This window comes from Mytilus edulis, chromosome 3 (assembly GCF_963676685.1).
Source record: "Mytilus edulis chromosome 3, xbMytEdul2.2, whole genome shotgun sequence".
Classification (NCBI taxonomy): Eukaryota; Metazoa; Mollusca; class Bivalvia; order Mytilida; family Mytilidae; genus Mytilus; species Mytilus edulis.
This window is the reverse complement of record NC_092346.1, coordinates 2879060-3167417: the sequence shown is the minus strand read 5'-3', so window position 1 is coordinate 3167417 and position 288358 is coordinate 2879060. Positions and strand designations below refer to the sequence as shown.

The 288358-nt window shown below is 32.3% G+C and overlaps 6 protein-coding genes across 6 annotated transcripts; 4 read left to right on the top strand and 2 right to left on the bottom strand.

Moving 5' to 3' along the window:
• The first annotated feature begins 72861 nt into the window (after nucleotides 1–72861).
• Nucleotides 72862–102328, top strand: LOC139514173 (adhesion G protein-coupled receptor L2-like). The gene is made up of 20 exons (XM_071302961.1): nucleotides 72862–72940; nucleotides 76032–76231; nucleotides 77198–77386; nucleotides 77617–77688; nucleotides 78508–78616; nucleotides 79360–79479; nucleotides 80299–80371; nucleotides 81051–81165; nucleotides 81794–81840; nucleotides 83294–83417; nucleotides 85949–86016; nucleotides 86445–86547; nucleotides 87843–87990; nucleotides 88367–88436; nucleotides 89494–89560; nucleotides 92338–92423; nucleotides 95164–95290; nucleotides 96123–96164; nucleotides 97375–97455; nucleotides 98572–102328. The coding sequence occupies exons 2-20, from the start codon at nucleotides 76109–76111 to the stop codon at nucleotides 98635–98637; spliced, it is 1830 nt and encodes a 609-aa protein (XP_071159062.1). The 5' UTR covers nucleotides 72862–72940; nucleotides 76032–76108; the 3' UTR covers nucleotides 98638–102328.
• Nucleotides 102329–109404: 7076 nt separating this feature from the next.
• Nucleotides 109405–113269, top strand: LOC139515628 (uncharacterized). Its single transcript, XM_071305254.1, has 4 exons — nucleotides 109405–109952; nucleotides 110279–110352; nucleotides 111102–111223; nucleotides 111761–113269. The coding sequence occupies exons 1-4, from the start codon at nucleotides 109591–109593 to the stop codon at nucleotides 112859–112861; spliced, it is 1659 nt and encodes a 552-aa protein (XP_071161355.1). The 5' UTR covers nucleotides 109405–109590; the 3' UTR covers nucleotides 112862–113269.
• Nucleotides 113270–113404: 135 nt separating this feature from the next.
• On the bottom strand, nucleotides 113405–115790 carry LOC139515629 (uncharacterized). The gene is made up of 2 exons (XM_071305256.1): nucleotides 115167–115790; nucleotides 113405–114550 (listed from the first exon to the last, which is right to left on the bottom strand). The coding sequence occupies exons 1-2, from the start codon at nucleotides 115685–115687 to the stop codon at nucleotides 113419–113421; spliced, it is 1653 nt and encodes a 550-aa protein (XP_071161357.1). The 5' UTR covers nucleotides 115688–115790; the 3' UTR covers nucleotides 113405–113418.
• Nucleotides 115791–122295: 6505 nt separating this feature from the next.
• LOC139514172 (leucine-rich repeat-containing protein 15-like) lies at nucleotides 122296–189495 on the top strand. The gene is made up of 16 exons (XM_071302960.1): nucleotides 122296–122330; nucleotides 123106–123288; nucleotides 124876–124947; nucleotides 125837–125908; nucleotides 145869–145940; nucleotides 147345–147416; nucleotides 151964–152035; nucleotides 152732–152803; nucleotides 153904–153975; nucleotides 156949–157020; nucleotides 165988–166059; nucleotides 169821–169895; nucleotides 171327–171398; nucleotides 177930–178001; nucleotides 180228–180299; nucleotides 189390–189495. Exons 1-16 carry the CDS (start codon nucleotides 122296–122298, stop codon nucleotides 189493–189495), a joined length of 1263 nt encoding a protein of 420 aa, XP_071159061.1.
• Nucleotides 189496–194037: 4542 nt separating this feature from the next.
• LOC139515639 (adhesion G protein-coupled receptor B3-like) lies at nucleotides 194038–229431 on the top strand. Its single transcript, XM_071305265.1, has 22 exons — nucleotides 194038–194103; nucleotides 194709–194851; nucleotides 197859–197972; nucleotides 200263–200462; nucleotides 200876–201064; nucleotides 201888–201959; nucleotides 203704–203812; nucleotides 204448–204567; nucleotides 205683–205755; nucleotides 206413–206527; nucleotides 207427–207473; nucleotides 207940–208063; nucleotides 209322–209425; nucleotides 210627–210729; nucleotides 211727–211877; nucleotides 212889–212958; nucleotides 213746–213812; nucleotides 214256–214341; nucleotides 215716–215842; nucleotides 216499–216540; nucleotides 219808–219891; nucleotides 227984–229431. The coding sequence occupies exons 4-22, from the start codon at nucleotides 200289–200291 to the stop codon at nucleotides 228035–228037; spliced, it is 1911 nt and encodes a 636-aa protein (XP_071161366.1). The 5' UTR covers nucleotides 194038–194103; nucleotides 194709–194851; nucleotides 197859–197972; nucleotides 200263–200288; the 3' UTR covers nucleotides 228038–229431.
• A 6867-nt stretch (nucleotides 229432–236298) lies between these two features.
• LOC139515627 (adhesion G protein-coupled receptor L4-like) lies at nucleotides 236299–257837 on the bottom strand. Its single transcript, XM_071305253.1, has 17 exons — nucleotides 257765–257837; nucleotides 256884–256992; nucleotides 255499–255624; nucleotides 253897–253969; nucleotides 253496–253610; nucleotides 252888–252934; nucleotides 250425–250548; nucleotides 248601–248710; nucleotides 247852–247954; nucleotides 246976–247126; nucleotides 246409–246478; nucleotides 244723–244789; nucleotides 242488–242573; nucleotides 240861–240987; nucleotides 239309–239350; nucleotides 238130–238210; nucleotides 236299–236771 (listed from the first exon to the last, which is right to left on the bottom strand). The coding sequence occupies exons 3-17, from the start codon at nucleotides 255620–255622 to the stop codon at nucleotides 236706–236708; spliced, it is 1386 nt and encodes a 461-aa protein (XP_071161354.1). The 5' UTR covers nucleotides 255623–255624; nucleotides 256884–256992; nucleotides 257765–257837; the 3' UTR covers nucleotides 236299–236705.
• Nucleotides 257838–288358: the final 30521 nt, after the last annotated feature.

Genomic DNA, 288358 nt, shown 5'->3' with positions numbered 1-288358 from the left:
TCATGATGTTATTGGCATGAAAATCCCTAGTTAACCAGTCTGAGAGCATACATATCATTACTTTTCAGATATTTTCGTCATCAAGGATTAACTACAATACACACAGGGGCATTCAAAGACCTACCAGCACTCATTCATATGTATGTATACAATTTTCCCCAAAATATATACAGTAGTAGAATACTTATAATAGTACCAAACATCTAAATAATGTGTAGGGGCCTTTTATATCTTGCAGTTCGGTGTTGTACAAGGCTTCGTGTTGAAGATTATACTTTGAATTACAATGTTATTTTTTCAAATTGTGCCCGAGAGCTGTCTCATTTGCACTTATACCACATCTTATTTTATTATACCTCAGTTATCATTTCCTATATAAAAAAGTACTCAATATTTTCATTATTTTTCAAATTGCAAACGTTGAGACCGGTCTATAGTTTAAAACTTTTGGACATTGGTGAACATTTTTTCTTCACGCACCACATTTTGCGTGTTTCAAATGCAGATAGGGGGATTGAATATTGTTTAAAATAGCACGGGAGTTACGACGCTGCATTTTGTTTTGTATCTAGGGTTGATTTTAGTGCGGGGCGTAGCCTCAGCATTCAGAGTATATATGAAGTAAACGTGAAACAGTATGTGTTATTTATATTACAATAGTTCATTTAGTTCCGGTATGCATTGTCTGTCGTCTCTTTCAGTATAATAAAACACTTACTGACTGGAAATTGTGGAAAAGTACTTTTATTGTTGCACCTTGAGACAATAAATTTACTATTTCACTCACGCCCAGTAATAAACATACAATATCTATCAATCATGGTCAGGTAAGTTAACACCAAGCACATCGGTAGACATCTTCACATCGCTGATTGAGCATTAAAACACACATTTCAGAATATAATGTTAAGTAGGACAATATTGTGTGGAAAATATTGGGACAAAAATGTGTAGATAAAACAACTGCAAAATAATAACAACTAATGCATATAGGAATACTAGAACATTTAAAAATCCTTGACGAAAGTTGAAATACAATGTTGTAGTATGAGAAATATAGTGTAGTTCATGTACAAGTAAAACAAAATTGTCTTGCGTCATAGATTCGATGTGCTGACGTTGGGAATCATTGTAATTACTGTACGGTTCTCGCTGTGCACAATCTTGTCAAATTTTGTCGTTTTACTCTTGCCGGTATTGTATCTATCAAACTGAATATGTGTCCAAAGGTAATATACGCACAACTGAGGGGTAATATTGCTATTGTCTTGCTATATGACACTTACTTACTTACTTAATTCTCTTCGTGCGCATTTGCACATGAGGCCACCACCAAAGCCCTCCACTGTTGCCTGTCTTGTGCCTTTCTTTTTGCTTCTCTCCATGTCATTTCTATGATTCTCAGTTCACTCTGTATTGTGCATCGCCATGTCTCTTTATGTCTCCCTCTCTTTCTTTTCCCCTCTGCTGGTGTCCAACGAATTTATAGCAATAAGAGAACATATCATGAAGAACTTTTCTATGCTATAACGACATTTGACTATATGCAGTCTATGGAAGAAGCGTATCGATAAAAAACTTTTCTTATATCAATGAGCGATATTGTCTAATATCAATTGTAAATATGCAGACATTCCATGCGGAAAATGTTGTTTTCGGCAACGAAAAATTAAGAAAATACTAGCTTTAAAACTTATTGTTCAAATATTAACAACAATTGAGTCTAAATATACATTCAGAAGTTAGTTAGAAGCTTAAGTTTATGTCCGTGTAAAATTTGAAGTGCTGTGTTTTTCTTATATACATAAATTAACAATGCGATACTTTTAAAATATCAATGCGATACTTTTAGAATATCAATGCGATACTTTTAAAATATCATAGCGGTGTTTTTGTAATATCGATATTAGTAATTATTAGTATTAATATTTGACTGCTTTATCCATATATTGACAATTTTACCAATTATGTCTGTTTTGTTCATGCATCGTTGCAATATGAAAGAATTTGATGATACTTTCATACACGTGACAGGTTTTGGGCATTATAACCAGGTTCAATCCACCATTTTCAAAATTTGAAAATGTCAGTACCGATGGGGTTTAATAAACAATGTCGTAATCAAATAGCTAGGTATCAAAATCATTGCTCAAATATATATAACATTTAGCAAAGGAGTAGGTCCGGTAAGGGCCGATTTTGGCCTCAAATTTCAGTTTCATCTGACGAAAGATTTTGACCACTTTTTAAACACGTAAGTGTCTATTTTATATGTTTCGATTAATTTATGTAAATTTTTTAAAATTATTTCGTCATTAAAAACGATCTGATTCAAGCACAAATATGAAAAATCTACAAAATATGCGAAAAAATGTCACTTTTCTGATGGTTTTTGTCAAAAACGAAAGTGGCCGCCGTGTTCATTCCCAACCTTTATATATGTTATGTATTATCATCAAATACAACTTCCATTTCAATATTTTGGATGAACACGAATGCGGCCACTTCCGTTTTACACGGAAACCGTCTAAAATTTTAGTAAAATGCTGGAATTGTTAAGATTTCAGTAATTTAGCATGACTTTATGGTGCTAGTACCCAATATATGTGCATTGTATTGTCAAAAACAGCCCATATTTATGTAGCAGAACCATTTTACTATCCAATAAATAACTAAAAGTTTACATTTTAACAATTTTGTAAAACTGCCATATTTTGGGGCCAAAAAAAGGGTCTTACCGGACCTACTCTGAACGCACCGAAATAATATACTATAGATATGCCCACAACGCATGTATGGAAGACTTTCTTTATTGAAAACAATGAAACTAACTGTTCACAAAGATGAATCATACTGTCCTCGTTCAGATTGATTCGCCAACATTTGGCCTGTGCATTTTTGAATCTCCTTTTTTTATACAAATAAGACTGTTGGTTTTCCTGTTTGAGTGGTTTAAAACTAGTATTTTTTTGGTTCCTATATAGCGTGGTGTTCGCTGAGAGTCAAGGCTCCGTGTTTAAGGCCCTACACTAAAAAAAAATACCTAGTCAGAATAACTAGTCTGTCTAGTAATCTCTAGTAGATAAAATCGCTACTGTTTAACCTAGTACCTTTACTCAGCATGCATAGTGAAATTTGATGATGCCCGCTATGACGTCTTATCTTATACATCTGGATAGCCGACGCACATCTTCTCGCGCCTTTACACGTGCTTTCATAACAAAGAAAAGGGACAAGAAGTTCACATCATTTCCTTAGAAAAAAGGTAAATATTTCTTATGTTTCTGAAAAGTTTGTCATTTTTTTATGTTATAATTAGCACCTTTTATTTTTAAGAAATCGTAAACAGGTAAACATGATAAATATAACTATAAAGTCAACAATGCTGGCAAACGGTTACAATGAGGATACACTGAAATAAACATGGCTGCGCCCGTTCAATCCCTTTTTTTTTCTTCATGAAAATGACACACAGCTATATCATTCGTTATTTGTTTCTTGTCTAAATTAAATCGGTATGAATCTAAATTAAATATCTGTATTCTTCATTTCAACAACATGTCGATATAAAATGTGTACATGATTGCGTACTATTGGAGGTATTAATTAACAAAGGCGGATCCAGAGGGGGGAAAGGGGGGGGGGGGGGGCTTTGTGGGAAATTGAATAAATTATATTGGTTGCTAATATAGGGAATCACTGAACAAAACTGTGGCGTTCCCCTTTAGGTCAGTCAGTGAGCCTCCTTACATAAAGTTCCTGAACTGCCACTGAATTTAAATGATTTGTTTTTGGGGGAGGTACCCCGGCCTGAATTCCCCTTTACCCTATGGCTATATTGATTCTACCAGCTACACCTATTTGTTCTTTTCTTTAAAGTCGCTTGGTTTGGTGTAAAAGCTTTGTTTAAGATTGACAGGACTTGAGTGTAATTTTTCTGTGTTGCAAATATTTTAAGCTGCATATATATATATATAGATATACGTCTGAGTCAGTGACAACCCTACAACAGATGTATCCATCGGATCGCCATCAATGATGGTGATACATGGCTGTGTACATAATGTATATACAACTTGTCTAAACATCAACTCAACAATGTTAGATCTGTAAATTTGCTCTCGCAAATTTTTGGTTCTTCCCTCGCCGGGATTCGAACCCATGCTACTGTGATATCGTGACACCGAATCGCCTGCACTGCAGCCGTCCCGCTAGACCACACAACCACCTGGGCTCTCAAAAAAAGAGCTTTCGGTGGCCATATGTTACCTTTCCACGTCAGTTTTAATCTAGCGGCATACTACAGTACATGATATATAAGGCATGAAGATGTTATTGTTACAGATCAGCTAAATTATCTATAGTAAAGGATCCTACAAATTAATGTAAGATACAGTCACAGAAAATAATGTAACTATAACATCTTGATGCCTTATATATCATGTACTGTAGTACGCCGCTAGATTAAAACTGACGTGGAAAGGTAACATATGGCCACCGAAAGCTCTTGTTTGAGAGCCCAGGTGGTCGTGTGGTCTAGCGGGACGGCTGCAGTGCAGGCGATTCGGTGTCACGATATCACAGTAGCATGGGTTCGAATCCCGGCGAGGGAAGAACCAAAAATTTGCGAGAGCAAATTTACAGATCTAACATTGTTGGGTTGATGTTTAGACGAGTTGTATATATATATATATATACACCGAATGTTTGTGGCACAACATCCTGTCCACAAGTTAACATTTTTTTTCTGTGACGTATTAAATTTATATTAGGATCCATTTTGTAACATCTTGTGATCAATTTTATTTGGCAATCGCCAATGGCATTCAGCAGGGATAAAGAACATCGGTTGTTCGACCTGTTAGTCAAATGCGTTTTGTTTAAATATACTTTTTCACACTTTTGGTCTTTTGGAAAATGTTGTTTGTGCTGTTTTTAGACGCTTCTACAACAAAATTTGTTTGACATGCACACGTATAAAAATTTCTTTTTTTATCCAACGCAGTCATAGGTTTGAACGTAGTTTTCAATTTAGACTCGTTTATATATATATATATATATATATATATCTTTTCTTTTCTCATTCTTACAGTTGCTATATAAACTATAATAAAGTTTCCAGGTGTTGGGTACATTAAGAAAATTTAAAGGAGTTTCAATGTAAGGGTTATGTATGCTTAATCAATTATATTATTTTATTTACAGCAATTATATGGGTAGACATTCTTTAAATTCAAAGCTAAAATACAAAAGAAAGAAGAGAGAACAAAATCGACAAAAGAAAAATGAATCTGTGAATATTTCAGGCTATTGTTCATACGCAAGGTAATCCTGCTGATTTGCCCTAAGTGCAGACAATCATGACAATTAGCAACCCACCTCAGAAAAGTGTTAATTCTCACGATTCTGAAAAACCCTCTGCTAACCAAGTTATTTTGTCAGTAAACAAAAAAATTGAAAAACCTGACCTGGAGACAAAGTTGACCTATATCAATTGTACATAAAATTTCAAGAATATCAGTTACTTAAAAATAGAAAGAAATAGACTGAGATGGCAACATTTTGGTAAGTGTATTACTATAAGTATGAAAAAGAAGATGTGGTATGATTGCCAATGAGACAACACTCCACAAGAGGCCAAATGACACAGAAATTAACAAATATAGGTCACCATACAGCCTTCAACAATAAGCAAAGCCCATACCGCATAGTCTGCTGTAAAGGGCCCCGAAATGACAAATGTAAAACAATTCAAACAAGAAAACTTACGGCCTTATTTATATACAAAAAATGAATGAAAAAAGTGTATGGTCAAAGAACAGAAAATATTGAAAACAAAACTGAAGTAAATTAAACGGACATTTGTACATTTAAAAATAAAGAACCGAAAAATGATTTCAGTTAACCTCTACTCTTTTAAATGCAAAATTCAAACTGAAACAACTCATATTTTTACGACACAAGGAATCTTCGTTCCTTTAGGATTGGAAAGATGCATTTGCAGTCTTGAGCCAGTTCTTCTGCTGAGAAGTGAACTTGTGGTGTATATTTAAAAAAAAATCCATAATAATTATTTGTTGCCTGTAATTCATTGCTGCTCATGTACATGTATATTTGTACATGAACTTTAAAAGAAACAACCAACAAGTTGAATATTTCAGAACATGTGAACATGGGACATGTATAACAAACAAGTGCGTTTGGTTCAAGGTCAGAGTATATGGGCAAAATTTTCCAAACGAGTCTGTGAAACTAAAGTTTCATTACACACTTCACTATCGGTTATTCTATTCTATTCACATCTTACGTTCTATCTCTGTATTTTGCAGATCTGGGAAGAAGAACAAGGGAACAGGGATGCATTCCGAACAGTCCAAGAAGTATTGGTGGGACCAAAAACAATTGATGACCAAGTTTGGACCAGAATTATCAAAATAAATCATATTAAATGTTTATCGTATTTTTAATTACTATTCTAAATGTTAGTGTTCTAAAATAACACAAAAAAAACACAAAAAAATACTCAAATGTTAACAGGTTTATAAAACCAACAAGAAGTACATAATTGAGAAATGTGGTATAATATATATGAGACAATTATCCACCAAAAGACATTTTTTCTTTAATGGGGTTTACTGTCAGTCGTTTCATGAAGTTTGTTTCAGATTGATTTCGTTAGGCCTATGTTTAGATTTTGCAGTCATTTTTTTTCTCTTCACTGGACGCTCTTGAGAATTAGGAAATGCATGTGGAACATGCATAATCTTAGGGACTGGCTAGTCAGTCTGCGGCGCAGCAAGAGATAACTTGAACAGAATGATAAGTAGACTTGACTATTGGTCTAGTACAAATACTATTTTAACAAAGTCAGGGTGACTAACAAAGCTAGTTAATTTACAAAAATAATAAGTCAATTGACTTTTGACATAGTCATCTTGTGGACAGTCAGTTTGACTAGGTAAGCTAGTCAGTTTGACTAGTGTATTTTGTTAGTGTACTTTGATCTATAATGGTTTACTTAAAATAAACTATTACTTTGATGGAAAGTTCTCTCATTCGAACTCATGCACCATCTTTTATATATATCTATAAATCTTATATCAGATAAACCCTTTATAAATAACTGCTTTCCTGTCCTTCAAAATGTCATTTGGGTGCTGAATCTTTTATTAAGTGCAATATGAACAAAAACTTCTAAAGCTTTAAAGGTAACGACAGTTATGATGGTACAAGAACGATTTCGTCAACAAAAAAAAAACAAATAAACAGCACTGAACGATCGAAATGTATAAATATAGAAAAAATATCTACACATTTCTAAAGTCAACAACCATTTACATCTTTTCTTTTGATTTCTAAACATTTTTTTTTTTTGGTATTCATTGAAGAAATGCATTTAAAACAAGCGATACGGATTGTTATTTATACGATCGATTACTAGTCAAAAACGAATGTCAAATCTCTGTGGTAACAAAGCAACGAAATGCCCTCACGGTCATCGCGATGTAAAAGAGCCTCCAGGCGGCGAGCTGATTATGTTCATAGTGATATCGATTTACCAACGGGGAAAGTTTTTAATGTAAAAAAAGAATTGTTTTCTTTCTCAATATTCTTTCTATGTTAATAATAAATACATTTTCTGTTTGACAAGATTTTTAATTTTCGTTGTATCTGAAGTTGTTCAATTTATAGTCTGAGGCTACTCAGTTGGTATCTTCAACGTTCGGGACATCAGCATTTGTACATTTTAATTTGTTTGGAATATTTATTTTACCATTTGAATATTTATTGTTATTTGGAGCTGTTATGGATTGGACTGTTCGAAAGAATATTTCCTTTTTTTTAAGTAATGATATGTATGGTCCGCAACGAAGTTGTCGGTGCCATAAAGCTTTACCCTTGTTCGGAATTCCGTAATTCCGAAAATCCAAAATTCCGTAATTTCGAAATCCCGTCATTCCGTAACAAACCATTGTACGGAGTTTTGTTTTTAACGCCTTCATATATTGGGCTGATTTTTGTTATGTGAGTTAACAATGATGAGTTACAGATCAAGTTTCAATGTTGTTCTGCTTGGATATTTTTTGACGAAATTACGGGCTATGGACTTTTTTGGACTAAATTGTTGAAAATCTCAGTTATACAGACTTTTTTTCAAAATGCTCTCAGATATTGGACTGATTTTTTGTTTGCATGTGAGCTAACTATGATGATTTTTAGATGAAATTTAAAAATGTTTTTTCTATAGGCCTCTTGATTTTGAGCTGATTTTTGACATGTGAGACTGCCATAATGTTTGTGTCCACAATTGTTATTGAAATTGCAGATTTTTCAACATTTTAAGATGGGACAATTCGTGTTGCTTTGACATATCTAGTTTTTGTCTGTTTTGATATTACCCATGTGGATAGACTATAGCAATGTGACCTCAAGGACATATCCAGCCTTTTTCAAAAGGGGGTTCCTAACCTAGGATAAGGGGGTGGGCTCCAACCATATGTCCCAATTCAAATGCATTGATCGGCCACTGGACCTATATTAGAATCTAATAGGTTGGAAGTCTATTTACAACCGCATTTGAATTCCACCATTGCATCATCACTTCAAACAGAATAAGTCGGTTAAACCATGTGATTGAAAACTATAGACTGAACAGGTTGTTAACACTTTCAAATGTCAATAGGGTCAAGCAAAATTTTTAAAATGATAAGATCGTGTAAGCGTTAATTTTGTTACAGATACGAAATTTTAGTGATATTGATCCTCAAACATTAAGCCGGTCATGAACTTAGTTTGTGAATTATGTTTGCGGTTCTTTTGACATGCATTGTGACGTGTCATCGTATTAATTTTATATTAGAAAACTATAGCAGTTATATTAGAAAAGTATCGCATTCATAAATTTTTGATATTAAAAAAATATCGCTATGATATAAGACAAATATCGCATTGATATTTTAAAATATAGCAGTATCTTTGACTTATAGTCGATTTTGACTTATCCAACAACTGAATTCATCTCAATTGCATTCCACCTAATTTGCTACATGACATTTATTGAATTTGTTCATCTAAAAATAATAAATCGTGCATTTATGTCTCATTTTTTCAACAATTAAAATTTCTCGTTTTAATACACATTGCTTGGTATAACTAAGAATAATTCATGGAAAGTATACAACAGACGTATGCCTTGTTAAAGGTCAGCCTGTTTTTAGAAAAGGAACATTTCTTTATACCGAGAAATTTTCGTTTCTTCATAAAAATATTAACATTCGTCTGAGATTTCCCACAATGCAACTCGTTGATATAAGACAATATCGCTCATTGATATACGAAAAGTTTTTATCGTATCGCACCTTCCATAGACTGATATGTATACTCTGTTAATTTGCTATATCCTGATATCATTAAGATAAATTTATATACTATAAAGACCCTTTAATACAACATGGAGATACCTTTTCATACTATTCTGTCATTTCATTATGAAGATAATAGTTCATGATATGAAGACCTCTTGACATAACACGGAGCTGCATTTTCATACTGATATGTCATTTTACTATACTATACTGAGCAAAAAAAAAATATCAACAAAAAAGTGAATTTTTATTTTATTACAAAATCATAGCAGCATGTCATTTTGATAAAAACAAATAGAATTATGAAATTTCAGAAACAACATGAAAGTTAATCACTCATATTCATGATGATTTTCTTTGTATGGAGCGCAGGAGGGTCAAAATGTGGAAAAAATATAGTGTTATTCAAAATCAATTTCTCAGCCATGCCTCAAGTGTACCAATGAAGGATTGACAGGCATACCTGCGGCTGCCCTTTGTTAGGGCACTACTTTTGTTGCCGGAAAAAATTGTCACTTGTTGACGAAGAGCGAAGGTAGCGCTCCTCCCTTGACAATAGTTTTGTTGGTCTACGAAACAATTGCAATTTGACGATATCTGTTCGTTAGTCTCTAAGATGTTGCCTTATGCACATTAAATCGAGCCACGATGTCAGCAACATTCATTCCAGCATCAACCATTCCAAGAGTTCTCTTACGTTAATTTTCGGGGAGGCCTGGTTGATGCCCCATGCAATTTTTTCAAAGATGTATCTGTTTTTCTTACAAATGGTGTTTTTCTGAACGTTAGTAAAAAGAATATTTTAATATCGTTATAAAAGTATAGATGCAGAAGGTAAAACATCAATTACACGTGCAAAGCTGAAATGGCGCGAAATTAATCACCAGCACTTTTTTAAGTTACAGGTAAAAATAAGGATTATATCAATGATGTTTATACATTTTTTTCAAGTAAGAACATACAAGAAAAGTGTAACTAAACTTTTTTGTTTCAGTATATTATGTGATATTTCTATCTCAAAAAGATACATTTTATGCTATAAAGACATCTTAATCATGTTAATATAACATTAAACAATTTGTTTATACTATTTTGTCATCTCTGTACATGTTGTATATTATTACAATAAATTCGTATACTATTCCATCATCTCGATATAACATGGAACAGTTTTATCATACTATTATGTCATGTAACTATATATAAAACACATTTCAATATTAAGCTAACAATTCTTATATCAGGTGTCATCTATATACCAGTAGACTATTTGATTACACCAAAAGACCATTTCATCATACCATCAGACAATTTCATCATACCATTAGACCATTTCATCATACCATACGACCATTTCATCATATCATACGACCATTTCATCATATCATAAGACCATTTCATCATATCATAAGACCATTTCATCATATCATAAGACCATTTCATCATATCATAAGACCATTTCATCATATCATAAGACCATTTCATCATATCATACGACCATTTCATTATATCAAGAAATCATTTCATCATATCATACGACCATTTCATTATATCAAGAAACCATTTCATCATATCATAAGACCATTTCATCATATCATAAGACCATTTCATCATATCATAAGACCATTTCATCATATCATAAGACCATTTTATCATATCATAAGACCATTTCATCATACCATACGACCATTTCATTATATCAAGAAATCATTTCATCATATCATAACACCATTTCATTATATCATAACACCATTTCATTATATCAAGAAACCATTTCATCATATCATAAGACCATTTCATCATATCATAAGACCATATCATCATACCATAAGACAATTTCACCATACCATAAGACAATTTCATCATATCTTAAGACCATTTCATCATATCAAAAGACCATTTCATCATATCATGAGACCATTTCATCCTATCATAAGACCATTTCATCATATCATAAGACCATTTCATCATATCATCAGACCATTTCATCATACCATACGACCATTTCATTATATCAAGAAATCATTTCATCATATCATAACAACATTTCATTATATCAAGAAACCATTTCATCATATAATAAGACCATTTGATCACACCATACGACCATTTCATCATATCATAAGACCATTTCATCATACCATAAGACAATTTCACCATACCATAAGACAATTTCATCATATCTTAAGACCATTTCATCATATCATAAGACCATTTCATCATATCATCAGACCATTTCATCATATCATAAGACCATTTCATCATATCATCAGACCATTTCATCATATAATAAGACCATTTCATCCTATCATAAGACCATTTCATCATATCATAAGACCATTTCATCATATCTTAAGACCATTTCATCATATCATAAGACCATTTCATCATATCATCAGACCATTTCATCATACCATACGACCATTTCATCATATCAAAAGACCATTTGATCACACCATACGACCATTTCATCATATCATAAGACCATTTCATCATACCATAAGACAATTTCACCATACCATAAGACAATTTCATCATATCTTAAGACCATTTCATCATATCATAAGACCATTTCATCCTATCATAAGACCATTTCATCATATCATAAGACCATTTCATCATATCATCAGGCCATTTCATCATATAATAAGACCATTTCATCATATCATAAGACCATTTCATCCTATCATAAGACAATTTCATCATATCATAAGACCATTTCATCATATCTTAAGACCATTTCATCATATCATAAGACCATTTCATATTATCATAAGACCATTTCATCATATCATCAGACCATTTCATCATACCATACGACCATTTCATCATATCATACGACCATTTCATCATATCATAAGACCATTTCATCATACCATCAGACCATTTCACCATATCATAAGACCATTTCATCATATCATCAGACCATTTCATCATATAATAAGACCATTTCATCATATCATAAAGCCATTTCATCCTATCATAAGACAATTTCATCATATCATAAGACCATTTCATCATATCATAAGACCATTGTATCATACCATCAGACCATTTCATCATATCATAAGACAATTTCATCATATCATAAGACCATTTCATCATATAATAAGACCATTTCATCATATCATAAGACCATTTCATCCTATCATAAGACAATTTCATCATATCATAAGACCATTTCATCCTATAATAAGACCATTTCATCATATCATAAGACCATTTCATCCTATCATAAGACAATTTCATCACATCATAAGACCATTTCATCCTATCTTAAGACCATTTCATCATATCATAAGACCATTTAATCATACCATAAGAAAATTTCATCATATCATAAGACCATTTCATCATATCTTTAGACCATTTCATCATATCATAAGACCATTTAATCATACCATAAGAAAATTTCATCATATCATAAGACCGTTTCATCATATCATACGACCATTTCATCATATCATAAGACCATTTCATTATATCAAGAAACCATTTCATCATACCATACGACCATTTCATTATAGCATACGACCATTTCATCATATCATACGACCATTTCATCATATCATAAGACCATTTCATCATACCATCAGACCATTTCATCATATCATAAGACCATTTTATCATATCATAAGAACATTTCATCATATCATAAGACCATTTCATTATATCAAGAAACCATTTCATCATACCATACGACCATTTCATTATAGCATACGACCATTTCATCATATCATAAGACCATTTCATAATATCATAAACCATTTCATTATATCAAGAAACCATTTCATCATATCATAAGACCATTTCATTATATCAAGAAACCATTTCATCATATCATACGACCATTTCATCATAGCATACGACCATTTCATCATATCATAAGATCATTTCATAATATCATAAACCATTTCATTTTATCAAGAAACCATTTCATCATATCATAAGACCATTTCATTATATCAAGAAATCATTTCATCATATCATAAGACCATTTCATCATATCATAAGACCATTTCATCATATCATCAGACCATTTCATCATATAATAAGACCATTTCATCATATCATCAGACCATTTCATCCTATCATAAGACAATTTCATCATATCATAAGACCATTTCATCATATCTTAAGACCATTTCATCATATCATAAGACCATTTCATCATATCATAAGACCATTTCATCATATCATCAGACCATTTCATCATACCATACGACCATTTCATCATATCATACGACCATTTCATCATATCATAAGACCATTTCATCATACCATCAGACCATTTCATCATATCATAAGACCATTTCATCATATAATAAGACCATTTCATCATATCATAAGACCATTTCATCCTATCATAAGACCATTTCATCATATTATAAGACCATTTAATCATACCATAAGAAAATTTCATCATATCATAAGACCATTTCATCATATAATAAGACCATTTCATCATATCATAAGACCATTTCATCATATCTTAAGACCATTTCATCATATCATAAGACCATTTAATCATACCATAAGAAAATTTCATCATATCATAAGACCATTTCATCATACCATACGACCATTACATCATATCATACGACCATTTCATCATATCATAATACCATTTCATTATATCAAGAAACCATTTCATCATACCATACGACCATTTCATTATAGCATACGACCATTTCATCATATCATACGACCATTTCATCATATCATAAGACCATTTCATCATACCATCAGACCATTTCATCATATCATAAGACCATTTTATCATATCATAAGACCATTTCATTATATCAAGAAACCATTTCATCATACCATACGACCATTTAATTATAGCATACGACCATTTCATCATATCATAAGACCATTTCATAATATCATAAACCATTTCATTATATCAAGAAACCATTTCATCATATCATAAGACCATTTCATTATATCAAGAAACCATTTCATCATATCATACGACCATTTCATCATAGCATACGACCATTTCATCATATCATAAGACCATTTCATAATATCATAAACCATTTCATTTTATCAAGAAACCATTTCATCATATCATAAGACCATTTCATTATATCAAGAAATCATTTCATCATATCATAAGACCATTTCATCATATCATAAGACCATTTCATCATACCATAAGACAATTTCATCATACCATTAGACCATTTCATCATACCATGCGACCATTTCATTATATCATAAGACCATTTCATCACATTATAAGACCATTGCATCATACCATAAGACCATTTCATCATATCAAAAGACCATTTCATCATACCATAAGACCATTTCATCACATCATAAGACCATTTCATCATATCATAAGACCATTTCATCATATCATAAGACCATTTCATCATATAATAAGACCATTTCATCCTATCATAAGACCATTTCATCATATCATAAGACCATTTCATCATATCTTAAGACCATTTCATCATGTCATAAGAACATTTCATCATACCATAAGAAAATTTCATCATATCATAAGACCATTTGATCACACCATACGACCATTTCATCATATCATAAGACCATTTTATCATACCATTAGACCATTTCATCATACCATACGACCATTTCATCATTACATAAGACCATTTCATCATATCATAAGACCATTTCATCATATCATAAGACCATTTCATCATATCATAAGACCATTTCATCATATCAAAAGACCATTTCATTATATCAAGAAACCATTTCATCATATCATAAGACCATTTTATTACACCATACGACCATTTCATCATACCATAAGACCATTTCATCATATCATAAGACCATTTCGTCATATCATAAGACCATTTTTTAATACCATACGACCTACTTCATCAGATCAGAAGACAAATCTATATATAGTGCCGAAAATTCCCCCGCGATATTCATCAGCACCATAGATTGTAATTATAAAAAAATACCGTGAAGGAAATTGTTTTGCGGACCTTAGGGAATCGCTTTCAAGATGAATACATTTATCGACTGTAATCTTGAACCCTCAGCGATTAGGAGTTTAAAAGACTTGGTGTCGACACGATAGGCGATATATACAATGAACTACAGATTGGTACCCATAAAATAAACACTTAACAACATCCAAGCTTTCAACAAAAAGATAGCCTGTATTCTTTTCGCCAAATTTTAGTTATCATGAAAGCAACCTTTTTTTTTTATACATAATATACTTGAAGCATGTGTTTGCAAATCATGTTAACATGAAGGGTAAAAGATTTGTAACCCGTATCCCGTACCGAGTTTCCCCATACCTATTACAATTTATCTGTATAACCGTTTAACTTAAATCTATAAGCAAGATCGGAAGATGTTTGCAATGACATTATTGTTTAAATCCTAATGACCTGTAAAATGAAGTTTACAAATCAATGTAGAAGTTTGATAAATCTGTATTTTTCTATCTACATTTACGAATTCATTTAGCGTTTTAAATAGACATCTTCGGGTCAAGGGGAAAAGGGGAAGCGCACTTAAATACTCAAATGACATGGGTGTCGATAGAGTTCTGGTATCTTACTTTTCGTGTGATTAAAAATGTATAACAATCCAAAATTTGCGTATGTGAACGTGTTTTTCCATTTTGGTTTGATTTCAACGCGTATAACATCAGCATGGATGACTTGTATAAGAAAATATGTCATACTCTAACCACAATAACTTACTGTATATGAACGTAATATTTGTTACTGAACGTATACCAGTATCATCCATGTTTTCCAATTATCTAAGTAAGTGACTTACCGTTTTACAATCAATTAATCTTATAAAGCACGACATATTATCGCCACAAAGTTTGTATAATACTGGCAGATATAGATCTTGGTTATCAATTGTAAACATCTTTGATAATCAACTTTTTAAACATCATGCACCCTTATTTAAGATTGATAATGTCCTCTTCATCTGTCGACATTGTCTTTTATAAATACTTTAAACCTGATAGCCGCTGCGTATGTTTTAACGCCCGGACCAGTTCATCTTTTATCAGTTAAGTAGTTACCTCACGTGTTATTGTGACGTTGTGATAGATTCATTTTGATCATCAGGGTCTGTTGTTTAACTTGTGATTAAACTTATCATATGATTAATTAAAATTCAACCCATGCAATCAAAGTTTTCAAACAATACACTTAATATAAACTCATTTCTGACATGGAAGAAAATAATTGAGATGGTTCAGATGTACAGGAGGACCGTTATAGTTAAAAATTAATCAATTGTATCGATCCTTTACAGTTGTTTTTTTTATAGTCCATCTAATTGTGATTTAGGATACAAATAAAATCTTCATGTTTGTTTATCATATAACATAAAAGTTGCTTTTATATCTATACGTTATCTTTTAGTAAGTGTTTAGCGTCATGTGCTCATAGTCAAAGAAGGTTTCTGCACAGAAGATTAAATTTCGTTTCGTTTCACTAAGGAATTTGTTATTGCATTCGCCGATTTTAAATTTAGAACGGAATGGTGATGAATGTTTACATTTTCATTGGATTTACACCAATATTAGATGATATTTCACTTCTAACTATGCTTGGACACACTTAAAACCAAGTACATAGGTTAATATGCTCGGGTTGCACATTGATAGTAAAAACAGATATTATGACAGGACATAGAAATGGAAAATAATATCATATTTTATAGGACTATGTTTAGTCGTTAAAATCAACATTGTCACTGAGCTGTCAAATACAAACGAAAAACTTTTCGAAATGTGCAGTTTCTTTCGGTTATCAAATAACCATTGTATGAGTGCGTCCAATCTTTCGCCCTATCTTGTCAAATCTCTTTCCAAACTCAACTTCCAGCAAATACATTATATCTCTCCAAACACAATACAGCTCTTTCATGGCTAAAATCCCTTTCCATGAGCTGAATATCTGTTAAACGTCTCATAATTCGAGGATAAACTCATTTTTCCATTGCTACAGAAGCCATATTGAATGCTTTAATCATATGATTAAAATTTAGTTTAATACTTTTAACGACAGTTTGAGCCTTTTTAATGCTGCATCAAAATTTACGACAAGTTAAACCAGGCACAAATCATATGATTAATTTTAATCGAATGATTACGAAACGACAAGTTGAACAACAGACTCATGATTACAACATGTAATTGTACAATTCAAATTTTTGATCCGTTTGATATTTAAACATCTAAATATCTTTAAAAATATATTTCAAATTGATCATTAAAGACAAAAACAAAGAAATTTGAAAGTCTTTGATTTATTTATTACCTTAGTTCAATTCTGAAGTCAGGAGGTATATTTTAACTACATTAAATTGAGAGAAAAAAAACACTGGGGTTATATCATGCAGAGATGAGAACAAACTACAATAACATTATATAATATCGATGGCGTTAACAAGAAAGACATTGTACGATCAAAACAATAACCAATTAGAACAAAATACAAAAAGACATTATTTTATGAAATCGAAAACGAAAAAGACGAAAATTGAGAACACTTTTGATTTTGATTTTAGATTTTAAGAAATAAAAAAAAACGAAAATTGAAAACACTTTTCATAATTGAACACGAAAAACGGAGGAATACACATATATATGGACCTCCGTATGTATTACGTTTTAATACAAAATAATTGAAAGAGAGGTTATTTCTCAAATATAGATTAAGGTTATGAAAGTTATACACAAGAGTGATGTAGATAGTGATAACCGCCCTAAATGTTCCTTTACGAAAATACAATGCAAGCCACATACAGAAACTTGAACATGCAGTTAAAGCAACAAAATTCAAGTTTGCTTTAAATTTTGCATGTAGGAAAAGAACGATTGACACAAAATAGATAAGCAGCTGCATAAAATTAAAATTTCTTCACAAAGACAAACGGAACGTCAATGCATTGATGAACTTTAATACCGAATACTGTCAATCAGCTCTATAAGGACAAGAACACTACGATAAATGTTTTGAAATATAAAAAAGAATATGTCTTCCTTTTCAGAGACCTCTTCAACAATTATATAAGGACAATACAAAAAGGCACGTTTAAAGACTTACCAGCACTCATATATGTGTATGTATCAAGTTAACCTTTATTTCAATTAAAAGCATAATAAAAAACTATTGCATCAACACAGACAGCATGCGTTTAATTCAAAATGTCCGGCGCGGGTTGCGTCTTCATTAGATTTGACAGGGTCTCTACCAACAGTTGACAGTCGCATTACTTTATCTGTTCTAAAGCTATAAGTAATTATCTAACTAAAAATCATTCAACAGATGAATGTTTTCATTTTAGTCAGTAAACTTTTTTTTATTAAAAAAAAGCATTAACTACATATGTAAAATTGAGAATAGAAATTTACTATACATTATTGTACTAAGTACTAAGGAATTCAATGCAAAATAATAATTTCAAAGAATTGCCGACTTTCATTCAATATGTATTTTGTGATTCAATGCTAGACGATAAATCTTTATAGAACGATAGAGATATCCGCCAGGTTTTCAATAACATTACTGTACGGACTAAACTGTCCGCAGTCGATTTCGATCAGAACAGAGTCTGAACATTAGTAAACAATGCTTAACGTTCTTGATTAGTCCATTTCAACGACAAATGTCAGACCAGTTGATTCTGGAAAAAGATACAACAAAAGCAGGTGTTGTGTACAAAATTGTTTCCAATTAAAACACAATGCGTTATCTTTTTACAAAAGCTTTATTTGCTGGCAGTTTTGAAAATAAAACATACATACTATCTTATTCAATAAAGCTAAATGTTACTTTAAATCACCGTTGTAATAGCAAGAGAAAATAACAAAATAATAAAAAAGTCCTTATTGCCTTCTTTAATATAAGCATAATCACCGTTACTATGTCTGTTTAATTTGCTATAAGTTTAAAACAAAATGAAGCTTACTTCCTTCAAGCAAATTTTAAAATAAAATTGTTTTATCTGGTTATTCATTAACCTGTATTGGCACGTTTTCATAAAGTTTTTTTTATGTATATTGCTACTTATACATCCTCAGAGTACTGAATATTGCTTCGGTTTGGTATTATAATAAAAACCATTCCAAATGATAGAATCCAGATTGCAATATAAAAACTTACATTGAATTACAATGGCTATATTTTCAAAATATGTGTAAATGGCAAGTGTATTCAATAATGATGTTGTCTCTTTAAAAAAAACATTGCCTGAGGCAAACTATCAGTATTGTTTCAAAACAATCGTTTATCTGACGTGGGAATAATGAATAAAACGGGAACGCGCCGATGTGTTGCTTGACAACTTATCCTAGGCACACGATGATTTTGCCTTCATAGGGATTTGCAAATACTAGTACACAGTTTTAAAGATATGTTGTAAAACGGATAAAATCATAATATATCTATAACACAAAAAAGAGAAATTGAATATTTGTCCTTTTTTGTTATTTCTTTATCATGCTAAGGAGGTGTTGTCAATAATCCTTAAAGTATCCTGGTATTTATACATACTGAGATTATTTTTTTTATATGAGATTTTATAATGAATACAATACGGAAATATTGGAATAAAATGAATATATATTTTCTACATTTGAAAATGCCGGTATCAAGGTAGGAATATGACAATTGTTTCCCATTCGATTTTGCCATTCTATTAGGGACTTTCCATTGTAAATTTTTCATTGGAGGTCAGTATTTTTATGATTTTACCTTGTTTTTCTAAATATGTGTAAAAGGAAAGTGTCTTTAATTATCAGTTTTATTCCACGCGACTTTCAACATGATATAGAGATGTAACACTACAATAAATCTTATCATACTGTAGAATTACTTGTCTTCTTTTCCAGAGAGTTTCTGGGAAATGACATATCTACAATACAAACTGGAGCATTTGAAAACCTTACAGTGTATAATAATGTGTATGTATAATGTTTAAGAAGTATTACATCAGCAGCAAAATGAATAAAACGCATTTAGAGTCATTCGATAATAGAGTGTGTTAACAAATTGCGTACATTTGGCTTTGAAGTATGAACACATACGCGTGATGAAAGACTAAATATATTTTGTAGATTTTTTTCGTTGACTCCAAAAAAGAAAAAATATAAATTGATATTCCATAGAGAGGTAGACTTTCGAGAAAAAGGATAACAATTAACTTGACAAATTAGTACATATTATGTATTATTGTATCTATTAAGGGACTAGCAGAAGTACTGTATAGTATAGAAAATTAAGAATGGAAATAGGGAATGTCGACAACACCCCGACCATAGAGCAAACAACAGCCGACGGCCACCAATGGGTCGTCAGTGTAGCGAGAAACTCCCGCACCCTGATGCGTCCTTCAGCGGGCCCCTAAACAAATATGTATACTAGTTCAGTTATGATGGACGTGATACTTAACTCCGAATAATACACATGATACTATTAAAAAGCATAAAAGACTAACGACGTCCATAGGATCCTGACTTTGGAAAGACGGTTGGTTAGACATGTTTTGAAATATCAACCCTCCCCTATACCTCTAGCCAATATAGCAAAAACAAACACACAACAATGCGCACAGTAAGACTTAGTTTAAGAGAAGTCAGAGTCCGATTTCAGAATATGAAACAAAAGAAAATAAAAAAATGACAATAAACATAAATAAGAACAGACTACTAGCAGTTACTGACATGTAAGCTCCAGACATGTTTTGATCACAGGTAATTTTTGACACTTTTACAATGATTTCATATGTGTGTGTATTAAAATATGTCAAACTAAATTGTTTTGATATGTTGATCAATATAGATTAGTCAAGTTTTCCTTTGACCCTATGTTTTCAATTTTTTCTGCTCCGTAATCTTTCCCGAGTGATTCATCCTCTCTAAAACACACAGTGGGATGGTGATAGTCAGTCGATTAATATCAGACGCAGTATGGTGAGAAGATCTGAAATATCTACTAACAGGAAGGTTATGTCTGCATTTATAGTCACTATGATGGTTGATTTACTGATGTTGTTAAAATGAGAGAAACCTTTACCAATGTTTTTTTTTCTTTCTAGTCTGTAACCGCTGTCAGTAGCTATCTTTAATGTATCCGTAAAGTTCCCGACGACTACTTTTTGCAGTATTGCTGGTTGATCAAAACAATTTTATTCAGATGGTCTGGCTCTGGCTGTAAAGAATTAGTATTTCATTGTAACGTTTATGATGACAACTCAAGAAAAGAAATATATCGATATGTTAATGTACTCTTGCAATACTGATCGGCATATATGATTAAATCATCCTCTGGCGTAGAAGTGTCAGGAAATGTAATCTGATACGCAGAAAATTGATAAGTGAATAATATCTACGGTCATGCATCTATCGTTGATATGTTAAATGAATTCTTTGAGGTTTTTTAAATACCATTCCACTTCAGGTCAAGGTGGACGATGAATCTCAACCAAGAGAGAGAGGTTGATAAAGAGTATAATTGAAAATTTCTTATACTTATCTGCACCCAAACATATTGACATAAGACAAGGTCATCGTTATATTTATGGCTGTTCCAATAAACCTTAGAAAGTATTTACCATTGAATGTGAAATTTCTATACCGAAGTTTAATGTTGGACTAAACATTTATAACAGTCATTTCACAAACACAAAATGAACGGCCTATGAATGCAAGCCAGACCATTTTTTATTTATGTCCGAGCAGTCTTTGTTGTAACAACCTTTCTTTCGTCACTTTTGAAATTTTGGAAAAGTACCAGTTTATATCGCACGGTCCAATCTTTATTAGTTCATATCTATACAGTCTCTGCTGTAAATACCTTACTTACGTCATTTAAAAAAAAAAATTTAATTGTATAAATTCAAGATTATTTTAAATTAATCAAAAAGGTTGATATGATTTATTTTACGTCATAATCATACTGATTAAGAATATTTGTTATCCACAATATTTATAGATAAATATATTTAGTGTTTTCTGTTTTTATTATTAGTGCATTTTTCAGGCGTAATGTCAAATAATAGCAAACGCCAAAAAGGGCGATGGATTATATAATTATGATACAAAATATAAAATATAACCAGTCCAAAATGGTACAACAGCCCTAATAAATAACAATAAAATTAACAAATGTTAGCATATATCAATTTTCATAACACGTCTAAAATAAAATTAGTAATTCAATGAGTCTTATGTAGACGAAACACGCGTCTGGCGTACTAAATTATAAATCTGGTACCTTTGATAACTGTTAACACCACTGGGTCGATGACACTGCTGGTGGACGTTTCGTCCCCGAGGGTATTACCAGACCAGTAGTCAACACTACGGTGTTGACATGAACATCATTAATGTGGTTATGTTTTATAAATTTCCTGTTTACAAAACTTTTAATTCACCGAAAAACTAAGAATTGTCTTATCCCAGGCAATTATTACCTTAGCCGTATTTGGCACAACTTTTTACTTGTTTGGCTTTATAGATATTTCAATATAAGCGTCACTGATGCGTCTTATGTAGACGAAACGCGTCTGGCGTACTAAATTATAATCCTTTGATAACTATTTACACCACTGAGTTGATATCAATGCCACTACTGGTGGAAGTTTCGTCCCCGAGGGTATTACCAGCCCAGTAGTCAACACATCGGTGTTGACATGAATATCAATAATGTGGTCATTTTTGTAAATTTCCTGTTAACAAAACATTGAATTTACCGAAAAACTAAGGATTTTTTATCCTAGCCATTGATTACCTTATCCGTATTTGGCTCAACTTTTAAAACTTTTGGATCCTTTATGCTCTTCAACCTATATTTTGATATGAGCGTCTCTGATGAGTCTTATGCAGACGAAACGCACGTCTAGCGTACTAAATTATAATCCTTGTACCTTTGATAACTATTTACACCACTAGGCCAATGCCACTGCTAAGGGACGTATTACCAGACCAGTAGTCAACACTTCGGTGTTGACATGAATATCAATAATGTGGTCATTTTTATCAATTCCTGTTTACAAAACTTTTTATTTATCGAAAATCTTCTTTTCCCAAGCATTGACTATCTTGTTCGTATTTACACCACTGGGTCGATGCCACCACTAGTGGACGTTTCGTCCCCGAGGGTATCACCAGCCCAGTTCATGTTCTGAAGACTTCGGTGTTGACATGCATATCATTAATGCGGTCATTTTTTATAAATGTCCTGTCTGCAAAGTTTTGAATTTACCGAAAAACTAAGGATTTTCTTATCCAAGGCATTGATAACCTTAGCCGTATTTGGCAGCACTTTTTGGAATTTTAAATCCTCAATGCTCTTCATGTTTTAATTGTTTCGCTTTATAAATGTTTTTGATAGGAGCGCCACTAATGAGTCTTATGTTGACGAAACGTGCGTCTGGCGTACTTAATTATAATCCTCGTACTTTTAATAACTATTTACACCACTGGTTCGATTCCATTGCTGGTGGACGTTTCGTCCCCGAGAGTGTCACCAGCCAAGTAGTCAATACTTTTGTGTTCACATAAATCTTAATAATATGGTCATTTTTATAAATGTCCTGTCTGCAAAACTTTGAATTTACCGCAAAACTAAGGATTTTCGTATCACAGGCATTGATAACCTTAGCCGTATTTGGCACAACTTTTTGGACTTTTGGATCCTCAATGCTCATCAACTTTTAACTTTTTTGGCTTTATAAATATTTTGATATGAGCGTTACTGATGAGTCTTGTGTAGACGAAACAAGCGTCTGGCGTACTACATTATAAACCTAGTACCTTTGATAACTAGTTACACCACTGGGTCGATGCCACTGCTGGTGGATGTTTCGTCCACAAGGGTATCACCAGACCAGTAGTCAACACTTCGGTGTTGACATGAACATCATTAATGTGGTCATTTTTATAAATTTCCTGTTTACAAAACTTTTAATTCACCGAAAAACTATAGATTTTCTTATCCCAGGCAATGATTACCTTTGCCGTATTTGGCACAACTTTTTGGACTTTTAGATCCTCAACGCTCTTCACTTTTTTACTTGTTTGGCTTTATAAATATTTTGATATGAGCATAACTGATGAGTCTTATGTAGACGAAACGCGCGTCTGGCGTTCTAAATTATAATCCTGGTACCTTTGATAACTTTTAACACCACTGGGTCGATGACGCTGCTGGTGGACGTTGTATTCCCGAGGGCATCACCAGCCCATTAGTCAACCATTCGGTGCTGACAAATAATCAATAATGATGTCATTTTTCGTTAAAATTTCCTATTTACAAAATTTAGAATTTACCGAAAAACTAAAGATTTTCTTATCCAAGGCATTGATTACCTTAACAGTATTTGGATCAACTTTTGGACTTTTGGATCCTCAATGCTCCTCAATTTTTTACTTGTTTGGCTTTATAAATATTTTGGTATGAGCTTTAATGATGAGTCTTATGTAGCCGAAACGCGCATCTGGCGTACTAAATAATAATTCTGGTACTTCTGATAACTATTTACACCATTGGTTCGATGCCACTTCTCGTTGATGTTTCGTCTCCGAGGGAATCACCCGCCTAGTAGTAAACACATCGGTGTTGACATGAATATTATTAATATGGTCATTTTTATAAATTTCCTGTTACCTATTGCGATAAGGACTGGCACAACTCAAAATTTCAAAAATGACGACAGTTACAATGTTACAACAACTGCGTGGAAATTAATTCAAAATAAAAAGCACTGAATAATCTAAGCATTTATAGTATGTCAAATTTTACAACGGTAGGTGTGATAAACAAAGGCTGCGTATTAAAACATCCCAAATAAATAGCAGTTTGATAATGATTATAAAAATAATAATAAATGTTGACTAATGTTTAATAATTGAACTTGACTGAGGGATGTACAAGTACATTGCTGAACATCTTGATGATGCAAATAACTTTTTTGCGAGTTTATTGTTTTCAGTTTTGTATTGAGTCCATTTTACATCTCATGATCAATGTATTTGGTAATCGTCAATGGCAGTCTTGTTGTATTTAGACCCTTTGTTTTACATGCACACGTATACAAATTGCGGTTTTTATCCAATTTAGATGTGTATTATGTATTTATATATATATATATCTATCCTTAATTAAGGTCATTTGTATGGGCTTCCAAATACCTTTTCGATCTCTAACATCATTGAAGAGACATTTATAGTCAAAATTCAGATCCGATGTACAAAATTAATTGACACCTCATGTTTGTGGTATAACATCTTTGCCACAAGTTTATTGTTTTCTGTTTAGTATTTTAAATAATATTAAGATCCATCTTGTTACATCTTGTGATAAATATATTTGGCAATCGCCAATGGCGGTCAACAAGGTTTAATAAAATAAGCTGTTCGACCTGTTAGTTAAATGCTTTTGTTTACATATACTTTTTCCTTTTCTTGGTATTTTTGAAAATGGTGTTGGTGCTGTATTTAGACTCCTTTACATCACAATTTGTTTTACATGCGCACGAATAAAAGTTGCGGTTTTAATCCAACGCAATCATAGGTTTGAACGTAGTTTTTAATTTATACTTGTTTGTATATATACAAATATTGCGAAAGCAAATTTACAGATCTAAAATTGTTGGGTTGATGTTTAGACGAGTTGTATATACATAATGTACACAGCCATGTATCACCATCATTGATGGCGATCCGATGGATACATCTTTTGTAGAATTGTCACTGACTCAGACGGAAAATATGATACCATCCCAAACAAAAAACTAAAAACGAGTCTAAATTGAAAACTACATTAAAACCTATGATTGCGTTGGATAAAAACCGCAATTTTTATACTTGTGCATGTAAAACAAATTTCGTTGTAGAAGGGTCTAAAAACAGCACAAACATCATTTTCCAAAAGACCGAAAAGGTGAAAAGATATATTAAAAAAAAACCGCATTTGACTAACAAGTCGAACAACTGATGTTCTTTAAACCTGCTGATTGCCATAGGTGATTGCCAAATACAATTGATCACAAGATGTAACAAAATGGATCTTAATATAATTTTTTTACTAAACAAATAAAAAGAAATTGTGGCCACGATGTTATGCCTTACACATACGGTGTCAATTTTTTTTTCAGTACACCAGATCCGGATTTCGACAATAAATTTCTCTTCAGTGATGTTAGGGATCGAAACGGTATTTGGAAGGCCATATAAAAAGTACCCTCATTTTTAGAAAAGGTACCCTCATTTTTAGAAAAAGTACCCTCATTTTTTTATAAACTCTTAAAGAAATTTTAAAATTTTAAGAGTCAATATAGGATGAACGGATCATATAAACTGTGTTCTTCAGGTTTTGATTTTGCCGTTTGATCTTGAAATCTAAAGCGTTACTGTTTGGCGTTAACTTGACTGATCGATGACCTATCGGTGACTGACGTTTGACTGGTCGATGAATGATCGTAGATCGATGACCCATATAATCTGTCAGATACGTCAAATAAGCTATGTGAGAGTTATTGTGACAGCGATCGATCAGTAAACTAATCATATGCAACAATAGGACGGATATGTATATAATTAAAAACTTAATGTATAACGAAATACCAATAACACATAAAACAAATATATAGATTACTGTTTATGCATTATATGTATTACTTCATATGTTCTCATTTGTCTGCCAAATACATTACACTAGAACACATCCGTGATATCGTGGGTCCGTGACTGAATTAAAGTATATAACTATGCGCAAGCCTTATTTTAGTATTTAGTATTGTCATCTGATAAAGTCATGCCGATTACAAGATACACAGTTTTCTCTGCTTTCAAATTTTTCTGTTTGAACCCGTCGAAATGGAACTTATCAATTATTGGTAATATTAATAATTTGGAAAACAAAAAGTCCTGGTAAGGAGTTTTTTTTTAATCAACAGCATTGTCCTATATTAGTTATAAATACAGTTGAATTATTTGATTCGCTGTTTTACGTCATGCCCGCTAACAAATTGAAAACTGTACCTATACGCCTTATTTTAAGTCCAGATTTACAATAGGTAACAATTTGACAATTTAGTAGTGTCAACCCTGTGATTATGACCCGTGTATATAGCATATTTATCCTGAATACACCGTTTGTTGGTGCGCCTGTCAGATGCAGAACGTACAGATAAGGTAATAGGTAACAGGTGAATATACTATTGGTATCGGTATCGGACTCGATCCGGAACTTCTTAATTATTGGCAATATTAATTACGTGGAAAACAAAAGGGCCTGGAGTGGTTTAAATTTTAATCTACACCTTTGTAATATATTAGTTATATATAAAGTTGAATTCTTTGATTCGTATTGTTATCTTAGAAAGTCTTACTGATTGAAATACTACAAAATGTAACAATTTGACAATTTATTAGTGTCAACCCTGTGAGTATGACCTATATAGCATATTAATCCTGAATACACCGTTTGGTGGTGCGCCTGTCAGATGCGGAACGTACAGATAAGGTAATATGTTAGAGGTGATTATACTATTGGTATCGGTATCGGACTCGACCCGGAACTTCTTAATTATTGGCAATATCAATTACGTGGAAAAAAAAGAACCTGGAGTGGTGTAATTTTTAATCTACACCTTTGTACTATATAAGTTGTATATAAAGTTGAATTCTTTGATTCGTCGTTTTTACGTGATGACGGCTGACAAATTGGACCTCGTAATTTTAGTATTATAGATAAGTGTGAAATTATGTCATGCTCTAGCTGAATGTTTCTTTACCACTAAAAAATGATAACTAGTTATAATTTAAATTAGTACTATATCTAATGTTACCGGATGATAAAAATAAAAAATAGTTTATTTCAAATCGGTTAAGAATAAGCTTCTTGTATTGGATAAAAAGGGACCACATGACATTCATTTTTTTTTCAGTAATAAATTCAATCGGTCATTAACAGAACAAGACTAACCAGAAAACCGGTCGTTAACAAATTTTTACATGATAATGACCTGTTTGGCGTTATTTTCGTCTGATAATGACCGCTGGGACGTTATTTCCGTCTGATAATGACCGTTGGGGCGTGTTTTTTTTCTTCTGTTAATGACCGGTGGAGCGTGGTTTCTATTTTTTAGAGAGATGTCCCTTTAATAAAACATTTTCCTGTCTTCAGTATTATATTTAAGTTGTTGAATTGTTTATTATATATTTTCGTTAATTATAAAATTTAGAAAACTTGATTAAGTATTTATAAACTGACAATTGCACTAAAATGAATGGCAGTTTTGCTACGAATGGTCTTCTCTCTTTGCCATAACAATAATACAAATAAGCGAGTTTGCTTTAGGCATTTTAAAATCATGCGAATTTTTCAAAAACATGGTTTCTCAATGGAATAAACATACTAGTATTTGAAAACTTGTCATTATCGTGATACGTGGACTGCCCGTAGGAAACTGGTATCGACTGCGACAGCAATAATGACCCCGCCTTCGGCTCAGTCATAATCACTATCTTAGTTAATACCACTGTCCTGTGGGCAGTCCATATATCACGATAATGGCCAGTTTTTAAAGAACTATTATATAAATAAAAGTAAAGATACTTAAATCTAAACTTCCTTTTTATTGATTAGGAGTGTTGTTTAAACTATTGTTTCAAATGACCAATATTTATTTTTCTTTTTCATTTAAATAACACAATGTCTATTGTAAAATGTTGTTTTTTTTGTACATTAGGATTGGTTGATTTTCATTAAATATGTTGAAAATTCCTTAATCTTAATGAACAGTATTAACCGGATTTGTACTTTGTACAGTTTTGAATTGGTTGTTGTTCAAAAAAGTAAAAGAATATCAGAGAAAATCAACAGAAGTTTTAAATTAATGTTTTTTGCTTCTTTAGTTAAAAACAAAATGCCACAATAGGACGAATCGGAGCATCTGATGAGTCTTATGTAGACAAAAAGCGCGTAATAAGTTATAATCCTAGTACATTTGATTACTATTGTATAAATAACTATGTGTATAATTGAAGGATATTTAATCCTAAACTTTTGTTTATGTTTAATAAGAATGCAATCATTTCTTTATCTTAATGGAAATTATTGACTGCCATTGCTTTTTCGTACTTTTTTATAGTTCAGGAATGGTTGTTTTGTAACGTGTTTGGCTTATGAACTATATGTTCGTTTCTGTTTTTACTAGTGTTGTCAAATCGTACACTTTTGCCTAACCGGTTACTCGGATAATCGTTTGACCGATTAACCGGTTAACCGGTAGTTTGAGTTGGTGCTGGAAAGCCTTATCAATAGTACTCTACACATGTGGTATGAGTGTCAATTTGACAACCTTTCATCCAAGTCATAAATTTACGCTTTTATAATTGAAGTTTGTCCTCTTTGTTATAAGGCTTGTGTGTGAGGATTCCTGTCGAAGTTTGACTTTTAATAATCAACTACACCGTATCAACTATAGCGTTTGTACCAACTTCAGATTGAAAATAGAAAAACCTTCTTGATCTCGTAGAATTGAATATGTCTGAAACTGATTATTCTTTTCTTTTCACCTGTTCACTCCAAAAATAATTTGAAGTGTACCAATTAAAATGATTAATTATAAAAAAGAAGATGATTGCCAAGGAGACAATTCTACACAAAGAGATTGAAATGACACAGAAATTAACAACTATAGGTCACCGTTTCTTTACTTTGTTCGCATGTTACTCGTACTATCACGTATACATTGAGTACATTCACATTGGTTTGCATTATACAATTTTTTAGTTAGCATTTCGTTTAAAGTAAGACTAAGCCTTGCAAGACGGATGTTGTACATTCAGGTGTAGGTTTCACAAATGATATCGGATATGTTCCTTACGTCGTAACTACAATCCCCTTCCCTTTCATGAATTTGACCTACCGAATTAGACTATTTACCGGATTTGTAATCACATAAGCAACACGACGGGTGCCGCATGTGGAGCAGGATCTGCTTACCCTTCCAGCGCACCTGAGATCACCCCTAGTTTTTGGTGGGGTTCATGTTGTTTATTCTTTAGTTTTCTATGTTGTGTCATGTGTACTATTGTTTTTCTGTTTGTCTTTTTCATTTTTAGCCATGGCGTTGTCAGTTTGTTTTAGATTTACGAGTTTGACTGTCCCTTTGGTGTCTTTCGTCCCTCTTTTACACACTATAAGATCAGTAGCGAAGTAATGAAGTAAATCGTAAAACTTAATCGCATTACTGATTTAGAGTTACTTTTAAAAAAACAAATATACTAATTATGTTTCTTTAAGATTCTGCCCCGAGCTGAGAGACAAGTTCTAATTAATTAATTAATTTTATTTTTATGTGTATAGGATTAACAGTAGCAATCAATTTACTGGACAATTGATCTGTCAAATTAATTACCAAGACGATAATTATTAAATAAAACCTAACTATTTAATGATTTCAATACAATTTTATATAAAATCTGTCAAAATTAAAAAAAGTCCGGTTAACCGGTTAACGATTTTGATATTCGGTATTCGGTCGTTCGATCGATTCACCGGTGAACCGGTTAACCGTTGACAACACTAGTTTTTACAGAATCTGAGATACTTCAATATCAATCCTTTGATAAACTCAAAACCTATAACTATACAACTTCGATACTTTACTTATAAAACCACGAAACCAACCTTTAAACTTTGACACTTAATAAAGGAACAACGATATTTACACATTTAAAACGATAACCTCAATTTATCCGTAATCCTTTTGCTGACTCAGAGCTCCCAACTGATTTGACAAACAACTTTATTATAACCATTCAACCACTATTAAATAAGAACAAACTTTGAAAATATTAGGGTCCGGAAACACCTAGTTTTGAGACACCCAGTCTCTAAAACACCTAGTCCTGAAACGACTAGTCTCTGAAGCACCTAGTTCCTGAGACAACGAGTTTTGAAGCAAATTATTACAAGCTATCTTTTCGAGGGACTGCGACAATTCCCGAGAGAAATTACAGTTTCGGAACAACGCGATAGCTTGCAATAATTTAATACATAGTCTCCGAAGCACAAAAGTCACCAGACTTTTACAAATCACCTGTTCGAGGGACTGCGACCAATTCCTAGGGAAATTAAAGTATTGGTACAACCCGGTAGCTTGCAACAATCGTAAAGACTTTAAAAACCACTTTCTTCAAAACCACAGGCTTTCAACTCTAACCTGGTTTACAATTTTCTCAATTCTTACTTCTTTATTTGCTGGTAATTTCTTCCTGATGTTAAACCATCAACGGCCAAATAACAATTGAGCGAATTTGCCCTATAATCAGTGTCGTTATATACCAAGAGCGCGGACCTCGAAGAGAGCACCCGAGCAACAATTAACGCATCTCGTAACAACCAAGGATAAAAGGATGATTTTATATGTAGTTTTCGTTAACGCATTGTTCAAACGGGTAATTTATTATAGATTAAAATTAAACGATACATTACAAATACTGTCTGATGCCCTAAACTGCATTTTTGTCACAGTTTTCCATATAAATAAAAGACTATCAGAGAAAATATAGTAAAACTTTGTTACCATGGTTTAAAATTAACAATTTCTCTTCTTTTGATAAAACAAAATAGAATGTTAATTGTGACTAGTAATTTCCAAGGCCTCAAGAAAAGAAATATTATTAGAAGTTATACATAGTAAGTAGAAAAATGCTTAAACTTTTGTTTGTGTTGGATATATATGGAGGCGCAGCAAAATACTTCATTTGTTTTAACATACAATCCCGCCTCTACTAACCTTTCACGTTTGATCTGTGCCAATTGGCAAAGTATTGCCAATCACCCAAAATTTTACAAAATCTTTCCCGATCCTCCTGTCTTAGCTTTTCGGAGACCAGCATGTCTAAAAGACTTATTTGTGAAAACTGCCGTCTCCTCTAATAAAAGCTGTTCAACTACAGGATCGTGCAAGTCGTGTGGCAACAAATGATGTCTGACTTGCAAACAAATACTGAATAATCAAATATTTACTCGCCACTCCACTGGGTCTGTTTACACAATAATCTGTAATGTAACTTGTAAAACCCAGAATGTTGTACACATTCTTCAGTGTCGATGAGGCCTGCAGTATGCTGGCGAGACAAAACAGCCTTTCAACAAACGGAGGAATGGTCATCATAGTGACTACACCTGCAAGCCCGACCTCCCCGTAAGTCGTCATCTAAGATCACATGGGCACGCCCCAGCTGATCTTAAAAAAAACTTACAATCACTATCATAGATCACAATGAGGATTGGTCAAAGGCTGACAGACTTGCTCCAGAAATTTTTAGGATAAGAAAGCTCAGGACAGTTTCCTTGGATGGCATTAATGAAAAAAACATAGAAGAGTCACTCATTTTCCCTACCATCACTGATTTCCTGCCATCACTTGTGTCCAGTAACTCCGGCTTCTAAAATGGACTCTTACACTTTTCAGGAAATTTTGATTTATACTAGCTTTTATTACAGTTGACAGGGATGTGTAAATACGCAGCCACGTTCTATTACTTAACCTTAGTAAACATTTATTACTCATTTTTCTTATTATCAAATTACTATATTTTTGGAATGTTTAAATATGCAGTCTCTGTTGCAACTGCTCTACAGTTGTCATAGAGCAGTTGACATATTTCGAATATTATACCAGGTTATATCGGTTCGGACTGTTTTTTGGGACTGTATTTCCACGCAGATATTGAACGTCTGAACTGTCACCACATTTGGGAATTTAGAGTTGTGCCAGTTCATATCATAAATAAAAAACATTTCTTGGCATATCTTTGTAGTCTTGACGCCGTGTTTGGAAATTTCCAAAGTGTTCAAGCGTTCACTTAAATTGTATAAATTCAAGATTTTGAAAGAGTCTTAATTTGAATTCACATGATTCATTTGTCATCGTGCAATTACCGAGGAAGGATATCTGTTATCCAAAATATCTAACATATTGTTAGTTTTATTGTGTTTGTGTTGAGGTTGTACCCTTTTTGTGCCTAACAACGTAATTTTAACACACTATTTAGTATATAAATATAAGAAAGTTTCAATTTTTTAAAAAGATGATGAAAATAAACGCAATATTTCGCTAAACCAACTAGCTTTATCAAGCGTGCATCTATCCAAGTGAAATCGGATGTAGATGATAAGAAACTTTTGCAGCTCAATGTATATGTTGCACTTAGCTGCCTTGAAAATAAGAAAATGTTGCAGCTCCATGTATATGTTGGTCTTTGAATTGACTGCCTTGAAAATACATAATTTGTGGTTGAAGTTAGCAACGTCCATTGGCCAATATTACGGGATAAAAAGGACGATGCTTAGTTTTAAAAAATTCTTTATCCTTCCTGTATCTGTTCTCGTCTTTTTCGTTAAGACCATCAGGTTCTAAAGTGTTGAGTTGGCGAATCAAAAAGTTTTCTGTTCTCCTTCTCGCCGTGGTATCCTACTCAGTGTTGACTTCTATAAGTTGGAATATTACATTTTTAAAATGATGTTTCGTTGGATGAAGATGTCTTGTGAGAGGTGTCTTTTTGTTGGTTTTGTACGATGAACGATGGTTATTGAGCCGAATATTAAATTTGTCCATTGTTTCTCCCCATGGAAATATGTAACACATGCAAATATATTGTTTATAAAAATGAGATTGAAGCACTGTTTTTTATAAGAGGGGCGAACTATACCAGAGGAGCGGGCAAACTCATCAATCGAAAATAAACTGACAAAGCCATGGCTTAAAATGAATAAAACTAACAGACAAATAATAGTTCACACGAAACAACATAGAAAACTTGAGACTGAGCAACATGAACCCCACCAAAAACTGGGAAAAATGGGGGGGGGGGGGGGGGTCATAGGTGGTCCGGAAGGGTAAATAGATCCTTTTGTAAAATGACACATTCTTTGAACATTTGGGATTTGATATTTCTGAAATTGTCAGAAAAATTTCCTTCAAACAAATCTCTCATATCAAAATTGAATATTATCAAAAGAGTAATAGAAAAAAAGAATGAACATCTATGATACGTGTATACAAGTGACCGTATGGCAAAGACACTAAGTCTTAAAATCTAGATAATCACCAGATAGAATACACATATTGCTATCGTTTTCAATAACACATAGTTAAAGGCAAACGTACGCAGATATCACTTGATAATAACGAAAATTCCGGTTTATAGTATCATAATACAATGTAATAAAATAAAAAGTTGACATTTAAAGTAAAAGTAAAAATAAAGTACGAAGTGATTTCATTGACGTATGTACATATATAATGTTTTAATAAAACATGTCTAGTGAATCAAAGCAGTATGTACTTTTTCAGGCAATTGAATAATCAAAATATTAATACAATAGACAAAGGGGCATTCAAAGACCTACCAGCACTCGCTATCATGTATGTATACAATTTAATAAAACATATTTTACTCAGAAATAGAATAAACCGAATCTAGAGTCAATCATGAATAGATTATGTTAACAAGTACATATCTTAAGGAACATCGACAAACTTGGGATCGACACTGCAGATTCCAATATATAAAACACAGGTATAGAATGAGTGTATAGAAGAAAAATATATTTTAGGAAAATATTACGAGAAATAAAATAGTTATTGATATAGTCCGTCTTAGAAAAATGTATGCACAAAGTTATACATTGAATGAAAGTTATCATTTTTAAAGTATTATAAATACTCTGTGTTTCCTTCAAAAGTACAACAGATTGTCTAAATGTAAAGTAAAATTACAAAAATACCGAACTCCAATGAAAATTCCATTATATTGGCACATTATTTAATTGCATTCGTGTTTTCATCATTTGGAAAGCGTAATAAAAGTTTGTTTTTCGTGTCTTGTTCTTATATCCAACATTATAGGAGGATTTTTAGTACTAACTATTTTGAAATATAGAAACAGAACTAACTTTAACATGTTTTAATATTAGTTGTATTGTTTTGGCATGGTATTATAACGAAAGCTTACAGAAAATAACGTTAGAAACCTTTTGTTGTATTAACGCAATTCCAGATATATCGATTCACATTAGCATTGAAAAAAAAAATTATGTTGATAGCGTTCATAGGAAAAGTTATTCATACAGATGAAAAAAAAACGTTGGTACAACACAATCGACAGCTGATATTTGTTAGCGCTAGTTTTAAACTTGAAGCAAGGTTTAGAACCAGCTAGAGTCTTACTTTCATCTAACGAAATTAAAACTGTGCTCAATCTAAATTTCCTATGCACTTAGCATGCGCTGTACATCTTTAAACATATTGAATAGGGTTAAAGTACATGACAAAAACATGCGTATATAAAACATTAATATAACAATGTGACAACATAGATAAAGCTAAGCATCTATTTTTCCGTAAAACAGCATTTTGTACGTTTTTGTTTGAATATTTGAATATTCAAACAGTGACTGTCTCTGTCCTTATAATTATCTTATATGCTAAGGAGTAGAGAAAATGATTTTAAATTTAAAAAGATGAAGAATAAAAACTAAAGGCTCTAAAGAGTCTGTGTCGTTCACCTTGGTATATGTGAATATTCAACAAAGGACACAGATGGATTCATGACAAAATTGTGTTTTGGTGATGGTGATGTGTTTGAAGATCTTACTTTACTGAACATTCTTGCTGCGTACAAATATCCCCATCTATAATGATTGACCTAGTAGTTTCAGTGCAAAATGTTGGTAAAAATTTACAAATTTTATAAAAATTGATAAAAATTGACTATAAGTTGGGCAATAACTCATTAGGGGGTCAATTAAACATTTTGGTCATTTTGACTTATTTTTAGGTCTTACTTTGCTGTAAATTATTGCTGTTTACAGTTTATCTCTATCTTTAAATATATTCAAGATAATAACAAAAAACGGAAATTTCTTTAAAATTACCAATTCAGGGGCAGCACTCTAACAACCAGTTGTCCAATTTATCTGAAAATTTAAGAGCAGATAGATCTTATCCTGATGAACAATATCAACCCCCAATCAGATTTGCTCTACATGCTTTGAGTGATAAGCCAAAAACTGCATTTTATCCTTTAAATCTATGCTTAGCCATGACGACCATCTTGGTTCGATGGGCGGGTCACAGGACACAATTTTAAAACTGGATACCCCAATGATGATTGTGTCCAAGTTTGATTTAATTTGGCCCAGTTGTTTCAGAGGAGAAGATTTTTGTAAAAGATAACTAAGATCTACGAAAAATGGTTAAAAATAGACTATAAAGGTCAATAACTCCTAAAGGGGTCAACTGACCATTTTGGTCCTGTTGACTTATTTGTATTTCTTACTTTGCTGAACATTTTTGCGGTGTACAGTTTATCTCTTTCTATAATAATATACAAGATAGTAACCAAAATCAGCAAAATTTCCTGAAAATAACCAATTCAGGGGCAGCAACCCAACAACCAGTTGTCCGATTCATCTGAAAATTTCAGGCCAGATACTGATTAACAAATTTACCCCTGTCAGATTGCTCTAAATGCTTAGGTTTTTGGGTTATTAGCCAAAAACTGCATTTTACCCCTATGTTCTATTTTTAGCCATGGCGGTCACCTTGGTTGGTTGGCCGGGTAACCTGACACAATTTTTAAACTAGATACCCTAATGATGATTGTGGCCAAGTTTTATTTTATTTGGCCGAGTAGTTTCAGAGAAGATTTTTGTAAAAGTTAACGACGACAGACGACGGACGACGAACGCCAAGTGATGAGAAAAGCTCACTTGGCCGTTCGGGCCAGGTGAGCTAAAAAGGGCAATTAAAATAAAGAAAAGAGAATACAGATGTTTAGGTATACAAAATAGTGAATGCTTTTATTAAATATACAAATACAGAAAATGATTAAGCAGGCAACCAAACTGATAATAAGACTCTTTTCCTTTGCCACTAACTGAAAAGACCTTCATTTAGAAATCCAGAATAAGTTTTATGAAATTAAAAATAATACAATTCTTCCTTTTCAGAATTTTGGACAACAACAAAATAGTCATAATTCAACCAGGGACGTTTAAACACCTTCCAGCTCTCAAAACAATGTATGTATACAGTAAAACTATATTTCAGTCAAAAGTATATCCACAAACTGCTGCAGTTTTAAATTAATCATAGACACAAATGTACGAATCTTATAATTCAGCATTTGAGAAGCGCGTTTCGTTTAAATCAGATTCACCAGTCTCGATAGCATCAAAACAGTTGGCTGGTTAAACTAAATATGGAGTAGAAGATGATTTTTATCGATCATTCTATAAAATTGTGCATAAAGCGACGACAAAGGCAATGTATTTGTATATCATCCTTGATAGTTTGTCTACCGAACCAGTGTGTGTATTTTGTTTAATTGCATTGTACATTTGTGTAATATTTACGTGTTGGAAAGAGTACAAATTGAATTGATAGACCATCTATCTACGTATCATTTAACTAATACCTTCATAAAACAAATAACAGTAAAGTTTTGTTAAGAAACATTTTATTAAGATCCATTTGAACCATACTTTACGAAAATAACTATTAATTCATTCCTATTAAAACATCAAATATAGTGCCATTACTCGACAGAATCAATTCAACCTGTGTAACAAATATCTCGAACAACTGCACTGAAGCATGACAATGAGCATCGTATATATAATGATTTGTTTGTAAGTTGATGACGACATATTTTCTGGAATATATTAACTTTAAAACTAACTTTATATTTTATTCTAAATCTTCGGTTGCTTTCTTTTGAACTCTTAAGTGATTTTAAAACAAACACTTTCCAACTGAATATATATATTTCTCAAAGGTACCAGGATTTTAATTTAGTACGCCAAAATGAATATATCATTCATTGACGTGTCATTGAATGCACCCACATATCAGTTTCTTTTTCAAATTGTGAATGCTCAAAACTCTGTAACAGAAAAAAATGAAAATATCATAGTAGTAATATCTGAAGCAAGATGAAGTTTTCTTATCATTATCTAGTCGGTTTTACAGATATTTCAAAACATACCCGATGGTTAACAATTGTAAACAATATTGTGTTTGAAGTAACACTTGTGATCTATTTAAGAGTTAATGTGTTTGTGCTTAATGCAATTAAGGTGTCAGACCACTAATTCAATATATCTATTCCATCTACCATTTAAAAAATAATAAAACTGTTAGGTAATTTTAATTTTGATTCAACTTAAAAAAAAAAAAAAAAAACGTGAATTGTACAACTTTCACTGTATGCCAATTTTCAACTAATGTTTAATGTGTTGCATGTAAATTCCCCCGTTTTGATGTCATGTTTACTTAAATAGTGTTTGTTTTTTTCTATAAAGCAGTATACTATAGAGAGCATTAAACCTCATTGTGAAATGCACAATCATGGACAAGAAAATGTTGACTCAAAATGGTCTATAGTTGTTTGCTTTTTTTTTTTTTTTACATCAAACAGTTTTTATTTCTGCAATTTGGTTTGCTAGGTTGGAAAACATTAACATTAGAATAATATCTTTATGTGATGGAAGGGCTATTTAACATATGTTCTTAGTTGAAGTTGGTGAGTTATTACTCTGACATCTTTGATGTAGTATACATGCCATCAACTTTATATTTCTAAAGAGTAAAGCATTTGTATTAAAAAAAAACACATAATCAGTATTTACAACACTTGTTCTATCGAAAACCAGAATATAACACTATGTCACTGCAATAAATGGTGAGGTTTTGAATTGAATAGCAGATTTGTTGAAATACATCGAAAACATTTTACATGATTAAATATTGATTTGTAATTTATTCAAAGGTGACTTCAATAATATGAAATCACTCAACGTATCATGCTAAAATACAATTTATTATTTTGTTGAATAGAGTTTTCTCTGTATTATGTTTTTAACATATTTCTACCTTTCGGATTTCTAATAACGAACGTGGCGGGGTATGTTCGATTCTTATTTATATTATGTATATTAGGATAGATTGCAAGTATATACTGTATTTCTTTCGCAGTATTTTTGTTAATACTAGTGGTCGTGACTGACTTACGAACTTTAAAACTGGTGCTTCGATGTTTTGTTCTCGATGCCACTTTCTTCATGTTTTGTTTTTACGATACTTAACCGATGCAAATTTGCCTTTCCGTAAAATAATACTTCGCACCAAGTAATTTAGAAATTGCAGAACACATAAAATTGGAGGCACAAAAGCAAACATTTGGTTTTTTTTAAATTGAACTATTTATATACTGATGACTGTCAACCAGCTTTAAAATGAAAAGTAGTATGTACTGTACATTAAATCCTATCGAATAGAAATAATACCTTATTTACAGAATTTTGAGCAACAATCAAATCACTACAATACAACCGGGGACGTTTGAAGATCTTCCAGCGCTCAGTAACATGTATGTATAAAGTTGAACTAGTTTGATTCGAAAGTGTATGTACAAACTGCAAAGGTTATTTAGGAACACATAATGTTATAACTATGAATGAACAAAAGTCGTATTGCACCAAAATTCATTATAGATGCTAGGCCTTTAATTTAGAGTTCTAGACACGAGCTTCGTTTTCATCAGAACTGTCGGAAGGCTAAACCAAATATAGAGCAGAAGAGCCTTTTTAACGAACATTCTATAAATAGAAATTCTACAAGTTTTTAGAGTGTAATACGAATATCTCCACTCATCAAGTTATATTTTCAAATTTGAAAACGCAAGGCACAAAATGGATATAACTATTGTTTTGCACAACATTTTGTAGTGGAATCTGTTTCTCTGATATTATTTGAATGATATGCAGATAAATTCGATTCTTGAACCCGATTGTATCTGCAAAAATGTACGTCATTTCTATTTGACGTCGTCAAGTGCTGTCGCCTAGTAGGTGTACTATCGCCAAATCGTGGTACGTCACATACAGTTGTTTAATAGGTCGAAAACCAATATTCCCTTGAAGTTGATAGTTGTAGGTATTTCATCCTTCATTTTGTTGCAGTAAAACATTTCTGTTTCATAAACAGTTGTCTTGGTTATATCAAAGCACCCTTATTTTCTTATATGGGGTTTCAATGGATTTTTTTGTAAACATGAGGTTACATGGTTATTAAAGCATGTACACATGATTAATAAGGGGAGAACTTGATTGGTTAAATTCCAGTGATGGTTATTTTCATACATGCAATGACATGTTATATGATTTTTTGCTGTAGTACTTGATCGGATAAAGCTTTACTCATGCCAAGTATTTATTTATTTGAAAAAAAGATAAATGCTTCACAATCTTTTGAAAAGTGTAAATTTAACAAAGACTTATGGTATATATAGGAATTTTCAGGGAAAATGAAGTCTTAATCGAATGTTAACCAATCAATTACAGAGATCGCCCGTTGAAATAATATACTAGGTCAGGAAAAGAATTAAACGTCTAAGAATTCGAGATAGGTTTACAAAATAAATTGGGAAGATCTATTCCGTGATAGCTGGGGTGGTTGAGGTCATATCTTGGGTTAGTGTATCTACCAAAAACACTGCATTAATTATTATCTCTTTGGAAATTGTGTATTATAGATATTTAAAAAGTGTGTTGAAATTGTATTGGTTTGCCATCTGTATACATGAGATGTAATCAGAAATACTTATCAAGTGTTTACAAGTGACATTTTATTAATTTAACCAAGATAGATGAAAATAAAATAGAACTTATTACTAAAAAAATTAAAGTGACATTACTTGAAGTAATCAAACTGTGTAAAAATATTTAGACCAATTGTACTGAGGCATTACAAGAAACCGAGACATCATGACGTGTTTGCTAGTTGAATACACATAATTTCCTAGCATATATTTGATTTAAAAATCAACCTAAATTTAAATTCTTACTTAATCGTTAAAAATTTTTTTTCTTTATTTTAATATTCTGTGATTTTATGACAATCACTTTTCGAAGGATTACATCATTCGGTAATATTTCATAAAAAGCACCTACACATCAGTTTTTTAACAGTTGTGTTTTTAATAACACTTATGTTAAAAAATATCAAAATAGTATAATGAAATGTTCTTTCTTTTGAATTATTAACCATTACTTTTCAGATGTATTTTAAAACATATCCAATTGTACAAGAGTACACACGCTGAAATCTTTTGCCTTCTTTAATAATCATTGATATTATATTGCTAGTCCTAAATATATAGTTTCATTACAATGATTACCATTTAACATTAACCGAGAAAACTAAACATTGGGTAAAGACTCATATGAAAACGAGGTCAAGGTAATTATAAGATGAATGATGCCAGACAGACATGCACAGCTAATAATTCTTACATACAACAAATATAGTTGACCTAATGCTTGTATTTAAAAAAAATACAACTATAGCACAAAAAGTTTACACTTAGCAATGAACTATGAAAAGGCAGTCAAGGTCAAATAAAACCAGCGGGGCTGACATATAGATCATAAAATATTTATGTACATCAAATATAGTTGACCTATTGCATATAGTATTAGAAAAATAAACTAAAACTCAGAAACTTAACTTTGACCACTGAACATAAAAATGAGGTCAAGTTCAGATTACACCTGTCAGCTAGACATGTACACCTTACAATTATTTCATACTTCAAATATAGTAGATCTATTGCATATAGTATGAGGAAAAAAATCTCAAAAACTTAACTATAAACATTGAACCATGAAAATGAGTTCAAGGTCAGATGACACGTGTCAGTTGGACTGTACCCCTTATAGTCCTTCCATACACCGAATATACAAGACCTATTGCTTCTAGTATCTGAATATGGACTAGACCACCAAAACTTAACCTTGTTCTCTGATCCATGAAATGAGGTTAAGGTCAAGTGAAAACTGTCTGACGGGCATGAAGACCTTGCAAGGTACGCACATACCAAATAAAGTTATCCTATTACTTATAATTAGAGGGAATAGAACATTACACAAAATCTTAACGTTTTTTTTGTTCAAGTAGTCACTGAACCATGAAAATGAGGTTAACGACATCGGACATGTGACTGACAGAAACTTCGTAACATGAGACATACCTCAACCACATAACGCCACCGCCACCGCCGCAGCCGCAGCCGGATCACTACCTCTATGTCGAGCTTTCTGCAACTAAAGTTGCAGGCTCGACAAAAAATGAAAACGAACATGTATTTCAAATAAAAAAAAATGTGTTTGATATAATGGTTTCATAATGCGTTATACTATTTAAAATTTGGACTAAATAAAAAAAAACCAGGAATATTCTAAATTGTACATATATTACTTTTCTATATGCCAATGTTCAACCAACGTCTAAAGTCTGGCATTTAAATTCCACCGTTTTGAAGTCAAGTTTTACCTTAATAATCTCTGGAATTTTGAACATTCCAAATAAGTATACTATGAAGCGCATTAGTCCTCAATGTGTAATGCAAAGTTTGGAAAAAAGTATGTTGACTCAAAATGGTATAAATATATCTATTTCATTTATGTTAATTTGTTTGATAGTTTAATCAAACGTTCAATTTTTTTGTAAAGGAAGGGCTACTTTCACATATGTTTATAGTTGAAATAAATAAATTGGTTGTTAACACCTTCAATTACCCTCTTGTTTGGACTCTCAATATGTTTATTTTGACATAGCAGTTGTAATGTCTTTTTTGACATTCCATGGTTTTAAAACACTCATAAACGTCAAAAATCAAATGTTCTTGTTGATCTTGTATGAAAGAGCCATGTCGTAAATTTAAACCACACATAGGAACGTAGGCATGAATCATATATAAACAACGCCATTTGCCTTTCTGCAAAAGAGTAATTCTCAAGAAATTGCAGGACATATACATAAATGGAGGCACAAAAGCAAACACAAACATTTAAATTGAACATTGTATATACCGATTGATTATCAACCAGCTATGAAATGAAAAATTTGTAGTATCTACATTAAATCCTGTATAATAGAAATAACATCATTCTTCCTTTACAGAGATTTGGCAAACAATCAAATAACTACAATACAACCAGGGACGTTTGAAGACCTTCCAGCGCTCAGTAGCATGTATGTATAAAGTTAAACTATTTTAATTTAAAAGAGAATGTTCAAACTGCAAAAGTTATTTAGGAAAACATTATGTTATTACTATGAATTAGCAAAAGTCGTATTGCACCAAAATTCATCATAGATGCTAGGCCTCTAATTTAGAGTTCTAGACACGAGTTACGTTTTCATCAGAGCCATTGAAAGGCTAAAATAAATATGGAGTAAAAAAGCCTTTTTATCGAACATTCTAAAAATAGAAATTCTACCAGTTTGTATTGTGTAATACAAATATATCCACTCGAGACAGTATCATTTTCAAATTTGAAAATAGTATAATGAAATTTTCTTTCTTTTGGATAACTAACCATTACTTTTCAAATGTATTTTAAAACATACCGGATTGTAAAAAGTGAAAACGAATATGTATTTCAGATAACATTTTTTGAATTTGATATAATGGTTCCATAACGCGTTTTAGGTTTAAGACCTCCAATGCAAAACACCTATTTTCTCGGCATTTTAAATATTTTAATTTAAGTCTAATTTAAAATGTTTAGTCTTTGAAGCATGTTTTTTTTTTATTATTTGTTGAAGACCTTCCAGCGCTCAGTCGCATGTATGTATAAAGTTATTTTAATTCAAAAGAGTAATACTATGTACAATTTGCCAAAGTTTTTTAGGAAAAACATTATGTTATATCTGAATGAGCAAAAGTTGTATTGCACCAAAATTCATCATAGATGCTAGGCCTCTAATTTAGACGCTTGGTTTTCATCAGAGTCGTTGGAAAGCTAAACTAAATATAGAGTAGAAGAATCTGTATATCGAACGTTTTATGCATAGAAATTCTACCAGTTTGTAGAGTGTAATACGAATATCTCCACTCGAGACAGTTACATTTTTAAAATTGGAAAACGCAAGTTACAAATTGGAAAACTATTGTTTTTTTTACGCAAGATATAGAATAGTGATTCTCACCACCATGAAGTTTAGAAATGTCAGGACATATAAATAAATGGAGGCACAAAAGCAAACAAAAAACATTAAAATTGAACATTTTATATATCGATGACTGTCAACCAGCTTTGTAATGAAAAGATCTGTAGTATGTATTGAACATTAAATCATATATAATAGAAATAATACCATTCTTCCTTTACAGAGTATTAGACAACAATCAAATAACTACAATACAACCAGGGACGTTTGAAGACCTTCCAGCGCTCAGTAGCATGTATGTATAAAGTTATTTTAATTCAAAAGAGTATGTACAAACTGCAAAAACTATTTAGGAAAACATTATGTTATAACTATGAAAGAACAAAAGTCGTATTGCACAAAAATTCATCATAGAAGCTAGGCTTCTAATTTAGAGTTCTAGACACGAAGTACGTTTTCATCAGAACCATTGAAAGGCTAAAATAAATATGGAGTAAAAAAGCCTTTTTATCGAACATTCTAAAAATAGAATTTCTACCAGTTTGTATAGTGTAATACAAATATATCTACTCGAGACAGTATCATTTTCAAATTTGAAAATAGTATAATGATATTTTCTTTCTTTTGGATAACTAACCATTACTTTTCAAATGTATTTTAAAACATACCGGATTGTAAAAAGTGAAAACGAATATTTATTTCAGATAACATTTTTTGAATTTGATATAATGGTTCCATTACGCGTTTTAGGTTTAAGACCTCCAATGCAAAACACCTATTTTCTCGGCTTTTTAAATATTTTAATTTTAGTCTAATTTGAAATGTTTAGTCTTTGAAGCATGTTTTTTTTTATTATTTGTTGTTTTTTTTTTTTTTTTTTTTTTTTTTTTTTGCTTGCAGTTACTACGAGTACTCTTAATTCGTACTTTCGTGTTGTTTTGACCTGTTGACACAATTTGTCATGCATTTTTGTTATTCAATATTTATTTATTTTTTGTTAAATATCGTCTCTAGTATTTAGTCACACGATAGATTTTCACTTCTGTACTCGTACTGTAAAAACAATTTATCTTTTTTGTAAAATATTAAAAAAATAATATCCGTCTTCCTAACAACAAATTTGCCTGGTACCTAAATTTACGCCATTTTTTTCCAAGGTAAGAGTTGTCTTTTTAACATTGTTTTTAATCTTTTTTTATATTAATATTGAAATTGTATTGTGTCATAGATCAAATCAGTTCGTTCAATGTTGTTCACTTGTTTTTGTCTTTATGTCTTTTTTGTTCGAGGTAAGCTATTTTAATTTATATTTCACAGTGTGTCTTTTCATGTTTTAATGTAACACTACTGTTTTAGGTTGGATGACGTTTGTCACTAGTTAACATTTAAACTTGCTGCATTTGTATGCACCTCTCCTAAGTCAAATGTCTGAATGATAAAGGTTATAAGTGTTTCTCGTTTCTCGTTTTTTTTTATTCTAATTTGATCATTGGCTTTCCTGATATAATTGTGTTACACTTCACCTCAAACGAGCTTATACTTGAAACTCACGTAAAATCGTTTTTTTTTGTGAGTTTCATGTGAATCTCAGGTAAAACTCCTGTGAATTTCACATGTAAATCACGTAATTTTTGTAAAGTATTTTTGAATAAATAGAGTAATTAAATTAACATCAACATTTTAAAATTATATTAAAATCATGAAAAACATATTTTTTGTTTGTTTTAAATTTCACGTGAAATTCATGTGAAAAATTTCAGATCTGATTCAGGTCAATCTCAATTCACATGTAAATTTACACGTGAGCTTCACGTTTACATGTAAGCTCGTTTGAGGTGAATCTCGCGTGAATTTTTTCATGTGAGATTCATGAGAAATTCATGTTAGCAAATTTTTTATAGTGTTTTGCGAGCTGTCGCTTATATATTTGCGTTATATCATATGTAATAGTTATTGCGCTTTTGAAACGAACCCTGTTTAACAGAACATTTTTTAATGTAAGAGTTATCTCCCTAAGCTCTGTTTCTCTTGTTTACAATCGTATAATATTATGATTTATTTTTAAATAAATGAAATGTTATTAATTGTAACTTGTAAACCATAAGTGATAGAGACTAAGGGTCTTTTCAATGGACAAGCACATTGAAGATGGGGTCAAATGAAAAGTTCGAAGTCAGATTCTCAATTTTTATTTTGGCTTAATATTGCTTATTTTAGATATTGACAACATAGTATCATCAATCTGATATTTTCGAAATGTAGCAAAAAATGAGAATGAAAATGGAGAATGTGTCAAATAGACAACAACCCGACCCCGACCAAACAGCAGAAAACAGCCGCGGTCACTAATTTCTTTTAACATAGCGAGATAATCCCGCACCTGGATGCGGGAGCCAGCTGACTTCTAAACAAAATGTGTACTAGTTCAAAACATATAAGTGACCTAAAGTTAAAAAACAAAACAGACAAACAAAGTCCAAAGGTTCCTGACATGAGACAGGCGCATAAATGCGGCGGAGTTAAACATGTTTTGTGAGGTCTCAACCCACCCCTATTAGATACTGTATTAAATACCTTAACTGTAAAAAAAATGTCCATACAAACCACTGTATATTTTTTGTTTTTGACTGTTTAACGAAACTACTTCTAAATTATTTATATCAAGGCAGATTTCAAAGTTATTGTGAAACTGCATATTCTAGAGGTGGTGGGAAATATATTTATTTTACTTTAAACTGTTTCCCCCATTCCACCCTAAAAGACAAATTAAAAGATCTGGCCCTACTAATTACATAAAAATGAATAGCCAATGTAGATTCAAGTATCTTGTGTTTTTGGAGGGATACATTCTGCTGTTCAAAATTTCATTCTGATTTAATAAAAAAACCTATAGATGGTAATTTTGTTTAATTTGGTATCTTGTGGAGAGTTGTCACATTGGCAATCATACCATATCTTCTTATTTATATTTACGGAATACGCGTCCCGTTGTCCTCTTAAAATGACATACGGAATAAATGTATATTGTTTAGTTCTACAAACAAGACTACCATGCACAACCAAGATTTGCAAATGCAAAAAAAAGCTATGATACGGTGTTGAAGTAAATCTCACCCAAGCCTACATGCAAAAATGTAATTAGCGATGAAAACTGAACTATTTATTTTTACATAGTATTTGAATTATAGAATAATACATTGGCATGGAACCCCCTTACCGAAAAATAAGCCCTGCGGCAAACATTTGCCGCAAGCTTGCAGCAAACGTTTGCTGCAAACTTGCCGCAACCATTTTACCATGCAAATGATGTTTGCGGCAAGCTTGCGGCAAACATAATTATGCAAATTAGATTTGCCGCAAGCTTGCGGCAGTTGTTTGGTGCAAGCTTGCGGCAATTGTTTGTTGCAAACTTGCGGCAAACTAGCAGGAACTACACATATAACAATGTCATTTGTGAAGACACATTCAATTCATCTCTTTCAAATTACACAGCAACATTTTTAAAAAGTCAATTCCTGTCTTTATAAAAACAGTTATTAAAAGAATTCTTGCAAACTCGTGTGAGATGTGAGGAAATACATACATGCATTTGATTTTGAAAAAGTGGCAGGAGTAATTCTCAAATGACATAATTATATATAATATACCTGTATTAAAAACTGAAAAAGGTAAAATTTCAAGATGTATTGAGAATAAAGCTAGATATAATTGCATTACATGGTGCAGTACATCAGTAACAAATTCAAACTTATAATAGCTTAAGTTTTTCAATCACACATACATGTATATATAGTTGCTTACTTAATTATGTATGATGATAACATTAATTATTTTATTAAAACATGCAGTTCTATAAATCATTTGTACTTACACAATTACATGATCTTACATACTGATTATCCCATATTATTGAACCAAAATGCCTCCTTGATCTTTTATATGTGAAATGCATTTTAAACACAGACAACATGACCTAGCCACACTTTCAAATTTTTAGCATCCAGGAAGTGCCAACTAGGCATGCCCAGTCAATATTGTGTAATTCCTGCAATGATCTGGCAAACATATAGAATGGTCAAAGTTTTCTGCAATCTTGCGGCAAACATATTGAATGGTCAAAGTTTTCTGCAATCTTGCGGCAAACATTCTTTATTATTTTAAACTTTCTGGCAATCTTTCGGCAAACATTGATGTTTCTGCAAACTTGCCGCAAGCTTGCAGCAATGTTTGCCGGAAGTTCTGCAACATCTGCAAACACTATTTTCTGTGTTCCTGCAAACTTTTTGTTTGCCGCCAGCTTGCAGCAAGTCTGCTGCAAGTTTGCGGCAAACAATTCAGTTTCATAAGGGCCATCATTTTTTTTTAGATAAAGTGTTTGTATTATTGAAACTTTTATAATGTAATTTGAATGAGTATACGCATATGGTCATGACCATACGCGTATGATCCAAGTACTCATATGGTCCGGAACATATACATATCAATTAAATATCGGTTAGTATAATGTTCACTGGTGAATTTGATAAAATGCCATCATTCAACATCCAAATTGCTACACAAATATGTTGGTGTTTGTTTTATAGAGTTTTTGATATACAAGATATATCTTGTTTTTGAATGTTTGCCACACATTTGAAATCTTCTTGCTTTATCTATCTTGTGCCATTTAAAAGGTTTCATCACTAACTCATACATTTCTTTTCATAATTTTATAACATATAGTTTTAAAAGCCATATTTATAAAATCTTGTCATATTATTTTTAATGTGTTAAGGAAAAACGGTGCCAATGTTAAATCAACGATTTGTTAAGAAAACTTTGAATTCGAGGATTTTTTTTTAAATTTCGGACTTTTGTTAAATAATATTTCCGTTTTCCTAGCAACAACATTAAGATATTATAACTTTCCTGTCTACGTTATCGCATTTAACCTTTGATAACTATTTGCACCAATGGGTCAATGCCACTGCTGGTGGACATTTCGTCCCCGATGGTATCACCAGACCAGTAGTCAGCACTTCGGTGTTGACATGAATATCAATTATATGGTCATTTTTAGATATTGTCTGTTTATAAAAATCTGAATTTTTGGAAAAACTAAGGGTGTTCTTATCCAAGGAGTAGATAACCTAAGCCGTATTTGTATAGAACGCCACAGATGTCTTATATGGAACTCTGGTATTACGTTATTTCGTCTTACTATAACTTCTTGATATTTTGTTTTTACTTAATATGATTTTGACATTACGTAATAATGTTTTTATGTAACTCAATATGGAATAGTCATTACTTAATGATATTTCGATATTACACGATATGGTTTCGTACTGACTTGATATAGTTTTGTCATTACTCAATATGATTTTTTCTTTATTAATATTGATTTTATCTTGTGTCATAGATCAATTTATTCGTTCAATGTTTGTTTACTTGTTTTTGTAGAAATGTCTTTTTGAATGAGGTTAGCTATTTGAATTGATTGATATTTCATAGGAAGTGTTTTCGTGTTTGAATGTTACACAACTGTCCTAGAAGAGGGACGAAAGATACGAGAGGGACAGTCAAATTCATAGATCGAAAATAAACTGACAACGTCATGGCTAAAAATGAAAAAGACCAACAAACAAATTAACACATTCCCGATTTCCTTTCTCAATTGTATTTAAACAACTGACACAACATGGAAAACTAAAGATTCCTAGTTTATGATGACGTTTTGAACCTGTTGACACGTTTGATCCTGCTGCATTCGTATGCATCGTTCAAAGTCAGGAGCCTAGTATTCAGTAGTTGTCGTTTGTTGATTTGGTTTATAATAGTTACCAAAGGTAACCGGCTTACAATTTAACACGACAAATGCACGTTTCGTCTACCTAAAACACATCCATGAAGGTTATGTGTTTCTCGTTTTTCTTTTTTTTTAATCTGATTAGTTCATTAACCTTCCTGTTAGACTTGTTTAACACTACTGATTTGTGTGTCCTTTGTAACTTGCTGTTCGGAATGACTCAATGCTTTATGTTAAAGGCCGTATCAATATTCATAATATTCAAAAAGGTTGAAATACTTATATTCATAATTTCAACTTACCAGAAGATTCAATCCAAAATATATGAAAACATCAATCTTCACAAATCCAATAGTTATGTCATCAGAAGAATACATCTGCACTTTTTAATGTTAATAGAATACTTTAGCTCTTTTTAGTCCACAACTCTACATCCATTGTAAAATTCATATTTTGGTCAAGATAAATAAGACATCTTTTCTTGTAATGTCTGCAAGATCAAAATTTTGAATCTGACCAGTGTTGGGGTTATTTTGGGAGTAATGTTTGATTCTTTGAAATGTTTCCCTAATCATACTATTAATTACCTAAATCTTAAATATTTGATGAATATAATAATAAATAATATTCACCAATTTTTATCTATTATTTTTATATTTTGGACTGTAGAAATTTAAGAGAAATGTACAAAGCAATGTGGTCTCCTTCATTAGGCCCCAACTCTTGAGTGTGTACATATCATTTCCTGTCCATTTCACAGAGGCAAATGGTAAACAGATGGGGAACCTACATAACATTTCTATCACTAACTGATAAGAAAGAGACTGCATGGAAATACTATTTGTGTATTATCATGATTATTACTTAATTAAATAGAGATACACTTAATAATTAATTGTACTTGAAAATAAATTAATTTTAACCTGCAATTCCTATGTTGGAAAATTCAACAATAAATTATTGTCTTAAATACTGTTAGTGAAATAAGTATTTATATTCTAGTCACTTTTTATATGTTTAAATGTATATATATATAGCAACACATAACATAAAGTTATAAATTACCTAACAATCTATCACAATTTAAATTTAAATGAATTTAATAAAGACTCTTTAAATATATGTTGGATTTTAGGGGGTACAAATACTGGCTTTATGGCCCAAATAATCACCATGCACTCTCTCATTAGTAATGATACATTTTCATTTGAAAAAAAAATTAAAAGAACAATTCTGCCTTAAAAGTTAGAAAAAATTTCTAAGTACAATTCCCGCCTGATAAATTTGAACAAAATCTTTTAAGTCCAATTTCCTCATAAGAAACTTGAACAGATATACTAAGTCCAGCATTCCGTCTATGATATTTCTTTTACTACAGAAATATTGTTAACTCTACAGGAAAATAGTAAATATTTCGGCTAAGGTCTTTGATACTTCAGGCGGATTTTTTTCAATATTCCAAGTCCGCCTTAATTCCGTCTATAAGTCTTAATTTTTAGGTGGATTCCGCCTGGGTTCCTTTTATTTTTAAGCGGAATCCTCCTAATATTATCATACGGGTATATACCCGCATAGTAAATCAGCCATATTTTTTATGTCAGGATTCAATGTATAGTACAATGCACAGCATTATTGCAATACAATAACAAACAATTTTTGTTCGCAGAATTTTAGGGTGCCAGCATGTCCTCCTTTTTTTCAAAATATTGATATGTAACAAAATTTCATTGTTTTAATACCTCATGCTGACTTGTACAAGAAAATTATTTGACCGTATCGAACAAAACTGACCATATGTGCACTTTAATTTTTAAATATATATACTGTACCCGCATAGTATATCCGCCATATGTTTTATGTCAGGATTCAATGTATAATACAATGGACAGCAATATTGCAATACACTAACAACAAATTTTTGTTCGCATACATTTAGGATGCCAGCATGTCCTCCTTTTATTCAAAATATTAATACGTAACAAAATTTGAGTAGTTTTGATTCCTCATGCTGACTTGTACAACAAAATTATTTGACCTCAACAACCAAAACTGACCATACATGTATGTGCACTTTAATTTGTAAATCTATATACCCGCATAGTAAATCAGCCATATTGTTTTGCCAGGATTCAATGTATAATACAATGGACAGCAATATTGCGATACAATAACAAACAATTTTTGTTTGCATAAATTTAGGGTTCCAGCATGTCCTCCTTTTATTTAAAATATTGATACGTAGTTTTGATACCTCATGCTGACTTGTATCACAAAATTATTTGACCGCGTTGACCAAAACTGACCATATGTGCACTGTAATTTGTAAATCTATATACCCGCATAGATAATCAGCCAATTTTTTTATGTCAGGATTCAATGTATAATACAATGGACAGAAATATTGCAATACAATAAAACGAAATTATTGTTCGAATAAATTTAGGGCGCCATCACGACCTCTTTTTATTCAAAATATTGGTACGTGACAAAATGTGAGTAGTTTTCATACCTCATGCTGACTTGTACAACACAATTATTTGACCAAAACTGACCATATGTGCACTTTAATTTGTAAATCTATATACCCGCATAGTATTGTACAAAGCGCCTTAATATTTTCTCCTGGCGCTCCTGTGCACATTTTAGTAGGACCGTAAATGTACATGTAATCAATAATATTGGAAAACAATTAATGTAAAAATGTTACTGCATAAATTGTGAGAGTCAGCATTTCATCTCTATATTCATAATATTGAACAGTCACTAGATATAGTAGTTCATGGTGGTGTGTAAAACAAAACTATTAGGCCGCATCATCAAAGTACCAACACTGACATGTCTGGATTCATTTGTACTATTTAATAAAAAAAAAAGGTATATGAGGTTCTCTTCTGGGAATAGTATACTGTTATCTATTTTGTCGGTTGATTGATTTTGTTTGTAGTTAAACGTCAAGTGGCAACTATTTCATTCAAGTGCTTATTGAGTTTAATTTTGGGACGTCCCATATATCAAAAAATTAACAAAGACAAATCTTTCGACAAATCTGACGAATTTGACAAAATTGTTGATAGTTTTACCACACCGTATGCTTACGGACACTGTACAATTTCTGTAAGAATATTCTGCGGAAAATAGAATAGTTAATCCAATGCAAACAAGTTGAATAACAATGAAATATCCATGCATGTATAAATTTATGCAAAATTGAGGAAGGGACAGGTAAAAAACGGGAAACGAAGCAACGTCGACAATGTTTTTGATATCCCGTGATATTAGAATATTGTTCCGATGCATTTGATAACCTTTCTATCCGCCTTCTAATTAAAAAAACACTCTCATTTCCTTTATGAGTAGCTCTATGTGATTGAATAGCCATTGTTTTATGTATATAAGAATACATGCATATCAAATGAAAAAAAGATAAATTTGACATCTTTGGAAAAACAATGCGAATGTTGTTTACATATTTTAATTAAAGCTCAAGTCTGATATGAAAACTCTTATAACGATAATCTGTCATAAGCATACTTGTCCTCTGGTCTGTTCAAAAGCAGACTTGTCCACAGGTCTGATCAGAAGCAGACCTGTCCACAGGTCTGGTCTGAGGCAGACCTGTCCTCAGGTCTGGTCAAAAGCAGACATGTGCACAGGTCTGGTCTGGGGTATACCTGTCCTTAGGACTAGTTAAAAGCAGACTTTTCTACAGGTCTGATCTGGAGCAGACCTGTCTATAGGTATGCAGCAGTCCTAAAAAAGCAGACCGTAGGTCTGGTCCATCAACGACGAATTTAACTTGATTGACTGCTTAAAAATTCTCAAGTTAACTAAGAAAGCAGTCAACAAGTCTGCTTTAAGTTAATTTTTGTCAAGGTTAGGACCGCACCCATCTGTACTCACTGCAGTCAAAGAAGGACTTTAGCAATATTCCGAAACGGCATATTCAAGAAGTGGTGTTAATCAGATGTGGATACTGAATACAGTTGGGTGCAGACCAAGCATTACATAAAGTAAACGCAAGTTAACGCCGCGTGCACATATTTCGTTAGTTAACTTCAAATCTCCCGTTTACTAGTAAACGCACGTTTACTATAATTACGTTAACGTGGTCGAAATGGAAATTTCTAATGTCTACCCTAGTAAACGGGCGTTTACTATGTGTCCGTTTAGTCAGTAGTAAACGGCCGTTTACTTCAGAATTCTTCAAATTTATTTTTACGTGCACTTAAAAGTAAACGGGCGTTTAGTACAGATTTTACAAGTGTATTTTTAAGTTCGCGTTAACTGATTGGATAAATTTAGAAATAAACTTCAAGTTCATTTGCACATTTATTTTATAAAAGCGACCTTTAGTCTTTATATATTTCACGTATATGTGTTTCAAACCAGAACAATTCAAAAACTCTTTTAATTCGAAATATTAAATTACACAAAATCACTTTCATAAAGTCCATTAACTTTACTGATTGGCAGATTTTCTATATTTTCCTTTCAAAAGTTACATGTGCAAATATCGATACGGAAAGAAAGGTTATCCGAGACATCTGGAGAATATTTTTATATGATGGGATATAAACATCGTGGTTTACGTTGTTTCGTTCCCCGTTTATAATTATCTCTTCGAATTCCTAACTATAACTCGGTGTATTTAATACATTAATTTTTAATCGAAATTCACCTTGTTTGCCTTGGATTAACATGATAAGATTCTGTTTTGACAAATGATAAAAAAACGTAAATTGAACAGTATATTGAAAGGGATATCAATAAAGTGTAATATAAGTATGTTCATTTGTACCATCTCGTCAATTAAAATGTTCAAATATTGCTATCTTTACATGGATATATAACTCATTTACTATGCGGCTATATAAATTTACATAATAGAATGCTTATATGGTCAGTTTTGGTTGTTGTGGACAAATAATTTTATTATATGAGTCAGTCTGAGGTATGAAAACTACTGAATTTTGTTTACGATTCAATATTTTGAATAAAAAAAGGACATGCTGGCACTCTAAATTGATGCGAACAAAATTTTTTAGTCATAATATTCAAAAATTGCTACCTATTTTCTTATACAATCAATCCTTACATGAAAATATAACTCATTTACTATGCGGCTATATAGATTTACATAATAAAATGCTTATATGGTCAGTTTTGGTTGTTGCGGACAAATAATTTTATTATATGAGTCAGTCTGAGGTATGAAAACTACTGAATTTTGTTTACGATTCAATATTTTAAATAAAAAAAGCACATGCTGGCACTCTAAATTGATAGGAACAAAATTTTTTTAATCATAATATTCAAATATTACTTCCTTTTTTATTATACAATCAATCCTTACTTAAAAATATAACTCATTTACTATGCAGCTATATAGATTTACATACTAGAATGCTTATATGGTCAGTTTTGGTTGTTGCGGACAAATATTTTTATTATATGAGTCAGTCTGAGGTATGAAAACTACTGAATTTTGTTTACGATTCAATATTTTGAATAAAAAAGGACATGCTGGCACTCTAAATTGATGCGAATAAAATTTTGTAATCATAATGTTCAAATATTGCTACCTATTTTTTTATACAATCAATCCTTACATGAAAATATAGCTCATTTTCTCTGTGGCTATATAGATTTACATAAGCAAATGCTTATATGGTCAGTTTTGGTTGTTGCGGACAAAGAATTTTATTATATGAGTCAGTCTGAGGTATGAAAACTACTGAATTTTGTTTATGATTCAATATTTTGAATAAAAAAAGTACATGCTGGCACTCTAAATTGATGCGAACAAAATTTTTTAGTCATAATATTCAAATATTGCTACCTATTTTCTTATACAATCAATCCTTACATGAAAATATAACTCATTTACTATGCGGCTTTATAGATTTACATAATAAATGCTTATATGGTCAGTTTTGGTTGTTGCGGACAAATAATTTTATTATATGAGTCAGTCTGAGGTATGAAAACTACTGAATTTTGTTTACGATTCAATATTTTAAATAAAAAAAGGACATACTGGCACTCTAAATTGATGCGAACAAATTTTTTTTAATCATAATATTCAAATATTACTACCTTTTTTATTATACAATCAATCCTTACTTGAAAATATAACTCATTTACTATGCAGCTATATAGATTTACATACTAGAATGCTTATATGGTCAGTTTTGGTTGTTGCGGACAAATATTTTTATTATATGAGTCAGTCTGAGGTATGAAAACTACTGAATTTTGTTTACGCTTCAATATTTTGAATAAAAAAGGACATGCTGGCACTCTAAATTGATGCGAACATAATTTTGTAATCATAATATTCAAATATTGCTACCTATTTTCTTATACAATCAATCCTTACATGAAAATATAGCTCATTTACTATGCGGCTATATAGATTTACATAAGCAAATGCTTATATGGTCAGTTTTAGTTGTTGCGGACAAATAATTTTATTATATGAGTCAGTCTGAGGTATGAAAACTACTGAATTTTGTTTACGATTCAATATTTTGAATAAAGAAGGACATGCTGGCACTCTAAATTGATGCGAACAAAATTTTTTAGTCATAATATTCAAATATTGCTACCTATTTTCTTATACAATAAATCCTTACATGAAAATATAACACATTTACTATGCGGCTATATAGATTTACATAATTAAATGCTTATATGGTCAGTTTTGGTTGTTGCGGACAAATAATTTGATTATATGAGTCAGTCTGAGGTATGAAAACTACTGAATTTTGTTTCAATTCAATATTTTAAATAAAAAAAGGACATGCTGGCACTCTAAATTGATGCGAACAAAATTTTTAAGTCATAATATTCAAATATTGCTACCTATTTTCTTATACAATCAATCCTTACATGAAAATATAACTCATTTACTATGTGGCTATATAGATTTACATAATACAATGCTTATATGGTCAGTTTTGGTTGTTGCGGACAAATAATTTTATTATATGAGTCAGTCTGAGGTATGAAAACTACTGAATTTTGTTTCAATTCAATATTTTAAATAAAAAAAGTACATGCTGGCACTCTAAATTAATGCTAACAAAATTTTTTAGTCATAATTTTCAAATATTGCTACCTATTTTATTATACAATCAATCCTTACATGAAAATATAACTCATTTACTATGCGGCTATATAGATTTACATACTAGAATGCTTATATGGTCAGTTTTGGATGTTGCAGACAAACAATTTTATTATATGAGTCAGTCTGAGGTATGAAAACTACTGAATTTGGTTTACGATTCAATATTTTGAATAAAAAAGGACATGCTGGCACTCTAAATTGATGCGAACAAACTTTTTTAGTCATAATATTCAAATATTGCTACCTATTTTCTTATTCAATCAATCCTTACATGAAAATATAACTAATTTACTATGCAGCTATATAGATTTACATATTAAAATGCTTATATGGTCAGTTTTTGTTGTTGCGGACAAATTATTTTATTACATGAGTAAGTCTGAGGTATGGAAACTACTGATTTTTTTTACGATTCAATATATTGAATAAAAAAGTACATGCTGGCAATCTAAATTGATGTGAACAAAATGTTTTAGTCATAATATTCAAATATTGCTACCTAATAATAATTATATATTACGAGTTAGTCTGATGGATGAAAACTACTGAATTTTGTTTACTATTCAATATTTTAAATAAAAAGAGGTCATCGCCGTCAGGCTGGTACAAAAATTGCTGTCAATTGTTTTATATGGTCAATTATGGCATAAAAATATAACTGAATTACTTCTATATAGAATAAGATAACTTGTTAAGAGGTAAATTTAGTCAGTTGTGGTGAATGATATCAAAAAGTTTTGTTTTACGAGTCAGTCTGTCTAAGATGAGAAAACTGTTTGATTTTGGTGAGGATTAAATTACATGTATTTGAATAAACATACTTAAACTATTATTTGCGAAGAACAAGAAATTTACTATAATTATTGTTCAATTAAATACAAATGTGTGACATTTTTAAATAACTGTAATCGTCAATATGTCAAGCAGAAATGACCAGTTGGTCAATTAATTTTGATGTTCCTTATCATTTCATATTTAAGGTCAGTGTATCCAAGTTACGATGACAATCTGCGTTAACGGGCGTTTACTACAAACAATAAACGCGCGTTTACTTATTACAAAAATAGAAGACGCGCCTTTTTCCACGTTAACGCGGAGGTAAACGGAAAAGTAAACGCCCGTTTACTCTTTACAAAATTAGAAGACTCGCCGTTTTTGCGTTAACGCGGAGGTAAACGCGAAAGTAAACGCCCGTTTACTTTTAATGTCTACTGCAATTTCGGAGTTAACGCACAGTTAACGCGGCGTTTACATGAAGTGCACGCGAGTAAACGCCGCGTTAACTTTTTCGGCCCGTCTACATGTAATGCTTGGTCTGCACCCAACTGTAATTCAAAAGAGTTTTTGGTGAATTTACAATCTCAATCATTTAAACAGTGTACCTACATTAAAACCTTTGATTTTTCAACTCTTCATACCACTATTCTACATACTAAACTTAAAGCTCGACTGCAAGAACTCGTCAGCTTATGTTTCTTTCACAAAAAGGCACTAGACGTTTCAAATATCTAGTTTTGGGCTGAAATTCAGCTTACTTTGTGTAAAATCATACAGAGCCAAGGAAAAAATATACCAGATATCACTGCCATGCTGGACTTTTTAATTGACAACATATTTGTTGAATTTGGAGGTTTGGTCTTCCAACAGACTATGTGTACCAATTGCACTCCTCTACTTGCAGATTTGTTTTTATATTCCTATGTAGCAGAATTTATTCAAGGGCTTGTACAAAAAGGAGAAAAGAAATTAGCCCAGTCTTTTAATTTCACCTTTCGGTATATTGATGATGTACTGTCTCTTAATAATTATAGATTCAGTGTTCACTTTAATTTAATATATCCAAGTGAACTTGAAATAAAAGATACTATCGACACAGATAAATCTGCTTCATATTTTGATCTTTTTCTCGAAATGAATACAGATGGTAGGTTGAATACCAAAATTTATGACAAACGCGATTTTAATTTTCCTATAGTCAACTTTCCATTTCTGTGTAGCAACATCCCAGTGGTACCAGCATATGGAGTATTTGTGTCTCAATTGAAACTTTACTCTAGAGCCAGCTTAAAGTACGTTGATTTTGTTAAACGAGGAATACTGCTTTCTCAAAAGTTGCTTAGACAGGGCTATGAATGAATCAAATTAAGGTCATCACTCAAGAAATTTTACGGTCGCCATCATGAGCTGATTGGCCATTATGACAAAAGTGTGTCAGAAATCAAATCTGATATTCTTCCTTAGTCATAATAACCTTCCATCATTTCCGAACTGAACACATAAATTACACTATGGGTACCGTATACGGTGCAGGAAATGCTTACCCTTCCGGAACACCTGATTTCACTCCCGGTTGTTAGTGGAGTTCGTGTTATTTCTTAATTATTATTTATAACTGTTGATGTAAATGTCCTTTGGTTTTGTGAGTCTTTGTTTACTCCTTGGGTTTGATTGTTGTTGTCTTAAAGACTCAAAATAAAAGTTTATGGCAGATACATACATTTCCATTATCACGGGTAGTAAGGTCGTCATATCGAGAAGCGTTTAGTACAGTGTTTTTGTCATAGTTTGGAAAAGTTTGACATGACGGTGTTAAGTGTTTTTGATGACAATCAATGCAAAAATGTAAACATTCGGATAATTTGTAAAAGGAACTTCTGATCAATAATTCAACCTGGTAAGTACCTTTGTATAAAGTAAATATGTTGGTACATCACAAGTTGTATCATATAGTTAATGATTAAACACTAAACAAAGCTTGCGTATGTCAAAATTTAAAAGTTGCTAATTCGTGAAACGTGCATAAAACAAGTTATTATCTTTCTCTCTGTTACATCGTGATATAATACTGCCGTCAATTATTCTGACAAAAAACCCCTACTTTTGCACTCAATAAAAAATTTCTGAAATATGTGTTTCATGATTTGGTTCATTCGTGTCATGGTTTAGATCATGTTGGACATTTATCTAAATTTATTAATTAATTCTTGTCGTATATAATGAAGAGTTTCTATCAAAATTAACAACAATTGTTTCATTTGAAACACAAAAGGGCATAAGAACGTACATACAAAGTAGTAATATGTTATATAAGTAGATGCAATATGATTGCCATTAAGACAACTATCCACCTAAGATCAAATGACGTAGATGGTAGCAACTTTATGTCATCAAGCGACCTTCAACATTCAACAATGAGCAAAACCATACTTCTTAGCAAAATGGGTTTTGTTTATTGTTGAAGGCCGTACGGTGACCTATAGTTGTTAATGTTTGTGTCATTTTGGTCTTTTGTGGATAGTTGTCTCATTGGCAATCATACCACATCTTCTTTTTATATATTCTTAGCAAGATATAAAAGGCTGAAACAAAATTCAATGTATAGGAATTCCAATAAGAAAACCACCAGCCTAATTTCTGTTCAAAATAAATAGCAAAATAGGATTTACAGTTACAAACGATATTCACGGCATTACAGAAACTTAACTTGAGACAGTATATACAAAATATTTCGGAGTTAAACATGATTGCGGGCTCCCAAACATCTTCTTCGCCTTAACCATGGCAGACATGTAAGATTTGACAGATAAGTTTTAAACAATAAAATCAAGCTGATTTAGTGGGACCTGGATTCAAACCAATAACAAATTATAAAAAAAATCATGATTCCAAGATAGCTTCCTTTTAAATTTCAGGATGGAATTCTGCTGCCAATATTGTGAGCTAGGACACACCATACTAAATCATTTACATAAAAAGTAAAACATTTGAATTTGAAAGAATTAAGTGATACTATACGTGATGCATTTTATATACAATATTACTGCCATAAAGTGCGAATGCAGTTTGTTCATTTTCACTGTTATATATGCGGGTATGTCTTTTGTAGAATAAAGGATGATGGGAAAAACTGCGTTTGTTTACTTTTTGAAAGTACGAAATAATTGATCTAAATGTATGTTTTAACACAACTAAATAAGAATACTAGTATAACTTTCTAATGTATAATCACAAGTTTAAAGTCCAAAGCCGTTAAATAAAAGCAGCTGAATCCATAATATCGTTGACTGGATGCTATTCATTTTAACTATAGTTGCGATGAATTATCACTTAAAGTGCAATCATTTCTGATGTAGAATTTTTGCAGGTGCGATGAATTCTAATCATTATTTTATATGATAATTCGACATGCACCAACTGAAAATAGTCTTGATAAATGACTTTAATACTGATGATATTTAAAAAGCAAGCTAGTCGGAGATAATCACTTGAATATACACGGCCAGTATAAATAAAGGCAACAGTAGTATACCGCTGTTCAAAACTCATAAATCCATGGACAAAAAATAAAATCGAGGTAGCAAACTAAAACCCAGGGAAACGCATTAAATATAAGAGGAGAACAACGACACAACACTAAAATGTAACACACACAGAAACGGACCAAGCATCAGACAAAATCCCACGAGAATAACAATTTAACACCAATTTATGGATGATTTCGGACATTGTGTACTATCCATCGATATTTTTTCTGTACTTATTTTAATGGTTTTTTTCGTCACAGTTCGGAAGTAAAATGTTATGAGAAATTCAAACATATACCAAGGTGACTCGATTGTTGCTCAAACTTTCTTTACTGTATAAGATGCATATAAAATGTCATTACAAAAAAATAATTATGCAGCCATCCAGACGTCAAATGTAAATCAATTGTTTGTGCGAGACGAAAACGTTACCAATCATCAATCGTGAAATGAAGATATTTATGTGACTTCTCTTTGATTTTCATAGATGCATCCATTAGAGCTATTTTCACAATGCTTGTAGTTAAACGGTTTGGATGGCTTGTTTGCTATTTTAGTATAAATGTGTGCTCTATCTCAATTACAATGCCTAGGCAAACAATAATACAAACCAAGCAAGTAAGTCTTAAGTATGTGTTGTATATTTAGACCGAAGTCGTAAACGGCTTTTCCGGTAGCAATCATTTGATTTTCGGGGGGAGAGTGCGGGATTGAGTTACTTGAAATGGCACATAAAATTATATAACAATAGATTTCTTTTTGGAAAAAAAAGAAAATGAGTTTTGTCTAATTTTCAAAATTTTTCTAGGGGCGGGGGAGGTCCCATACCCTCCGAGCACGTTCGGATCACTAAGTCAAATAAAAATTAATTGTTTTTGGCCCTGGTAAAAATTACAAGTTACTTTGTCAGGTTAAATTGTGATATCATTATTCAACAGTAATCATGAATCGAATCACAATTAACAAAAGTGGAATTTGATTCAATATCAACAAGCTGAACAACAAACCCTGTTTTAAGTTATACTACATTATTAATCATGTTAAAAGGTACATTTTTCTACAAATGAAACTTGATTGCTACTTTTAAAACTCTTGTGCGCTCTGTTCGTTAACCTTTCTTAATATTTACCATTATTTACAAAAAAATGTATCTATCTGTGAATCAATGTTACACCTGGATGGCTGTAGGGTCCGCATCAAATACATTTATCATGAATTTATAGTACATATTGTTTATTATCACGGATACAATGAAAATGGCATTTCAGGATTCGCAAAATATATACACTGATTATAAAGATTTTCATTGATTCGTAATAGTAATTGATAAACTTGAACGTTATGTCGGCTTAAATCCAAATCGAAATTGTGATCTTTCATATTTTAAATTCGAACTTTGAGAGTGTTTTTATTGTAATTTCACATATAGTTTTAAAACTAATAAGTTTTAAAACTGTTGTCTATGTCACGCGTAACAATTCAGTTTCATAAATGGTTGAAGAGTTATGATGTCCTCTTAGTATCTGTTAGTTTTGTAGCTGGGTTACTGTATCATGGACCTATAACCCCACATCTCCTTTTATTCATCATAAACTGGTTCAAAATTTAAAAAAAAGAAAAACAAACAAATGTCTAGGAAAAATGTAAAAACAAGAATTACTTTTTGAATAGATGCCACATTATTGCAACTTTTAAGTAGAAGTCTTTAGCAATTTTTAACATGATTAATATGCCGCTCACGATATCCGTGACAGAGTCAAGTATGGACATACGGAGAAAAGATTCTATGTGAAACAGAAGCAACGCTTTTAATTGATTTGTATAATCAATTCAACAGCTAGTTTAAAAGAGCAGTTACTTTTAAAATTATATTGTAGTAAACTTACGATAAGTAACATGAAATGTATAATTTACGCTTTGACAATTACACCCACTAAGTTTGGTTAAACAGGCTTTTTTTTCTTTTTAGGCAGTTAATATATAGTGTAACTTCGTTCAATAACAGGCACTTTCAAGCAAATTTTCAGTATTAAAGTGAAACACATCTATATTTATTTCGATCTTAAACATGACAAACTTGACCAAAACCATGACGAATTTCTAGACTCTTAACCGAACCATGTCAATCGTTTAACTGATCCATAGGAATTCCGATATCTTGCTTATTCTGCATTCATTTCCTGAAAGAACAATTCCGAGGTAGATCGATTGACCTCCAATACAGATTCAAACATCTTATTTGCTTTTCATCTGAAATAGAACTGAGGCAATAGTTTAGGAAAGTAACATAAATTAATCATGTCAAACTTATCCAAACTATGACAAAATCACTGTACTAAACGCTCTTCGATATGACGACCTTACTACCCGTGATTATATTGCATAAAATTTGTTAAATACTATAAGTGAAAATTCAATATAAGGGGTATAGCAGGCAACATTGTAATGCCTGTATCAAGTCAGGCGTATTTCATTTGTTTTCCATTCCTGTTGGTGTTTTTGCATTTAGATTTAACAATTTTGGTTAAATTTGTTATTTTTAGGTCTTTACAGACCTATTGTTTTTGTTCTGATTGTTACTATTATTTTTTTATGGTTTCGCCACATATTTTTCTTACGGTGTATAGTGTTTACGCACGATTTTGCATATGATATTGAACAGTTATTGCTCTTTTGAAACTGACCCGGTTTTTACCGAACATGTTAAGTTGTAAGGTTATAACCACAAAGACTGTTTTCTTGAATGTGCATCACTTTTGCAACCGTTAAAGATTACGACAATATAAGTTAATAAATTAGCTCGTTATATCATAATGATCTGAAAAAGAATTTTGATCAAAGCGGTCTACAGAACTCTATGAGAGTTAAACCCTTTCTGAATTGAGGAGACAAACATTTCTAGAATTCAGCTATTTTTCTCAACGAGATTTCTGGGTTTATATAGATACAGAAAGATGTGGTATAAGTGTCAATGAAACAACTCTGAAGAAACAATTATAAAAGTAAACCATTATAGGTCATGGTACAGCTTTCAACACGGAGCTTTGGCTCACACCGAATAGCAATTTATAAAGGACCTTAAACATTACAAGTGCAAAACCATTCAAACGGGAAAAACCAACGGCATAGTCTATATGAAACACGAATAACTGTAAAAGAGTAATTGATGAAAATAAAATCACTTTTTGTTACGACCATTTTAATTATCGCATTTTAATGATTAACTAATTTGATATCAATTTTGATACATTTTTGGACTATTTTTATACAAAAAAAATACAGTTTCACAAGTAATCATTTTCATACTAAGTCTTTCATTTACGACGAAGTGGACCAATCTGAATATTTTTTTTTAATGCAAAATTAGGTAGATGTAAATTTAAGAATTTTGTTGCGTATTCGAGTCAAATTGACGATGTTGTAAATTTTGTAAATTTGGTATTTGTTCTCTTTATCATTATCTCTAACTTTATTGTTATTTAAGAATTGAATGCTTCTTTTTGTAAATTTATTGGGGTGTAAAAGCGTTGACCGAAGTACATTTTGTATGAAGCGCAGAAGCGTTTCATTCTAAAAATGTGCGCACGGTCAACGCTTTTACAACCCTATAAAGTTACAAAAAGAAGCATTCAATACTTATAATTACATTTTTTAGCTATGATAATGAAAACACGAATTTTATATATTTTTTTTATTTAATTCACCTGTGCACTTTATTGTTGGACCACGTGTTATCATGAATGAAAAGTTGTATTGAGCAATGCAACTGCTTACGGAATAACATGTGATGTGCAGTTAGCCAATCAGAATAAAGTATTATAATGAAACATACATCTAATGTAATTATGATTGATTGAAAAAAAAATCTAAGAATTGTAAAACACACATTATAATTGTTATTGAATGTTCATGTTTTTGGTAAAAGTATTTCTTTGTTCACTTCACCCATATTTTGCAACATTTTGGCTTACGACCGGAAAATGACATTACTTCAAAACTTCTTATTGTAATTACACGTGTTTTTGCACAAATTCGTTAGAATATTATATTTGTTTAACTCATTGATATTTTCAACTTGTATCACATGTTTTTGAAATCCTATCCAAACGAGATTTCAACTGAAGCATCAGAAGAATACACCCTTTAATTGATAGAGATATTATTGTAACTGGTAAATATAAGTTATAGAAACTTGATGGAAAGGGTGTCTCAAACATTGTATTTTCAATTCAATGTGTGATAATCTATTATTTGAGCCCGTACATCGTTTTATCAAACTTTTCTTATCTAAAATAAAATTTAGTGAAAAGACGTTCAAAGAATTGTTCTGAAGAATTGGTTTTTAATTTTTCATATCTTACTTTTTGCCAGAAAAGTGATTCGGACGCATCATTATGCGTTCTTTTCATAAGATCATATACAGTCAAAAATATGCCATGTATATTTGTTTTACAGAGATTTGAAAGGAAACACATTGAGATTTGTCAGGATTGACACTTTTGTACATATCATCAAACTTGATTATCTGTGAGTACAAAGTTTGCATTGAAAGATTCTATATTTTTTATTGTAGTATCGTAATATATTTGTTGTCGACCTTTATAATGATAATATAATAAAGTATAAATTTATAATAAAACTACAACCCCATTTCAAATTAAAAAAAAACATCTTCATTTTAACTTTAACAGCAAGCATAGGTCATACCAATGTTATAAATTCACAAAGCCATTTATATTTTATCACAGATATAGTGATTCATCATACCTCAGTATGTTTTTTGTCTATATAAACATGATAAAAAATGAAATATGTTTGGTATTTCTTTCCATAGACTATTTGCCAGTCAAAGGTGTCAAAGACTATTACCCTAGTCAATAGTTTTATTGTCATATTTCCCGTATAATTTTTCATATTTATTTTTATATTGACGCCAAAGACCTTAAAATTAAAATAAAAATCTAAAACTGAAACGCTACTTTTGAGGTCTTTGAGTGTTGAATATAAAGTAAAGGTTTGCTCATTGCTGAAGGCCGTATGTTGACCTATAGTTTTAAATGTCTTAGTCATTTAGTCTCTTGTTGAAAGTTGCTTTATTGGCAATCATGCAATACTTGCTTATTGTTATATTGTGTACAAAAAAAGTTTATTCAAGATATTTTCTTGTTGCAATTCATACATTTTCTTTTCGGTTCGATCAATTTAAAGATATAGGAAGATTTGTTATGAGTGCCAATCAGACAACTCTCCGTCCAAATAACAATTTATTAAAGTATACCATTATAAGTCAAGGTACGGCCTTCATCACGGAGCCATGGCTCACACCGAACAGCAAGCTATAAAAGGTCCCAAAAATTAGTAATGTAAAACCATTCAAACGAGAAAACCAACGGTCTAATCTAAAAACGAGAAACGAGAAACACGTATGAACTACACCAAAAAACGACAACTCCAGTGTACTGTACATCAGATTCCTACATTTTCGAACAATCCAGTATGCTGGTTTGCCTTCCATAAGATTAATAGTAGCTACTGATAAAGTGAACGTAGACTGTACATATATTGATTTATTACAAACAAATTGTCTAAACAGGTCTGAATTTACAAATTGTCTAAACAGGTCTGAATTTACTTTATTGGATCGATGTAATGACGACAATTATTGAAATGTTGCCTGAGGTCTAAAACATATTGAAAGAAAGACAAGTCATCGGAAAATCTGCAGAGCAATCGATTGTGATTTGCAGATTGTGATCACAATATGGAATTGGTTTACGCAACATATTCACTTAGGCCATGCTAATTTGATTTCTATTTCTTCGGATTGTTTGTGCTAAAAAAAACTGGGGCGAGTGAACGATTTGAAAATTTTGATAAAGAAATATTCAATTTGCAAATTTTTTAGGCAAAGCTTGAAAAGTAAGAGCGAGCGATTATAAGTTTTTTTGTAAACATAAAATAATAGGTTTTGACAAGCAAGATGGTATAAAACTTGATTTACCCCTTGCAACCAGATTTAATCCACCATTTTCTACATTTGAAAATGCCTGTACCAAGTCAGGAATATGACAGTTCTTGTCCATTCGTTTTTGAAACGTTTTGTTATCTGATTTTGCCATGTGATTATGGACTTTCCGAATCTATTTTCCTCTTAGTTCAGTAATTTTTGTAATTTTACTTTTTGCAATTTGACATATTTTTAATTTATGAAGTGTTCACTAAGAAATAACTGAATATTTATTCCAACTGCTTTAAATAATCTATATTTAAATGTCATAGAAGTATTTCCTCCTTCACTAGACATGACTTAGAACTGGCAGGAACTGCACACAGTCATATTTTCAAAACACCTGTGTTCACGTCCAGTTTTTGGAGTTTGATCTGTTGGTTGATGTGTGTACATTTTGATTGGTTGTGTTATATGTTGGCTGTCTGTGTCATTTTTGTGATCTCGTTTTAGTTTTATGTCTTTTTGGCACATTGTATGTAAATAAGATGTGTTATGAGTGTCAAAGAGACAATTCTTCATCAAAGTCAAAATCAGATTGGGAACACTTAACCCCTCAATGCTATAAATATCCCTCTTACATGTTTTATTAGGGATATATATAGTACTTCTTTTGTACAAAAGGGCTCATATCTATATTATATAAATAACTGTTTCTCTGTACCAAGTCAGAAATATGACAGTTCTTGTCCATTCGTTTTTGATGCGTTATGTTATTTGATTTTGCCATGTGATTATGCTTTCCGAATTGATTTTCCTCTAAGTTCAATATTTTTTTGATTTTACTTTTGTCCCCCCAAGAACTGTATATCTATCCTATGACTACTATATCACATGTGTCAATGTGTTCTCCAATTTATTTATATTGTAGTCCTGTGTTGTCATTGATGTTATATTTCACATGGCCATAAAAGTGCGAGGTTTGGCATGCAACACAAAACCAGGTTCAACCCACCATTTTTTCCTTTAAAAATGCCCTGTACCAAGTCAGGAATATGGTCATTGTTATATTATAGTTCGTTTCTGTGTGTATTACATTATAACGTTGTGTCGTTTGTTTTCTCTTATTTTTGAGTGTAAATTCACATTGCGATAAGACGTGTCACGGTACTTGTCTATCCCAAATTCATGTATTTGGTTTTGATGTTATATATATATGTTATATTTGTTATTCTCGTGGGATTTTGTCTATATGTGTTACATTTTAGTGTTATGTCGTTGTTCTCCTCTTATATTTAATGCGTTTCCCTCGGTTTTAGTTTGTTATCCCGATTTTGTTTTTTTGTCCATGGATTTATGAGTTTTGAACAGCGGTATACTACTGTTGCCTTTATTTATAGTAGTCTCAGATCTATCTGGTGTTACATGGTCAAAACATGTTCAAGAATTTTGTAATATTCCTAGACTCTAATATATATTATCTGCTTGCTTCTATATAAATCAATATTAGTTTGCCCCTCTTCTAGAAAGTTTCAATATTATGAATCCACCCTTTTAGGTTAAATTTTAAAATTTTTCCTATTAAAATGACCCCTTCCATGAGAGAAAGTCACTTAATTACAAAGGGATGTGCATAGGGGGGATGAACCTGATAACAAATACAGGTCAAAGACATGGCTATTGACACAGGGCTTTGAACCAGACAAACAGCAAGCCATACAGGGTCCTAAAATTACTTGTGTAAACAATTCAAACAGGAAAACCAACGATATCATCTATATATACAAACAGGAAAGGCGCATACACATGTAGCGGGTATGGTTATTTTTGGTCCGACGGCATGCAATATAATTGGTTTTCCTATGTGTGATTGTTTCCTAACTTATTTGTGGTCGATTTGTTCAAATGACTGTAACCTAACTAGAATGCCAGAATAAAAAAAAATCAAAATATAAGCATAATTTAATTATTTTACTTCTTATCATCCATTTAATTAACAGGCATCTTGATTTATACTGTGATTGCAACGTTCCCTTTCGGTCCTGGCTGAAATCGAAATCGTTTACAAGTGAAGATGTAGCCTGTTTGGATCGGAACAATGTACAACTGTCAAGTCTAAATGCCAGTGATTTTGATAATTGTACCTGTAAGTATATATTGTTTTTTCTCTTGAAAACCATGATAATAACATGTTTGGAATTGGTATCAATTCCTGAAGAATAAGACTTGCACGGTACTTGTCTATCTCAAATTCATGTATTTGGTTTTGATGTTTTATTTGTTATTCTCGTGGGATTTTGTCTGATGCTTGGTCCGTATCTGTGTGTGTTACATTTAAGTGTTGTGTCGTTGTTCTCCTCTTATATTTAATGCGTTTCCCTTAGTTTTAGTTTGTTACCCCGATTTTGTTTATTATCCATGGATTTATGAGTTTTGAACAGCGGTATTCTACTATTGCCCTTGTTATTCAAAGAGACAACAACCCGACCATAGAAACACAACAGCAGAAGGTCACCATCAGATCTTCAATGTAGCGAAAAATTCCCACACCCGGAGGCGTCCTTCAGCTGGCCCTAAACATATATTCTAATGATAATGAACGCCATACTAATTTCTAAATTGTACACAAGAAACTAAAATTAAAATAATACAAGACTAACAAAGGCCAGATGCTCCTGACTTGGGACAGGCGCAAAAATGCGGCGGGGTTAAACATGTTTGTGAGTTCTCAACCCTCATCCTATACCTCTAGCCAATGTAGAAAAGTAAACGCATAACAATATGCACATTAAAATTCAGTTCAAGAGAAGTCCGAGTCTGATGTCAGAAGATGTAACCAAAGAAAATAAACAAAACCACAATAATACACATATAACAACAGACTACTAGCAGTTAACTGACATGCCAGCTCCAGACTTCAATTTAACTGACTGAAAGATTATGATTTCATCATATGAACATCAGGCACAACCCTTCCCGATAGGGGTTTAGTATCATACCATTATAACATATATGAGAAGAACATAACCCTTGTCATGATAACAACTGGTTTTTGAATAAATATGTTTAGTTCCGATGCAAAGACCCTATAAGTGAATCAATATTAACGCCAAAATATGCAATCTTTAATGACCTGACAACAGTATCGTAACTATATCCCTTCTTAATAAGTCTATTCAAAGGTTTTGTTAGTTTTTGAGTTAGATACTGACACCTTTGTGCTTTATAAAGCATATTTATATAAAAAATTGAATGTGAAATACCTGAACGTCTGTTATTTGATAACATATATATATTCGTGTAAACAAATTTGTCAATTATCAATGTAATACGACCAATGTTTTAGATGTTTTGAAGTACACAACATTTTAATTGTCGATTTTAAGTTAGGTTAAACAAAAACCAGAGATAGAGCCACAAAACACTATAATAGTATAACTATCCCTGGCTAAGTAAATATTTGGAGCATACGACTATACCCACTGAAGGTCTGAACATACGCATAAGGTTCAGATCAATGCTACAGTTGTATGGTTGAAATTTTGCTTATATATTTAGTTGCATAAGGTATGAACGATGTTTGAAGCAGTCTCCAATTAAGAGTTTATAATTGACATAATTAAATATGATTATGGGAGTAGTAATTTTTCATGCCACGGTCATAATCACCTTTTGTAGCCAACAAAAGACACATATCAATTAAAAAGTCAATTGTTCATGAACAATTGAAAAGTCTTTCCTTTTTTTTTTATTAATTGCCTTGAATTTCTTAGTTGAAAAATATATGGTTTCTAAGGATTTTTATGTTCATAACAAGTGGTTGCTAAGGACAAAAATCATTCCTAAGGATAAAATTAGTACTATCAGTATCAAAATGTCACATGTACTATTCATAGTATTTAAGGTTAAAAAAAAGTGATTGCTAAGGACTTATATGTCGTTGCTAGGAACAAAAATGTCAGTTCCAGTATTTAAAATTTCATATATATATATATTATTCTTAGCCTTCTAAGTTCAAAAATATATGGTTGCTAAGGTGTTTTATATCGTTGCTAGGAACTTGACCTCTGACCTTGACCTAACTTGTAGATCTTATGATGCTGAACATTTTTGCAATTCAAAGTTTCTTTCTATCTGTAACCACTTTTGAGTTATAAGCAGACAATCATCATTTCGGACCCCAAAAACAGTTTTGGTTCCATAACAATTGGTCCAATAATTTTGAACTCCTCAACATAACAAATGTAGATCTTGACAAGGCACACATTTTCTCCGTTACATTTTATCAGCCATCTTTTACGGTTATTGAGTACATTTGATCACAAGCTAAGGTCAAAATCTAGGTCATGACTTTGACCTTTGACCTTAGGTCAATTTTCATTGTCACGTGAATTGATGACCATTGGTGATAATCATAGGTGGCTACAACTTACGGTTTTTGAGTTTTAGTGGCCAACCGACATTGGTTAATTTTCAAAGTTAACATAAAGCATCTTTTATTGGGATCATCCTGGAATCGTTATGTAAGTCAAATTGAAAGTTCTAATCATACCACCAGTATGTATAATTGTTCCAGTGATTTCTAAACTGCAAGTTATAAGATTATTTTGGTAAAAAAAATCAGGCCACACAAAACAAACTGGGCCAACATAAAGAAATATAATAATTACAATATCATAACAACATGATGAAAAATCTACTTCCCTAAGTCTTATGTTTTTTTTTTGTCCGGAGAACGAGGCCTTGTGTTCCTGGGAAGGAAGATAAACTGCAAGTTATAAGATTATTTTGGTAACAAAATTCAGGCCACACAAAACAAACTAGGCCAACATAAAGAAATATAATAATTACAATATCATAACAACATGATGAAAAATCTACTTCCCTTATGTGTTTTTTTGTCCGGAGAACGAGGCCTTGTGTTCCTGGGAAGGCAGATAGAACTTTTCGAAAAATATCTATTTATTCTTAATACTCATATGATCTGCCCCGTTTATTGTCAGTTCAGTATATCTTCATAAAGTCTGCCCATACACGAATGATCAAACCATAAATATATGAGTACACACATAAAAGTGAGGCGAAAGATAAGGTTTTGACCATATGCGTATTGTCAGAATACTCATATGGTCTGAATCAAGACCATAGTGACCACCAGATAATAGCTACTTTACTTTTTCAATGTATCCCCTATTTATAGAGATAAATCCAAAACTGTCAAACTGCATGTTAACTGTTTTCATAAATATTTTATCGTTTTCAAAGACAATGCATGTGAGTATACTGATTACTGTTCAAATGGAGGCGCTTGTAGCCAGAACAGTTCTGGTGATCTATCGTGATCATGTGTTGGTGACTGGACCGGTGCTTCATGTACAGGTAAGAGATAAAAAAAAACGTTTATGTTCCTATGACATGATAAATAAATCGATTGTAAATTTCTACAATGCCAAAGACTGAAACCGCGCATATGTGTGTTAATTAAGAAATAACGAAAACAGCACGTTATAAGGAACGCTTACTTTTTTAATCACATAAACAAACAATACAATGCTGTACAAGAGGGCATATTTGAATAAATAGTAGGATCAACAAAAGATTTAGATTATGATCACTCAGTCATTCGTAAGGGGCGACTTTTTGCTGTTTTTTTTTATAATTATAAGCAGACATACCGCATTTTATTTTTTTGCGCACAATGGTGGATTGAAAGATCGAAATATCCCTGCAACAAGCTCTGGGGAATTAAAGCCTTTGTTTAGAATTTACATTAGTTGTGTCTTTTCATTGACATTGTTTAGACTCATTTCTTGTTTATATAGCATTTTAAACTTCGTTACAAAAATAAGACGAGTTCAGTACTCGCCTTATCAAAAAAATTAAAAACAAATGTCAAAATCTGGTAGGTTGACTCAAGTCATATCAATTACAATGACCTGTTATTAGTTATATCTTTTGATCAATATGTAGTAAGGTGAATATTATTTCTTTTTAACGTAACACATGTGCATTCAATTTATGGGTGTTCTATGTCAGGAACCTGTACTGTAAATGATCAGCTGGTGATTGATTAAAAAATATCATGTATTTCTTGTCAGGCTCTTTTAACGCCTTATATGTGGTATACGTTTATCTATTAGTTGAAGCAATGCGCTTTTCTACAATTGTTAACATCCAATTGATGAAGTGGTGAAAAGTTGTCTCACTAGCAATCATAGTACCTTCTCATTTTTTAATGGAATATTAAGCTTGGTTTTAATTAAATATTGAATAAATAAAAATAATTCATTTGAATATTCAAATTTTGTGTGTTTGAAACATACTTATTGTGAATAATTATCAGAGGTACCAGGATTATAATTTAATACAACAGACGCGCGTTTTATCTTCATAAGACTCATCAGTGACACTTAAAGTTGTGTAACAGGAAATTTATAACAGTATTAAACATTTGACTTTTCTACTCTTTACACAAGTATTCCACATTCCAAACTAAAAGACAAATTGAAAGAGTTGGTATTTCTTTGCTTCATAAAAAAGAATGGCCAACGTAGATACAAGTATCTTGTCTTAGGAAGGAATAAATCCTACTTTGTAAAGGATCACTCTGATTCAAACAAAAAAATCTCTGAAACTGATATTATCAAGATGCTTGATTTTTTGATTGACAAAATATTTGTTACGTTCGGAGGACGTGTTTTTCAACAGACTATCGGCATTCCAATGGTGACAAACTGTGCCCCTCTACTTGCCGACTTATTTCTTTATGAGGCTGACTTCATGCAGGAACTTCTTAGGAAGAAAGATAAGAAGTAAGCAATATCCTTTAACTCTACTTTCCGCTACATAGATGATGTTCTTTCACTAAATAATTCAAAATTTGGTGACTATGTGGAACGTATCTATCCCATTGAACTAGAGATAACGGATACTACAGATACAGTTAAGTCGGCTTCATATCTTGACTTACATCTAGAAATTGACAATGAGGGTCGGTTGAAAACAAAACTTTACGACAAAAGAGATGATTTCAGCTTTCCAATTGTGAACTTTCCATTTCTAAGTCGCAACTTTCCAGCAGCACCTGTATACGGGGTATATGTCTCCCAATTGATACGATATTCCCGTGCTTGCATTTCCTATCATGATTTTCTTGATAGAGGGTTGCTGCTCACAAGGAAGCTATTAAATCAAGAGTTTCAAATGGTGAAGTTGAAATCATCCCTTCGTAAATTTTACGGACGCCATCACGAGTTGGTTGACCGTTATGGAATAACCGTTTCACAAATGATATCGGATATGTTCCTAACGTCGTAACTACAATCCCCTTCCCTTTCATGAATGTGACCTACCAAATAAGACTATTTACCGGATTTGATTTCACATAAGCAACACGACGGGTGCCACATGTGGAGCAGGATCTGCTTACCCTTCCGGAGCACCTGAGATCACCCCTAGTTTTTAGTGGGGTTCGTGTTGTTTATTCTTTGGTTTTCTATGTTGTGTCATGTGTACTATTGTTTGTCTGTTTGTCTTTTTCATTTTTTAGCCATGGCGTTTTCAGTTTGTTTTAGATTTATGAGTTTGACTGTCCCTTTAGTATCTTTCGTCCCTCTTTTATAAAAATGACCATATAATTGATACCCATGTCAACACATGCTGACTACTGGACTGGTAATACCCTCAGGTACGAAACGTTCACCAGCAGTGGCATCAACACAGTGATGTTAATAGTTATCAAAGGTACCAGGACTATAATTTAATACGACTGACGCGCGTTTCGTCTTTATATGACTCATCAGTGACGGTCAGATCAAAACAGTTATAAAAAACCAAATAAGTACAAAGTTGAAGAGCATTGAGGAATGTGTGTGGTGTTTTGTATGATTATATACCGAAGGTTTAACTTTGTTTTATTTCTAAATCGTATTGTTTTGCTTAACATTGTACATTTTGGGTAAAAAAAAATGTGATTTTACTTTTTACAGGTTTAATAACCATGCAGATATCGCATAAATTGTTTCTTACTCCTTTATAATTAAAAACAAGCCCGATTAATTTATTTTTACTATTAACACTACAAATGTATAAACAAACGAAAGATCTTATCCAGCCATTTCTGAAATGTTCATCGTCACAGCATTAGAATGTCATCAATGAAATAACTATTATTTATCTCTTGTAAACTGCTGTTCAGTAGACTTAACTCGATCAAACGAAAAAAAGACTTTCGAAAATAAATTCGGGTTATGAACACTCTTTCGAAAACGACTCCGTTATTATTTACTATCTTATATTTCCACACTGCTTTCCCAAAATGTTTATGACTGTTGCTGGTCTTTAAAGAAGATCATACACCTGTAAGATCATATCCTTTTAATGCTGCACTGTTCTTATCAAAATCAATATGTATATGCTGTAGTTTAAGGCATATTTAATTTTTGAATACACTTTAACACATCTATTGTAGAATCAATAATTTATTGCGTAGAAAATGTGGACAACTTTCATACTAATTGGAGTAAAACAGTAGAAGGCACTCTTGTAATGGTAGCATGCACAGGTGAATACACGGGTAATGCTTCACGATACTGCAGAAGCGATGGTAAATGGGAGGTACCGAACTACAGCAAATGTATAAGTAACTCAATAGAACAAATAAAAGAACAGGTAAATCATGTATATATTATGTGTCGCGTGTATCAATCATTACACTGTCTTAGACTGTTATCATACTGATACACATACAAACTGTCACTTTAAACAAGGACTTTCCGTCTTAAATTTTCTTTGGAATTTGGAATTTTTTTTTAAAACTTTTTTAGACACTTTGTATAATTGAAGGCATACTGTTCCTCCTTAGATGCTTTTTGTGATTGTGCTTGGTTTCTTTATAATTGAAGTATAACGTTTTGCCGTTTAATAATTCTGATTCAAATTTAGTCTATGTGTACAAAATTTAGTTTGATGTCGGGCATAGCATGATGACTAAATTGCCAGGAGGAATATAGAAAAGTTTACCATAATAACAAATTAGGAATTGACATACCTTGTATTCTAAGAAACTATTTTATTGTTTTTTTCAATAGCTAAAACTGCGATGCATATAAAGTAAATATTGCAATTCTAAAATACATTGTGGGCCGAATTTTCTAGCTGTGTTTGGGATATGTTGGTGGCCTTGTGCTGTTTTCTGCACTTTACATCACCTAATACCTGATTAACATATAATATTAAATGTATTGGTGTCGCTTTGATAGCACACTTGTATCTTACTGATCAATACCCCATGCCTCGTTAACTATTTGTTTTTATCCATTTGCAATTCTGCATTCGAAGTATATAGTGTTTACAATGATTACACGTCAACAGATGTGTGCCTATATAGATTCCGTTGATATTTGGTTAAATAATATATAATTTTAAGTTACACTTCGAGTCCATGTTCTGATAATACGATTAACTTTTAAAGGAATGGTTGGATTGAACGTGCACACTTACAATAATAGATACAAACTTTTGCTATCCAATCTACTTTCATATTTGTGTGTAATTTTGTTTTTAAAAAATTCTAATGTTGAAGCATTGCTATGCAAACGTAGTCACCTTATTTAATGTGAAAATAAATGATTTTAGACAGCTAAATTTTTGTCTGGAGCCAGTGACTATGATAATGTGACGATTATCCTGAACAACCTAGAAAACATAACGAGAGATAATAACAAATTACGGTCTGGTGATCTGAATGCGTCATCTGATATACTGAATGAAATTGCAAAGTATATAACAAACCATACAGAAGAACTTTCCGTTGATCAGCTAGAGGTTAGTTTCTACAATTATACATCAAGAATACAATATTTTCACATGGATCAGTAAAGATACAAGAAGCAAAATAAATGTTCATTTATACATACCAGAATATTATCAATGTAAATCCTTGTAAAGAGTTGAAATATGGAGACACTATGTTTATCAAATTATCAGATCTAATAGTATATTGTTTAATAACGCAAACAACTATCTGTTAAATCAAAATCATTTGTTTTTTTCAGATCTTTGGATCTCTATGCGACAATTTACTTCACGAAAGAAACCATCAGTCATGGGGAGAACTTAACAACGAGGTTTATATTTTGCAAAATAATATATATTTAGATAAGGAAAGCATTACGACAGTATTCATTATGTTTAACTTGTTTATAAATACTTTTATGCAACCGTCTACGTGTCATAATTGTGTAAGTAGTAAATGGTTATGTTGTAAGTTACTGTTCTCAGCTAACACGATTGGGTTTGTTAAATGTCTTTTGCTAGTCACAAATATATTTTTTTATAGGTTTAATTTTACTTAAAACTTCATAAACTTTCTGCGTAAGATCTGTTCTTTGGACGTGACTTAATTGTGAAGGCTAAGAGCTGAAATCTTGAACCAAAATATGTACAAACAATCAAATTTAACTAACGAAGCTATAGGCATGCTAAAAAGACATTCATCTGAGGTAAACTTGCTTTAATAGATTAAAAGGTATTTGCTGAATTGCTATCTTAAATTTCATTATGTCAGTGTATACTATTCATACATCCGAATTGTTAAGTATTTGTCCCGTTTAGTCATTTCAAATGATTGAATAATTTACAAAGTAGGATGGAAGAAAATAATCATTGTACACTAAATCTCATAGCCAAAACATTTTGCAAATTAGACCTCTAAAGAGGCTTTGGCTAATGTGTTGTAAAAGCATTATAAATCATTTACAGTTGTTGTTTTCTATTCGTTTTGTCATTTGATTTTGCCATTTGATTAGGGACTTGCCGTTTTAAATTTTCCTCGGCGTTAAGTATTTTTGTGATTTTACTTTTTTCATTTGAAACAATAAGTAGACATAATTATATTGAGACAACTATTTGATATTTTCAATCTAATAATGTGTTTGTTTTACCAGGGTTCAGCTGGTGTTACCTCATTGGTTAGCGCAGTTACTGAGTATAATGATGCATTTGATGAAGTAATTGACGGTGAATTTTCATTTGTCGTCGCAAAGGAAAACGTTGGTACGTTTTTAATCTTTGACGTGTGCTGTTGTTTACTATTTATAGTTGTTAAGTGCTTAAGTTATTGAGCGTATAAATGCCTCGTGTAGAAACTTGACTTGTTAAATTTAAAATGAGGAAACTGGGTTGGAAAATTTACAATAACTTAAAATAGAAAATTTTGACAGGAGTTTCCATTGTAACTGTGGTTTTATATTTCTCTTACTTATCATCTTTATGTTATCCGTGCAGTCTTATCAACCCCATCTCTCATGAAAAAAGCATACAAACTTGAAATAAACAGGTAACATTGTTTCTCTGTGCACTCTGATATATATAAATATACATATCTGTCTCTAATTCTTACACGATTAATCCTTTTCCTGACCTGTTATTTATTTTCATTTAATCAACGTGTGGTTCGTTTGATCTGTGTTCTTCATAAATGTAAATTCGATTATGACGTCAAATGTTCTTGCTTTCTTTTAAATTCCACTTGTGTCGTCCTAAAAAAGCGACTATACCTGATGACCTCACAAGAAATAACACATCTTTAATTCAACATCAAATCTTGTTCAATTCGATATCTATTAATTCTCGACAGTTACATTGCAACTATTACAAGCACTCGGCGAGCCTCGAGTTTTAGATTTGAAAAATTAACTGTCTCGAGTGGACAAGTATGATATGACACTCGATACAGTAGAATTTATATATGCATCTTGTGTTATTATTTATTATAAAAGTAAAATAATTTATTTCAGTAATGGAAGTAGGAAAGACTAGTTCGGATGAGATAACTGTACCTAATCGATTGACACCATCCGACTCATGGATATCAGATTCAGCGACTGAAATTAAACTAAAAAAGAATATCTGTAGCGGTAAATAACAATATTTAAAAAAAAAGCAAGATACATGTATTGTCCATTCCTTACACTCAGTCTATGGCAAACATATAAAAGGATTTATCTTTATAAACAATAGACGTCAATTGAAAGTTTAAAGATACAAATGCTCTTGTCAAATGGCATTATGATGAACATTGTGCATTATCATTAGTTCAGCAAGTATTTTTGCTTTTGAATACACGGTATTATTATAATAACATTTATCAGATTCTCGTGAAAAGTAATTAATAGATGAAATTATTCTTTAATCAAATACTTGTAACTTCATATTGTCGCTTTCGAATATACAACTAAAGTATGCTTCTATTTATGGAATAACAACATGAGGATATACAATTTATAACAGGATTACAATATAGAATAATTTTAAATGAAATACGGTTTGATACGATATTCACCGGTGTACAATCGTGTTTAAACATTTTGAATATATGATACGGCCGCGGGTAGTTATGCTTAAATTGAACGACCGTTATTGTTTAAGGTTGATAAACAACATTAATCGTAACCCAATATCATAACCTATCTTATCAAAAGTGGACTTACAGTATTCTTAAAGCAAAAACAGAAATACAAAAACGTCAAAATAAAAACAAAGAAAAAAGAAAGACACTGTGCTTGTCATTTGCTTTCAGTATCGCGGTACGTGTCGTGTGATCATGTTGCTAGTTTAGGAAATGTTTTGTTCGTCAGCATCAAAACATTCTGTTAATAGGTAATTAATTGGTAAAATCATAGTACATACCATGTTTAAACGATAAACACAATACACATATAGTATGTCTCTTTCAGGTTTGACTGGATATAGTAGCACATTCTATAGAAATATTTCACATTTATTTCCAGAGTATTTATTACAAAATGGGTAAGTTTAAAAATGTTTTATTACAAAGGAAACATAAACTCTCTTCCCTCTTGGATGAAATAATGACCAATATATGCATTGTCACATATTCATGAAATCTGTTTGGACAACTCCCACATTTATCGATTCAAACAACTTGAAAACTAACAGATGAATTATAGACTCATAATACGTTTATTTTATTTTCTGTATATTCTATATTTGCTTGATACGACAGTTGTTTTCGCTTTGTTCTATAAAAAGTAAAATCACATTAATACTGAACTCCGGGGGAAATTCAAAATGGAAAGTCCATAACCAAATGGCAAAATCAAAAGCTCAAACACATCAAACGAATCTATAATAACTGTCATAAGTACAGGCATTTTCTTCTGTAGAAAAAGTGGATTAAACCTGGTTTTGTAGCTAGCTAAACCTCAGTGATACAGTCGTGTTGATTTTGTAAGGTTAAGTGGAATGTGTTCCTTTTAACTATATTGTCTCAGCACACTTTTTTAAAACAGGTATATTCACTCCGACTGTGCCTTCCTATGTCTAGTGGTTCCCGCTTGCATTCCGACTTCCTAATTAAACACTGTCCGCTTTAATATAGAAAGGCGTACTGATAATTGCATTTAACATTTAATTAATAAGAACATTTTAATTTGCTTCGTTATAACTTAATTTAATGTACTTGCAGGGACATAAGACCATTTAATGGAAGTTATGGTGTTAATTCTATTATAGCTGAGTTTACGGTTCATGGAACAACTTGTTCAGATTATACCTTAATTATAAAGTTCGATCATCTTTTGGTAAGTGAATATTTCCAAACCATCTCTTTGTAATGTTCTGCCACTGTTCAGTTTTGCTAAAATTACTGGTTTGTGACATTTTGTGGACTCCTTACATGTTTGGCTACGGGCATCGGTGAAGTGACATTACTTGTTGAAGTGCATTTAAATTGATATCGTTCATATTAATATTACCACTGAAAGAAAACCTTGGAAGTGTTAGTTTATTATCACCTTTAATGTTAAGGTATTCGTATTAACAAGTGTAATTGTATGCGTTACATCTATATATATTTCAATATATTATAACCTTTTTTTAACACACAAAACTCTCTTCTCCTTCCTTATTCGTTTTGCTTTGTCATATAAAATATCATTTGTTGGAATATTACCACATTTTTGTATTTATAATTCAAAGTCTATTTTCGCAAGGTAACACTTACACATTTGCAGGCACTGCATTTTAAAAAAAGAAATGAATATGGTTATGAAACACGTTTAAGCCATTTGTTCTCAACATGATGACTTCGTTATATGAACTATTTAATCAATCTATACACATTACAAATGTGCGGAAATATGGCACTACTGTATTTTAATAAAGTATCAATCTATCTAATTATATTGATTTGTATGTTCTTTTAAAAAGGAAAATTATTCCAAACCGTTGTGTGGACATTGGGATTTCAGTGCTCCGTAAGTATGATTATAGATTTTATTTTATTTAAAGTGCAACCTGATACAATATACATGAAATTAGAATTACATTTCAATACATTAGCAATAGTATACCATATCAGCCAGCCTTTAGAGGCTTATGAAGCATGAAGTATGAACAGTCTTTTGAAAAGTAAAAACATGCGTTATGATTGACAATGAGACTACTACTACTATATACAGGAAATAATAAACGTAAGCACATATCAATGACGAGCAAAGCCTATGGTGGTGTAGAAAGGTTTGAAACCACTCAGTGATATATAAAAATACGAATATAACACAAGGACATGCATGTTGTTCAAATTATTAACTTAAATACAGTAATCAGCATAAAGATGACTTGTTGAGACTATGCATGGTCATCTTGGTTGCTTACAATTGTTTGTTAAGGATGTTCACCTCTAAAGAGCCAAACTTTTCTAAAATTAAACTTTTTTCTTAACCTAATTTTTTGGTTTGATATGACTCCAAAACAAATTCATCAATGTTTACCCGATTTAGGGCTATCATAGTGAAAAAATCACAGTTGCACAATTAAACCTTTGTTTATACTTTAAATAAAGATGAAGTGGAACAATCTGAATAAGTTAAACTTAACAAAAACTATAGATAGGTGTTAATATAAGAAAGTTTTACCATATTTTGATGCTTTTTCATGTCAAATTTACCATGTTGTGAATTTTGTAAATCTGTAAGTTTTCTCTGTTTTAAGATCAAAATGCATTTCAACGTCTATGTTATAAATGATTGAAAAAATAAATATCTAAATAAACTCATCATATAGATACTAGGACTAAATTTAGTATATACGCGAGACGCGCGTTTCGTCTACAAAAGACTCATCAATGACGCACGAATCCAAAAAAGTTAAAAAGGCCAAATAATTATAAAGTACGAAGTTGAAGAGCATTTAGGACCAAAATTCCTAAATGTTTTGCCAAATACAGCTTAGGTAATCTATGCCTGAGGTAGACTAAGAAATTAGAATAGAGAAAAATATAATATAGGATATACGTGTTTCTAGTAAAATTATTTGTTGTACGCTTCATTCATTTTCCCCAAATTTTGGCTAAAAAGACTGACTTGATTGGTAAAAAAAATTAAAAATTTATTACTCAAAAACTACTTTTTGTGTCTACACAATTTTTTCACAGAGTTAAGTTTGATTGTTATTTCTTAAATTCAGGCTATTTTCAACTTATCACATATTTCGAAAATAATTTCAGAACGAGAAATCAACGAGACTGAAACGTCAAAAGAATATACATCCTTAAGTCTGCATCCATCAGTTTTGTTTATTAAACATCACCTTTCTTTTTAAATACAAGATACGCAGTTGTGTATCGTTACGAGTCATCCTTTGAAGATTGTTCGCAATGTAATATCAACAGAAATACTGCAAATGTGATATGTATATTTTATTTTATAGACATACTGTTAATGGAGCTTGGTCGACTTTTGGTTCACGAGTGGTAGACGCTGCTGACTCTATTACGAAATGCGAATATAATCACACAACTAACTTTGCCATTTTGATGAGTCCAGGGAGGACAGTAGGTTTATTCTTTTAAACAATATATCAAAGTTTGATAATACAATATCACATCTATATTTGTAGCTCTTTGTACATTTAAACTCCTAAATCGAAAATAAACTGACAACGTCATGGGTAAAAAAGATAAAAACAAACAGACTAACAAAAGTAAATAAAACATAACATAGAATATGTAAAAAATAAATAATTAGCAACACGAACCCAACCAAAAACAGGTGGTGATCTCAGATGCTCCGGAAGTGCAAGCAGATCTTGCTTCATATGGCATCGTGCGGCAGTATACTGCTCAACCGGTATAACTGTATGAAAATGATGAAATATGGTCTGATTGTAATTCATTGATTAGTTATTCAAAATTGTATTGAAATGTCATTTTATCTGTCTAAATAATGATTTTACATTTTTAAAAGCCATCGTCTCACCTATTTCCACTCAGTCTTATATCCGTAATCGGATGTGGAGTGTCAATCTTGTTTCTGGTCATAACAATTATCATTCATGTTGTATTTTGGAGGTAAGTGATCAATATTTAAATTTTGCATTATTGTTAATACGTTCCTGTATGAAGTCAGCCGTATAGTATCAAAGGACCGAGTCGACAAGAAGAGGGGCACAATTGGTTTCCATTAGAAGGTCGACAGTCGGTTGAAAAACACGTCCTCCAAACGTAATAAATGTTTTTTCAATCAAGAAATCAATCATCTTGATAATGTCAGTTTCAGAGATTTTTTTGTTTGAATCAGAGTGACTAATTACAAAGTAGGAGTTATCCCTCCCTAAGACAAAATACTTGTATCTACGCTTGTCATAATCTTTGGCCCAGAAGCGTCGATATGAACGATGAGTGCGTCAGAAAGGCAATAAGTGTTTCAGAAGGAATATATATTATACTTCATGGGGGAAAAAACCAGCTGACTGTAAAACAAGTAAAATCTGTATAATATGACACCTATAAAAATGATATTTAGAAAATTTACTTATAAATACTTGTCTGACTGTTCATGAGGTTAAAAAACTAAATCTCCCTGGGATGTGTTTTAGTTGATTTTAGTCTCTGATGCATGATTGTGTTTTATTATTTATTGTTTTTGGCTTTTAACTAGCTGTCAGCAACTGTGAGTACTCTCAAATCGTACTTTCTTGTCGATTTGACCTGTTGATACTATTTGTAATGCTTTTATTTTAATTTTATATTAATATGAATCTTGTCTATATAACAGCCTTATTATTTGGAATATATACTTATTTTCCCTTCTTTGTACTACATTTGTATGAACATCAAGATTATTGTCCTTAAACATGTACAGGGAAATTTTATTTAGCTCTATTTACATAGTTTTATTGTTGATATTCACCCATATTTATCTAGTTTTATTGTTGATATTCACCCATATCTGGTATTAAATTAGGTATTTATATGACAGAACATTCTTGGTATTCCTAATAATTGCAAAATCTTATATACACAGAAGTAGTATACCTAAAACGATGTTATTTTTCATTTACTTGTATACATTAACGGTTTTCTTCAAAAGTGATTATTTACTAAGGGTTTATAAATATTTCGCGATGCTGTCTTTCCTTGGCTTTGTTTGGACTTGTTTGTTGCTTTTTGGCCTTAAATGTGTATCCCTTATATTGTATTAACTATGTATTTGCATTCAGGTATCGCAGATCAAATGTATTCGTTCATAGTGTGTTAATTTACGTTTTTTTATTGAGTTAAGCCTTCCAATTGATATTTGACGTGTGTTTTTCAATGTTGTGGTGTTATACTATTGTTTCAGAAAAAGGGATAAGGTGTGATACCATTAAAACGTTTAATCCCACTGCAAATGTTTGCATCTGTCCTAAGTCAAGAATCTGATGTACAGAAGTTGTCGTTTGTTTATGCAATTTATACTTGTTTCTCGTTTCTCGATTTTTATATATATTAGACCGTTTGTTTTCACGTTTGAATGGTTTTACACTAGTAACTTTGAGGCCCTTTGTAGCTTTTTGTTCGGAGTCAGGCAAGGCTCCGTGTTGAACGTCGTACATTGACCTATAATGGTTTACTTTTATAAAGTGTTTTTTGGATGCTGGTTAGTTGATTCTAACGTTTGATTGCGTAAGTTGTTTTAAAAAGACTTTCCCTTCTTTAAAGGTATCTTGTATGTATTTATGTGAATTTTGTTTTACTCTAATAGGTTTTTGGTTTGATTCGTGTAGCTTAGTCTTTAGTTTTCTATGTTGTGTATTCTATTCTATTATTTGTCTAATTTTGTTTTCATTTTTAGCCATGGCGTTGTCAGTTTATTTTCTATCTATGAGTTTGACTCTCCCTCTTATATCTTTCGTCCCTCTTTTACATATGTTAATAATCTCCCACTGATTGCGTTGAATGCATTTATTTTTTTGTTTTATTAAGAAACAATCACATTAAACGTCTACTTTTATTATCTCACATAACGCCATTTATATAAAAGAAGAAAATGTCGATTCATTGGATACATGTAAATCAAGAATTGATCATGATTTCTTTGACAGAGGATTGCTACTCACAAGGAAGCTATTAAACAAAGAGTTTCAAATGGCGAAGTTGAAATCATCCTTTCGTTAATTTTACGGACGCCATCACGAGTTGTTTGACCGGCCGTAATGGAAGAACCGTTTCGCAGATGATATCGGATATGTTCATTATGTCGTAACTACAATACAATTCCCTACGCACGAGTGTGACCTACCGATCTTGACTATTTACCGAATTTGTAATGACATAAGCAACATATGGAGTAGGATTTGCTTACCCTTCCGGAGCACCTTATGGGGTTCTTGAGGCTTAGTCTTTAGTTTTCTATGTTGTGTCTCCTGTACTATTATTTGTCTGTTTGTCTCTTTTATCTTAAGCCATGGCACTGTCGGTTTATTTTCGATCAATACGTTTGACTGTACCTCTGGTATCTTTTGTCCCTCTTTTCTAAAATTGCATTCTATTAAAGGTTGAATAAAGTTTCTCAGATCATTTTTTCTATTATTTTTGCAGAGATATAAAGAATGCTCAAACCAAAGCAATGATGAACTTATGTGTGGCATTAATTCTGTCGTATATCATATTCTTAGCTGCTATAACTCAAACAGAGAATAAAGTAAGAAAAACTGGAAAAAGTCATTTCGTATATAATTGGTCATCCATTTGTTACAAAATTGAACATAATATGGAGAAAAAAAACAAGTAAATACGCAAACATTATAAGATAAAAGAGCCTCATACAAAGAAAACAATCGTCTAAACAAACATAATACTTAATTGATATATGATATAAAAAGTTGGTGCTCACTACATGTATCATCATTTAGATGTCGTTCCTATTCAGAAGATTTAAAAACAAATTTTCCAACCATGATGTCCATATATTACTCAAAAACGCCTATTTTGATTTCAGCACACATAAATATGTTTCAAGTGATTGCTTATATTCAAATGTATACTATATAGTTATCAAAGGTACCAGGGTTATAATTTAGTACGCCAGACGCGCGTTTCGTCTACATAAGACTCATCAGTGACGCTCAAATCAAAAATATTTATAAACCCAAACAAGTACAAAGTTGAAGAGCATTGAGGATCCAAAATTCCAAAAAGTTGGGCCAAATACGGCTAAGGTAATCTATGCCTGGGATAGGAAAATCCTTAGTTTTTCAAAAAGTTCAAAGTTTTGTATACAGGAAATTTATAAAAATGACCACATTATTGATATTCATGTCAGCACCGAAGTGTTGACTACTGGGCTGGTGATACTGTCGGGGACGAAACTTCCACCAGCAGTGGCATCAACCCAGTGGTGTAAATAGTTATCAAAGGTAGCAGGGTTATAATTTAGTACGCCAGACGCGCGTTTCGTCTACATAAGACTCATCAGTGACGCTCAAATCAAAAATATTTATAAACCCAAACAAGTACAAAGTTGAAGAGCATTGAAGATATAATTTGGGATCAGTTCCCTCAAGAACTCTCCAAGCTTTAAAACAAAATGTTAAATTACTACTTATTTCGGTCCAACTTATCCTCGTAAAAGATTTAAAGCAAATATATTAAACTTAATGCACTAAAAAAATAGTAAACAAACAAAAATAACATTAAGATAAAAGGTGGAAAATCCGGTAATTATTCACAATGCACATTGCATGAGGTACAACGTTGGTTTAAACTCTTACGATTAAAAACCCATCTGAAATACTTGTATGATACCGGATGCAACGCTCAGACACATGATTCTCTGATAACTTTCATGAGGTGCAGAACAAGTCACACAATTGTTACGCGGAAGATATGATTAGTAAGATGCATGTTATATAGCTAATGCTAATAAATTGTTTTGCTTTCATATATTTGCCCCATTATTGGATATTTAGTAATGTATTTAGTTATATCTTATTTAAGGTTGTCTGTTCAGCGGTTGCAGTTGCTTTGCATTATATGTTCCTGACAGACTTTGCTCTGATGCTGGCTGAGGGCATTCTTTTTGTGGAAAAATTAGTGTTTCTCTTCAGTAGATCTATAGTTAATAAGCTGATACCTGCGTGCTGGAGTAAGTATTAAACAACATTTACAACATATTTTAAAATGGACGACGGCAACTTTACAAAAAGATATAGTTTTCTCTTATCAGGCGAAACACATTGTTAAAAGAGGACTGTTTTGTTAATAAAGAATAATTACAAAAAATAAGACGGACTCATTTGCTATTCTTTCCTCGATATATGGCAAATGCATATATGTGTCTACCAATGGCTACAATATAATTAAAAAGATATTTGTGTACGATGATTACACTATAGTGAAGAACAGACTTACCTACCAAGCAATTTAACAAACAAACAAAATTGTGCTAATTGCATAAATTAATGGGTCATTATATTAAGAATGCCAGATGGGCTCGACTGATACAAAGATATTTTTTTCAGTTGTTCCTGCTGGTATTGTTGGGATTTCTGCTGGTGTGACTAAGCTTAAAGGATATGGGAATGATCAGTTGTGCGTATTTATTCCTAGTCATAAAATACCTTCTTCATAGAAAAAAATGCTAAGCAGTTTAAAAGCTAAGCAGTTTAAAACATATGTTGATTAAAAACATTATAACCATAAAAGGCAATGCAAGAATTCAACAATGATACAAATGATGATGATTAATGAATGCTTTAGTCCAGTGGTTAATTTCACGCTGTTTGTGATTTTTCAATTGATTAATATGAAAAAGAATATGAACCAGCATTTAACATCTTATTGTTTCACATAAAATCCGGTTCATATCCTACCCGAACCCAATATCCTTACATTCAGCTTTTGATCTTCTCCGAAATTCTGAGAGCATATCTGAATAACCCCTCTGAGGAACCGGTAGTTCTGCAGAGAGCATTAACACTCCTATATTTGAAATGTTGACATGGATTCGAAACTCTAGTTTTACAGGCTTTCGAGCAATGTCAAATTCAGAGTATGTTGTTTGAGTTAAACACCAAACCAGTTATAGGTTCAGTTAATTTCTGGAAGTGCATTAATCAAATGGTAAAATCTTATCTGATTAAAAATAAATTGATGATTTGGTAATTTGAACAAACATTTTATGTCAGATCTACCATCAAAGATCAGACACATTATTTTCAGTAATGGCATTTTTAACATTATTGACAACGTTATTATTTACACACGAACATTAAGTGCGTCTTTTGTCGATCTGTTCTTAGTCACCATTCAGTATATGCTTTAGATTAAGACAGAGTAGTATTTGCTAGATAATAAAAACAATGGAACATACTTTAGTATTTTGATTGAGGTTTTACTTAAAGACGAACTTTTGTAATTAACCAATGAATTGGTATGGGATAATAAAACAAAATGATGATTATGATCTTATGAAATAAAATTCAATAAAAACTAATCATGAATGTCTATTTTATATTATAAAGTGCATGTGTATGTTTTGTTTTAATTTATCGTATTCAGTGTGCATTCTATTTACCTTTACAAATAAGTATAGTAATTAGACAAGAATGCATATATGATCGTTAGAAGTTTGCTTTAATAATTTCAGCTGTTGGTTATCCCTTGAAACAAACCTCATCTGGGCGTTCATTGGACCAGCATTACTTGTTATTATGGTATGTATGTAAGGACGATAACATTAGAGATTCAGGAATTTTATGATAAGATATTAACTGTGTAATTACTAGTTTTTCTATCTGTCTTTCTTACCGTTACAGATCATTGAAATTGACTAAATTATAAATGTAACTAAAGCTAGGTTCACACTGCCGATCAGATAAACTCGATCAAGCCCAATCAAGACGGAAAAAAAAACGATCGGGATACTGGTTTGACTCAATTGACTAATTATCGGGGTGGTCTACTTTGGTCGTCATCGATCTCACTTTCTACTCGACAGTTTTTGACATGTCAAAACCATTCGAGTAAGGATCGAGAGGCCATTCACTCGAGAAGAGATCGAGAATTCGTCGTGTAGCGGTCGAATTGATCGGGAAAGGATCTTGTAGAGATCGAATTTGGTCTGAATACAAATAGTTTACCGATCAGTACCCGATCATTCCGATCATTTCCCGACCAACGCCAACCTGTACGATATGTGGTCCAGATTAACCCGGCCAATGCCCGATCGCTTCATGATCATAGCGACTTATTTAATGTTTCATCCCAGACCAACTCGACCAATACCCAACTTCTACGCGACCACATGCGACCACTCTTCGATCTCTACTCAGGCATAAACGAGTATCCATGACTGCTATACAATTCTCTAAAAATGTGTGCAGCTCTGATTAACTCTCATGACTTTGCTTCGGCAAAAATTTATATTGTCACTATTTATTTTTAACTGAACACAAATCCCTACATGTACAGTACGTGTATGTACGTTTGCAAGGGGGTATGGAATTTTTAAAGAGAAACTAAAGATACCAAGGAAACAATCAAACTCAAAGATCGAAAACAAACCAATACAGCCATAGTGAAAAATTAAAGCAGACGAGAGGACAAACAACAGTCTACATAACACAACATAGACAACTAAGCAACACAAAACCTAATAAAACCAGCTGATGACTAATTTAGCCTTCACAGTTAGTTTTTATCAACATCAATATTATATTTAACTTGTTTAATGGGCTATATTTTTGTTTGACTGTCTGTATTTTCTGTATGTTCAGACATTTTTGTAGTATGAAAACAAGAAGATGTGGTATAAATGCCAATGAGACAACTCTAAACGTGACACCAAATGACACAGAAATTAAAACAACTATATGTCAATGTACGGTCGGATGTTTACAAACGCTTTTTCATACGCTTTTTGACACAATTTAATAAAAAGAAATGAATTTTTATTTAAAATCGGGATAGATATGTGCATTAAAACAGTTTCAGAAAAGGCATCCTCTAGGGGATTGAAATTCTATTCTTGTGATTACAATTTATATTGCCAACACAGTGGTCGCCATGTCAGCCACTGTATTACCTAGATTTCTCGACACCCTTTGCTGTCTATCCCTTTTTGTTTGCCTTCTGCACTCTCTTCAAGCTCCGTCACAGCTATTGACCTGTCTTTCTGAGCTCTTATCACCTTGCCAAACAATCCAACTGCTTTATTTACATGAAATTATTTTAAATGTATATTTTTTCTAAGACCATCTGTGAACTACTGAATCTAACCAAATAAACGGGGAATATTTCAAAGTGACACAGATAATGCCCCAGCTTGCATATACCGATATAAAGATTCGTTGCCCAAGAACGGTAAAAGTGACGCCACAAAATTCGCACTTGATTTGTGTTTTATGGTATTGCGTTTCATACAACTTGGTTGAGGCAAAATAAAATTACAGAACGGAAACTAATTGTTGGGACGTACGTATACGTACTTACAGACGGACAAGGGTACATTTAATGCTTTCGCCGATGCAGCCGGTGATATAAAAAAGAATCAGACGTTTTATACTGAAATTGTCCATACCCAAGCAATACCTGACTATCCCTACAATCCCTATACGTTCAAGTCGATCTTGTCTGGCCGATATCAGGCGGAGATCGAGTATAGTTGATTAAGTCTAGCTAGTCGAGTAAAGATCGTGTAGAGATCGTGAATTGGTCAGAATTATCGAATGTGATATTCAATAAGTGGTCGAGTTGGAGTAGTGATGGAGTCATCAAGTAGTTGTGAATGGTCGAGTTAAGATCGTGTACAGTCTGATAGCTGTCGGGAAGATGTCGTTAACAGGCCCGATCAAGAATTTGGTCACGCTTGGTCGTAGAAATTTGAACAATCGGGATCATCTGATCGGCAATGTGAACCTAGCTTAATTAACATGTATATGGAGCGTTTACGGATGTTTTACACACGTCCAGTGCATGGTGTGATGTAGTAAGAAAACATTAATTAGAAGCAATTTCTGTTTCTTAACTCATAGATAAAATGTACACTTTGTATTTGTGGTACCAAGAAATGCCATTCCGATGCACATTTTATGCTTTACTCTATCTATAACTGTCGACAAAAATTGTTACAATAAAAATGAGAATGGAAATGGGGAATTTGTCAAAGAAACAACAACCTGAGATTTAATATTTTGTTGGTAAATCGCGAATAAAAGACACCGCGAAAATTTCAAGGTTTACAGTACGATTGCTTTAATAAGTTAAGTAAGGGTTGTACATTAACGGTTCACATTCTTTGCATGTTATTATAATACTAATGATGTGAATACACTGAATAAACATATGCAACATGTGCAGAGTTTCTATCAGTTGCTGAACTATCCTCGATTTTTGTTTGATTTATTCCTCTGAACGTTTGATTCTTTGACATTCAGACTGTGTCCATGTGGAAAAGAAGTAGAATGAGAAATACTATCTATCGTTATTTCAGATTAATGTTGTTGTCATCATCATTGCGGTAGATAAATTGATGACGATTAAATTACATGATGAGAAAACGCCTCAGGAAAAATCAAAGTAAGTTTATTATGTATGATCAATTTGTTTTGATTTACTATCGGTATCCTTAACAATCTTATTTTCCTATTATGAAATCCGTTTCCATTTCGTTATTCAATTTAGAATAAGATGAAATCTCATAAGGATTTCAGGACAGATGCTTAATTTATTGTTTCAGGTAAGGATGAAAGTTGATACCTACTAAAACGTTCAAACCTGCTCCATTTATTTTCACCTGTCAGAAACATGATATTCAGTAGTTGTCGTTTGTTGATTTGGTTCATACGTGTTTCTGGTTTCTTGTTTCTTATATAGATTAGACCGTTGGTTTTCCCGTTTGAATGATGTTACACCAGTAATTTGTGGTGCCCTTTTCTGTTCGGTTTGAGCATAGGCTTCGAATTGAAACTGTACTCTTACCTATAATGGTTTACTTTTACTAATTGTGCCTTGGATGGAGAGTTGTCTCTTTGGCACTCATAGCACATCTTCTTATATCTTATTAGTATTAACCGTTGATGATTGCATTGCTGAACATTATAATATGACGTCCTTTCAACGTCTGAATTTGAATTTATTAATATAACATGAGCTCTTCGACCAAATGGGTTGTTTGGGCTGAACAATTCTTACTCCTTCGTAGTTGGCTTTTTATGAATTTATTATTCTAGGTCAGACGTCATTTAATGACGGCGTTATAATAAAAAAAATAAGCATCCTACTGGAGAATGCACGAATTTTAAACTGATAGTCGTCGAAATGTGAAAATATAAACAAACTAAGATAAAAATGCCAATTTTAACGTTATGTTTCTTTTGTGTCGTGTGTTTCCTCTTACATTTGAGCGTGAATTCACATTATTATGAGACGTGTCAAGGTATTTTTCGATCCCAAATTCATGTATTTAGTTTTGATGTTATATTTGTTATTCTAATCGAATTTTGTCTAATGCTTAACTCGTTTCTGTGTCTGTTACATTTTAATGTTGTGTTGTCATTATCTTGTATTTAATGCATTTCCCTCGGTTTTGGTTTGTGACCCGGATATTTTTTTTCTATCGATTTATGAGTTTTGAACATCGGTATACTACTGTTGTCTTTACTTACTAAACACGTGTGTTGAAACATGGGAACAGCAATTATTTCCTTTCGCCTAAATCGCTCCGAAATATGGGCAACAGTAGTATACTGGTTCGGAATTCATATATCGATTGAGAATAGGAAAACTACGACACAACAGAAACACAAAAAGAAAATGTATCACATACATAAACGAACTACATGTATAATATAGCAATGGCAATTTGCCTGACTTGGTACAGGACATTTTAAGAAAAAAATGGGGGAGGGGGGGGGGGGGGGGGGGGGGTTGAACCTGACTATCTAAACCTCCCACTAGTATGGCATTGTTAACTGTAACATTAACATGGCAACATTACATGACAGGACTACAATACAAATAAATTGGAGAACATATAGGTCAGAGAAACACACAAATAAAAGCTATCAAAAGATACCATGTTTATAATTTTATACGCCAGACGCGAGTTTTGTCTACATAAGACCAGCCATTGGCGCAACCAGTGATGCAGCGAAACAAAGGAATCGCTGTCTTCGTCTTCAATTTTACATGTTGTCCCTTTATGTTGATGTTTTACCCCTCGGTATCGCTAAATATGTAAATTATGTAAATTAGCTGATTCGTGCATTTTTAATTAGAAAGTCAAATATATATGTTATAGTATCTTATATAATTAGTAAGTAATGATATGAATAAAACAAAAATGATTCTGTAATAACAGTCGTATTAAGAAGATATATCGTACAATTCATGCATATATTTGATTCAAAGAATTACATATGCCTATAAGTCCATTGTGCGTGTGCATAATATCACTTTAGAGCTATAGAGTACTCTTGACAAAAGAACTGATAACTGATAAAAAATTAGCAAAGATAAATATACTGCATTTCTTTGAACTTAATAGATTATATATATTGAACTTTAAATACATGAAAGGTGACATTAAAGATATAATTTGAGTGTTCACCCTCCAGCAACATGTTACACGGTATTACATCTTTGGATACTAGATGCGTGATGACATTTATCGATGGTATCATTCCCGGTTTACACATCTACATGAATGTGGATTCACATTATAGGAGATGCTTACCCTCTCGATGCATTCAAAACTTGTCTGGAGTTCAATATGTTTTATCACGTTTTGATTTAAAAGGAGACGGAAAATATTAAAAGACTCGTTATAAATCTAATAGCGTCATTATAAAACTAGAAAATAAGAGAACAAGGCGGATTCTTAAAAAAACTATAAACTAAGGTAATTTAAGGCTGAGCAACACAAACACAAATAAAGAAAAACCGAGATGAATTCGTGTGCTCTGATAGCGAAACGAGTTTTCCTTGTTGCACAAATTCGGTTTTTCGCAACGCCACAAAAAGGAGAAGGGTGAACTGCAAAGGTCAACCACATTATACGATTTGTTAACTAAATCAAATAAATGAAATTTTGTACCTTGATTGGTTCGTTGTACAGTTTAAAATGTCCTGTATGTGTCCGGTCACAAATCCGTCATGATTTATCGAGAATCGCAGACACATATATACATTATATCATCTTCACTCGATAGAAGAAGTATAGCACACTACGTACGGGGCAACCATTATTTAAAGTCAAAACAAGAAAAGTACCGATTTTTGTTATGTTTTAAAAATGATGTATGTTGTCCTTCCATAGGATTGGTTTAAAAGGAATCCGTGTCATGTTACCATTGTTTGGAGTAACGTGGATAGTAGGAACATTTTCGTTGAATGATGATCTGGTCATCTTCCAATACCTTTTTGCTATTTTCAACTCTCTCCAGGTAATATATTCCGGTACATGTTGAAATGTATTCTACAGATAATTTGAAAATGATAAACAGGTGCTATAATTAAACAGTTACAGTTAAGAAATAGGTCCACGGCAGCTTATTTTTCTTTTGATATATAAAGTACTCTAAATGAAAGGCAAACTGACAACGTCAAAGCAATAAACGAAAAAAAAAAACCCGACTAGAAGTCCTCAAAACACCTCATAGAAAACAAAGACTGGGTAACAGGAAATGATCCAACTCCGTCGACTATCATATGCACCCAGAAAGAGTTAGCCGATCAAGCAACAGTTATGTCACCTGTCTCATTAATCATGTAGGTAAATTCGAGCAAAAGAGAAAAAAGAGAACGAGATTATGGTGAGAATAATGGGAACACATTTATTGTGATCTATAAAACAGATATTCAATAACGGGCCAACAAATTGTGATTGACCTTAGTTTGATAGCTACAGGGAAATGGGAAGTTAAAACAGATATTCAATAACGGGCCAACAAATTGTGATTGACCTTAGTTTGATAGCTACAGGGAAATGGGAAGTTCACAATTTGCAAACTCCATGGACATTTATTTATTACCAATGATTGTTAAATTAAAACCGTTTTTTTTTTATTAAATTCATCTAACTGGACATAATTATGACAACATGATGATGTGTTATTAAAAGAATGCGATTCTAATTTTATAGATATTCGTATTCGATAACGCTTCAAACACATTTGATTGCTCCGAAACTAATGTTTATTAAATTTGATGAACAAAATAATGTATATAGAGAAAGGAGAACTTGTCAATGTCTGATAAACATTTTCTTTTAAATAGGGACTCTTTATATTTGTCTTCAACTGCTGCTTGACTAACAAGGTATGTATGTTAACAATAGAAAAAAGCAACAAAACAAAAAAGCAAGCAACTGTCATTATTATATTGTTGGACTTGAGCGACTGAAACGTTACATTTCAATAATACAATACTTTTAGATGTTAAAAAAAAATAAGATTGAATTTAAATATACACATACCATCGTTGAATTGTGAACACTTTCACCTTCAACCAGACAATCTAAAAATTTCATATGATTGTAAATAAAACAAACATTGAACAGAGTCCAAATGAAGTGAATTTACACTGAATCCGTAGGATGTTTGATGTGAACTGATTGATAATAGTCCTTCGGTCATGATTTGTTTTTGATAGTTGTAAGTGACTTTAAACTAGCGATCAGTAACTGCGGGTACTCATAAACATATATGAACATAAGTTAAGACTTTCTGCTGTTTTTGTAGTCTAAACGTATTTTGTCAGATACTTGATAGCGTTTGACGTCTAAGCCGAACAGTTTAAACTGTGTTACTTTATTTATTCCTTGTATGCAAATTCGTATTTTGAACGTCAGTCTTTGTTCCTTTTAAATAAAATTAGGATGACAAAAAAAAAAATCCGTATGTTTGTGTCTGTCCAAAGTCTGGTAACTCTGACATCCATAGTCACGTTTGTTTAGGTTTCAAAACCATGTTCAACCCACCATTTTTTCCTTTAAAATTGTTCTGTACCAAGTTCTGAATATGGCCATTGTTATATTATTGTTCGTTTCGGTGTGTGTTACATTTTAACGTTGCGTCGTTTATTTTCTCTTATTTTTGAGTGTAATTTCACATTGCGATAAGACGTGGCACGGTACTTGTCTATCCCAAATTGATTTATTTTGTTTTCATGTTATGTTTGTTATTCTCGTGGGATTTTGTTTGATGCTTGGTCCGTTTCTGTTTGTGTTACATTTTAGTGTTGTGTCGTTGTTCTCCTCTTATATTTAATGCGTTTCCCTCGGTCTTAGTTTGTTACCCCGATTTTGTTTTTGTCCATGGATTTATGAGTTTTGAACAGCGGTATACTACTGTTGCCTTTATTTTAGGGGACAGCTGAAGCACGCCTGAGAGTGCAGGATTTTCTAGTGTATTGAAGACCCATTGGTGGTCTTCAATGGTTTATTGCTCTTTAGTTGGATTGTTGTCTCTTTGACACATTCCTAATTTCCTTTCTCAATTTTATATAGGTTTTTTTATTTTGAGCATAGGTTAGGACAGGTTACCGGAAGTACAAAAGACGAAATGCCAATCCCATGAATTTAAAACTATCTACTGTATGTACTAATAATGTGAGTATATAGATATAACAATTGACAAAATTAATAAGAAACTGGGAAATACCAAAAATTCGCACTAAGTTTACCTTTTTGAACTTGAAATATCTGATACCGCATATACCGTAACATATTCTACATAAATGTGTATAATGGAAAATGTAAAATAACACAAATACTGAAATCCAAGTTAAATTCAAAACAGAAAGTCGTTCATTAGCATTCACGTGTTACATGAATATGCAGTGAAATCGCCTGATTCACGTAGCATTCGAGTGTTTAAATATCATGGATTCATGTGAACTGTTTTGTCGATTCCGTCAATAGTTTTGAATGTATTTTCTTGCATTCCCTTTTATATCTTAACTTATATAAAGAATCACCGATCAACAATATAGATAAGAAGACATGATACGAGTGCAAGTGAGACAACTCTACATCCAAGTCAAAACGTCACACCTCAGCACATTAGGAAATTATTATTTCTAAAACTTTATGATGACAATCCTATGAATTAATGATGATAATAATTATTTTGTAATTATTATTACCTAAATTCAGTCATCTGTACATTATAAAGATTAATGTTTTCTTTTGTTTTAAGGTGTATTTAGTCGTTAAAATTATATTCTGTGTGTTATACTCCACAATTAATGGAGGAATATACAAGAAACTGAACTAATAAAAAGAAAAAAATTGTTGTTCAAATTGCGGTCTTCAAAACGGAGCTTTGGCTCATTCTGCATAACATGTTACATTTCTGATTGTAGTATGGTCATGTTCTACCTCCTATTTAGATTGTTTAAGAAGTAATTGAGAGATATTGTCAACAGAAAAGATCATTTTTTATTCATTGTTTACCTAAAAATACATCAAACATAAAAGTTATTGGAAAGAAAGTTTATTTTTTTTCACAATGTTGCTTGTCGATTGTGTCGTTACAAAATAATTGTAAAAACAATACTTTTTTGTTGTCTTACAAATATTGTTACAACGACGTTTTTATTAGCAACATATTAAAACATTTTCATCAGTATCATGGTTTACACTCCATCTCTATGATCTATGCATATTTCGTTCTATAAACGAAAATTAATGATTTATAATTCATAATCGTTACTTTTCTTACAGGACAATCTTAAAACAGTGGATGAAAAACAACATCAATGCCCAGAAGAAATGAACGAGACAGTATAATTAATGATATATGTCAATCCAAGTGTGTGTGTTTTTATCATACGTTTCCCAATTCAGATTACTTGCAAGATTATGATTAAATTAGATCACCTTATTTCGAATTGGACTTGGAAATGATATGTGTTAGAATCTGTAGTTAAATTAGCGTGTAACTATATGTTTTACTAATCCTATACAAAATTAACTAATACTAATACTTTATTTTTTTCCTAATTATAGAGCTTATTACAAGCATTTTAATTAGATAACAGATTTTCATATTGCACATAACTGTTTTTGTAAGTAGCATATATTTGTAGTCTCTGATGTACATACATTTCATATTTTCTCTTTTTTTATATGTGGTGGTGATTTGTACTCTTTTAAGGAGTTATATATAATAACATGTTGTTGTAACTAATTATCTCTTTAACCTTTTTTATATTAGTTTCCCATTAATATTGTTTTGAATGAAATGTAAATTTGTATATATGTCCGTGTTAATTGATATCAATCGGATCGTAACGACAGCACGTACCAGTATCAGTGGTATCATGCTACAAAAAAGTAAAATCACAAAAATACTGAACTTAGAGGAACATCAATTCGGAAAGTCCTTAATCACATGACAAAATCAAATAAAAAAACGTATCAAAAACAAATGGACAAGAACTGTCATATTCCTGACTTGGTACAGGCATTTTCAAATGTAGAAAATGGTGGATTAAACCTGGTTCTATAGCGCTAACCCTCTCACGTTAATGACAGTCTCATCAAATTCCGTTATATTTACATTGATGCGTTAAATAAACAGACACAATAAATAAAATAGTCAAAATATGGGTACATCAGTCATCATCGTATAACAATTTAACTGAACACAAAAAACATCTACTATCTACGAACACATTCATTGATTTGAATGTCTGACGTCACATACATTTGTCGTTCAAGGTGCATACAATCAATTTTAAAATTTACATAGGAAATGTTAGCATACAGGGTTAACAAATCATAAGTATGTAAGAATGAATTTCAAAAATAGACCGAGATTTTAACTAGTCAAAAAGTTATATATAGAATTTATAAGAATCCACAAATAATTAATTTCACTACGTGATTGAATGATTTTGACGTTTGTGGTTCAACGTATATTGTAAATCATAATAGAAATATATCATAATGACATATAATAGAACAATATCATACTGACGGGATCTTTTAAAGTAGAGTCACGTTATAAGAACAAAAGAAATACAAAAAGTCGCAGATTCAAAACTAGCCAATTCTACTTTATGGTTTACAAATTGAAAATTGATAGATCTGACCAGAACACGAAAAAAGAAAAGTACTTTACTTAATGAATATGTTTTGGTGTAAAAACTATAGCATAAATAGTGGTGTTAACTTTTGATTTTAAAAATTCCCCCTATATTGCTATTGTTTCCCACATGTGTATGTATTGGAACCTCCTTGTAAATTCACCAACATTTCATATCAAACAGTTCATTTGATAACAGCCAACGCCTTGTATAATATTGTTAAATTATCAAGTTCTGTATATAATAAATGTCTTCGGCAAGTGTAGCTGGTTACGATCACAGAGGTCCAAACCTGAACAATTGGGGAAAAAATCGACAAAATTTTTGCCGCTTGAACATGTCTGAATATGACACAGAATAACTGTAGTCACAGAACTTGGATTAGTTACATGTATATGAATAGAATTTTTATACATTTTTTTTGGCTTTTGTGCAATACACTATGCTGTTGCGTATTGATCCCCTTCCCCTCCCTCTCCCACCACCACCAACAAAAATTTAGAAAAATTATCCCCCATTTTCAAAAAGAATATTATATTTGAAAAAAAAATCTTTTTAATATCTGAAATCTTAAATAAGAAAAAAAATTGCCCTCCCCCCATTTATTTGTACCCCTCTCCCCTCCTTTTCCAAAAAAAAATGTTTCCCTTAAGATATGCTCATATACTTAATTAAATTTTCCAACCATAATTACCCTTTTATATACATCATACAAGTTTCAAAAGAGAAAATGACATACACAATCATGATTAAAATTATTATTCCTTAATCACCATTTTTAAAAATAGTAACTTCTAAAAATTAATAGTCAGCAAATTACCTCAAGACAATACAACATTTCTTTATACATAATTTAAAAGCAGTGTAAGGGAAGTAATCCCAACATATTATTTGTATTTTTTAATTTTCAAGTAAACAAGAAACCTTGTTTCCCGCATTTTAACCCCTAGCTCCTCAACAGTTTGAACCTTAACCCCCAAAGCCAGTCCTAATCATCCCTGTGAGACATAGAAAAGTGTTATAATTTCAGAGAGATCCATTCACAGTTCCACAAGATCTTGTCTGGAAACTAGAAACATACTTATTTTGGGTCCCTTGTTGGCCCCTGATCCCTTAACTGTTGGGACTATTATTCCCAAAATCAAACTCAGCTTTCCATTGTGGTTATAAATCTTGTGGTCAATTTTCATAGATTTCTATTTAGATTTATCATAGTTATTGTCCGCAAACAAAATGTCTACGGACGACGACGACAATGACGACATGATACCAATTTGTGATCGTATCCAAATAGAGAAAAACAAATTTTGGAGGTTAATAAATTAAGAACTCACCAAACTTGATTTAATTATGCAATGCGAAAGAGTTGGCATGTTTCATGCTGGCACACCAAATGAAAAACATATCTTAAGGTAGATGGGGTGTCAAAATTATGATCCATTGAATTTTAAATAATTTGTCAAACGTAGTTTATATCATGCTTTTGAAAAAAAAATATTATTAAAAGGATGGGTCATGGAACATATTTTGTATAAATTATACATCAAAAACCCACTTTTCTGTAATAAATTGAAAACTACATCATAAAACTTTGAGATAAAATATGAGAACAAAGCTCTAAAAGTGTGCTTTCAGACATGTTCAGATAAGAAAAAAGAAAAGAAATGGGGTCACAGGACCCATTTTATGTAAAATACAACCATGAATATGTGAAAACCTGTCATGTCTTTATTCAAATGAAAATTCGTGCACATGAATTACCTACTACTCCCAAAATTTGCACATTTTATTTTATATCATGATAATTTCAGGTATTTCAAAATCCAAAATGAAGGAAACCACCCTATCTAAGTTTACCGACCGCGCAAGGGTATATAGCCGGTCAAAAACTCTAAAACTTCAATTTGTATCTTCCTTAATTTTGAATCTATCTTTAACTTTGAATGTTAAGCGAATTTAAATAAAAAACATGCGAAACAAGACTGAGTCATCATATTCTTCAGATCGAATGAGATCGTAATAAAACAGTTATTGATAGTTAACTATATTGTTTGTATTACTTGGTCAAGATTAGAGATGAAATTCATATTTTGCGTGCCTTCTATATGGCAATTCAGTGAATCATATCTTATTGACAAGTCTCATAACTTGAACAAATAACACAAATATGATCTGGACAATGTCTATGATGAATGCAATGTGTATTTAGATAACATGACTATCTGAATTCCTTAATAAAAATAAAAATGTGCAAAACATCTCTAAACAGATATCATATTTTGACCAAAAAATATGCATTTAATTGTACTATGTGAATACAATGTATTGGATGTGGAACTGTAGTTAGGCATCTTTGTATACATTATAGTGTGACTCTACATATCATTAAACAATTATTTCTATTATATATATATATATGTATAAATTTTATTTAACCAAATAGATTCTTAATATAACTGGGATTTTGTTTTACTGTGTTTCCTGTAAAATGTAATGGATTATACACACATGTTGTCCAATATATAAACTAAAGAACTTTATATATAATTAGTAATAAAAGACAATAACATAAAAAATATACCATGTTTGTTATAAGTTATACATTGCCCAGAGAAAAGAATGTACAATAACTCCGACTTATTAATTTCAATGAGGCTTAAAAGAGGGACAAAAGATACCAAAGGGACAGTCAAACCCATAAATCGAAAACAAACTGACAACGCCATGGCTAAAAATGAAAAAGACAAACAGACAAACAATAGTACACATGACAAAACATAGAAAACTAAAGAATAAACAACACGAACCCGACCAAAAACTGGGGGTGATTTCAGGTGCTCCGGAAGGGTAAGCAGAACCTTCATTTCTTATTATATTCATTTGGTAAGGATCACACTTCGTGTTATAAAAAACTATAGTGCATCTCATTGTTCGTACACTAAATGAAAATGACATTAATGCATTGATAATAAACCCCTAACGGGAAGGATTGTGCCTGATATTCATATGATGAAATCATAATCTTTCAATCAGTTTAATTGAAGTCTGGAGCTGGCATGTCAGTTAACTGCTAGTAGTCTGTTGTTATTTATGTATAATTGTCATTTTGTTTATATCTTTGGATACATCTTCTGACATCAAACTCGGACTTCTCTTGAATTGAATTATAAATTTACGTATTGTTATGCTTTTACTTTTCTACATTGGCTAGAGGTATAGGGGGAGGGTTGAGATCTCATCAACATGTTTAGCCCCGCAGCAGTTTTGCGCCTGTCCCAAGTCAGGAGCCTCTGGTCTTTGTTAGTCTTGTATTTTTTAATTTTAGTTTCTTGTGTACAATTTGGAGTTTAGTAAGGCGTACATTATCACTGAACAAGTATATATTTGTGTAGGAGCCAACTGTAGAACGCCTCCGGGTGCGGGAATTCCTCGTTACATTGAAGACCTGTTGGTGACCTTCTGTTGTTATTTTTTTTTATGGTCGGGCTGTTGTCTCTTTGATACATTCCCCATTTCCATTCTCAATTTTATTGCCATTGTTTAGAACGATTTGACCCATTCACAAGTTTTGGTGTACACTATGAACATTTTCCCATAATACATTAGATTCTGAAACCGGTGAATTCGTTGACCTGAATTAAAGACCTGATAGTTTCCTGTTGTTCCTATCATGATCCTTTTTTTCTCTCGAATTTGACATCACCGATAGTGATCTTTTGGAATTTTGGGTCCACAATGCTCCTCAACTTTATACTTGTTTGGCTTTCTAACTATTTTTAGCTAAGCGCCAATGATAAGTCTTATGTAGACGAAACGGGCATATGGCGTATCAAATCATACGGTTGGTACCTTTAATCACTTTAACCATTTACATCACTGGGTCGATGTCACTGCTGGTGGACGTTTTGTCCCCGAGGATATTACCAGCCCAGTAGTTATCACTTGGGTGTTGACATGAATGCCTATTATATGGTCGTTTTTATAAATAATCTGTTGCAAAAAGAATGAATTATTCGAAATACTTAGCATTTTCTTATCTCCGGCATTGATAACCATACCCGTATTCTATAATCCCATCTATTAGAAAATTGTTTCCCGAAGATAACTTGATAGTTCCTTGACTGCATGCCGAGATGTTTATGAGCTGTTTATGAAATTCTTTGCTATGGAATTAACTGTCAAACAATATGTGTTAAGCCAAAAACACTTTTTTTACACTAAGTATCAAGTAATACTTGTAACAGTCCTGAGATGTCTCTACAATAAAGTTGAGAATGGAAATGGGGAATGTATCAATGGGACAATAAACCGACCAAAGAGCGGAAAACAACCGAAAGTCACCCACTGGTTCTTCAATACAGTGAAAAATATCCCGTCCCGGGGGCGTTCTTCGGCTGGTCCCTTAACACAAACGTGTATTAGTTCAGTGATAACGGACGTCATATTTAACTCCAAAACCTATATAAAAAATAGCTCGAATACAAAACATAAAATGATATGACATATTTACTACGTCCCGTAATATAATAAGACAGTATCAGTATGGTGAAATAGATACATGTTGTTATAGTTAAAATTGACGCGATCATGTTATATTCTGCAACACTTGATGGATATTGTTTATTTGCGATATCATTGTCAATTAATCAATAAACTGAATTGCGTCAAAAATATTAAGGAAAAAAGGATTACCAATACGAAAGGACAGCATTTACAAAGTCTGAAATCTTGATGCAAAATATTAACTGTTCCGTGCAGCACAGAAGGTTTCACATCAATAATTCGTTTACTCAAATTACTCACGAGGACATGAGAGAAAAAATGAATATTGCTTGATCTTGCTTTACTCACACTTGCATCAGCATTAACATTAAACAAAGAAATAGTGAGTGTATTAATTTCCAAACGTATACTTCAACTCTAATGTCAAATGGAAACAAAGTGATAGTAGAAAGACTTGGCATACCATTCCTTGGAATACAATCTAGTGCAATAATGGAAAGCAAAGACATAGTTTCAGTTTGAAAATATATTTTGTACACAAAGAACGTTAATTATTTTGCCAAGCTAATTTGATCGTCTTTCTGTCTAATATAACTGAATTGTGGCACACAGTTTTAAGACATTATAACTAATGTATGAGAAGGATGATTAGATACATAGTTATTTAAATTATTGACAGTGATCTCGTGAAAATTTACAACAGGCAGATGTTAACGAGAGAAATGTATGTATTACTGAAAAACTATTACACCAGGGTTTGCGATATCACAAACTAGTCAAAACATTAACTAAATATTATCAACGGTATCAGGACATCATTCGTAAATATAGCTCAACATGCAGACTTCTAATACGTTCAGGTATTTCACATCCAATCTTTTATAGAAATATTCTTTATAAAGCACAAAAATTTCAGTATTCACTTCAGAAGCTAACAAAACCTTTAAATATGCCAGGGCATCATTAAAAATTGCAGATTTTGGCGTTAATATTGATTCACTTATAGGGTCTTTGCATCGGAACTAAACACATTTATTTAAAAACAGTTGTTGGCATGGCACGAGTTATGTTCTTTTCATATATGTTATGATGTTATGATACTAAACCCTTTACGGGAAGGATTGTGCCGGATATTCATATCATGAAGACATAATCTTTCAATCAGTTTAATTAAAGTCTGAAACTGGCATGTCAGTTAACTGCTAGTTGTCTGTTGTTATTTGTGCATTATTGTCAGTTTGTTGGTTACATTTTCTGACCTCAGACTCGGACTTCTCTTGAACTGAATTTAAATGTGCATATTGTTAGGCGTTTACTTTCTACATTGGCTAGAGGTATAGGGGGAGGGTTGAGATCTCATAAACATGTTAAACCCCGCCGCATTTTTGCGCCTGTTCTAAGCCAGGAGCCTCTGACCTTTGTTAGTCTTGTATTATTTTCAATTTTAGTCCCTTGTGTACAATTTGGAGTTAAGTAAGGCGTTAATTATCACTGAACTAGTATATATATTTGTTTAAGGGCCATCTGAAGGACGTTTCCGGGTACGGGAATTTCCCGCTGCATTGAAGACAGGTTGGTGACCTTCTGCTGTTGTCTGTTCTACGGTTGAGTTGTTGGCTCTTTGACACATTCCCCATTTCCATTCTTAATTTTACATAAAGCGAAGATGCATAACTAAGGAAAAAACTAATAATTGATACCATGATAACATTTTATATTTGCGCCAGACGCGCATTTCGTCCGCAATTGACTCATCAGTGACTCTCATATCAAAACATATTAAAAAGGCCAAAAAAAAATCGAAATTGAAGAGCATTGTATTTGCCAAATACGATAAATGTAATCTATTTCGGAGGTAGAAAAACCGTAGTATCTAAAAATAATCAGAATTTTATAAACAGTTTTTGTCATTATTATGACCATATCAATGATATTTGATGTCAACACAGAATATGCCATAATGTAAATATAAAGAAAGAATGTGCTTTTGTCATGTCTCAATTGTACAGATAGATTTGCGTTGGTCTCGCTGACCGCATTTCAGAACAATGAAAACTGTTGATCGGTTAATATGCAGTCAGTCAATTAATAACAAATATTTAAATATCCGTCAGTTTCTTTTATCATTGATGTAATAAACATTCAGATTTCGATCTGTTGGCTTTTATTTGCATAAATTTCAAATACAGTTTAAATAATTTCTTTATATATCGTACTCTTTCATACATGTGATTTAGATTTATATTTAATATTAACAATTATTTTAAGTAGTTTAAAATTCATGAGAAAAAGTATTACAGTTATGAAGGTGTCCCTCTTGTATTGTAACTTCAAAAGCCCTCATACTTTGTTGTTTTCTATCAAAACCTTTTTTTTTTCATTAAACAACACAAACATGAAAATATAACTACTTACTATGGACACATTGAGAAAGTGAATAATACATTTAGCAAAATTCCAATTCAACATTAAACTGAATCCAATTTAGATGAATACTGTATCTTGAGTAATGCTCAGGGCAAAATATTGTTATTAAAAAAAGGAATAGCTTGTAGCTATACAACCTGGAATTGTTCGAAACACTTATGATTTTTAGAGTTCGCAAAGTTTTTTTACTTTGTACTTTATACGATCTTTTTAACTGTTTTTATTCAAGCGTCTATAATAATAATCTTTTCAGGCAGTTTTGATTTTAACGCCATCAATGAGGTGATGTATACTAAACAAGCAAATAAAATAATGAGATTTTAATAAGCATTGAACATTGGTTTGGAATGTTTTAACCAGTGCTGGCCGACCTATCTTTCCGCTAATAACATCAGATCAGTAACAAACACTCCATACTGAAATGAAATATCATTGAAGTTCAATTCTTTTGTAATCGATTTGGTCGTCTTCAAAATAAAGGAAAAAGTAGTATACCGCTGTTCGAAATTCATAAATCGATTGAGAAAAAAACAAATTCGGGTAACAAACTAAAACTGAGGGAAACATATCAAAAATAAGAGCAGAACTACGACACAAGAGAAACACAACACTTAAGTGTAACACACAGAGAAACGAACTATAATATATAAGTGGCCATTTTCCTGATTTGGTACAGGACATTTTAAAAAAACAAATGGTGGATTGAACCTGATTTTGTGGCTAGCCAAACCTCCCGCTTTTATGGCAATGTTAAATATAACATTAAAATTACAACACTACATTGCAGGACTACAGTACAAATAAATGGGCGAACATATAGGACAGCTGTTTTGTTTCAAATTTATCATAACTTACAACGTCATTAACAGCTATAATTCCTCAGTCAACTTTTGATACACTTTGTGATCATCTTGCTTTAATCTATTCTAATTTTGGATACGTTTTTGAACTTTTATTACTTTGACCTCGAGCATCAATGAAGATATATTCCATGTTGCAATGCACATCTAGTACAGAAAAAAAATGATAACGTTAATGTAATTGTAAGTATGATGTGAGCGTATGGGCATATCGCGTTCTAATTATACAAGCCTGGTGTCCCTATATATCACGAACATAGGAAGCTATCTGTTATAAAATTGAATATAATCTGGCAATTTTCTATAAATGAAAGCTTATACAATGTTAAAATCATTCTGGTATATTTTATTCGTCAAGGGTACAAATAAATCCATGAAAATATACAAACTTTCTGATTTTCAAATATCTATAACTTTGAGGAGCACATACTTGAACAGATAAAGGAAGATGTGATATGAGTGCCAATGAGACAACTCTCCATCCAAGTAACAATTTATAAAAGTATAGGTCAAGGTACGGCCTTCAACACGGAGCTTTGGCTCACACCGAATAGCAACCACTGAACAGCAGATTCCGGACTTAGAACAGGTGCAAACAATTGCAGCGGGTTTAAACGGTTTTATGGTACCGAACCTTCTCCCTTTTCTGAAACAATAGTATAACATCACAGCATAGAGATACACACTATAAAATATCAATTGGAATGACTTAACTCAATCAAAAAAATTAGTAACACAATTTCTGGAGGTCGTTTTGTTCACGAGAATGTCACCTATCAAGTATAGGTCAGTATGATACAGAGGAGATAATCTAGACAAACTAAACATCACAACTTCACTCCGGGCTTTTGTTTATCTTTAGGTGTATATCCGAAAACCCTGCAGATTATAACAGTGTATCAACAGCTTTACTAGGTTAACTGTTTGGTTGACGTTCTAAATACCCAAGTATAATTATATTGTACTTCCGGTCGGGATACTTTATTTTGTCCCGAACCCGGTTGGGGTCTTGTTGGGAGTACACTCACAGCTGCGCGTAATCCCGGGATAGCCCGGATTTAATACGTCATATTGGCGGCTGCTTCAACTTGGGAAACAATAATACTTATGGCAGGAACATATTCCACTTAATACAAAACAAGCACATTTTTTTTTTGTTAGTCCTGACTTGCAGTGTTTGTAATGTCCATTGTTCAATAATTTTTATCAACGCACTATTATAGTATAACTCCATGTTTCGTTACATCAACTGCATTTCTAACTCAGCAATGCACATATAAAGAACAACATTAGGTCTGCTAAAATCTATGGATAACATTCTTAATTACAAACAGATTGGCGGTATAAGACGGAGAGTCGCTAGTGACTTAACGACTCAGTTTTATTGTATCATCTTGGAGGTGAACACTAGAGTAAAGATGTTGCCTGAATATTCTATTTAATCTTAGCTCCTATCGTTTCTAGAAATATGTTAGGTTATAATCAACCACCTGAAAACCGTACATATTTCATATGGGGTAAGCAGGTTGGGTTTATTTCAATGCACATTTACTAGTAGTTTTACGTCCCTTTTTATAATGTTTTAAACAACGTTGTTGAGGAAAAACCTTAAAGTTTTCAACAGTGAAGATGTTGATAATGAACGATAGAAATAAATGCAAAAAAATCATTTAAAGCTAATACGTAAGATTCAGATTATCCGTTCCGTATTTGAGGTTACCGTTAGTCTCGCCCTAGTGATAACGTTTACTGCGAGATTTTGCGTTATTATGGGCATGTTTTGTGTCAAAACACATGTATAAAATGTACGTCATGTAAAATTATTATGATAGTTTTTGAGCGGTAAAGCTTCGAAAAGAAGCATGGTGAATTTTCACTGCATAGCGGAGGGTTGCTCCAACGATTCACGAAAGAAACATAATGCTGTAAAGTATCCTGATATGATTTTAAATGGATGTATCGTCGACTTTCATGTACTTCCTTCAGTCATAAAGAATCCTAAACTAAGGAAGCTCTGGTTGTCTCAGATAAGAAGGGAAGGGTTTAATCCCGACCCAAATTGTCACTGGCATGCACTTTGCTCCCGTCATTTTATTGAAGGAAGACCTACGAAGGAAAATGCAGTCCCAACCCTATTTGCCTACAACAACTACAAAACTGGAACACCAAGAGACACCAAGAACAGTACCTTACGTCCCATTGAACAATTGATATTGACAACACAGTAAGTAACAAATAGTTGAAATTAGTGTCCTCTTCCTCTTTCATTCTTCAATATATTTTTGTCTTGTTTGCCTATTATGATGAAACAGTAAAAGAAAATTGTGTGTGTGTGTTGGGGGGGGGGGGGGGGTAGAAAACAGATGTTTGTCCCTTTTATCTGTTTATAAGAGGCGGAAATTACCCCTCTTATGTCTACGAGGTACGAGGCTCCAAGATAATAAGCTTTGACAACTTAAAAAAAGTGTTCATGTTCACGAACAGTGTTTTTTAAATATTGGACTGTATGCACATGAAGATATATATTTATTTTTTTAATATATTTTACAGACCAGCAAACATTGTTACAGTTTCACAACTGCCAAAAGTACCAAGACAAAAGAAATACATACCAGATATTCCAGGTAATTTTAAGTAAAACTAATAAAAAATGATGTCATGACTGAATAGTCAGTGTGCCACCATGGTACTGTTAAATCAGAGGGAGCTACATGTACATGTAACTGAACCAAGGAAGTGAAGGAACATAGGGGTCAGTCTATTGTATGACTGCATGTTCTGATAGGCATATATATATATATATTTATAGTTAAAATGCATGGATGGTTTTCATAATTTAATTTAACAATAACAATTGTGATTAATCAGTCAATGACCACATAAAATCAATTAGTAAACAATGCTTAATAACAATTATAATATAATTCTAATTAAAATACAAATATAAAAGTCATATATTAAATTTTAAACAATTTATCTTCACAATTTCAAGATAAAATAATTGCCAATATTATTTTATCACAAAATAAACTAAACTTCAAAAACAAAATTTAAAAAGTATTTTGCAAAGATAAATATGAGTCTCAGATTAATTTTGTCTGCACACTACATGTACACCATCAACTGGTATACTGGTGGACAGTCTTAAAGGTCCAGTAGAAAAGATATGTGTTCTGAGAGTTATGGCTCTTAAACATATGGTTCTAGTTCCCATTTATAAAATGATTACCTACATTTTTGTACTTCAACTTTCTAAATTACATGCACATTTCGTACGTTTAATTCTTTGAAATCAAACAGTCTATGATCCTGACTGATGTACATTGTAGTCAAATAATTCTAATTTAAATGGTACATATTTACTTACTTTCAGTAATTTCCTACATTGAAAAGCCAAGTTTGGACCACACTTATTGCACTAGCACTGAAGTTAGTGAAGATGTCTCCATTGAGGAAAAATGTGTAATGTTAATTGAAAATAGCAACACCTTAGAGGTACGAAATTAATTGGGATTTTATTTGATATTGAAAATTCCTCCATTGGATATAAGAGTCAAAAGCCATGTAAAAGATATTTTTTAATCTTATGAACTATAGAAATAATATGTATTTCAATCAAAAATTGATTCGTTTTAATTTATTAGATGGCAGTTCATACATCAAAAATTATATAATGTAAGAAGCAAGGTGCTTTTATATTCAAATTAATACATCAATATTAAATATGATCTATTCAAACATTTTACTAAATATATATTTACTTTTAAAATTTGTAATCCAACTTGAACATGTTGAAATATAGTATTACATGTAAATGGGTTTTTTTTAGTCATTATACCATATAACTGTATTTCATTCTGAACATGCATGAAATATTTGCCACTGAATGTTAAGCAACCAAAAATCAATCAATCATACAACTGTATTGTTTTATTGTTACCAACTTGACTTAAGTAAACAAAAAATACAAAAACAATTTCATAAATTGTTTGCATTGATTTATGTATTTATAATTATTACTTTTTTTCACAGCAAAAATGTCAAAGATATGAGACAGATAATAACCAGCTACGGAAGCAAGTTAAATTGCTACAAGTTGAACTACATGCTACCAAAGAGGAAAATAAAGTTTTAAATGAGAAGTTTAATAATACAGATGAACTGCTAAAGGACAAACTCGTTGAAAAGTTGACTAAATCAAATAGTAATGTTAAATGTTTTCTTGGACTGCCAAGTATTTCAATGCTTTTTGGAATTTTTAAATTATTAGAAGGACATGCTTCAAAAATGAAATACTGGATGGGTCCCGACTCAAGTGACGGTAAAAGATGGCAAGTAAATAATAAGAAAAAACCTGGTGCTTCAAGGAAGTTGACTTTTTTTGAAGAATTTGTTATAACTCTTTTGAGGTTGAGGCTAGGACTAAACACATATGTGTTGTCTCTTTTGTTTGGTGTTTCACAGTCAACAATTAGCAGGGTTTTCACGACTTGGATATCTTTAATGGCACAATGTTTAGGACCACTTATTAAATGGCCATCTAAGGAAAAGATTAAAAAACATATGCCTCTATCATTTCGTAGAAAATATCCTAACACTCGTGTAATCATCGATGCTACTGAATTTTATGTGCAGAGACCAAGAAACCCAACAGCACAGTCAAAAACGTGGTCAAATTACAAGTCAAAGAACACTTTTAAAACGCTTGTAGGTATAACACCAAATGGAGCTTTTTCGTTTATATCTGACTTATGGACTGGTAACATTTCTGATAGGAGCATTACTGAAAGAAGTGGATTCATTGATCTGATTGAAAAGGGGGATCATGTAATGGCTGACAGAGGTTTTTTAATTAAAGACTTATTATTATCAAAAGGTTCCACCTTAAATATGCCACCATTTACCAGACCATGTAAACATGGAAAAGGACGATGTCTTACGGCAAAGGAGATTAAGGAATCAAAATCCATAGCCTCTTTGAGAATACATGTAGAAAGATCAATCCAGAGACTGAAATCTTATAAATTCTTAAGTGGTGTTATGCCAATAAATTCACTTTCTGTTGCTAATCAGGCTCTTAAGGTTGCAGGATTTTTTTGTAACCTGATGAAACCATTAGTTCAAAAGTTATAAAACTTGTTTTGTTTAATAAATCATTTGAAATTTATTTGACATATATATTAATTAAAGGAGCAATGATTGGCAATTTTTTATCCAATGTTTCTTTTTTTCTTTTATGATTCATGTTAATACTAAAAATTATATTCCTTGATTAAAAAAAATCAACAGCTTAATAAGAGAATTATTCTGTTCTAAAATTTTCTTTCAAAAACCGATAAGTAGTGGAAATATGGCTTTATCATGTATTCAAAATTACAAAACTAACAGATGTACACGACTATGCACAATAGTAGGTTATCTCCCATTTGAAAGAGTTGTCTTTTCTAAATTTAGAAGAATAGAGACTATTTACATTATCAGCTGATAATGTTTTAAATAATGAAAGCGACATATATCATAAGTTGTCTTAACATAAAAGATGATACTTATTATGTTTAATATTGTTTATTTTAGTTATGTTTAATCAAATTAAATTATATAACCAAACTTTATCACTGTTTTATATTGTGAATTGTAATGAACTTCAAACAAAGTATTCAACTGGTACATGTACATGTGTAATTCTGACTCTATACTAGCAGAATTTTTGGTAGAACATATGAACTGTAGAATGATGCAAGTTTTGGAAAAACATTAGACCAAAATTGTTCATCAAATGGTATTCTCTCATGATGTACACCTTTAAAAGTAAATAATACAAAATCACACCATTTTCGTTTAGTAACTGCAAGCTGACATTGAATTTGACAGTAATACGGAGATGTGTCATTTCTCTTCATAAGTGGAGTATCATTTTCTATGTGAAAGTTTGTTTTGTCTAAACAAGCAGCATTGATTGGTGTTTCTTCTGAAAATTTATATGGACATTTTATTTCCAAACAACCTTGTCCACAGCATTTACACTCTAGTAAACCATCAGGAGAGCAACCTAAGTAAGGACTGTTGTTGTCAATTACAAACCCAGATAATTTACATTCTAAATTATCATGCAAATTTTTTTTGTCATGAAGATAAGACTCTCTAGCAACATGTTCAAATTTTTTTCCATGTCTTAAAGCAGGCAAGTCTGAATTAACACTGTTTGTAAGACCTAAAATGAGTTTGACTAGATGGCCATCAGGGTTTCTTCCTGTAAAATGAAGACAACTATATAAAATGGAAGCTGTTATTCTGCCATGTCTCTGATAAAACCACAAATCACTATCACTCTGACTGACAGTCTTTTCGAATATATCAGTGAAATAATTATCAGGGATATTTCTATGTATGTGCTCAATAAAAGATTCAAGTGAATCATCTGGCGAATCATCATTATTAAATTGTGTTGCTAGATCTAGTATGTTGACAGGCAAACACTCAAAATCATACTCCGAACCAGAGCTATCTGACAGAACATATGCTGCGCATGCTGGTAAGTTTTCTGATTTTATTAACCGAAGCATTTCTTTTTCTACAGCATGTGGTGTCATGTAATGACAAGAAGGCCTATAATGGTCACTTGTTGGTTTGATTGGTGGTTGTCCTGTAGGCTCACTCCTCAGGTCTAAAGAGGTTATTTTTACTGGAGCTGATGTTCTGACTGGGTTAACCCATTTAGCAGCCTTGTCAGTAACAGAAATAACCGATCTATCGGACAAATCCTGACAAAATCTTTGCATCCCGAACAGGAGTGCTGCCACGTGCTTACATGTTCCATCACCACTGTCAAATAATTATATACACTGAAGTATTCATTTTTCAGAAGTGCTCGAGGGATTAAACATTTTCAAAAAACAATGTTTCCCTATATTTAAAAAATAAAAACAAAAAGTTGCTTGAAAAAAAAATCTTTTGTCTCTGAAAAATCAACATTGACTATCACCGCTTGTTTGCATCTCTTTTTTGAAGGTGATAATTCTGAGAGAAAAAAAATGGAAATTAATTGTAGGTGTCCTTTACAGTAATTTGGAGTGAACTGATAATATGGTATTCCATGTAGGTTAAAAATCAAAAACAGATGACATAATAAAAATACACATTTTTTTGGCAATTCTTGATGGGATTATTCATCTTTTTTAATCTTTATTTTATTTTTCTCGCTCATTACTTTCATTTTTATTTTAAACAGATATGGCTAATCAGAATTCAACAATTACATGTACTTGATAACTGTATTCTTGATATTATTATTCTTTTCTATTTTCAACATACTTTTTAACCAATCTATTCATTATTTTCTTGCGTTATTCTTTATATTTTAACACCCCATTATTCTCTATTCTGTAAACCCCATCGGCACCCACACCCTCGGACTCGGATTATTCATGTAAGAACTTACGCCACACATGTACATTCTGCTGAATGTATTGACCCATCAAATAGGACCACTATCCAAACTTCGTACGGGTCAGCAGACTGTCTCTCTTCTGGTACACATGCTGCTTTTACATAGTGTATATCGCTGTGAAATTTTGACTGCCTAACATCACGGATATGTCCATTAGAATGAAGACGGTAACTGTTGTCATTTTTATAGCATTTCAAACGTTCATTTGTCCAGTTACAAGTGTTTTTTAAATAATGATTAACATCAAACGCTTCAATTATTGGAATTGTATTTAAATCATCAGACCAATCAATAACAGTCTTGGGATGCGGCAACTCAACACCATCTACAGTTCGCCGTATTTTATTTGCGAATATGTAATTATCGGGTTCAAAGGCGGGAATCTTTTGTAATTCCGCTTCTTCAGCTAGTTCAACTAATTTACTCTTTTTATAACCCGTTGTTTTAACACCTCTGTTTTTCAAGAACTGTTTGATTTCCGGGACGTTTTTATTCTTAAAATCAGAGTCCATTGTCGTCAATGTAAACAAATAGTTGCCCCGACGTCACACGACTTACGTACCTTCATGTACAAAAGAGTTCTTGACGTTCGGTAATCTGAATCTTACGTATTGGTTCATTACATTAAAGACGTGATCACTATGATTGCCGAAATGCCACAGTCATTAAGATAAGATCGTTACACAGTGTGCTGGTGACCTGTTACGATATGCATGGGATCATTACACCAGATATTGGTTGAGAGCATCGAATCTCGAACTCAATATGAAATAAACCGACTCCGTTTACTAACCGTGTAAGGTCACTAGCATAATGTGTCCTGTACCAAGTCATACTAGTGGCATATCAAAGTGATCAAGTACTGTGGATTCATTTTTTTTTCGTGGGTATCAATTTTCGTGGATTAAGGAAAACTTACATGTTCGTGAATATTTAATTTCGTGGTTATGACAAAGTTTGCATACAATACTATGGAAAATTCTTAGTCGTTGAACCTTTTATTTCGTGGTTCACCTGTACCCACGAAATGCACGAAAATTGGTATCCAACGAATAATAATGAATCCACAGTATATAAAAAGAGCCCCTTCTATAAATGGTCTATACAAAAACAAATGCCAACAATAACAACTTGCAAGCTTTTACTGTAAACTGAATTTGTAATTTGTTAAAATAAAAAAAAAAAAACATAAACATATGTTAAAAGGATATCGAATACAAATAAATATATTGAGAATATAATATAGTGTGTCTCATCATGTAAAACATTTAATCGATTATATAATTTCAGACGTACAGTATTAAAGAATCAACGACAAATATAACTCTCCAATGATTAAACTGAATAGAATGAAAGAGTGTTATTTTGCATTAATCAGATTTTGTTATTGATTACTAATTGCATTTGAAATGTAATATCGCACACGCAGTACAATATTGTTCATGGATAGAGGTACCAAAAGGTACGTTTATTTGCTACTATTCTTTTTTAAATCAAAATATGTATGCAGAATATATTTTTGGTTTTACCATTTTGTAAAGTTAAATACGTACATTATTAACAAAACCAATGTTTTATACAAAACTGTGTTTCTTTATACATGTTATAATGTATTCAATGCAATTACGTGTTTCTTATTTAAATGATTGTTAAAAAAAATCAAAATAAGTAATACAAGATGTAAGTGAAGAACAAACGAAACATTATTTTTAAGCAATTAATGATGTGAAATTTTGATAATCAAGAAATTTAAATTAATACTATTAAGTCGAAAGAGAACCAGTCATAAACAAACTCAACTCAAATTATTGATAGGTTATGGAGCTATTTTTCGAGATATTTAAGTTTGAAAAAATGGTGGGAAAAGGCTGATTCGGACTTTTACTATATAGTTGCATTGGTATTAATTGGGTCTCAAAATGAAAGAAACAATCAAGAATCTGCCTAAATTTTTGTAAATGACATTATATGAGCTAGTGAAGTCATTTATGTTCGGACATTGGGTGTTATGGTTCAAAATATGCTATCTTGTATATAAGTGACGTAGGGGGAAAAGGAGTCCGAACATTTGACACAAATTCCAAAACCTCTCAAGTATATTCTTAAGGTAAACAAATAAAAGATTAATGGAAATCTAAATGTAGGAGTAACATGCACATGATGCATCTACATCGGCGTAATGTAACAAATGACCATCACATCGGGGCATTTTAAAGCTGATTATGCGGTATGGGCTTTGCTCATTGTTGAAGGCCGTACGCTGACCTATAGTTGTTACTGTCTGTGTCAGTTTGATCTCTTGTGGACAGTTGTCTCATTGGCAATCATACCACATCTTCTTTTTTATATTTGCAGAAATTTTGTCCGTAGTCGATCGTCCGACTACGGAAACATCATAAATTGCACTTCCGGACACATGAAATGTGTAAAGTGTCATTGTTATTGTTTAAAGCTCTGGGCCGATATAGATACACAAAGACAACATTAGTATACCAGTATTCAATAGCCATAAATCGTAAATCGATTATGAGAAAACAAATCCGGGTCAAAGACATGTAACACATAAACTAATAGAGGAAAACTTGGGAAAAACAGGCAACTGAAGTGTAACAAAAACCATCATACATAGACACGAACCATATTCCTGACTTTGTACAGGATATTTTAAGAAAAAAATGGTGGATTTAATTGGTTTTGGGGCTATCCAAACCTTCCGCTTATATGACAATTTGAAAAACATTATGTTACAGAGTACTGAAAAAAAAATCACACAAGAACACTCATTCATCACAGAAAAACCCACAAATAAATAATGTACTAGTCGACACAACAATGTTTTCACAAAACCAATCGAAAAAATTCTCAAGCCAATGATGGTATTAAAATGCAATTTTTTTTTTACCACAAAAGATAAGACATAGTACAAAGGTTGCTGGTTCGATCCCCGTTTTGGGGAGTAAATTTTAGGTACTGAATTGTCGACTCTACCTCGATACCATTTGCGAGTATGGTCTGAGAAACGATAATGGTCCGTCGGAAGGGGACGATAAATGGCTGACCCGTAATAAGAGAAAGCCATATATCTTACACTTAAAAGACATCCTTGTAGATTTCGAAAAAGAGTAGGCTAATACGGCTACAAGGCAGCACTCGCACCTGCATATGGAAAGGGATAAATATAAGTTGCAATAACTTGTTTCCCATTCAACTATACACAAATATGTTAAAACTTAGACATTACACATTATCCAAATGAAGATCTAACAGAAACATCAATATTAAATAGGAATAGCTAACCTTAGTCGTAATTTGCACAACTTTTGGGAATTTTTGGTCCTCAATGCTCTTCAACTTTGTACTTGTTGGCTTTTTAGCTATTTGACCTCAGCGTCAATGCTGAGTCTTAGGTAGACGAAACGCGCGTCTGGCGTTTTAAATTATAACTCTGGTACCTTTGACAACGGTTAAATACATATGTATGGAATGCCACAGCTGCCTTATGATAAAAATAACCATATCATTAAGGGTAGATATATACCATTGAGCAAATGTCCTATACTATAACGACATTTGACTATAATACTCTGTAAATTTGCTATATCACTAAGATACATTTATAAACTATAAAGACACTTTCAAATTGATACAACAGGAAGATACCTTTGCATACTATTCTGTCATTTCAATTTGTGATGAGGATAATATGTCATACTATGAAGACATCTTGATATAACATGAAGCTTCATTTTCATATTGCTTTGTCATTTAACTTAACTATTATGTGATATTGCTATGTCATAAAAATACATTTAATACTATAAAGACATCTTATAATAACATTGAACAGCTTTTTCATACTATTTTGTCATCTCAGAATATTATAACGATAAATATGTATACTATACAATCATCTCGCATATATGTTGGATGTACAAAAACCATGCCGGAATAATGTAGCAATGCAAATTCACACTCGACATTACAGTCATATTCGGTAATAAGACAATGGTGGTATTGAAAGGGTATATATCACGTTAAATACTCAGTAGACTGACGACATATATTTGTAATTAGATAGTTTAAATGAGTTTGGACACATCGTAAAGAAAAACCATTTGATGCTGGTGACCATTTTTTTAATCTTTCCTCGTTACAGCAGTTTCATCAAAAGGAGCACACCCCTGTATATGGATTCAGTATAGTGTTATTATGCATGAGCATAACTTATCATTTGAGATATGTGAAAACCATACGACGAAGCAGGTTATAGGCTACTGTTGATAGATGTGAAATTGATAATTGGGAAGTAAAAAGCATCTCGTTTGTCATAGATTGTAATGTGAAGTATGTGTCAATATTGAAGAAAAGATCGAGACGATAAGCAGTCTTTCAAGTATCAGTAGTTACCTTAATTTCAAGTTTACTGGGATATAAGAGATACGATTACTGACTTAAATATGGGTTATTCAGTGATTGGATTTCATCATTATATCTGAAAGTAAAATAAAAGCATTTTGCATTTTTTTTTCTTGTCATTAAGAAGGTTCGGAATGAGTTCGGATTCAACAACAAGTCAGGGGTGAACAATTACTGCCCATTGGAGAACCGTCAGTCAATTGAAATATCGATCCTCAACACAACATAAACGTCCAGTATTTTGATATTATGAATGTCACTGTATTTTCTGATAGAATCGGTGTGGTTCTGAAAAAAATAAGAATTGTTATAACCCAAAACAAGAAATGTGTATCTACGAACCCAATTGTTATAGAAAAAGCTCTGTTTAATGAGATGGTGAAGTAGTGTAAATATTTAAAACCTAGCATACTGTAAGACTCGAAAAAATTTCAAGTTAAAATTTGATGTATTCTTTTCACGTGAAATTTACACGATTATTTGGTAAATGAAATTGATATTGATTTTTCCACATGAAATTCAAAACAGTTTTTGAAATAAAGTATTTCAAATATAATCTACACTTTCACATATTTTCATCAAAATAATGAGAATGTTTCATGTCCATGTCACGTGAGTTTCATATATAAGCTCCTTTGAGGTGAATCTCATGTGAAATTTTTCACGTGAATTTCATATAAGTTAGATGTAAAATTCATGAATGCAAATCTTGCCTTTATAATATGGAGAAATGTTATGATAGTGTTTATAGTTTAACAGTTACCCATTACGCATTTTGTCATTTTTATACATTCATTAAATAAATTAATAATTTGCCAAATTGTACAGATTTAAAAAAAAAATAAGTCAATCTTTCGATATTAGAGGCGACAAAGAGAGAAAACTCACAACAAAATACTAATTAATACACTTTTTATCATGTCAGTTAACCAACAAGTTGAAAGTTAAATCACAAAAATACTGAGTCTAAATTACAATTTAAAGTATATTAAAAGCTTGAAATTTGTTTTGGTGAAAAAAACATTACAGAAAAAAACAAAACAAAAGAAGACGGGTTTAAAGACATTTCTGACATGAACAATTTATCAAAGTATGGTAAGTTGGAAGACTCTAATACATATAGCAACACAGTTATGAAACCTGACAAAATCAAATTCTTGACCATTAGTATATAAATAAACGCAACAGTCATATTCTTGAGCCGACCGTGCAAGACCGTTAGACAGTCAAGGCCGTAAAACACTTCTATCATCATATTCCTGACTAGGTATAATGATTTATAAAAATGTAAAACAAAATCCAATAAATTTAAAGTTATTCAAGGGCTTTATGAGGAAACACATTTATCAATTCGACAAACGAAATTGATTAACAAAGCGATCCTTTATTATTAATAGCCCAGTGCATTCTTGTATATGCCTGTTATTCACTGATATTTGAGATTATAGTATAATCATATACCGTCATAGGTAAAACCGATAAGGCAGTTTTAGTTTGGAATCCGGCCAAGTTTTTATTTGTAAAACTTATCAAATCTTATATTCCTTTGGATATGAATTAAAATAGATGTCCTGTATTCATTCTTTTTTTCTTAATAAGTAACATGATATGTTTTGCCTTCATTTCAATGATTGATTTCATGTTATATCATTTTTTTCTATTGAAAATACATTCCGCGTTAAATAAACAAATTAAAGTGACAACTACAAATGTATATATAACAAGTTTTTTAAATATTTTTAAATGATCTGCAAAATGATATTATTATCTCGCAATTTCAACAAATACATGTCTATTTACTGTACCTAAGAGGGGATGAATTTGGCTTTGATATATTGTAATAAAAGTGTTTATGCTTGTCTTTCGTTTTTGTTAATATGCTTTTTCCATATGGCTTTTTGTGTTTCTGTATTACATATGACGTAGCTCTGTACTTATACATTCTGTCAGAGTGTTACTATTCTATGAATATTTTTTATTCTTGTCTTTCATTTTTTCTTATATGCTTTGTATATATGCCTTTTGTGTGACTTTGTTACATTTGACGTGACTCTGTACTTATACTTCCAAATTGTTTGAAGAATTTAGAATCAAGGCTATAATAATTGCAAGCTTAGCCTATGTGCATGTTTTCTGACATGTAATGTCTAGAACCTGTTTCCAACTATTCTCATAACAAATTGAAAGCATTTCTGAATACTATAAAACAAAAATGTAATACTAAAGTTTAGCGGTTAATCAACCCAACATTCAAGATTATATGAAGTATCCAATTATGTCTCTGTCTCAAGTCCACATCTTATTGTATGCCTTTTTTCAATAAAATTTCACAATTTCTGCCTCAAATGGTCACTTTAGAAATGTTGTCACAATAGTATCATCTCAAACCATATATCTAACATGATTTAGGTATTATATGAACTTGAAATGTTTACATAAAGCCATATTTGCAGAACTTGTTTGTATGAAGATACCAGTCTGATATATGAATTAACTAAATGTTTTATAGAAATGTCTGGTTATATTTGATTTTTGCATGAAGACAGTTATTGCTTTCTATACAAAAGACCTTTAAATAATAAAATCATAGCATTTACAAGTTAAATTATTTGTTTCATGACCAAGAGGTGGGTATTTTTCTCTGCATTGTTGCCCTTGGCCTCAAGTTTCAAAAATCATTCTGATATTTATAACCATATGGATTATGTGGTACATGTTGAGAATAGAAGCTGAATTGAGGTATTATGATTGTTTGCTTGTAATGTTTATGCCGCGGTCACAAAAAAGCACACTTAGGTGTCACGGCTTTTGGGGTATCCATTGGATAAAAACATCCCACCAATAATATTAAGGAAGGATCAATAACTGCGAAGAGTATAAATAAGCATTTCTTAACAATCTAAAATTACAAATATGCATATCATATGAATTAATTTAGCATTCAGGCCTTTAGTTAAACTATGCATTCTGTAAACTAGGAATATATGATGAATCATCCTAGTTAAGGCCTAGGATTTTCTCAATCTTCATATTTCATATTTGAGTTAATTTTATCTAAATCTCTGCGATAAACCAGATTTGGTGAAATTCTGTATGTTCTCTTTTTTTTCAATCAATACAGGATGCATTTTTGTGAATATCGACAATGCAAAATTCCCATCGAAACTCCGTTTACGGCTAAAGATGTACAACTTGTACTATGAAGTTTTGAAAATATATATATATATATATATATATATATTGGAATGGAAAGTTCAAATGCACTTCTTTTTTTTCAAAGGTCTACATATAGGGTTGTGCGACATATTTTCAACATGAATATGCCCTGGCTTCTTATAGTTTAAGCCTACACTTAAAATATGAACTACCCCTTCTTTGAGGAGGGTCGAAATATACCAAAATGACAGTCAAACGCATAGATCCAACATAACTTCATTTTTCAATTTTTGTAAATAGAATTGTAATAGTATAATAACACATTTGATAAGACGTGGATTTCTGTTTTATATTTCAGAATGATGTCGATGTACTTTAATAAGACAATTGTTCTTCTTATGATTGTGGTGTTAACTAACAGAATATTATCTTGTCCATCTAACTGTTCCTGTACAAAACCGTACACAACACTTGATGTAAAGTGTTTATGGGGAGGATTCACTTTTATTCCAACAGACTTCCCGAATGACTCATACAGCATGTAAACTGTCTTATTTTATTTAGTCTTTTATCAGTATTTATTATTTCAAATATTTTACACTAAGCAAATGGGATGAGCCCATACATTTACTTTTGAAATGAGTGAGAACGTAAAAAAGATATATCGAAACAATTGAGTATAGACACATACACATCAACGTGACTTAAAAAAAGAACCAACAACACTACATATACTCCTACATAGGGATATGCCAAGACAAACATTCTCACGACCTGGCTTAGAACAATCAAGCTAAATCGTTTGCTTCAAATGCAGATCACAATGTGGTACATTATATTCATTATCCGCATATGACAAGCAAAACATTATATACATAATGCATTTCTCTCACTAATTTCAATTTTGGTAGGGTTAAAATATTGTGGAATTTGCCATTTCAACTAAAAAGTCGGTTTGCCGTATCTGGCACAACATTTTGGAATGTTGGGTACTCATTGCTCTTTAACATTGTACTTGTAAGGTTGATATGGTTATCTAAGCGTCACTGATTAGTCTTATTTAGACGGAACACGCGTCAGACATATTAAATGATAAGCCTTGTATCTTTGATAACTAATTATATGAAGGCCATTTTACAAAATTTTCATAGTCCAAATGGTTTATTTTCAAACAAATCTTTTCATGTTTAGCTATCAGAAGTGACAAAACAACTGGTCCGGCGTATCGATAAACCTGAATTTTGGTCTGCTATGGTTAATTTTATATACACGTCATCTGCCTTTTCAGGGAATCAGACAATTTTTTAATTAGTTAAGCATCGGATTCAACGTCAATTTTCCGACCAGATGATTGCGTTCATCCCGCAAAACCAAACAAACGTACATGTAAGAAAGATTTAAGAATTATCATATTGTATATACCCGAATAAAAATTCAGGGTCCAAAAATATTAAAAAAGAGGGGCAAAAGATTTCAGAGTGACAGTCAAACTCATAGATCGAAAATAAACTGACTATGCCATGGCTAAACATTAAAAAAGACAAACATAAAACTAATATTACACATGATACAACATAGAAAACCAAAGACTAAGCAACACGAGCCTCACCAACACTTGGTGCTGATCTCAAGTGCCCCGGAAGGGTAAGCAGATCCTGCTCCACATGGTTGAAGATATCTTATCATTAAACGGGCGTCCACTTAAAAATTTGAATATCAAAGCAGCAAAAGATAAACTTAGGTGACTTCACATAAACATTCATTTAAAAGAAACGATTACAAGTACAATGTAAATAATTCAGAATCATACGTAAAACATAATGGCGAATAAACTGTCCACATTAAATGTTCAAATAGAAAATTACTTTTTCTGCTATCAAAATCTAAATCTGTTGATTATTCACCTAATTCGATTAAATGGTGCATCAGCGTAAGTGCGGTTGACATGTTTCGTAAGTTGCCGTTTACTGACAACTTATAATCAAGCCAAACGATATAAAGTGAAACATGCAAATCATATTGATCGCAGCAATATTACTCATTGCAAAAATAGATTTAGACATGCAATTTCGTCGCCTTTTTTACCAATATAAATACCTTAATTTAAAAGTAATTATCTCTATTTCAGAACAATGAGGGGCCATAATATCCCAACTATCGAAAATGGAGCATTTCGAAGCATGACATTATTAAATACCATGTTAGTATCAGTTGGTTATGTTATATAGACATTTATATATAATATTTGACTATTTGAAATCACTGATGCATGTTTTAAAAATATTCACAAACTATCAAAGGCAGAACCAACAATTCTCAGTCGAATGAAGACACCACTGCGTAAAAACATCTTAAAGAGCCAACTAAATCGTGCCGGAGGCAGTTTAAACTAATTATCTAAAACAGTACCGGTACTGATACAAGAACCAAAGAAACATTACCAAAATGTGTTATACAAGCATGCCGCCAAAGCCTAGTAAAAATTTGTTGATGCTGCAGTTGATGATTTTGAAAACAAGAACAATCAGTTGGTAAATGATAAATATAATGTATTCATAGGCAACTATGACATTTAAATTCAATCAACGAAAACCGCATTATGATAGCGTCTGTAATGTATTAAAAATGTATTCTTTTAAAATGGAAAGTATGTCAAATGTAATTAAACACCTCTAGTCAAATTGACCATGTATTATATCATAAATTCAACACTGGTATCTTAGCTTTTTTTTTTCTTTTACGTTTATCTTTGCACGTGAAAAATGTAACTCACGTGAACTTTGTGTTAACGTCAAGTTCAATACGTGTTAACTTTAAAGTTTAAGTAGACAAACAAAGTAAACATTTGCATCTGCGTTAACGTTAGCATGTTCCATTTTGTTAGAAATTGACCCATGTTAAAGTTATTTGTCATTGTATCTTGGATTTAATCGAAATTGAATTATTTAATCAATAAATATCACTAACATTAAAACACAAAAGAATAATTAAAATGGACAGTTTAAGACCCTGAAATTTTCAACACATATTAGAAAAGTAACAATATCATGTATAATAGTAAACCTAAGCATTATCATCCTTCTATTCAGAATTTTGACCAGCAATCAAATATCTACAATACAAAAAGGAGCCTTTGAAAACCTGCCAGCGCTCTGGATTTTGTATGTATAACGTTTCTATATCTTATCCGGAAGTCCAATGAATAAAGCATCTACAATCATTCATCTGAAAAGTGAACAAAATAAATAAAATGATTTTGTATGATTGTCAATGAGACAATTTCCCACAAATCAAACGTTATTGTAAGCTTTACAGGTCACAACAAAATACATGTAAAACAATTCAAACAGGGAAATTAGCTACTTGGGACAGGGTCATACGGAAGTTGACGTGGTTAAGCATGTTGCTGGACGCCCAAATCCAATCCTAACCTGGGACAATGTTGTAACGTCACGTCATAGTAAAAAGTATATAAATCAGTTGAGAAGGAGTTTAAATTTTCGTGTACGTGTAGCACGAATGAACTTCACCCCAAAAGTGTAACATCAGTGTAAAGGATAGGAACACACATGTGACGATAAAACAATTACCTTAACATTTGTAGAAAGAATGTCAGAAGGAGTAACAGTTTTTGTTCTATCTATGCCATGACAGTCAGTAGGTTTTTCAGAACATCATATGTTCGAACTGCTAGTGAAATGCGTTTTGTTAAAATATTTCTTTTTCACTTTTTATGTCTTTTTAATAATGTTGTTTGTGCTTTATTTAAACTCATCTACCAATACATTTGTTTTGCATGCTCACGTATACATTTGCGGTTTTCTGTTCATTATGTACCATCTGGTGATCCGTTTTTTTGGTTATCGCCACTTGCATTCAGTAGTGTTTTAAACATTCGTTGTTGGACCTTCTACTAGAATGGTTTTTTTAATATATGTCATTTTATTCTGGTATCACTTAATTCGAACAAAGGTATACATAAACACATATTAATTTTACATTTCATTACGTTGTGAAGCGTTAAAATATACTTTTTCACTTTTTTATTTTTTGGATCTCTCAACCAAGAATTTGTCTGCATGCACACTTATTATTTTTTTTATCCTACATAATCATAAGTTTGAACGATGTTTTAAATTTAGACTTGTTAACATATTTTTCTCGAATTTTTACTCGATTTATCCTTTATCTGACCTGTTGATTATCTTTATTTAATCAACGTGTAGGTCGTTTGATCTCAATTTTATTGATCAAAATTCGATTATGACGTCAAAATGTCTTGCTTTCCTCTGAAATTCCTAATGCGATGTCTAAAAATAGGCGACAATATCTGATGACATTATGTACAAAGAACACATCGTTTTGCAGGTCGTTAAAAAGAATGATTTTAAGATTGTCTTTATATCGTTTAAAATCAATAGAGAAACAGATTCCACCACCAAATCTCGTGCAATACGATATTTATCCACTCTAGACAGTTAAATTAGCCTCGCGTTTTAAATTTGAAAAAAATACCGGTCTCGAGTGAATAAATATCGTATCACACTCGATTCAGTGGTAGAATCTACATAGATAGATAGATAGATAGATAGATAGATAGATAGATAGATAGATAGATAGATAGATTAGATAGATTAGATAGATTACACAGACAGACAGACAGACAGACAGACAGACAGATAGACAGATAGATAGATAGATAGATAGATAGATAGATAGATAGATAGATAGATAGATAGATAGATTAGATAGATTAGACAGACAGACAGACAGACAGACAGACAGACAGACAGACAGACAGACAGATGACAGACAGACAGACAGACAGACAGACAGACAGACAGACAGACAGACAGACAGACAGACAGACAGACAGACAGACAGACAGACAGATAGACAAACAGATAGATTGATAGATTGATAGATTGATAGACAGATAGATAGATAGATAGATAGATAGATAGATAGATAGATAGATAGATAGATAAATAGATATATTAGATAGATTAGATAGATTACACAGACAGACAGACAGACAGACAGACAGACAGACAGATAGACAGATAGATAGATAGATAGATAGATAGATAGATAGATAGATAGATAGATAGATAGATAGATAGATAGATAGATAGATAGATAGATAGATTAGATAGATTAGATAGATTAGACAGACAGACAGACAGACAGACAGACAGACAGACAGACAGACAGACAGATAGATAGACAGACAGATGATAGACAGACAGACAGACAGACAGACAGATAGATAGACAGACAGACAGACAGACAGACAGACAGACAGATAGACAGATAGATAGATAGATAGATAGATAGATAGATAGATAGATAGATAGATAGATAGATAGATAGATAGATAGATAGATAGATAGATAGATAGATAGATAGATAGATAGATAGATAGATAGATAGATAAATAGATATATTAGATAGATTAGATAGATTACACAGACAGACAGACAGACAGACAGACAGACAGACAGACAGATAGACAGATAGATAGATAGATAGATAGATAGATAGATAGATAGATAGATAGATAGATAGATAGATTAGATAGATTAGATAGATTAGACAGACAGACAGACAGACAGACAGACAGACAGACAGACAGACAGACAGATAGATAGACAGACAGATGATAGACAGACAGACAGACAGACAGACAGATAGATAGACAGACAGACAGACAGACAGACAGACAGACAGACAGATAGACAGATAGATAGATAGATAGATAGATAGATAGATAGATAGATAGATAGATAGATAGATAGATAGATGGATGGATGGATGGATGGATGGATGGATGGATGGATGGATGGATGGATGGATGGATGGATGGATGGATGGATGGATGGATGGATGGATGGATGGATGGATGGATGGATGGATGGATGGATGGATGGATGGATGGATGGATGGATGGATGGATGGATGGATGGATGGATGGATGGATGGATGGATGGATGGATGGATGGATGGATGGATGGATGGATGGATGGATGGATGGATGGATGGATGGATGGATGGATGGATGGATGGATGGATGGATGGATGGATGGATGGATGGATGGATGGATGGATGGATGGATGGATGGATGGATGGATGGATGGATGGATGGATGGATGGATGGATGGATGGATGGATGGATGGATGGATGGATGGATGGATGGATGGATGGATGGATGGATGGATGGATGGATGGATGGATGGATGGATGGATGGATGGATGGATGGATGGATGGATGGATGGATGGATGGATGGATGGATGGATGGATGGATGGATGGATGGATGGATGGATGGATGGATGGATGGATGGATGGATGGATGGATGGATGGATGGATGGATGGATGGATGGATGGATGGATGGATGGATGGATGGATGGATGGATGGATGGATGGATGGATGGATGGATGGATGGATGGATGGATGGATGGATGGATGGATGGATGGATGGATGGATGGATGGATGGATGGATGGATGGATGGATGGATGGATGGATGGATGGATGGATGGATGGATGGATAGATAGATAGATAGATAGATAGATAGATAGATAGATAGATAGATAGATAGATAGATAGATAGATAGATAGATAGATAGATAGATAGATAGATAGATAGATAGATAGATAGATAGATAGATAGATAGATAGATAGATAGATAGATAGATAGATAGATAGATAGATAGATAGATAGATAGATAGATAGATAGATAGATAGATAGATAGATAGATAGATAGATAGATAGATAGATAGATAGATAGATAGATAGATAGATAGATAGATAGATAGATAGATAGATAGATAGATAGATAGATAGACAGACAGACAGACAGACAGATAGATAGATAGATGGATAGAACAAACAATGTAATTTAACCCACTATTTGATATATTAATATGAAATCTGTACATAGTATTTACAATACAATTTCAAAATTAACCAAATATGTAAAGTACGCCAAACGAACGACCTTAATCGAACTTGCATTATAAAGGTAAGGGCGTTTGAATATAAGAAACTGATCAACTTGTTTAGCCTTTTTTCGAGCGTCGTACTATAGTACATGATATATAAGGCATTATATATCATGTACTGTAGTACGACGCTAAATAAAAACTGACGTAAAAAGGTAACTGCCGACTACCGAAAGCTTTTTTCATGAAGCCCAGGTGGTCGTGTGGTTTAGCGGGTCGGCTATAGTGCAGGCGATTTGGTGTCACGATATCTCAGTAGCATGGGTTCGAATCCCGTCGAGGGAACAACAAAAATATACGAAAGCAAATTTACAGACCAACATTATTTGGTTGATGTTTAGACGAGTTGTATATATATACACCGACTTGAAGAACAATTTCTGTCAATAGACGCAACAGTATAAGCCGAGATATCCGAAAAATGTAAAGGCAATATTGAAGCAAAACTTTACGAGATATGGACACAGGACACAAATGTGAAGAAGAGAAATCCAAAGCTGTGTGACAGAAACATCAAGAACGTTTCGATAATAACGAAAAGAATTATGGCGTTGAGTCCATAATGAAACTAAAACCACAACGACCAGCTAGAACAAAGGGAAACAACGATATACACATGGATAATATTTACGTTGAAACATTCCGTCCCGCCAATTTGAAATTAAGACCAATTATAGCCGGATCGGAATCAATAACTCAAAGACTAAGTCATTTTATCGACCTTGTTATCAAACATCTATGTCCGTCAATTCCAAGTTATTTCAAAGATGATATGGAATTTTTAAATCACATTCCTGCCATAGTTTCGGAAGAAACACTATTAACAAGCTTTGACGTTACAAGTCTATAGCCAAAGATTCCCCATGATTTAGGTCTTACAGCCGTAAAATACTGGATCGAAGAAAAACGGGATGAAATTGACAGTAGATTTGAAACAAACTTCATACTAGAGGCTACCAAAATAGTTCTGGAAGAAAATACATTTTATTTCGACGGAAACAAATACAGACAAATTAAAGGTACTGCCATGAGAACTAAAGTTGCCATCACATACCCAAATTTAGTGATGGGATACTTAGAGCAACAGATGTATCGACAAATATCTGTCCAATTCGATCAAAATTCCTGTGATTATGTCATTCAATTTTGGAAAAGATATTTAGATGACTGCATAATATTTTGGAGCAGATCAGAAAAAGATTTATATAAAATTAAAGATCTAATCAACTCCTTACATCCGTCGATTAAATTCACCATGGAAACCAGTGACACACAACTACCATTTTTGGATATCCTCATCTTAAAATCAGGCAGACATATAACAACGGATATTTATTATAAATCCACAGACACCCATCAATACTTAAATTTTCATTCGTGTCATCCGTCCCATACAAAACGAAATATACCTTACTGTATAGCCAGGCGGATTTGTGCTATAGTATCTGACCATTACATTCGAGAAGTACGTTTGAAGGAATGAAAAGGCTATTTGACACAACAGTTATACCCAGAGGGTCTAATTGAAAGTGGAATTCGAAAATCTAAACGATTGACACTTCAAGAATTACGAACCCCGAAAGTGAAAGACAAGGATGAAAACTTAAAGAAAATACCGTTTGTTAGTACACATGACCCGTATTTATCAAACGTTTTTAATACAATTAAATCAAACCTTCTGATTCTACACGAAAGTGAAACTATGAAAAAATTGATACCGGAACGAAACTTAATCTACAGCCGATGACAACCTAAAAACTTAAAGAAACACTTAACCAGAGCTCGGTTCGAACCGAAGGTTAGTTACTTTGAAATAAAGTCTTGCGGATATTCAAGATGCGGTGTTTGCGGTCAAGATACAAAATATTTAGAAACGGGTAAAATGAAATCATTTAAAGATGGCAAAAAAAATCATGTGAACGCCAATATAACTTGTAAGACAATGAATCTTATTTACTGCGTCACATGTCCTGGTTGTCACGAAAATTACATTGGACAGACCGGGAATAGCCTCTGTGAACGGTTGCGAGTTCACAAAGAATATACAAAACACCCACAATACAGAAATTCGCCAATTAGTGCCAATCTTGACATTTGTGGTAAAAAGGCATTTTCAAATAATGCCTATTTTTAAATGTAGACGGGATGAAGCATATAGAAAAGAGATGGAACGTTATTTCATAACAACGTTCCGATCGAAATTAAATCCAGAGAACTTTTAATAACGAACAATGGCGGAATGTCATAAACCTCCTTAACGACGTCGTCTATAGCGACACTACATCAGTTATCCTGAAGAATTCCAATGGAAGGATGAAATCGATAGAATGAAACTGTTAACTTTTTACTTATTTTATTATCTTATTTAATGAATATATATCTATATATATAGAAGTCTATCAAAAGGACCAACCAGCAAATTTACTAAGTACCGGATCGTCTAGAATAGACGATACTATGCAGATAAGGAAAACATTATATCAGTCTAAAGATTTGAACAACGGTACTGATTTAATTATTAAATATTTCTGTTTTATCAAATAGCCTTCTTCATTTGACACCTAAAGAAGGCTATTTGTTAAGCCGAAATAATTGTCAACACGATTTAATAACAATATCTTCGTATTATAACATCTTATATCAGTAACGTTGTGCAAATTTTAAGACTGATATATATGTATATATATATATTTCCCTCCGGTTTATATGATCCGTTCATCCTATATTGACTCTTAAAATTCAAGAGTTTATCTAAAAATGAGGGTACTTTTTTTAAAATGAGGGTACGTTTTATATGGCCTTCCAAATACCGTTTCGATCCCTAACATCACTGAAGAGACATTTATTGTCGAAATCCGAATCTGGTGTACTAAAAAAATATTGACACCGTATGTTTGTGGCATAACATCGTGGCCACAAGTTAAAAAAACATTTCTGTTTAGTGTTAAATTTATATTAAGATCCATTTTGTTACATCTTGTGATCAATTTTATTTGGCAATCGCCAATGGCAGTCGACAGGGTTAAAGAACATCAGTTGTTCGACCTGTTAGTCAGTTGAGTTTTGTTTAAATATACCTTTTCACTCTTTTGGTCTTTTGGAAAATGTTGTTTGTGCTGTTTTTAGACCCTTCTACAACAAAATTTGTTTTACATGCACACGTATAAAAATTGCGGTTTTTATCCAACGCAATAATAGGTTTGAACGTAGTTTTCAATTTAGACTCGTATGTATATATATATATAATTGGTGTCACGATATCACAATAGCATAGGTTCGAATCCCGGCGAGGGAAGAACCAAAAATTTGCGAAAGCAAATTTACAGATCTAACATTGTTGGGTTGATGTTTAGACGAGTTGTATATACATCATGTACGCAGCCATGTATCACCATCATTGATGGCGATCCGATGGATACATCTGTTGTAGGGTTGTCACTGACTCGGACGTACTTATATAAAAACGCCTAAAAAGTGTACATAACAACACCAGTAACAAAAAGGAACTATAAATGTAATTATTTATAAATATTTCGGATAACAGATATCCTTCGTCAGTCAGATTCTGATGTTAAATGAATCATCTTTTAGTCTTTTAGAAATTTATACAATAAAAAAGGCAAACCGAACATCAGTTAAGACGCTTGCACCATTCTAAAAATTTGTTGAACAAGACATAGGTTATATGACTAATTACATCAGAGAGTTCAAATATATGCTTTAAATAAAAGTAATAATGTGCGATATGAACTAGCACAATTCTAAAGCTTTAACGGTGTCGATAATTATGATGTTACAATAAGAATTCCAAATAAACAGCACTGAACGGTCTAAATTTCTAAATATTTCAGATTTGACAACGGTAGTGTAGTTACATTAGAGTCTGCGATGTTTAAAACAAACTGCCGTTAACATATAATAATAAATTTTGACTAAAGTAAACTAGTTGAACGTGGCTTGGTACTTATACATCCCTCAAAAAATTAAGCAATTTAAATTGTTATATTCAACAGATTTATTTTAGATATGAGTAAGGTATAACGATGCCCATCCCTCAATTGACACTACAACGCAAGTGAGGGATGGAAACATATTTACAGATCTGTATTGTAAGCCCACAGACAAACATCAATATCTATCTCCTTCAAGTTGTCACCCTAAACATTGCACCAAGAGCATTCCCTACAGCCAGGCCATACGAGTAAAAAGGATTTGCTCCACCAACGATGTTGCCAAAAAACGAATACAAGAACTTCGCGGTCACCTAAGACATCGGGGCTACAAAAGGAAGACATTGATAAAGGTTTTCTCGTGCTAGCAACATCAGCCGAGATGAACTTTTACAATATAAAGTCAAAAAGGTCAACAGGAGGGTGCCTTTTGTGTTGACTTACCATCCAAAATTTGACAACTTATCTCACTTTATCCGAGAAAGTTGGAAAGATATCGAAAAACATCCTAAACTATCCAAGATCTTTCACGAGCCACCTGTACTGGCTTTCCGTAGGCCCAAAAGCCTTAAGGACTTGCTGGTGAGAGCTGAGTTATCCTCTCAAGCAGGCTCTTCGTCAGTTGGCTCTTGTAAGGGTTGTGGGAACAAACGATGTCTGACTTGCAAACAAATACTGGATACCCAGACTTTTAACAGTCACTCCACTGGTACAGAATACACCATATTTTGCAATGTTAATTGCAAGACTACAAATGTTGTGTATCTCCTACAGTGTAAATGTGGTAAACAGTATGTTGGCGAGTCAGAACAGCCGTGTCACAAACGAATGAACGGTCATCGTAGCGACTACCAATACAAGCCAGACATCCCTCTTAGTCGACATTTGAGATCCCCTGGCCACACTAAGGCAGATCTCAATCGACTGACCATTACTATCATTGACCACAACTCTGCTTGGTCTAGGGAGGATAGACTTACTCGGGAATGATTTTGGATAAGAAAATTAACAACTTTGGCACCAAATGGGATAAATGAAAAGATGTAGTTCGACACCATGCAGTGCTTCACATCTGGGTTATATTACTTATTATTACAGTCTCCGTTTCTATTTCTATACCTTACTCATATCTAAAATAAATCTGTTGAATATAACAATTTAAATTGCTTATTTTTTTTGAGGGATGTATAAGTACCAAGCCACGTTCAACTAGTTTACTTTAGTCAAAATTTATTATTATATGAGCCGCGTCGGATAGAAATCGACCTTATGCCAAAAACATCTCAATTTGAGTTTTGTTCATATTAATTTTGCTGATAGTCAAACAATTTGAATACAAAAAACCGTTTTACTCTAACTTCCTTTTTTAAAAAGTTTCGCCATTTCAAAGTTTTCGGATACATATATTTAACATCAGATCTCACGACAACGTCGTGAAATTAACGTTATCGTGCATTAATTTTATTCTGTATCGGTCCTTTTCTCGTAATAAAGAGAGACATGAAAACATACATTTGTATACAATATTTGATTTAATTTATAAGATTGTTACAATGAAGCAATACATGATTCTCAAGTTTTCAATCCAACTTTAACCAGTATATGTAAAATGTTACTCCTCTGAAGCACGAGAACAAAATTCGTCACGGAAATTAAACTTAACAAAAGGACGGACTTCATTGTACAGATAACGCCTTCTCTCCTCTGTCAGGCCTGAACTTCCGGTAGGTTTGCGCTTTCCTTTAGGAGGACCAGTCTTTTCTCCGGTTGATCAAGAGTTTCTCTCGCAAATACGACCCCTACTTCGTCACTGGTAAATCTGAAGTGATGGAATTTTCCTATACCTCTGAGTGGTTTACAATATTTAGTGAAGAAATTATCCCATCTGTACCACTTTAAGACGTTACGCGCGATGTTCGTACCTCATTGGCATTTCGGTGTAGTTGGCAAGATGCAAGTCCAAAATATATAATTTTGTGATATCATATCCATTGCTATTGTACGTATTTTAAAAAATAAAGAATTTTAAAATAAAAACGAAAAAAATAATCGCTGAAACTATGTTTTTTGCTGCATGCGACAAGCTTCACTTTTAAAAAACGGCGATTTTAAGGTTGTCCCGCGTAATATAATTCATTTATTGTAACCACTAAACTATAATTTTCGTCAAAACTATTCAATATTTTGAAAAACGGTTTTTTCCATTATTAAACAGAATGGTTCCTTCAGTCTTTTATGCACTTTTTATGACGTTATGATGACGTCATAGAAAAAAAACGCGTTCCATACTACAATGGCAAATCTGTCCCACGGGTGAAAAAATTGGGATTCCAGATTTGAGAATCCAAAAACATTTATCTAAAATGAAAAAAAATTAGTATTTGCATTTACTACATCAATGTTAATTTGCCTAATTTTATGAATTTAAAGACAAATATCCTGAAAAATGATAGATGGTAATTAATGAGCGATTTTTCAAAGGCTTACAAGGTTGTGGCACCGCCATTTTTTGACGTAAAAACGAACTCGATTCAAATGTACGTCAATTGTTTGCTTATCAGTGCTCTTATAATGGTAGACTTTTATGATGTTTTAAAATGTTATTTTTCTTAATTTAAAAAAAAAAACTAAAATACATCAATTTTCGATAAGTAGTTAAAAAGCACCGTCGATTTTGCGGAGTCTTACAAGAATGTCACACTTGCTTAAAAACAACGTTTCAGTCGAATTTTTGGTTTGAACGTTACGAAATATTCTCGACGTTGTGTTACGCTTGTACATGTACGAACATCGCGCATAACGTCATAGCTGTTTTCGTCATCGTCATTTTCATTGTAAACTTCTGACCTGTTGCATTTGGCAGAATTGTCAACAATTTTAACCAGTTGCGATACAGTGTTTACGTCCGACTTTCTAAATTTGTTTTTCAACATGCCAAAACATGCGTCACATAAACATTTTGTGTGCCCAGCAATCATAAAATGCAAATTAATAGTTTTGTGTAAACCCTTTGCGCACCTCCACAACAGATAATGTAAAGTAGTTTTATTTTTGTTTTGTTCCACGGAATTATCAGCATGAAAATGACACGCATTTTCACCGTAAGTATTACCATGCAGATAATGGTGGAGCATACTTAAAACAGCATTGGGTCCATGTGTCCGACTTCCATTTTCTCCGATTGTTTGTTGCTCATCAATCAAATAATTAGTTTGCATTGGAAAGTTTTATGCGCAAACTCCAAATATTTGAACCTTTCGAGGTGTTAAAAAGTAAAGAGCTCCAACTTGTTGAGAGGAATGGGGTTAGTTTACATATTGTGAAAAGTCAAAAGTGTAATGAACATTTTCAAATTTTTTTTAACATGGAGTGTTATACTTTCCTATTGGAGACTCAGCTAACTTTAATTCATCACGTGATCTTTGTGTACATAATTTATAATACTCACGCTCCCTCCGCGCAGACTGTATATGGTCAATTAATTTTTGAGTTGTCACTAATTTCGCGTCTTCTGAAATAGATCCGGAAATATCCTCCCTCAACTGAAAGCACGTTTTACACAGATCCGTCTTTGGTTTCATAAATTGAATATGAGGGACACATGCATTCCAAACTTCTTTAAATACGGTTAGTTGAACATATTGTTGTTCTGAGTTAACGCATGTACTAACATATTTGGAGTGTACATATTTCTTGCTCTCGCTACAAGGTAGAAGAATAGGAGGGGTATTGTCTGTTGCCCGAGGCGCAGCCGGGAGAGGGAGACAAAATTCATCAGCATACCGCTTGATAAATTTTATCGTATTTTTAATCACTTCAAATGAATGTCCGTGATTCGATTTTCTTCCACTAAGACCATGTGATCGAGGGGTAACGCCATTTGCATTTAAGTGCTGTTTTAAAGTTTTAAATTCGCTCCTCCCAATGTTATAAATATTTCTCCATGTGAACTCGCATATCTCAACTCCTTGAAAAGAATATCGGTATCGTTTTCGTTCTCTCTTTCCTCCTCTGAAAACCGAGCCTGTTATTTCTAAGTTTTCTAATTTTGAAAGCAAGTATATGTCACGCTCTGCTTTTGTAATTTCACAAACAGATAACGATACATTATAGGCCTTATCTCTGAATGTGGAAAGCTTTGTAAAACATTTTTTTGTACAATTACAGTCGTTAGCAAATAGAGCATTTATTCGAAGTCGGGAAGGATCCTCTAGTTCATCATTTTGATTAAGAGAACATGTATTTTCCGATTGATCTTGAATGATGGAAGTGAAATAAAATTCCCGGGCCCTAGCTTGAATAGTGTCACATGTATTTTCAATATTAGATTCGTCATTTTCAATATCGGAATCGCTGTTATCAGACACATTCAATTCATTATTGCTTGATGCCAAAACCTCCGGTATTGACTCTATGTATTGTTCAAAATAGGCAACTGCTTCATTTTCTAGTTCTTCGCATCCTATGTTATTGAACCAGTCCATTTCAGAAATTTACTACAACATTAAAAAGGAATGAAATTAAAGACAAATTGAACCAGGAGAATTTTTCTATACGACTGGTTGTCTCGCTTTGCGCTATTAGAGTTCACCAGTGATTTGTGACAGGTAGATCAAAATCTCAAATACTATCTATTTAAATTATACATGTTATAGTAGTTCAAATTTCAAAATAAACGTTTTTTTTAGATGAAATTTTGGTTTCTTATTTATCGATCCGATATCACAGTTTACATCTTTCAAAATTGTTACCTTAATCACGCAGACGGACGGACGGACGCAAAATTGTAAGACCCACGGATGCATAGATCGGGAATTTTATTGCCCGAATACTAATTTAAAAGTTGTCGGGATATGCAAAAGGAGGTTTAAAAGGTTTTATTTTGAAAGTTATTAGTTTTCGAAATACATGTACACATGTATTATGCAAATGTTTCCCTCTTTCTTTCAATTTCTAAATAGAAATGTCATTGAACATAAATTACACGCAAAACATTTCTAAATTTCTGAATAGATAAGAACAGATAAATTGCACGCAAATAGTACAAAAAATCCACCTAGAGCACGTCTTGGTCTTTGTTTAATATTGTATATTTGTGTTGTTGTTTCTTTTTAGATTTTCCAAAATGCAACGGTACAATGATATGAATAACATTTGACTTAATTTTTTTTTTGCGTGTGTCACTGCACGTGTAGCAAAGTTTTGCAATACAGCACAAATTTCGTTTTAAACTACCAGAAATAGTTTTTCAGAATATTACTTTTAAATTAGTAGTTTAATACCTTAGTTAAGCTTAAGAATTTTATACAGTTATTTTTTAAGACAGGTGTTATGCCACTGAACGAAATCAAAATAAATTTTACTAAAATAGATAGTACTTTCACTTTCTAACATAATATGTAAAAATAGATCGTGAACGTAAAAATAGTTCAATATATAGAACGTATTAGGAAATACATACCTTAGCAAAACAATGTATTCCTGTTAGCCAAAACTGATACTAAGGTTGAGAAATATGTTATTGAGAAAAGGAGAGGATTCAGGAACATTTTTTTTCTTATTAAAGCAGACGACACGAGACACGCAGGTGACGGTTCCCAGATAATTTGGAAATGTTTATGTCGGACCGGATAAAGCGGTTTCCGTTGAAGATTATCGGCATTTTTTACTAAACTTATCAGAAATAATATACTAGTTTTGCCCTATATGTATGGAATACGTTAGCTAAAGGCCCGATTTAATCAGATTAACATTGTATGGTTTCCCCGTATATTTCTTTTTACAAATTTCATATAAAACCGCACTAAAAAAAAATTGCGACGGCATATTATGTTGGATTTTCTCAAATTCGGAGTTAAAAGACGCAGAATCGTCTAAAGTATACTAGTTTAATTTGTCATAGTTTTGTCGTCCATTACTTTTCAAGGCCGTAGCGCATGTTTATTTAAAGTGAGGCAAATCGCCGAGGGGAGCGAGGCGAAAATTTTTTGAGCCTTTTTTTACGGGGGTTCGAGTGTCTGAAACAGGAGAAGATAGCTTATTTCAGCATTTCTATTTATAATAAAAAAAAAAAATTTTTTTTTTTTACAGAAATGCGTGATTTTTATTAGCTAGCCTATAAGTAAATATTAAAATTAATCTCTGTTTGTCAACCAAAACTTTCCGATTCTCATGTGACCTGTACTATCGAAAAGCTTCAACACACGTTCTTATGTATATATATTTATGTCCAGTAGCAAGTTATAAACATCTAGAAGACGAGAACATGTTATAAGCATTCTAATGCCACAAGTGATCACAAGTTATCTGTAAACATTTCGCTGAAAGACATGTCAACCTACCTGGGTTGAGTTCAATATCGTAGCAGCTTCGTGGCGGTTACGTAGCTGCTATCAATATCTATGTAACAACTAGTCTATAGCTACACGTTCAATAGTCGAAATCTATGTAGCACTACGAAGCCGCTACGATATTGAACGCAACCGAGGACACATTATTCTACCAGTTTTTAAGTCATTGGTTTGACCTACCGGGGTTAGAACCCACGACCTACCGCACTAGAATCAACGGAACACGCTAGCATACAACCAGACAATGCTCAGAAAAAACCATGAAAACAATATTTTCAAACAATACCAAAAATATATTTCATACTTTTGTTAAAGATAAATAAAAATCATGAAATGCCTTATACATCAAAGACTTCCATAGAAAAGGCGCTTCATGATTTTGTTTAAATTAATTGTGTATAATTATTTTTGGTCAATTATTTTATCGATTAGCATTTGTTGTTCAGTGAGTTGATAGACGTGTAAACATTGGTAGCTATAGCGTTATCGATTCAAAAATGAACCAAGGAAAGTAATAAGCCAGCATACTTATAGGGAGTGTTTATACTCATGAGTTATCTTTTTCAACCGTCTTCAACCAGTTTTGTAACGACTTTACGATATGTTTCAATTTTTAATTTTGATTTGTATTCGGAACACTTATTTTTTTTTACCGTCACCGCTATGGTAAAAGCTGCAATCGCTGCTGCAGATTGGACACACTGTATGTAGTGTGCCGGTAGAAAATTTGAAACTCGAAACTCGCATATTGATAATGTAAAATACATAAGTAAATAAAATGATAATTTGAAAGTTTGGTCGTCGTTTCAAAAGTGAGGCATTTGCCTCATTTGCCTCCATTACGCTACGGCCCTGCTTTTGTTTCTCATGATATGAACATGTATAACAGTTTTTCGTTGAAATACATAAGAAATTTCTGAACAAAAACAATACTGGTTATATTACCAAAAATTGAAAACGTTTTACAACAAAAATCTATCCAAATAAACAAATATAACTGTGACAATTCTGCTTCTATTGGTACCTAGCAGGGTTTCCGCTGGCGGTCGCCATTTTCGCAATTTGCGAAAAAATAATAATTGTGGCGATAAAAATTTGTCATTTGCGAAAGAATTTGGCGAAAGAAATATATAAACCGATTTATTTTCCTCCATCTTGTTTATTTACTTTTTTTTCGAGTTTCTCGGACTTTACCCGATCAGACAATACTCGGAATTCACCTTGACCTCATTAAGATTTAGACAGTAAATCAATAATCAGCTGATTGCATTTTATAGCTATCAACAACAAAGGACTAATTAATAAAGGTGTTGATTGAATTGTTTCACAAAACTGATATGGTCAAATGGCTTCCGCTATAAATGTCACATACATAATTTATTTACATCTTTGCGACGCACGTGTTTGAAGCAAACTTTTGACATCCCTCCCTTTAAAGATAGTTTTGAAAAGAAAGCTGTTGTGACGAAAATTGTTCAAAAGCAAGAAAAATCTCCGATTTAAAACTTTAATTCTTTTATCCTTTGACTTTAATAAAGTCGTTTGAGTGACACATGCACGTGTTTCAAGCATAGTTGTACGTCTCAACTTTTTCATTTACGATGGTCAAGAAAAGAAAACTGTCGTTATGAAAACATCTATCCAAAAGGCTGGGAACAACCCCTAGAATGAGATTACCCTTCAATGTAATGACTACACATGAAATGAGGGATCAATTTCATGTGATAAAAGCTTTTGTTTTGTTGTAAAAATTACTTCTTAGTACAAAAGGGCACAACAGGAAAAATATATTTATGTTACTTGGCGAAAAAAATAATAAAGTGGCGAAAAATATATTGTTTTGGCGAAAGAGGTGGCGAAAAAAATAATTGACCCAGGGGAAACCCTGGTACCTAGTACATTAAAATCTGACCAGAAATGTCCCCACAATAATTTTTTGAAAAAACGTAGTTTTGTAAGATAGCGACATGTTATCTTTTTTTATAACGTCAGAAACTACCTGTATGAAAACTTGTAAAACTTTATCGTAACGTTACTCGGTTTGACGTCGAGTTGCATAAGGTCGATTTCTATCCGACGCGGCTCATATGTTAACGGCAGTTTGTTTTAAACATCGCAGACTCTAATGTAACTACACTACCGTTGTCAAATCTGAAATATTTAGAAATTTAGACCGTTCAGTGCCGTTTATTTGGAATTCTTATTGTAACATCATAATTATCGACACCGTTAAAGCTTTAGAATTGTGCTAGTTCATATCGCACATTATTACTTTTATTTAAAGCATATATTTGAACTCTCTGATGTAATTAGTCATATAACCTATGTCATGTTCAACAAATTTTTAGAATGGTGCGAGCGTCTTAACTGATGTTCGGTTTGCCTTTTTTATTGTATAAATTTCAAGATTTAGTAAAAGTTTAAGAAGACTTAAAGATGATTCATTTAACATCAGAATCTGACTGACGAAGGATATCTGTTATCCGAAATATTTATAAATAATTACCATTATAGTTCCGTTTTGTTATTGGTGTTGTTATGTACACTTTTTAGGCGTTTATATTATTTATTTTATTGTGTACATGTATCGTTACTTGTAACGATCCAGCGCCCTCGTGGGAAAAATCGTTGACTATTATTCAGACGTTTTATATATATATATATATAACAAGTCAAAAAGGGTACAACATCACCATTAAATAACTATAAAATGAACATATATTAGATATTTCGGATAATAGATATCCTTCTTCAATAAAAGCACGATGTCAAATGAATCATGTCAATATATTCAAACTGAGATACTATCTAAATCTTGAAATTTATACAATTTAATCGAGCACCACAGACGCTGGTACAATTTTTAAATTTCCAAACACGGCGCAATGATTACAAAGATATGCCAAATAAAAATAGTTATTTGCGATGTGAAATGGCACAACTCTAAATTTGTCAAAGGTTGTGACAGTTTAGATGTTATAACTGCTTGGAGGGCAGTCCTCAAACAAAAAAATCAAAAATGCCCTAACCGATCCAAGTTGGTATAATATTTCAAATTATCATGGTCATCAAAGTGACTACACTTGCAAGCCCGACCTACCCGTAAGTCGTCATTTGAGATCACCTTGGAACGCACAAGCTGATCTCAAAATATTTACCATCACAATCATAGACCACAACGAGGGTTGGTCGAAGGTCGACAGAGTCGCTCGGGAAAGATTTTGGATAAGAAAGTTAAGGACAGTTTCCCCAGAGGGCATAAACGAAAAAACATAGAATGAGTCACTCATTTTCCTGTCATCACTTGTTTCCAGTAACTCCGGCTTCCGTAATGGCTTTACAGTTCGAAGATTTTTTTAAAATAACAGTTTGAATTACAGGGCTCCATTCATTTGGGATGGATGGATAAGTACTAGCCACGTTCAATTATTTTACCTTATTAGATAAAACTTATTTTTCTTATCAATATTAAACTGCTATTCGTTTGGGAAGCTTAAATATGTAGTTTCTGTTGCAATTTCCCTACCTTTGTCAAATTTGAAATGTTATACCAACTTGGATCGGTTAGGGCATTTTTGATTTTTTGTTTCAGGACTGCCCTCCATGCAGTTATAACATCTGTCACAACCTTTGGAAATTTAGAGTTGTGCCATTACACATCGCAAATAACTATTTTTATTTGGCATATCTTTGTAATCTTTGCGCCGTGTTTGGAAATTTTAAAATTGTACCAGCGTCTGTGGTGCTCGTTTAAATTGTATAAATTTCAAGATTTAGATAGTATTTCATGAATATATTGACATGATTCATTTGACATCGTGCTATTATTGAAGAAGGACATCTGTTATCCGAAATATCTAATATTTGTTCATTTTATAGTTATTTAATGGTGATGTTGTACCCTTTTTGACATGTTATATATAATATTTTGTAGTGTACAGAATCATATTACATGATCCATCGACCTGTAAGATTAATCGTTGACTATTTCTTCAGTCATTTTATATATATATGGAACTGTTAACTTTTTACTTATTTTATTATTTTATTTAATGAATATATATATCTGCACATGTGAAACTTTTTTTTACGCCTATATATATATATATATATATTTATATATATATAAGTGTCTAAGAATGTAACTTTAACACACTAATGAGCGTTATAAAATTAGTTGTTATATTTTATATTTTATTCACGCAATATTTCGCTAAACAAATTAGCTTCATCAGGCGTGTGCATCTATCTATGTGAAATCGGATGCATTACAAAAAATATCTTTGTAGCTTTAGCTACACAAAATTCGTGTAAAAGTTTAATATATTGATTGATGGTCTATAAAACTATATTTTTGCCGTTTATTGTACATAACAATTTTTAAATCTAAACAAATAGTTGTTTTAGTTAAATAGAATGAAATTCATGATTTATTCCTTTTGTTTTGGGTAGAACTGTTTTTCATCCCTCTCATTAAGTCCATCAGATTCAAGAGTACGTAGCTGATGCATCCAGAACCTTTCTCTCTGTTTTCTTCTTTCGGAGTCCCAATTTTGGTTTACCTCATTTATTTGAAAGGTATATATATATATATAAACAAGTCTAAATTGAAAATACGTTCTAACCTATGATTGCGTTGAAAACCTCAATTTTCATATGTGTGCATGAAACACAAATTTCGTTGTAGAAGGGTCTTAATACAGCACAAACAACATTTTCGACAAGACCAAAAAAGTGAAAAAGTATAATTAAATAAAACGCATTTGACTAACAGTTCGAACAACTGATGTTCCGTAACCCTGCTGACGGCCATTGGCGATTGCCAAATAAAATTGATCGCAAGATGTAACAAAATGGATCTTAATATAAATTCAATACTGAACAGAAAACAATAAAATTGTGGCCAAGATGTTTTGCCACAAACATGAGGTGTCAATATTTTAGTTTGTACACCAGATTCGGATTTCGACAATTTTAAAATGTCTTTTCAGTGATGTTAGGAATCGAAACGGTATTTGGAAGGCCATATAATTTACTCTCAATTTAAGATAGACTATTGAGTTTAAGAGTCAATATAGGATTAACAGATCATATAACCCGGAGGGAAAATATGATACAAGCCCAAACGAAAAAATATAAACAAGTCTAAATTGAAAACAACGTGCAAACCTTCAATTTTTATACGTGTGCAAGTAAAACAAATTTCTTTGTAAAAGGGTCTAAATACAGCACAAACAACATGTTCGACAAAACCAAAAAAGTGAAAAAGTATATTTAAACAAAACGCATTTGACTAACAGTTCGAACAACTGGTGTTCTTTAACCCTGCTGACTGAAATACGCGTTTTTCAAATACAATTGATCACATGATGTCAAACAATGGATCTTAATATGAATTTAATAATAAACAGAAAACAAAAAAGTTGTGCCCAAGATCTTTTGCCACAAACATGAGGTGTCAATGTTTTTTTTTTTTTTTTTTTTTTGTACACCAGATCCGGATATTTATACCGAATCAAGTATATAGATATTTATACCGACTTAAATATGGCGTAAGTATTTTTCAACGTTACCTTTCTAGTGGCGTAGTAGGATATAACGTGATAGTACCACTAGCAATGTTTATTTTGAAAGACTGGTTATATGTGTACCATGAATATCTTCCTTGAGACTTTAAACCTGTAGGAAAATGTAAGCAATGCAGACTATGTGATCGATGTTTAATACAATGATCGGTTAAATACACACAATGATAGAAAAATAGCATTAACATGACTTTATATGAAACACTGCTATTTAATCGTTTTAGATTTTTGGACCACAATAAATTAACTATAATACAAACAGGAGCGTTTGCAGACCTACCAAGGCTCCAAAAACTGTATGTATAATAAATGTTACAAAGCTTTTATATTTTATTCCATAGCAAATACAAAAATACCCAGGAGAATTTGACACAATATTTTGGAATTTTGGGTCCTCAATGCTCTTCAACCGTTTACTTGTTTTGCTTTCTAACTATTTTGAACTGAACGTTACTAATGAGTCGTATGTAGACGAACGCGATTGATAGCATGTAAATTTTATTTTGTTAAGTCGATAGTTTAATATGATATATTTTCTAGAAATATTTGATGAATGTTAAGATACACTTTCATCGATGGATTTTTTTTTTTCTGATAGCAGTTCTAAAAAAAGAATGTACACTAATTTTTATAAAACACTTGAATTTGGAAAACAATTCATAACAATTCATAACGTTCTTTTTTGCGGGACATTCGGTCAATGAGAATTTTCCCATAAAATGACAATACGCGACAAAGCCAACCTATCTTGTCGAATCTTGGCCCATTGCATTGAAGGCTGACGGAGAAAGGCAAACACTGAACGACATGTTGGTTCGTTGAATGCAATACTTTGTTGGAATAAATGCTATTATGAATTTAGCTAAGCTACTATTTAAATTATTTGAATAGTTTGTATAGAATTTGGGATAATTTCATGGACAACAATGGTCCGTTAATCCGTCCATTCTTCGATTCTGTTCAAACTATAAAACGTTTAAAATTATATACCAAATGAGAGTTTGACTCGGATTAAGTGGTGTTCTGAAATTCACAAAATGATCATAAGCAGTGTGTATTCAGGCCACACATTCTTGATGAAAATATTTGAATTATTACAAGAACATGTCTATGTACATTCCATCTTCATAACAGGTCCAGCGCTCGCCCCGATATTAACCCCTCATATAGTTTTTGTTCTAATCGGCAGTTTATCCATTTCCTCCATTAAGATACAGTTTGGTTTGAAGGGGTGTACAAGTACGCATTCTGGTTTTATCTTGTAGAGAGAGATAACACGCTCTTTACACATTTATTATTTAGTTATTCATGGATTATTTACTACCAGACGTTAATCAACCAACTGTAATTCAATCGAAAATAGCTTAATTTGACTGTGATTTATGTCGAGGAAAATTATTTAAATCTTCTCAGTCAAAACCTTACTTTGGTTTAAAGACGCCAGCAGCAATAAATATTGCTCATATCGTACGTATGCTAGATACAGAATACGTGTTTTTATACTTGATCTTACGTGAGTGAAGATGGAGGCGGTAATCTCGAAAACCACGTGATAAATAAAAATGCAAGAGTTCTATACGTATTCGTTATGATAAAATATTTTATTTGGACGATATTTCAGTGTTTGAAAAAGCTTTAGATTGAAAATAACAATACCATCTATTCTATAAGATAGAAACAGAACTATTCGTTTATTTTAGAAATTTTGAAAGGACTCAAATAACTACTTTACAGCCAGGGACATTTAAGGGCCTTCCAGCACTCGATACTATGTATGTATACAATTATTCTGCAAATGGTTTCCAAAAGGTGTAAATGGGGAGGAGGGAAGTAAGCATATGTGCTTTTAATATTGAAACATTGTATAAATAGTAATTTTACGGAGCAGACACATCAATTATTTATCATGTCAAAACAACAATGCTGACTGTTAGACAAATGATATTATCGTAGATGAAATAGGTCAGTTATATGTGCCTTTGGCATTTTAACCATAGATGAAGACATGTATCTTTCTTCACTGTATTGCATATCTAAATTAGATAAATGTCCAATCAGACCCGTTATGTTTCTTGGTCTTCCGCAAAGCCATTTTTTAATTACTAAGATGGATTATATCAGCAAGACTTTCCTTAAAGTGATTATGAAACAACCTATTGTAGATTCATCGTCTTTGTGTATGTTTGTTTTGTTCACGCATCTGTGTCAATATAATGGAATGTGATGCGACTGCCATACAAGTGAGAGGTTGAGCTAGCCAAAACACCAGGTTCTACATATGAAAATGCCTGTACCAAGTCATGAATATGACATTTGTTTTCCATTCATTTGCGGTGCTTCAGCTTTTAATTTTTGCATTTGATTAGGGTCTGTCCTTTCGGAATTTTCCTCGGAGTTTAGTATTTTTTTTTATTTTACTTCTTTTTCCTCGTGGACATATGAAAATGCAAAAGATGTGTTAGAATACATTCAATAAAAGGGTATTTTATGAGACCATAGTATAAACATGTATGACCTTTCGACTTTTAACACATCATTCCCCATTTTTCTTATGGAAAACGAAGCTGGCATCTATATCCTTTAACTTCGCTTTCAGCTATTTAGATAATGTTCTATCACCAAATAATTCAAAGTTTGCAATCATAATTTCCTTGCTGACCGCAAGAACTAAACCAAGATTTGAAAGTTGTGACTATGACGAAGTCACACCTTCGGCAATTCAAGTGATGCCATCTCGAGTTCGTTGACTGTTGTGTAGTATGTATTTCAAATATGGCGACTGATAGGTTCCTATCGTCTTTACAATAATATCGTCCCCTTCCTCCTCAAATGTGATCTACTGAACTAGACTAACAACTTTTTGTGTACTATCAAAAGATAACGATGGGTGCTACATGAGGATAAGAATTTACTGAACCTTCAAGAGCGCACTTAAACTCATCAGTCGAAAAAAATCTGCCAACGTCATAGCAAAAAAAATAGAGCACAAAAAAATTAACAACACAGAAACTAAAGACTAAGTGCCAGCAGAAAAAAAACCTAGGGGTTATCGCAAGTGTTTTAATATGATAAGCAGATCAGTCTCCATATGTTGCACCCTTCGTGTTGCTCATGAAAGTACAAATGCAATGATAATTCTAATGCAACAACGTTTGTAACGTTCATTTTGATTGGATAACGTCACTTATTTACATGGCATCAATTGACAATTGATGCTATGGGACGTATGCGCCATCGCAGACGGCATATGACATATTTTAAATACCTGTTTTAACGTTGTTTTCAATGAGTTTCATTAGAATGAAGATACAAATATTGTATTTTAAGCTCCGATGGCATCAATTGGGGATTGATGTCATCGGAGTTTAAAATACAATACAGTTATCTCCTAAGTCTTTTTGGTATGTCACATTCGAGGAAAAGGAGGGCGGACTAATAGTGAGGACGATATGACATTTCTGTCGTAAACTGTGAAACAGATACTCTGTAATTGTAATAAAAAGCTTGATGGCGTACACAGTATTTTTGAAGGGATGATTGTTTTTTTTTAGGTTACTCTATATGAAAAGACTGTGATGCGTGTTTAAGTTTTTTTTTCAATATGAATCGTTTCTTGTATTTGAAGTGATCATTAAATATATATTTAATCCAAATTAATTGCTTCTTACACACTCAGCAACGTTGTGTTGTGCCATGTTACTTTCAACTGAAAACGATGCAACATATTTAACCCTGCCACATTCTAGATCTGTATGTATGTTTTTCGTTCATTTTTATTTCCTAAATTAGGCCTATTGTTTTCTCATTTGGTATGATTTACATTTGTTATATCGAGACCATTTATAGCTGACTATGCGGTATGGACGTTGCTCATTGTTAACAGCCGTACGATGACATATAGTTGTTAATGTCTGTGTCATTTGGTCTATTGTGGAGAGTTGTCTCATTGGCAGTCATACCACATCTTCTTTTTGAAATGAATTTTTCACAAGACTTTTGCAATAAATACTATTTAAAAAAAACGCATCATGTTATACAATAAAGCTGCATTTAACTTTACATTGTGTTAGTGTGTTTGTTAATTGATTTTAATATTGTCTTTGCATTTTTCCTTATTAACTGTGCCGATACATGTATGCTGTTTTTTCAATGAATCTCTATTTTATAACTTTTTTTATTTGTTACAGTGACTAAGATTATAACACAATGTTGACTGCTATACCCCAATATTTGACCTTTTTACCTGTATCTTTGTTTTGTTTACACATTGTTGTCAATATAATGAAACTGTCATAGAAGTGAGAGGTTTAGTCTGCTTTAGTTATACCTTTTGTTGTATGTGCCTTTCAAACTAGCACTGTGAATATAAACCACGTTTGATGGCCTGTATACCATGGTCTAAAGGTTATTGAGTACTAACATGATTTTAAATCAAATATTGAAAAATTTAAAATCAACAATAAGTAGTCGAAGTCGCAGTCGTATTTTCTTAAAGGATATATTGTGAATGTGGAAAACAAATGTATAACACTGGTCGTACATTAAAAAAAATCTATAAAAAAAAAATCCCAAAAACTGACATTATCAAATGCTTGATTTTTTTATTGACAATATATTTTTTCAAAGTTCGCGTTTTTAAACAAACTGTCGGCATTCCAATAGGAACCAATTGTGCCCCTCTTCTTGCCGACTTGTTTCTGTATTATTATGAGGCTGACTTCATACAGGAACTTCTTAGGAAGAAAGGTAAGAAGTTAGCAATGTCTTTTAACTTTACTGTCCGCTATATAGATGATGTTCTCTCACTAAATAATTCAAAATTTGCTGACTATGTTGAACGCATCTATTCCATCGAATTAGAGATAAAGGATACAACAGATACAGTTAAATCAGCCTCATATCTTGACTTACATCTAGAAATTGACAATGAGGGTCGGTTGAAAACAAATCTTTACGATGATTTCAGCTTTCCAATTGTGAACTTTCCATTTCTAAGGAGCAACATTCAAGCAGCACCTGCATACGTGGTATATGTCTCCCAACTGATACGATATTCCCGTGCTTGTATTTCCTAGCATGATTTTCTTGATAGAGGATTGCTGCTCACAAGGAAGCTATTAAATCAAGAGTTAAAAATTGTGAAGTTAAAATCATCCCTTCGTAAATGTTATGGACGCCATCACGAGTTGGTGGACCGTTATCATGGTTAAGGAATAACCGTTTCACAAATGATATCGGATATGTTCCCTACGTCGTAACTACAATCCCCTTCCCTTTTATGAAGGTGACCTACCGAATTAGACTTTTTACCGGATGTGTTATAACATGAGCAACTCGACGGGTGCCACCCCTAGTTTTTGGTGGGTTCGTGTTGCTTATTCTTTAGTTTTCTATGTTGTTTCATGTGTACTATTGTTTTTCTGTTTGTCTTTTTCATTTTTAGCCATGGCGTTGTCAGTTTATTTCGATTTATGAGTTTGACTGTCCATCTGGTATCTTTCGGCCCTCTTTTAAAATCATGGTAAATATAACCGCAATGCCTCTTAAAACCATAGCTTTGGTCATTTGCTACGAGTAAAGATAAACGTCTTCTTCAGGAAACGTTTTGTTCTTGGCTTTTCTTTAAATCTTTTAGTGCACATTGGTATAACACTCTTACGTATCTTGTTGTATATACAACCGGAGATCTTAAGGTTTATATGCAACAGGTCTTAATGAATGTTAATCCTAGTGAAGAGCTTCGGGTTGCTTTTATACAGAAAAAAGGCCTATCCCAAAACATGAAATGCTAATTTCAACATAAAAATACTCAAGGAAAGACAAGATTTTATATCTAAGAATATATAAATGAAAAGTGTCGAACATGAACAGTTTGAATGCTCGCGACTTTTCAAACGCTTCAAGGGTGATTCATGATATATGCTGTATTCTACAATTCCATAGTAAAACACAAATGTGTATTTGTTCCACATTAGATAGAGGTATGCATGGTATAGGGAACGTTTTAGATCCCACAAAACATGTTTAACCCCGTCGCATTTTCGCACCTGTTCAATTTAAGGAGCTCGAGCCTCTAGCCTTTGTTAGTTTTTTTAAATTTTAGTTCATTTATATGTTTTGGAATTTAGTGTGACGTCCATTCTCAATTAACTAGTTCACAATTGTGTTCAGGGGCAAGCTGAGCACAACTTCGGATGCGGGATTTTATAGCTGCGTTAGAGACCCATTGGTGTCCTTCGGCTGTTGTCGGATCTTTGGTCGAGTTGTCGTCTTTTTGACATATTGCCCATTTCAATTCTCAAATTTTGATTGTTTACAGGTTTTGGGATCACAGTCAAATTACTACTATACAAACTGGAGCGTTTGAAAACCTTATAGAACTCACTTCTCTGTATGTATACAAATTAACAATAATTTATACAGAAAGAAGAATAGAACACACATAATCATTCGATGACAATAATTAATGAATGAGCATCGACCGATCTGTAGTCTCTGAAGTTTGCAATAACGAAACACATGAATAGATATAAAGATGTGTTGAACGTATTTCAAGAAACATGACAGTTTTGTTCAAACGTCGATGAGCCCGAACTTTTATATTAAAAAAATCAAGAAAATATAAATTTCCATTGCATTATATTGACACACATTCGGAGAAGAAACCAACTTTAACATGTTTAAATGCAGATAGTGCTTTAATTTTCGTCATTTAAAGAATAGCTGAAACACAAGATTACATTTCTTAAATGTTGCTCAAAATTCCTTAGCATCCTAATTAACAGTGCACTAACAGATCTAGTCGACCAAAATGTACATTGACCTGGAAACGTTTCATTAAAATCCGATGTCCCCTTGGTATTTAAAAGTGTAAAATCATGGCTAGGAGTTGTCAAGCAAAACATTGAGTTTATTTTTCATTTTATAATTTGTCGTTAATTTTATAACTATAACATTATGGTCGTGTATTACAACTTATTAATATTAAGCAATCCCATTACCATAGTACATTAAGCTATTATGTACGTTGGTCACTTTTTTTAGAAATTCTGTGGTAGACCAATACATTACAATTATTTCTTTTCAGATCTTTATGGAAGAGACAAATAACTACAATACAAACAGGAGCATTCAAAGACCTTCCAGCACTAACCTTCATGTATGCATAATTTGTTTTACGTTTTATTCAATGGTCAAAACACTTGAGTGAAGTTTTTGATTTTTTGAATAATTATTTCCTTGGTCTAGGTAATTCTTTTAAAAAAATGTTACTTTTCGACGTAACTGGAAAAACCCAAAGCCTTAAATATTTTGTAACATGAACAAAACCGAAAAGTAGTATTCAATATGTATGACGAACTGGACTTCAACTTTTGAAACGAACACATGCACATTTATACCACTTCTGAAAACCTAACAAATGCATAAGTTTAATTTAGTAACATTTAGAAAAGCAAAAATGTTTAAAAATGTTAACACAACGTTTCATAATGTCGTTTATGAAGTGTTGTTATCAGGAACGCACAAAGCCAATCATTTGAAAGCCGTGGATGTATAAGAACAGAAACAGTTGAAAAACTTGATAACAAAATATATGAAAAAGTTAAAACTTTTGCATTTCTTTGGTTTGCAGAAGTGGTATGATGTTTATGTGTTCGTTTCGAAAATTGAAGTCCAGTTCGTCACATATTGAAAACTTCTTTTCGGTTTTGTTCATGTTACAAAATATATAAGGCTTTGGGTTTTTCATGTAATTGCATGTGAAAACGTGAGAGAGAAGGTTCTTTTATTCATTTAAACTGTAATTCATCCTACATTTCATTGCATGAAAGGGTAAATACTATCCTAAGAATAGTTTTACAAATTGAGGTTGCATGGTGAATAATATCGTACTCAGGTAGAAATAAAAGGTAAACAAGGTTAAATTCCAGTGATAGTTATTCCCTTATATAGAATGAAATGTTATGTGAAATTTTTTTATATTACTGGACAGTATAAAACTTTACTAATAGTGAATAGTCAATGGTGGTATTTCACCTTAAGTGTAAAACTTAAAACGGTGATGGTGAGCAAGGTTTATACATGTACTTGTTTAGCTTTATAACTGTTTTGATCTGAGCGTCACTGATGAGTCTTATGTAGACGAAACGCGCGTCTGGCGTATTAAATTATAATCCTGGTACCTTTGATAACTATTAAAAATGAAATTAACACAAATATTTATCCTAAAAATAGAAATTATAACATTTTTCTTTTTAGAAATTTGGAGTATAATGAAATAACGACAATACAGCAAGGAACGTTTGATGACCTACCAGCGCTCAATTTAATGTATGTATCAAGTTAAACTATATTTTAATCAGAATCATAATCATGTTTATAATGTGGATTCCGTTTGCGCGTTGCGTCTACATTCACCAGTGCCTCTAGAAACAAAACATTTGAAAGTACTTACCAACAACTGTGTTGACCATCATTTAGATTCAACATAATATGGTATGTTTATTACGACTTAAACAATCTATCCTTTGATGCCTTGTGTGAAGTAGGCGGTAGGCTTTATATATTTATATACACATTACAAGCTTGTCAACCGACATACATCAACTGTTTAAACGCCGAAAAGTATATCACAGTTATTGTAAGACTTCTGCAACCAGTTGAAAGTTGAAAACAGTTGATTTTACAACTATCCCAACGCGAAAAAAATTTGAAACTGTCATAAATGAACTGTGTAAACGTCAAACAGTTGTAACAGTTAAAATAAGTTTGCTAAAACCATTATATATGCATATATAATTCAAAAGTTTGTTTATTAAACAATTTCTACGTGTGTAATATGAGAAGGTTGTTACAAACACACAACTGTCACACTTATTAAATTAACTGATTTAAATAGAAACTGCTTGTGGAAAAAGTGAACTATTTGCCACTAACCATTTTGATGTTCGCCGATAATTTGGTTGATGAGTTATATTTATTTACTTATGTATTACTAACAAAATTGAACCAGCACTAGATACCTGCATTTAATACAGGTGTTTGAAACAAATTTAAAACATTTGTAATACTACATCTCACCTATCAGATAAATCGAAAAAGGTTTTCAAACATGATATATTTTTAACTGTCACAGTTATCAGAATGGCAACTTTATGACAAATTAAAAGATGAGAAATCATTCATGTTTGCAAGGTGATCTCCTATACCCGTATTTTTACGAATCACATTACTAAGTCAATATACCATGATATAATGTAACCCATTTTGATATATATCAAATGAGTTTTCAAATTCAAACCTTTGATGAACATTAAACACATGCTTTTCAGCTATGGAAAAAAATTATTCTAAAATCTATTTTTAGTTCAATTCATTATATTCTACCGTATCTTATTTCTAATTTCAATAGTTTGGTAAAATTCAATATTGACTCCAATTTTGTTATTTTTACTGTACTGACTGGTCTTTTTGATGTTTAATTGACTCAATATATACCACTTCACATTGCAGTATGGGGCAAATATTTCATAACTCAATTAAACTAACAACTTATAGGTGAGCTTTTTTTTTAATTGTCATTGACAAAACTTTTGTAACCGTAGACTGATTGAGCGGTTCATTTGTGTATAACTTGTCATCCGGGACAAAAACTAGAGCATTTTAATGCCGTTGTATAATATTCAAACAAAATGGAAAATATTGGCAATTTGTTTTGATAAGAGAACAAGTTTTTAACTTAAATGTTTTTACATTTATGACTTGCAAATCCATTATCAGGCATTCAAGGTATTCAATTATCAGGTCAGGTCAAGAACATTTATAAAAAAAAGTATTGTTATCGACATATATAATAGTCACTGTAGACTTAAATAGTTCTCACTTTGTGCAATATTATTCCTTCTTTGGGACAAAGAGAACACAATTTTAATGTCATTGTACAATACTTTAACACCCCGGAAAATATCTAGACTTTTACATTATGCAAAATCAAACTGCATTTTTAATCTTAAATGTCTTCACCTTGATGTTTAACAATCTGTTTTGAGGTTATACTATTACTTAATTATCAGGTCATTTCAAGATTTATGATAAAAAAGGAAATATTATTCCTTCTTTGGGACAAAGAGAACACAATTTTAATGTCATTGTACAATACTTTAACACCCCGGAAAATATCTAGATTTTTACATTATGCAAAATCAAACTGAATTTTTAATCTTAAATGTCTTCACCTTGATGTTTAACAATCTGTTTTGAGGTTATACTATTACTTAATTATCAGGTCATTTCAAGATTTATGATAAAAAAGGAAATATTATCACTTTTTATTGTTATCGAAATAAATATAAGTAACCGTAAAACGTATTGAGCTCTTCATGCTTTGGGACACAATGGAAAGAATTATAATGCCATTGCATTATATCATAATAAACTAGAAAACATCGGCCCATTTCTTGAAATGCGAAAACTGGTTTTGTAATTTTGAAAAATATTGGGACTTTTAATTGAGGCAAAATCACACTGCATTTTTAAACTTAAACTTCGTCACTTTTATGTCTCAAAATTCCTTCTGAGGTATAGATAGTACTCAATTGTCAGGTCAGTACAAGAATAATAATGGTCCAGTCATTAGTGCATCCCATCATGAGTAGTAAACGTGAGTCAGCTTTTTACCAAAAAAATCCAACAGAAGATGGGCCTTTTTACGTTAACAAGGACGTGATCGAGAAAGTAAACGCCTGTACTATACACATAATTAGACGACGAGGTAAATGTGAGAGTAAATACCCGTTCACCCGTCTAGTACAATGTCCGACTAAACGGAGAGTTGTCGCGTTGTTTACATAAAATGCAATCGAGTAGAAGCCGCTTTAACCTTTTCCGCGCGTTTGCATGATATGCCCAGTCTGCACCCAACTGTACGACAAAACCGTGAAGTTCACTAAACAAGTGAAATTAAAAGATTAAAAACTGCACCGGCATTCAAATAAAAGTCATTATATGTTTAACAGTGTGAAATTTATTAAGTAAACCACAATGTATACTATAGATGTATGTATTATTTTTGTTATTTTTTTATGTATACATTTATTGTAAAAATATGTGTACTGTAATAGTAGATTGATTATGTTCATGCATGTACTTTATGCTGGATGTAGATAACCTTATTGAAATTTGGTTTAATCAAATCAAATTACTCTTTTTAAATAGAGACATTATTAATATTATTATAGTTACTAAAATGAACACACCACTACAATAAATCATATGAAAACGAAATAGTACCTGTTTTTCTTTCAGAAAATTGGAAGGCAACCCAATAACTACAATACAACCGGGAGCGTTTAATGACCTACCAGCGCTAAATAAAATGTATGTATAGAAATAAACTAATGCTAAGCATAATAAAACAAGACTGACAAATATAATGTAGAGGTATAGCATGTTCAATTCTATGCATAAACGAAAGCCTTGCCATAAAAGCGCGAAGTTAGGCTAGCCACCATTTCCCCCCCTAAAATGTCATGTACCAAGTCAACAATTGCAGTGGTTATCTTATCTGTGTGTGTTGCATTGTATTTGTGGTTTTTTTTTTGTTGCACTTCAGTGTTTCTGTTCTTTCGTTGTTATCCTCTGATAGTTGATGTGTTTACAATGTGCATTGTTATTAAATGTAATATCAGTATTTAGTTTAAATATAGTCTTAAATCAATTCTCATTCTATCTTATTTTTGAGATATAGTTTCAGTCATTCAAATGTGACGTCATTTTTGTGTTGTTTCAGAATTTCAAATGTGACGTTATTTTTGTGCCTTTTCACCACTTCTTATGTGACGTAATTTTTTTCACTTTTTTGCGTTGAGGCCTTCACTGAGTCGGGTGTGTCTATTTTTTGTGTTGGTTTATGTAATGTATCTGGGTTTTGTTTTTTGTAATAAGTTAATACTTCAGTTTTATCATGTATATCTTTTATATTCATTTGATAAAATTTACTGTTTGCAATAGCATAAACTGTTCTAGATAATAAGGATGTTCTATACCAGCAGAAAATCCTAGCCGTATTTGGCACAACCTTTTTGAACTTTTGATCCGCAGTGCTGTACAACTTTCTACTTGTTTTGACTTTCAAACTTTTATATCTGGGGTCACTGGTAAGTCTTTCGTGAACGAGGCGCGTTTCTGGCGTATTCAATTTTAAACCTGATGCCTTTTGTTAGCTATTGTTCATGTGTTTCTTTGTCTTATATGTTGTCATTTTAATGTTATATTTGACATTGCCATTAAAGTGCGAGGTTTGGCATGTCACAAAGCCAGGTTCAACACACCATTTATTTCTTTAAAGATGTCCTGTACCAAGTCAGGAATAAAGCCATTGTTATATTATAGTTCGTTTCTGTGTGTGTTACATTTTAACGTTGTGTTTCCGTTGTGTCTTTTGATTTCTCTTATATTTGAGTGTGAATTCACATTAGTATAAGGCGTGTCACGGTACTTTTTTTATCCCAATTCATGTATGTGGTTTTGATGTTATATGTGTTTTCATCGGATTTTGTCTAATGCTTAGTCCGTTTCTGTGTGTGTTACATTTTAATGCTGTGTCGTTGTTTGCCTCTTATATTTAATGCGTTTCCCTCAGTTTTAGTTTGTTTCCCCGATTTATTTTTTTGTCCAAAGATTTACAAGTTTTGAACAGCGGTATACTATTGTTTAATTTATTTAATGCATCAAAACTCATCATCGATACCAGGCTGGTATTTTTGTAAGTTAGATGTGCGTTTCGTCTACATTAGATTTATCCGTGCTGCTAGAATCGAAAACAGCTGGTAGTCGATATCTTTACTTTATCACATCTTCTCATATTCATTGAAAATTCTATCATATTTAATGTTTAAATATAATAACTATAAACAGAGACGAGATTTAATATAATTTTCTCAAGAACAATGTTTATTTTACGAGATTTAACCATATAAAGATATAAGATTTAAAATCCATTGTTTATTACACAGTAAGTGTTTTTGTGCCATAGTGTTTTCTATGGAAAAAAAAGATGCATCGTATTTTTTCGCTGAACATTAAATTTGACAAAAATGATTTTTATTATTAAACACAATCTGATATAGTAAATAAGCATTGAACTTGATACATGACCGCTGTAGGAGCTGGTGAAAATTGTCGTTTTTGCATTTTTTTATAAAAAAAATAGTGACATGTTTGTTGTTTAATTTGAACCTTTTATCCACATGTAATGTTAAATATAACATGAAAATACTAGTGTTCCTTACATTGAATTTCTGTTTTTAGATATTTTCGACCTAAGAATCAAATAATTTATTCGTCAAACTTTTCACTTAATACATAAACCCATACTGTTTATCAATCTGTCTCACCGATATTTGGTGATTAAGTTTAACTCTAGGTCATATTTGTCTTTCAAACTAGCACTGCTTATATGTATGTATATAATTTATGGTGGATTTTATGGACTGTGTAAAAAAATGATAATGATACATAAATTAATAACTGACTACTAGCAGTTATGAAATGCAAGCTCAAGGCCTCAATTAAACTGATTGAAAGATTATGCCTTCATCATATAAATATTAAGTACAATAGGTAGGTTGATGGCCTCTATTGTATCAACCTACCTATTGCATTTATTGTGCACTTGTTCTCGTCCTGAATATGCATGAAATATTTGCCACTGGACGTTAAGCAACCAACAATCAATCAATCAAGTTAGGGATTTAGTATCATACCATTAACAGATATATATATAAGAACATAACCCATATCCCTTAGGTTTAATTTTTAACCCAAATTTGTATTCTCTCAATCCTTCATGACTTTTAAACAGCAATATACTACTGTTGTCTGTATTTTTTTATGCCAACAACTGGTTTTAGAATAAATGTGTCTGTTTTTTTTGTAAACACATCGTTTTCAAAATTTTGGAATTTTATGTGATTGTTATATAAAGGGAGTTTTTAGCTAGCTTTACAAACCTGCTCGTGCATTTTTCATTGTTATTCAAAGCAAAATAATTATCTAAGAAACCTGGGACGATCTCATTTCACAAAGGCTTTCTATTGTCTATTAATTGTACCTCGAACTTATTTACCCGGTGTAGGTCTTTAAGTTGAGGTTCAATTTCCTTAAAGTTAATCAGGCATGACTAATTAGATACGCCCTCGTAAAATCAGGGGGTCCGAAATGGGACCGGGAAAAAACACCCAGCAAAATACCTTAATTTACAATTAAAGAATTTAAATATGGTGAACCAACACCTGAGGTAGTAATTCTGCGGTAGGGTAATAAAGAGTGGATACCACACGGTATTCACAGTTGTCTTTCACTATAAAAGTAAAAAAACGACATTAAAGACAACAACAATTTAAGAATTTGTTTGATTCAAAGTGCTTTTGGTCAATAATCAGGCGGTATTTGTGAAAATAATAACCTGTCCCGAACCGGGAGATGTTTGCTGCAATAGGAATTTATTTATAAAAAAGTCCATATCTCATTTACTTATAGTGGCCGTTATTGCTTGTAAATTCATGACGTTTTGTTTATGACATTCGTCTATCGTGGATATAAAAGAGGGAAGGAATAGCTTAACTTACGAGTTCGATCATTATGGTTGAAATCTATTCTATTACGGCATACGTTTTACCTCTAGCGAACGCTCTGCCTTATTGTAAAAAGTGCCACTCTAAATTTGTAAGCATTTCCTTCAGATTGATCCACTTTAAATCTAGTCGTGAATATGCATGACATATTTGCCACTGGACAAAAAGGAGCAATAAATTAATCAGCTCCATGTAGTGATGAATAACCATTTGTCCTCAGTTGATTATAGTCTCAAACAGTTTTCCAATTTTTATATCTTTCATTATTATTTACATTTGAATTTTTATGCGTAAATCTTAGCATTTCTTCCATCATTTCGGACGCAAGGAATTAATAACGTGTTGTTTTCAATATTTTCTCTTTGCATTTAATCTTTTTTAAAACATTAAAAAAAATCAGGGGTTACATTGTATAATTTCCAGCAAAGCTAATAGGGGAGGGACTAGAACAGAAAAACAATCTTCAATGAGTGGCAATAACTCATATATCGAAGCGTACAATGACGGATGTCTCATCTAGGTGACAACATTTGCTGTTTCAAGTTTATTTATATCTCAGACTGGTATAATAGTTGTCATAAGAGCACCAAAAAAATGACAAAAAAAGGTTGACAACAATTTATAAAAAGATTCAACTTATTTTGGGCGTTTCATTTTTTTATATTGTCTTTCTGATCGGTTTTGTTATATATTTTTTTCATTTACTATTGTTCTAGCAAAAGTCACAAAAAATGTTGTTAAAATCTTTGAAAAGATTTTTGTTCTTTATACACATGTCAATCATTCAACTTGTGCGTAGATCGTCTTTCCCTCGAATGTTTTTTTAAGGTAAAGATAGCGTGAAAGTCTCACTGCACCAGACATCGGATATACATTCCTATCATATTTTGATCGGACAAAGCTGCGTATTTATATAACCAAAAAGGTCCAGAGACGTCAATATTTCTATACCCAAGCGAATCATTTGGTTTTGAATAAAAAGAGATAAAGGTATACATGAATGCGACAGCAACCCAAAGACACAGATAAATAAAAATATTTAGAATCAACATTCGGTCTTTTTTTCTTATAGAAAGATGCGTATACAGAATAATAAGCTCAAAACCGACCCATGACTAAATAATAGTTATACGGAGTTAATTCAATTATATTTACCGTCAAATATTATATATCCGAAAAGGCACATTTGATTTAATTATATTATTGACAAGGATATCCCAACAATCACAAGTGTTTGGTTGAAAAATTTCACCTGCCATATTTTAATTTTGATTCGTGAAAATAAGATTGATTGATTGAATGTGTTCTAGTCATAAACATGCATGAAATATTTGCTACTGGACGTAAAGCAAACAACAATCAATCAACTTAATCGATTTTTCTGTACTAGTACTTAGCACACAAAGACAAGATCTTGTAAAATGCTATAATTTACAATTCCCATTTAAATAGGATGGGTTTTTTTTGTTGTTTTTGTTTTGTTTTTGTTTTGTTTTGTTTTTGTTTTTTTATACTATGGTTCTCATCTACTGTTTTAATACGATTTATAACATATGATTTTTTTTGCCAGGCAAGGATAAAACTAAGAAAAATAAAAGTTTTTCAGGTGTTTTTGCTTTATTTAGACATGAAAAGGGAATAACGGACGACTAAATTAAAGAGTTTGTTTTCATATAAAGCATTGACCTTGCGAATATATCTCGCCTCGCAAGTTTTGATCGGGCCCGTGAAACCTAGTTTAATACGGTTTTATTCATTGAAGTTTGCATGCATAGTTTTTTATTTTAAAAAAACACAAATAAAGCAAGATCTTTTTATTAATTGGACTGAATTGACAAAACTTATTTTGCATTCGCATGTAACGTAATGTTGGAAAATAACCAAATCAGATACAAAAGGAACATTTACCGGATGAATATTGTGAAAGACCTTATGCATCTAGGTCTGTCCGTCCGATTAGAAGTTCTAAAACAAGCTGTTTAAACAACTAATTTACTTGCTGTTTTCTAAGGTCTGATCTTTACGAATCTATTTCATGATAACTGACAGATCAAAAACATCAAGTATATATAGCATGCAGTTGTTGGGCATAATATTCATTGGTCAGTTATAAATGAGGTCTGTATGGGGTTTTGATTGCCTGATTTTTTAAATAAGAAATCGTTATTTTGAAAAGTTGGATAAAAAATATAAATTTACCCCCTAAAACTATCATTTAGTGTTATTTAGATGCTAATTATTTTCATCATAAATAATAAGTATATGATGTAATGCCATTAAATCGGTTCGTTTTCATTTCAATTTGGTAACTGTTAATTGTATACATCAGTCTGAGTACTGTTTAACTATCATTTAAGTTGAAATATTTAGACTCGTCCAGTTCAGGAGAATTAGGTTTCTGCAAGTGCTTTTTATGTACTTTTCTTATATTTTTGACGGTTTGTAAGTCAGAAAAAGTTCAATGATTAAGTTAATATTGACATTAAAAGACCTCCTCACAAAAAGGGCTGTTCAAATCACCTCGCCCTTCGGGCTCGGGGATCTGAACAACCCTTTTTGTTTGGAGGTCTTTTAATATCAATATTAACTAATCATTGAACTTTTACTATTACATAAACCCAGGGTTAATTCACTATTTTCTACCCAAGAAAGTGTATGCACTTATTCAGAACTTAACCGTTGTTAACTATTCGGTTGATGTGTTTTCACTACTAACTATAATAAGGTACATGTTTTAATTTGTGGTTCCAAAGTCATGGTAGTTTTCTATTGACAAATCATTTTTAATTGTCTAATACTAGTAGTACATTCGACAGTGGTAGATTTATATAAATCCTAAAACTGATTACAATATTATGTACACCCTGCTTCAAAAATAAGGAAAATATACCAAAAAGATTTGTCCGTGATTTAAACACTGCGGCTTTGGTATGTTGATGTTGCTAAGAAAAACATGGGTTAAACTGAAACAGATAATATCTGATGTTTTTGTTTGCATTTTTTAATAGTCGTCATGTGCACATTGTGATAACGTTTCTAATGTGTCTTTTTAATATTACATTTACATTCGAAAACTTAAATGTATTAGAATAATATCAAATATGGTTTGTTTTATTTTCATATAGGCCAAGTGCTCGAGTATTAAAACATCACTAGACAAGTTAAGATCATAAAATACATGTTATGTGTCCTACAAGATACCATTGCGTTTTAGATTAGAGATGCTGCCGTTTAGTATAATCTTATATCGGTTTGGCTACATTCTTCAATGCTCGTAGAGTAAAACGCAATAGCACACCTACAATAAAATTCACGTTTGAAAATTTAACTATTGATGTTAGTTATTTGCTTTTTTCAACCTTGTATATGTAAGCTTTGTAAACTGTCTGTTATTTTAACTAGTTGTGACTGAGGATGTATTTGAAGCCCTATCACATTTAACCAGAAACAGTAAAACAATGATTATGTATTTGACGAAATGACATATAAATGTGGTGCACATGAAAAACCAGTGCAGATATTGCGTATGTTATTTCAAATCGACAGATAACATATTACTCTCATCCCTTATCATGTTATTCTAAGTTTCATTTTAAGCGGGAGTCAATCTTGAAAACACGCTGATGATGTCAAAGTCACATAACACAGTTATGTTTATGAAAATCTTAAACAAAACATTATCATTCAATCAGAAGATGCATTACATGCGAAACAAAATTATTTAATAATATCATTTAAAGAAACATAGTAAGTGTGAGATGATATATAAAGAAATAAATTTTAGACAAATATTTGTGAGAGATGACAGAAGCTCGTATTTCTGTTTTCTGTTTTCATTTTTAAAAGAAAGCAAACCCTAATACGCACTGGAGTAGTATTCAAAATGATTAAGCTGGACACGACTAGACTCTTTATGCTCATCGGGTCTTTATCAAACGTTAGAACTTCTAATCTGGTTTATCTTGGTATGACTAAACTGACTGTACTTCCAGTCGTATATATCTATAATAATTCTTATATGATTCGCATATTAGGGAATACGTTGATATGATTGGTCAAAAAGACTTCCGGTAGTTGATCTTGACGTTGGTTATTTTTTGATAGACGACGTTGAGCGAACTTCTTTCCGTAACCAATGTAAACAAGATGGCGGCGATAATAACACCGACGTTTACAAAGTTTATTTTCACTGCACGTTGATCGTTGAATAAAATAATACACAAAAGCATTGTTTGTAAAATATCAATGGTTTTTGCAGTTTACTTTTTATCATATAGCAAATTTCATTGAGAACATATTTTTACGTTGACCAACAAATGTTTCATGCGCCAGGCCTTTTCAATGACATAAATATACAATTTACGTGTGATAGAGGTAACGAGTGTGAACAAATAAATTCCCTATCTCCAATTTTAAAGCATTATAAGAATTAAACACCTTTTTAAAGGAATTTATTGGTGTATAAACTGGACCAAGTCACTCACAAACATATCATAAAAGTACTTTGGCTTTTATTTTTTTGTGAGTGAATTGGTCGAGTTTATACACCAATCAATTCCTTTAAAAAGGCGTTTAATTCTATAATAGCCTCATCTGATTGTCTGACAAAGTCTTGGCATTTGTGTAATTGATACATACCGTTGATTATCACACCAGGATGACCGCTTTATACTGACAACAGTGTGAAAACCACCACACATGTTTCTTTACAAAAGGACCATGTCTAAAAAGAAAGTCACGCACAGAAGCATGATCATGAAACAAAAAGTTATAGCAACAAAATGTACTTTCAAATTGTCTGAAATTTTGCATCTTGAATTAAAGAATGGAATGCTCCACGCTAATAAGGAAAACAAAATACATAAAACATATCAAAATGATAGCACAAAACCGTACATTGTCACCTGATTTGAACAACCTGTATACCGGGGACTGTCACCAAGCATTATATAAAAAAGTAAAATCACAAAAATACTGAACTAAGGGGAAAATCTAATCGGAAAGTCCATAATCACATGGCAAAATCAAATGACAAAACACGTCAAAAACGAATGAACAAGAACTGTCATATTCCTGACTTGGTACAGGCATTTTCAAATAGTGGATCAAACCTGGTTTTATAGCGCTAAACCTCTCACTTTGATGACAGTCTCATCAAATTCCGTTATATTTACATTGATGCGTGCACTAAACACAATTTAACAGAACACAAAAACATATATCTACAAACATAGTCATTGATTCGCGTGTCTGACGTCAGAAAATTTTATACGTCGCATATATTTGTCGTTCAATGTATATACAAACAATTTTAAAATTTTACATGGGCAATGTAAACTAAGGATTTTTTTATCCCATGCATAGATTACCTTAGTCGTATTTGGCACAACTTTTTGGAATTTTGGATCCTCAATGCTCTTCAACTTTGTACTTGTTTGACTTTATAAATATTTTGATATGAGCGTCACTGATGAGTCTTATGTAGAAGAACGCGCGTCTGGCGTACTAAATCATAATCCTGGTACCTTTGATAACTATTAGCATACAGGGTTAAAAAATCAAAAGTATGTCAGAATTAATTTCAGAAATATACCGAGATTTAAAAAAGTTCAAACGTTATATAGAATTTATAAGAATCCACAAATAGTTCAAAAAGACTGCACGTACAATTATTCGTTTAAAAAACCATAATACCATTCTTCTTTTTCAGAAATTTGGAAGCCAATCTAATAACGACAATACAACAAGGAACGTTTAAAGACCTACCATTGCTCAATGTTCTGTATGTATAAGGTTTAACAATATTTGTCCAGTAATTTTATCAAAACTTATAGTATCTTTTGGAAGCATAGTATGTTTTGTAGTATGAATCGACAACAATCCATTGAAGCAAAACTCAACATGGATACCAGGATTATAAAGCAGAATTTTAAACGCGCATTTTGTATACATCAGATTTAAAGGTGTCGCTAGAATCAAAACATCTGATTTGAAAACTAAATACGAGATAGAATACTATTTTAATCGATATGTTAAAAATCACAAGTACGCCATATAGCGGTTAAGACTGTAACTGGATGCCTAGGTATGGTGGTGGAGGCAGCTGTTATAGAAACACCGTCTCCAGTTTGTCTACCTTATCAGTTTATTTTTCATTCATCGAGAATATGTGTTACGTTTTTATTTTAAAAGTGTGTTGAACTTGCATTATTTGGCACTCGATGAATTTAAAATTTATCACATACTCGAGTTAAGAGATGGATATGTTTCAATGGAACAAAGGAATTAAAAGTATCGTTCATTAGTTTGTGGATATCACTGACCTATATATCACATGTATCATTTCTTTTCGAATTGTAAAATGTCAAACTACTTTATGAAAAATTAGTCGTAAAATTTTTTTTATATGCAATTTATTTTTTTTATATTTTGCAATCCCTGCATTAACAAAATATTGATTGCATGTAGTGGTTAAACCGAAGATCTTATTTTGCCACTAAAAAACCCTGACATAATATAAACAAGCAAGTTCGTATTAACATGTAATTTATATGAGAATATCAGATCTCACTATATTAAAAGGAGGCAATTGTAGATTATGTATGCTAATAATTTGCAAAACCGATAACGTTAAAAGAAACGTCTTAGTCTTGTACGCTTTTTAAACAGATACATAGGTATACGAATCAAGAGCTGTTAAATGCAAATACCTAAATATTACAATGGTTTCAAAGTAAAGAAATAGTACTCAATATTAAAAGTAAATATTTCAATAACTACAGATTGCAACTACAGAAATAGTATATTTGCAAAAGTAGCAGTGTATTAGAAAACAACTGCCATATTTCTTATTTGTTACTTAACATTTAAAGAAAAAAATGGCGGGTTAAACCTAGTTTTGTGGCTGTCCAAGCTGCGCGTTTTATGACAATGTTAAATATTTCGCTAAACTGACAAAAAGCTGACATAAATTTGATATAGAATGTACAGAAAAGGAAATGTTAGAGTGTATGCAGTGATTTTTTTAAGCTATAATTCAATAAATAAGTATTGTTTTGAGAAAGTATTTTTCAAGAATATTAAAACCAAATTATCAAAAACATGATAATCAACAATAAGTAGTCGAAGTTTTCCCTGCAATGATTTTTGAGGAATTTCAAAAGGAATTTTACACACCGGTCTTAGAAATAAAGATACTTAGGCTCTCGTTTTCTACATAAAATATTTTTGTTTTTCACGAGTCTTGACAGTAGAAAACTAACACTACACTAATGTTTCAGATACATTTGTTATTAACTTTTCACTGGTCAGGAAAACAAATCTATATACAGATGGGTGCAGTCCTAACCTGTACACAAGTTAACTAATAGCAGTCCTTACCTTATATAGGTTAACTTGGGGACATTTTTTTATTTTTGAATTCAATTATTTGGCAATCGTTGTACGATCTTGTACGTCTTTTGTCGTTTTCCGTATATCGTCATTGGTGGGGTTCGTGTTGTTTATTCTTTAGTTTTCTATGTTGTGTAATGTGTACTATTGTTTGTCTGTTTGTCTTTTTCATTTTTAGTCATGGCGTTGTCAGTTTATTTTCGAATTATGAGTTTGACTGTCCCTCTGGTATCTTTCGTCCCTCTTTTAGTAGACTTGTAAGTTATTTTTATCCCTAGTAGACCAAACCTCATGTCTGCTTTTTTAGGACTGCTGCAGACCAGTCCTGAGAACAAGATTGATAGAGCAGATCAGTTCCCAGGACAGGACAGCTAAACCAGACCAGACCTGCGGACACATAGTATGACCAGACCAGGCCCGTGAACAGGTCTGCTTTACCAGACCAGACCTATGGACAGGTTTGTTTTACCAGACCTGGGTCAGGATCCCTAATAGACCTTGAGATGAGGAACTCAGATGACGTAATTAAAAAAAAATACTAGTCCACCATACAATTGGGGATGCTGTGATTTTAAAAATGGACATAAATGAACAATAAGAACTTATTTATAGAGCTGATGTGATGAGAAAAGAAATATGTAGATTTGACCTCAAATAAATTACATGTATTAGAAAGGACAATTTTTTTATTGAATTTTATGATCAGAATTTTGGGATTAATTCATGAGGAGAGTGACATTTTTCACCATCTTCCGGATTCCAGCAATTTGCGAAAAAAAGTAATCTCACTTGCCACCCCGAAAATGTAACCAGACATGTATAAATGTATCAGCTTCGATTTGAGCCATCATACATGTTCAAGTAAACGATATGGACTGAGCAACGGAGGAAAACGTTACCATTACCGCCTATGAAGAATTAATTGTAAATGTTAACTCACCTGTGGACAGGTTTGCTTGATCGGACCAGACCAGACCTGTGGGCAGGCCTGCTTCACCGGCCACAGCAGTCATAAAACCTGTCCTAAGTTAACTTTAACCAGTCATACAGTCTGCTTATTAAGTCAACTATCTGTACAGGTTAGGACCGCACCCATCTGTACTTTGCATTCAAAATTATGCACATATTACAAAGTTACCAAAGTAAAAGAGTGTGACAAAACCAAGGAAATAGTATTGATGAAGATATTATACAGGCGAAGGTCAACATGCTTTAAGAAAAATGCCTTAAAGCCTCACGGTGACCTATTGTTGTTAATGTCTGTATCATTTAGATACTTGTGAAAACTTGTTTCATTCGCAATCACACCACATCTTTTTATATTTAGATCACATTCTTAAACATTGTTCAATAATGTCTAGAATAAGATAACCAATTGACAGACTATTTGAAAGGGTTCACAAAACGAGGCAACAGATACCAAAAGACATTCAAACTCACAAGTCGAAAATTAACCGACCACGCCATAGGTAAAAAGGAAAAAAACACAGGCAACTATACAAATAGCAACAAACGAAACACAACATAAAAAGCTAAGTTTATGTTAAAACAAACCAAACCGTTATGTTGGCTTATCTCAGGTGCTCCTGTAATGACGACAGTTGGAAAGTTATATTAATTGCAAATGTGAATACTTTGTTTTGTAAGACCTGATTCAAGAATAATATTGAGTACTTAAAACGTCTGGTCTTACCTTATACTCCTAATATCGAATCTACAAATTGTGGCTTTGGTCTGTTGAATTTTTATCAGTTGAAATAAAACTGAGGCAACATCTAATGCTTCTTACTTTCTTAAATTATGCTATTTGTAAGACTCTTTTGGACCTTTGTGAGAAAGTGTTGTAAGTATCGTGCTACTTATAAAACCATGAATGAAACAGTTTTGTTTCAATAGTTCCTAATGAATGCAAATAAAAAAAAGCGCCTCGATTTGTTGTTATAATGAAAATCAATCCTAATGATACAATGCATATTGCAAAATAAAACACACTTTGGAATACAATTGTTATATGCTCAAGATATATATAAATAATACTTGCATACAAATCACTGAATCATTAGTTAAATCCCTCAAGACTTATCACAAGCTTTAACGATGAAACACTACGATATATCTTACACTTCCAAAGCTTTACTAGGTTTTTTTTAGAGTGTTGGGAGGCAGAAGAACAATTACTTCAATACAAAATGGAGCGTTTGAAAACCTACCGGGATTACAATCTCTGTATGTATACAATTTAAAATAAGTTATGCGACGGCAGATAAAAAAGGACATCTAAAGTCATTCGCTGGCAGAGTTTGCTTACTCAAACATGACTTATGAATGAACATCAAGCAACATGTGTTCACTAAAGTCTGAAATATAGTAATACACGCGTGATGATGAAATGCATATATTTCAGATTTAAATGTTTCAAGATAAATAACATCTTTTTATGCCCCATTTATGGGCATTATGTTTTCTGGTCTGTGCGTCCGTTCGTCCGTTCGTTCGTTCGTTCGTTCGTTCGTTCGTCCGTCTGTCCCGCTTCAGGTTAAAGTTTTTGGTCGAGGTAGTTTTTGATGAAGTTGAAGTCTAATCAACTTGAAACTTAGTACATATGTTCTGTATGATATGATCTTTCTAATTTTAATTCCAAATTAGAGATGTAACCCCATTTTCACGGTCCACTGAACATAGAAAATTATAGTGCGGATGGGGCATCCGTGTACTGGGGACACATTCTTGTTTAAAATTGCAATGACCTCAAAGATTAATATAGCTGAATTTTTATGAAAAATATATATATAAAAAGAAGATGTGGTATGATTGCCAATGTGACAAAAATGACACAGAAATGAACAACTATAGGTCAGAGTACGGCATTCAACAATGAACAAAGCCCATACCGCATAGTCAGCTATAAAAGGCCCCGAAATGACAATGTAAAACAATTCAAACGAGAAAACTAACGGCCTCATTTATATAAGAAAATGAACGAAACACAAATATGTAACACATGTGTATTCCAAAAGAATGACAGATATTTGGATACAAACAAGAAACACATCTTGACATGCATATAGTGTTTTTATGTTTTCCATTTAGCATGTTTAAAGGAAAGAAAAAATACTTTAAAAGCATGTACACAATTTCATTAAGATAGCAAGAAAAGTATATGGGTAAACACCTTTGGCACAAAACCAATTACATGCGCACACACAAAAACACACAATATCTTAGATGCAGAGGTTCTTATCTGGCGGAAAATTGAAAAAAAAATACATAAGATGTTACAATATAGTTGGACTAAATTTGCGACGAAGAATATAATCATATAAAACGTCTACGTGTTAGTCAATGATATTTTTTACGATGGCACTCAACGATACTCTACACTGACTGATGTTAGGTTTTATCGTCCAGCTATCTTGGTAGCTATGCGGACAAGAATAACATTCTTACAGTGTTGGATCTGCTGTTCTCTTCTTTTTCATCTTGCTCCTACCTGTTGTCTGGTGTTGATACGGAGTGTCCGTTTTGTGCTAGTAAGACAATGACAGTGTGGATGGCCTCTGGGTCTTAGTTGACAATCTTAAGGTCTCATTAAGATCATTCATCGTGGTATTTATGTATGTTATTTTATTAAAATCAAAATATATTGTTTCTTTTCAGAGTGTTATCTGGCCAAAACATTACTACAATACACACAAGAGCATTCACAAACCTTCCAGCGCTCATTTCTATGTATGTATACAGATTTAAAAATATTTTATTCAAAAGCAGAGAAACACATCTTCAATCAATCAGGGAAAGGGTATGTTACTAATTTCGTATCGTATGATGGAGCATCGACGCACAATCTTTGCATTCCAAATTGCTGTACTTAAACACACATTATGGGATACATTATTTAGCTTAAAAACCTATTTGCAGATGATAATGCAAGAGAAATGACAATGTTGTCATTAACTCCCAATGGTATATTTAGTACAATAACTAGCAACTTATGTAAGAAGTATTAACTTTGAAAGCATGGAGAAAAGTTCAATAATTTAAAGGTAAGGTTATATTCTGTTTCTTTAACAGGAGTACTGCTAGGTACACAGGCTCATGTGAATTTCACATGAATCCCTCATGAATTTCACGTGAAAACTTTCATGTGAGATTCACCTCAAACGAGCTTATACATGAAATTCAAGTGAACATTTGCATGTGAAATTCACGTGAATTCTCACATGAAAAATTTCACATGAATTTTATGTGAACTTTTCCAAAAACATATTGTTTTTTTTCATGATTTTACTTAAATCTAAAATTTTAAATGTTGTTTGAGTTACTTTATTTTAAAAATTCATGTGAATTTCACGTGAACAAAATTCATATAAATTTCACGTGAACAAAATTCATATAAATTTCACGTGAACAAAATTCATATAAATTTCACGTGAACAAAATTCATGTGAATTTCTTGTAAATTTCACGTGAATTTTACCTGAGATTCATGTGAAACTCACATAAAGTGATTTCACGTGAGTTTCTCGTATAAGCTCGTTTGAGGTGAAATTCACGAGAATTTCATGTGAATAAACTCATCATAGATACCAGGACTAAATTTTGAATATACGCCAAACGCGCGTTTCGTCTACACAAGACTCATCAGTGACGCTTCAATCCAAAAAAGTTTAAAAGGCCAAATAAAGTACGAAGTTGAAGAGCATTGAGGACCAAAATTCCTAAACGTTTTGCCAAATCCAGCTAAGGTAATCTTCAGATGATATTCACATGAAGTGAAATTCACGTGAAATGATGTAAATGAAATTTACCTGTGTAGTCGGTATTGCATTCTAGTTTATTTGTGCTGACGTTGGGTCCTATATCTATTTAAAAGTTTTGCTTGTGTTCATTTTAGTCGTGACAATTTTTTAAATAGGTGTATTTTATATAAATAATAGAACTCAGCTGAAGAACAATCAGTTTGCACTCGTCGTCAATCGTTCCTATGTGAAGGTGAATCAAGAGCAATGCTTCGGACGCTTTTACAAACCTTAGTTTAAATGTTAATATAAAGTGTTAATCATAAAAAAACAGACTTCATCAACAGGGTTGGTATCCCGCTAACATGTTTAACCCCGCCACACTATTTATGTATTTGACTGTCAGAAACCTGTAATTCAGTGGTGGTCGTTTGTTCATGTAAAAAAAGAACTAAATTACAGAAATCGCTCACATTTTACAATAGTTTAGTTTCAGATCAGTTCATTTGAAAAATAATAATAAAAACATAGGTCACCGTTGAGTTAAAAAAGTTATTTCAATTTTTATGCTAAAAAATGGCATTTTTTCACCAAAGGGAGATAATTTGAGGCTTTTTCATTGATATTAACATTTTACAAGTCATCTGGGGCTAAAACAAATTTGTTTTTGGTTGATTTTTGTACCATATCGTACAGTAACAGCTAAAAGTGTAACAAATAAAATTTGTAATGAAAAAAGCTAATGTTTCAATTTTTGCTGATTTTTTTGTACCTTCGAGCCTCCTTAAGCGTTTTTACCTTGGGGTAAAGTTAGTCGATAAAGACTTGATCAGAGCAAAATGACCGTTTCGGACTTACATCGTGCTATTTATGGTAATTTTGACTATGAAATAAAAGCTTAAATCTTATTATTCAGATTAATTATTTCGAAGACAATACATACATGTATACTCAGATGAAATAACTTGGGATATTTTGAGCAAACACTGGTTAAACAAGTTATACGTTATTCCACAGATCTAAAATGTATATATAATGCCCTTTACTGTTTGTCAAATTTAAAAAAAAAACACAGTAAACAAAAGAAGAAATTTTGAAAAGTAGACTTGCTTTAAAACTCAGATATTAAATCTGAAGACCATCACCATAATTTAAATCGTACATCAATGGTACAATAACATCAATTGGTAACAAAGGTTATATATCTATATTGAGCTATTTTCTTTAAGAACGATAGGTCATTTAATCAAAGAGTCAACCCGGACGATACCATGTTTCAATGACATACGCTCCAAGGCATAACATAATTATCTGAGTGTGTGAGGTTATTAGTTTCCTTAATAAAATTGAAAACTATAATTTACTTCAAAATTGTGTTCGTCTGAAAGTTTTTTTGTTGCAGATTTGGGCTTTACTTTTATAAAGTTGAAAATATGTTGAGTGTACAAAAATCGGCATTGCCCGCATTTCAATTTTAGAAAAACATAATGTAAAGTTTTGTTCATTTATATACATACAAATATGTGCAGTTTTTAGGTTTAGAGGGGTCGACAAAATATTGTCATTATATACCAAAAGGGAACTGAATAATTTAACGTTATATAAAACTAATACAGGACTATAATGTTGAATACAAATACACTGTTCAAGACCCTTTTGTTTTTAACATAAATCATATTACCAATAATTTACAAGGCTACGAGTACATTCGAAACATATAACAGAAGTATATGTCAAATATCGTTTTCGGTTGTAGTTATTTTTTTTTTTATCTAAATCCCTTCTCTATCAGGTGTAACTAAAAAATCTTTGAAGGCGTTATGTATCTATTTTTTATTATCGTATACTTTTTTTTCAAATTCAATATCACTATTAATTTTGGTAAAGAAGTTGAAACATTAAATTTAATTTACAATAAGATTAATGTAGTTAGAAAACCAGGACGAGTTCAAACAGAAAGAAATTGAAAGCAGAGAAAAAATTTCAATTTTGATTTAACAAGAGATTTTCAGATATTAATACAATTCTAAGATCTAGGCTCACAATAAGCCAATTAACATGTACGTTAATGCAGTCACCTACTGTGAGGCCGAGGCTTTGTTCTAATATATATATAACAAAGAACTCTATAGATACAGATACTGTTTTAATACCTTTGTTTCTTTATTGTCATGACAACAATAGTAGCAACATGTTGCCTGAACTAAAAATATGCATTATCTTGTATCACCAGCCAAGTAGTCAGCAGTTCTGTGCTGACATGAGTTAGTATTAACATGATCATATTTATAAATTAACTATTAACAAAACTTTGGAATTTATACAAAATTTAATCCTGGAATCTGTGATGAGTTTATTGTAAACTAACTTAGTCCTGTTGTTTATTCTGATCTATATCAAACCGCTTGAGATGAGTATTATTTTTTATACATTTACGGTTATAAAGATATCCGGTTAAATTATTAAATCTTTAGCTCACCTGGCCCAAAGGGCCTTGTGAACTTTTCTCATCACTTGGCGTCCGTCGTCGTTGATGGGTTAATTTTTCTGTCTTGGAATTGGTAATTTTATAGAAATTTTACAGGTTTTGGTTATTATCTTGAATATTTTAATCGATAGAGATAAACTGTGAATAAAAAAATTGTTCAGAAAAGTCAGATCTACAAATAAATCATCGTGACCAAAATGGACAATTGACCCCATAAAGAGTTATTGCCCTTTTAAGTCTACTTTTATCATGTTTATCAACTTTCGTTTTACAAAAATCTTCTCCTCTGAAACTTATTCAATAAATTTAACCAAACTTTGCCGAAATCTTTCTTTGTAAATCTAGTTTTAAAAATGTATCCGATGACCCCGCTCATCAACCGAGGTGGTCTCAATCATCATTAAGGTATCTAGTTACAAAATGTGTCAGATAATTATGTTTACAAAACAACAGGACTGACATCCCTAAAAAGTAGAACATAGGGGTAGTAAACATGTTTTGTCTATAACTCTTTTAACATTATAAATAGAGAAAATCTTAGAACAAACATGTTCGGAATAATGAACTCTACCAATTGTCAATTAATATGTCAAAACTGTTAAATACTTATAGGAGGTATTGCCCATAAATGAAACATTTTACGATATTTTTTTCATTTTTGCCTTTATCATGAAAACAATGAAATATAGAGAGAAACATTTGTTTTCTGTTATGCCTCATTATGATAAATAAATAAACACCCTAAATAACAAAAAATATCAGCAAGGAAAGATCTATTAATAAGCCAAATAAACTAAAAATACTAAAAGATCAGTAATACATGAACATTAAAATAGAGATTGTTGTCATAGTCTATTCTCGTCCACAATTTTGGAGAGTGTGCTCTGTTTGATATTTTCATAGACCAAGGTGAGCGATAAAGCACTTGAGAGCCCTTAATTAAATCGTTTAACATGTTTATGTAACAGTTAAAAAAAACAAAGAAATCATTATTAAACAATTGTTTTATCGATAATGCTATTGCTAGTTTTTGAACGGAATAGTGAATTTTGTAAATGACATCAAAGAAGTTTTACATTATAAAATATCGGTTGGTAATTTGTCCATTGATATAAAGAGAATATGCAATCATGTATGGTATGTTTGTCTTAATAATTTGAATTCTTAAATTCTGAATTTAATCGTAGCGTGATATGTTTGGCTGGAAATTTACTTTGAAGGGTTTGTAAGTTTTTCATGCAAAGACCTATAGTTTTATACCGGTTTTCTAGTTAATACTGGTGGCCATGATCTACAAAAAGTGTTATAAAGTGGCGTTATAATTTTTCTTTGTCACATACGCAACTGTTTCCATTATTTGATCGACTTATTTGTGAAATTGTAACATGATGTATATGATGATAAAGCTCTTTCGTAAGATTCAACATGCACGTTCTTCACTTGTTTTGGACGTACATATACAACGGTACATGGAATGTCCTATGTCCTTCTGGTGATACTGATGTTATGTTTAAATTTTTAGACGGTGGCTATACTGTGGGGCACAATCTAAACTGGATTACTGCTTTTTATTTATTCAAATGAAAGATTAATCTTTAAAAAAATCAATGGACATGAAAGTTAAAAACTTATAATGATTGAAACAATGAAAACTGCAACAATTGTTCCTATATAAAACAAACATAGTGCTAAATGCATGATTTTTTTTATTAGTTTTTAGTGGCTTTGAACTAGCTGTAAGTAACTGCGAGTAACCTCAGATCTGTTGTTGTTGGGATGTAAAGGTACCTTTCCGTGTCCAATTGTATATGTAGTATTTGCATTGATATCAATCTGATAAGTTAAGCCTTTTTCGTTCCGATGTTGTACTGTTAAACAACAGTCCTAGGTTAGGAGAGGGTTGGGTTCCCACTAACATGTTTGACCCCGCCACAATCTGAGTGTATGTGCCTGTTCCAAGTCAGGAGCTTGTAATTCATTGGTTGTCGTTTGTTTATGTGTAACATATTTGTTTTTCGTTCATTATTTGTACATAAATTAGGCTGTTATTTTTCTTGTTTGAATTGCTTTACATTTACATTGTCATTTCGGGGTCTTTTATATCTGACGATGCGGTATGGGCTTTACTCATTGTTGATTGCCTTACGGTGACCTTTAGTTGTTTATTTCTGTGTCATTTTGTATCCTATGGAAAGGTGTCTCATTGCCAATCATACAACATCTTCTTTTTTTTATGTAAACATGAAACATGAAGTTGAAGCAACAAAATTTACTTTAGCCTTTCAATTAATTGTGCAGTCAAGAAAGAATGCTTAACATTCAACGGGGCTCGCGGGTGTAAATATGTTTTTTGTTTTGAACATAGGATTTCGTTATTTTTTTCTATTAATGAACTTTATCATATACTTAATAGAAAAATAAAATTAAAAAAATGGTGTCACTGTTCATTTAAGCTCACAATCTGCCTTCGAAAGAAGCATGCATTTTTGTTAAGGTACTTTTTTTCTATTGAACTAATAGGCGAAATTAAGGTGATATCAAATCAAAAAAGACTTAATTACAAAAATCGCTTATTTTTTTTAGTTTAAGTACAACTTAAAAAAAAAAAAAAAAGAATATAGGTCAACGATGAGTTGAAACAGATATTTCAATTTCAATGCAAAACAATGGCGCTTTTGCTCCAAAGAGAGATAATTTGTAGCCCTTTTTAATAATATAAACATTTAAAAAGTCACCTGGGACCAAAACAATTCGATTTTCCTTTGTTGATTTACGAACCACATCATAAAGAAAAGAAACAACTACATGTAATAGTGTCAAAAACAAACATTTTGAACATTTTTGCTGAAATTTTTGTACCCACGAGCCTACTTAACTGTGAAAACATGTAAAGGAATTATATTTGAAATGTAGGCACAAAAAAAAAATAAGCTGAAAAACCTACAAAACGGTGACGATCAACAAGTTTTAAAATGAAAAGGACACTATAATGAATCCAATGAAATAAGAAAAATATATTTTTTTTTATTTCAGACATTTAGAGGGCAATCAAATAAATGTATTACAACGAGGAACGTTTGAAGACCTACCAGTGCTCAATATCATGTATGTATATTGTTAAGCTATATTTCTTTCATATTGATTGAATTTTGATCAACGTCCTGAGGTAAATCTTTCTTGCATGTCAGGAGGAAGTATAATCGTACACTGCTAGAATCATTCAAACGCAGTGTATTTCACGCAAATGAAGGAAAAAATACCTGATAGCATCAAAATATAAAATCACAAAAATACCTATATCCGATGAAAATTCCAAAAGGAAAGTCTTTAAGGTTAGCCGTTACACCTGCGGCTTACAAAGGTATAAGCTAGATTTGCAAACTGCTTCAATAAAACAAACAAACAAAAAATACCACAAAACTATGAACATGACGAATGCCGAGGAAAATTCACAATGGAAAATCAAAATTTCAAATACCTCAAACGAATTGATGACAAGCGTCATATTCTGGAATCGATACAGCCATTCTCTTATCAGTAGCATCAAATTCCATTATATTGACCACGTTATGTGAACCAAAAAAAATAAAAGACAGGTTAACATGTGTTATAATCTTAATAACTATAAAAACAAACAAATATGTCATAAAGAAGCACTCATAGGCATATAGACAAAACATATTATCAAAAATTAAAGAAAACCATAGCAAAATAAGACAATGGCAGGATGTTTAAGTACAAAAACAAGTCATAAATTTGTCGAAGAAACAGAAAGGCATCTACATGTAGGTAAAGGAGATTAGCAAAAAATGAGATAAGAATACAAAATCATCATTGATACCAGCCTTAAAATCAAATACGCCATAGGCGCGTTAAAGTTCAGGCCACAGTCATCAGTGCCACCAGAATCAATACAGTTGGCAGACTAAACTAAATCCGTGGTAGACGATGAATGTAATAGAAAATGCAATTACCGGTATAACCAAATTGGTTGATTCTGTTGTGGTGGCGAGAGCATTTATTACAAAAGATCTCAGCTTGTTTGTTTACCGAAACATCGCATTTATTTTATATCTGTCATTTTAAAAAGTGTGCTAAAATTGCATTGTTTGGCTATCTTAAGATGATGCATGCATATAACATGTATAATATAAGCACACGCATTGGTTAATCGTTTGAAAGAAATGTCTTCATTAACCTCACTTAAGACTAATCTCGACGAACAAAAACACTATAATAATACAATTAAAATTTACAATAAAGTGATAATACTCGACGTAACCAACCGATAATACTTGAAACCTTAAGCGTTATAAGTGAACACATTTGACTAATCCAACTGATCTGAAGGATTGATCTATCTGATTGATTGATATCCACTATATCAAATGTTGATCTCTTACAAATTACAGAATCGAAGTTTTGTGTTTTTATATTAAAATGGCGCCACGATAAATTCTAATCGTTCAATTACAGGAGCCCGACAATTGTTTTTCAATCATTTATTGATATTTTAATAAAATGAAATACGCAGATAAAATTAAAGGTTATTGTATTTAGGAATTGTGATTGTCGTAGATACCTAGATATTATTGTTTATTAAAAGCGCTGTCTATTTTAATTGCTAAAAGCTGCATTTCATTTTTCTAAAATTTTCTAATAAAATCAAACAATCAATTGTTGCCTATTTCAGTTTATACTTTTTCAAGAAATAAAAACAAATTAACACAAATTAACACATTTTTAACAAACTATATTTAAGACAGAGAATGATTTATTGAGCTTTAAGGTCTTCTTTTTAGCAGCATATGCAATTTGCATTGTTTTCGTTACCAGTAACATTTTATTTGGCAAATATGTTAAATAATTAAAACTAACCTCCTGATATGTGTTCATAAAAGGCACGAATACACTAGGGACAATGCTGGTTTATATTTATTTCCCCGAGGGTATCACTAGCCCAGTAGTCAGCACCTTTTAGTGCTGACGTGAATTATCATTGATATGGTTACAATTATTAATTAACTGTTTACAAAATTTTTGAATTTTTTGAATTACTAAGGCTTTTCTACCTCAGACATCGATTACCTTAGCTGTATTTGGAAAAATTTTAGGAATTTTGGTCCTGAATGCTCTTCAACTTCGTACTTTATTTGGCCTTTTTAACTATTTTGGATTCGAGCGTCACTGATGAGTCTTTTATAGACAAAACGCGAGTCCGTATATACAATATTTAGTTCTGGTATCTATGATGAGTGTTTCTTTACTTTAATGACTTATGCATACGCGCCCTATAATATGCAGATACATATCCATTTGTTTTCTTTTCAGACGTTTGACCAGCAATAAGATAAAAACAATACAAAATGGAGCGTTTAAAAACCTACCAGCACTTTTGCAATTGTATGTATACTAGTGTATTATGTTGTTTCAGTAGAAGAATACAAAAACAAAAGGGTCGTTAATAGATATAAAAAGAAGTGGTATGAGTGCCAATGAGACAACTCTCCATCCTACACAGAATTCACAAAAGTAAACAATTATATTCAAAGAACGGCCTTCAACAGCATGCGAAGGTTATATTTTAATGTTACATATATCTTATGAAGGAGCATGACTCAAATGTTTTTACAGAAGATTGAAGTAATATTAGGGGACTATGAACAGTTTTCATACCAGTGAAATATCTTGTTAGCTATGAAACCATGTACGATCAACTATTTTGTTCCAAAAAATATCTGTACCTGTTTTGTCGTAGAAAACCAGGAAAAGAATTATATAGTTTTTTTCTAAACGACCTCAGATATTGGGCTGATTTCTGGTATGTGAGTTAACCATGATGAGTAACAGATCATGTTTAAGTTTCGTTCTGCTCCGTTAATTTTTACCAAAATTACGGGCTTTGGACTTTGATAAATTGTTGAAAATCACAGTTAGAAAGATTTTTTATACGACCGCAAACAAATTTGCGGTCGTATATTGGTATCACGTCGTCGTCCAAACACGGATGGTTTCCGGATAATAACTGTAGTATAAGTAAATAAAATCAATGAAATGTTAACACTATGTTTATAACCACAAAAGGAAGCTTGGGATTACGTGGGGGTTATGGTCCCTATGTTTTAGAAATTATGGGCCCAAAGGCGCCCATACAAGCATTTATCTAGTGTCAGGAAAATAAGTTGTGTATAAGTATTTCAATTGTTTTGAAATTGTACCACAATGTTTAATACCATAATTAGAAGATTGGGATATATTTTAAAGGTTATGGGGCAAACAGTCTAAGAATAAAGGGCAAACAAGGGGCGTTAAACAAGCATTTTTGAGTTTAAAGACAATTAACTGAATTACCTTTCTTTGTCCAGAATTGTTTTTTAATCACCTAAAACCAATGCTTTATGAAATCTTCTTTGAAAATTGGAGTTATCTTTCTTTATCCAGAATAGTAGTTTAATCAACTTAAATCAATGCTATATACAATATACAATGCAATATTCACTTTTCTACCAACTGACAAATTAAAGCAATCGTTGCCATTCAGTGATAACAAGCACTTTGATTACCATCTAGGGTTATGCCCCTATACAAGTGGAAAGGTTCAAGAATATTTTAGTTTCTGTTCTCCTAACTTAAGTTTGTCTTAACTAAATTTAATGAAATGGTGTATATAATGCTAATTACCTCTAAACTCAGTTTAAGTTAAATTTTTGGCAGCTTCACTTTGACAGTTCTTAAGTTATGTCCATGAATTATCATTGATATGGTTATATTTATAAATTAACTGTTTACAAAATTTAGAATTTTTTGAAATACTAAGGCTTTTTTTACCTCAGGCATAAATTACCTTAGCTGTATTTTGCAAAACTTTTAGGTATTTTGGTTCTCAATGCTCTTCATTTTCGTGCTTTATTTCGCCCTTTTTAACTTTTTTGGATTCGAGCGTCACTGATGAGTCTTTTGTAGGCGAAACGCGTGTCTGGCGTTTATACAAAATTTTGTCCTGGTATCTATGTTGAGTTTATTTATAACATTATATGCTTGGGGGCATCGTTTGTGTCCTTTAGGACACATTCCCCATTAATTTTTTTAGAAGTTACTATTAATTAATATTAATTTTAACCATGACTGTATACAATTTTATATTTTAATATTTTATGATGTACATGTACTGTGAAAGTACTTTAATTCGTGGGTATCAATTTTCGTGATTTGAGCAATTTTTACATGTTTGTGGGTTTTTAAATTCGTGGATTTTTTTTTTTTTTTAAATAAATAATTGAAAATTTACAGCCTTTAGAAACGAAGGTTACAAACAATCTGGATTCAAGGAAATTGCAAAGTAAACATTGACCCGTGTAAATCGTAGTGATAACACTAATTAACCCATTATAAAGTGATCAACATATTAAAGACCATCAAAGGTGTTAATTAGGTCATAAATATGTTACCTAAAGAAAACAGTAACATAAGCAAATGTTATAAACGTATCTTGAATTGTCAAATAATTCTTATCAAAATCAAGCCCAGCATGAAATCATTATTTCCAATATGTACGAGAACTATGAGGATATAAAATGAACACTTTATCATACTAGCATATCAATACCGGAAATCTGAATTTCAAAAGTATTTTTTATGAGAATTAAAAGATCAAAAGTTGTACAGTTTAGGTTATACAAGATTAAATTGGTAAATTCCTGCATGCAGTTGTAGTTCTGTAATTGCTATTAAAGTATTCTCAGATATGGCGTTATTCAATATATTCTCTAGATCATATCAATAGTCAAACCTTGTCTTGATTTGGACAATGGTTGTTTTATTTCGTTGGACCCTTAAATTCGTGGATAAAGTCATCCACGAAAACCAAGAAAATTGGTACCCCACGAATAAAAGTATTTTTACAGTATTTAAATTAGAAGTTATTGTTGAAAACTCCATTAGAAATTTGAATTGAGATCATATTTGGAATAAGGGAAAGGGGGATATCAAAAAAAGGGCGGAAGGGGTTTGATTCAATTTTTCTCATTTCAGACTTCAGAAAATAAAAAGAAAATTTCTTCAAATTTTTTTTTTGAGAGGATTAATATTCAATAGCATAGTGAATTGCTTAAAAGCAAAACAAATAATTTTTAGTTCATTAGACCACATTCATTCTGTGTCAGAAACCTATGCTGTGTCAACTATTTAGTCACAATTCCAAATTCAGAGCTGTATCCAGCTTGAATGTTGTGTCCATACTTGCCCCAACCGTTCCGGGTTCAACCTCTGCGGTCGTATAAAGCTGCACCCTGCGGAGCATCTGGTTTTCTAAACGCTTTCAGATATTGGGCTGAATTTTGGTATATGAGTTACCAATGATATGTTACAGATCAAGTTTGAGTTTTGTTCCGCTCGGCTAATTTTTGCTGTACTCGGGCTTTGGTCTTTGATAAGTTTTTAAAGAATCACAGTTAAACAGATTTTTTTCTAAATGCTTTTAGATATTGGGCTGATTTTTTGGTATGTGAGCTAACCATGATGGGTTACAGATCAAGTTTAAGTTAACTTTCGCTCCGCTAATTTTTGCCAAAATTAAGGGTTTATAACTTTGAAAACTGTTGTAAAACACAGTTATCCGGACTTTTTTTTTCTATACGCCTCAAGATTTGGAGCTGATTTTTGATATGTGAGACTACCATCATGTTTGTGTCCACAATTGCTATTGAAATTGCAGATTTTGCAACGTTTTCAGACGGGGCCATTCGTGCCGCTTTGACACATCTAGTTTAAATACTAGTTGCTTTTTTTACGAAATAGCTAGAAAACACGGGTAGTGCTTTTATATGGCATATACATTTGTTTATTATCCAAGGAAGTTTTATTTTTAAAGGATTGCTAATAAGCTGTTATTCTCTTCTTTTGTGAATATTCGTTTGAAATTGATATGTGTTTTACAAAATATATACACAGCAAAATCGGATACTTTTTAACAGATCATTCAGTTGAAGCTAATTTTCATTTACTAAGTGTTCTTGTCATACTTTGAATAGTACATTTTTGGTTGACAGCAACACAAAGAGACGAATAACATTATATAAATAATAACAGAAGAATAAAACTATCGCTGTATAAACAGTCAAATCTATAATCACAATTGATAACAACTACAATACATATATGTACATAAACAGGTAGACAAACCTGTGCAATAAACTATATAGACATACCTGTGCAATAAACTATATAGACATACCTGTACAAAGTCTTTTTTTTATCCTTTCAAATCAAACATTAAATTCATTAAATTGCTTGCAAATTTTAATAGTCTGCCAATCTTGTATTCATAAGGGTTTTTTGCTTCATCGCATGTTTTGATATTTTGAGTGGTTGTAGTTTTTTATTTTTTTTTTGTCAGACATATAGTTTACTTTATATATGGTGTTAAAGATAATAGTTAAGGTAGATACATGATATACCGCCATCTCGGATTGCACTATTGCAGTGCATTATCAGTCTAGTTAGTTGCCCAAATATACAAACTTGTAGACCGGCGTGCAGTTTTATTGATCTATAATATGTCATTATGTTATATTTCTATTATGAATTAGGGGAAAAAACGTTGAACCACAAACGTCAAAACTATTCAATCACACTGTGGAAACAACCATTTGTGGATTCTCATACATTTTATAGAACTTTTGGACTATTTTAAATCTCGGACTATTTCTAAAATTAATTCTTACATACTTTTGATGTTTTAACCCTGTATGCTAACATTGCCAATGTGAACATTTAAAATTGTTTGTATACGCATTGAACGACAAAAATATGTGACGTATAAATTTTCTGACTTCAGACACAGCAATGCATGTGTTTTTAATTTGATAGATGATTTTGTGTTCTGTTACATTGTGTCTTTCAAAATTGTAACACGATGATGACTGCTCTACCCATATTTTGACTTTTTTATTTATTATGTCTTTTTAGTTCACGCATCATTGTAAATATCACGGAATATGACGACACTGTCGTACAAAGTGAGAGGTTAAGCGCTATAAATCAGGTTTAATCAACCATTTTCTACATTTGAAAAATGCCTGTACCAAGTCAGGAATATGACAGTTGCTGTCCATTCGCTTTTTTAGTGTATTGTCATTAAAATTTTGCCATATTTAGGGACTTTCCGATTTGATTTTCGGAGGTCAGTATATTTGTGATTTTACTTTTCATTGGCTAACATGTTGGGGTTCTTTTATGTGAGGAAATCAAGCTGATGTATTGCATTATGCAAAATATCCAAACAAATACAAAACATTGTTGTTTTAGTATCATTTTGTTTCAACTAAGCCATTTAAGGGGAGATAACTGTTTTAGAGGAAAAAATATACTGGACTGATAGGGATTTTCTTTAATTTTTACTTGTAGTAAGAAAATAAGTTCGGTGACACCATTTTTTCTTTATATTTTCTTAAAACAATGGGAACAAACTGTGCCCCTCTACTTGCCGACTTGTTTCTTTATTATTATGAGGCTGACTTCATGCAGGAACTTTTTAGGAAGAAAGATAAGAAGTTAGCACTATCCTTTAACTTTACTTTTCGCTACATAGATGATGTTCTTTCACTAAATAATTCAAAATTTGGTGACTATGTGGAACGCATCTATCCAATCGAGCTAGAGATAAAGGATACTACAGATACAGTTAAGTCGGCCTCATATCTTGACTTACATCTAGACATTGACAATGAGGATCGGTTGAAAACAAAACTTTACGACAAAAGAGATGATTTCAGCTTTCCAATTGTGAACTTTCCATTTCTAAGTAGCAACATTCCAGCAGCACCAGCATACGGGGTATATATCTCCCAATTGATACGATATTCCCGTGCTTGCATTTCCTATCATGATTGTCTTGATAGAGGGTTGCTGCTTACAAGAAAGCTATAAAACCAAGAGTTCCAAATGGTGAAGTTGAAATCATCCCTTCGTAAATTTTACGGACGCCATCACGAGTTGGTTGACCGTTATTGAATAACCGTATCACAAATGATCTCGGATATGTTCCTTACGTCGTAACTACAATCCCCTTCCCTTTCCTGAATGTGACCTACCGAATTAGACTATTTACCGGATTTGTTATCACATAAGCAACACGACGGGTGCCGCATGTGGATCAGGATCTGCTTACCCTTCCGGAGCACCTGAGATCACCCCTAGTGTTTTGGTGGGGTTCGTGTTGTTTATTTTTTAGTTTTCTATGTTGAGTCGTGTGTGCTGTTATTTGTTTGTCTTTTTTTAGCCATGGCGTTGTCAGTTTGTTTTAGATTTATGAGTTTGACTGTCCCTTTGGTATCTTTCGTCCCTCTTTTATAAAAACTATCTTTTCATAATTTATTTCAAAATTATATCTCATAGATTTCTTTTTATGCACATGAATATGTTTTTTCATTATCATTCTAAGCAAATCTAGGCAATTTCCAATGACTCATAGCTTGAAAAATGGCACGATGACCGCTCCGTTTTATTGTATTTTTGAAAACGGAATAGTGAAATCTTCATTTTGGCAAAGTATAAGAACATTCTATCTTGGGAAACTTATACCTATGATCTACCTTTAAAATAAAATCAGCTCACAACTCTCTTAATCATATATTTCATATCCAAAAACTATGCTTTTCAGATTAATGACATGTTTTTCAATGTTTTCTTTCTCAAGAATTTGTAGTACTTTTTTCCAGAATAATTCAAAATATGAACATATGAGGAAATATTTTTCATAATTCTCTACTGTGTTACAGTGTAAGCAAATATCTGTTTATATTATATTCCATTGTTTCAATAATTTATTACAGGGAAGTAAATAAGGAAGTGTCCATCTAAATATCTAAAATATCTATTATCATCTAAAAATGTAAAGATAAGTTTCAATGTTACATATGCTGGATTGGTAATTTTTTAGTGTCAAATATGATTTCCATTTCAAAAAGCCAAAAGGTGTTTATATTCCTTTGGTTATGTAAACAGTTATATATGTTATGATTATGCGGGGTTTGCATAGGTTTTTTGTTTATGATAATAAGATCTCTTTTTTATTTATAATAACTTGGGTATGTTTAGATGGTGAGTTTGAATGATATTGGTCCAGTGTTTTTGAATAGCTTTCTTCAGTTTAGTTAGCTCAGCAACATAGTTTTAATTTTTTTAGTTTACGTAGTATGATGTCTGAGGATAAGTTTTCGTCTCTATCTAATACATCATTTATACCCTGTACACCACCACTACCGATGTGAAATTATAATTTTGAAAATACTTTGAACGACAAAATTATTTTGTATTTTAATTCTATGTGACGTTTACATTCTGACATCAAACAGGCGACTTTACACTAGAGTTGATGTGAATGCAGTCACAGGACTTCAAATATTTCATTCCTTTATGGGTTGATTTAAAATATATATAATTATATAAGTAAACAAATGAATGGGGTTGTTAAATATCATAGACGCTGTTTGTGCTTCTTTATTGAATATTTGTTTGTTTTTGTTCTAATTGAGATTGTAACACAGTGATGATTGATTTACTCTATTATGACAATTTTACCTAGTATGTCTGTTTAGTTCACTCATCGTTGTAAATATAATGTAATCAAGTTGATGCAACTGTCATACAAATGAGAGGTTTAGCGATATAAAACCAGGTTCAATCCGCAATTTTACACATTTAAAAATGCCTGTACCAAGTCAGGAATATTACAGTTGTTAGCCATCCGTTTGATGTGGTTTATCAATTGAATTTGCCATTTGGTTAGGGAAATATCTGAGTTCATTATTTTGTTTGAATTTTTTTTTATATAACTAGAATATTGCTTTGCATCCAGTTTTTAAACAGTAAACATTTATTGTTGATATGAATATATGTATTGCCCCATATTATTTTTTCCTTATTTCTGAAAATAGTGTAGGCTTACGTATTGATATTTTGCTTTTGCTTTTATCTAGGTCTTTATTAACTGCTGATAAAACTCTGTGATTTGTTTTCTTATATTTTTTTTATAATAAATATATTGTCTATATTCATCTTGAATATTAAACACATATTTTCTATCTTATCCAGAAAATGTGTGCAGCATTAGCATTTTCCTCAAACACTAATTGTTGAATTGTTGATATATATAAGTATTACATTTCTTTTCTTGAATAGCAGAATCCGTGTACCGTTATGATTCACATTTAATGTCAAGTAAAAACCCGTCAAAGTTTCATTTATTTGATAAAATCAACAATAAATATAGTTATCTCTATGAAATGTATTTGTTAAATACTCAGGAATTTTCTAAATTCACTGTCGACATCTCCCCAAAAAGTAATTTGATAAAAAATACCGAACTTCGAGAAAAATTTAAAACGGAAAGCCCCTAATAAAATGACAATAGCAAAAGCTCAAACATATCAAACAAAAGGATAGCAACTGTCATATAACGACTAACTACTACTAACTACTATATACATGCATTTTCTTATGCAGAAAATGGTGGATTAACTCTTGTTTTATAGCTATTAAACCTCTCACTTGTACATGTTGTATGGTCGGACGGAACTAACTTTAAAATGAATCAAATATAAACGATAGGAACTGTCCTTTTATATATTTAAATGATTCAATTTTACACTATAAACTCTACACTGACATTTTCGATAAAAGGAACAATTTTTCGTTCCCTTTTGGGTTTTTCTCGTCTTTTTGGAGGGGGGATGTTCTATTTCCACTACCTAATAAAATTATAGCAATTTAGTATACTACCCCTGTCTTTAACTTTGGTCCTATGATTTTGATATTGATTTTGTTATCAGTTAATCAAATTCAAACTTAATATAATTTCTATATAAACATATTTCTTTTCCGTTCGTTATTTTGTATATACATTAGGCCGTTAGTTTTTTTGTTTTGATATTCTTACATTTGTCATTTCGGTGCCTTCGGAGCTGACTGTGAGATATGAGTTTTACTTATTGTTTGAAACCGAACGGTGACCAATTGTTGTTAATTTCTGTGTCATTTGGTGTGTTATGGAGTGTTGGCTCATTAACAATCATACCATATTTTTTTTAATTTTTATATTTAGATACACAGCTATAGAATAGTGCACATGTAGTGGTAATGAATAAAGATTAATTTGAACAATTATAAGCATGAACTAACTTGCGGATACTGTTTATTTGTACTTTTATACAAAGGTACCATTAAAATTTTGGCAGCATTTACACTTTAAACTGTAATCAAGTCTTTACACCACGATTCGTCATCAACGATTGGCACAAAGATTCATCATGCTTTGCCTATCGAATATTTGCACTCAAACTCATAACAATAAATCAGTTTTTGTACCAAAACCGAAAAAAAACTTTCCGGATTGACAGACTAAAATAACAGTGACTGTCAATAAACTTGAGAATGACAAGACTAGAACAATAAATCATATGCAATAACAACAATACAATTCTATTTTTATTTTAGACATTTACAAAACAATCAAATAACTACAATTGAACAAGGAACGTTTGAAGACCTACCAGCGCTTATAGAAATGTATGTACAAAGTTTAACAATATTTCATCCATAATTATAAGTAAACACATTCAGATTTATTCAAAGTAGAGTATTTTTTGCTATGAATGAACAAACCCCTGATAATTTAAAAACAGGTAGTGTAAGAATCAAAACAGCTGGTCGGTAAATCTTGAGACGGGATAGAGCATTTTCATTGAAAACTTCTAATAAAGAGTGTCAAAGACGGATTCCCGGCGCGGCGGTTGGAAGACAGATGTTGTAGATAACCTATGTGTTATTTAAAAAAAAAACAGTCAATCTGTAAAACATTACATATCACTGATAGTTATTGACAACAGTCATGTGCCGACTAATGTAAGGTTAATTCCCACGGGAACAAAACGTTCATCAACATTGTCGTCGACATAAACGGTAACCAGACGAGCATTTACAGTACGATAGAAAATCAAATACTACGAGGATAAAAACGGCGGGATAAACATGAACAGTATGACAATAATGAAAAAGAAGAGATCCACACAATTGTTCTCTTAAACAACTTTTAATAACACTGAACCTATAGTTTATGTAAAATTGATGTATCACACAAGGATCATGATTATTAAGCTGTGTTAGCACGTATTTTATATACATGTTTTATTTAAACAACTTGACTTGTATGTAAAAGGTGCTCGTCAGATTATCTTTACGATGAGGTTGTAACTTAAAAGTTAAATATCAAAAATACATAACTCAAGGGAAAATTAAAAACGGAAGGTCCCTTATCAAATCACAAAATCATAATCTGAAACACATCAAACGAATAAGAACGAAACGAACCTGTTATGTTTTTGACTTGGTACAGACATTTTTCTATGTAGAAGATTGAGGATTAAACTTGGTTTTATAGCTAGCTAAACCTCTCTCTTATATGACAGTCGCATTTAACTGTATCATTTTGACTACAATGTGTGAACAAAACAGACATAATAGGTAAAAATGTCAATAATAGGGGTACGACAATGAATATTGTGTTATTATCCAAGTCATTCTAACGCAAACAAATATGTTAAGAAACATTTACCATGCCAAACTAAAACCATAACTGGATTTATAAGTAGAGAGCCAAGTATGTATAATAAAACACAAACAGGCATATAGACAAAGCGTATTAGCAAACATAATAGACAAGAATGTAAAAATTATATTAGAACAAGAACACAATTACGTGATGTATAAGTACAGAGCCACGTCAAATGGATACCACAAAACAGTAAAACTACTATTCATAAAGACAAATAAAACAATAATATAACACGTTAGTATGTCAATATCTATAATATATATTGCAAGACCATCTTGTATCAGATGTTGCGGATATCTATCAATAAGGTCTTGGTACCTTCAAATGGAATATTTGAGACAAAGGACGAATGTTCTTTGACATATTCCTGTTTCATTAAAAAAAAGCAACGTTTTACAAAGTCTGGGTAATTGAAACATGCTCTAGTATACCTAATAAGCTGGGAAATGTATGTCCCATATGCAAGTGAAGTTGGTATATTGCTACTAAGGTTGGGGAAATTAGTAATTTCAAAAATAAAATCGTCGCATTTGTCATAATTTCTGGTACTTAGATGACCGTGTATGTCAAATTCGAGGTATACTTTTTTTTAAATTGCTTCAATGATATATATTTTAATGCATAACAGTGTTTTTTTAACATATATAAGAAAACCATGCAAATGGCGCTCCGCCCTTACACCAATGGTAACTAATGCAACGATTGGAACTTAGGTTTTTTTCGAGTTCATGTATAGATGCATTTACTAGAATGCATAGATTTCATAGAATTCTCAAATAGAAATACATACTATAATACTTCTGAGTGTTGAAATACTTTAAAGCACAGATAGCATGTTTATACATGTTATAAAGTGTATATCACATAATTTCATTAAACATAATGATATATAGAAAAAAGGGTGTGACCAAACACATCAAATGATAAAAAATAGGACCTTTTCATTAAATCATACTGAAACAGACACTGCAGCCCAAAAGTCGCTTTAATTTATCGAAATTTTAGAAATCCTTTGCATTTTCTGTGGTTCAAATTATGGTAAAGGGATTTTGGTTGCAAATTAATTTTATAGATTTTATTAATCATTGAAATAGTCCCCCCTTTATTTTGTATTTTCGAAATAATTCAGGAAAGTCTAATATTTCCATGAAACCAAGCATTCAAAAATAAAAAAATGCAGATTGTAACATGCAATATAGGTAATTCAAATGGAAAATTTCAAGTGTGTCACAAAAAATAGTAAGCACTAGACTAAAAAAAGGGGGGATCTGCCAAAGACAATTTTTATGGGATATTTTTTTATTCCAAACTCCTTTAGTACACTTGTTCCTATTACTTTAAAGAGTAAAACCCATTTATTTCTCCCTAGTAATCACATGTCATTGCAGCTTGCTTATTACTCAAGTTTAATTCTGGTTACTCAAAAATGTAATCAAATTCAATTTTAAGTTCATCATATTGAAAAAATCTTGTAGTGGCATTCCGAAGTTGTGTCTGAGAGATAAACAAATTTAACATAGGTTGCAACTTTTTACTTGCAGCACGGTTACCATATACATCATTTTGATCATGAGTTTCATGATTTTCTATGGTAACAAGGGACATTATCCAGTAAAAATGCATGTTTTAAAACCTTAAAATTACATGTACATATTTTTTTTAAACTAATATGCGCTTTATCTATTTAATAAAATATAAACATATCTCTAATTGTTTATCTGGTGAGAGAGTTAATAGTGCATTTGAGAATATACTTTTGGTTTTCTTTTGCTGTAGTACTTTCTAAAATTATCCTCGAAAAATGTCTAAATTTACAGATTCTCTTTTAGAATTGATAAATTTAGTTGTCAATCTGTATAAATGTTTTTTTTTTATAGCATGAATATTTTATTTAACAATGTAAACTAAACAATAAAGATGATACAATTACAATTAATGAATCTTACACGCAAGAATAAGATTATTATAAACATACAAAAAGTACAAATATTTAGTTAAATCGACTTGACCTTGCAGCTAAATTGTAACAGCACACAACACTTGTTGCATAAGGTATTATATTTAGGGTAGTATTAAATTGTTTCCATACTATCTGATAAGAATTTACATACATGTAACTATGAAAGTTTTTTTGCTAATAATTTAATTATTAAAAATACTCAGTCAATCTAAGTAATAATTTCTGACAAATTAAAATATTATATTGTTTATCAAATGGCTAGGTACATTCGTCATCTTCTTGTTTGGACTTCTTTTTTTCTGATGAGAAAGCCTTTCTTATGGCTAGACAGTGAGAATACTCTATGTCCTTACAAATCAAACTATCTTCTCATTTGTGTTGCAACTGTGTGTTGGCTTGGTTTTTTTTTTCAAGACACATTGGCGAGATTCACATTGCCGTTATTTTTTTCTTTTCTCCAAAGTATATCCAAGAGTTCCATTTCAATTTATTTTTTTGTTTGAGCTTGCGATTGTTTTACATCAACAGAAAAATTAAAAGCCAGATCAGAGCCTTATTCAAGTATCCGTAATATTATCTAAGTTTTCTTCAAACAAAAATGTTTACCAACAAAGAGGTGTCTCAACAATTAGTCTTCTTTCATGAACTCCAGTTATATTTAGATCACCAACTGTCTGTAAAAACTAATAAGAATAACATTGTTATCCATAAAAAGATTTGAAGTTCCAAAAAAGAAATTAATTATTAACTTTGTTCAAAATGTGTTTCTTTTATTACAACTCTGACAACTGGGCCCAAAATCATAAATCTAAATGCATGATAACATTTAGCATAGACAAAAAAAATTCAATAATATTTTAATACACTAACAAAGTTGTTTTTGCCCCTATGATCTTTTACCCAACTTGAAAACAAAAATTAAAAATTTAAATACATAAGAAGTATTTAACCCCAAGAAGAACTTGAAACATTTTCATCTATTATTGTAATATGAAAAATAATCAATAAGGAATGTCCTTCGATGTGTTCTTCAATGTGTTGTTCATTGAAGCAATGAAAGACTTATGATTCGCAAATATCGGATTCTTGTCAAATGATATTTGTTTGAATTTGGGATTACCTGAGTGTTCTATTTATCTTTTTATTTTTTTTTACAAGACACTCGTAGCCGCACGTTTTACATACAAAGACTTTCAAGCTTTGTCCACAAGATAAGCAACATACTTATCGCGAAGAGATGACATACATTTCACTGCCTTTTAGAATTAAAATATTAACAATATCTCTTCACATAGACAATAACAATCAAAACCAATGATTTAACAAAGACTCGTAAAACCAAAAGACATTTACATCAACAGTTATAAATAATAAATAAGAAACAACACGCACTCCACTAAAAACCGGGAATGAAATAAGATGCTCCGGAAGGGTAAGTATTTCCTGCACCGTATTCCTGCATAGATTGTAAGTGTACTCACTGCTTTTGTATGCCTCAATTTAAGTGCATTTGTAGATATTGAAAAGTTTACTTTCATTTTAAAGTTGTTAAATATTTTTTTCAGAAATTTGAAGGCAAACCAATTGACATTTGTCAGGAATGACACTTTTGCATATATCATCAATTTGCATTTCCTGTAAGTACACATTTCACATTGATTTATGCATAATCATTTCTTCAACTGATTTGTTAACGAAATATTGCACTATGTTTCTTTTATCGAGTTTAATTATGAGAATGATGAAGTACAATTACACATCCAGTGCGTTTGAAAAAAATATTATTTTTATCAGTTTAACTATTACCACTGGTTATAAGAATATTATGAATATGCAAAACTATACATATTATTTTATAACAGATATATTGATTTAATCGAACGAATTTGACTTGTTATATGATATAGTTTAATGTCGGTATAATGCCTGTTTATAATCAGGGGTATGCCTACGAATATGAGTTTACCAAAGTATTCAAGATATCTAATGTTTATCTAAACTTTGGTGATGTTGATAACACAATGTATACGCATCATATTACCCAGTGTATACATGTACATGTGTATTGTTCAAGAAAGAGTAATTACTCATCCGATTTTCTATTGCAGCTCTTATAATTACACTCTCGCAGTAATTTTTTGAAACATCATCATGATAATGAGTTTATAATAAAGGAAAATGTAAAAAAAAATTATATTCATTAATTGATTATTTCATTTTTTATTTTCCATTTTGTTAACAGGTATCTTGATTTATTCTGCGATTGTAACTTTCCCTTTTGGTCCTGGTTGAAATCAAAATCGTTTACCAGTAAGAATGTATTATGTTTGGATCGGAATGTTCTACTGTCAAGTCTTACTGCCGGTGATTTCGATAATTGTACCTGTAAGTATTGTTTATGAATTGATAAACAATGAAATATCATCATATGCATGTGTGGGACGAGTATAAGTTCTTATTATGACATACAATGTACTGCAATTAATACTTATCATAGATATGTAATATATTGTACAATTGGGGTCATATTTACGCAGCACCTGTTTTAGTACGATTTCTAGTGCGGTTTCTTAGTGCGGTTCGTATTTTTAAGTCATTAGTTTTCTATGTTGTGTCTTTTGTACTATTTGTCTGTTTGTCTTTTTCTTTGTTAGCCATGGCGTTGTCAGTTTTCTTTTTCGATCTATGAGTTTGAATATCCCTCTGGTATGTATCGGCCCTCTTTTACAACACTTTTTTTACTTAAGGGCATACGATACAGTTACAGGGGAGATAATGACGTTGCTAACGTAAAATGTTATTTTCGCGACGTCAAATTGTGACATATCGGGAAAAGATGCATTTTTCGACTGATTTTTATCATTCAAACTGATTTAATTTGAAAACGAGTTCATGGACCCCTATTTTCTAAAACGGCAATTTGTTTCATTTTTCAGGGAGATTATGTGACCCAAATTTTATAAAACTCTAAATAGAGGATTGTTTTTAATTTTGATAAACATGCAGCAAAATATGACGTTTTTTCCTCAATTCATGAACATTTGATAAATATGAGTTATTTCTGAATAAAAAAATGCATATTTTTTTAGGATACTTATAAAATACAGAAATTAACGATTATTTTACAAAAAAACAATTTGTCTTTATCTTTTATAACAAAAAAGTTATGTCTTTCTTTCGAAAAAGAAATTACGGACACAAATCAAAGTTGAATCTGAATTTTGAGCAAATATACAAAGTTTCGACCTCATTTTACTCAAAAAGTAGCACATGAAGGTATATTTTTTATTACATATTTGATTTAATCAGGTAAAAAATAGCCTATATGCAAATTTTCATGAACTTGTAAATACAGGATCAAAACTGTATCGTATGCCCTTAATAGCAATCTTAAGCCCCAGTCCCACTAGACCACGATCGCACCACGCTCACCGCGATCTAAAATAAATTTAGATCGTGGTGAGGTCGCAGTATGAGCGGCATGAACATGTTAATTTTCGTTGTTTTCACGATGCTACTACGTCCTAATTACGCTTCTACAACGATCCCGCTACGATTAAACCACGTTCTCACCGCGCTTATTCTGCGACCTCACTACGCTTATAAAGATCTTTCTACGCTCTTCACGTTATCACCACGACCATACCACGAGTTATCCGATTGCAACACGATCTTACTGCGATTATAGCACGTTCTTACCACGATTATACTACGTTCATACCGCGATCTTACTACGTTCTCAGCAATACCGTCAATATCGTGTTTCATATCAATATAGTTCCATTCCTTCTATTTCTGATTAAAACGGAGATTTCTCGGAAACAATACAGTCATGCCACCAAAATCTACTAGAACACGTGTGCGTGGAGGTAGGGGTTGACGTAGAGGCAGAGGGAGCAAAGTATGAACGCCATACTAAACTCCAAATCGTACACAAGAAACTAAAATTAAAAATAGTACAAGACTAACAAAGGCCAGAGGCTCCTGACTTGGGACAGGCGCAAAAATAGTGGGGTTAAACATGTTTGTGAGATCACAACCCTCCCCCTATACCTCTAGCCAATGAAGAAAAGTAAACGCATAACAATACGCACATTTAAATTCAGTTAAAGAGAAGTCCGAGTCTGATGTCAGAAGATGTGACTAAAGAAAATAAACAAAATGACAATAGTACATAAATAACAACAGACTACTAGCAGTTAACTGACATGCCAGCTCCAGACTTCAATTAAACTGATACTATACACATAAGTTGTATAATACTTGTCATCAAGAGATGTCGAAACGACCAACCAAACCTAAATTACAACCTATTACTGGTCCATAAAGCTCAAATGACGATATTTTAGTGAACGATAGCAGAGATGCCACAGATGTGTCAATATATATAGGAAGATGTGGTATGAGTGCCAATGAGACAACTCTCCATCAACGTAAAAATCTATAAAAGTAAACCATTATAGGCCAAGGTACGGCCTTCAATACGGAGCCTTGGCTCAAACCGAACAGCACGCTATAAAGGGCCCCCAAAAATACAAATGTTAAACCATTTAAACGGGAAAAACCAACGGTTTAATCTATATAAAAACGAGAAGCATGGTTGAGCCGTTAGAGCAAATGGATAAATACATTCAGACAAACAATATATTTTATATATTTTATGTGAAAATGACAATAATAATGATAGTCGTAGTGTGAACGTAGTAAGGTCGTGAGAAGAGCGTGATGAGGACGGCAAGGGCGTGCTAGAATCGTACTATGGTCGTGAACAGCGTGGGAAAGTCGTAGTGGAAGCGTAGTTGGGTCGCGGTGAGAACGTGACGGTCGTAGTAAGGTCGTGATAATGTCGCTGTGAGATCGTAGCGCAATCTCTCCGAATAGAATCACGCTTTCGCTACGCTCTCGCTACGATTGTACAGCGACCTTTGCGATCTTACTACGATCTTAGTGCGCTCTCACTACGCTTTTACTACGACATAATTTCGCCACGACCGCACCACGATTGTTTTGAACATGTTCAAAGTTGGCCACGCTCTTCACGATCTTGAAGACCTCACCACGACCGTGGTACGACCTTACTGCGACCTACACGATCGTACCACGATCATCAAAATTTGCATTTTTTTTCACAGATCGTAGTGCGATCGTGGCCTAGTGGGACTGGGGTATTACGTGTAAAAACGAGATAGTTTGGAAGTGTAAGCTAGGGGTTAATATACACGCTGAACAACAGTTTTTTTTCTCGTTTAAAAACGAGTGTTCAACAATTATATAACATAACATACATAATGGTTATAAGATGTATATATCTATAGCTATATCTATAGCGATTAATCCAACACATTTGAAACGCATTGTCAAGGGTTAAATAATGTTATATCGTTTTACGCAGACAATGCTTGCCAGTATACTGATTACTGTTCAAATGGAGGATCTTGTAGTCAGGATAGTTCTGGTGATCTATCTTGCTCATGTGTCGTTGAATGGACAGGTGCGACATGCACAGGTAAGACATAAGAAAGCTACAGGGCAAAACATTTTTAATCGTTTTAACAAAAAGTGCATCACTGTGGAAGTGGTATTGTTGTATATGAGCAGCAATAAGTTAAATACAAGATTTAGATTATTTATACAATTACTTTGTGATTTCTGATTTCAAAACCGTGTTATATTTTGAATTGGCAATGCTTGAATCTTAGGCTATTGCTTATAGTGCGGCTGCTACAAGCATATTTCAGACGAATTGTGCACATCCTGCTACAAGCATGAATTTGGTATAGACCTTCCTAAACTATAACTCTTTTATTTCAGATTACCCTCTCTAAACATAAGCTTATTTTAGTTCAATGTCCACCATGTTGGATTTTACCGGAAGTAGGGGTTTTGAAGATATCTAATATATATCATATATCCAAAAGTAGTACACAACAAAGGTTTGTACCAAATATTATGACGGTAGCATGTTAGTAACACATTTTCACATACTAGCCTTCGATATTGGGCTAATTTAAGTATGATATCCGCTATTTTTGATTTTACCGGAAGTGAGACATTTTTTGCAAATGCCTCCCTATCTGAAATAAAAGAGAAATAGTTGAGGAAGGTCTATGCCAATTTCATGCTTGTAGCTGGATGTGCACAATTTTTCACAAAGCTGCCGTACTATTATATAGCAAGTTACATTTCGTGACAAAAAGTTAAAAAAAAAATTTAGTGTTTGCCCATTTGAAAGATTTAAAAAAAAATGCTCTGTATACAATTGAGCCACTGAAGGTATAATATGTTTTAAAAGTTTAATATAACTTTTTTTAGTATTTTTCAATATGACAAATTATTACAGGAATAATATTTTCTAACATCTTCTTATCATTTGTATCATAACTGGTCACTGAATAATAGCTTCATTTTTTTCAATATTTACATTTTCGTCATTTGGACAGATGGACAGTTGTCTAACTGGCAATCATACCACATTGTCTTCTTTTGATATTAAAAAAAATGGTTTAAATTTTATATCTTCATTATTGGAATATTTAACCTCCTAATCATTGCAATATGACCATGACACTTGGATTATGTTTATTGTATGACAATATACCGTAGGCTTTATGTCTCTTTGGAAAATGTCAAGGCAATGCAAAATGGTCTATATTTTTCAATTCATTTTTAAATAAAGTTGACTTTTTCTCTGGCAATCACTCTCGAAAATACGAAAACATTATATGTCAAGATCACTTTATATTTTACATTTAAATCATGTTTCACGAAAATTGATAACCAACTAATACAAGTAATTGCACAGTATTATTATAGTGGCCATGTTGCTTGCAATGTATCAATTTTTGGCTTGGACGTTACTGAAAGTATATGAAATTAATGCAGCAAAAAAGAAGCAAAATCTTTAAAATCATCGAAACGTCAATATAATGTATTCAATTGTACACATGTGTGTCAGTTCGAAAACAGTCCAATACAGTGCAATTTCATTATACAACCAACACCTGTATATAAGGTCTTCTTTCAGCAAAACATCATGAATATCGTATATCAATATCGATCATCGGAAATGCTTCTCTCGTAACTATTGCTTAAGTAAATATAATGGTTAATATAGCAACTAGTTGCAGATTTCTGTCATAGCTGATAATTTAAGCAAAACAATATTTGGTAGTTTTTATAAAGCATATAAAACAGACAATTTGTCAGATAATCATCAGCATACTCCGTCACTATATCATTCAGCAGGACCATTTACCAGTTACATTTTAATGTTGTGTTTCTGTTGTGTCGTTGTTCTTCTCTCATAATTGATGCGTTACCCTCAGTTTCGGATTGTAACCATGATTTTTTTTCTTAATCGATTTACGAGTTTCAAACAGCGGTATACTACTGTTGCCTTTATTATTAATTCGAAACAAAGTGCTTGATCATTAAATCATGTAATTAAATGAGGACTTGCTGCAACAGTAAGAAAGACCATTACTAGCAGTTTTAGTCACTTGTAGTGTCTGCAGCTATATCAGTCCTCATAATTTTGCAAACAAAACTATGTGCAAGGAAGTAACTGAATATATCTTAGATAAAATAATTCAGTTTATTGTACACGTCTATTATCTTACCCAATTTGTTTTTCGATACTGCTTTTTCATATTTCTTTATAACTGTAACTGGTCTGTATAGAAGCGCACATATGTATGAACACATGTTTATCATGCCACAAATTAAAATCAATATGCAAATTGCTGTAATACAAGACACATCTGAGTGTTAAACATACTTTTACTTACCAAATGTAGAATACGCAAATTATTGCGTAGAAAATATGGACAACTTTCATACTAATTGGAGTAAAACAGCAGAAAACACACTTGCTGCTTTAGCCTGTACTGGTGAATACACGGGTAATGCCTTAAGATACTGCAGCATCAATGGAAAGTGGGAGGAACCAAACTACAGTAGTTGTTTAAGTAACTCTATAGAACATATCAAAGAACAGGTAAATCCTTTATATACTTTGACATCGTGTTTCTTTCATATATGTACATGGTTAATTTTCGATATTTACAGCATATAAAAAACCTGCAGAATCTTTGTTGAAAGTTTCGTTATAATCTTCAAAAATGATATGTGCAATCAAAACAAGCGGCCATAATTTCCTTGTTGGTTATAACAGAAGATTTATTTAACTACCAAACTTTTGGATACTAGAACACTCTAATATGCTATAATTAATGCATGGTGAATCATTTATCAGAAATCAAGTTATAGGTTTGACAGGAAATGACCTCTAAAAATCAATAAAAAAATATACTTGCTATTGAAGAATTAAAGGGGCACTCGAAAAATTTCAAGCATTTCTATACAATCCCACCGAAGTTATTTTATAAAGTTTGAAACAAATCATTTTAGACAGCAAAGTTATTGTCTGGAGACAATCAAACTGATCCTGTGACCATTATCCTTGACAATCTAGAAAACATAACAAGAGACAATAATGAATTACGGTCAGGTGACCTGCTGACGTCATCAACTGTACTTAATGATATTGCCAAGTATGTTGCCAACCACACAGAAGACCTTTCAGTTGATCAGCTACAGGTTGGTTACTTACATCTAACAATTGACAATGCAATAGTAGCAACATTTCAGCAGCACCTGCATACGGGGTACATATCTCTCAATTGATACGATATCCCCGTGCTTGTATTTCCTATCATATCTTTCTTGATAGAGAGTTGCTGCTCACAAGGAAGCTATTAAACCAAGAGTTCCAAATGGTGAAGTTGAAATCATCCCTTCGTAAATTTTACGGACGCCATCACGAGTTGGCTGACCGTTATCGAATAACCGTTTCTCAAATAATATCGGATATGTTCCTTACTTCGTAACTACTATCCCCTTCTATTTCATGAATGTGACCTACCGAGTTAGACATTTAACCTAATTTGTTATAAAATTAGCAACACGACGGGTGCCACATGTAGAGCAGGATCTGCTTACCCTTTCGAAGCACCTGAGATCATCCCTAGTTTTTGATGGGGCTCGTGTAGCTTATTCATTGGTTTTGTTTGGTGAGTCATGTGTACTATTGTTTCTCTGTTTGTCCTTGTCATTTTTAGCCATGGCGTTGTCAAGTTATTTCGATTTACGAGTTTGACTGTCCCTTTGGTATCTTGCGTCCCTCTTTTTTTACTTAGGTTATGCATAAAGTCTTTCACATTGAACTTAATTTCAAGGTATAAAACCAACTTTCATATTTTATTCAACAGCAGTTTCTAAATGTTAATGATTGTAAAAGATTTGAGATACAGAGTAAATGAAAGTGCAATGCCAACTATGTACCTGGAAACTCTCTTCTAAATAACAAAGTGTGAAACAGCGACTACACCTGTCTGTTAAATCAATATAATTTGTTTTTCAGATCTTTGGATCTTTATGCAACAATTTACTTGATGAAAGAAACCATCAGTCATGGGACGAACTTAACAACGAGGTTTATATTTTGCAATACAATAAATACATGTTAAGATAGGGAAAAAATCAGCACTTACTACCTAATGTTATTCTGTTTAAAACATACTTATACAAGCGTCTATGTGTCGTTATTTTGTAAGTAGTAACTGGTTATGATGTTAAAGTAAGATACATATTCAAGCTCCATGACCGGGTTTATTAAATGTCTAGTGTAAGTTGAACATATTATTTAGAACGATTAAGATTTGGTTAACTTACTGCAAAAGAACACTTCTCTTTACTTGACATCACTTGGAACGCTGAAACCAAAATATTGAAAACCAAGTATGTAATATCTGAACTATCATTCTTTGATATTACTCTTATTTAAACAAAATATTATCTGAACTAATCAAGATTGTCAACATATTTTTTTTCTCCATTTGACGGACGTGTCATTTTCTCAAAAAACAATCGGCATCCAAATGGAAACCAACTGTGGTCCTCTTTATGCTGATTTTTATTAATATGAGGCTGACTTCATACAGGAAGTTTTTATAAGTGTCCTTTAACTTCCCATTTATGTCTTTATGGAATATCTGTTTCACAGATTATAACGGATATGTTTAAATTGTAATATATACAATCTCTCCCCTCTTGCTCTCAATGTAATCTAACGAGTATTTCTAGACTTATCAACGGAATTGAACGGGATTGAGCAGCACGAAAGATGCAAAAGAGGGACGAAATATACCAGAGGGATAGACAAACTTAAAAGATTGAAAAAAAAATCGACAACGCCTTGGCTAAAACTAAAAGACAAACACACAAATAATAGTACAGAAGACAAAACATAGAAAACTAAAAACTTAACAGCACGAACCCCACCAAAAACTTGGGGTAATATCAGGTGCTCCGGAAGGGTAAGCAGATCCTGCTCCACATGTGGCAACCGTCGTGTTGCTTATGCTATTACAAATCCGGTTATTTTATAACAGTCTACTAACTCGTGATGGCTTCAGTAAAAATTTACGAAGGGGTGATTTCAACTTCACCATTTGGAATTCTTGGTTTTAATAGCTTCCTTGTGAGCAGCAATCCTCTATCAAGGTAATCATGATTGGAAACACAAGCCCGGGAATATCGTATGAATTGGGAGATATATACTCCTTTTGCAGGCGCTACTTTAATGTTGCTACATAGAAATGGACAGTTCACAATCAGGAAGCTTATTTTAACTCTTTTGTCGTAATAAAGTTTTGTTTTCAACCGACCCTCATTGACTTAACTGTATCTGTAGTATCCTTTATCTCTAGTTCGATGGGAGAGATTCGTTGAATATAGTCACCGAATTTTGTATTATTTAGTGAGGGAACATCACCTATATAGTGAAACATATAGAGCATACATATGTTTACACTCCCGGAGCACCTTATGCCACCAAAGTTTTCCACGATGTTTTTTTTTTCTTTTTCTTTCTAAGCCATGCTGTTGTTAGTCAATTTTTGAGTTTGAATGTCTCTTTCATATCCATCGCGTTTCTGTTTAACAAATGACTGAATATTCAAAAGAAAGATCTATCAAAGCAACACAAGTAGTGCAGAGGCAGAAAAAAATCAGGATAATCGAATACAAGAAAGAACAAATCAATCAATATAGAACATAGCTCCATACCATAATATTTTGTAAAATAATCCTCTAAAAAGGGAAATGTTGTATATTACTTCACATATAACAGACATCTATTTGATATTCTCGAAACATCTACTTATTTATTTCACCAGGGTTTAGGTGGTGTTACTTCATTAGTAAACGCTGTTACAGAGTATTCTAATACATACAACGATGTTATTGGCGATGAATTATCCTTAGTGGTTGCAAAAGAAAATATCGGTACGTTATTAAACTCTGGTGACTTATGAACCTCCGTTTATTATTGCAAATTCAGTCGACATAAAACCGGTGGCAATTACGACGTCAAACTGTATTTTATGATTTCGGGTGTGTTTTTTCACAGAGCAGATAATCACGCAAAATCTACATGGAAATTCAATAATTGATGCCGCCTTTATAAGTACAATAATCTTTCAAATTAAAAGAAATGCATATTCATTAACTCATACATTTTTCAATATGAAGCCAACAACTTTTGTGGAACTCAATGTAGTGTGCTGTCATTGATTTTTGAGTATTGGTTTAGTAGACAATTGATTAGATTGTCCTTTTGGGATGTAATATTTCAACAACACAAAAAGCTCGTTGAAGTAAGGCAGCTTTGTATTACTTTTAACAGTTGTTCAAAATCTAAATGTATATTATGTTATAATTCTGTATCATTTTATATACGATCAATATACTGTGGATTCAATTATTTTTGTTGGTATCAATTTTCGTTGGTTGAGGAAAACTCGCATTTCGTAGATATTTAATTGCGTGGTTCACCTGTACCCACAAAAAATATTGGTAAAATAACGAATCATAATGAATTCACAGTATAACAGTTATTCAAGAAAATCCCATTATTTCAGTAATGCAAGTCGGAAAGGCTAGTTCGAATGAGATAACTGTACCTGACCGATTGAAAACATCTGACTCGTGGATATCAGACTCAACAACTGAAATCAAACTGAAAAAGAATATCTGTAGCGGTAAATACATACGATATATTACAAGAAGCAAGACACACATATCTTTCGTCGCTTACACTCAAGACGCAAGACATTTGGAGCAAACCTACTCAAGTATTCAAAAATATAAACAGAGGAGGAAATTAAAAGTAAAAAAATAACTTATACACTGCTAAAACACTACTGTTTGCGAATGGCATAATGAGGGAAATTTTGCAGTTACACTTACTCCAATTTGTTTTTTTGATTTTGAACATAAAAGGGTGCAATCTTCAGTTACGTGTTGGAATGGGAAAAAAGTGATGATACTTTGTACTTAAGATAAACTGTCCATGTCTCATCTAAAAGTGGAATTTAAAGTGATCTAAAAACATAAAAAGAAATAATTCAAAATAACAGCAAATAAAATAAGAAACGATTTTTGTCACTTTCGTACTCATGTTAACAATATGATAATGTTTCAAAGTCAAATTATTGAATACTAGTAATGTTTTTAAGCACAAATCTATGTGCAGCAAGAACATAAGTTTGCAGTTAATCTTTCAAACGCATGTTGCAACTGTTTTATGAATTTTGTGATTATGTCTTACATTAACTTGTCGTTACTACATTCAATATTACGTTAGTTGATCTGTTTGATATATTGTTCAATTTCATTTCATTAGGATATGTCAGACTTGTACGCGCTAAAGGTATAATACTAGCTATCCAAGTATAATTCGTTTTTAAACTTCTATAATAATAAAAACTATACTTTTTGTCACCTCTTTGTAAGTTCCATGATATGGTTGCCTCTAATTAGACAGGCCGTAGGGTTAAACAGACAACCTCGTATAAGTATTTTGGAACATCTCCATTTAGTATCAGAGATCCATAAAATCAATTATTGATGAGGTTATCTAAAATACCAAACATTCTTGCACCGTGTATTGGCCTAAAACAAAAGTTTATATTATTTATATTAATCGTTATGATTATACATGACTTGCATTACATCGTGAGGAGATATCAAGCTACTCCATCATTATCTTTTCGTTTATCAATTGGGGAAAATCATGATAAGAATGTGTAAAGATGTATGCTCATGTACTAATTAAACAATAAACACCATACATAATCAGTATGTTCTTTTCCAGGTCTGACTGGATATAGTAGCACATTCTATAGAAATATTTCACGCTTTTTTCCGAAGTATATAATTATAAATGGGTAAGTTTAAAATTGTTTTTGCAGATGTTTTAATCCAACAAAATCAATAAACTCTATTGTTATTGTTACGGGTAAAAGAAAAACCAAAATAGACCTGTACACGTATTCACTTAACTGTTAAAACAATTTCCATTTGTTCATGTTGTTGTTTTAAATAATTGGAAGACTAGATTGTGAAATGCAGTCTTTTTATAAGCTAGATCTCCTTCGTACATTTACCGGCATCATTACTTCCTTTGTTATATGTGTTATTAGTTATACTTGATTGAAACGAGAGTGGTTGTCCATTTGTTTTGTAGTATATATAGCAGAGCGTTTGATTTTGTGAGTCTGGCGTACTGAATTATAATCCTGGTACCTTTGATAACTATTAATGAACAAATGCATTTCTGTTCGGCTCTTTATCTAAAACATTTATGGTAATGCACTCTACTCCGGTAAAATTTTGAAACATCTTTAATATCAGTTTTGACTGAACAAATTTTAAAAATTCAGTTTTACTCTTATATTGCCTACGTACATTCGGAAGTTCTCACTCGGTACTCCGATTTCCTAATATTGAAGCGCTTGCTCACAATAGCATTTAACAATTATTTAATACTTTCTTTGAATTTGCAGGCTACAATTTGAAAATAACTGTATTTATTCTACTTGCAGAAACATAACACCATTTAATGGGAGTTATGGTGTAAATTCTATAATAGCTGATTTTACGATTCATGGAACAACTTGTTCGGATTATTCCTTAATTATTAAATTCGAACATCTTTTGGTGAGTAAATGTTTCAAAAATATTTCCTATCTTTTTTCTGTCACTATTCAATCTTGCTACATTTCTTGTTTTGGTTTTTTGAAAATGTCTGGATGCACAAACAGTTCTAGCCTCGGGCATGGGTGAAGTGACATTAATGTTAAAATGTGAATATTGTGCATCAAAGTTGATACCGTTCCTGTTATTACTACCACCGAAGTAAACTTATGGTGTTGAACTGTTAGTCCCTGAGGGAATCCCCATACCAGTAGCCAGTACCTCGATATTGTTCTACTTAAATTTGCTGTTAAAAAATCTCATTTTCTCTTAAAAGATATCAATGTATCTCCCTCGGGCATACATAGATCTGATTTTTGAATTTAGTGAATTTAGTGTTGTTGTTTTTTTGTTTTACTTTGAAGAGTTTGTTTAAGGTTTGGTACATTAATATAGCGTACATCACTGTAACAACATTTAATTGACATCGTTAATTTTATAAAATACACCTTAACTAGGTAAAATGTGTTATTTAATGCATTTTTATAAACCAATTATATTTATTAAATGATATTTTCTTTACACATGTTCATAAATAACAGTAGGAACAACGTTTCATCTTCTGTGTTGTTCTACTTTAGCTTTGTCATTTTCAGTTACAATTTTCTGATGATATCGTGATTTTCTAAATAAATATTGTTTTTCAAATCTACTTGCGAAATGAATTGTTTTACAAATTTGCAGGCACTATAATCAAGAAAGAAGTATGATTATGAATATGAAACACCTTAAAGTGATTTGTTTGAATTAAATACTCACGGTGGTAAATTCGTTATACAAACGATATGCATACATGAGAATTGAGTTAGAATATGCCTTTACTATGTTTAAAATAATGTTGTTTTGGTAATGTTTTTAACAAGGGAAACTATTCCAAACCATTTTGTGGACATTGGGATTTCAGTGCTCCGTAAGTATGAAAATTATTTTCATAAAAGTGAGGTCAATTGTCATGATGGCCAATGAGACTACTATCTCCCAGAAACAAAAAGGTTGAATATAGACTACTCCCTGTCCAATTTTCGAAAACCAAATGAAAACAAGCGTCCATATTTCTGCTTAAATTATAAACAAAAACAAATATGAATAACAAGGCAACTTATTTGGTGGGGTAAACCATGTTTTAAACGACTCAATCCTCTATCAACTACATGTAGAACAAAAATACGTGTTTTACACAAGAACATTGATGGTGTTCGAATGTCTGAGTTCTTAACTTTTTTAAACAACATTTGTACAATTTTTTTTATTTAGATATAAGATAAATATTAGCATTTATGTAATGTTTTTGAGAACAGTTACCCTTTGATATTATTTTGTAAGATTATATATTATCAAAAATACTGCATTTGCGACATGTATATTTTCAATCGTAGGAATACTGTTAATGGATCGTGGTCTACTTATGGTTCACGAGTTGTTGATGCTGCTACCTCACACACAATATGTGAATATAATCACACAACAAATTTCGCTATTTTGATGAGCCCAAGGAGAACAGTATGTTTACTTCTGTTATATAATATATCACAATTTCTCATTAAAATATCTCATGATATATCACATCTCCCTAAATATTTAATGCTCGTGATATAAAAAAAAACTAATAGGGATGACAACTAAAAACATAATGCAGTGAAGCCCATTTTCATGTTCTTTCTAATTGGTGTGATTATTATATTTGCATGTGCAAATATGGTTATGGATTTTAACTGACTAAAGTTTCTTATATATGCACGTTTCATACCTTGTTGGAAGTCATTACAATTAGTTTGCACATGGAAAGGGTCTAACTGTTTCTGCACCTTTTGTTTTTGTACTGACAGCACTTTATATTTATAATCAATTTTCAAGCATTTAACCTTGCCTTAAGATCTATAAATAAGATCGAGGCATAAAATCAAATGGAACACCAATTCAAAATCAATATGCAAATGTATCCAAAATCGGTAACCTTTTTATTTTGCCTCCCTCATTTGCGCAAAGTATAGTTTTATCCTTCCTGTATATGTTAGTTTGTTAATAATATCAAATACCATATCATTTTAGAAAAGTACGACTTAAAAGCAAACATAATTCATTCTCTGGGGAAACTAGACCAATCATTCAGGCAGATTTTTTTTTCTGAAAAAAAATACGACTTTGAATCGTAATTCATCGTTTTAAGGCATACAATGTTATATTTTGTTAAAATAATACATCAATATGAAAATGAAAAACCTTTACCTGAAGATGACGTTTTTTTGTTCATATTAAAAATGACATCATCACAAAAATATCTTTTTATATCGTAAACTATTCTGTTATTCAGTTACTCATTCAACTGTATTAACGATATGCTGTGTTTGCATTGTGGTAATATGCTATTTCGTGTTCAGTCTTTGCTTAAGGGAATGATATAGGTTGTCTCATGTGTTATGTGTTGTTGCACTAGAAAATAGTATTGATTTTTGTTTGATGTTTGAACCTTGTAAAATGTAAAATACTTGCTGACGTTTCTTATATTTTAAATTTTGCATAAAACTAATATTGGAATACAAATGTATACGGACTCCGTCAACTTTAACGAGTTATGACTGTGTTTGAATTTGTTGTTGGTATATTTTCCCTCAAAAGGTTTTGGTACCTTTCGCTGTTGGCTTTTTGTGCAGATCCATCGACATACTACAAGAAGTAGTATAACTAGTCTGCACAAGTATGTAATAGTATACTTTAATGTCAGTTTATCATTCTAAATGTAATTTTAATATTTTACAAGCCACCTTCTCACTATTTTCCACTGAGCCTAATATCAGCCATCGGATGTGGAGTATCCATTTTGTTTCTGGTCATTACAATTCTTATTCATTTTGTTCTTTGGAGGTAAGTTTTACAAATTTCATTTATGCATTGTTGTTAAATAGCGTTGTTGTCATGGATACTCATATAGAAATTTCAGTGGAACGTAAAATTTTTATTTAAAAAAAAACATACACATTTTACACTTTGATACAAAATTTCAATGCATACTAAAACCATTGTTGTCCTGGTAAAGGTTATCCAGACTTAAACTGAATTTTAACCCATAACAAATTGATGGTTTATACTTTTCAAAGATATCATATAAAGACATGTATTTGAATTTCATGTATGACCTTTCGGAAAGTGTTTTTAATAAAAAATAAATTTAAAAAAAAAACATTTGTACACAGCTTTGGTGTAACTATTGTCGAAATTTCTTTGTAAATGCTAGTGCATGATCACCTTTAGAAAAAATAACCCATGTTACTGTGTACTTATAACAATTGAGAGGATTGTCCATATATTTGTACTTTTTTTATATATATTTGAAAGAAAATAAGTTTTGTGTCTAGCCCTGACACATCTACAAAATCGAAGATGAGAAACCAAATGTGCAATAGGGATGAGACACAAGTTAATCAAACTTATATAGTCTTCTCCCAATGAAACCTTTCATTCGACCCGTCTACAATTGTACAGTACTTCACTTGATACTGACTTATAAACTACTGAAAAGAACAGAAAAATATGTTACAACAACTTTTTTTTTAATGCAATAAACGCTTTATAAATTGTATGCTCCGGACGTGTTTTTCAGAAATAACCTATACCAGAAACGTTCAATATCGAATGCAAAATATTTTGAAGAACCGAAACAGAAGAGCGTAATGACCACAATTGGATCTTAACAAAATAACCAAACTAATTAAAGGTCAACTTTGCTTATTGAGTTGCAACCTTGCTAATTAATTTATCAATTAAAAAACGGACAATTTAAGTGAGCTGTGATTAATCGTTACATATTGGTTAAAGTATAATATGATCGTTATGAAATACTTTTCTTTTTAGTTTGTTATTAAGACAATCAAAACAGATATATCCAAAAATAAATTAAACAGTAAAGGTTGATAATTTACAAAAAGAATTAAAATAAACACTATAACACGTAATTAAGATACTGAACCAAGTCAATACAAATAATCTATCTTCCTAGACCTCAACGGTTTTGTAGATATATTCTAGACTCATGATCATGTATTGATCGGTTTTGTAATTGTTGTAGGTATGTGAGAACTGACAGAACAAAAACACTGATGAACCTATGTGTGGCATTAATTATGTCGTATGTAATATTCTTAGCTGGAATAACACAAACAGAAAATAAAGTAAGAACATAGGAAAGAAGTTTTATATGAGTTTGACTGTCCCTCACATATTATAAAACTAGAACAACATGTGATTCAAAACTGGCACGAGAGGAGAAGAAACCAAATAAAAATATAAGTCAAGGACAAACTGACAACTCCATTGCAAATAATAAAAACGACGATTATCTACGTTGGTATCCAAAAATAACAATAAGCTATCATTATCAAAATAAGAAGATGCGGTATACTTGCCAATAAGACAACTTCCCATCAGAGACAAAATGAATGCATAGAAAACTTGCTCTAAAATGAAATAGAAAGATTAAAGAGACGTGTTATGATATCCATAAATGTAAACCGACAATGGTTTGAGCACACAGGATTGTTCATATGTGTCTAAAAAGATAGCAATTTCATTGCACAAGTTGTTTGGAAAATAGGAAACTGCAGACTATGGAAAACAGGATAATGTTTAGACTGATATAGGTACATCTGATTTTACCTTTTGCTCAATTTTCTTTAGTCAACGTGAAGTTAGCCAAAATAAAAGCTATAACAAAATAAAAAATAAACACGATAAAAGTAAAATCACAAAAATATTGAACTTAGAGAGAAAAATCAATTCGGAAAGTCCATAATCACATGTAAAAGAGAGTTTCGACAAATTTTTAGTTAGAATTATTCTCATCAAACCATGCAGTTACAAAGATTACAGAGGAGTTAAGAGTAAATATATATCTAAATAAAAATGCATTACAAATGCATAAAATGTCATAGTCACATATGAACAAAATAATTTTATATCTACCACAGCAAATCTTAGTAGACGAGCAATGAACAGAAAACAAAACTACATCAGTATTTAGTTATAACTCAAATTCAGGGTGCATTTGTAATTTCTTAATCGAGCCACCATAGAAGCATAGTCATCTACGTAGAATGTACTTTTCCTTATAAAAAGAATAAATCATATTATCGTTATTATATATTGCGTTGTTTTATATCTTATTTAAAGGTTATATGTTCAGCGATTGCAGTTGGTTTGCATTTTATGTTCCTAACAGACTTTGCTTTGATGCTGGCGGAGGGTATTCTTATTGTGAGAATGGTAGTTATTGTTTTCCCGACAAGTTCCATAATTCATAAGCTTATAACAGCATGTTGGAGTAAGTTACATTTACATCACATAATAAAAACAAACAAATATTTAATAAAGAAGCACAAAAAGGTACATCCTCATTCATTGCTTTCTTATTTTTGAATTTTAATAATGGTTGTTAAATCCACCCATACACGATAGAAAGATTTAAAGTACTGGGAATGGTTAGATTAATAGTTATCAAGGTATCAGGCTTATAATTTGATACGCCAGACGCGCTTCATCAGCAGTGGCATCGACCCCGTGGTTTTAAATTAATTCATCATAGATACCAGGATTAAACTTTGTATTTACACCAGACGCGCGTTTCGTCTTCAAAAGACTCATCAGTGACGCTCAAATCCATAATAGTTAAAAAGTCTAAATAAATAACGAAGTTGAAGAGCATTGAGGACCAAAATTCTTTACAGTTTTGCCAAGTACAGCAAAAGTAATCTATTTTTGAGGTAGAAAATCGTTAGTATTTCAAAAATTCAAAAGTTTAAAATTAAAATAGACAGCGTTAAGTCTACATATTAAAATGATTAGTTTTATTTGATCATACAATGTATAACAGCTCATTTGGTTTCAATGCAAAAAAAAATATTGTACTAGCCGAAACTAAACTAGACCGAGACTAAATGGTCACTGCAACATGAATTTATTCATGGTTTTTAATGCTTAAAAAATAGATAGGTTTGTATCAAAATTCCAGGTCAGGTCCTACGTCAATATATTTGTTGTTTAAATTTTAACAACAAACAAAAAGCATCAAACGAGATAATGTTACTTAAAAACAAAAAACTCATTAACCCTGGAATAAATATCCCTTTAAACACAGGGATAATAACATGTTCAATTTCACGTTGGGTTCATGTATCTTTGAGATTTTCCCAATTTCCATTCTCAATTTGACATTTACGGCAGTGCAAAACATCTTGCACTGTACTTATGGTAGATCTTACAGTGTAACAAAACTTATGAAAAATATTGTAAGTAGGCTTCCCTCTATACAAAAAAAAACAATTTTCAATTCCAGTTGTTCCTGCTGGCATAGTTGGAATTACTGCTGGTGTGACTAACTTTAAAGGCTATGGCAATCAACAGTTGTACGTATAAACCACTTAAATATATAGTTTAATATATTCATATTGAACTGTTGAGCAATAGGAAACAATGTTGAGTCGAAATAGTATTACCACATACGAATGCAAATAGTATATAATGATTAGAATGGTGATGAGTGGTGGCTGATTACGTTTATTTGTCAATTTAACGCATATCAAGGACGATAATTTCTTGATGTTAAGTGAATATGAATTTTGCTTTGAACTAAACCGAAATGATATGCCGTAATGGTAATATCCAATAACACAGCTGAAGTCCTTAATTAAACTAAATGTTAATATTACCTTCACTCAAATTGAGCAGGTTTTGATCTTACTTCTATTTATTGAAGGCTTATAAGTACTAGCGTTCATGGTTTTTACTTTAACCAGATCGGGGTCGAACCAAAATATGGATTTACGCCGATGTTTTTGAATTATTTAAAGACTTCATTAATACTAGATATTCGGCAATAAACGATTACTACTGATAGACAGCTTCCTGTCATGGGACTGGCCATACATTATGTGGCGGGTTTAAACTAGTTTGAAGGTGGGTAAACCATTCCCAAATCTGCGTCAGTGTTGTATTCCCACACAACAATAAGTAATTTAATCTGACGAGATACTGACTTTTTAACTTATGACAAATGTATTGGTATGTGTTCTACATGCTAGTGTTATATTTGTTTTAATGTTTATGTTTTGCATATTGAATGAACAGGTCTATTTAATCCTGTGTTTATACATGTATTAACCAACAGAGGATTACTTCAATTAATTATTTCAGTTGTTGGTTAACCCTTGAATCGAATCTCATCTGGGCGTTCATTGGACCAGCACTACTTGTTATAGTGGTATGTATGTACGAATGATGTAAGAACGTTACCATTCCGAATTCAGGAATATGATGATAAGATATTAATATTTCCATTTTGTTATCTTAAATTCTGATATGTACTTCATTTTTTTTGGTGATGATTGATAAAAGGTGGCATGGGTGTCTAATGTATACAAATATTGTGTTTAACTGTATTACTTTTGGTTCACTCATATCATTTGGAAAGTACAGTTTTAAAACGAAAATTAAACTGCTTTCACGGGAGAGGCGAAGTTTACGATGCCAATAGTCAAATTAATAAGCCGAAAACTAACTGACAATGTAATGGTAACACAAATATAGATAACAACAATATAGCTTGCTCTTGATATGCTCAATAGAACCAAAGAGTGACCAACACCACAATAATATATTTTCGTGTACTATTTACTTCATTTTTTTTTTCGATTTCTTCCACAGGTTAATGTCATGTTCGTCATTATTACAGTGTATAAAATGATGACCAGTAGAGGGTTAGCTGCGAAAACAATTCAAGTAAAATTTAAGTAAGATTGCTTTTGACGATTATTTTTTCAGCATCTATCAAAAATATTGTATTGTCTTGTTGACGTTCAATTGGAAAATGCTTGGAACAAATACTTGTTTATTTTACTAACCGGAGAGTATTTCATAGCTTAATATTTACCATAAAAATCGCTTTACTCAGCAACATCTTTCAATACGAAGGAAGATAGGAAAAGATAAGTAATTATTAGTAGGAAAAAGTCATCAAATTTAAAGGAAAATAACAAAACGACACAAATGATAAAAGCCATCTTTCATGAAAGGATAACAGAATATACGACAACTGAGTAAACAGTACAATCCATTACAAGACAGTACTAATACAGGCAAATAGTACCGTATCACACTTGGATGTTCTGTTGCAACTTGGACCATATGTCTTAACATTATTATTGAACTAAAAGAATTAAGTAGCATGTGTACTGCGTTGACATTTGTATATTAAGCAAACATGATAAGCATATATATTATTATCAATTTAAGATACTTAAACTAAAAACTGAACATAACGTTAACACTACGCAGGGAATGGAGGCTGGGTAGATTCGGACATACGATAAAACCTATAACGAACCGAAGAGCTTTCGCTAACTTAGATATTTAATTGACACCCGTATCAGGTTTTACCCTTTACCCGTTATTGTAAGCAAACGTGACACATAAATTAGTAGGACATTGACTTGAATGGTAAACGAGGGATATATTTATAATTTATAATATATGACGATAAAAATTATGAACGAAAAAAACAATAATCTACAATAAGTCAAAACAAACATCATCGATAAAACAATAAAAGTGATTTGAGACTCTAATACATACCGTAGTGAACTTTATGCATATATAGCAATATAAATGTAATGTTTTCTAAAAGTTGATTCAGTTTCTCTGGGTTTTGGGTTGTGATCCGGATTTATTTTCTCGTTGCTTCTAAATTACTATGTTAGGACAGTTGTCGTGTCAGAGGTACACCCCTGTTAACTGTTAATGAGGTGAAAAAGGAGTTAAAGTAAACGAGTGTACCGGACAAATGGAGACATGCATGCTTCTATTATATAATTAAACATATGCATAATTATATGATTAATAAAACTGACAATGGAAATGGGAAGAATGTCAAAGAGATAGCAACCTTCCCTTAGGATTGTTGTCACAGAATAATTTGTGCTTGATAAATAATTAGTCATATAAAAGGAAGTAACTCTTACTTTATCAACGAAATATTCATTAATTTTGATACTTCATATTGCTTTACAAGTAAGAATACTAATGGCGTAAAAAAACGTCGTATTGTGAATAACATTATGTGTTTCTGGCAATTGTCTGTACACAAAAACTATCCTGTTCTTTCGTAGGATTGGTTTGAAAAGTATTTGTGTCATTTTACCGTTGTTTGGATTAACGTGGGTACTGGGAGCATTTTCTATAAACGATGATCTGGTCATGTTCCAATACCTATTTGCAACGTTCAACTCTCTGCAGGTATATTAGTCTTTTACTTGTTAATCAGTCAGTCAAATGGATGTTAAATATCATTAAATCCAAATAATATGTGTTAAATGCAATCATTTACCTAAATGTTCTGCGGTACACAATTTACAGATAAAGATAGTTTTACACGAGCCTTGTTTTATTTCGATAACTTCAAGATATTTATAGGATGGACGGAAGATACGAAATGTAAGCAACGTTAAAAAAAGACCAAAAAACCAAACAGGCGAAAGCAAAAAGTATAGTCAATAACGTATCCTTGAAAAAAAGCAGACTGGGCAAAAATAACGGAATTGAGCATAGGACAATTGGAAAATATCCTTCGTCATCTTTGAATCAGATCATCCATAACGTTCAATTAACTTGTGAAGGACCTTAGTTTGTTGAGTTTACTTTTCAGCAAGCAGCCTTTTTCAAAGAAATAGGAATACAAAACACATGTTCCGAAATATCAACTGGAAGATATATATATATATTATATGCATCGCTGCTTGATTGCTGCAACAGAAATATCGAAAGTCTAATGTACATGAAACGTGATTATTGCATACCAAAATGTTTAATAGTTTAATCGTATAATGTTTCAATCACCTTACTTTTCAATTACCAATAATAGAATAATCTCATTTTTATTATCCTTTAAACAGGGCTTTTTTATATGTTTGTTCCACTGTATCTTGAATGAGCAGGTATTTATCTTAACAATAGAAAGCAATTACACGAAAGAAAATAATGCATTGCTTGTGTTAATGATATACGCGGCAGTTTGTGACTGAAAAGGGTTTTCAATAGCCTAAAATATATCCCTTATCTTCAAAGAAATAGATCGTATCAGTATACATGTACAGTCATTAAGTTGTACAAACGTCAAATTTTCACCGTATGCAATATAATATATTCTAAAACTGTCAATAAAACAAATACTCAAAAAGTTTAAATGAAGCAGACGTATGAAACTATATGTAACCTTTCCGTTAGTGCCACATAGACCAACACTGATTATTAAACCACTCTTGTTTATTGTTCTGTTCAAATGTGTATTTTCTAGACAAAGCACACAAGTCATGTAATCGTTGTTTTATAGTCTTGCAGGATTCTGGTGTAAATATTCACAGATTACCTAATATTTGTAATATTTTGTTGCGTAAAATCAGACAAGTGCAAAACCACCGTTGTTTATTTGATATATCAAATTTAGTTTGTAAATAATTTCTTACAGGTTAGAGGCAATGTGCATATGTGGTAAACGGTTTTATCATATGACAATACATTTTCTGTTTTTCATTGGCTAAAAGCATATAAACTCCTCTTTAATAAAAACTTTATATTCATCGCGGCAAAAATCACAAGATGTTAATATAAGATTTGGAACAGCGTTTTGGAACAATGATACATCAACCCCAGTAGCATTCACCCTCGGCTGTAGACAAAAAGTTTAGACTTGAAATTATTTGGATCCTGCAACACGATCTAATTATTGAAAATTGTAGTCGCAATAGTTGTAATTAGGAGTAAAGATATGAGAAAAACAGATCGATCTTCAATGAAGAAATTTGCCCTGTAATGGCTTGGCTTTTTAAAACATTTTTTTTATAGAACAGATCATGTCAGTTTATTGATAAATCTGGAGGTATTCGGGTCATTTGACCTTCCCGGGTTATAAATTAATGCAGAACTATCAGTGAAGTCATCAGTAGGTTTAGACTGTAATTCGGCAATATGAAAACCCTACAGTACGGGTTCATATATACAATTGGTAGTCTAAGAGTTGTAATAAAGGTAGAATATATGACAGAAAATGACTGATCTCTAATAAAAAGGAAGTGTTTTTCGATTGCACTGATCTACGATTGTAGATGTTGCCGATATTAAAAATATTGAAAACCTTTATGGGAAAAATAAAAATTTGAAAACATATAGACTTTACAACACATATTGCCAATCAGTCTTAAAAGAAAATGGTTAGCAAAATCCGAGTATGACTGTGTTTGAATGTGGCATGTAAAAGTATGTTGTGTTGTATAAACATGATAAAATTTCAAAAGCAGTATTTAATACAACTTAGTTAACATTCGATTAATAAACAATGGCTTCAGTATCAATTTCAGAAGTTTATTAAGTAATACATCCTTCAGGGTATGATGTATATAAGTATGATTGTCATTGGCTCCTATATGTTCATTAACAGAGCTCATTGTTGAAGGTCGTACGATTACCTGTTGTTTTTTTTGTTGTTGTCATTATTGGTCTCTTGTGAATAGTTGTTTCATTGGTTATTATACCACATCTTCTTATTTTTATGTTCAGTTGATTTGTTTTATATATATTATCTGCTCTTTGGTTAGGTTGTTCTCTTTTTGTCATATTCCCCATTTCCATTCTCAATTTTATGATAAAAAGAAAAATCACAACAATACTGAATTTTTCTTTAAAAAAGTACTTAATCAAATGGCAAAATCAAAAGTTCAAACACATCAAAAAAAAATATAACAACTACCATATTCCTGGCTGAATATATAGACAATACTATGGCATTGACTTGACGTATCAACCATATAAGAATTCTACTTAAATATTCATGAAGAAAAGTGATATCAGGTCAGTGACTGTATATGACATAGAAATATACAGTCAACGCATTTTGACTGCTCAAATAGAACGAGTGCAGTATAAATCTTTAGACTCACAAAGCTGCAGGAAGTAATTGATGAAAAAAATTGTCATATCAAAATTGTCAATGATCAAATCCAGAAGTCTTGTTTTGTCTTCGGAGAGGAGTTTTAAAGAATTGTGAGTCCCTTGGTAAAAGATTTCGATGCTGCGAAATCACAAGGAAAAACTTATTATGGGTTTGCCTTTACAAATTGTGACTTGGAGAGTTGTCACATTGGCACTCATACCACATCTTCTTATGGATAACTGGATAATTAACGATGTCATGTTAATTTGTATGTCATATTTTAATTTGTAACCGTGTATAAGCTCCGGTGAGCACCCCCTCCTGCTTGTTGTGATGTATTGCTCATTATTTTTTATTTCATTCATGCTGTGTTTTAAAGAATGTTTCTATTTATTTTGGACTTACAATCTTTCCTTTGGGATCCTTTGTCTCTATATTAATAATACGTAAACAACATTTAAAGAGGTACCATTCATCGTAGTTCCTAGATCTGTTGAAGACAGCTTTATTTGTCACATTACTATGCATATCAATCAAGCATCAGCTCTCAAAATATTAAAGATTTTGCAGTTTTTCGAATAGTTACTAACTTTTCGAACGTTTTTTATCTTGTTACTTGATGGCATTGCGAAACATACAACTATTGGTATTGCTATCAATTTGATGGTCTGAAGGTTATGATTCAGATGTAGCAATTATGTCTAAGATGACACTTGTTAGTAAAATCAGTTTGTATCTTTTCTTACGGGGTGTTATCATAGTCATTTTAATTTTTGATCTGCGATGGTTCATTGCAACGTCACGACATGAAGAAAAACGAACATCACCTTTTAAAAAAAAACAAAAATCGACGAAAAACAAAAATGTCTGTAATACACTTCATCAATTACACTTAAGACTAGTAATAGACTTTCCACTATTTATTATGTTGATAATACAAGAGATTTAAAAAAAAGCATCACAAAACATGTGATGAGTTTTTTTTAACCTTAAGACATCAATACATCCGTACACTAGACATCATGTATCTATTATCTAAAACTTACATAATTTATTTAGTGAAATTGATTTATCTGCAACCCAAAATTGACAATTGAAATGGAGAATGTGTCATAAAGACAACAACCCCACCAAGGCGAAGAAAACAGGTTAAGGTCATCAATTGGTCTTCAACACAGCTGGAAAATCCCGAAACCTTTGGCGGCTTCAGCTGGCTACTAACAAAAATGTGTACTTTTTGAATATATATGTATAATAATGTTTATATCGTATACAGGTCAGGGTTGGCTATCGTCATTATCAGAGACGACGACACGCCTATCGTATGGATTCAAAACCACCTACTGACTCTACTAATAATGTGAGTAAATATATACCAACAGACGGTGTTTTGCTTTCAATTTGACATACATTATGCTGAGCCTGACTCAGCTAGTATAACCATGTGATTGTATCGCAATCTCGGCAAATTATAAAGAATAACAACTTGTGTTTGAAGATTGTAGATTATAATTCCACCAGAAATGATACAGGAGTTTTTACAGAGTGTGTATTGTTCGGTAAACTGAAAGAAATAAAAATACAATATTTACAATATGTACGAAAGAAATATAAGAATGTTCAATGCAATAATAATATCAAGTCAAAAACGAAAGTAGAATTTTCAGTTCAATTCAAAGTAATAAACAATTACAGTTCATATTTGTTGAATAACGTGTTTGTCAATTTAACGGAATTAACGGAATATATATTTAACAGTTTATAAACGATTTGAAACATACCTGACGGTGATTTGTCACAATATCCACAGGAGCAGTATTGTCGTGGCATCCATTTGCAATGGACAGTCGAGGAAGAGAAAGTAAACTGAAGTAAAAATACGGATAAGTCCAGGTTATTTCCGGAAAATATGAATGTCTGAAAATTCAATCCAATAGACTTTATAGTAAATATAATTGCGAACGCGATGCAGAATACTCCCCGTCTGAAATCTATCTAATATCACTATTCCAGAAAGTATAATTCCACATATGAATGTCACTATATTTATCCAAAATATATACATATAATTACACATATGTTCTCGATGAGAAAATCATGTCCGCGATAGGGCGTGTGTAGGTTGTGGCTTTTCAATTAACGATTACTCGCACTTCTGCTTCATGTTCGTCTGAACTTTTAAATGATCACTATAATTCCAACGGGCCATTGGGTACGGCAAAGGTTTTTGCCTTTTAGAAGAATGACGTCTCCTTTGAAGAGATCACGGCGATCTTCGGTCCATTTTCGTCGTTGTTGTAGTAACGGCAGGTACTCTTTCCTACAACGGGACCAGAAAACACTGGCAAGAGCCTGTACTCGTCTCCATTCGGCAAGACATAGATCTCGTTTATCGAATTCTCCAAGATTATCTGAGGTGAATATGTAGTCGGTTTTCTGTGTCAATAACATAGCCGGAGTTAATATTATCGGATTTTCTGGATCTGTTGATACCGGTACCAGAGGTCTAGAGTTCATTATTGCTGAAACTTCTGCCATTAGTGTGTTGAGCACGTCATGCGTTAGGCTTCTCCCGGCTGCATTTAGAAGCATAGAATCAAGAATTCTCCTGGTAATACCAATCATTCTCTCGCAGGCTCCACCCATGTGGGACGAATGTGGCGGATTGAAGATCCAAGTTGTACCAGAATTGTACAGAAAGTTCTTGAAGGGTCTATCTTCAACGTTGATTGAGTCAATCTTTAAATCGTCGATTGCGTCAATAAAGTTCGTTCCACGGTCAGATCGGAAAATCTTAACTTGGCCTGTTATAGCGTTTATGAAGGCTGAAGAACTCATTTCCTCGATTAATTCGATGTGAATAGCTCTTGTCACTAAGCATGTGAATAAAATTGCTAAACGTTTTGAGTTGGCGTATTCACCACGTGTTTTACGTGAAACAATTGTCCAGGGTCCAAAGGTGTCTATTCCAACGTTAGTAAACGGAGGTGAAGGTTCAAGACGGTCCTCTGGCAAATCAGACATGATTTGATACTCGGTTTTTTCTCTGAGTTTGCGGCATGTCACACATTTGTGAGTAATAGATGAGATCAAGCGTTTTGCTCCTACGATCCAAAATCCTGCGGATCGAATCGCTCCATCTGTGAAATGGCGACCTTGATGTTTTATCTTTTTGTGGTAGTGTCGAACTAATAATGTCGCTATATGATGGCGTCCAGGGACGATCAATGGTTTCTTTTCACGGAGGTCTAAGTCATATTTGGCAATACGGCCTCCTACTCGTAATAGTCCTCGTTCGTCCAAAAACGGATTGAGGTCAGCTATCGAGCTCCGCTTATTAATTTGTTCCTGACGTTTTATACAATCTATTTCATCTCATAAACTTCATGTTGTGCAGATATTAAGATGAAATTTTCGGCATTCGAGAAACTATCCAGAGAAGTCACTGGTGATGCCTGTTTTGACCCGTGTAAACGGGAGAAACGTTCCAAAAAGTCTATCGCCCGCACAAGTGATGTCCAGTTGGAGAATCGATTGAATCTATCAGTTCCGATACCCTTATGTTTAGGTGTGGAAAATGTTGTTGCAACATTAACAGTTGAACGGATTTCTCCATCTTCTTCTGGATCTATTAGCTGGTATATGTCCTCAAAATTCTTCTGTTCTGAGGAAAGAAGTTGTTTTGGTCCCAATTACCATTCACTGCTGTGAATTTCATGGGCTGTTTCGGACCTTGTTCCAGAGTCTGCGGGATTACGGTTAGTTGGTACGTAATTCCATTGATTTGGAGATCTAAATTTTCGTATTTTCTCTACTCTATTGGCGACATAGATAAAGAACCTTCTTGTCTCGTTATTGATGTAGCCTAGGACTACTTTACTGTCTGTGTAGAATTTTACGGTGTCTATATGTAAATCTAAATTATCCATGATGGTCTGTGTTATCTCGACTGCTAATACTGCAGCAGATAGTTCAAGGCGTTGAATAGTATGACCACTTGTTGGTGCAACTTTAACTTTTCCAAGAGTGAAACCTATGTTTGGTTCACCACTACTGTCAATGCGCAATGTTTCGATAGCAATTAGAGTATCTCTCCAAGATTTCCACTCATCTGCTGTCTCATCAGTGAGAGGTTGGTCCCAAACGACTGTTTCTGATACTATTTTCCTTAATAGGAGTTTCCCTTGTATAATCACCGGAGACAAAAATCTAAGAGGATCGTAGAGACTGTTTATCGTTGATAGAATTCCTCTCCGAGTGATCGGTTTGTTTTATGATGATAATTGAAATAAGAAGTTATCAGTGTTTACGTCCCAGCTAAGACTACGTTGTAGGGGTTTGCTGTCGCATTCTAAGTCTAGATCTTTAAGATTTGAAGCCAAATCACTGCCATGAAATGCAGACATAACTTCCGCACAATTAGAGGCAAACTTGTGAAGACGTAAGTTTCCATATTTTGCTAATGCTTGCTGTGTGTCCTTCATGAGCTTAACAGCTTCCTCTTTAGTAGCACATGACGTTAGACCGTCGTCTACATAGAAGTTTCTTGTAACAAAGCTAGTCACGTGACTGCCAAACTCTAGTTCTGATGCTTGAGCTGCTTTTCGGAGTCCAAGCGTAGCAACGGCAGGTGACGGACTATTTCCGAAAACATAAACTCTCATGCGGTTTTCGACAAGGTTCTCCTATAGGTCATTGTCTTTATGCCATAAAAATCTCAGGTAATTTCGGTGGTTTTTTCTGACAACAAAGCAGTGAAACATATGTTGAACGTCTGCAGTTACTGCGACCATTTCTTTCCTGAAACGCAGCAGTACTCCCAAGAGATCATTGGTCAAGTCTGGACCTGTTAGCAGGACGCTGTTAAGTGAAACTCCGTTACATTTGGCGGAAGAATCAAACACACCTCTTATCTAATCGGGTTTCTTCGGATGATAAACACCAAACAATGGCAAATACCAGCACTCCTCATGTTCATGCAATGGTGGAGCGAGCTCTGCATGATTATTGTCTAAGATCTTACTCATAAATGTAAGAAAGTGTTCCCTCTTAACTGGGTTTCTATGCAGACTGGTGTCTAACATATTAGCACGATGAAGAGCTTGTTGTCTGTTGCTTGGCAATGGCTGTCCTGGCACTCGGAACGGCAACGGTGATACCCAACTTCCTTCCGAGTCTCTCAAAAATTCGTTGTCCATCTGCTTCATGAACATTTTGTCCTCATATGACTGTCCAGGCTTATCATCGTCCCTTGTTTTTTTTTGAAGAGTGGCGATTGTAAATCTTTCGTTACAGTGTCTGTGTAGTTTTCCCGGATGTCAAACTTGCTTGTGCATGGTTGAACGGTTGAAGGTTGTCCTGTAGGTAAAATGTTGGTTATTTTGACCTTTAACTCAAGAGGCACATGCTGCTTGTTATTGCAGGTTTCTCCTATCACTACCCAACCCAGTTTCAATTGTTGTTCTGGGTGGTCCTATGCGCTGGTCGAGGACATGGTCGGCCTCTATAAGGTCTCTGCCAATTAAGAGAAGAATTTGGCAATTTTCCTCTATTGGTGGAATGCTACCCCTAAGTTCTTTTAAATCAGGGTGATGCATCGTTACTTTAGGAGTAGGTATTTCGTCCCTATTATTGGGAATATGATCACATTCAATCAGTACAGGAAGGTCAAACCTGTCATTATCATTCATTGATTCCATGTCAAAACCTCTTCCTCTTTTCCCGGAAGTGACTACTTTGCCGGAGCATGTTGATAAAGTATAGTTCTCCGGTTTATCTTTGACGTCGAAAAGATTAAAGAATTCTGGCGATGCTAGTGACCGGTTGCTTTGGTCATCAATGATGGCGTACATGCGAATAACTTTGTCCTGGGTATCTTTGTGATAAGCATTCACAGCAAGTATTTTAGCACAAGATTTCCCGCTATATGTATATTTGCAGATCTCAGTACAGGTAGAGTTCACTGAGGTTGATTTAGTTTCAGCGGTTTCTGTTGGCTCCCCGCCGTAGGCTTTCTTGGGCGAGCTAGACTGAGAACTTGCAGGTTGCTGTGGTCTAGTGATGTGAAGAGCGGTAATGTGTTGTTTACTTCCACATTCTTTACAACTCATGCGTGCATTGCATTCCCGGCTTCTGTGTTTGGTAGAATCACAACACTTGTAACACACACTGTTTTCTTTCAAAAGACCTTTGCGTTCCTTTATTGATTTGGCTCGGAACGCTCGTCATTCATTTAAAGAATGCTTTGTTTTGTGCAGAAGACAACGACCTTGTTTGCTGGCGTCTCCAGATTGCTGCTCAACCGCTGATTTATGCGTACCAACTTTAGTCTTGGGGGTAAGACGTGAACCTTGGCGCAGCACTTTTTGTATTTGGTGTGACTTTTGACCCAAAGATGAATCCGGGATCGTTTTTAATTCTACTGATTTCACTGATGAATGCAGATAGCTCTGTACAAGGAGGAAAGGCAGCGCCGTGGTTAGATTTGTATCTAGACGCCCTTGTAATCCATCTTTCGTGAAGTCCATATGGTAGGGTTTATTCCGGTCGGTGAATCAAAATAAGCTAGCAGACATCCCAGCTTGGGATTTTCCTTGTGGTATTCTATTTCTGATAGAATGTCAGACAGTTCATAAAGACGTGCGTTGTCCTTATTCGTCAAGGTTGGGAATTTGTCAAGTTTACACCTGAGAGAGGCTTCCAACATTTCTGGAGCACCATACCGCTCGTCAAGCCTCTTCCATAATCTTTGTATACCTATTGTAGGATTATTTGCGTTCGACGCTCTTATGCTTATAGCATGTTTAGCAGACTCAGGACCGAGCCACTTGATCAATAAATCAATCTGTTCCGAGTCAGATACTTGCAACTCGTCTGTCACGTTTTTAAAGCTTGCTTTCCATGTATGGAAGGATTCTGACCGATCGTTAAAGCTTGTTAATCGGGAGAAAAAAAGTCCTTACGCAAGAGAAATCTAGTAATCTCCGATGTTGGGTTGATTTGTTGCTAGTGTGCAACAGGTATCTCTTCTTTTACACCTTGTTTTTTGTGTTCAGCAAGGATTTCTTCTATAACGTCTTGTTTTGTGCGTAAGACAGGGATCACTTCTTTAACATCCTGTTTTTGGTGTTCAGTAGGGCTCTCATTTGAAAGGCCTAGTTTTTGTATGCCGGTTACTAATCCCAGATCTGGGATTAAGGTAACTTCCGGTGACTTTGTATCGGAAGGCAAGACAGCAGATGTCTGTGACAGCAAGTTCAGTGCTACGGATCTTAACAGGAATTTGTTTTGTCTTTTGAGGTCCTGTTACTTCCTTTATAACAGTTGATACAGGAAGTTTATTGACGAAATCTTGCACACGCTGGAACGGGTCTTCCTTTTCGTCAGGGAGATCGCTAAACGCTTGGCTGTCATCGTATTCCAGGATACGAGCCTCGGCTTCTGCGGCTGCAGCTTCTCTCTGTGCTTCAAGAAGGTTAAATTTGGCTTTCAGCTCGACCTTTTCACGACTTACCCGTTCGGCTTCTTGTTGCATTTGAGCCTTCCTGCGCATAGTCTCTTGTTCTAATTGCTTTTTTCTGTGAGCGGCCTCTTCTTCTAATTGCTCTTTTCTGTGAGCATCCTCTTGTGCTAATAGCACTTTTCTGTGAGCAGCCTCCTGTTCTATCTCAGCTGTTCTCTGTGCGGCCTCCTGTTCTAGTTGAATTTTGCGTTGAGCGACTAGTGTGGCTTCCTGTTCCATTTCAGCCTTTTTGTGTGCTGCTTCCTGTTCCATTTCAATTTGTCTGAACAGGGCTTGTTCCTCTAACATTGCTTCCTGTTGTAGAATAAGGGCATGTTTTTCTACAAAGGCTATTTTAGACTTGGCAGCCTCTGCCTTGACACGCTTTCTCCGTGCTAGGCTTGACATGTCTGACACGTTAGAAATACCGCTGCGTGAGGTTTTCTTACCTTTTGAGGTCTTTGTTTTAGTGGATTTGGCCTTTGTTAGGGCGAGGCGATGCTCGTGTAGTTTTTCCATAACCAGTTCCACTTTGGACAGACGGAAATCCAAAGAGAGTTTACATGCATCTATTTCTTTTTGACTCTCCAATGTTCTGGTCCTTTTCAGAAAGTATAGGTATTCATCTGTGAGCCTACGATAAATATTACAGGCTTTAACAAGTTTGTCCTGGGCTGTTAGGAGTTGCTGGAGCTCGTTAGGAGGCGTTGTGACTTCCAATAACTGGGATTCAATGTCTGTCCAGAGAGCCTCTTGTTCCTGACAGAACTTGTCACGTTTTCAGTGAAAGCTCCTTTTCCTTTTTCCGTGAGGTCACGTACTCGCCTAGCCTCGGGATTTTCATCTGACTGTATTGTATTAGACGGATTTTCTAATAGTTCAGGGACATCTACCTCTGGGGGCTGAATCTCTTCTTGTTGTTCCACATGACTGGGATCCATGTTGACTCAACGTTGTTGGGTTGCTGCCGAGTACACACAAGATATGTAGTTCACTGACAGTGTAAAGGTATGTACACGTTGTCGTTCCTTGTCTGGATATGTAAAGACAGGTTGTCGTCAATTTACTATGCTGAGCCTGACTCAGCTAGTATAACCATGTGATTGTATCGCAATCTCGGCAAATTATAAAGAATAACAACTTGTGTTTGAAGATTGTAGATTATAATTCCACCAGAAATTATACAGGAGTTTTTACAGAGTGTGTATTGTTCGGTAAACTGAAAGAAATAAAAATACAATATTTACAATATGTACGAAAGAAATATAAGAATGTTCAATGCAATAATAATATCAAGTCAAAAACGAAAGTAGAATTCTCAGTTCAATTCAAAGTAATAAACAATTACAGTTCATAGTTGTTGAATAACGTGTTTGTCAAGTTAACGGAATTAACGGAATATATATTTAACAGTTTATAAACGATTTGAAACATACTTGACGGTGATTTGTCACAATATCCACAGGAGCAGTTTTGTCGTGGCATCCATTTGCAATAGACAGTCGAGGAAGAGAAAGTAAACGGAATTGAAAATTATGGATAAGTCCAGATTATTTCCGGAAAATATGAATGTCTGAAAATTCAATCCAATAGATTTTATAGTAAATATAATTGCGAATGCGATCCAGAATATACATGATACCATGAATACAGATAAGTATCTTGCATATAAGTGTCTGAATCAAAATTTAAGTGTTCCCCGTATAGGCAGAATATACATCCTAAAAATACACAATTACCATAACCCTATACTAGTACATTGTTCGGCCGATTTCCTCAATAGTTCTGTATATATTTCTGTCTGATGTTTTCCCCTCCATCCTTTTATCACAACATAAAGACAAAGATATGCGATCGAGAACATTATGCACTGGAAAAACATAAGTACATGCGTGCATTGTGTGATGTTTTCTTTCTTTTTCTTTATTAACTTTCTTTCATTTTTATATAGGACAATTCAAAAACACAGCGCTTCAATGACAATATCCGTGCAGAGAAGAAATAATTGAGACAGAATAAGAATACTTATAACATCAATCATAAGCAGTTAAATATTTTTGTCTTATTATTATAGGTATACTTTTATATTGTTAGCTCGATTGTAAACGAAATAGAAACTGGACTTATTCATTTTACAATATATTTGTTGTGTTCCTACTAATAATTATATACTATGACCAAAGTGCTCTTTTCAGTAATGAGGTAGCAAATTCAATCAAAACATTATAAATATCATTATTTATACATACACTATATAGACATTGTTCAATAATAAAAGGGGGAGAGTCAGTCCATAAAGTAAACCAAGGAGGCTAATATCAGGTTTTACATCCAAAATTCATAAATTATTAAATTTGTGCTAAATATTGTTCACTGCCAAAAAAGAAAGTTCGTTCTCATATCTGTTGTCTTTCTTTTTCTAAAAAAAGAATAAAGATATTCACTCAATTCAAGTATAAACTAATGTCATTTTTTGACATCATATAGATCAAAAGAACATCTTCGTGTACACAGTAGTTACATTTAGTTCTGGAAATAATATTTCATTAAGATATCGTTTTCTGATATTATCGTATAGAGGGCCTATACATAAAATTTAAATGAATCTTTAAATGTGGTAAGAGAGCTTAACTTTTTGAAAATATTTTTTCTTGATAAGGTAATAAAACCAACCCTTTTTTACTATCATCGACTCTTTAAATCTACACAAAGTGAATATTTTCTGTTGGTTTTATATATAACATAACTTTAAAGTTGAATTTTGAAATCAAAATAGGGTTTTCCATTTGCTGTACTCATTCTGTGAAATTGCACCTCTAATGTTCGGTCATTGCCTTAACAATATAGTTTGAAGCATTCTTTAGAAACCTATTATTTGTTTTCACTATATTTTTGTAAAAAAGAGAGATCAACATTTAATTTCTAACTTACTAATATAATAGATAAGGTATCTGATCAAATCAAATTTTGTACTTGTTTGGCTTTATAAATATTTTGATATGGGCGTCACTGATGAGTCTTATGTAGACGAAACGCGCGTCTGACGTACTAAATTATAATCCTGGTACCTTTGATAACTCTTTGTGATAAGTGGTATGATGACAGAATAGGTGTAATAAAATGATCAGGTAGTATTAATCAAAGATAAAAATGTATAATTGGGATTAAAACAAAGAACTGAAGACAAAAATTTAAATGAATTTTATTCAATTGAAATGTATCAGTTATAATGTTGTTGGTAACCTTAATGTTTTATTCATTGTAATCTTGTTTTACTTAAGTATATTTTGTGTTAATTCTTTTACTTTATCATAAATATATTCAAGCAGTTACTCTTATATATTATATGTATAGTAAGAATCTTATAATTTAACTGAATAAAATTCAATATTTTCCTGAGATTTTGTTAGATTTTTTTTTATCGAACTTGACAATTAATATCTAATTATCTTATGAATTATACACGCTAAACACAATTTCTAAATATCGTTTTCTTCTTGAAATAATGTCAAAAATGAATATAACAAAAATACCAAACCTCGAGGAAATTTCTATACGGAAAGTACGGAATCAAATGGAAAATCCAAAGCACAAACACATCACACAAACGCATAAAAACTGTAATATCCCTGACTTGGCACAGGCATTTTGCTATCATGTAGAAAATGGTGGATTAAACATAAAAACACCAAAAGGACAATTAATCTAATTGAAAGACGAAAACAAAGTGACAACGGTATGATCGCGGTGATAAGTTTAATTCGGTAAGTCACAGTCAGGGTTAAGCGAACGGTATGTAGTTACGCAAATTGAAGCATGTGTGTCGTCGTCTGTGAAACAGATAGTCCATAGCAGTCAAACAACGCGTGATGGCGTCCATAAAAATATCGTATCAACTGGAAGTTATATATTTCATATGCAAGCTCTGTTTGATTGTTGCTACAGTTTACACTTTGGCAGCTGTACGGAACTCTTTTGTCATTAAGTTTTGTTTTCAATTGTATTATCTTTCAATTTTGTGTCTTGTACGTGATACTTTTTGTGTTTCCTTGATACATATGACGTGGCTCTGTACTTTAAAATGATACCGCAGTTATGTTACTGTTCTATTATAATGCCAATATGTTATTGTTCTATTATAATTTTGAAACATCTGTGAACGACAAAACGATTTTACTCACATAATGGTATTAACCATATGTGTAATCTTAAAAATTCTAAATGATTTTAAATCTCGTTTTTTTTTTTTAAATTAGTTCTAACTAAACTTTTGTCTTTTTAACCCTGTATACCACCATTCCCCATTTTTCAAAAGTACATTGAACGACAAAATCATCTTATATTTCTTCCTGTGTAGCGTTTACAATTTCTGACGAAGAAATGAATGTGATTGTTAAATTTTATAGAGGCTTTTGTGCTTCTTTGTTTAATATTTGTTTGTTTTGAGATTGTGATACAGTGATCACTGCTGTACCTATATTGTGACAATTTTACCTATTATGTCTGTTTTGTTCACGCATCGTTGTTAATATAATGGAATTTGATGCGACTGTCATACAAGTGAGAGGTTTAGCGCTATAAAACCAAGTTCAATCCATCATTTTCTACATTTGAAAATGCCAGTATCAAGTCAGGTATAAGACAGTTGTTGTTAATCGGTTTGATTTCTTTTAAAATTTGATTTTGCCATTTGATTAGGGACTTTTAGTTTTGCCTTTTCTTGTGAGTTCAGTATTTTTGTGATTTTACTTTTTGTTCAACCCGTCCCTAATGTCAAGATATAAAGTAGGTTTGACTGTGCGTGTGGTATTTTCATGTTAAATTCGATGGGAAATTACAATATAAAATATAAAGTATGAAGTTTGAGATTGCATGTTATTTACGTGAGCGTATCACTGTTTTTATATTCTGTGGTGTTTATCATTGATAGAATAAATTCGTTGTTGTTCTGAAGTTTGCATGTTGATTCAATGTTTATATTATTTGTGTGTGCATTTCTCTGTTATGAATGTTCTTGCGTGTGCATGTACTGTATTTCAGTCACGTCGTGTTTTAGCGATATTTTATCATAATGATAAAATGGGAGGTTTGGCATGGCTTTAAACCAGACTCAACTCATGTTTGCCACTTAAAATGTCCTATACTAAGTCAGGAATATGGCATTTGATCTCAAATAGTTCGTTTATATATGTGTTGCGTTTATTTTTTGTTGCAATTCGGTATTCCTGCTCTTCTTTTGTTTTTTTCTCTCATGGTTGATGTGATTCCCGCAGCTTGGTTTGTAACCCGGATTTGTTTTTTAAATCGATTTATGACTTATGAACACTGGTATACTGCAGTTGTCTTTATCATGTTTATTTCTGTTTTTTTTTCAGTCACGTCGTGTTTTAGAGATATTTTATCATAGTCATAAAACGGGAGGTTTGGCATGGCTTTAAACCAGACTCAACTCATGGTTGCCACTTAAAATGTCCTATACTAAGTCAGGAATATGGCAGTTGATCTCAAATAGTTCGTTTATATATGAGTTGGCGTTTATTTTTGTTGCAATTCGGTATCCCTGCTCTTTTTTTGTTTTTTTCTCTCATGGTTGATGTGATTCCGCAGCTTGGTTTGTAACCCAGATTTGTTTTTTTAATCAATTTATGACTTAGGAACACTGTTATACTGCAGTTTTCTTTATCATGTTTATTTCTGTCTTTTTTCTCATTTTGCCATCGCACTGTCAAATTAATGTGGACTAATGATTTTGAAGATCCATTTGGTATGTTCGCCTGTGGAAGACGAATTATCTACAACATAAACACATTTTACCTCAAGTTGTGTTTGTGACCCGGATTTGTGTCAGTTGACTAACTTTATCAATATTGAACAGTGGTATACTTCTCTTGCCTTTATTTATGACATATTTAACTTTCGACGGAGCCACACAATCTCTATAAAAAGCAATTGAAACGTGTTTTGCTCCACATGTTTAGTTTATTATAATGTACAAAAATATGTAACGGACACATCTACCCATTTGTCTTTTAATCATGATGCGAAAGAGCTCAAATGGATATTAAAAATCATAAAACAAAAACAAATTGACAGTGCTATGATTGAAAATGAAAACGACGAAAATACAAACAGAACAAAAATAAAACAAAGAATATAAAGACTGAATCGTGATGGCGTCAGTAAAATTTCCGAGGTAATGATTTCAACTTTAATACTTTAAAATCTTTGTTTTATACCTTTTTCGTGGATAGAAATCATGATAGGAAGTCCAAGCTCTGTAATATCTTGTTAACTTGGACATATATTAATGAAGTTGCTGCCGGAATGTTGCTGAGTAGAAAATGCCCAGTTTACAATAGGGGAATTATTAATACACATGCGTTTCATAAAACACACTCGTAAACATACTTTTGATATTTCAGATGTACAATATTAATGAATCAGTACAATGATATGTGATGTTTAAATTCTTCCAACATAAAATAGTTTAACTGATTATTTAGTTCGTCGCTTAATGCCATCTGTTCAAGAAAAGTTACTATACCTGCTGTTCAAACATGTTAAACAAATTGTATGGATTTAAAGCTGACATAAGGCTTTATTATGTGCCAGCAAATGTATACTGAAGAACTGTATAAGAGAAACTAGGTAATTACCAACCTTGATTTTTTTTTTGGCATAGTATGATTTTCTCACTGTCTTTAGGACCCATTGATGGAGTTCGGCTGTTTCCTTTTTTTTGATCGGGTTGTTGTGTCCTTAACACATTCCCCATTTCCATTCTTAATTTTATCTTATTATACTATAGACAACAATCTCATACCGTACAATCATAACTATGTACTATAGTCTTTTTGTTTATTTTCTTTTGTTACATATTCTGACATCGGACTTTGACTTCTCTTAGACGGCGTTTTACTGTGCGTATGTTTGTCCGGTTTTTTTCGACATTGGCTAGATGTATAGGGGGAGGTGTGAGAACGCAAAAACATGTTTAACCCCGCCACATTTTTGCGCCCGTTCCACGTCAGGAGCCTCTGGCCTTTGTTAGTCTTTTATGATTTTCAAATTTAGTTTCTTGTGTATAATACTGAGTTTAGCATGACATCCATTATCACTGAACAATTTGCATATTTGTTTTGAGGCCAGCTGTAGGACGCCTCAGGGTACAAGAGTTTCTTGCTGCATTGAAGACCCATTGGTGGCTGTCGGCTGTTGTCTGCTCTATAGTCGGGTTGTTTCCTCTTTCCCTATTCCTATTTCCATTCTCAGTGTTATTTATAAGTAACTGAACATTTAAATGTTAATATATCCAGAGAACATAAATTTAAGAATAGTACAGTCAAAATCAGTCCCATAGAAACAAGAATCATCAGAAATGAATTTTGAGATCAATATTGACGAAGTTGCCTATTGCATCGTTATCTTTATTTTAAGGATAGAAGGAGGACGAAAGATACCAGAGGGAGAGTTAAATAATAGATTGAAAACAAACAACGCCGTGGTTAAAAACAAAACGACAAACAGACAAATAATAGTACAGAAGACACATCTGTGTACGGAGAAGACAGAGGGTACATAAAAATGGTAGATTTGCTCTGTGTTAGAATGCAGCATTCATATTAAATCTGTAGTCTGTTAGGTTGCAAAATCATCTTAAAAGCTTCACATTCGTACTTTACTTTTTTAGTTGAGCGTCACTGATAAGTCTTTTGTGTCTGGCGTACACAAAAAAATCTTGTATCTATGAGTGTATGAATATATGAATTAAAACATTAAAGCCAATATGCGATACAGTATTTAAGTGAGTACATATATACAAAACTACTCTTTATATCAGTTCAACCATTTTAAATCGGCATTTTAATCTTCTTTTTTTTAACACCGCCTTCACTATGTCTAGCGTTCTAGACCACACGACCACCTAGACTGATATAATAATTAAGCTTTCAGTGAACTAGTGTAACCTATCCTCGTCAGGAGATTCTACAGTTTTAACACAGAACATGATTTATATGGTATATAAAGCATAAAGTTGAAATTGACTGCAGATTAGCGTTGTTGTCTCGATATCTCAATAGCGCGATTTCGAATCCCGGCGAGGGAAGAATAAAAAATTTGCTTCTGCAAATTGTAAAGGTAACATTAAACATTGTCTGAGGAAAATTAAAAACGGAAAGTCCTTTATAAAATTGCCAAATCAAACGCTCAAACGAAACAGTCGAATGGAAAACAACTGTCATTTCCTTATGTTAACAATTTATGATTAATTATATTGTAAGTCAACTTCCATATCTTAGTATTAGGAACAACATCGTTAAACGTTGTAAATGATCCATAAATTACGATATGCATTTGTTGTTTTACTAGAGGAGCACAAGTCGACTTGATGAATTAATTAACTCATCATAGATACCAGGATTAAATTTCGTTTTTACGCCAGAAGCGCATTTCGTCAACAAAAGACTCATCAGTGACGCTCGAATCCAAAAATGTTTAAAAGGCCAAATAAAGTACGAACTTTTATAAACAGTAAATTTAATAATTTGACCATATCAATGATAATTCATGTCAGCATAGAAGTTCTGACTACTGGGCTTGTGATACCTTCGGGGGAATTAAAGCTCCACCAGCAGTGGCATCGATGCATTATCTTTATCTATTTTTGTTTACTTCATTGGATATATATAAAAAATAAATTCTATATGTAATAAGATTTTAATATGTTAAACTACAAATACTAATAGTATATCTTGTCGTCTCCTATTAGTAACATTTTATTAGGTTGAAACAAATATATAATATGTACACACTTTGAGACTAATTCTATTTTAGGCATTTGGAAACACAAACAAAAAGCATAGATATTTTTATACGAGATGTGCAACGATTTTGACAAAAAGAACTTGAAAAACATTCTAGGTTTAACACAAAACATGTACATGTATCTTTTTTTATATAAATATGAAAAAGTCGAGAAAGATCCAACCAACCGTTGTTTAACATTGTAAAGTTTTGTAGCATGAGAATAAATGTTACTTCTTTTTTCTCGAACGTAATGAGAGAGGAAAAAATAAAGAGATTGTTACAAACAATGAATTATTCCTCATTTTATTAAACATTTAGAAAGCTTGGGAGTCTGATAGCGTTGATAGCACATTGAATTTTAAGGTTATGTTAATTTTTTTGTGCTAATTACATAATTGTTGATAATGAAACACAATTTGGTTGTATTTAATCAGTTGAAGATGTATCCTATCTTTGATGTACATTTCATCTATATATTGATATTTTTATAAATCAAAGCAACAGTAGGATACAGCTGTTCAAAATTCTTAAATCGATTGAAAATAAATACAATTCCGGGTTACAAACTAAAATAGTTATCAAAGGTACCAGGATTATAATTCAGTACGCCAGACGCGCGTTTCGTCTTCATAAGACTCATCAGTAAAACTGAGGGAAACACATCAAATAAAAGAGGAGAACTACGACATAACAGAAAAACAACATTAAAATGTAACACCCACAGAAACGAATTATAATATAACAATGGCCATTTTCCTGAATTGGTACAGGACATTTTATTAAAAAAAAAGGTGGGTTGAACTTGGTTTTTGGGCATGCCAAACCTTCCGCTTTTATGGTAATGTTAAATATAACATTAAAATGACAACATAACATATAACTACAATATAAATAAATGGGGGAACATATAGGACAGAAAAACACACGAATATTAGCTAACAAAAAGTGCCAGTTATATTTAATACGCCAGACGCGCGTTTCGTTTACACAAGACTAACCAATGACGCTCTAATGAAAAAAGTGCGAAAGCCAAAAAAAAAAGTACAAAGTTGAAGACCATTGAGGACCAAAGGTTTCAAAAAGTTGTGCCAAAAACGGATAGGGTTTTCTGCTTGGGATAAGAATATCCTTATAATTTAGAATAATTCATACTATTGCAAACAGTATTTTTTTTAAATGACTGCATAATAGACATAAATGATAAAACCGGTGAATAACTTCAAAATAAACATGGATAGATAAATAATCTAAGCCAGCATATAAAAATTCACAGCCACGTTAGGCAAATCGATAAACGCACACATTTAAGTGACATCACATTTGAATTTCTAAAAACTTTCCCAAAAAATGAATTATAAAATTTTAATTAAGTTTCATAACTTAAAAAAATACATAAAGTTTATTTGTTGATATGGATATGCATTGATTATGATATTTCTTTATCAAAACAAATAGAGCAAAATATCTGAGTATAAATATTCTATTTTGACACAACAAGAAACAAAAACATACTACAATCAACAATAAGTGTATGAATAATAGATGTGAACGTAAAATGTACTAGAATGTCTCTCTCGCTACGTTAATGAACTTAAGCATTTTTTATATACATGCTTGTTATGATACTCTATGGTTTATGCAATATAATATATGTAATATAAGGATTAAGAATATTAGTAATCATGGTAATAGTAAAACATATTGTAAAATGATAAAACAGAACACTAATTATGATAATGTAATTGATAACTATAATCTGTAACTCTTTAAAACATATTAATACAATCGTGGAAATAAGTTAATTTTTAATACTTATAATAAAAAATACAAGACTGGACTGTACACTATTACCTATACATATATTGTTATAGTGTATCATCCATTTCTTCAGTGTACACATTTTGGCGTCGATGCGCTGTTTTGAGATTGTCCTAAACAAAAATGAACGAGTATAAATTATTAATCATTGATATTGTGTAGAAGAAAGACACATCTTCTTTTTTATATATATATACTTTTTTTATGGGAGTTCAAACAATAAAAAGAACTAAAGAAAATATATCGATAGATTGATGATCATAAATAATGGAGTAACATTATTTCTACCATCAAAATAAGTATATTTCATTATCACTGGACTAGTATATATTTGTTTAGGGGCCAGTTGAAGGACGCCTCCGTGTGCGGGAATTTCTCGCTACATTGAAGACCTGGTGGTGACCCTCTGCTGTTGTTTTTTTATTTGGTCGGGTTGTTGTCTCTTTGACACATTTCCCATTTCCATTCTCGATTTTATTATAACGCAATAATCATTGTTATAATTTTAATACATATGTTTATATTAATTTTTTAAACAATAAACATTTATTGTTATTTATTTTTAGTTGTGATACAAAAGGTAAACCTAAAATTTTAGAAAGCTATTGACAAAATCTACGAAACAGTCTACAATTCATATAGATAAATGATTTCATGATGTGTTAGCTTCTGTAAACTGTGTCATTTACGAGATATATACTGCATATACAGGCAACACTTTAATATTTTGTTGACACGTTTATGAAGAATGCTGCATTGTTTTCGTTTTATCAGATATGTCAAGTTCAGATAGATATATTTAATAAAAATGCGAATTTTGTATATGACCTATTTGCTTGTTGATTTGTGTCTATGTTTGTATCTATAAGTACGTCTGAATGTAAAAGCAGTAATGGTGATACATGGCTGTGTACATTAAAGTCACAGAAAATAATGATATTAATAAGTACGTCTGAGCCAGTGACAACTCTGCAACAGATTTATCCATCGGATCACCAGCAGTGATGGTGATACATGGCTGTGTACAATGTACACAGCCATATATCACCATGATGTACACAGCCATGTATCACCATCACTGCTGGTGATCCGATGGATAAATCTGTTGCAGAGTTGTCACTGGCTCAGACGTACTTATAAATATCATTTTTTTCTGTGACTCAATCTTACATTCATTTATAGGATCCTTTACTATAGAATAGATATCATGTACTGTAGTATGACGCGGGATTAAAACTGAGGTGCAAAGGTAACACCCGGCCACCGAAAGCTTCATTTTAATGAAGCCCAGGTGGTCGTGTGGTCTAGCGGGACGGCTACAGTGCAGGCGATTTGGTGTCACGATATCCCATTAGCATGGGTTCGACCCCGTCGAGGGAAGAACAAAAAATTTGCGAAAGCAAATTTACAGATCTAAAATTGTTGGGTTGATGTTTAGACGAGTTGTATCTGTTTATATCTATATACTCACATTGTTAGTACATTCGGTAGATAATTTTAAATCCATTTGATTGGCACGTCGTCTCTTATACTCCCGATAACCTTTTCTGATCTATACACAGAATATATCAATATGTACATGATGTTAAATAGAAGTCAGTAATATGTTATGAAATGGTGTATACTTCCAATACTAATTGAAAATATTTTAGTAAAACAACGGTTGTTAGACGTGAAGTGGGATATGCATACCATCCTTTTCAGCCTTTTTTTTTTGCATATTGTGTTCATTGAGTTTTAATTTTTCCTTTACATAGTATTTAAATACTGTAGATTCGTTTATTTTTGTGGGTTCCAATTTTCGGGGTTTGAAAAAAATCTTGCATATGTGTGAATATTCAATGTCGCGGTTTTGATTCAGTTTGCTTACATTCCTTATGAAAATTTGCAATTCGTTGAATAATTTAAATCGTGGTTCCCCACTACTACCCAAATACACGAAAATTGGTACCCAACTAATATCAATGAATCCAAAGTAGACCTTTTAGTCTTTTATAGTTTTCGCATCATTTTTTTTTTGCTATACATTATGAATGTGCACTGTTCCAATAAAATTCCTAAAATTGCAAATAATTAAATCATCGATAACGAACATCAAGAACAGGTTAAAAACAAACGTTATCTATAATAACTGAGTTTATCTAAAATAGCTAATTGAATATAATCAGCACTGTAATTGTCGTTTATCAACATTTACTTAGCCTGTTCACTCCAACCAGCTATGATGTACTCATTGATGAACTTCCTTAATTCAGACAAATGAGTACCCAAAGACACATTTTCCTAAGTAATAACATCAAATTAAATAAGCTTGGTCGCATAGTTGTTAGTATTGATTCTAGTTATGCGTTATGATGCAAAACTATAAACATCCCATGGCATATATACTGTAGCTTTTATTAAAACACAATCAATCTGTAAATATATCTTGGAATAAAATCTTTTCAATAAAGTGGGCTGGTCAATGATGCAATAACAAAACGGATACATACAGTTGCGTAAATCCGCCTTTTTAGATTATATGTTGTATGGAAGTGATACGTATTGTGTGTGGTATTGCAATTTGACGTTTAAGTCGGAATCGTTTATTAATATGAGAAAGACAGCCAATGCTTGCTTTCATTCGTATCATCATTGAAAATATAATTACCTTGTCAGTCAAGCAGCAGTTGAATACAAATATAAAGAGTCCCTATATAAAGAATAATGAATATTAGACATTGAAACGTTCTCATTTATCTTCATACACTGTTTTGATTACAAAATAAAATTATCAGTTAAGCTTGAATCCAAGTGTTAGAGAGCCAAATGGGATATTTATTTCCCAACTAATTCGGTATTCAACAGCTTTAAGCAACAACTCCGACTTTGTAAAACTTCACCAGAGTGGAAATTTTGCTAAAAATATCAGATTCACAAAAAATACACGATGGTCTTGAAGTTTAGATTGTAGTTTATTAATTAATAACGTGTCATAATATTCTTTTGATTGTCTTTATAAATACTACTTTTACTGTTTATTCTGGGTTTGTTTGTGGTACATGTATTCATTTGATGTGGCTTTGTTATTAAACATCCCTTCATTGTGTTATTGTTTTAAGTCAAAATCAAGTTGTATTATTATCCTTCATTTAACTAGTGTGCTTTGTCTATATGCCATTTTGTGTTTCTTTGTAAATTTTGACGCGACTATGTACATGTACTTATACATCCCGCCATTGTGTTATTGTATCATGGTTAATACTTGTATTCTTGTATATCATTGTTTGATAATGTGCTTTGTCTATATACCTTCTTGGTTTTGTTACATATTTGTTTGTTTTAATAGTAATTAAGATCATAACCCAGTGTTGCCTGGTGTTACCCTATTTCTGACATTTGTATCTACTATCGAGATTAAGTCTTTTTGTTTTGTTCACACATCGTTGTCAATTATGGAATTTTATACGACTGACATACAAGTGGAAGGTTAAGCTAGTTTTAAAACCAGGTGACCTATAGTTGTTAATGTCTGTGTCATTTTGGTCTTTTTAAAATCAATTAGCCCTTTTCTACATAACAAATTGTCTAGTCCAAGTCAGCAATATGACAATTATTATCCATTCTTTTGATGTGATTGACCTTTGAATTACAATTTATTACGGTTTCGTTTTGAATTTTCCTCGTAGTTCAGTATGTTTGTTATTTTAATTTTTTTCACATACAAAGCTCGATAACATATTTATCTCATATTTTTCCTCCAAATTAGACATCGGCGAAAGAGATTTCTTACATATTGTTTAGTTGCATGATTAAAAAGACGGTGATCAAAGTTGTAACAGAATCTTCTCACTTATTTCAACCACATAGGGTCGCCACCGGTATTTATGCAGTTTTAAATGCTCAGTCTAAAGTTTTTAAATGATGGGTTTTTGTGAGTTTTGTTCGTCTCTTCTATGTTTTGCTAGTTATTTCTTTGACATTCTCAGTTTTTTATCGCAATATAGTTTCGACTACATGTGTCTCTTTGGTACATGTTTTTTCTGCCTTTTTATTGAATTACTTCTAAAATTATCAAATGAAAAATAAGCTGCTATTGAGTTATAATGGTATCTGTAATCATTTGAATACTTTCAAAGTCTTTTTTTCATATGATTTAATGTGCTTGAAAGGACTTCACAATGCATTTGATTCCATGTTAAGAATAAAACAGTAAACATTACCTGAAGAGAGTTGCAAATTGCAAATAGGTATTGGAACATGACCAGATCATCGTTCAATGAAAATGTTCCTAGTACCCACGTTACTCCAAACAACGGTAACATAACACGGATGCCTTTTAAACCAATCCTATGAAAGGACAACATACATCAATGTACATGTTTTGACTTAAGAAAAATAACTATTATGAATGTGTAATTAATGCTGATGCTTTTGTTTAGGTTTCATTAAAAACTTTCAAACGCATAAACATTTACGATAGGTAGTTTTCATATTTTACAGCCCTGGGTAGATACCTCTGCTGGGTGACTATAGGATTCCTATAGTTCACCGAAAGTAGCTTCAACTCAGAAATGGATAATTCGGTACTAAAAGAGAGGCAAAAATACACTGACAACGCCATGATAACATAAAAAGAAACAGACAAACAGACAAACAAAAGTACATACACAAAACAAATGAAATTGAAGACTGGATTTGGCTATTTCTTTAGTTAATTTTCTAATACATAAATCTTCAACTCTTATGGTTCTTATACATCCTCGACTTTCAAAAACATTATTTTATTCAGCTTGGATCATTCCTGGTGAAACTATATCCATTAAAGCGTTTCGCACACATAAACTTTATATTGTGTGTCTTTTTTCCTATACAACAATAAAGAGATGTGTGTTGATAGCCAATGAGAAACGGTGGTTTAACAGTACAACATAAGAACAATCAGACTGAGTACAAATCACTTGAATAAATGCCGAAATCATCAGATTAATAAAAGGTCAAACACTTTATAAAACACAGACAAGATATTGCCGGTTATTTATCCCTTAATCATCCGTAGCATAGTAAGTACATATATGAGAGTGTTTGCATTTACTGACAGCTATTTTAAAACTAGTAACATGATAATAACAACAAAATATGCACACTAAAGAGTTTTTCCAAGTAGATTTTTTTTATGAATTTGACAATACAGCACTATTAAAAGTTGATAAAAACACTCATCAATCATACCTTAACAATAGCATCACTTAAATTCATTTGACAAAGTAATCATTGTGTATAATTCAGCGTTTTTAGTGTGACACCTATTATCACTGAACCATACAGTATACATATTTGTTTAAGGGCCAGCTGAAGGACGCCTCCGGGTACGGGAGTTTCTCTCGCTGCATTGAAGACCCATTGGTGGTTTACGGCTGTTATCTGGTCTATGGTCATATTGTTGTCTTTTTGACACATTCCCCATTTTCATACTAAATTTAAATCAAGTATTCTACTGATTTCAAATTTCCTTCGTAAACTGTGTTTTCTCGCAATGTTTGTAACAATAAGATGATCAAATACAGTGATCTATAAACTATCACCGTTAAAGACGATTTCATATTTATCTGTTTTCAACGAATTGTAACGAAAATAAAGAATTAAAGGTGAAATATATATCCGTTGGCAATGTCAGTTTGTGAGAGCTCGAATGGTCTTAATAAAACACGCATCTTTCGTTGACATTTGTTTCCAATTTTATGTAATTTCCAATACTTCAAAGCAGTTTAAATTGGTTCCGCAATATAATAATGACAGTAAGGGTACCAATAAGAATCAAGACAAATTGAATACTAATAACATACTTACTTGGATTTCTCTTTAGGCGTTTTCGCAGCTACTGCTTTCACAGTCATCATTTTATACACCGTAATAATGATGACGATAACATTAATCTGAGAAATACGATTAAAATCAAATTGAATAATTGACAATACAAATTAAATTAAAAAAATAATGTCTGTTGTGAAAATTGATTAGTTTCTGTGTTACTAAGTATTGTAATTTAAATGACCAAGACGTTCGGTCGAGTGAATAAACAATTTCATAAGAAAAGATCAGGATCTGAAAAAAAAACCTGTCATATAGTCCTAAGTTGATACAGTGTATAGAAACTTGTATCGCATAAATATGCTAAAAATGGTTTCCGTTAATTAATGAAACATCGTCAATGAAAGTATTAACATATTCATACATTTTAGATATCGATATAGGTGTTTGCAGGAACTGATTCGTGTTGCAATATAATATCCAATTAATTTAATACTGAAGTGACGTTTAAGTTAGACAAACTATGTTTTTCATGTTTGGTTATTATGATGCTTCAACAATGTGTTTGTCGACAGATGTTAATATAATCAAACAAATAATATGCCATGTGAATAGCATGAGATGGTATCAAGAAAACACTTATTTCTGTTAAAGCGTTGAAAGTTCCATGTTTCCATGTTTTACATTGTTTATCAATTTGAAAATGTACTCCATATGAATGAAATATGGAAATGACTTGTTATCAATGTTTCCCTGATGAATTATATCTCGCACGAAACGTGTGTAACACTACATATTTATCAGTTTATTTTAGATCTATGAATTTGACCTTGTTATCTTTCGCCCTTCTTTAATACACACTTTGTGTCAGTTTCCATTCACTCATTTCTAATTAACTAGAGGCTCTTAAGAGCCTGTGTCGCTCACCATTACTATATGTGCATATTAAACAAAGACACAGATGGATTCATGACAAAATTGTGTTTTGGTGATGGTGATGTGTTTGTAGATCTTACTTAACTGGACATTCTTGCTTCTTACAATTATCTCAATTTAAAATGAACTTGGCTCATTAGTAAAATTGGAAAATATTTTGTTAAAATTTACAAAAATTTACAAAATTTACAAAATTATTAAAAATTGACTATAAAGGGCAATAACTCATTAAGGGGTCAACTGACCTTTTTGGTCATGTCGACTTATTTGTGGATTTTACTTTGTTGAACATAATTGCTGTTTACAGTTGATCTCTATCTATAATAATATTCAAGATAATAACCAAAAACAGCGAAATTTCCTTCAAAATTTCCAATTCAGGGGCAGCAACCCAACAAACAGTTGTCGGATTCATCTGGAATTTTCAGGGCAGATAGATCTTGACTAGCAAAACAATTTATTCCCCATATCTGAATTGCTCTTAATGCTTTGGTTTCAGAGTTATAAGCCAAAATCTACATTTTATCCCTATCTTCTATTTTTAGCCATGGCAACCATCTTGGTTGGTTGGCTGGGTCACTGCACACATTTTTTAAACTAAATACCTCAATGATGATTAAGGCCAAGTATGGTTAAATTTGGAACAGCATTATTAGAGAAGATTTTTGTAAAAGATTATAAAAAATTACGAAAAATGACTATAAAGGGCAATAACTCTTTAAGAGGTCAACTCACTATTTTAGTCATATTAACTTATTTGTAGAACTTACTTTGTTGAACATTATTGCTGTTTACAGTTTATCTCTATCTATAATAATGTTCAATATAATAGCCAAAAAACGGCATAATTTCCTTAAAATTGCCAATTCAGGGGCAGCAACCCAACAACCGGTTGTCCGATTCGTCTGAAATTTCAGGGCAGATAGATATTTACCTGATAAACAATTTTCCCCCATGTCAGATTTGCACTAAATGCTTTGGTTTCAGAGTTGTAAGCCAAATTCTACATTTTACCCCTATGTTCTATTTTTAGCCATGGTGGCCATCTTGGTTGGTTGGCCGGGTCACGCCAAACATTTTTTAAATTAAATACCCTAATGATGATTGTGGCCAAGTTTGGTTTAATTTGGCCCAGTAGTTTCAGAGGAGAAGATTTTTGTAAAAGCTAACGACGACGGACGACGGACGCAAAGTGATGAGAAAAGCTCACTTGGCCCTTCGGGCCAGGTGAGGTAAAAATGAAGTTTGGAACGAACGGAACAAAACAACGGCAATTGACTATTAATACTTTATCACAACATTCATTGGTTAATAATATTATCGTCCTTACATACATACCGTAATAACAAGTAAAGCTGGTCCTATGAACGCCCAGATGAGGTTTGTTTTAGGGGATAACCAACAACTGAAATGAAGAAAGCATTTCTGAGGGTCATTTATATATTTACGTTTTATTATTATTTTTTTAGTTACGAAAATGGACACTGAAAATAAAACCAAAAAGAATAAAAATTAAACATATACTTGAATAACACATAGTGTAGCATTCTATTGTTTTCATTGGTTATTACGATCACGTGTTTCAAATTATAGTTCATGTATCTGAAGCCTTGTTTCTATTTTCAAGTATATAAACGCTATGGATCTACTTATACTTATATCGAACGAATTGTTGAAGGTCAGGATTAAACATCTGTGACGTAAGACATAACAATCATGGCTGAAGTGCGGCAAAGTTTGAAAAGAAAATTTGCAAGTAGACTTATATGAGTTTCATTTGAAATTTTATTTGTTCTAAACAGGAACTTGAACAAAGTTTTTATTTATAATAAAGCATGTAAATCTTATTTATTCATATATCCAATAGCATGTTACAAATCTTGCAAAAAAAATGATTAAAATACATTTTTTTTTGCAAGATTTGTAACATGCTATTGGATATATGAATAAATAAGATTTACATGCTTTATTATAAATAAAAACTTTGTTCGAGATATTGAATTCCATTTTTCTAATACATTATATGATACATGTATCAATAGAGTACTCCAAATTAGTTTGTTCGCTGTTTCATGTTTCATTAAGTCACAATCACCTTATAAGTTTAGTTTTTATTCCAAGCCTATCCCGTATTGACTACACCTCAATATTATCTTTATGTTTTGAGTTATTCTGTAAAAATTGATATTGCCTAGGGGTTGAGCTTTATAATAACGGCTGTTTCACCTACTTCTTCTCATATATGATCTCTATGTATCATCTCTAAAAACACAACTTCAGCATTTTACCAGTATAAATACACTTGAAAAGCAGCCTAATTGAGGTATGTTTGATTATAATTTCTCAAGAAGATGGAGCCATATGAATGTTGAAAATATCCTTCACGGTCTTATACTTCATTTTTGGAAGAAAAAAAATAGAAGGGAAGAAGAATGTTTAGTTTTATGTATAATATACAAATATAGCCTTTGTATGAGGTCGATACAAGGATATATTGACCTGAAAGAAGTATATTGACTGAGGACGAAGTCTGAGGTCGATATACTTCTTTGGGTCGATATATCCTGTATTGACCTCATACAAAGGCTATAGTTGTTATATTATTAATTTCCCACCATATTTGTATCAAAATCGTCATTTAGGTTTGTTGGGATTTTATAGATATTACATTGTCTCCTTGACAATAACAACATATTAGTTGTTATTTCATTTACTTTTTTTTTGGATATCTTATGTATTTGAAGATTTTTTTCGTCAAATAATCGATCACAGATATCATGTGTTTAAAAACGTTTAACAATATCCTGAAATTCATTACATGACGTCACAAAGTATATCGGTTTTCAGATATTCTAAAAATAACCGTGCGATATGCTTTTTGCCAGTCAATATGCTTATTACTATCCGCCGTTTTCTCTCTACCTTCGAAAATATAGTTTAACATGTGACTATCCCTAAACGAATCAAATTTGTTAAAATATACGAATTAATAATATTATACTATTTTTACAGTTAAATACGTACTACTTGTGATTGCCATATCCATTAAGTTTAGTCACACCAGCAGATATTCCAACTATAACAGCAGGAACAACTGAAAATCAAGATTAAAGTTTTTTTATTGCGTGACTTTTCAGTTGGTTTAATGCTACAATAATCTGTGCAATAGGAATAGGACAAGATGTTTTAATCCGAATTAAATGTTACTTTCCTCTTATTTTAGAAATATGTTTCCCACGGTTTGTAAGTTTGATTTCATTTAATCACATGTTTCATGTGTTGTTTTTTTTTTGTTTTTTTTTTTTTTGTAGGGGGGGTTGTCATTTTTGTTTTTGTTTTTGTTTTCCCACTTTTTACTGGTTGTTGTATGTTCTATTATCTTGTAAAGATTAAATTGTTAAAATAATAAATGAATGTAAGCAGAGACATTATAGTCCTGATGAACAATAACAAAGTGGCATAGAAAATGGGTCATCCAGTTTATTTTTTGTTTGATAACTTCTTTGACTAATTAGCTATTCTGAATAATTAATCGTTTAGTGTAACAGTTGTCAATTTGAAATAGAGTTGTAAATGTAGAATTATACCTACTCCAACATGGGGGTATCAGCTGATTAACTATAGAACGTTTGTTGAAAATAAACACAACCATTTTCACAAAAAGAATACCCTCTGCAAGCATCAGAGCGAAGTCTGTGAGGAACATATAATGCAAGGCAACTGCAATCGCTGAACAAACAACCTACAATAGGGTATAGCTTAATACATTACAAATGTTACACATGTATAAAGATATTCAACTTTGCTTTGAATACTGCATCTTCCAAACCTTTTATTTAATAATACTTCCAAAGTCTTTTTAACAAAATGATGGCAAATGGTTTGTTCCCTTTAAAAGTTGTGGTGGGATTAAATCATTTAAAACAATGGTATCCGATATCATATGAATGCTTCATTGTGATTTTTAATCATGCAAGTTCAATGTGTTGTAATAGTTTTCCCTTCTTTTCACAAACCTAATTTGTGTTATAACACCTATGCACTATGCTGTTATACATGTTGAAGTTCAATTTAATTTTGAATTTATAAAATTAAAATTTTAATTCTTATTTAATTTTGTTTAACTGGAAATTTCTCCGTCACTTTTTGTTCATGGTTGCTTTTATTTTGCTATCAATATCCTCTGCGCTTTGCCGTTCAAATTTCTTGTTGAATCTTTATGTAGAAAAACTTATCAAATGGAATAAAATTAGTATACATTTTTACAAAAGGATAACTTTGAGCTCCCGTGAAGAAACTTAGGTTTTTGTTTTTTTCTTTAATTCTGAACGGATTAGATTACAGGACTTATTGTATATATTGTGTTTAATGTCCCAAAAAAATTCCGGAACACGCATATTATAGTTTAGTTTTGAATAAAATATATTCACAGATAAATACTTAACGACTTTTTTCTTTTTGTCTTACTTCATTTTCTGTCTGTGTTATACCAGCTAGGAAAATAACATACGAAATAATTAATGCCACACATAAGTTCATCAGTACTTTTGTTCCATCATCGCTCACATCCCTGCAAGAAAATAAAAGAAAAGATGCCTTTGCGAATTCAATTGACATTAGGTACTTCAGCATTTATTAGAGTAAAGTCAAAATTACGGAAAAATCATCTTTAGGGCACTATGAAACTACATGCAAATATTAGGCAACACGGACTCCTTGCTTAGTCTTAATTTTTCCTTGTAGTGCTGTTGTCAGTTTATTTTCGATCTACTAGTTTGACTGTCCCTCTGTTAACTTTAGCTCTTCTTTTAGAAAATATCATATGTTATAATATACATTCGATAATTTTAAATTTCAAACACATTAAACGAATCGAAAAAAAAACCAAACATATTCTTGACCTTGTACAGTTACTTCCTTCAGTAGATAATACTGAATGAAACCTAGCTAGTTACACTTCTCATGTGTACGACAGTCGCTAAAAATCCATTATATTGACATTATTACGAGTTTAAAGAGTATTTTCAAATAGGACAACGATTTCTTTTATTTCGCATATAAGTCATCGGTTTCAGAAAAAGCGTAATTTTCATAATGTTTTAATTGATTAGTAACTGTTTTTACTTTCTGGGGGTCATATCATACATGTATACATACCAATGACAACACCTCTATTTTATTATCAACAATACAAGATTAAAATACGTATAACTTACCTCCAAAATACAACATGAATAATAATAGTGATGATCAGAAATAAAATTGACACTCCACATCCGATGGCTGATATAAGACTCAGTGGAAAGTAGTGAGCTCGAGACAATGGCTAATAAAATTGTAAAATATAATATTTAGAAAAGTATCTGACATACATGTACAAAAGAAAGGTGCACATTTAACTTGTCATGACAAGGCATGAAGATCATACCAGAAACATATTCAAACGCATACGTATTACAGTGTTTTTATCTATTGAATATTTGCATTTTCATTAGATAACTTGATGAAATAGGAGTAGAGTCACCATATGCCATGACTCAGAGAGAAAAAATGTATTGCACACATATTTCAAACTTGCGATTAGGAACTTCGAAAATTGGATATGATATCCAAAAACAGTACTGCTATCTGATACATGCTATATCTTTTACAATCTCTAATCCTTCCTCGATATATACTTTCCTAACCTGTTGATTATTTTTTACCTAATCAACCTGTTGTTCATTTGAACTCAGTTTGTCATTGGTCAAATTTAATTTTGAAGTCTAACTTTCTTGCTTTTATCTGAAAATCATATTGTGAAGTCATGAAAAAAGGCGACGTTGCCTGATGACGTCAAAAGGAAAGAACACATCTTTTTGCAGATTATCCTATAAGAAGGATTATGATCCATCATTTTTTCTTAAAATGTCATTTACCTAGTCAGGAAAATGGCTATATATATATTATAGTTCATGTCTATGTGTGTTACATATCAATGTTGTGTTTCTGTTGTGTCGTTGTTCTCCTCTTATATTTGACGTGTTTAGCTCAGTTTTAGTTTGTTACCCGGATCTGTTTTTTTCTCAATCGATTCATGAGTTTGAACAGCGGTATACTGCTGCTGCCTTTATTTATGATTTTCTGCATATAACAAAAATCATTAGAGAAAACGATTCCACCATTTTATCTCGTGCAGTTCAATATATATCCACACTCGGCAGTAAAATCTAAAAAAGTTAAAACGCTCGGTGCGATTTCTAAATATTGTATAACACTTGATGAATGGTAAAATCTATATATATCATGTATATAAATAAAGGCAACAGAACTAAAACCGAGGGAAACACATCATCTATAAGGGGAAAACAACGAAATAACAAAACACAGAAGTGCAACAAAAGACAAACAGCAATGCAACATTCATAGAAACGAACTATTACATAACAACTGCCATATTCCTAACTTGGTACACGACATTTAAAGGAAAATGAAGAATTTAACCTGGTTTCGTGGTTAGCCAAACCTCCGCGCTTAATAACAATGTTAAATATACCGCTAAAATGACAACATTTCGTTTCGTCCACAAATGACACATCAGTGACGCTCAAATACAAAAAGTTAAATAAAGTATGAATTTGACGAGCATTGAAAACCAAAAGTTTTGCGAATGTATTTTATTCCTGAGGTAGAAAAGTCTTAGTATTTAAAAAAATAAAGTTTTGTTTACAGATAATTTATGACTATGACCATATCAATGATTGTATATGTCAACACAGAAGTGCTGTTTAATGGGCTGGCGATATCATATTGGAACAAAACTCTACTCGCAGTGGCTTTGACCCAATGGTTGTACAAAAAACTCATCATAGATACAAGGATTGAAAAATTGTATTTGAGCCAGAAGCGCGTTTCGTCTACGAATGACTCAACAGTGACGCTTGAATCAAAACGAGTTAAAAAGGCTAAAAAAAACAAAGTTGAAGAGCATCATATGATATTTTTTTTTTTGTTGAGTTTTTGATAAATAAGTTATCCTTAATATAAAAAACATCGCATACTCTCCCTCCTGGGCTCATCAATATGGCAAAATTAGTTGTGTGATTATATTCACATATCGTATAAGAGTCTTCAGCATCAACAAGTCGTGAACCAAAGGACGACCAAGCTCCATTACTAGTATTCCTATAAAATAAAATAAATATGTCGCAATGGTTTATTCAACCTATGCCAACAATTTGAAATTTAGGTATAATATTGTATGAAAAAATGTTGACATAGGTTGAATAATTTTCAAGGTGGCGTGAATCAGATGTGGATACTTAAAAATTCCAAAGATCTTTTAGAGTACATACAATCTAACTCTCTTTCATCTTGTAACAGTATTAAAACATTTGACTTTTCTACTCTGTACACAAGTATTCCACATTCCAAACTAAAAGACAAATTGAAAGAGTTGGTATTACTTTGCTTCATAAAAAAGAATGGCCAACGTAGATACAAGTATCTTGTCTTAGGGGGGGGATAAATCATACTTTGTAAAGAATCACTCTGATTCAAACAAAAAATTCTCTGAAACCGATATTATCAAGATGCTTGATTGCTTGATTGACAACATATTTGTAACGTTCGGAGGACGTGTTTATCAACAGACTGTCGGCATCCCAATGGGAACAAACTGTGCCCCTCTACTTGCCGACTTGTTTCTTTATTATTATGAGGCTGACTTCATGCAGGAACTTCTAGGAAGAACGATAAGAAGTTAGCAATATCCTTTAACTCTACTTTCCGCTATATAGATGACGTTCTTTCACTGAACAATTCAAAATTTGGTGACTATGTGGAACGCATCTATCCCATCGAATTGGAGATAAAGGATACTACAGATACAGTTAAGTCGGCTTCATATCTTGACTTACATCTAGAAATTGACAATGAGGGTCGGTTGAAAACAAAACTTTACGACAAAAGAGATGATTTCAGCTTTCCAATTGTGAACTTTCCATTTCTAAGTAGCAACATTCCAGCAGCACCTGCATACGGGGTATATATCTCCCAATTGATACGATATTCCCGTGCTTGCATTTCCTATCATGATTTTCTTGATAGAGGGTTACTGCTCACAAGGAAGCTATTAAACCAAGAGTTCCAAATGGTGAAATTGAAATCATCCCTTCGTACATTTTACGGACGCCATCACGAGTTTGTTGACCGTTATGGAATAACCGTTTCACAAATGATATCGGATATGTTCCTTACGTCGTAACTACAATCCCCATCCCTTTCATGAATATGACTTACCGAATTAGACTATTTACCGGATTTGTAATCATATAAGCAACACGACGGGTGCCACATGTAGAGCAGGATCTGCTTACCCTTCCGGAGCACCTGAGATCACCCCTAGTTTTTGGTGGGGTTCGTGTTGTTTATTTTTTAGTTTTCTATGTTGTGTCATGTGTACTATTGATTTTCTGTTTGTTTTTTTTCATTTTTAGCCATGGCGTTGTCAGTTTGTTTTAGATTTATGAGTTTGACTGTCCCTTTGGTATCTTTCGTCCCTCTTTTCAACAGATTTACTGTTATAAAAACATAGATTGATTAGGAGCTGATCAACTGATTTTACAACCAGTTTAAACTTATCGTTTAAGTGAACTCAAAACCATTTGTGTGATATTCAATAGCGAATATGTAGATAAATGCATGTGTTAATGATCTGTTATTCAATAAGAATAAATTTAATTAATTAGAAATTTGAAAATACGGTTTTCTGTAATTTTATTAAAAGTATTTTCATCTATTTATATATGTATTTTTGTTGTTATGCTATTGCGAGAGAACACATAACGCTAGCTTTTTTCGATAAATGATATACAGAAATTGGGGAATATTTCGTAGCCATGATATCTTAAAAGATGATATTTTATAAAAGAGATAGAGGTTTGGAATGTGTCAGACAGCAATCAAACAATGCAATCGTTTACAAAATTAATCGAAAACATCGATAATTTATATTTGCTAGCTAGCTATAAAACCAGGTTTAATCCACAATTGTTTACACAAGAAATTGCCTGTACCTAGTCATGAAAATAACAGTTGTTACCCATTCTTTTTATATGTTTAAGCTTCTAATTTTGCTATTTAATAAAGGACTTTTCGTTTTTAATTTCCTTGGAAATCGGTATTTTTGTTAATTTATTGTCCATACATCTTTGATAATATCCATCATTTACAATAGCGGAATATAGTGTTTAAGTAGTTATAAATTCAGACAAAATATTTTTAAGACATGCATGTTTGTTCACCTTATATTAAAACGTTTTTTCTAACCACATTCGATTGTGTCTCAATTATTTGTTTCCCGTTTATTCTTAAAGCTATTATCTTGGTGTGTGGTAGCATGTCATAGTTAACTATACGGAATGTGTTTTGATCATTGTAAAAAGCCTACATCCCATCTTATGATTTCAGGTAGACAGCAATGATTGTGCATGTCATATTTTTATAAAGACTTTCATACTTACGGAGCTTTAAAATCCCAATGACCACAAAATGGTCTGATGTAGTTTCCCTGGTTAAAACAAATATGAAAAGAACATTTTTATGTTTTGCTTTGGAGCGATGTCATCAACATATTTTCTGTATATTTGTCATGTTACATGTATTATATATTTAGAAATTTCATAAACATAAATCGTCTAGGGGGGGAAATAGTTTTGATGGTGTTTCATACGTATTCGTGATTTTGTTGCCTACATGTTGGAACACCTTGATCCGTTCAAGTTAATTGTGAAATAGAAAACTATTGTATCTTTCAACAGATATGATATGGAAATGCTCGAAACACAATTGGGATTTTTTTTAAAGTCAATTCTACTGCAATCCTTTCTGTATATATTAGACATTTATGATATAGACATTATAACTTGTTACAAATGCGCGAATTTAATGTTAAGCTCAGTAACATTGTATACAAATGCAATTAGACAGTTTAGAAAAAAATGAGAATGAACACTGACATAACATGTACAGTATAAAATGGAGAATGGAAATGGAAACAAAAATCAGAAAGCAGCCAAAGTCCACCAATTGTTCAATATTTAAAGAACATATTAAACACAAAATCACTTACCAAAAGGTGATCGAATTTCATAATTAAGGTATAGTTTGAACAGGATGATCCGTGAATCGTAAAATCAGCAATGATGGAATTGACATCATAACTCCCATTAAATGACTTAACTGTCCTGTAAATACAATTCATTTAATTTAAATTAGGCATATTTTTTAATTCATCACACAATGGCATTATCAGCACTCTTTTCTGTATCACCCAGCTAAGGAAAAACATCTATCGAAACATAAAAAGTAGAAAAATAAAATACCGATGCTGGGTACACACACATGATTCAAGAAAAGTTTTGTCTTTTCTCATCTGATAATAAAACAAATGGAGTGGAAAGAGAAGAATTTGTTTATTTTACTTGATTAGATAATCACTGTGATAGTTCATAAATACCAACTTTAACTTACCCATTTAGTAACAAATACTCTGGAAAAAGCCTTGAAACATTTCTGTAGAATGTACTACTATAACCCGTCAAACCTGCAACGAATTTTGAATAATGTATGTTTTTATCGATTTTTATTAACTCATGGTTATAAGTTCTTACATATTCTTGATAATGAATCTTTTCATAAATATCCAATACAAGAATCTTTGGTTCAGTTATGTCTTGTTACAATATAACGCAAATCATGGATATTAATGGAGATATTAATTCCTTCCAGAAACGATGAATATTTGACACTCGTTGTAGAAAACTTTATACTACTTTTACAAAATAAATATTAAAAAAAATTACCAAACGCCGAGTAAAATTTAAAACGGAAAGTCTGTACTAAATTGGCAAAATCAAAAACTCAAACATTTCAAAGAAATGGATAAACTGTCATATTTCTGACTTGGTATAGGCATTTTCTTATGTACAATATAGATAGATAATGTAAAGAGATAGAGTTTTGAGTAACGAAGACAGTTCGATAACAAATATTCTAGAATTATTATCAGCACATTATGTATAAGACTCTTAGACAAACGTTATTACTACAAACAAAAATGTGAGTTACTGCGTGCTTAAAGGGAAAAGTAAACTGACAAGTTGACGTCATGGCTAGAAAGAAAAAAAACTAACCGATAAAAAAACCAGTACACAAACAACCGCATATAAATTTAAAGCAACACAAACCCTATTCAAAATTGGCGGGGGAGGGGGAGGGTCTTGGGTGGTTCGGAAGGATAAGATGATCCTTCTCCACACGTGTCACCCAGAACAATCCCAAAAAGTATGGTTTGGTAGGTTATATTCCTAGGATTGAGGACGGGATTGTAGGTACAACATTTGGAACATATTAGCTATCTTCTATGAAACGAATAGGACGTTGCACAATATTATTGAAATCAGGCTTAGATAACTGATAACATTGATGATCATTTTTAGAAAAAAGGGTTTTGTAGAGCACTTGTTTATAAGGACACTTATGTAGTTTGAGTATCAGCAGCAGTGATGTAATATCCAGTTATCCATCTTTGGTTGCAATTTTTAAGAAATATAAAACAGACCTACTATTATTAAGGATTTCCTCTTTTGTAAGTGTCTATGGGTCAAATATTGAGTTTCCAAGTGAATATTGGCAATACCTAGTTCATTAATCAAGCAGTTTATATAATGTTATTTGACCAAACAAAACAAATATTTTGTTTAAAGCTTTATCTGCAGGAACAGTAACATATTTGTCAAGGAAGTACTCTAAATGTTTTGCAGCATTTTTGTGTATAAAGATTGATACAGTATATGTATGCATAGACCCATAGGTTCTTAATTCTGATTTTTATAAACGACCTCACAGCTTAAATAAATTCGGAATGAGTATATATGTCTGTTTTCTCGCGTTTAACCCATTGCCTGACGTAATCCTCGACTGAGCAAATCAGTATCTTGAAGTTGTTTTTGAAATTAATGACTTTAGGCCTTATGATAACGCATTAAGCACAGAAGTATTATTGAAAATGTAAGAGGTGAAAGCTACATAACTCAGTCTTGCTTTTTTATAATAAATATAGTAATAATTTACCGGTACATATATTCTTTTGAAGTTTCAATTTAATTTCAGTTCCTGAATCTGATATCCATGTAACGTTTGTTTTCGAACGATCAGGAACAATGATCTCATCAGAACTAGTCTTCCCTACTTCCATTACTGAAATAAGTGAATAAACCTGGATAACCGTCATATAGAGTTTATAAAACAAACCAGAAATATATTCATTCGATCCGTTTGTTGATAATGTTTGCTTTTTGTCCGTTTTAATTGACATCCCCTTTTTAATGTACTTTTAAAGTTCGTTTACTTGTGGCATACTATTCAGACTTCTTTTAACGATTGTGTTACATTGGCTAATTATTTTCAGGCTTTACACTGCTTTGTGTCTGTGGTGATTTTCACAAATAAAATGTGTCAATTAAAACAAAAGGTAATCAGTATCACAATAAATACACCAAATTTACGCCGTGCTGACTTTAACCGGTTTAAATAAATTTGTTGGCTTCTATGGGAATTGTATGCTTTGAAGGAATGCAATTTATTATAATTAGAATGGGTTTTTTTTCTAATCAAGTCAGGATCAGTTTTAAAATTTCTCAAGGGATAGTGCATGATGTGCTGTTTTCTACAAAAAAAAAGTTAAATCATATGAACAGATATGTTGTTGTTTATTCTGCATGTTTCTGTTTCCAGATAAAAAAAACTCTTTCTTAAGACCAAAACTGAGTGTGACCTATCTTTGCTACACTAAGTGTTCAACAACTGTATTGTAGACAGCAAATACCAAGTTTACCGCTGTAATTTTTTTGTCATGTTTCAACATATAAAGTATCAAAGAAAAATTTATATTCGAGAGTAATGCCTGTTTAACATTTCCTAATGAAAACAGTTTATTCTCTTTCTGTCTTTTTCAAAGAATAGTATAATAAATAATTGGTACGCTTATTGTATGTGAAGCGATGCTATGAAAGATAAATGTAAGACAAAAGACAAAATTGAATAGAAGTATCCGTGGGGAATATTCATTTAATGTACGTTTTGGAATTTGATTTTTTTGTTTATTTCCTTTTTTTAGTAAAATTGCTATGTGCCTTCCAGTATTATCAGTTAAAGACTACATGTTCTTGGTAACTTTCACAAAAAGACTTTAAGACATTTACACTCACAAAATACAAGGACTGGACAAAACTACGCTTCTAGGAAGATTTTAAAAAGACACTTGTTCAATGAATACCTGCATCGAGAATAAGTATTACATGGACGTTTACCATTAAATGAAATGATGTATCCATCTTTCATTAATTGTGAAACATGTCATTCCTGTTTCATCACTTAAAATTATTCTGGACACATTTCGCAGAAAGATATCTATTCTTATATTACAAGCATTTCAGCACATAGTTTGAAAAACGTACCAACATTTTCCTTTTCAGCAACCAGGGAGAAATTACTGTCAATAACATCATTAAAGGCATCATTAAACTCCGTTACTGCATTTACAAGCGGAGCAGCACCACCTGACCCCTGATGAAAACAATAAATCATTATATCTAGAATATCAATCAGTTGACTATAAATATAAATGCAACATTAATTTCGGTGTCAATAGTGATTCATTACTAAGTCACGCACATCACATAAGTCTTGCTGCGGTTTTTTTTTTAAATTCAAAATGTTGTTGTTTTCAGATTTGTATTTAGTTTGTGTTATTGTTTCTTCATGTGTGTTTCTCTTTGTCAACGTACTTCCTGGGATCTTTTGTTTACTTTTAATTTCGAATATTTTTTCATTATTATCAGTAAAGATCAGAAATACAGTTCACTTTATTTAACCGTAGATTGTACGTTCAAACCAAGACATTTTATATGACAATTTGAGACATACTTTCATGACATGCTTTCTATAGATTCTGTGTTTATTAATTTGAAAATTATTTAGTATTTTAGATTTTCATAGCAAATACTCATTAAGCTCCTGGTGTCCTTTTTTGTAAACACTCGGTTTTCAATACTACGGAATGAGCGTTCAGGATGAAGGTAAATCCAGAAAAATGTTCATGTACAAATTTAAAACATAGGATGTGAAAAGGTACATATTGTAACTGACATTAGACTTTAAAGAAGCCCACTTGTGCAAGTTAAATATATATGTATCTTACCTTAACATTCTAAACAATTACCACTAAAAAAATTGAAAATATAGACGCATGTTGTGATATGTTATTAAGGATTATATTAAAGAATTACAAAAGGCTAGCAATTTCCTGATCTTATATACTGTAGTGAAAAATATTCACCCCATCTACGAGTTCTTCCCATGGCTGACGGTTTCTTTCATCCAGCAAATTGTTGCATAAAGATGCAAAAATCTGAAGTATAAATAATTATAATTCAAAGTAAGCAAAACATCGAAGGTATTGGTCACCACACTGTTATTTGAAATGAACAACTTTAGATAAACATGAAAATGTGTATATAAACAATGTGTAACGCATTTAAGTGTAGTAGTCAATATCTTAACACACATTATCAATTTAAGTTGTTTATATTATATTTTATATTTTCTTGAATATTCACTTTAAATATTTGTGTAGACATTAACAAAAAAGAAAAAAATTAAAATCACAAAACATCAATATCAAAGATTAAGGTTGTCTTCTTTGTGTTTGTGTTCATCTCTTTCTACGCGAAATTAATATACGTTTGTGTCTTATAGAATAATGCATTGGTCACCCAATATTTTAAAATTGATAGATGAATTCAGGTCGATAATTATTTTAAGCACGATATTAATGTTTTTCGATACAATATATGCAAAGATAATAGTTATATTCATAAGATCTATTTTCATACCTCATATGTGCCAGTTCAATTGTTATGCTAGATTTTTATCGTTAAAGATAATTTGTAGATTTATGTATCACTTGCTTCAAAAGTATTGAATTTTCATCGAAGTCCAGTATTTTTGTGATTTTACGTTTTACGTTATACATGTAGTGTGTATGACCCGTTATGCATGTACTATAGTTTCATATTGAAATGATCTGCCAGTTTAATACCATTAACTCCGCGTTTCGAGTAATTAACAATATTCTAATTATAAGGGTTATTGTCAGAATGAATAACAATTTCAATGGATCTGGTATCTTAAATGTTCCGTGTTAACAGCTTGTTTGGATAATGAATTAGCACTGAAACTAACCTCAAGTTGTTCAATTGACAGTTTGTCTGTGTGGTTGGTAACATACTTGGCAATATCATTCAGTATATCTGATGACGTCAGTAGATCACCAGACAGTAAATCATTATTATCTCGTGTTATGTTTTCTAACTCTGTCAGGATAATAGTCACTAGATTATAGTCACTGTCCCCAGACAATAGCTTAGCTGTCTAAAATAAGTTGAATTTAAATGTTCAAATAGATACACATATGAAATTTGAATAATAACAATATGTTATTACTATTTTCAAAAGTGTTATCTCTTATCCAGAATCCTCACTTTCTGTAAATACACTAAAAGACGTAAATCCATAAAATAAATTTCATGTTTATAACATCTTAACAAAACGCAAACCCGATATATATTTCAAAATTACATGTACATGCTGATACAGAACATGTACTTGTAACCACGTCCTCCTGTTTGCCGTGGAATTGACTTATCGTAAATGATCGGTAATCGATCACCAAAATAATCTGTCAGATACACCAAAATAAGCAACGTGAGAGTTACCGTGACGACTGTCAGCGATCGATCAGTAAATCAATTATACGCACGGATCGGATGGATATTTGCATAATTAAAACTCGTATGTGAACCTCTACGGCAACACCTCTTCCCCTATAATTTTTAAGTACTTTATCGAAATAACAGCTTATAAAAGTAGATTATTTTATTTGAAACGCACTATGTACATTTTCTTTTTCATTATTGATTTTTTTTCTACTGAATAAATTACATAATTCCAAAATAATGAAATACTTAGAATGTTTCTTTATCACTGATTATAAAAAGAAATAAAATGCCATTATTTGAAATAAGTATCTTATGCAGCAATCTTGCATTTTAATGCGACTTCAATAGTTAGTGTTTGTTATATATAACAATATGACAGGGTTTTTCTGTGCGTCGACTGTCGAACTGCAAGAACAATTAAGATATAATTCAATTCATAAAAACAGAAATGCGGTACTATTCAGTCAATCGAACGTGTACCAACCCAGCAACATAAATACCCTCAATGGAAACAGCATCCTGTTTTACAGACGTAAGCTTAAGTACTAGACAACGGATAAAAAAGGAAGAACTACATTTCAAAACAACTCAAAATGTTAAAAAGTATATCGGTAACATTCACCAGTATGACGTAAGATTGATTTCCCTTTTGGTTGACATCTAGAAACTCTGATTTCATGTAAACTAAACATGTAACTATTTACCTGTTCGGAGTCATAATCTCGAAATTTATATTAGTATGTTGGTGAGGTTTGTCCAAGACATAACATTGTTTCGATATTGAACGCCATAGATGCCTTATAATTACGACAATCATATCATTAAGGTTTCATATATAACATTTATTTGGTATATCAATAGAATACATTTATATACTATTAAGACGTATTGTATATCATAGAGTTACTCATACTGTCCTGTCATTCGGCATTGTCATGAAGATATCCATGTTTACTATGAAGACATCTTGATATAACCTGGAACTGTTTTTTCATGCTGACTTGTTCTTTAATATATTATCAAGTGATATTGGGACCAATTGATGAAGAAATATACAACTCAATATATAAAAGAAGATGTAGTATGATTGTCAATGAGACAACTGTCCACAAGAGACCAAAATGACACAGACATTAACAACTACAGATCACCGTAAGGCCTTGAACAATGAGTAAAGCCCATACCGCATAATTAGCAATAAAAGACCCCGATATGACAATGTAAAACAATTCAAACGAGAAAACTAATATATAAACAGATAGCTGAACACTTCATGAAATTATTATCGTTATCAATAGCTAGCTGTGGCGTTCCTTAGACATCAATAATTTCGTATCGATATCAATACGGACCTTTTACTTTATGTGTCGAAGCAAAAACAACAGCAACCGTCAATATCGATTCAATGTTGTCATTCAAATTGTACGCTCGACACGGTTTTACTGATTTAAGATGTTCGTGTTTTCGAATTTGATTTTACTGCTGATTTCGAGTCGATATCGATGATGTAGGTTCCAAATGTTTGACTTTTACAATTGTCCATAAAAAACACTTTTGTTTGTTTATGATTATTTGATATTGAAAGTATCGATTCCATATCAATTTCAAATGAAAATGTAAATATAGTTCTTAATGGTTTTCACTAATCATTGCATATAGTTAAGCTTTTGTGCTCTCAATTTTGCAATTGATCTATGTTAATATTCGAATATCTGTTGTTCAAAATCCAAGTTCACTTTTTCAGAAACTTATTTTTTCCTTTAATGAGTTTATATCGTATTCATCTACAGTTATCTATATAGACCATTTTGTTTCTCTTTGTTTGTCTTTATGAGATGTCGATCCCTACAAATTTCGTACCATTAAACAAATCTCTCCATGATTTGTTTCCGTATTCATTTCACTTAGTATAATTAATATACCTTAATTAGATATGAAGATAAGGAAATGTTGTATTGTTCTCAAATGCAACACTAATAAAGGCAACAGTAGTATACCGCTGTTCAAAACTCTTAAATCTATGGACAAAAAAACAAAATCGGGGTAACAAACTAAAACTGAGGGAAACGCATTAAATATAAGAGGAGAACAACGACACAACATTAAAATGTAACACACACAGAAACGGACTAAGCATTAGACAAAATCCGATGGGAATAACAAATATAACATCAAAACCAAATACATGAATTTGGGATAGAAAAGTACCTTGACACTTCTTATAGTAATGTGAATTCACACTCAAATATAAGAGAAAACAAACGACACAACGGAAACACAACGTAAAAATATTAAGCACACAGACACGAACTATGATATAACAATGGCCATTTTCCTGACTTGGTACAGGACATTTTTAAAGAAATGTTGGGTTGAACCTGGTTCACCGTACAGTATTCAACAACGAGTAATCCTAATATATGTAACACTCAGAAGCATCGACTTTACTGAACTGTAAACTTGTCTAGTTGTAAATGGACACCAAAGCTTGTCATTTGTATAAACGCCCAAACGTGTCCATTTTTCAATAAATATCCAAACGTGTCCATAGCAAGCTTATTTTAATTTCTTTAATTGGAACTATCATTCGTGTCCATACTATAATGAATATGTCGTTTTTTTCATTATCGTATACTCATTATACTATTCCATTAAAAATAAAAAATGAATTACTTTAGGTCTTTTTTTTAACAAACAGTATAACCTTGGATAAATCGGGCGTCATTTCGGCTATGTTGGATGTTAATGTTAGCAGCCTTGTTCACTTAAATTGTAGATATTACATCAGATACTTTGTGTGGAAAGAATGTCGCTTTCTCTGCGCATTTAAACATTTGTAGCATTGCACTCTTCCATGGTGCCATAAGCATGATAAGTTGTATTTCTGAAGGCAACATTTTTTTTTATAAATTTCCGCATTTTCTATTTAAACAGCATCGTATTTCATTTCGAAGATTGAAGTAGCTTTTTACTGAAGTCAAACAAAAATTGGTCTTTACTCGCTCTTTAATTTTTTGACATGAAAATCCCAACTAAAAAGTTGGTTCCTGAATACCCGTAAAAATATAGACCCAATCCTAAATACCCTGTATGATAATTCATTTGTAGAACATATCTAGAGTATATGTACTGGTAACATGATGTCGTTCAAATAATGCATTAAATATTTAGCACTGGGCGTCTTAAGTGATGATGATAACATAAAAAGTAATTAAAAAACATGATAACCCATCTACATGTATGATTTGAAGAGCTTTGTAAGTATTAAAACAGGTGACAAAAGGGAAATCAATTCTGCTAGAAGCCCGCCGTGCTATACTCGGATTGATATAAAAAGCATCATCGGAGTTTATTAGTACAAACTAATTTACATTGTAAACAATTAATTCAACTCTAGAATTATTTTGTATGTTCGCTATAAATGAGTTTGAAACACTTGCAACTAGACAATAAGCAATTTTAGTCAAAAATTAATTCATATGTTACAAATTAAATTTGAAAACCGTCAATTATGATAATCATTAAAAGATGGTGACCTATATATAATAGTTAATTGCTGTGTCATTTGGTCTTTTATGGAGAGTTGTTTCATTGGCGATCATACCCTATCTTCTTTTCTATATTGAACTAACTATAAATGACAACTTCATTACCTGTGCCTCCTTATCATACAATTGCCGTAAACTTTACCGATTTCATTCAGGACAAACATGTATTAACGCTTAAAGACGTGAGACGTTCTAGAATTTCATAGTTGACACATTTTGGCGAATAACAATTATCGGACACGTTTTGAGGTTATGAAATCAGACATGTTTGTGAATAAATAAATATTTTGGACACGTTTGGGAAGAATAGACACGTTTGGGGAATCGAACACGTTAGAGATTGTTACGAGTATTCCGACATTACAAAATGTTAAATATGTCCAATGAATATAAAAACAAACATAATGATTTATGTAAACGTTATCAATTGAAATTAAAAACTCAAGACGGCAACCGTCGACAATAGTTATCAAAGATACCAGGATTATAATTTAGTACGACAGATGCACGATTCGTCTACATAAGACTCATCGGTTACGCTCAGATCAAAATAATTATAAAGCCAAACAAGTACAAAGTTTAAAAGCATTGAGGAACCAAAATTTCAAAAAGTTATGCCAATTACGGTTCAGGTAAATTCATCCTGGGATGAGAAAATCCTCAGTTGTTCGAAAAAATAAAAGTTTGTAAATAAGAAATTTATAAAAATTACCATATAATTGATATTATCGTCAACACCGCAATGCTGAATACTGGGCTGGCGATGCCTTGGAGGACATAACGTCAACCAGCAGTGTTATCGATCTAGAGGTGTAAATATTTATCAAAGGTACCAGTACCAGTACCAAAGACGCGCGTTTCGTCTACATAAGACTTATCAATGACGCTCAGATCAAACTAGTTGTAAAGCCAAACAAGTACAAAGTTACAGAGCATTGAAGACAACCACGTAATCAAAGGGTTTCAGAGTACTGTCAGTCACAGGCATAGATTATCTTAGCTGTATTTGGCAAAACTTTAAGGAATTGTGGTCCTCAATGCCCTTCAATTTCATACATTATTTGGTCTTTTTAACCTTTTTGGATTTGAGCTTTACTGATGAGTCTTTTGTAGCCGAAACGCGCGTCTGGCGTAAATACAAAATTTAATTTTGGTATCTATGACGAGTTTCTTTATTTAAAATATAACAGGTCAAAACATGCTAAATAGCTTTAACCCTTCCTTTTAACCGGGACGGTTGTGTACCATCATTACAAAATTACGAAACGTCAAAATGAGTTGGAAAATAAAGGCAACAGTAGTATACCGCTGTTCAAACTCATAAATCCATGGACAAAAAACAAAATCGGGGTAACAAACTAAAACTGACGGAAACGCATAAATATAAGAGGAGAACAACGACACAACACTACATTGTAACTAACACACACAGAAACGGACCAAGCATCAGACAAAATCCCACGAGAATAACAAATATAACATCAAAACCACCTGAATTATCAAATCGGTATATATATCAATAACAAATAGAAAAAATCATAATACGCCGATCTAAGAGTACTCACCTAGGTATCACCTAAATAACCATGTCAACTTTAAACAACCAAGTGAAAGTTTTTTAAGAGGCAGTCATTGTTTTCTTCAAGTTTATGTCAATAAGCATCTCAACTATCATCAATCTTAATTTGGGTAGCTTGATTTGTCTGATTTTGACATAATAATCTTAAGTCATCCGCGGCATCAAATCGATACTATACATACAGTTTTATCATTCAAAAGACACTTTCATAACAACACAGTGATCCCAAAGTCCTTGCATCTTTCATTTGATACACTAAGAACCCAAATATTGTAGTTATAGACAACACTGCATGAAATGATACGTTTACAAAGTTTATTCATAAATTAAATTTCTAGTTTTGAATTTAAGGTCTGATTTATGAAGAATTATTTTAGTAGTTTATGAAAGTTTAATAATTTTTTTAAATTTCTTATTTTCTTAAGTTTAATTCCGATTTATGGGTTATTAAACTTGTTATTTATTTGAAAAATAATAGCAGTTTAAATTTGTTATTTAAAAGGTTTAAATCTAGTTTATCACCGTTAAATTTTCCGTTTAAATATACGTTTATTTTTTATCAAAACTACTAATATCAGACGATTTAACTGAAATTTAATTTAGATTAAATAACAAGTTTATACTGATCAATTTTTGTTCGGTAAATTTGAAATTTAATGCCAGTTTTGGTATACGTTTATTTTTTATCGAAACTACTAATATCAGACGATTTAACTGAAATTTAATTTAGATTAAATAACAAGTTTATACGGATCAATTTTTTTTTCGGTAAATTTGAAATTTAATGCCAGTTTTGGTAACGTGTTTTACATTGTTTTATCGGGGCCATTTATAGCTGACTATGCGGTATGGGCTTTGCTCATTGTTGAAGGCCGAACGGTGACCTATAGTTGTTAATGTCTGTGTCATTTTGGTCTTTTATTTAGTTGTCTCATTGGCAATCATACCACATCTTCTTTTTTTATATTATGTTTCTTGTTTAATTTCAATGATGAAGTAATTCTTCTTCTTAAGGGTCAACAAGGCTTCACTACTGTCATATGAATGCATGTTGTACAAAATAAAATGGAGCGAAAACGTTATTAAGAAAACAAGACGACTTTACGATCGGGCTTATTATAATTGTTCAAAAGGAAGAAGAAGAAAAAAGAAACTTTCGTTGAAAAAATATTTACAACTTACGTAAATCAATATTTAAATCTTGAAAATCCCCCAAACCTTTAGAGATTTTCAAGTAAGTAAAGGTCTTCGTCAGATTTCCATGGACGTTCTGGTTATCTTTTATCCCAGTAAAAGAAAATACAAAACACAACAAATAACAAGAGCTTGGATAATGGCTAAATTTCATTGATTGATTTTTATCGTCTTTTATAAGGAATAATTCAGTTATGAATAGTTTAAACAACATGTATTTATCGAAGTACATAATTTTAATATGTACATATCAACAACACAAAATAGAATATATTTTTAGAAACAAGCAGTTTTGATTATCCCCCTTATTATAAACTAAATATATTTTGACATTTTGACATTTTTCTTTCATTTGATATTTATAATAATCATATATATACGAAATTTACTTCTATACAGTGCACTTTGTCAGATATTTTTTAAATATCGTATTACTTTTTTGATAATATTTATGATGGGATGTAACTCTTTTTGTCAACAATCATATCTGTTTCAGAGGAAAATATTTATTTTAAAAATAAGTTATCTCCCATTACATTGGAAAAGCGTAAAGATTTAAGATTATACATTTTAAAATTTGTCTTTCTTTTTAATATATTCAACACAGTTTTACAGATGGGTGGATAATTCTTTAAAAAAAAAATAACCAAATGTGCCGCATACTAGTATAAAAAGGCACACTAAAAAAAAGTAAAAGCTGTTTTAGCGCAAATTTCATAATATTCACGAAGTAAACGGGATTTTTTTTCCCAGTCGTCGTATTTTGCTAACGACTCTTTCGCAAATAATGATACCCGTTTGTACAACATAAATCGCTTTTCCGTAAGTGAAAGTTATGCGGACGCATTTCATTTGCGCGCATTTTGTGATTATTAAGTTTCCCAAACAAAGTTTGGAGACTTATTGTTTTTGCTCAGTTCTTATTATTTTTATTATTTTTCTTCTTCCTCTTCTTCTTCTCCTTCTTCCTCTTCTTCTGCCACTTTAAAAATGAACTTGTCCGCAGCGTTTCTCCAAATCGCTTGTCAGATTAACTTAGGGTTTCATAGAATGTTAGACTTATATGTCTAGATGAGCAATTTATTGTTCGTTTGTGCATTGGGGTCTATTTAGGGGTATTTTGGGGGGGGGGGGGGGGGGCAGAAAGAAGGGAGGGGTTTACAATAGAATCCTATGGGATTTTATTTTCTAAAATTTTCAAAAGAATATAACTTGAAAACTATAAGTGATAGACACATGCAGTCTTCAGAAATGCTCAAAGGACAATAAAACAAATTGCATAAAACATAGGGCAAGTCCCATGGGGGTCATCCCCACCCCCTTCAATTTGAGAATATGCTATTATCTTGTAAACGACCCAGATACCCACCCCTAAACCATATATATTCTTGAATGGGACAATAAAACAAATCAAATGAAACTAATAGGAAGTCCCGGGGGTCACCCCACCCCATTCAATTTGAGAATGTGCTATTATCTTGTAAACGGTCCAGATCCCCACCCCTAAACCATATATATTCTTGTAGAGGACAATAAAACAAATCAAATGTAAGAAAAGGGAAGTCCATGGGGTCACCCCCACCCCTTTCAATTTGAGAATATGCTATTATTTTGTAAACCATTCAGATCCCCACCCCTAAACCATATATATTCTTGAATGGGACAATAAAACAAATGAAATAAAACTAATGGGAATGTCATGGGGGGTCACCCCCACCCCATTCAATTTGAGAACGTGCTATTAACTAGTAAACGGCCCAGATCCCCATCCCTTAACCATCTATATTATTGTAGGGGACAATAAAACAAATGCAATGAAATAAAAGAGAAGTCCCTAGGGAGTCACCCCACCCCCTCTTGTTCGAGAACTTGTAAACGGTCCAGATCCCCACCCCTAAACCATATACATTCTTGAATTTGAGGATAAAACAAATCAAATGAAATTAAAGGGAAGTGCCTGGGGTCATCCCCACCCTGTTCAATTTGAGAATGTGCTATAGCTATTATCTTGTAAACAGTCCAGATCCCCATCCCTTAACCATCTATATTATTGTAGGGGTCAATAAAACAAATGAAATGAAATAAAAGGGAAGTCCCTAGAGAGTCACCCCACCCCCATCTTGATAGAAAACTTGTAAACGGTCAAGATTCCCACCCCTAAACCATATATATTCTTGAATGGAAGAATAAAGCACATCAAATGAAATATAGGGAGAGTCCATGGGGTCACCCCCACCCTACAACTTTTAAATGATTGAGATCCCCACCCCTAAACCATCTATATTCTTGTATGGGACGATAAAACAAATCTAATGAAATGTAGGTAAAGTCCCTGGTGTTCACCACCACCCCCTCCTGTTTGAATACTTGTAAATGGATGGTACCATAGGAATGGCGAGTTATGGGAGCTTTGTTTGGGAGACTTCGTAACAGCATCCTGTTACAATTACTTCTTGTTTTTTTTACGTTTGCGTAATTACATTGGCGCGCATTAGTTTTTCAGAAACACTTTGACAAGTAAATTAAGATAATTCATTTTTTAAATGACTGTACATATGTAGTTATATTGAACTGAACATGTTCAAAAGTTGAATTTTATATTTTTCACAATTCTGTATTTTATTTGTTTCTGAAAGAAATTGAAATGATTTAAATGCAGATCGCAATGAGGACCCCAAATTGGATGTATTTCAAATAGATATAGGAAGATGTTTTTCTACAACGGAGATCTATGAACATGCACTGATACGCCTAGACTGGGAAAAGGACTGATATCAAGGTTGGGGTAACCCACCCTTTTTATTCTGTTTTATTAAGTAAACAGCTTTTTTTTTCATTTTGTTTCTATCGTAAACACAATCTAACGTTTGGGGCAGGTTACACGTGCTTACCTTTTTCTCTTATGTCCTCTGAATCATTAAAAAAAAGGTGCAAAATGACGACCTGATTTAAAAAAAAAGAAGGGGAACAATAAATGCAGGACCTTCTTTTGGAATCTTTCAGTGGATATAATTTCTGATCTCTCGTTAGAATTGTCAGAATAATCTGTCATAGAGCTGTTGTAAACTCTCCTAGAACAGTTCTACCTAGAACAGTTCTACCCCAAAAACTGTTCTTAGTAGAACTGTCAGAACCAGTTTTAGATAGAACTGTATTAAACTGTTATAGGTAGAACTGTTAGATCTGTAAATTTACTCTCGCATTTTTTGTTTGTTCTGCCCTATATATATATATATATAACAAGAACAAAACAATTGCGAAAGCAAATTTACAGATCTTACATTATTGGGTTGATGTTTAGACGAGTTGTATATACAGAATGTACACAGTCATGTATCACCATCACTGCTGGTGATCCGATAGATACATCTGTTGTAAAATTGTCACTGGTTCAGACGTACTTGTAAATATAATTATTTCTGTGACTGTATCTTACATTAATTTGTAGGATCCTTCACTATATATATAGATAATTTAGCTGATCTGTAAAAATAACATTTTCATGCCTTTTATAGCATGTACTGTAGTACGATGCTAGATTAAAACTGGCGAGGAAAGGTAACACCCGGCCAGCGAAAGCTTCATTTTTATGAAGCCCATGTGTTCGTGTGATCTAGCGCGCCGGTTACAGTGCAGGCGATTTGGTGCCACGATATCTCAGTAGCATGGGTTCGCCGCGATTCGAACCCATGCTACTGACATATCGTGGCACCAAATCGCCTGCACTGTAGCCGTCCCGCTAGACCACAAGACCACCTGGGCTTCACAATAATAAAGCTTTCAGCGGCCGTGTGTTACCTTTCCTCGTCAGTTTTAATCGAATCCCGGCGAAGGAAGAACAGCAAATTTGCGAAAGCAAAGTTACAGATCTAACATTGTTAGGTTGATGTATAGACGAGTTGTATATATTTATATATTTATATATACCACTCGACCACCTTGGCTTCACAATATGTATATATTATTATTAATAAGACTTATTTACATTTAAGATAAAGAGTTCTTAATACTGTTCTATGTATAGAACTGACTAAATCAAATCTAGCCAATTTAGAATCGATTCTATGTGAAAGTTTGATATGGAAAAAGAAATATATTAAAATATTTGTAATTAAACTTTAATTTATTCTATGTCAACTGCAAAGGGATTATGTTGTATTGCAATTTTAATTGTTTTGCACAGTAGCAAATATTACACACTTTTAAAAAGAGAATGACATAGGTTCAGATATTGTCAAGCATTAATGGGCAGGCTGGAAAAGAAGAAATTGATAAATACATTGTACTGTTATGGGGGAGAAAGGGGGATAGTCATTTGGGGTGTAATTAATATTTTTCGTTTAGCTTTTGATAAAATTGATTTTGACAAGGGCGTGTGCGACGTTGAAATGACACCAAAAGCTACACCATGTTATTTATCAAAATTAATGACATATTTACCTCAGTTTTTGTAGAAATGGAATTTGCCAATATGCCTTTATTGACTTACATAGGAGGACATATGTAAGATATCTTTAGAAATGCCAAAAAAAAAAAGGTGCAAGTAGTTATTACAACAAAAAGGAATGCTTATCAAAACAATCATACTAATTAACCAGATAGGTAAATACAGGTAGCTGAAACAAGTTAATGTTTTTTAAGTTTTTGAAAATCATGTGTTGCTGTTCCTGCATTTGTACTTAAATAAATATGGATTTGTTATCTTAAAATGAAACAAAGTCATGTGCATATTGTCATAAAATCCAGTTTGCTCAAATTCTCTTTGGACTTCAAAGTTTATTTTTCAACATTTATATCTCGATTTATATAGTTGTGTGTGCTGTAATATTCTCCCATATTACTTGATGGAATTTCTTGAAATTTTGTATCGCATGTTAGTTAATTTACTATGTTTTATTTTCTTCAGTTTTTTCAGATATTTTTCTTGTTTTTAATATTCCTCCCTTTTTGTCGAGCCTGCAACTTTTGTCGCAAAAGCGATACATAGCCATCCTACATTCCGTCGTAGTTGGTTGCGGCCTCCACAAATATGCATTCTATAGTCTGATAGTAAAAGGTTTAAAAATGATAATAACCTTCTCAAACTGTCATTGATTTCTGCCAAACTTGGATAGAACCTTGTTTATGATCAAAAGCTAGTATCTAGTTCCGTATAGAATCTTTTAGAATTTTCTATTGTAGGGTTTCATAGAATAACATTGCGAAGGTGATTCGTTATGGTCACAAATCATCAGAATTCTTGTTACCCTATTTTATGGATTTTCTTTAAACCTTAATTTTTTTGTAACGTTTCCAGCTTGGAAATTATCAAATTTACTTATACATGTAGATTAATTAATTCTGATGATTTTTAAAGTTAAACAAATTGTTCAATTGAAATCTTCGTATAGTTTATATTAACTTATAAAATATTCAAAATGAAATGAAATTGAATAAACCGTTCAAACACTTGCAAAAAATGTTACAGTAGATTGTCTTTCAAATACAGGTCTCTTGTCAGCAAGTCTTCATTTTGCACCTATTCCAGATTTTCTTGTTTAGGGTCAAGGGTGTCTATCAAAATTATAATCAGGAGAAATTGATGCAACTTTGGACCTAAAACCTTTGCTAAAGACATCAAGGGAGAACTTTTTTCCCAAGAAAACAAAATATTCAAGAAGATGAATTACCGTAAGCCAAAAAGAAATTGTCACGCAGAAAAGTCCCAAGGACTCCGCAGTTTAAGTAAAATAAATGGTAGCTAAAATCTCAAATCTACTTTACTCCAAAGTATGTTTAAGTTCAATCAATATCTAAAATTTAAAATAGATAAAAAATGAATCCATAGATCAAGGACAATATTTTTGTTTAGCCCTCCCCCTTTTTCCAAGATCTGTTAGTTTTTGTTTTATATTAATTACAGCTACGTATTACACTTGGAATTGAAAGTTTGTTTGATCATTTAAACAAACTAGACAGGCAGGGCAATGCATACCTCGTGCCTACTTAAGAGTTAATTTTTACGCACGAAAATATATATATATATATCAGATCCTTTGTCGATGCTGGAATAATTGTTTATAGTACATCTTTGTTTTTTCCTGAATTCACTTCAACAATAGTTTTAAAAAATAGGAAGTTATTAAGTTAATGAGAAATTTATCTAGATTTTTTTCCCCATACATTTAATTAAATTAAATTAGATTAAGAAATACAAGGAATAGAAAATAAATATTCGTTTTTTCATTATCAATCTTGTATTTTTGTCTTATTATAAATGGTATCTGGACTATTATACTATTAGTATAAGACCCTGTTTACACTGGCAACGAAACTGAATCGATCTTTATTTGAATCGATCTTAAAAAGACAAGGGCCGCGTTCGATAAGATCGATCTTATTTGTCAGTGTAAACGGGGTCTAATAGTCCCAGATTTTTTTTCAAAATCATCATATTTTTGACCAGAGAGAGCAGAAAATACAATGAAACCTGTGGAAGGACAGGGACATACCAATTATACAAAACAATTTCTGATAAAAACAGTTTAACATTGAGGTTTACTTAGTCAACATACATCTGGTTACAATTAGTGAATCAAAGAGAAAGTGTGACCACAAAGTTTATATATGTAACAGATTACTGATAACATGCTGAGATAAAACTGTAAATTATGTGTAAAATCAGGGCTTATGACTTAGAGTGAAATATAAAGTTCAATGAAAATCTTTAATCTCCCTGCAACATTGTTTTCTCTCACCAATTTCAAACAAACCTACTAGTAAATAGTTTTCAAATAAGATATTATCTTAAATATTCTTTTTAAAATATAGACAGTGTTAGTAGAAAACAAAGATTTTTAAACTGGTCTTTTATTCCTGGCTTTTTTTTCTGATTTGCCATGCATGCAGTGGCGGATTTAGAAATGTTCATAAGGGGGAGGATCACTGACTGCCGAAGAGGGGTACGCTGCAATCATGCCTCGGCAATTCCCTGTTTAACCAACCATTTTTGTTTTACCAAAAATTGGGGGGGGGGGGGGGCTGCCAACTTAAAAAAAAACTCTAAATCCGCCTCTGGGCCATGCATGTGTCTATTTTCTTAAGCATGAAGTATAAAACAACGTGATTCTGTCACATGTAAAATTAAAGTCTGTGTTCAGGGTAAAATCAAATTTTCAGGGACCTGATTTTTTGCTTTCTGTCTTATCATGTTTTATCATAACATACCGAAGGCTGTTGGTGATCTTCGTTTGAATTGTCTAACAATTTATTACATTTTATGGCTTTTGCTCATTGATGAAGTCCGTCTATCAACTTGTTTGTTTAATTTACCGTCGTTTGGTCTTTGGCAGATATTTGTGGTATTTGAAAATAAACAATATATTTCTTATTTCTATATATTTTAGCCATCCTTCAATTATGAAATATTATGGGTGCTCGATGAAATACGAAAAGTATCAAAAACACGACATGAACATTATAAAGATTGCAAAAAAGTTAGTATTCAATTTGGGCCTACCCATATATCATATATGAACCGTGCTGAAGTACGTCCATTATTCATAGTTCACTATTCACTATTCAATATTAAAAAATGAATGATGAATAATGAAATGGTTTATGTTTCATTATTCAAATCGAAGCGGTGAATAGTGAAATAAATATAAAAAAAATTTGACTGTGACACTATAGCTATATTTTGATTCACAATGACCATAAGAGGGTTTACGGGAGGACCTAAATGCAACAACATGCGTAAAAATGAGGAAATATAAAAAAGAAGATGTGGAATGATTGCCAATGGGAAAAATATCCACAAAAGACCAAAATGACACAGACATTAACAACTGTAGGTCACCGTACGGTCTTCAACAATGAGCAAAGCCCATACCGCATAGTCAGCTATTTAAGGCCCCGATAAGACATTGTAAAACAATTCAAACGAGAAAACTAACGGCCTTATTTATGTAAAATACTGAACGAAAAACAAATATGTAACACATAAACAAACGACAACCACTAAATTACAGGCTCCTGACTTGGGACAGACACATACATGTACATAAATAATGTGACGGGGTTAAACATGTAAGCCCATTTTGAATAATGAAATGGATATTTTGAATTATGGAATGGACTGCTATGACCCTTCAGCCCCTAATTACAGATATATATTATACCTCAATCGAAAGCTTATTAAAAGAGGAACAAAAGGTATATAGTCAATATGTTCTGCAACGGATATTACAGGAGTAACCAAGGACTTAAATATCGAATTACGCGTGAACATTGAAAAATAGCCAATTTTAAATAATGAAATGAATATTTTGAATAATGGAATGGACTGGCAGGACCCTTCAGCCCCTAATAACAGATATATATTATACCTCGATCGAAAGAATGTTTCTCGTTTATCGTTTTATATATATATATAGATCAGACCTGGACCGTTGGTTTTTCCCGTTTGAATGGTTTTACACCAGTAATTTTTTATCGACCTTTATATCTTGTTGTTGGGTGTGAGCATAGGCCCTGTGTTGAAGACCGTACCTTGACCTATAATGGTTTACTTTTATAAATTGTGACTTGGATGCAGAGTTGTCTCATTGGCACTCATACCACATCTTCCTATCTATGTGGATATCTTTCATAGAGTCTTGTAGCGATCATTTGTACTCGTGCATGTGCATGGTTAAGTATAGGAATCAAAAGGCGATCGAGTTTGGTAGAGTCGAATATAGGTCAGGTTTGGATTTATTAATGGTGGCAGTAGTCAGCCAGTGATCAAGAAGTATTGTTCGAATAAATCTAGAAAACAGATAAAACGCAGATTAATGGCATTGAGCTCCAAGCGTCGTATATATTTATTTATCAAGTAAAAGTCAAGCTTATCAAGTACTGACCATTAAAATATGTAGGACAGAAAGTCACTAGACAAAAAGTCACGGACAAAAAGTCACTTGGCAAAATAGTCACAATTTAGTTCTGAGATTAGTTTTCTTTGAAAAAGAAAACACTTAATAAAAAAACTAAATAGGGAATGTGTGCATGAGCCATATGCAGATAATCCCCCCGCTTGCATAAGACGTTATAAAGGCTCATAAATCAAGAACATTAAAAATGTGTTCCTGATGTGAGTTTTGTGGCAGTAAGCATTTTTAAACTTCATAACATTTGGTTGAGGCAAATTTGAGTTAGAGACAGGAAACGAAATATTCAGCAATTTTGCATATTTGTAAAAGGCATAACTCTGGAACGGTGAAAATTATTGAGACCAAAATTCAAACTTGATATGTGTTATGTGGTGATAAGCATTGTGTGTGAGATTCTTACATTTGGTAAAGGCAAACTAAAGTTAAAGAACGGATACATTTTTTTTAACGTACGGACGTATTTATAAAAAAAGAGGATGTGGTATGATTGCCAATGAGACAACTGTCCACAAGAGACCAAAATGACACAGACATTAACAACTTTAGGTCATCATGCGACCTTCAACAATGAGCAAAGCCCATACCGCCTAGTCAGCTATAAAAGGCCCCGATAAGAATAGTACATTTTTACGTATACGTACGAACAGACAAAGTTAAAAATTAATGCCTCCTCGGCAACGGTGTGACTGATTGTAAGTGTGACTGTTAGTTTGTCCTATCAAATTTTCACTTTCTGTCTTGTGACTTTTGTCCTGTGACTTTCTGTCCGTTTACCTCAAATATTTGTATGATGACCTTTCTTGATCTCTCTCTATATATACTAACATTTCCCAACGAATATCTAGTGCATGGATTCTACTTATTGATCCCTATTCGAATTTTATTGACTTTCAAAGGTTATCGCATAGAAATTGGAATCAGTGTCAAGCAAGATAGACACCCGAAAATTTTCGTTGAACGAGTCAAATCAATCTTCTGGTGGCTTCATCGATCAGTGTTGATTGAGTCTGATCGACAATGTGAACCTACTTTGTTAACTCGATACTTAAACATTTATCTTCTCTTTTCTTACTCGATGTTTGACTTTAATATTGATAAGAACTCGATTATGGGAATTCTTTAATATGAAACATGCCTGGACTATAATACATACATTTTTAGATTTTTTTTGGCAGTCAAGTTGGTAATTTTTAAATAAAATTTAAGCCCAAATTAGCGGCCCAAAAAACCCAAATAAGTAGTTTAATTAGCTGATAATCTTTTTGCAAACCATAATACCCAAACGGGTTAAAATGCAAACATAATTTACACAATTATGCATATACATGAAACCAAGACGATGTGGTATGCTACGGATCGATAACGAAGCCGTACAGTAACATACATGTATATAGATACATGTTCTGCGTGCTGTCATTTGAAAGACAATTTCTCTTTATTTTCAAGGAATCCCCATTGCGAGTAAGATTTTATTGAAATATTATTGTATGATGTTTATAAATATGAAAATAAATAGGCATTTCAAAAAAGTTATTCCCAAAAGGCCGTTTAATCTTGAATTTAATTTGTTCATTTATTTGGAGGTAGATGTCAGCCATTAAGACTCTATATACCTGCAGTGGCGATCCAGAACTTTTCATTAGGGGTTTGGGGCAATGACTGACCTAAAAGGGGGGGGGGGCTCTAGTCATGCTTCAGTGATTTCCTATTTAATCAACCCTTTTCTTCAGGAAATGGGGGGGGGGGGCGACCCCGTCGCCCCCCCCTAACCCCACCCACCCGGATCTGCTTATAACCTGTCCCTTTTCTAGTGTATATTTTTGTTTAAACATGACATATATGTCCATGTATATTTCCAGATATTTATATACCAAAATGGAGACCTACACCTATATAATGATCTGATTTGCGCTACATTGCCATTCCCTTTTAAAACATTTTTAAAACAAAGCTTATCGACACTTGCAAATTCCTACAGTCTATTTTTGATGTCAAATGGGTGCAAATTACAAATAATGCCGGAAACATCTGACACATTTACAAAATTTTAATGTGGTTTTAACCGCAACACGATAAATACTACTAGCATCAGACACTTAATTAGAAATAACCCTGACCGTTTTAAATTTCCCACCCTTTTCATATATTAATGAAGCTTGAAAGACCTATTCAAGCTATCCCTATAGCCTTCCCCTGGGAATTAATGCATTAAGTTCCATGATAAGAAAAATATATAGTATGAGAATAGGAAATTTAACTAACGGATCCAGAAATGTTATACGTGGGGGGCACACTGACTGCCTAAGATAGGGGGGGGGGGGGGGGTGGTCCGCTCTGGTCATGCTTCAGTGATTCCCTATATAATCAACCAAACTTCCCCCAGAAACCCGGGGGGCTCCCTGGTCCCCTCTAAATCCGCCTCTGAATTTGACACATCCTTTTTTATAATTTTGACGACTCCTCTCCCAAAAACAACAGTTAAAGATGCTTTTCGAGCATCTGTACAATATTGTAGCAGGCTATTCTTCCGACTAAACTTTTGTCTTCCAAAGGTAATCATTCAGTTTTAGAATGTTGACCTTGCTATTGAAATTTTATAATTTAAAAACACAAGTTGTGCACATTGACAACGCTCCAGTCTGAACACTCTTAAATTATCCAGTAAAACTGACAAGGAAACTTATCAGTAACTGCATAACTTCAAATTAACATGTCATTTATATCAACCCCATGCAACTAGGTACACAGCTGCGTTCAATGAAACATGATCACAGATAAAAATAGATGTAAATTCTGATTCAGATCCTTTCTTTTCGATACAACATATAAAAAAAGAGAAAAAAAAAGGGGGGATGTTCAGAAGAAGAATTATCTTTAATTTTAAATAAAACTGATGTATTGAAATTATTTAAAAGGTGAATGTGTAATATAAGCTTATAATATATTTTAGACGGTTCAATAGAAAAGTATATTGATGCATTTTAAAAAGAGATGATATTACTCTATATACCTTTAACTTAAGGGAAAAAAATACATCACCAAAGATTAACCAAAATATTTTAACTCACAATACTACTGTGATAAAAAGTTACTAAACATCTTTACACATTAAAGACATGAATTTAGGAACACGAACATATATATATATTTATATAACTTCAGTGAAAATTGAAAAACAGTTAGTGAAAAATGAATTGTACAACTCAACATGGATTGATTAGTAAATGCAAAATTATGTCCGTAACGCGTTCATCTCTATGTATACAACTAAACTGACATTTTCAGTTGGAATGATTTCGGAGAAGTAAAGGGTTTTTGTTTCTTTGATTAATAACTATCTAGGTTTTACAAAGTATTCAAAAAGTCTTGTTTTGGCCTCTATTATTATAACAATTTTAAGCAATATATCCTTTACCCCTAAATCGACCCAATTTTTCTTTTGTGGAATGAAACCTCAGTGGCGGATCCATGCATAATTTTTCATAAGGAGGGGCCCGTCGACTGACCTAAAAGGGGGCGCTCCAGTCATGATTCAGTGATTCCCTATACAATCAACCATTTTGTTCCCACAAAAATGGGGAGGGGGCCTCTGGGTCTTATGAATCTTGTGCTTTAAATTATAGATATTATTACTAGTATACTGATATTCCGAAAATCATTAAAAATACCCATTTGTATTCTTCACCAACGCTAGCAGAGGGGCATTATGTTTTCTGCTTTGTGCGTCCGTTCGTCTGTTCGTCGTCCGTCTGTCCCGCTTTAAGTTAAAGTTTTTGGTCAAGGTAGTTTTTTTATGAAGTTGAAGTCCAATCAACTCGAAACTAAGTACACATTTTCCCTATACTATGATATTTCTAATTTTAATGCCAAATTAGAGTTTTGGCCCCAATTTCACTATCTACTGAAAATAGATAATGATAGTGCGAGTTGGGCATCCGTGTATTGTGTTTACATTCTTGTTTGCACTTTACTCCTGAACGGTTTGAGCTATAACCAACAAAATAAACCCCAACCCTCCCTCCGTTGTGCAAATATTTGTAGTATAATTTTATAGATATCAATACACTTTTACACAAGTTATTGTCCGGAAACCAGAAAAACGTTGTTTTGCTTATTATGGCCAGTTTTTGGTCCCTAATTCTTTTAAACCATGATATGGGACCATAACATTCAAATTCTAATTTAACGCTATCATTGATTACTCATCATTTGCACAGGTCTGATCTGCATTTCTTTTGCGCTGATTTTTTTTTATTTCTTTTTTGCCGAATGTGTGTTTCATTTGCGTTGTTTGTGTACATGTTACTTACAGGGTCGTTTTGATAATTATAAATCTCTTCCGTTAGCCAGTACATAAGTTATAAATTGTCAATCATAACATGTATATAACTGTTGTAACATACTCAAGAGGAGGTGAGAAAGTAGGCTTCCGAGCAGGATTATAAAAAAGAATTTAGATGTGGTATGGTTGCCAATGAAACAACTCCCCACAAAAGACAAAAATGACACAGAAATTAACAACTATGGGTCACCATTTGGCCTTCGACAATGAGCAAAGTCGATACCTCATAATCAGCTTAAAAAAGGTCCCTATCTGACGATGTAAAAAAATTCAAACGAGAAAACGAACGGCTTATTTTTTGTACAATAAATGAACGAAAAACAAATATGAAACACATATACAAACGACAACCATTGAATAACAAGCTCCTGACTTGGGACAGGCACATTACATAATGTTTCGGGGTTAAACATGTTAGCGGGATCCCAACCATCGCCCTAACGTGGGACAATGCCAATGGTATAACTGTTTAAAAACGTACCAGTAAAATTAAGATAAAAGCACTCTGTTTACATCCATGAAAAACTGCACCGTTATTCTTAAAGTTTTCAACGCGTGCAGCCGACCAGCAATGAGATGGCTAACTTGAAGTTCAGCATATACAAGTACAACATCTTAGAATGCATGGATGACGGCTTCGAGCGTCAGACATAATGTCAAACGTGAAGCAATCCTCGATTTCATGGGGGAAGGAATCGTCACCGCAAAACTGCGATAGCCATTTACCAATTTCACTTGAGTTTTCTCTCTACTGAATTTTCTCTCTACTAGTCCAACAGACTGGACCCCCCCCCCTCCCCACACACACACACCAGTTATTTCTGCGCCAGATGAAAACGACAGCAGCCTATTTGCAAGGAACAACAATTATTATGACAATTTATAACATGTGTATATATAAATAGCGAACAGTAGAGGTTTATAATAATAATGATGATAATAGTAATAATAATCGGTGCAAAAGAGAGATCGAATATTTTAAAAAATGTTGAAATTCAATACTGGTCCGAGCCATTTGTGACGATTCATCTCTGATATAAGTTTGATTCACAATTGACAAGAATTTTACATGAGAGGTGGCTGGACAGAAACACGGACACGTTCGGACGCCCATGAAAAAGTTTTATGTCTACCGCAACGCATGTCGCATAGGGTGATACATTTAAGAATTATAAAGAAGAACAGTGCTGACTGCCAGGTTGTCAAAATGTATATTAGAGCGATATTTTTGACACGATTATTAATAAGAACTTTTTTTTTTACATGTACATGTATGTACTAATTTCCGAAGTTAACAAAAATGAATTCCGATCGTCATCCCGTTCACAAAAAATTATAAGTTATATCATACCGCCTATATATGATTATCACACAGTCATGTCCCATGGCGAACAAGGCGGGTGCAAATAGCAGAAAGAAGTGTGTTTTTTTTTATTATTAACTAGTGTGTGTTTACGCCATGTATCTAAAATTTGGGCGAATGAAAAAAAAATAATGTATTGGCGAAAATGAAAAGATGTTCATCGAATGTTTTAGAAAGACTACATAAAAAAGGTGATGTGGTATAATTACCAATGAGACAACTATCCACAAAAGACCAAAATGACACAAATATTAACAACTATAGGTCACCGTACGGCCTTCAACAATGAGCAAAGCCCATACCGCATAGTCGGCTATAAAAGGCCCCGATAAGACAATGTAAAACAATTCAAACGAGAAAACTATGCCGGGTAATTCAGACTTAAATGAATATAGTATAAAATTTTAGGAACTACATATGCATGCAGAAGATCCCTCTCCATCCCCCTTGTGACACCACTGCATAAAACAACATAGGTTTGCATACATTTCATTTAGCAAAAAGCAATACAGAAGTAAAACGTAAATTATGTGTGTCTATAAGACACGTTTAAATACCCCAGCCATAGTTGATTCAGTCCAATTATTAGTTATAATGTATATGAATGTATATTTGAAAAAAATATCCTATATGTATATAAAAGAAGATGTGGTATGAATGCCAACGAGACAACTCTCCACTAGAGACCAAAATGACACAGAAATTAATAATTATAGGTTACCCTACGGGCTTCAACAATAAGATAGGCCAATACCGCATAGTCAGCTATACAAGGCCACGAAATGACAATGTAAAACCATTCAAAAGAGAAAACTAACGGCCCTATTTATATAAAACACTGAACGAAAAAAAAATACTAATATGAAACACATAAACAAACGACAACCACTGAATTACAGGCTCCTGACTTGGGACAGGCACATTCTTATATTATGTGGCGGGGTTAAACCTGTTAGCGGGATCCCAACCCCATGCACTTAACATGGAACAATAGTATAACAGTACAACATAAGAACGAACTATTAAAATCGTTTGAAAATGGCTTAACTCATCAGATGACAAAACTACAAGTGGACGTGGCCGGATACTTGTTCATCCCCCAACAAAAAGACACTATAGGAACATATCTCAAAGTACTCGCAGTTAACTGACAGCTAGTTCAAAGCCACCAACAACTAATAAAACAAATCATGTATCTAAGACTAAATATGGACTTGCACATCACTATTATGCGTATAAACATCCCAGTTGCGGAACTAGAAATTTTCAAAAGTGCCTCTCAGTACTGCCGAAAAGGGGGCCTGTGCCAGTCATGTTTCAGTGCTTCTCTTTATAATCAATAACAAAAAAAGGGGGGAGGCCCACCTGCTACCGCATTCCTTTGATACGCCTCTGCATCCTACAAGATATCAAGGTCGTTGCTTAAAAAAATGTAGGAGTAGCTCTATAGATGCTGGTTATATACATAATTGTTAAGGTTCAACTTCCTGGCATTTAAGAATATTTGACAAAAATCAAGATGCATATATAGGAATACATGCATGAACATCTCAATTGTATGTTCAGGCAACCTCTGAAATATTAATTAAAACTATAAATTTATAGTTAAAAAAATGTCGGAAGAGGAAGCAGGACAAACCATGATCTCTCTCTGCAATTTATAATAATATGTATCCAACTACCTTGAATTTTGAGGATATTTGACTTATATATATAAAATGTTTCAGTTGCAACTCAAAAACTGTACGAGGTGATAGCCAGACAAACCAATCTATGAAAGTGAGGTCATAAAAAAGCTTGAAATTGCAGTTGATACTTATAAAATATCAAAACCTCATAGTGCTCAGTTTGCTTAAACATTTCTCTTCAGCTTTATAGCCATGAATTCTAAGATTTCTAAGATCGTAATACATTTGAGTTTCTGAATTGAAAGTTATGTTTCAGGGATGCAATGGTTGCTTTCTATCAAATTTTGTTTTTTGTTTTGTTCTTGTTTTTACATACTCTAGGCTATTGTTTCACATTTTGTCACATCGGGACATTTTATAAATTGTTACGTATATAAATTTCGCATGTGTTGGTTTATTGTCGAAGGTCGTACGTCGAGTTTTTCGATTGAATCGATGGGTGCATGGATAGTTACAATACATGTGTCGGATCGGCAATTATAGAACATTTTCTGTTATATCCGTATTTTGTGTGGAATTCTCGCCGCGTTGAAGACCCAATTGCCTTCGTCTATCGTCTGCTTGTTTTCGAGTCGTTGTCTCTTTTACTTATTCTCAATAGCTGCAAATGTTAAATAACACCAAGATTAAAAGCACCAACAGCTAGTGTATAGTTCGGTTGGTATAGGCGGATCCAGTGGGGGGGGGGGGGGGGTCCCCCGCTCGTGGGATTTTTTTAGTGATTATATACTATATAGGGAATCACTGATTTGAAAGACCCCCACCCACCTTAGGTGATCTTAGGTCAGTCAGCACCCTGTCATGTATTTGTTAAAAGAAAAAAAATATATTGCCATTCACTCTAAAAACGACGCTAAATACTTAAACCCTCTTTTAAGAAAAGTTATAGTGTTTCATTTTTACAATTTATTTTCAATAGCTTAAGATTAAAAGCGCCGACAGCAAGTGTTTAGCTCGGTTGGTATAGGCGGATCCAGTTGGGGGGGGGGGGGGGGTCCCCCTTTCGTGGGATTTTTTTTTATTGATTATATACTATATAAAGATTCACTGACTTGAGAGACCCCCACTTTAGGTCAGGCAGCACCATGTCCTGTATTTATTAAAATATAAATAAAAAAATATATATATATATATATATTGCCATTCACTCTAAAAACGAAGCTGAATACGTAAATCCTCTTTTAAGAAAAGTAATATTGTTTCATTTTTACAATTTATTCTCAATAGCTGCAAATGTTAAATAACACCAAGATTAAAATCGCCTACAGCTAGTGTATAGCTCGGTTGGTATAGGCGGATCCAATTTTTTTTTGGGGGGAGGGGGGGCGGACCCGGGTCCCCCGTTTGTGGGATTTTTTTTATTGATTATATACCATAAAGGGAATAACTGACTGGAGATACCCCTCACTTTAGTTCAGGCAGCACCCTGTCATGTATTTGTTTTAAAAAAAAACAAATATATTGCCATTCACTCTAAAAAAAAAAAAGAAGCTGAATACGTAAATCCTCTTTTAAGAAAAGTAACATTGTTTCATTTTTACAATTTATTTTCAATACTGCAACCAAGATTAAAAGCGCCAACAGCTAGTGTATAGCTCGGTTGGTATATTTAATAGAAAGATATTTGTGAATATGGTAAATAAACTCATCATAAATACCAGGATTGAAATTTTACATTCACGACAGACGGGTATTTCGTCTACAAAAGACTCATCAGTGACGCTCGACTAAAAAATGTTAATAAGGCCAAATGAAACTGACCATTTAACTTAAAAAATGGCGAAGTGCAAACATTTTTTTAGTTTTTCAACGCTATCCTCTTGACCACATAATGTGTTTTCATCAAAATTGGAAATGATAATATTTTATAAAGAAAAATCTTTACCTACGTCGCATTATATATACTAGTATACTAACATATTATGTTGTAAAATGATGCCCTTTATGGGTTCTTGATTAGATTAATAAAAAATTCTATACTATCATGACTATTAACAAATTCAAAATATACTGCTTTACAAAAAAGGTAAAACAACAGATACATTCAAGTCAAATCTATCTTAATTTCTGTCAAGTTTTTCCATTTTCAAGTAAAGAAAATCACGCATTATGGTTCCATTTATTTCCTGTAATAATTAGATCACTTGCATACTTGTAACACACACACAGACAATATGTATTGTTTATTTGTTGAAATATATTAAAATATGCGCTGCTGAACTTAATATATTAGTCAGTATAGTATATAGACGTGTATACCAAAGACAAATTTATACATTGTTTAATTTCCTGTAGTGTTTGATAATGACCCAGTGATCTACAACTTTTATAATAAATAAACCACAAAGACAACGCTTCTGAATCAGTATAAAAAGTATGAATTATTTGTTAAACTAGTGTAAAATGTGGTGTGAAATAATTGGTAAAGGCAACGATATCCGGCTAATTAAATTGACCCGATGAGCTGACATGATGTTGAATTTATTTTGGAAATACAATGTATTACACTTAATTTAACCTTATTTTTCATTATGTTTGTTTGGTCTATGTATTTGCCATAATCAAAATTGTTTTTTGTTTGTTTTGCAAATAAAGAATCATTATGTTGAATATTTTAATGAGAGAACCTTAAATAATCCATTATTTTCATTTTTGTTCTGAAAAAAATGGTAATACTAAATCCATTATAGCACAACCAAGTAAAAAAGTGTCCTTTAGTTTATACTTAAATCATAATGCCCGCGTCACACTGTCCCGATTTTTACGCCGATGGCAACACGATAATGAAAATTTTCAAAATCGGAACTGATTGTATCCAGATCGGGCTATTCGTAGTGCCATCTTTAACCATCGTAGAACCATCGGCCACTTTTTCTAGCCTTCGGGGACAACTTCGGGAAGGGTTCTAAATTTTTTAACATGTTAAAAAATCCACGAAGGTGCGTCCGATGTTGAGGGTTCGTATTGAGTTCGTATCACCATCCTCACCATCGTAATGTCACCGGCAATGCATCTTTGCACATCGTATTGCATTCGTGTTTCCATCGTTTTTATCGGGCAGTTTTGACATTACGATGTCTACACGAATGAATCACGAAGATACCCGAAGGTCTTACGATGGCAGCACGACTTCGTTAAGACCTCGTAATCCCGTCGTGTTGCCATCGAATAAAAGTACGAAGGCGACAAGATGGAACTACGACGGCAATAAATCCAGCTAAATGTAAGTTAACTTTCGCGCTAAAATATATTTAAAGTGCCATGCGCGATATGCACTGATCAGTCTAATACGACAGTTAAGAAAGATGTTCACAAAACATGGAGCTCATATCATATGATTCTATGAGAACAAGAAAGGCGACAGCGTTGTTTCTATGAATTCAAATGGAACAAGAAGAGCAGCTATTATAGGCTCAGAATTTACTTTTACAAGTAAAATATTATTTTTTGTCAATTTTTCATATCAAGTAACATAATGAAAATCATAAACGCGCCTCGTACACCAACACTGCAGGTACATGTATATAGGGAAACCAACTTTTTCTTCATTATTCTGATTTTTTATGTATCGTCTGAGTTATTGTCACACGAATGTTTACTCCATAACCATTTTGTTTTTTATATGTCATATTTTGCCGCATTTGTTGCTTTCTCCACATCCTTCCTTTTGTCTATATTATTATGATATTCTCCTGGAAAGAGCTCTTTTTGAATAAAAGGGATCAACGGACCTATTACCTTACATTTAAGATAGATCAGTAAACATGGGCATAATTATGGGTGATTATTTAGACTAGTGCACACATTTTACCGTTCAAACAAGGCAATGCCGAGCGTGGCATCCCCTCGTATGTAACATGTTGTGGATAAATGTGGACACTATATTTGTATATGACACATGCAGAAAATGGTAAATTGAATATGCATATTTGATACATAAACTATTTTTTTAGAAATCAACCAAAACATTCAGTAACTGGAAATACCTTTAGTATTGTCTTTAGAACCAGCAGGTAAAGAAATGAGCAACCAATTTCCTGTGTATTATGCTATTTCAAGGAGAAAAAAACAAGTCCATCTGCATGACCTTGACCTTTGGCCTTGAACGTAAAACATGTCAGATCATTACAAGGAGGAACAATATATCAAATGTGGTTAAAATCTTTTGAAGCATATTGGTTTTAGAGTGTCCACAAGGGTGATATTGCCTTGTATTACAACTGCCACTGTGACCTTGACCTTTGAACTTTAAAGTCAATAGCGCTTAAGATATTCTTAACGAGTAACACCATACCAAGTTTTGAGCATTTTGGTTCTAGAGAGTCCATAACAATTTTATCTACACGCAACTTACATGTAGTAGGCTAGGGGATAATAAACTAAGTTTTATAAGAATTAGACAAAAAGATTGATTTCCCCACATGCATGGCAGACTTGTACAGAAACGATATGTTGTCGAAATTCTGTTCGTATCTTTTAGACATCGTATGGCCATCGCGCCATCATCGTAATCCATCGTGTAGCCTTCGTAATCCATCGTGTAGCCTTCGTAATCCATCGTGTAGCCTTCGTGATCCATCGTGTAGGCTTCGGCTGAGATATGAAGGTTAAATACCCGTCTTCGGTTAACCTTCGTATGTCCATCTTTTGCTATCGTATATAATTTCGGCACCATCGTATAGACCTCGTTATTCATCGTACTTGCTTCGGTCACTTTTTGGTATTTTAACGAGATCGGGACCAACTTCGTACGAACTTACAATTTTCGCATTCGGGTGTCCATCGTATATAAAATTCGGGACAGTGTGACGCGGGCATAAATGAGATCAAAGAACATTTCTAATCCGACAAAATGAAGATTAATAAAAAAAATTCGTTTATTTGAAAAAAAAAGGGGGGGCTTTGATAACTGTTACCCTAGCTTGCCCTACAACAAAATACCCCCCCCCCCCCCAAAAAAAAAAAGAATATAGATTTCGTATTCATATACATGTAAGTCTGAAAATCAAACCCAATAGAGTTAGAACTAGATTTTTACGCTGACAAATATTTTCTGTCAATTTACATTTGCACAAGTCTGTCTACATGTTCACCAGTTTTTCAATCATCCACTAGTCTGTTTTTACTTTCACAAGTCTTTCTTATAGCCCCCTAGTCTGTCCATATGATTTTCAACAGTCTGACTATGTCCACAAGTCACTACATTTTAACCGCGGTCTCTATGTGTCCGTCAGTCTGTCTCCGTGTTTACAAGTCGATATACATGTTTACCCGCCAGATTACGTTTCTATAACAGTTTGCCTTCATGTCCTACACGTCCACCAGTCTGCTTATATATATATATATATATATATACCAGTCTGGCTACAAGTCTACAAGAATATTATTTGCATCATTGACTAAGTCTGTCTGGATATGTCGTCTGGCGGATTTGCTTGTCTCTCACATTCTGAAGATGATGATATTCCTCGTAGTGAAATCGTTAATACAATGTACCAGTACTTAAGTATATCAGTGTCGATCTCCATGCAAGACTCGGGTCTGATGAAGGTTCTAAAACAATTAAAGATTCGTCTATACAGTCCTTCTGAAAGTCTTCTCGGTCAGATGCAAAAGAATGCCCGGTTAGCGCCTCTGGATTTGCCCGGGGCATGTGGAGGATCAGTAGATATCGACACACCAAATTCAGTTATTCGACGAAGAATTTCAACACCTATCTCATATAACAACAACATTACACAATACTGTCAACATGGAGTCAGTAACTGAGGTAACATTAAGTTAATTCAGAAGTCAATATCTTGTATATTTCTGTATACAGTTTATAATGCATATATATATCACTGTCATGAATCAAGGATGTGTATAGTAATAAGGGTCTTACTATCATCGGAACTTTGTTTTTTTTTTGTAACACGCCATTATTCCGACAGCCCATTAGTCCGACAGCCTATTGGTCCGACAACCAATTAGTATGACAACCCAATAGTCCGACAACCCATTGCTCCGACAGCCCAATACTCCGACAACCTATAATTCCGACACTTATCAAGTCAAGTATCAGGATATCAGGGTAAAATAAAATGTGTCTGTCTGTATTATTACGTTTATATTTGTAATAACATATTTTAAGAAAAAACTCCGTATTTATAATACAAGGCTAAGGTAGTTCGTATACTTTCAATGTTAATTCTCAATTCGAAATCTGTATATAGAATAAAACAGAAAATAATATTTTATTTTCCAAATTAAAGGATCTATGTAAATCAACAACAAACATTGATGGCGCGAGCTACTGATGATACCCTGCCCAAAGATTTCGGTAGATAGAAAGTTTTTGAGTTGTGAATCTGAAAAAGCATTACACAGTATAACTGACTTACTTAAACCTTGAAGTTAAATATCAGAAATCATGGTATTGTAGTACCTGAGAAAAATGTGACAAAAGTTTTCAACTTGGCTGTCATGTAATGAGTAATGAGTTTGAAAAAGCATCACACGATATAACTGACTTCAATAAACCTTTC

Coding starts and splice junctions, on each gene's coding strand:
- LOC139515627 (XM_071305253.1), bottom strand. CDS start 255,622: ATGGAAGTAGGGAAGACTAGTTCTGATGAGATCATTGTTCCTGATCGT. Junction 247,955..248,600: donor ATTCATGTTGTATTTTGGAG/GTAAGTTATACG, acceptor ATTTTCTTGCAG/GGATGTGAGCGATGATGGAA. Junction 242,574..244,722: donor CAGCTTTACTTGTTATTACG/GTATGTATGTAA, acceptor CGTATTTCTCAG/ATTAATGTTATCGTCATCAT.
- LOC139515629 (XM_071305256.1), bottom strand. CDS start 115,687: ATGGACTCTGATTTTAAGAATAAAAACGTCCCGGAAATCAAACAGTTC. Junction 114,551..115,166: donor GCAGAATGTACATGTGTGGC/GTAAGTTCTTAC, acceptor ATTATTTGACAG/TGGTGATGGAACATGTAAGC.
- LOC139514172 (XM_071302960.1), top strand. CDS start 122,296: ATGTGGTACATGTTGAGAATAGAAGCTGAATTGAG. Junction 147,417..151,963: donor CTTCCAGCACTCGATACTAT/GTATGTATACAA, acceptor GATTGTTTACAG/GTTTTGGGATCACAGTCAAA. Junction 152,804..153,903: donor CTTCCAGCACTAACCTTCAT/GTATGCATAATT, acceptor TTTTCTTTTTAG/AAATTTGGAGTATAATGAAA.
- LOC139515639 (XM_071305265.1), top strand. CDS start 200,289: ATGGACAACTTTCATACTAATTGGAGTAAAACAGCAGAAAACACACTT. Junction 211,878..212,888: donor GCTTATAACAGCATGTTGGA/GTAAGTTACATT, acceptor TTTCAATTCCAG/TTGTTCCTGCTGGCATAGTT. Junction 214,342..215,715: donor ACAATTCAAGTAAAATTTAA/GTAAGATTGCTT, acceptor GTTCTTTCGTAG/GATTGGTTTGAAAAGTATTT.
- LOC139515628 (XM_071305254.1), top strand. CDS start 109,591: ATGGTGAATTTTCACTGCATAGCGGAGGGTTGCTCCAACGATTCACGA. Junction 109,953..110,278: donor CAATTGATATTGACAACACA/GTAAGTAACAAA, acceptor TATATTTTACAG/ACCAGCAAACATTGTTACAG. Junction 110,353..111,101: donor ATACATACCAGATATTCCAG/GTAATTTTAAGT, acceptor ACTTACTTTCAG/TAATTTCCTACATTGAAAAG.
- LOC139514173 (XM_071302961.1), top strand. CDS start 76,109: ATGGTAGCATGCACAGGTGAATACACGGGTAATGCTTCACGATACTGC. Junction 81,841..83,293: donor CATTGGGATTTCAGTGCTCC/GTAAGTATGATT, acceptor TTTATTTTATAG/ACATACTGTTAATGGAGCTT. Junction 96,165..97,374: donor ACTGCTGCTTGACTAACAAG/GTATGTATGTTA, acceptor TTTTGAGCATAG/GTTAGGACAGGTTACCGGAA.